Source organism: Haliotis rubra, unplaced genomic scaffold, assembly GCF_003918875.1.
Source record: "Haliotis rubra isolate DU_JTF1 unplaced genomic scaffold, ASM391887v1 Scf684, whole genome shotgun sequence".
NCBI classification, from domain to species: domain Eukaryota; kingdom Metazoa; phylum Mollusca; class Gastropoda; order Lepetellida; family Haliotidae; genus Haliotis; species Haliotis rubra.
The window spans coordinates 324,199-588,697 of NW_025767395.1; the positions used below are offsets into that span (position 1 = coordinate 324,199).

Below are 264,499 nucleotides of genomic sequence, written 5' to 3' on the forward strand. Positions count from 1 at the left end.
CTAACCATTTGAAACGGTAATATTGATGAAGAATTTAAGTTTCACTATGATCTGATGGCATTATCACTCCAATGAGTCTTAACTTTCAGATTTCCCAAAAATCCCAAATGTTTCCGTTAATTCGATAAATCAATTAGAAACCTGCCCTACAGAATGCAGTGCTTCTGAATCTCTATTTATATGAGAAATAAAATTTGACACTTTTCGTTACAAATTTCCGTTTCTTCACCTTGCACAAATGAGAACACTGATGTTACCGACATTGCATGTCCTCCTGTGGAGCTGATGTTGACAACGACGTTGTTGTTTCGGATGTACAGCGTACCTCATCAATCACTTACAAAGCATAGCACGGAAAGGTTATTTCAGATGAACATCGCAAGTGTCAACCCATTTAATATGTTTTGAATCGGGTTAAAACCTCCCGAAGAGGCTTGATGTTACATGATTATACTCGTATGCATACTGAACTGAATATTGTTCACGTTAAATGTTTCAGCACGTCGAGTTACTGTACCTGGTGTCGTTTCCATCGTCCCCTTGGCTGCTGTCTGTTCCATCCTGATCGTGGTCATCGCCGTTGTCGTCATCGTTGTTGTTTGTAGAAAACAGAGACGTGGAGGTAATACAGTGTGATGTGAGAGTGAATGACGATAACCCGAGAGTCACGTAAAGTTGTCTCTCTCAGAAGCACTCCTTTCGCACTTTCGTTCAACAATTACAAATACTGATTTCACTTAATAGCGTGTTGCGGTTCATATATTACTACATGCTCATGTTTACATCACGCGATCCATGTGTGTGTTCAGTGTATCGTCACCCGGAAATAGTTAGCTCAATAGAATAGCAAGGCCAATGCTTTCAAATGAACAGTCACATGATGATAGTGCATAAGAAAGATAGACACGTTCTTTTATGTGAGTGAGTATGGTTTTACGCTGCTTTAAGCAATATTTCCGCAATATCACGGCGGGGGACACCAGAAATTGGCTTCACACATTGTACCCAAATGCAGCATCGAACCCGGGTCTTCGGCAGTGACGAGCGGACTCTTTAACCACTAGTTTACACCACCGTCCCTTCCTATAAATATACACATGTGCTGAATTATACATGACAGTGTGGGACAACGCTTTGGGTGAGGTAGGCGGGGAGGGCGGGGTTGGATGGTTACTTCAGAATACGTTGTACCCCAACAACTGATATATACCAATACTGACCAGCAAAAGAAACGAAATTCAAGACATCAAAACTCACACTGAATCTCGATTCGTCTAAAAAGATGACATCATCCCACCTTCGTTGTCCAGAACAGAACAGAACAGAACTTTTACTACGCTCAGGGGTACCCTTCCAAGTTCTCCATATGGCATTATAATGGCGTGCTTCTCTTAACGGGAATGAATTTGCGTAAAAGGTTTACATGAACGGATTCTATAGATTTACAGTTTTCAAAACCCCATATTTCGCAGGCGTATAACAGAATTGGCTTAACCATGGTGACCTCGATTTGTCACCCAACGGCGCCGTTCCAGTCGATGTCTGTTGGTGAGGATAGGTTCACGGTAAGGTCGACGGCAATGTAAGCCTGCCGCCAGGAGTCGTCAACGCATAGTTCTTTCGCTGATAGGGCGCCCCCTAGACCCAATCACTGGATAAGCAGTGCTTACTGCCGCCTACAGAGGGTTCCGTTGGTGCTGAGGTTGGATTATCCGGTCCTGTCTTTGTGACGTTACACGGGGGTGTACCGGAACGGGGGCGATCAGAAACGCTGCCAGTTGCCACTACCCGTTGTTGCAGACGAATTATTGTCGAAGGGTGAACCTTAAAATGTCGGTCTCCAGCATTCAGCATGCATATTGCTTGGTGTCTCTCCATTTCACTTACACGTGGCATGTTGCGGTGAAATGACAGCATTACGACACTGCCTGCATTTGTAGCCCTACGTCCACAATCTGCACGTGTGTCATGCATTTCATCCTTGCTTGTTTCTCCCTAATGATTTGGAACACCATCCTGCATGGTGAATGCTTTATCATCACCACATCGTGCTTGTGTTAAAGGATCAAACCCAAACTCATGCTGAAAAAGTACAATTTTCATGAATTCTGAGTTGCGTTATTATTGCTGGTCAGTATATATACACCTATACAAACGTTAAGCAATACTAATATGTTTTGAGAGGTAATGTCTTTACTGTAACTGTAAAACATAAGTAATACTTCGGTATGTAGCATCTGATGTCCATTTCCATCCAGTTACTCAGTAAAACGTTATCTGGCAAGCATTTCACTTTATATTGACATGTTATACATTTTCAAATGATCATTTTGTCCTATTTATACAAATAGATCTTCCGCATGTCATAGTTTTCACGTCCATGTGGTGGATTTTGTTTGAATGTACAGATGTCCTGGATGGTGTCTATTAATATTCATTCAGGAAGTACATGTGGGGAAATTGAATCTGAGACCAGCCTTTAAGGAAGAGTTTATAGTGAGTGAATATGAGCAATATCACGACGGGGGACACCCGAAATGAGCTTCAGATATTGTACTCATGTAGGGAATCGAACCCGGGTGTTCGGTGTGAAGAGTTAATACCCTTAAGAGACACTATTATTGAGATCATATGCAAAACCTTTCACACCCATAAATAGAGTGAAATCTGAATATCTATGTCATAAGCTTACATGAGAAGTTAGATGTAAATTACTTCAAACTGTGGTGGTATCTACTTGACATGTCCTTTTCTGTGTGTGTTTCAGTCCAACATAGACTCATTTCACTTCTCTTATATAACCGTCAAGATGCATTTGAACAGCCTGAGAAATATGAATCATTTCTTTTATATAACCCTAAAGATGCTGGAACAGCCTGAGAAATATGAATAATTTCTCTTTAATAACCGTCAAGACGCTTGAACGGCATTTGAGATATGAATCAATAGTGTGCACACATTTACATATTTGATGGCCTTTAGGTTTCAGTGAGTGAGTGAGGATGTTTACGCCGCTTTTAGCAATATCACAGCAATATCCCAGCGGGAGACACTTTAACCACTAGTTTTCCCATCCCAACAAGGACTTCAGGACACCAGTGTTACCTAGCTGACAGTCACATATCGTTCTACAAATTTCAAGTTATTTATGTCTACTTCAAAGGTATGCAAGTATACGAGCAATTCGTTTATCATATATTTTTCATCTAACATTTTGCATTTACACAATTATGTCTTTCAGGAAGTCGACACATTCATAATCTGTGAGTATCTGCTATCCAGTGGGTAAGGCAAATGGGGAAATTTAAACTTAGTGGTATCTGCTCTTTTTCAAGGTTGTTGAGTAAACAGTTGGCAGTATCTGCAATTCTTCAAGGCTATTGCGTAAACAGTTGGCAGTACCTGCTATCCAGAAAGTAAGGCAAATGGGTAAACAGTTGGCAATACCTGCTATCCAGATAGTAAGGCAAATGGGTAAACAGATGGCAGTACCTGCAATCTTTCAATGCCATAGTGTAAACAGTTGGCAGTATCTGCTATCCTTGAAGACTGTTGGGTAAACAGTTGGCAGTATGTGCTATCCTTCAAGGCTATTTAGTAAACAGTTGGCAGTATCTGCAATCCTTCACGGCTACTGGGTAAACAGTTGGCAGTATCTGCTGTCCAGATGGTAAGGCTTTTGGGTAAACAGTTTGAAGTATCTGCTATCCTTCAAGACTGTTGGGTAAACACCTTGCAGTATCTGCTATCCAGATGGTAAGGCTATTGGGTAAGCAATTGGCAGTAACTGCAATCCTTCACGGCTACTGGGTAAAACGTTGGCAGTATCTGCCATCCTTCAATGCTATTGGGTAAACAGTTGGCAGTATCTGCTAACCTCTAAGGGTATTGGGTAAACAGTTGGCAGTATCTGCATTCCTTCAAGGGAACTGGGTAAACAGTTGGCAGTATTTGCAATCCTTCAAGGCTGTTGGGTAAACAGTTGGCAGTATCTGCTGTCCAGATGGTAAGGCTTTTGGGGTAAACAGTTTGAAGTATCTGCTATCCTTTAAGGCTGTTGGGTAAACACCTTGCAGTATCTGCTATCCAGATGGTAAGGCTATTGGGTAAGCAATTGGCAGTAACTGCAATCCTTCACGGCTACTGGGTAAAACGTTGGCAGTATCTGCCATCCTTCAATGCTATTGGGTAAACAGTTGGCAGTATCTGCTAACCTCTAAGGGTATTGGGTAAACAGTTGGCAGTATCTGCATTCCTTCAAGGGAACTGGGTAAACAGTTGGCAGTATTTGCAATCCTTCAAGGCTGTTGGGTAAACAGTTGGCAGTATCTGCTATCCAGATGGTAAGGCTATTGGGTAAACAGTTGGCAGTATCTGCCATCCTTCAATGCTATTGGGTAAACAGTTGGCAGTATCTGCTAAACTTTAAGGGTATTGGGTAAACAGTTGGCAGTATCTGCATTCCTTCAAGGGAACTGGGTAAACAGTTGGCAGTATTTGCAATCCTTCAAGGCTGTTGGGTAAACAGTTGGCAGTATCTGCTATCCAGATGGTAAGGCAAATGTGTAAACAGTTGGCAGTATTTGCTATCCAGATGGTAAGGCAAATGGGTAAACAGTTGGCAGTATCTGCAATCTTTCAATGCTATTGTGTAAACAGTTGGCAGTATCTGCAATCTTTCAATGCTATTAGGTAAACAGTTGACAGTATCTGCTATCCTTCATGTCTATTGCGTAAACAGTTGGCAGTATCTGCAATCCTTCACGGCTACTGGGTAAAAAGTTGGCAGTATCTGCTATCTTTCAAGGCTTTTTGGTAAACAGTTCATCACCAACACAATTTGACTAGCTATATCACTAATCAATAGCCGTGTGATATCGAGGACAATCTAAATCAATGGCGCACAGTCAATGAGCTGCTGGATAGTTATTACCCTTCCAGGCAAAGGTTTCAAGGGCGTGAACTACCTGTATTTTCGTGAACACCTGGAGACTTCACTGATTTTCTCAGTGGTTCATTCATGTCATTTTGACAGCTATTTTGTGATTTACAACACTCTGAGGAAACAGGACTGTTTTTATAAATATTCCTTGATTCCAAACACTTTCTACATTTCTTTCCCCACAGCGTTGTCACATACATCCTTGACGCAGAAACAGACGGGGGCTACCAGGAGATAGAAGGTTGGTGTTGTACGTCATCGTAGACCCTTAAACGTCACATGAATTAGTTCAGATAAACAGGTCATAGCGAATGATTAAATGGGCAATGTCATGTACCATGTCTAAAAACAGTCTTGGAATTTTAGCTGTCAACATAGAAAAACTAAAGGCCTACCATAACTATTAGCTCCGAGTGACCTTGGTCGTTGGGGTAGCCCAGTGGTTAAAGCGTTAAGGCCGAAGGCCCGGGTTCGATTCCTGAAATGAGATCAATGTGTCAGGCCCATTTCTTGTGTCCCCTGCCGTGATATTGCTGTAACATTGCTAAAAGTCGCGCAAAACCCAACTCATTCACTCACTGACTGATCTTGTATTGAAACTTGTATCGGACGCTGTCCATATATCGCGTCTACGGTGCTAGATCAGTGCACTATATTCAAACATGTACGGATATGTGATCGGTGCAGTTTGTATGCATATTTAACTGCTGAACATTGTCACTTTCAGAGAGAGGAAACGTTTTTCGGCTGTGAGTATCTTCATCAATCTTCAAGTAAGATGAATAAATATTTTATCTCCACTCAGTGATACATAGCTGAAGATCCGATATAGAATTGATCCTCAGCAACCCATGGTTGTCGTAAAAGTTGACCAACGGGATACGGTGGTCAGGCTCTCTGTCTTGGTTGACTCATATCATCGTATCCCAATTGCGTAGATCGATGCTTATGCTGTTGAGCACTGAATTGTCTGGCCCAGACTCGATTATTTACAGACCGCCGCCATATAGCTGGAATATTGCTGAGTGCGGCGTCAAACAACAAACAAACCGACATAGCTATCAGAGCAAAACTATGCACGATTCGGAGCGATGTAAATTGAAAGTGTGTCACAGCTGTATAATTTCCTTTCACTTTACTCAAGTTTAATACTCATTTTTATCATCTTGGTTTCGTATCACAGGGAAGACGAAAACGACGGGAGCTACCAGGAAATAGAAGGTTGGTGTCTAAAGGTTAACTTCAAGCATGTTGTGTAACGGCTGTGAAACTCGAACTGTGAGTGTATGGTACTGATATGTCGATTGAATGTAGCTCGAAGTATCTTCCGTCTGAAGCCCAGAAGCCTGGATTAGGAGTCGTGTCTGAAACCCATATACATTGGATATAAGTCAAATCGTCAAGGTTACGGTGTAATATTTGAAGGAACGGGAAAAATACAGATTATATGATTTGAAGTACCCATCATAGAATAGTTAATATACTGTAAATAAACATTTCCTAAGTCAAATTCGTTTATATTATATATATAATACTTATGACACTTCTTAATTTCCATGTACATAACCAGGATTCAGGATTCGGTGATGCCATGTTGGGGAAACAGATCCACTGGCCTGGACAGCTGTTACTGTCATACTTCCCGTCATACATCAAGAATGATTCTTCCATCTTCATTACTTGCTTCCTTTGTTGCGTTATGCGATGTAGACAGGGTGCCAGTAGCGTATAAAGAATCGTAGTTTCTTTGAAAAAGTTGACACAAATAGTATTTCCTCCTAATGTCCTCAAACCAGAGTCTGCACTGAAAGGTATAAGGAATATTAACGACGAATCTCTTATGTTTCAAATACGATGTAGACAGGACTCTGTTAGCTTATAAAAAGGATCGATGTTTCATTCAAAAAAAAGACACAAACAAACCCCAGAACTTCCTCTATTTCCTCCTTATGTTTTAAAACCAATATATGCATTAAAACAAACAAGGAATATTAATAGAACATTTCTTATCATTCAAATACGTCTCTGCGTTCTCATATAAATGACCATACTAGTTACATATGTGTTAACTGTGTGTTATATCAGAAGGTGATGACAACGTCGACGACATCGTCCCCATCGTAGCTGTCTACTCCGTTATGCTCACTGCCGTGGCAGTTGTGGTGGCAGCAGTTACTGTTCTTGTCTGCAAGGACGTAAAAGGTACGATGAATACATGAATCTTTTTGAATGCAATGTAAGTTTCAATCCCTCCTCCACTCCCCAACACACAACAACCAACACGAACTTACACCAAAGTGAAGAACCAGGTCAGAGCTAGTCTTCTACAACCTATTTGCAAGCTCGTCATAACGCTGGGTGATTATGGCCATGCATGTATACCCCCGTATCCCAATTGCGTAAATCGATGCTCATTATATCAATCACTGGGTTTTCTTGTCAAGTCTTGATTATTTCAGACAATCGTAATATAGCTGAAATATTGCTGAATGCAGCGTTAAACAGCAAACAGGCATCTCTGTAGTTCACTTTTTATATGCTGAAATCTTTTTGTTCCATTTTATTTTGTAAACGCTGTTTTGATTCAGTAATTTGGACAGTCGGGAGCCAAGTGGTTAAGGCGTTCACGCCAAAGACCTAGGTTCGATTACCCACATGGGTACAATGTGTGAAGCCCTGTTTATGGCGTTCTGGTTTTGGTGATGTTGATGGACTGTGCTAACAACGACTCAGTCACTAACTGTTATTCAGTAAATGGAAACGTGGACGAATCTTTCCGTTTAGAAATTTACAAGTTTGTCTTATCCTTTATTTGCAGAAAACCAGGACAGAAGGTACATAAATTTATTGTGCTGGAGTTGGGTATGGTAACAACCAGTTAACAAACCCTCATATATGTGTCCAGTTGCAATCTCCTGTGTTAAACACCATTTACTCAACTTACCCCAGAAAACTAGACCCTAACTGAATAAACGAAGCCCGTATAGATTATCTGTGGAAATGACGGAGAAAATAGCAATTGGATCTATGTAACAAATGTACGATTTGTTAAGAAAGGATTGCAAATCTATGATCACTGTTGACGTCTTTTTTAGGATTTCCAATCCATTTATGATTTCTGTTCCACGCTGCATGAAAGCAACATACATACACTTCTGTGCAAGACAACTTTATGTGCAATGTAAGTGTAATGTTTTAATTACAGATGTGGTGAATATCTTACTGTGATGGCAGACAGATTGTCCCGTGACTTGAGTGATGTACCTAGTGCTTCCAACAACGACGGGGATGTCTTACCCCTACATGATTACGAGCGACTCCTGAGGGAACAGTTCCACATCTACACGTCTCTCCACCCTTCAACTTTGTAGCTGAGGACCACAGCACCAGGTGAAGCCAAAACTGACGTTACAGTTCCTCATCTACGTCTCTCCACTCTTCATCGTCCTCCATCGAGGACCACAGCACCAGGTGAAGCCAAAACTGACGTTACAGTTCCACATCTACACGTCTCTCCACCCTTCAACTTTCTAGCTGAGGACCACAGTACCAGGTGAAGCCTATACTGACGATACTGTTCCTCATCTACACGTCTCTACACCCTTCATTGTCCCCCACAGAAGTCTACTCTGACGGTACAGTTCCTCATCTACACGACTCTCTACCCTTCATCGTCCCCCACAGAGGACCACAGTACTAGGTGAAACCTATACTGACGGTACAGTTCCTCATCTACACGACTCTCCACCCTTCATCGTCCCACACAGAGGACCACAGTACCAGGTGAAGCCTATACTGATGATACTGTTCCTCATCTACACGTCTCTCAACCCTTCATTGTCCCCCACAGAAGTCTAATCTGACGGTACAGTTCCTCATCTACACGTTCCTCCACCCTTCATTCTCCTCTACAGAGGACCACGCCACCAGTAGGGCATGAACTGATGGTAAGGTTCCTCATCTATACGTCTCTCCACCCTTCATCGTCCCCAACAGACGACCACGGGACCATAGTACGGTGTGCAGCCTCTAGTGAGGCAACAGTTTATGCAGGCGATATTGTCTTTTTACCTTTCTACAAACGATATTGTGTTTACAGTTTTATGCAGACGATGTTTTCTTTTTCGCTGTAGGCTGACGATATTTTCTTTGTCGCTTTATGCCGACGGTATTTTCCTTGTTGTTTTATGCTGACAATATTTTTTTTTTCACTTTATGCAGTCGAAAGTTTCTTTGTCGCGTTATGCAGACGATATTTGTCACTTGATGCAAGTTGTTATGTTAGTGTACAGTTAGTTATGCAGGTGAGTCTCGGTATAGATGAACGGATATTTTGGTATCGATGAAAAAGAGTCGCTTTACTTTGTAGTATATGTTATCTGATGTTGTGTTGTGACATCTTAATAAACTTATTATTATGATTATTTTTTGTCTTTTTCTTGCATTGATCCTTCCGTAAACCTTACCAGGAACATATGGTCGTGTGTTCAAACCCCCAAATGGATGCATTCTCATTCAGTTGTTCGCCCCACAAGCGTTTGAGTGAGTGAGTTAAAAGTTTACATCAGATCGACAATAGTGCAGCCATTTCGCGATGAGAATAATTTAGGTATAAATTCTATTCCAGTCCCACTATTCATAAGTCTAATATGGTCATGTCAATTGTCAATCCATATATTGTAAAAAACCTATCTATTTATATACACAGTTCAATGAATCTTAGAGATTCAGTCCTATGCCAAAAATATCATATTAACTTTTCGCATATTTTGTAGATGAACTTATTGTCTTATTTATTTCATATACACATGTATGTATCGCTGTGTGATCCTGAAATGTAGGCCTATGGCTTCCACTACAAAAGAAATAAAGATTGAAGATATTATCATTACATATTTGTGGACAAAATACAGTAAAACAGTGAGGTACGTATCACAGTTTAGTTTTACCACAACGGCTACCGCATGATTGTTCTGTCCAACATTGTTACTTATGCCACTATCGTGCACGTGCATTTTGACCAATGTCCAACAATCACTTTTTTCACGTTTTGAAGAATGCACGATTCGGGCGAAGTTTACGGACACATGCGTTTTTATTGGGAGCATGTTATATTTGGGCGAACGTGGTATCTTTCTTTTGCTCGATAGTTTAGTCCTTGAAGGGCATTTAGAAGACTGCATGACACGCTGACCATGCGACCTGTGACAAAGGTACTGGAATTGCTGATGTAGGATTTTCCTTCTTTTCCCAAAGGTGCTAATAGTTAGGGAGGATGCTGTGCTGTGTTGTAGCAGACTGAGCCCCGGGAGCATACACGTGTTCTGACTTTGACTGGATCTTTATGTGTGCCCCAGTGTGTACTTTAGTGTGCTATAATCATTGGCTTCGCCTTACTATTCTGACTTTTGTTCAGTTTCGGGTAAATCTTGTATGGAAAGATTAAAGATAATAAAATGGAAGTTACTAGCTGGATACAAAATACATCTGGGGTACTCGATTTGCTGACAGTTTCCAAGTTACAGGCGAAACTGTATCTCAGCTGTTGAAAGTATTAATAACCAGATTAATATCCATTTTGATATGGCCACCATTCGGAATTGTCACACGTCATGCTCTTGATATATTCCTTGTGATACTCATGTTAGTGAATATAAAACATTGAAATCATAATGGAAACATGTCTGTGATAAGACGAGAGTAGATAATGAGAATAGTGTAAGAGATAAAACTTCAGGATGTCAGTTAATTTAAATACTTGAGATCTGTTGAAGGGACTAAAGAATTTCTTGAATTTCTAAACAATTATTTGATCTAACAACTGGCTTAAATATGCTGAAAATTCGGTAATCAGTCTACTAATCTGAGAGAGAAAATAACTAGAAACTTGAATGCAAACAATGCCTGAAAATATGGTCACCATGACATCCCCACTAATATGAATATTGTCACCAAATTATTAGTTATTGTTTGTTGTGATTGTGTGAACCGACACTGACGATCACGTCAGTACCTCGTGTAGCCACCCCTAGCACGAAAAACATCTGCCCATGCCCTCCTAAAGATTGTTCCATGGGGTTCATACCTGGCTGCTTAGCAGATTCCCCATGTGCGAAAAAATCGAACACTATCCTTCGATGACGACTGAATTCAAATGAAATAAACGTCACCTAGCGCATGTTCAGAACGATAATAATGACGCCACACTGTGAAATAATTTCACTTGCGAAAGAATGATTTACAGTTGCAACGTCATGGTTTTTTAGAAGTTCTTTGATCTTATCTTGTTTACATCATGATTATTGCCTCGAAAATGCACAAATATGACTAAAACGTTTTTTGTGTGGAGGGTTACACATAGTAGGTGGAGACCGGGGTCAATTGTAACACGGGGCAATTGTAACAAGGGCGATTACTCTAAAAGGTTTCGCTCAATCATAACGTAGGTGAGTAGAGTTATTTCCCTTTGCTTTCCTGCGGTATACATTCGGGCGTTTTTCAGCTGCTCGCTTATGGCGAGATACAGTAGACGAAAAATCTTTTTTTACATAAGAAAGTAATTTTTTCACAAAACGTAATAAAACGTTCTTAATGCAGTAAATGTTGCTTGGTATGAAATTAACTTTTCAAGTGTAAAATTGAGGTATAACGACTTATTTTGAAGTAGAAATATTTGAGAAGCTCAACGTTGTTAACATGTGACGTGGCATGAAACATGGCTACTAGCATCGGGGGCAATTGTAACACTGTGTTACAACTGCCGACATGAAATTTTCCCTTATGTTATGATAATGAAGCAAATTATGATGTCGGTTTTATGTTAGTTCTTTACTAGTTTCATCATAGCAGAACATTTTCAGTCTTATGTTGATAGTATCAGCCCTCGGGTGAAAGTGTTTGCTGTTAGTCTTTGTATTATATTTTGTGCGTACGAAAACAAGAATTTTAAACTAAAAACACTTTTAATGTCGATGGTGACAAAGGTTTAATGTTAATCCATATCCACCTCAATTGATCAAGGTAACATCTTTCCACATTTCATTTTGATATTATTTGGAAAATAAACAGATTCTTACATTCGAACCTCCTTTGTTACATTTGCCCCATCCACCTGTTACAATTTCCCCGTGCTCGGGGTCAATTATAACACTTGCAGTCATTGCATTTGACGACTTTGACTTTGTAACGGCATGATCGTGAACTTTAGCTCGGAGGTTTAGAGCCAAGATGCCAATGTATTAAGTTAGTACCGATAAACTTTGTGAGCGGTCGACTAATATCGAATTACAAGAACTTAAGTAAAACGTGTTACAATGGACCCCGGTCTCCCCTATGTGTAGTGAGTAGTAAGTCCAGTGACGTCACTCATTCATAACGTTGGGTTATGTATCAGTGCGCCGATACAGTGAGAAAGGACGAAATATGCATCGATTTGATCCCAAAGTGGTGAGATTTTAGGGTGTTACTCAGAAACAGATTACTGAACTCGTTGTAAGATAAATGGAGTCTGACAAACACTCGTTTTGTTTCTTTTGAGGCTCGGGTTAGAATTGATCTTCAGCAACCCATGCTTGTCGTAAGAGGCGACTAACGGGATCGGTTGACACATGTCATCGTATCCAAATTGCGAAGATCGATGCTGATGATGCTGATCACTGGATTGTCTAGTCATTTACAGACTGGAATAGCTGAAATATTGCAAGTGCGACGTTAAAGAAAGAAAATTGGTGTGATCTCAATAGTTACGTTTACATCTTGATGTGCAGTGCTAAATAGTAAATACGGGTACATATGAGAGTAATTGAGTAAGTGAGTGAGTGAATATCTTTTTACGTCGCTTTTCCCCATATGTCAGCAATATCATGGCGGGGGATACCAGAAATGGTCTTTACACATTGTACCCATTGAGGGAATCGAACCCGGGTCTTCGGCGTGACGAGCGGACGCTTTAACCGCATGGCTACCACAGAGTAGACAGAACCAGCACGCATGACAACATAGTGTTCAATTTTTTAACTGCCCAATGATAACGACACTAGTGTTTCAACAAGCAGGGACATGGTTCATGTGACAGGGAAATATTGTCCAAGTGAAACTACACGCACATCAACAGCTCAGATCTTTCAGTGTTAACCAGCTGCTGGCTATGTTTCTGTTTTACACTGTGACCGGATTATTTCATGTGTGTGGTATGTATCTGTCTTCGAAAATGACTGTTTTCTTAAGTAATACAAGATATTCTGTCAGTAATCGTAACTGGTATTTTTTTGCGTGCAGGTCAGTATATGAACTTATCACGCCTGGTTTTAATACGTTTTTTTAAAAAAATTATAATTCATTTATGTAGCGCCTAGTATAAACCTGTCTAGTTGCTCGCTGGTCGCTGAATCACAATCTGATTATTATTACCCTGGATAAGCCAAATTGCCTGTAAGGTCTAGACGGTTAATAGTCACATGACTTATCTCACCGGGTAACCAGTTTCTGCTGTACCAGTTTCGGCAATTCTGAAAAAACACACTTACCTCAGGTGAGACCACATGATAGTATATGATATGTTGGTATGTTCAGCGTAGTGTAGATCACATGTTAGTATATGATATGTTAGTATGTTCAGCGTAGTGTACAAAACATGTTAGTATATATGGTATGTTAGTATGTTCAGCGTAGTGTAGGTCACATGTTAGTATATGATATGTTGGTATGTTCGGCGTAGTGTAGACCACACTTTAGTATATGATATGTTAGCATGTTCAGCGCAGTGTACACCACATGTTAGTATATGATATGTTAGTATGTTCAGCGTAGTGTAGACCACATGTTAGTATATGATATTTTAGTATGTTCAGCGCAGTGTAGACCACGTTAGAATATGAGATGTTAGTATGTTCAGCGTAGTGTAGATCACATGTTAGTATATGATATGTGAGTATGTTCAGCGTAGTGTACACCACATGTTAGTATATGATATGTTAGTATGTTCAGCGTAGTGTAGACCACATGTTAGTATATGATATGTTAGTATGTTCAGCGTAGTGTAGACCACATGTCAGTAAATGATATGTGAGTATGTTCAGCGTAGTGTAGACCACATGTTAGTATATGATATGTTAGTATGTTCAGCGTAGTGTAGATCACATCTTAGTATATGTTATGTTAATATGTTCAGCGTAGTGTAGATCATATCTTAGTATATGATATGTTAGTATATATGGTATGTTAGTATGTTCAGCGTAGTGTAGGTCACATGTTAGTATATGATATGTTGGTATGTTCAGCGTAGTGTAGACCACACTTTAGTATATGATATGTTAGCATGTTCAGCGCAGTGTACACCACATGTTAGTATATGATATGTTAGTATGTTCAGCGTAGTGTAGACCACATGTTAGTATATGATATGTTAGTGTGTTCAGCGTAGTGTAGACCACATGTTAGTATATGATATTTTAGTATGTTCAGCGCAGTGTAGACCACGTTAGAATATGAGATGTTAGTATGTTCAGCGTAGTGTAGATCACATGTTAGTATATGATATGTTAGTATGTTCAGCGTAGTGTACACCACATGTTAGTATATGATATGTTAGTATGTTCAGCGTAGTGTAGACCACATGTTAGTATATGATATGTTAGTATGTTCAGCGTAGTGTAGACCACATGTTAGTATATGATATGTTAGTATGTTCAGCGTAGTGTAGACCACATGTTAGTATATGATATTTTAGTATGTTCTGCGCAGTGTTGACCACGTTAGAATATGAGATGTTAGTATGTTCAGCGTAGTGTAGATCACATGTTAGTATATGATATTTTAGTATGTTCAGCGCAGTGTACACCACATGTTAGTATATGATATGTGTGTATGTTCAGCGTAGTGTAGACCACATGTTAGTATATGCTATGTTAATATGTTCAGCGTAGTGTAGACCACATGTTAGTATAAGATATGTTCGTATGTTCAGCGTAGTGTAGATGATATGTTCGTGTATGATATGTTAGTATGTTCAGCTTAGTGTAGATCACATGTTAGTATAAGATATGTTAGTATGTTCAGCGTAGTGTAGACCACATGTTAGTATATGATATGTTAGTATGTTCAGCGTAGTGTAGATCACATCTTAGTATATGTTATGTTAATATGTTCAGCGTAGTGTAGATCATATCTTAGTATATGATATGTTAGTATGTTCAGCGTAGTTTAGACCACATGTTAGTATATGATATGTTAGTATGTTCAGCGTAGTGTAGACCACATGTTAGTATATGAAATGTTAGTATGTTTAGCGTAGTGTAGATCACATGTTAGTATATGATATGTTAGTTTGTTCAGCGTAGTGTAGACCACATGTTACTAATGTGTGTATGATATGTTAGTGTGTTCAGCGTAGTGTAGACCACATGTTACCAATGTGTGTATGATATGTAAACATAGTGCATACGTGTATATGAAGCACTGTGTGAGGGATATATACATATTATACAGTGTAAACAATCATAATAAACAATTTAATAAATACATTACAACAATGTGACAAAAGTAATAAAGAGAAAATATGTTAAGAATACAATCGATCGGGTCCATCGATATCACTTTATGGACTCCTCTAAAAAGAATGTAATTTACATTTTCCGAAAGGTTTACATTTAAAATGCAAAATTGTGTCAGTTTGACAACTCAACCCACAGAAAATACTATGACGCATGTTCATAAAAGTTCTTTCCTCCTTACATGATCTTGTCTCTTTGTTTGGGGGCTTATGTGTGTGTGGTATGTATCTGTCAGCTAGTATTATATTGAGCTGACTTGAATAATGTGCTTGAATAATTCTGTCAAGTATTAACCTTGTTTTAACGACGAATACTTGTTTTGAGTGCAGGTCTTGCCTCCATGACAACTGGATACCCACACACTGTTACACGTGTTGGCGACGATGTTAACATAACCATGAACCCAGCGAATGTCAGCTTCACATACTACGTATGGGTGAATGGTTCGGTAGCTGAGAGACTGTTACTGGTCCGGCCTAGGTCACACCGTGTATGGGTACTCAACAGCAGTCACATCGGCTACACGACCAGGATCAGATACACCGGGGAGGACTCACTATCACAGACAGGACAGCTGAGGTTTACCATCTACAATGTTACTGTACAGGACGCTGGTACTTACTACTGTCAAGGAACCAATGGACAGAATGTTACTGGATGTAGACAGGTCCTCGTTGTAACACGTGAGTAGTATATGGGATTAACAGACTATTATTTGAAAAATAAAGTTGGACTGTCTTAATGTATCTCCAACATCAATAAATAGCAGTTCAATCTTCTATTGCAGTAGAAGAACTTTAGGTGAGGTGAAATGGTGTGTGTTAGTGTTAGTGAAAGTGATAGTATTAGTGTTAGTGATAGTGTAAGTGTTAGTGTTAGTGTTAGTGTTAGTGTTAGTGTTAGTGTGAGTATGAGTGAAAGTGTTAGTGATAGTGTTAGTGTTAGTAGTAGTGTTAGTGATAGTGTTAGTGATAGTGTTAGTGATAGTATTAGTGATAGTGTTAGTGTTAGTGTTAGTGATAGTTTTAGTCTTAGTGTTAGTGATAGTGATAGTGTTAGTGTTAGTGTTAGTGATTGTTTTAGTGTTAGTGTTAGTGTTAGTAGTAGTGTTAGTGTTAGTGTTAGTGATAGTGTTAGTGTTAGTGTTAGTGTTAGTGTTAGTGATAGTGATAGTGATAGTGATAGTGATAGTGATAGTGTTAGTGTTAGTGTTAGTGATAGTGATACTGATAGTGTTAGTGTTAGTGTTAGTGATAGTCTTAGTTGTTAGTGTTCGGCTATAATTTCTATACCCGTATTTCGATCCTTCATTTCTTAACTCACATGAAAGCCCTTTAAAATGCCCTTCTAACGACGTATAACACGTACGTGCGCGACAGTTTGCAAAGGTGCTACACACATCTGAAGTTGCCGCCGCCTACGGTGTCGTGTCACCTCTGACATGAGCGCATGTAGTGTTCGGCTATAATGTCTATACCCGTATTTCGATCCTTCATTTCTTAACTCACATAAAAGCCCTTTAAAATGCCCTTCTAACGACGTATAACACGTACGTGCGCGACAGTTTGCAAAGGTGCTACACACATGTGAAGTTGCCGCCGCCTACGGTGTCGTGTCACCTCTGACATGAGCGCATGTAGTGTTCGGCTATAATGTCTATACCCGTGGTTCGATCCTTCATTCCTATAACTGATATGACAGCCCTCTAAAATGCGCTTCTAACGTCGTATAAGACGGACATGTCCGGCATTTTGCAAAGGTGCTACACACATGTGAAGTTGCCGCCGCTTCTGGTGTCCGTGTCACCTCCACCATCAGCGGATGTTCACTTCGGCTATAATGTCTATGTCCATTGTCTGATTTTCAATATGTCTAATGCAGTCGAAAGCCCTCGAAAGTACGCTTCAAACGACGTATAACACGGACATGTGCGACGTTGTGATGAGACGTTACACACGTCGGTTTATACCGCCGCTTCTTGTGTCGGCGGCCTTTCAAATTGGCCTTTGTTGAGGCTTTGGCTTATCGCGTCTTTGTTTGCTTCTAAATCCGTTATACCTATCTGCAACATACCTGTATTGGTATCATTAGAAAGCTCTTTTGACGTCGGTGACGGTGTTGAACGCAGATTTGATGTATCCTGAACATTAAAATATATATTGCACAATTTGTTAGAACAAATCGTCATATTTTGCTATACGTCTTCAGAAAATCCTATATACTCTTGTTTCCATTGTCAGAAAGCCCATTCAATGGCGGAGGTTCATGCAAAACGGCGTTTTTCTAAATCTTCACATAAAGTATTTATTAACTGTTTTAAATGCATAGTACTCTCAGGCGAAAGTCTAACATTCCAACGTATTGACGGGGTTTTCTTTATTCGGGGAAAGGAGCCAGGTTGGCCACTTGCTCGGAAATTTGCCTTTGTTCCCCGGGCACGACGATGCGATGGGCACGGTGATGTGAAAATTGCGACGCTGACCTCCACGTCTACCCACGGAGGTCGGAAAGATGACAGTGCATAGAGGGATAATTCCGACCTTCACCATGATCAAGCACTTGGTTGACTTGGTGCTTAGCTTGTGTAACGGCGCGCGACGTTGCTCATGCTATTCATCATTCGTTCTCCCGAAGATGCTCGATGTACAGACGGCCATGGTGTAGCAGAACTGAAACAGATTGAGTCTTGACAGGAGGCTCAAAGGCGACTTTGCTGGAAGCAAGCTCAAATGTTGGTGTTGCATAGGGGGTGAAAGGGCGACCCTTACAGTAAAGGCGATGGTGGGAAAACGATGGCTGGTGCAGGCAAACCAGTTCTAGTCTCGGGAGTGGCTCAGAGGCGACTTGGCAGTAAGCAAGCGCAAACGGTGGTGATTATCTGATGGAGGCAGGACAAAATGCTAGTGTTGCATAGGAGTGAAGGGGCGACCCTTAGAGGAGAGGCGATGGTGGGAAAACGGTAGCTGGCGCAGGCAAACCAGTTCGAGTCTCGGGAGTGGCTCAGAGGCGACTTGGCAGTAAGCAAGCGCAAACGGTGGTGATTATCTGATGGAGGCAGGACAAAATGCTAGTGTTGCATAGGAGTGAAGGGTTGCCCCATAGAGGAGAGGCGATGGTGGCGAAACGTTGGCTGGCGCAGGCAAACCAGTTCGAGTCTCGGCAGTGGCTCAGAGGCGACTTGGCAGTAAGCAAGCGCAAACGGTGGTGATGTTTTGCTGGAAGCAGGACGAAGTCCTGGTGTGGCATGGGGGCGAAGTGGCGGCCCCTAGAGGAGAGGCGAGGGTGGCGAAATAGTGACTGGCGCAGGCAAACTAGTTCGAGTCTTGGCAATGGCTCAGAGGCGACTTGACGGTAACTGGGCATGATTTGCCGTGTCAAATCTTTGCAATTTCCTAAGGTGTGGCATATGGGAAAGGAGAGGTCTATTGCTGTAGTGTCTACAGCTATATATGTGAGACACCCAATTGATAGGTAGACGCGAGGGCATGACATGCCAGACGGACATTGACTTTTTCTGACGTTTGTTATGCATGTTGATGTAAAGTGTAATGTGTTGTTCATCACGTGTAGCAGCTCCACTGCCATTATCAACAGTACCTGAAGAATCTACCACGACGACCTTCCTACGTAGACTCAACTGCGCCTTCACAGCAATCAGACTTTGAAATCAAAGTAGTATCCTTCCAGGTTTCATGTTTCGTATTATTTATCTGTGCTGACATGTTTGAATTATCTGTCCATTATGTAATTGTCTGGGTATTGAATTCGTGAGTTATGGTTATGCATGTGGGTATATGACTGTGATGCACAAATGCTTCGTCCTTATCATGTTGGTCATACAAATGAAGAATGCAAAGATAAAAGTACAAGTTAACACCGTCTCTCTCTAAACTAAAACCGATCTAACATAAAATTAACGTGAAAGTCCTTCTCTCTCTAATCTAAAACGCTAACCCAAAACCGAAATTACATAAAATTAAAACTAAAGCCTACGGCCTTCTCTTTAAGCTAAATCACTAACCCAAACCGCAATAACATAAATTTAAAGCTAAAAAGTATTAATACAAAGAAGGTTAAAACGTAAAATTAAAATAACAACACGAAACAAAGAACCAATAATACTATTAAAAATAGAGAGGGCTAAATATCGAGGTACAGTCGGGCACGTGAAACTGAAATATAATCCTTGGCTCAAGTGATTTTCTACACTTGGTTCAAAATTCAGTCGGTCGGCCGAGGCATTGGAAGTATTGTTCCCAGGTGAGGGGCACATGCTTTCACTGTCTACGAACTAGCCAGGATATTTGTCTTTAATTCCACCTGGTGTGAGGGCGAACTCATTTTTCTTATGTTTGCACCTAGTTTGATGTTGTCTGGAAGGATGAAATAAACGTTGTTATTGCTGCGTTTTGCCTGGATATCGTCTTTAATTCCACCTGGCGTGATGGTGAATGTTTGTATTTAGTTTGATGCTGCCTATAAGACATGCTTATTGACCTACATGTGAGACGCGAGATGATCGTGCACTGATCGACCTCCGGTCTTGTCAGTCAGCGATACAGTGTTGTTTGACGAGTGACATTTTGATACTGAGTGTCTTATTTTGCGATTGCTATTCTTGAAGAAGTTTGAAATTATCTATTGTACTTTGTGTTATGCCGTCAATACATTCAATACTGAATAAGAATGTTGAAGCTATTGTGTTGTTTGAAAATACGTGTTTATTGTTTATTTATCAAGATAATTTATTTGATTTGATTTGGTTTGTTTAGCTTTCTTGTCTTATTGGTTATCCTAGCAGTAATAGAATAAAGTGTGAAGCATTCAGGTTCTGTTATGAATATGAACATCCAGGGATACATTTGTGTTAATGGGATACAGTTTCAAATATTCATAGGATAATTTTACATACTTCACCGGTGTTGGGTTTTCCTAGCTCTCCTTGTTTTGTTACCGTGCTTTATAATGATAGAAGGTTTCTATCTCATTATTCTCCCTTTCTTTTCTTGTTTTTTGTTCTAACAAAAATATTAGACATTTTCTTTCTACAAATTATTTGACAAATCATTCTCACCCCTATATGCCTTTCATCATTGCAGAACAGAAAACGCACATTGAGGAACATCTTGTGTTTAAAAACATCTTTACACAAGTACATCTGACATATAATGACTTACATGTGTATGTACCCCTTTTCTCACTTAAATGTCACGTTTTAAGATTATTAGATGGGGGTTGACATCTCAATATACCGGCTGAGAATCGGGGTGTATCACTGTAAGTCCCTAAATAAAGAACATGGTAAAATAGACATATCTACTTATTATTTGGTGATGTTAGTCTGTACATTTGGGGTCAGGGGTATTCAGATAGCTCTATTATTACTACTCTGTTGTGGAGATATTCACCCTAACCCGGGACCAGTTAACTTAGATTTAAGTATTGTACATACTAATGTTTGTAGTCTTACTGATAAAGTAGACTTAGTTTACGCAGAACTTCATGAACATGATGTTATATGTATATCAGAAACTTGGTTGCATGATGGTATTTCAAATTATGACATTCTTATGCCTGGGTTTCATCCGCCATTTCGTAATGATAGACAAACTAGGGGAGGTGGGGTTGCAATTTATGTGAAGGACTCTATTTACTGTAAGCATAGGCCTGACTTACAACTTCCAGGACTAGAGGCAGTGTGGGCGCAGATCACGTGTAAAAACAAGAGTTATGTTGTCGGTACGTTTTATCGTGTAAATACTAGTTCCCACTACTGGGGAATCAATAGGCTTAGCGATAGATACTAATATTAAGACTATAGTACTTGGGGACTTCAATGCTAATTCGTTGAATAGAATAGATCCTAACATTGAACGTATTAAGACAATTTATGGCATGACGCAACTGATAAATGAGGCGACACGTATTACTCAACAATCGAGAACACTTATTGACCTAATATTTGTATCGTGTCCTGATATTGTAAATTCCTCGGATGTTACTCCCCCATTCTGCAGTGACCATTCTTCAGTTAGCGTGTCGCTGAAATCTATTAAACAGATGAAAGAAGCCTATTCAAGATTCATTTATAATTACGATAATATTGATATAAATTCCTTTCGGCAAAATGTGGCTGATGTTAATTGGGATTTTCCTACACAAAATGATGATGTTGATGCCATTGCTTCAAAATTTGTTAATACATTAACGGACTTATGTAAATCAAATATTCGAAATAAAACTGTTGTGATTCGTCCAAATGATGCTCCGTGGATGAACGGATTTATAAGAAAACTTATGCGTAAGAAAAATAGAATTCATAGAAAGGCTAAACGTAGTAACTTGCCTAATGATTGGGAAAAATTTAGAAAAAGTCGAAATAAGCTTATCTCAGAGATACGTAAAAGTAAGTCATTGTATGTTGAAAAACTTGATAATGTTGTCAATACAGAACATGGTAGTAAATCTTGGTGGCGGATTGTTAAACATTATCTTAAGAAAACAGATAAAGCTAAGATATTTCCACACATTGAACACAATGGTGTTGTTTATGAAGATGATATTGAGAAAGCAAATATTTTTAATGAAAACTTTGTGAGTATGGCAGCGGTTAACAGTTCTTCTGATGATGTTAATGTATATTCTGATATTAACGTGGAAAATTGTTTCACTGATATAAGATTACAAAGCGTTGAAGTAAGGGATATTTTACTGTCGCTTGATGTCACTAAAGCAACTGGTCCAGATCATCTTAGCAATCGTGTCTTAAAATGTTTAGCTGAACAATTGTCCATTCCACTTTGTAACCTGTTTGATATTTCTTTGTCCTCTTCTCAATTTCCAGATATATGGAAATGTTCATCCGTTGTTCCAATTTATAAGAAACATAATGTTCATGATTGTACTAATTATCGACCGGTCTCACTTACTAGTTGTCTTTCAAAAGTATTTGAGAAGTGTGTTTTTGAATATGTGTCAATTTTGTTTCTAGATAATGGAACTATTACTTCATTACAGTCAGGTTTCACGACTGGTGATTCTACATCATACCAGCTCACTCATTTGTATGACTATATAGCTAAGGCGATGGATAGTGGCAAGGAGGTACGCACTGTATTCTGCGATTTAAGTAAAGCGTTTGATAGGGTTTGGCACAAGGGTCTTTTGCATAAGTTATGGGCTAGTGGAATTCGCGGATCTCTTTTATTATGGTTTGAAAGTTATCTAAATAATAGAGAACAGTTTACAGTAATAAATGGGTATAAGTCAAATGTTAAATCAATTGAAGCTGGCGTCCCCCAGGGATCAGTCCTAGGACCTTTACTCTTTTTGGTTTATATCAATGATATTGTTGAAGATATACAGAGTAATATTCAATTATTTGCCGATGATACATCCATATATGTGATAATTGATGACCCTATGGTATCTTCCAATATGTTAAACGATGATTTAGAAATAATAGCCAAATGGGCCCAGACATGGAAAGTAAACTTTAATCCCAATAAAACTGAATCTATCATTTTTTCTAGAAAAAAAACAGTAACATCAATGCCAGATCTTATAATGAATGATATACCGATAAAGTCTGTTGACACTCATAAACATCTGGGGCTGACTTTACAAAGTGATGGCCACTGGAATATACATATAGATGATATTATTTCTAAAGTCAGTCCTATGATCAATTGTTTAAGAAGTCTGAAATACCGCCTTCAGAGGAAAACCCTCCAAACCCTGTATAGTTAATTTGTTTTACCACTTTTTGACTATTGTGATTATATTTGGAACTACTGTACACAAACTCAAGAGTTATTGTTAGAAAAACTTCACTTAGATGCTTTAAGAACCATATGTGGATCAGTTAGAGGAGTTTGTCATTCCAAAATCCACCATGAAACTGGTTTTTCATCATTAAGGGAACGTCGTAAAAATCACCAAATGTATGTACTTCGTACAATGTTCCATAATAAAACTCCAAAGTATTTATCAGATCTAATTCCAATAAACATATCCTCTGTATCCACATATGGATCTAGATCTAGTAATATGCTTCAAGTACCATTATTGCGTACGGAAACATATAAAAAATCTTTTTTACCATCCTCTGTGATGGAGTGGAACAAGTTAGATAATGATATAAGAAACATAGATTCCGTTGCCATGTTCAAGAAACACATCGAACTGTCTCATCCAACGTACATCATGTCTTCAGAAACACTGGTAATAAATTTAATCAAATAATTCATTGTAAGTTAAGACTTGGCTGTAGTGATTTAAACGCACATAAATTTGACCGTTTTCTTCAAAATACGTCTACTTGCACTTGTGGCAATCATTATGAAGATGCAATTCATTTTCTATTTATTTGTCCAAAATTTAATACAATTCGATCGAAGTGTTTCTATTACATAAATGGTTTTAATATTCAATCTGTACTATGTGGAACTTACTCATATTCTGACGAAATCAATGAAAATATTGTAAAATCTGTACATGACTATTTTACCTTAACAAAACGATTTTTTACCTAATTGATTAATTATACTACTGTCTTTTTCATTAAGTCTTTTACTCCTCAAATGGTGTGTTCTCTTGTCTGTAATGATGAATGTATATAAAATGTTTCTCATCGCATTGTATTTGGAGAGGTATTTTTATAGGCTTATAGCCTGTTTACCAATCCGTTCATTTAACAATGAATAAATATTGTTTAAATCATGCTGCCTGGAAGGATGAAATTAAAGGTTGTTATTGCTGCGCTTAGCCTTGGTATTGTTTTTAATTCCACCTGGTGTGAAGGCGAGCTCAATTTTGTTATGTTTGTACCTAGTTTGATGCTGTCCGGAAGGATGAATAAAACGTTTTCATCGCTGCGTTTAGCCTTGGTATTGTCTTTATTTCCATGTGGAGAGAAAACGGAGACACGGTTTTTGTGATATTTACTTCTTATTGTTTGTTACTAAAGGTTACCTTCACACAATTACATTCCTAAAGTAGATTCAGGGTGAGTTCTTACTCACAACATTGTCTTCAATTTAGCCTTGATTGGTGTCATGTTTGCAGAAGCACTTGTTTGGGTGGGGCCCACAAGCTTTGCTGTGATGTTTTGATTGTAATGCCTAATCCGAGAGTTTCTGAGTGAGACATGGAAGCCAACCAAGTGGCGGGAATTACGACTGAAAGCGCCAATCGTTGATTGGTTGTTTAATGCACAGATCAGACCCCTTGTGATATCAAATCTGAGCTGTTTTGGCTCCCGTCACACGCATGGGGCTTAGCTTCGGGTGGCTTTAAGGGTGTGAAAACGTGACGACACCCGCACGTGAGTGAGTGAGTGAGTGAGTGAGTGAGTGAGTGAGTGAGTGAGTGAGTGAGTGAGTGAGTGAGTGAGTGAGTGAGTGAGTGAGTGAGTGAGTGAGTGAGTGAGTGAGTGAGTGAGTGAGTGAGAGGAGTGAGTGAGTGAGGAGTGAGTGAGTGAGTGAGTGAGTGAGTGAGTGAGTGAGTGAGTGAGTGAGTGAGTGAGTGAGTGAGTGAGTGAGTGAGTGAGTGAGTGAGTGAGTGAGTGAGTGAGTGAGTGAGTGAGTGAGTGAGTGAGTGAGTGAGTGAGTGAGTGAGTGAGTGAGTGAGTGAGTGAGTGAGTGAGTGAGTGTGGTTTTGCGCCACTTATAGCAATATACCAGCAATATTTCGGTGGGGATAAACCAGAAATGGGCTCCACACATTGTACCCATGTGAGGAATGTAACCTGAGTCTTCAGCGTGAGCGAACGCTTTAACCTTAAGGCTACCCCCAACCTCCACCCACCCCCAACCCCATCCACCGCATCGTAGCTCTGTGGAGCTCATGTCCAAGTTCGTCGTTCTGACACCCCTTCTCTCTCTTTTACCGATTTTTCAGATGAAGCCTCTCTCTCCCTGTCTTTGTCTGTCTTTGTCTGTCTGTCTGTCTGTCCCCTTCTGTCTGTCCCCACACACCCACATAGCCCCCACCCCTCAGCCCCCCAAAACAGGCTTGTGAGTCAGTCGTCGCCCTTGGTCGACGAGATAGACGCCTGTCATCAACGTTATTTGTCTGTCGATATCGTGAATGTAAACTGCTACTTACTGACTGTTAGCTCGTAGGTATATGTTAAAGTCCAACGGGAAGTGACCCGCTTTTTCTCGGGAAATATTGTCGAGCGAAACTAAATATTGTGACGCTTCAAAAACAAGTGTCAAAGTACGTGATGTCTCAGCATGAACCTGTCACGCTAGTAGTAATGACCCTGGCTCACATTTTGTTTTGGGGCTTGTATGTGTGTGGTATGTATCTGTCAACTGACAAGAACCGTGCATTATACTGAGCTTTACATGACGTTTTATAAGTGACTAGCTCTTTTTCCAAAATTATTATTGAGCGAAACTAAATACTTTGACGCTTTCTGTTTCTGGCTTAAATTATGTGTGGGGGAAGGTAGGGGGTGTATATCTGTGTGGTATGTATCTGTCAACTATTATTATATTGAGCTGACTTCAATAATTTGCTTGAATAATTGTCAACTGTTAACCTTGTTTTAATGACGAATACTTGTTTTATGTGCAGGTCTAGCCTCCATGACAACTGGATACCCACACACTGTTACACGTGTTGGCGACGATGTTAACATAACCATGAACCCAGCGAATGTTAGCTTCACATACTACGTATGGGTGAATGGTTCGGTAGCTGTGAGACTGTTAATGGTCCAGCCTAAGTCACACCGTGTATGGGTACTTAACAATAGTCACACCGGCTACAGGACCAGGATCAGATACACCGGGGAGGACTCGCCATCACAGACAGGAGAGCTGAGGTTTACCATCTACAATGTTACTGTACAGGACGCTGGTACTTACTACTGTCAAGGAAACAATGGGCAGACAGTTACTGGATGTAGACAGGTCCTCGTTGTAACACGTGAGTAGAATATGGAATTAACAGACTATTATTTGAAGAATAAAGTTGGACTGTCTTAATGTATCTCCAACATAAATAAATAGCTGGTCAATCATATTCTATTGCAGTAGAAGAACTTTAGGTGAGGTGAAATGGTGTGTTAGTGTTAGTGATAGTGTTAGTGATAGTGTAAGTGTTAGTGTTAGTGTTAGTGTTAGTGTTAGTGTTAGTGTTAGTGATAGTGATAGTGTTAGTGTTAGTGTTAGTGTTAGTGTTAGTGTTAGTGTTAGTGTTAGTGATAGTCATAGTGTTAGTGTTAGTGTTAGTGTTAGTGTTAGTGTTAGTGTTAGTGATAGTCATAGTGTTAGTGTTAGTGTTAGTGTTAGTGTTAGTGTTAGTGATAGTGATAGTGTTAGTGTTAGTGATAGTGATAGTGATAGTGATAGTGATAGTGATAGTGTTAGTGTTAGTGTTAGTGATAGTCATAGTGTTAGTGTTAGTGTTAGTGTTAGTGTTAGTGTTAGTGTTAGTGTTAGTGTTAGTGATAGTGATAGTGATAGTGATAGTGATAGTGATAGTGTTAGTGTTAGTGTTAGTGTTAGTGTTAGTGTTAGTGTTAGTGTTAGTGTTAGTGTTAGTGTTAGTGTTAGTGTTAGTGTTAGTGTTAGTGTTAGTGTTAGTGATAGTGTTAGTGTTAGTGATAGTGTTAGTGTTAGTGTTAGTGTTAGTGTTAGTGATAGTGTTAGTGTTAGTGTTAGTGTTAGTGTTAGTGATAGTGTTAGTGATAGTGTTAGTGATAGTGTTAGTGATAGTGTTAGTGATAGTGATAGTGATAGTGTTAGTGTTAGTGTTAGTGTTAGTGTTAGTGTTAGTGTTAGTGTTAGTGTTAGTGATAGTGTTAGTGTTAGTGTTAGTGATAGTGTTAGTGATAGTGTTAGTGGTGTGGGGTGTGGCCAGGGCCCAGATGTTAGTGTCCATACCATCAATAATCACTCATTTTTATTTTGGAATGTCAACGGACTCACTTCTAAATCATCGGATGCTGACTTTGTGAGCTATGCTGAAACATTCGATGTAATTGACATGTGTGAGACGTGGAATACCAAAGAGAACCATGATATGTTCTCGGATGAGTTCATGTGCTACAGTCTAGATGCAGTTCGAATCTCTGCTCATGGCAGATTATCAGGTGAATATTAGTGCTTGTAAAGAAGTCATTGGTACAGTACGTTAAAATGTCTAAGATTACTCCAAATTGTGTATTCCCGTTGTTCGACAACGTGTTTTTTAATTCAGAAAAAGATGTGTTGTTTTTCGTGTTGTGTATATTTTCACCCTGAGACATCTCCATGGTACGTTCATAATAACGTACATTGTGGTATATCCTTGCTACAAGACTCACTAACTGATGTCCTACAAGAGCTGGGTAACATCTCACTTGTGATTGGTGGTGACTTCAACGCAAGAACCGGCACTAACCCGGACTATGTAGAGGACGATAAAATATCTACTCTAAAGACGGACTACTGCGAATTCTTACACGATAATATTCAACATAGACGGTACTCATGTGACAATTTTGTTTCAAACTATGGTAAAAAATTATTGGAATTATGCGCAAGTTTGAATATCTCAATTTTTAACGGCAGAACTGGAAATGATAAATTAATTGGTGACTCCACGTATATCTCATCAAACGGAACAAGTGTGATAGACTATGTTATCGGATCGAGTGACTTGTTTACGTTGTGCAGCGGATTCGATATCGGATGTAGGCCAGAGTCTCCACATCTGCCAATCACTTGTGCATTTCAGTCACGTGGTGACATTGACAACCACAAGGAAGCACGTGCACGCGATTCACACTCTGGACAGAACTCCAGGTTCAAGTGGACTGATGACTGTGTAAACGAATTCCGTGCTAATCTGCTTTCACCTGATGTAACAAAGACTCTAGACGATTGTGCTTGCCAAGCTATCTATGATGTAAATCAATCAGTTGAATCGTTTACTAATGCCTTACTCAAGGCTGCTGACTTTACAAAGAAACGCTGCAACAACTATACTAAATCTAACCAGCCATGGTTTGATTACGAATGTAATTTCCTTAGATTAGAAACCCAAAGATTGTTAAAAATATTTAGAAGGATTAAATCTGACATATCCCGACAATCATATGTCGATTGCAGAAACAAGTACAATGATACTTTACGAAACAAGAAAAGACTCTACAATATGTCAATAAAGGGCAAATTACTACAGAATATCTATAATGCAAAAATATTCTGGAATACGCTTAAAACATATACAGCCCCCAGAGCGAAAATGAGCAATGTTGATATTGATGTATGGTTTTCCTATTTTAAGAACTTGTATCAAGACAAAAGCACTGTGTCTGATCATGCCGAGCCCCATATTAGTGAATGTGATTTTGATTATGACGTTGATGACATAACATGTACTATATTAGATTCACCCATTACTAGGGACGAAATATCTGAGGCTATTCTTAAACTTAAATCTTCAAAGTCGCCTGGTGAAGGTAATTTATTGCCGGAGTTTTTTAAGCATTCAATGGATATTTTATTACCGTATATGGAGCTATTGTTCAATATTATGTTCAAGTCCTACCCTTTCCAGACAGCTGGAGTACAGCAATTATTGTACCTTTATTTAAGAAGGGTGATCGTAATGATCCAAATAATTACAGGGGAATATCCCTTCTTAGTACTTTCAGTAAAATATATACATCTGTACTTAACAATAGAATACATATTGGGCAAATACATACGAAAAGGGTGTGGAATCACAAGCAGGGTTTAGGGAAGGTTATAGTACAATTGATAATATTTTTATTCTACAATCTGTTATCCAACGTTATCTATGTAAGAAAAAGGGGAAGTTCTATGCTATATTTGAGGATTTCAAAAAGGCTTTTGATTTTGTTAACAGGGATAAACCATTGGCCATTCTCAAATATAGAGGCGTTTCACCTAAGATGCTTAAAGCCTTAACTTCAATCTATAAGTGTGTTAAGGGACAGGTGCGTGATATATCTCTCTCTCAGTTGTTTGATTGCCCACAGGGTTTGCGACAAGGGTGTGTTTTAAGCCCGCTATTGTTCTCATTCTTTATCAATGAATTAGCTCAAGAAATTCAATCCACATGTTACCCAGGTGTACAGCTCCACCATGATGTTGTACAAATGTTCCTACTACTTTTTGCTGATGATATTGTACTTTTTGCAGACTCTGTATTTGGTTTACAAAAACGTATAAATATTGTAGAAAGTTTCTGTAAAAGTCATCAGTTAACTGTTAACTTGGAAAAAACAAGATTGTTATATTTAAAAATGGTTGTAAATAATCAAAATATGAAAAATGGCATTTCAATGGAATTCTTTTGGAAACTGTTTCATCTTACAAATATTTGGGTATTTTATTTGCACGTTCTCTATCTTGGTCTCCCCATTTGCAAGCTAAGAAAATTGCATATGACATTCTAAAATCTCTTTATACGTTTAATCCACTTCCTTATGATATATTTTTTAAGATATTTGATACAAAAATTAGTCCGATTCTTTTATATTGAGCTGAAATATGGGGAGTTGATAACTTTAAAGAAGTCGAAGTTTTACATATGTTTTGTTGTAAACGTGTTTTAAATGTCAAACGGTCGACTTCGAACCATGTAGTTAGGGGAGAATGTGGCCGTTATCCAATGTATATATGTATATATAAAAAAGTTGTTAAATATTGGTGTAAAATATGCAAAATGCCCGATTCCAGATTTGTAAAGAAATGTTATAACATGTTAGTTTTAGACTCTGTAAATGGTAAAACAAACTGGGCATCAAAAATTAAGAATATTCTTTACTCTTTTGGATTTGGCTTTATGTGGGAACAGCAGCAAAATTTATGTAACGTCGATAAATTCATATCAGAATTTGTTTTTAGATTAAGAGCAAGTTATGAACAAGAATGGCACACATCGCTTGTAAATAGTCCTAAATTTTCACTTTATTCTTGTTTTAAATGTTGAATTTTACATAAAAGATTTATCAATTTCAAAATTCCGATCGGCCCTTGCTAAATTCAGATGTTCTTCACACCGCCTCCAAATTGAAACCAGTCGATATATTAATCAACCCAGATCAAATAGATTATGTTTTGTATGTAAAGATAACTTTATTGAAAATGAATTTCATTTTATTTTGGTATGTAAATGTTATCAAAATCTGAGATGTTTGTATTTACCACATAACTTTTATTCGAATCCCACTATTCATAAGTTTAATATGCTCATGTCAACTGGCAATCCATATACTGTAAAAAACCTAACTATTTATATACACAATGCAATGAAACTTAGAGATTCACTTCTATGCCAATTATATCATATTTCCTTTTGCATACTCTGTAAATTAACTTATTGTCTTCTGTACTATATATGCACATATGTACCGCTCTGAAATCCTGAAGTGTAGCCTGGGCCTATGGCCTCCACTACAAAGAAAATAAAGACTGATTGTATAGTGTTAGTGATAGTGATAGTGATAGTGATAGTGATAGTGATAGTGATAGTGATAGTGATAGTGATAGTTATAGTGATAGTGTTAGTGTTAGTGTTAGTGTTAGTGATAGTGATAGTGATAGTGATAGTGTTAGTGTTAATGATAGTGTTAGTGATAGTGATAGTGATAGTGTTAGTCTTAGCGTTAGTGTTAATGATAGTGTTAGTGATAGTGTTAGTGATAGTGTTAGTGTTAGTGATAGTGATAGTGTTAGTGATAGTGATAGTGTTAGTGTTAGTGATAGTGATAGTGATAGTGTTAGTGTTAGTGTTAGTGTTAGTGTTAGTGTTAGTGATAGTGTTAGTGTTAGTGTTAGTGATAGTGATAGTGTTAGTGATAGTGTTAGTGTTAGTGATAGTGATAGTGTTAGTGTCAGTGATAGTGTTAGTGATAGTGATAGTGATAGTGTTAGTCTTAGCGTTAGTGTTAATGATAGTGTTAGTGATAGTTTTAGTGTTAGTGATAGTGTTAGTGTTAGTGATAGTGATAGTGTTAGTGATAGTGATAGTGATAGTGATAGTGATAGTGATAGTGTTAGTGTTAGTGTTAGTGTTAGTGATAGTGTTAGTGTTAGTGTTTGTGATAGTGTTAGTGATAATGATAGTGTTAGTGTTAGTGATAGTGTTAGATTATTGTATATATGGCGACATGGATCCGATATGTATGTGTGTATGTGCGTGCATGAGTGAGTGCGTGTGTATATATGTGTTTGTGTTTATGTGTGTGTGTGTGTTGTATGCATGTGTGTATGTGAACTATGCTTATTCTTCTGTACTTACAGACAAAGCAGCAATGTCGCAGTTTAACATGCAGGAGTGTATCAGAGTCAATCAGTCTTGCATCTTTTAGCCCAATTTGTTTTAATGCACCTGGTATTGAAACCGTCGACCCTCCTCTCTGTGGAAAGTACATTTAACTTGTTTCAGTAGAGGCAGCCTGTAGTTGTGTGGTTACTATCATGATGAATAATATATAAATACAAATATGAAAGCTTTCAGCAAAATCTTGTTCAATGGCACTCGTGTTACGGCCTGAGCCCATTTGTTATATTTGTTCACAGAGCAGCCAACCAGACCTACCATCACCGAACCTGCCTCACCTGTATCAGGTGAGAATGTCACCCTGACATGCTACTCCTTCTCCCGGAGTCTGCCCCCGGACCATCCCCCACTGACCATGACCTACATCTGGAGGAGGAACAGGACCCGGGTAGAATCTGGCGATTGGTCTCCTACAGGTGGAGATGACCTGACCATAACCCACATCAGCAGAGAGAACCATGGAGACATCTACAGCTGCCAGGCCGTGGAGGGGGGGCTGAAGTCTAACTGGAGTCACAGACATGTACTGGATGTTCTCTGTGAGTAAGAACTTACTTTGTTTACGGTATAGGAACCTCGTGTATCTTATCTTTGAAACTGTGCTTGTGAGTGATAGTTTTCTCACAAACTTCTATGCTGAAGTACTCTGCTCTGTGTAAACGGAACAGAAATTATTATTGTGAAAGTTCGAATAGGAAATATAGGCAGGTCTGATTTAATGATCCATTCAAAGTTTTAGAGTTTCAGAGGCTATCGAAAATGCTTCTATTTTCACGGCATTGTAAGCTCACCTGGATATGTTGTCAAGAGTTGTACATAGCAACAAAGTGGGTGAGTGAGTTACAACGGTGTTCCAGTCGTAGCCTATACTGTGTGGGAGGAAAGCATAAACTGATATGGGTCTGAGACGTTTACCATTTTGTGAATCCCAAGACCACTAGCTAAGCCAAACAACATGTCTTCATTCACCGAAGCAAACTGCACTTATATCTCAGAATAGCTTCTTAGCTGACCATCTCACATGCATTCCAGATGGACCTGGTCAGATACAGTTTAACGGCACAAGTGACAAGCTGGAGGTAGAAGAAGGGGAAACCTGCAGCTGTGAGATGTTCTGCTGACTGTAACCCTGCCTGTACTGTAACCTGGTGGGACATCTCCAGACAGATGGTGATTAGAGGACAGGGGGGAGGCTGTGTTGTCTATACCAGCTGTAGATGTACCTGTGTCTGGACTGTACACGTGTCACGTCAACAACACACATTGGAGTGCATCACGGAACCTGACGCTGGAGGTCTCCTGTAAGTCAACACTTCAGTAACAGAATCTGTTATATACAACCTATTTTGGGGGGATGACGCCTGTTGGGACGGCCCCCTTTTCGTACTGCTGGAACACCTGCTAGAACACCGAAAGTAATGGCACCCAAAGATTAAAAATAACCAAAGACCCATTAGATGTCACCATTTCAAACCATAATATTGATGAAGAATTTAATTTTCACTATGATCTGATGGCAAATATCACTCCAATGATTCTTAACTTTCAGATTCTCCAAAAATCCCAAATGTTTCCGTTAATTCGAAAAAAATCAATTAGAAACCCAGCCCTACAGAATACAGTGCTCCTGAAACTCTATTTATATGAGGAATATAATTTGACACTTTTCGTTACATATTTCCGTTTCTTCACCCTGCACAAATGAGAACACTGCTGTTACCGACATTGCATGTCCTTCTGTGGAGCTGATGTTGATAATGACGTTGTTGTTGGGGATGTACAGCGTACCTCATCAATCACTTACAAAGCGTAGCACGGAGAGGTTATTTCAAATGAACATCGCAAGTGTCAACCCATTTAATATGTTTTGAATCGTGTTAAAACCTCCCAAAGAGGCTTGATGTTACTTGATTATACTCGTATGCATACTGAACTGAATATTGTTCATATTAAATGTTTCAGCACGTGGAGTTACTGAATCTGGTGTCGTTTCCATCGTCCCCTTGGCTGCTGTCTGTTCCGTCCTGATCGTGGTCATCGCCGTTGTCGTCATCGTTGTTGTTTGTAGAAAACAGAGACGTGGAGGTAATACGGTGTGATGTGAGAGTGAATGACGATAACCCGAGAGTCACGTAAAGTTGTCTCTCTCAGAAGCACCCCTTTTCGCACTGTAGTTCAGCAATTACAAATACTGATCTCACTAAATATAGCGTGTTGCGGTTCATATATTAACTACATGCTCATGTTTACATCACGTAATCGATGTGTGTGTTCAGTGTATCGTTACCCGGAATAGTTGGCTCCATAGAATACCAAGGTTAAGGCTTTCAAATGAACAGTCACACGATGATAGTGCATAAGAAAGATAGAAACGTCCTTTTATGTGAGTGAGTATAGTTTGACGCCGCTTTTAGCAATATTTCCGCAATATCACGGCGGGGGACACCAGAAATTGGCTTCACACATTGTACCCAAGTGCGGCATCAAACCCGGGTCTTCGGCGTGACAAGCGGACTCTTTAACCACTAGCCTACCCCACCGTCCCTTTCTATATATATACACATGTACTGAATTATATATGACAGTGAGGGACAACGCTTTTGGGTAAGGTAGGTGGGGAGGGCGGGGTTGGATGGTTACTTCAGAATACGTTGTACCCCCACAACTGATATATACCAATACTGACCAGCAAGAGAAACGCCATTCAAGAAATCAAAACTCACACTGAATCTCGATTCGTCTGAAAAGATGACATCATCCCACCTTCGTTGTCCAGAACAGAACAGAACAGAACGTTTACTACGCTCAGGCTGGGGTACTCGACATAACAGGTACAAATAAATATACAGTTGAGAATACATAGGATGGCAGGATGGTTTACAAGGAAGATTGTACAGTTTTCATGACAGTACTACAAAATATACGTTTATATATATGTTTTTGGAAACACTAATTCGTTTACAGTTGAACAATTCGTTAAATCTTAAAACATTGGGTTTTTCAACATAATGGTTTGGGATATAAGTTTTCCTATGATGTTTGAAGAAAGGGCAGAGAAAAAAGTAGTGAAATTCATCGCCAACATCCCACTTGTAGCAGAGGTTACACATTCTTTCTTCGAGTGGAATTTACTTCTATATGTAAACGATGGCAGGAAGTTGTAAACAAGAGAAATTTAAGAGCCAAGGAGGAAGGGATATATGTGAGATAATTTTCAAAGACAAGTTCAGATTTGAATACGCGATACACGGTACCCTTAGAAGAATTCGAAATCTCTTAGCGCCATGTTTGGGTTGCTATATCATCTAAGCCTAAGGAGATAATAGTTTTAATTTCATTGAGAAAAACAGCTTGTTGACTTACCCAGCAGATGCTATAGCCTGTTTCATTAAAAACGGCTTCCACGGATTTGATCTATTTTTTGTTGCTATTGTTTATGCAGGCTTCATTATATAACATTTGGTATACAGTTGTCGACAGCTTTTGTTCTTTACCAGATAGGAGTCTATCCCAGAAATATACGATGCGACATTTGATAGAGTTATTTAGGTGTACCCTTCCATGTTCTCCTTTTTGCATTATAATGGCGTGCTTCTCTTAACGGGAATGAATTTGCGTAAAAGGTTTACATGAACGGATTCTATAGATTTACAGTTTTCAAAACCCCATATTTCGCAGGCGTATAACAGAATTGGCTTAACCATGGTGCCCTCGATTTGTCACCCAACGGCGCCGTTCCAGTCGATGTCTGTTGGTGAGAATGGGTCCACGGTAAGGTCGACGGCAATGTAAGCCTGCCGCTAGGAGTCGTCAACGCACAGTTCTTTCGCAGTGCTTACTGCCGCCTGCAGACGGTTCCGGAGGTGCTGAAGTTGGATCACCCGGTCCTGTCTTTGTGACGTCACACAAGGTGTACCGGAACGGGGGCGATCAGAAACGCTGCCAGTTGCCACTACCCGTTGCTGCAGACGAGTTATTGTCGAAGGGTGCACCTGAAAATACCGGTCTACACGAACTTGTCGAACTCCAGCATTCAGCATGCCTATTGCTTGGTGTCTCTCCATTTCACGTACACGTGGCATGTTGCGGTGAAATGACAGCATTACGACACTGCCTGCATTTGTAGCCATAACGTCCCCACTCTGCACGTGTGTCATGCATTTCATCCTTGCTTGTTTCTCCCTAAAAATGGATTCGAACACCATCCTGCATGGTGAATGCTTTATGATCACCACACCATACTTGTTTTAAAGTAGCAAATCCAAACCCAATTTTCATGAATTCTGAGTTGCGTTTTTATTGCTGGTCAGTATATATAGACCTATACAAACGTTAAGCAATACTTATATGTTTTTAGATGTCATGTCTTTATTATAACTATTCTCCTTTAAGGAAGTAAATTCGGGGAAATTGAATCCGAGACCAGCCTTTAAGGAAGAGTTTATAATGAGTGAATGTGAGCAATATCACGACGGGGGACACCCGAAATGGGCTTCAGACATTGTACCCATGTGGGGAATCGAACTCAGGTGTTCGGCGTGAAGAGTTTATACCCTTAAGAGACACTATTATTGAGATCATATGCAAAACCTTTCACACCCATAAATAGAGTGAAAACTAAATATCTATGTTATAAGCTTACATGAGAAGTTAGATGTAAATTACTGAAAACTGGGGAGCTATCTACTTGACGTCTCCTTTCCTGTGTATGTTTCAGTCCAACAATTCATTTCTCTTATATAACCATCACGATACATTTGAACAGCCTGAGAACAGACATTTGCTCTAAATGAACCACATTATATTTCGTTCCACCTAACCCTAACTGTAATGGGAAAAGTTTTAAATATAACATGCCCTGGGTTTCCAGAGGTTCGGGTATCACCTATCTATAAAAGAAAGTCATTTGCTCTAAAAACTGTCACATATCGTTTTACCAATTTCTAATAATTTATTTCTACTTCAAAGGTATGCAATTATACGAGCAATTCGTTAAGCATATATTTTTCATTTAACATTTTGCATTTACTTATCTACACAATTATAACTTTCAGATAGAGGATACCCTAATAACCGGTGAGTAGCTGCTATCCAGATGGTAAGGCTGTTGGGTAGACAGTTGGCAGTATCTGCTATCCTTCAGGGCTACTATGTAAACAGTTGGCAGTATCTGCTATCCAGATGGTAAGGCTATTGGGTAAACAGTTGGCAGTATCTGCAATCCTTCAAGGCTTTTGGGTAAACAGTTCATCACCAACACAATTTGACTGGCTATATCACTAATCAATAGCTGTGTGATATCGAGCCCAATCTAAATCAATGAGGCACAGTCAATGAGCTGCTGGACAGTTATTACTCTTCCAGGCAAATGTTTCAAGGGCGTGAACTACCTGTATTTTCGTGAACACCTGGTGTCTTCACTGATTTTCTCAGTGGTTCATTCATATCATTTTGACAGCTATTTTGTGATTTGCAACACTCTGAGGAAAGCGGACTGTTTTTATAAATATTCCTTGATTCCAACCACTTTCTACATTTCTTTCCCCCAGCGTTGTCACATACATCCTTGACGCAGAATCAGACGGGGGCTACCAGGAGATAGAAGGTTGGTGTTGTACGTCATCGTAGACCCTTAAACGTCACATACATTAGTTCAGATAAACAGGTCATAGCGAATGATTAAATGGGCAATGTTATGTACCATGTCTAAAAACAGTCTTGGAACTTTAGCTGTCAACATAGAAAAACTAAAGGCCTATCATAACTATTAGCTCCGAGTGACCTTGGGCGTTGGGGTAGCCCAGTGGTTAAAGCGTTAAAGCCGAAGGCCCGGGTTCGATTCCTGACATGGGATCAATGTGTCAGGCCCATTTCTTGTGTCCCCTGTCGTGATATTGCTGTAACATTGCTAAAAGTCGCGGAAAACCCAACTCACTCACTCACTGACTGACCTTCTCTTGAAACTTGTATCGGATGCTGTCCATATATCGCGTCTACGGTGCTAGATCAGTGCACTATATTCAAACATGTACGGGTATGTGATCAATGCACAATAATACAGGCATCTGTGATTAACCTTGCAGTTTGTATGCATAATTAACTGCTGAACATTGTCACTTTCAGAGAGAGGATACGTTCATCAGCGGTGAGTATCTTCATCAATCTTCAAGTAGGATGAATAAATATTTCATCTCACACAGTAATACATAGCTGAAGATCTGATATAGAATTGATCCTCAGCAACCCATGGTTGTCGTAAAAGTTGACAAACGGGATACGATGGTCAGGCTCGCTGACTTGGTTGACTCATATCATCGTATCCCAATTGCGTAGATCGATGCTTATGCTGTTGAGCACTGGATTGTCTGGTCCAGACTCGATTGTTTACAGACCGCCGCCATATAGCTGGAATATTGATGAGTGTTGCGTCAAACAACAAACAAACCGACATAGTTATCAGAGCAAAACTATGCACGATTCAGAGCGATGTAAATTGAGAGTGCATCACAGCTTTATAATTTCCTTTCATTTTTATCAGCTTGGTTTCTTATCACAGGGAAGACGAAAACGACGGGAGCTACCAGGAAATAGAAGGTTGGTGTCTAAAGGTTAACTACAAGCATGATGTGTAACGGCTGTGAAACTTGAACTGTGAGTGTATGGTACTGATATGTCGATTGAATGTAGCTCGAACTATCTCCCGTCTGAAGCCCTGAAGCCTCGAATAGGAGTCGTGTCTAAAACCAATATACATTGAATATAAGTCAAATCGTCAAGGTTACGGTGTAATATTTCAAGGAAAGGGAAAAATACCGATTATATGATTTAAAATACCCATCATAGAATAGTTAATCTACTGTAAATAAACATTTCGTCAGTCAAATTCGTTTATATTATATATATGATACTTATGATACTTCTTAATTTCCATGTACATAACCAGGATTCAGTGATATGCCTTGTTGGGGAAACAGATCCACTGGCCTGGACAGCTGTAACGGTCATACTTCCCGTCATACATCAAGAATGATTCTTCCATCTTCATTGCTTGCTTCCTTTGTTGCGTTATGCGATGTAGACAGGGTTCCAGTAGCATATAAACAATCGTAGTTTCTTTGAAAAAGTAGACACAAATAGTATTTCCTCCTAATGTCCTCAAACCAGTATCTATGCACTGAAAGGAATAAGGAATATTAACGACGAATCTTTTATGTTTCAAATACTATGTAGACAGGACTCTTTTAGCTTATAAAAAGGATCGATGTTTCATTCAAAAAAGACACACAAAAAAACCCAGAACTTCCTCTATTTCCTCCTTATGTTTTAAAGCCAATATATGCATTAAAACGAACAAGGCATATTAACAGAACATTTCTTTTCATTCAAATACGTCTCTGCGTTTTCATATAAATTATCATACTAATTACATATGTGTTAACTGTGTTTTATATCAGAAGGGGATGCAAACATAGACGACATCGTCCCCATCGTAGCGGTCTACTCCATTATGCTCACTGCTGTGGCAGTTGTGGTGGCAGCTGTTACTGTTCTTGTCTGCAAGGACGTAAAAGGTACGATGAATATATGAATCTTTTTGAATGCAATGTAAGTTACAATCCCTCCTCAGGTCAGAGCTGGTCTTCTACAACCTATTTGCAAGCTCGTCATAACAAGTGAGAAACGCTGGCTGATTATGGCCATCCATGTATACCCCCGTATCCCAATTTCGTAAATCGATGCTCATTATATCAATCACTGGGTTTTCTTGTCAAGTCTTGATTATTTCAGACAATCGTAATATAGCTGGAATATTGCTGCATGCAGCGTTAAACAGCAAACAGGCATGTCTGTAGTTCACCTTCATATGCTGAAATCTTTTTTTTTCCATTATATTTTGTAAACGCCGTTTTGATTCAGTAATTTGGGCAGTCGGGAGCCAAGTGGTTAAGGCGTTCACGCCAAAGACCTAGGTTCGATTCCCCACATGGGTACAATGTGTGAAGCCCTATTTATGGTGTTCTGGTTTTGGTGATATTGATGGACTGTGCTAACTGACTGACTGACTGATTTTGGTTTTACGCCGCTTTTAGCAATATTCCAGCAACATCACGGCGGGGGACACCAGAAATGGGCTTCACACATTGTACCCATGTGGGGATTCGAACCCGGGCCTTTGGCGTGACGAGCCAACGCTTTAACCATTAGGCTACCCCACCGTCCCTGACTGTACTAACAGCGACTCCGTCACTAACTGTTATTCAGTAAATGGAAACGTCCGTTTAGAAATTTACAAGTTTGTCTTTTGCTTTATTTGCAGAAAACCAGGACAGAAGGTACATAAGTTTATTGTTTCAACTTAAGTGCTGGAGCTAGGTATGGTAATAACCAGTTAACAAACCCTCATATATGTGTCCAGTTGCAATCTCCTGTGTTAAACACCATTTACTCAACTAACCCAAGAAAACTAGACCCTAACTGAATAAACGAAGCCCGTATAGATTATCTGTGGAAATGACGGAGAAAGTAGCTATAGCCATTGGATCTATGTAACAAATGTACGATGTGTTAAGAGAGGATTGCAATCTATGATCACTGTCTTTTTTAGGATTTCCAATCCATTTATGATTTCTATTCCACGCTGCATGAAAGCAACATACATACACTTCTGTGCAAGACAACTTTATGTGCAATGTAAGTGTAATGTTGTAATTACAGATGTGGTGAATATCTTACTGTGATGGCAGACAGATTGTCCCGTGACTTCAGTGATGTACCTTGTGCTTCCAACAACGACGGGGATGTCTTACCCCTACATGATTACGAGCGACTCCTGAGGGAACAGTTCCACATCTACACGTCTCTCCACCCTTCAACTTCCTAACTGAGGACCACAGCACAAGGTGAAGCTAAAACTGACGGTACAGTTCCTCATCTACGTCTCTCCACTCTTCATCGTCCCCCACAGAGGACCACAGCACCAGGTGAAGCCTATACTGACGATACTGTTCCTCATCTACACGTCTCTCAACCCTTCATCGTCCCCCACAGAGGACCACAGTACCAGGTGAAGCCTAATCTGACGGTACAGTTCCTCATCTACACGTCTATCCACCCTTCATCGTCACCCACAGAGTACCACAGTACAAGGTGAAGCCTAATCTGACGATACAGTTCCTCATCTACACGTCTCTCCACCCTTCATTCTCCTCTACAGAGGACCACGACACCAGTAGGGCATGAACTGATGGTACAGTTCCTCATCTATACGTCTCTCCACCCTTCATCGTCCCCAACAGACGACCACGGGACCACAGAACGGGGTGCAGCCTCAAGTGAGGCAACAGTTTATGCATACGATATTGTCTTTGTACCTTTCTACAGATGATATTGTGTTTATAGTTTTATGCAGACGATGTTTTCTTTTTCGCTGTAGGCTGACCATATTTTCTTTAAAGATTTATGCTGACGATATTTTCTTTGTCGTTTAATGCAAACGATATTTTCTTTGTCATTTTATGCAGGCAATATTTTCTTTGTCATTTTATGCAGACGGTATTTTCTCTGTCGTTTTATGCAGACAATATTTTCTTTGTTGTTGTAAGCAGACGATATTTGCTTTGTCACTTTATGCAGACGATATTTTCTTTGTCACTTTATGCAGACGATGTTTTCTTTGTCGATTTATGCAGACGATGTTTTCTTTGTCGTTTGACGCAGACGATATTTTCTTTGTCGCGTTATGCAGATGATATCTTCTTTGTCACGTTATGCAGACGATATTTTCTATGTCGCTTTATGCAGACGACATTTTCTTTGTTGCTTTATGCAGATGATGTTTTCTTTGTCACTTTATGCAGATGATATTTTATTTGTCACTTTATGCAGACGATATTTACTTTGTCACTTTATGCAAGTGATATTGTCTTTGTACCTCCAGACGAACAATCCTTACATCCTTACAAGACTGTGTACCTCGCTGGTGTGACAGTGGCTAATATTGATTACTGTTAAACAGACATTTGTAATAGCATGTTAATATAAACATTCTAAAGTGAAAAATAGTGGCTTTACTTTGTATTATATGTTATCTGAGGTTGTGTTATGACATCTTAATAAACTTATTATTATGATTATTTTTTTGTCTTCTTCTTGCATTGATCCTTCCGTAAACCTTACCAGGAACATATGATCGTGTGTTCAAACCCCAAAATGGTTGCATTTTCATTCAGTTGTTCGCCCCACAAGCGTTTGAGTGAGTGAGTTAAAAGTTTACATACGATGGACAATAGTGCAACCATTTCGCGATGAGAATAATTTAGGTATATATTCTGTTCAAGTCCCACTATTCATAAGTCTAATACGATCATGTCAATTGTCAATCCATATACAGTTATAAAACCTATCTATTTATATACACAGTTCAATGAATCTTAGAGATTCAGTCCTATGCCAATAATATCATATTTACTTTTCGCATTATTTGTAAATTAACTTATTGTCTTATTCATTTAATATACACATGAATGTATCGCTCTGTAATCCTGAAATGTAGGCCTATGGCCTCCACTACAAAAGAAATAAAGATTGATGATATTATCATTGCATATTTGTGGACAAAATACAGTAAAACAGTGAGGTACGTATCACAGTTTAGTTTTACCACAACGGCTACCGAATGATTGTTCTGCCCAACATTGTTACTTATGCCACTATCGTGCACGTGCATTTTGACCAGTGTCCAACAACTACGGGCGAAGTTTTCGGACACCTTCGTGTTTACTGGGAGCATGTTATATTTGGGCGAATGTTTTCTGCTTGGGTGTTTATGCAATTGCCTTAAAAGTGGTAACTTTCTATTGCAAGATAGTTTTTTCCTTGAACGGCATTTAGAAGACTGCATGACACGCTGACCATGCGACCTGTGACAAAGGTACTGGAATTGCTGATGTAGGATTTTCCTTCTTTTCCCAATGGTGCTAGTAGTTTGGCAAGATGCTGGGCTGTGTTGTAGCAGACTGAGCCCCTGGAGCATACACGTGTTCTGACTTTAACTGGATCTTTATGTGTGCCCCAGTGTGTACTTCAGTGTGCTATAATCATTGGCTTCGCCTTACTATTCTGACGTTTCTCCAGTTTCGGGTAAATCTTGTATTGAAAGATTAAAGATAATAAAATGGATGTTACTAGTTAGCTACAAAATACATCTGGGGTACTCGATTTGCTGACATTTTCACGGCCAAGTTACAGGCGAATCTATCTCAGCTGTTGAAAGTATATATACTCTCCCCAAAAAGAAATGCATCAAGAAAATACCAATTTCATGTAGCAATGAATTAAAACGTGATTCATTTCACAAAAGGTTTTGCTTTGTTTATGAGTCCTATGGTGTTTATGTTTTGACACATCACAACAAAACGCACCATCCGTAAAATACCCGTATTTAACAGCATGGTTTTCAATTTCGGCGTGTAGTGTCACAGAATACACAATTCACATGCAATGCACATGAAAGTTGGGGATCAGATAGTCTCAATGATGGGTATAAAAGGTTGATCGCTGTCTGTCGATTATTCACTGTATTTGGAATATTGTTGACGAACGCAAAATGACACGTCTAAGTGAAGCCAACCGTCATATCGCCATTGGTTTGCTTGAAGCTGGTCAGTCTCAACGTGCAGTTGCCCGACGCATGAATGTTCACCAAAGCACCATTTCACGGCTCTGGGAGAGGTATCGCCGGCAGAATACGGGAACAGATGCCCCTCGTAGTGGGCGACCTCGAGCGACCACTGCGCTGCAGGATCGCTACATCCGGGTACATCACCTGCGTCATCGAACAGCTACGGCGACCAGTACCGCTCGACAAATACCTGGATTGAGGAAGCTTTCTGCACAGACCGTCAGGAACAGGTTGAGAGAGGCTGGTTTCCGTGCCAGAAGACCTTATTTTGGTCCTGTGCTTCGACAACAACATCGTCGACATCGAGTTCAATGGTGCACCAACGTTCAGGCCTGGACCCTACTGAATTGGCGTAGAATCTGGTTCAGCAATGAATCACGATTCCTATTGGAACGATGCGATGGAAGAATGCGGGTGTACAGACGTCGACGTGTACATTTCGCCGACACTTGCGTTCCCCAGGTGGACAGATTCGGCCAGGGCAGTGTTGTGATGTGAGGAGCGATCACCTGCCGTAGGAGAAGTGAGTTGGTGATGATCAGGGCAACCTGACAGCTCAACGGTACTGTGACAAAATCCTACGCCCACACCTCCTTCCAATCATTGATCGCCAGAGGGAGTTGTTTCAACAGGACAATGCCAGGCCCCACACAGCACGTCACACTAGAGACTTCCTCCAGAACCACAACATCAATGTGCTCCCCTTGCCCTCAAGATCACAGGACTTAAACCTGATCGAACATCTGTGGGATGCCCTGGACAGACGGGTGCGACGCCGTAACCCTCAGCCCCAGACACTTCAGCAACTCGCACAGGCACTACAGGCAGATTGGGCTGCGATTCGGCAACACGAGATTCTGAGACTTATTCGTTCGATGCCGAGGCGATGCCGTGCAGTTCTGGATGCCCACGGTGGTCACACGAGGTATTGACTTCAGCGCCACCACACGTCTCCATGTGACACTCAAACTGACTTTCCTCGAGTTGTTGCCAAAGACGGATAAGTCTGCATTCCCAGTGTGCAATTTCGCTATATTTCATTGACTCATAAAGCCTACAAGATGTTTCAAAATAAACATAAAAATACAGTTGAAATTCCTATATGCGTTTCTTTTTTGGGAGAGTATATAATCTGATTAAGATCCATTTTGATATGGCCACCTTTAGGAATTGTCACACGTCATGCTCTTGATATATTCCTTGTGATACTCATGTTAGTGAATATAAAACATTGAACTCATAATGGAAAGATGTCTGTAATAAGAAGAGAGTAGATAATGAGAATAGTATAAGAGATAAAACTTCAGGATGTCAGTTAATTTAAATACTTGAGATCTGTTGAAGGAATTGTAAAACTAAACAATTATTTGATCTAACGACTGGCTTAAATATGTTGAAAATGCGGTAATCAGTCTACTAATCTGAGAGAGAAAATAACTAGAAACTTGAGTGAAAACAATGCCTGAAAATATGGTGACCATAACAACGCCACTATTGTGAATATTGTCACCAAATTGTCAGTTATTATTTGTTGTGATTGTGTGAGTCGACACTGACGACCACGTCAGTACCTAGTGTAGCCATCCCTCGAACGAAAAACATCTGCCCATGCCCTCCTAAAAGTTGTTCCATGGGGTTCATACCTGGCTGCTTACAGATCCCCCATGTCCGAGAAAATCCTACACTATCCTTCGATTACGACTGAATTCAAATGACATAAACGTCACATAGCACATGTTCAGAACGATAATAATGACGTCACACTGTTAATTAATTTCACTTGGGAAGGAATGATTTACAGTTGCAACGGCATGGTTTTTGAGAAGTTGTTTCATCTTATCTTGTTTACATCATGATTTTTGCCTCGAAAATGCACAAATATGACTGAAACGTTTTTTGTGTGGAGGGTTACACATAGTATGTGTAGTGAGTAGTAAGTCTAATGACGTCACTCATTCATAACGTTGGGTTATGTATCAATGCGCCGATACAATGAGAAAGGACGAAATATGCATCGATTTGATCCCAAAGTGGTAAGATTTTAGGGTGTGTAAGAAACAGATTACTGTACTCGTTGTAAGATAAATGGAGTCTGACAAACACTCGTTTAGTTTCTTTTGAGATCCGGGTTAGAATTGATCTTCAGCAACCCATGCTTGTCGTAAGAGGCGGGATCGGTTGAGATATGTCATCGTATTCAAATTGCGAAGATCGATGCTGCTGATGTTGATCACTGGATTGTCTGATCATTTACAGACTGGAATGGCTGGAATATTGCAAAGGGCGACGTTAAAGAAAGAAAACTTGGTGTGATGTCAATAGTAACGATTACATCTTGATGTGCAGTGCAAAAGAGTAAATACGGGTACATATGAGAGTGATTGAGTAAGTGAGTGAGTGAGTGAATATCTTTTTACGTCGCTGTCCGCCATATGTGAACAATATCATGGCGGGGGATACCAGAAATGGTCTTCACACATTGTACCCATGGAGGGAATCGAACCCGGGTTTTCGGCGTGACGAGCGGACGCTTTAACCACTTGGCTACCACAGAGCAGACAGAACAAGTACGCATGACAACAATGTGTTCAATGTTCGACTGCACAATGATAACGACACTAGTGTTTCAACAAGCAAGGACATGATTCACAGACCCAGCAGTGTCAAGTAAACTCATGACAACATAGTATTCAATATTCAACTGCCCAATAGCAACGACACGGCGAATTCACTACTGTTTCAACAAGCAAGGACAAGGTTCATGTGACAGGGAAATAGTGTCAAGTGAAACTACACGCACATCAACAGCTCAGATCTTTCAGTGTTAACCAGCTGCTGACTATGTTTCTGTTTTACACTGTGACCGGATTACTTCATGTGTGTGGTATGTATCTGTCTTCGAAATTGACATTTTATATAGCCATCCTTGTGACTGTTTTCTTAAGTAATACGGGATATTCTGTCAGTAAGCATACGTAATGATGACTGGTATTTTTTTTGCGTGCAGGGCAGTATATGAACTTATCACGCCAGTTTTTAATATGTTTTTGAAAATAATACAGTTATGTAGCGCCTAGTATCAATCTGTCTAGCTGCTCACTGGACGCTGAATCAAAATCTGATTATTATTACCCTGGATAACCGAAGCTGCCTGTAAGGCACTAGAAGGTTAATAGTCACATGACTTATCTCACCGGGTAACCAGTTTCTGCTGTACCGAGTTTCGGCAATGGTGAACAAACACACTTACCTCAGGTGAGACCACATGTTAGTATATGATATGTTAGTATGTTCAGGGTAGTGTAGACCACATGTTAGTATATGATATGTTAGTATGTTCAGCGTAGTGTAGATCACATGTTAGTATATGATATGTTAGTATGCTCCGCGTAGTGTACATCACATATTAGCATATGATATGTTAATATGTTCAGCGTAGTGTAGATCACATGTTAGTATATGATGTGTTAGTATGTTCAGCGTAGTCTAGATCACATTTTAGTATATGATGTGTTAGTATGTTCATCGTAGTGTAGACCACGTGTTAGTATATGATATATTAGTATGTTCAGCGTAGTGTAGACCACATGTTAGTATATGATATGTTAGTATGTTCAGTGTAGTGTAGATCACGTGTTAGTATATGATATATTAGTATGTTCAGCGTAGTGTAGATCACATGTTAGTATATGATATGTTAGTATGTTCAGTGTAGTGTAGATCACATGTTAGTATATGATATGTTAGTATGTTCAGCGTAGTGTAGATCATATATTAGAATATGATATGTTAGTATGTTCTGCGTAGTATAGACCACATGCTAGTATATGATATGTTAGTATGTTCAGCGTAGTGTATATAATATGTTAGTATATGATGTGTTAGTATGTTCTGCGTAGTGTAGACCACATGTTGGCATATGATATGTTAGTATGTTCTGCGTAGTATAGACCACATGTTAGTATATGATATGTTAGTATGTTCAGCGTAGTGTAGACCATATGTTAGTATATGATATGTTAGTATGTTCAGCGTAGTGTAGACCATATGTTAGTATATGATATGTTAGTATGTTCAGCGTAGTGTAGGTCACATGTTAGTATATGATATGTTAGTATGTTCAGCGTAGTGTAGATCACATGTTAGTATATGATATGTTTGTATATTCAGCGTAGTGTAGACCATATGTTAGTATATGATATGTTAGTATGTTCTGCGTAGTATAGGCCACATGTTAGTGTATGATATGTTTGTATGTTCAGCGTAGTGTAGTTCACATGTTAGTATTTGATATGTTAGTTTGTTCAGCGTAGTGTATATCATATGTTAGTATATGATATGTTAGTATGTTCAGCGTAGTGTAGACCACATGTTGGTATATGATATGTTAGTATGTTCAGCGTAGTGTAGGTCACATGTTAGTATATGATATGTTAGTATATTCAGTGTAGTGTAGATCACATTTTAGTATATGATATGTTAATATGTTCAGCGTAGTGTAGATCACATGTTAGTATATGATGTGTTAGTATGTTCAGCGTAGTCTAGATCACATTTTAGTATATGATGTGTTACTATGTTCATCGTAGTGTAGACCACGTGTTAGTATATGATTGATTAGTATGTTCAGCGTAGTGTAGACCACATGTTAATATATGATATGTTAGTATGTTCAGCGTAGTGTAGATCACATGTTAGTATTTGATATGTTAGTGTGTTCAGCGTAGTGTAGATCATATGTTAGTATATTATATGTTAGTATGTTCTGCGTAGTATAGACCACATGCTAGTATATGATATGTTAGTATGTTCAGCGTAGTGTAGATCACATTTGAGTATATGATGTGTGAGTATGTTCAGCCTAGTGTAGATCATATTTTAGTATATGATATGTTAGTGTGTTCAGCGTAGTGTAGACCACGTGTTAGTATATGATATATTAGTATGTTCAGCGTAGTGTAGACCACATGGTAGTATATGATATGTTAGTATGTTCAGCGTAGTGTAGATCACATGTTAGCATATGATATGTTAGTATGTTCAGCGTAGTGTAGATCACATTTGAGTATATGATGTGTGAGTATGTTCAGCCTAGTGTAGATCATATTTTAGTATATGATATGTTAGTGTGTTCAGCGTAGTGTAGACCACGTGTTAGTATATGATATATTAGTATGTTCAGCGTAGTGTAGACCACATGGTAGTATATGATATGTTAGTATGTTCAGCGTAGTGTAGATCACATGTTAGTATATGATATGTTAGTATGTTCAGCGTAGTGTAGATGATATGTTAGTATATGATATGTTAGTATGTTCAGCGTAGTATAGACCACATGTTAGTATATGATATGTTAGTATGCTCAGCGTAGTGTAGATCATATGTTAGTATATGATATGTTAGTATGTTCTGCGTAGTGTAGACCACGTGTTAGTATATGATATATTAGTATGTTCAGCGTAGTGTAGACCACATGTTAATATATGATATGTTAGTATGTTCAGCGTAGTGTAGATCACATGTTAGTATATGATATGTTAGTGTGTTCAGCGTAGTGTAGATCATATGTTAGTATATGATATGTTAGTATGTTCTACGTAGTATAGACCACATGCTAGTATATGATATGTTAGTATGTTCAGCGTAGTGTAGATCACATGTTAGTATATGATATGTTAGTATGTTCAGCGTAGTGTAGATCACATTTGAGTATATGATGTGTGAGTATGTTCAGCCTAGTGTAGATCATATCTTAGTATATGATATGTTAGTGTGTTCAGCGTAGTGTACACCACGTGTTAGTATATGATATATTAGTATGTTCAGCGTAGTGTAGACCACATGGTAGTATATGATATGTTAGTATGTTCAGCGTAGTGTAGATCACATGTTAGTATATGATATGTTAGTATGTTCAGCGTAGTGTAGATGATATGTTAGTATATGATATGTTAGTATGTTCTGCGTAGTATAGACCACATGTTAGTATATGATATGTTAGTATGTTCAGCGTAGTGTAGATCATATGTTAGTATATGATATGTTAGTATGTTCTGCGTAGTGTAGTCCACATGTTAGTATATGATATGTTAGTATGTTCAGCGTAGTGTAGGTCACATGTTAGTATATGATATGTTAGTATGTTCAGCGTAGTGTAGACCATATGTTAGTATATGATATGTTTGTATGTTCAGCGTAGTGTAGTTCACATGTTAGTATTTGATATGTTAGTATGTTCAGCGTAGTGTATATCATATGTTAGTATATGATATGTTAGTATGTTCAGCGTAGTGTAGACCACATGTTGGTATATGATATGTTAGTATGTTCAGCGTAGTGTAGGTCACATGTTAGGATATGATATGTTAGTATATTCAGTGTAGTGTAGATCACATTTTAGTATATGATATGTTAATATGTTCAGCGTAGTGTAGATCACAAGTTAGTATATGATGTGTTAGTATGTTCAGCGTAGTCTAGATCACATTTTAGTATTTGATGTGTTACTATGTTCATCGTAGTGTAGACCACGTGTTAGTATATGATATATTAGTATGTTCAGCGTAGTGTAGACCACATGTTAGTATATGATATGTTAGTATGTTCAGCGTAGTGTAGATCACATGTTAGTATATGGTATGTTAGTATGTTCAGCGTAGTGTAGATCACATTTGAGTATATGATGTGTGAGTATGTTCAGCCTAGTGTAGATCATATTTTAGTATATGATATGTTAGTGTGTTCAGCGTAGTGTAGACCACGTGTTAGTATATGATATATTAGTATGTTCAGCGTAGTGTAGACCACATGGTAGTATATGATATGTTAGTATGTTCAGCGTAGTGTAGACCACATGTTGGTATATGATATGTTAGTATGTTCAGCGTAGTGTAGGTCACATGTTAGGATATGATATGTTAGTATATTCAGTGTAGTGTAGATCACATTTTAGTATATGATATGTTAATATGTTCAGCGTAGTGTAGATCACATGTTAGTATATGATGTGTTAGTATGTTCAGCGTAGTCTAGATCACATTTTAGTATTTGATGTGTTACTATGTTCATCGTAGTGTAGACCACGTGTTAGTATATGATATATTAGTATGTTCAGCGTAGTGTAGACCACATGTTAGTATATGATATGTTAGTATGTTCAGCGTAGTGTAGATCACATGTTAGTATATGGTATGTTAGTGTGTTCAGCGTAGTGTAGATCATATGTTAGTATATGATATGTTAGTATGTTCTGCGTAGTATAGACCACATGCTAGTATGATGATTTGTTAGTATGTTCAGCGTAGTGTATATCATATGTTAGTATATGATATGTTAGTATGTTCTGCGTAGTGTAGACCACATGTTGGTATATGATATGTTAGTATGTTAAGCGTAGTGTAGGTCACATGTTAGTATATGATATGTTAGTATGTTCAGCGTAGTGTAGATCACATTTGAGTATATGATGTGTGAGTATGTTCAGCCTAGTGTAGATCATATTTTAGTATATGATATGTTAGTGTGTTCAGCGTAGTGTAGACCACGTGTTAGTATATGATATATTAGTATGTTCAGCGTAGTGTAGACCACATGGTAGTATATGATATGTTAGTATGTTCAGCGTAGTGTAGATCACATGATAGTATATGATATGTTAGTATGTTCAGCGTAGTGTAGACCAAATGTTAGTATATGATATGTTAGTATGTTCTGCGTAGTATAGACCACATGTTAGTATATGATATGTTAGTATGTTCAGCGTAGTGTAGATCATATGTTAGTATATGATATGTTAGTATGTTCTGCGTAGTGTAGTCCACATGTTAGTATATGATATGTTAGTATGTTCAGCGTAGTGTAGGTCACATGTTAGTATATGATATGTTAGTATGTTCAGCGTAGTGTAGATCACATGTTAGTATATGATATGTTTGTATATTCAGCGTAGTGTAGACCATATGTTAGTATATGATATGTTAGTATGTTCTGCGTAGTATAGGCCACATGTTAGTATATGATATGTTAGTATGTTCAGCGTAGTGTAGTTCACATGTTAGTATTTGATATGTTAGTACGTTCAGTGTAGTGTAGACCACATGTTAGTATATGATATGTTAGTATGTTCAGCGTAGTGTAGATCACATGTTAGTAATGTGTGTATGATATGTAAATATAGTGCATACATGGATATGAAGCTCTGTGTATGGGATATATACATATCATACACTGTAAACAATCATAATAAACAATAATAAAGTGAAAATATATTAAGAATTCAATCGATCGGGTCAATCGATATCACTTTGTGGACTCCTCTGAAAAGAATGTAATTTACATTTTCCTAAAGGTTTACATTATAAATGCAAAATTGTGTCAGTTTGACAACTCATCCCACAGAAAATACTATAACGCATGTTCATAAAAGTTCTTTCCTCCTTACATGATGTTGTCTCTTTGTTTGGGGCTTATATGTGTGTGGTATGTATCTGTCAACTAGTATTATATTGAGCTGACTTCAATAATGTGCTTGAATAATTCTGTCAACTGTTAACCTTGTTTTAATGACGAATATTTGTTTTGAGTGCAGGTCTTGCCTAAATGACAACTGGATACCCACACACTGTTACACGCGTTGGCGACGATGTTAACATAACCATGAACCCAGCGAATGTCAGCTTCCTATATGACGTATGGGTGAATGGTTCGGTAGCTGTGAGACTGTTACTGGTCCAGCCTAGATCACAACGTGTATGGGTACTCAACAGCAGTCACACCGGCTACACGACCAGGTTCAGATACACCGGGGAGGACTCGCTATCACAGACAGGACAGCTGAGGTTTACCATCTACAATGTTACTGTACAGGACGCTGGTACTTACTACTGTCAAGGAACCAATGGACAGAATGTTACTGGATGTAGACAGGTCCTCGTTGTAACACGTGAGTAGGATATGGGATTAACATAATATTATTTGAAGAATAATGTTTGACTGTCTTAATGCATCCCCAACATAAATAAATAGCTGTTCAATCTTGTATTGCTATTAATAACTTTAGGTGAGGTGAAATGGGGGGGGTTTAGATTATTGTATATATGTGTGAGTGACCTAGCATGCGTGCGTGTTTGTGTGTACGCATGTGTTTGTATCTGTGTGTGTGTGTATGTGTGTGTTGTATGCATGTGTGTGTGTTGTATGCATGTGTGTGTTGTATGTATGTGTGTGTTGTATGTATGTGTGTGTGTTGTATGCATATGTGTGTTGTATGCATATGTGTCTGTTGTATGCATGTGTGTGTATATATGTGTGTGTGTTGTATGCATGTGTATGTTTTGTATGCATGTGTGTATGTTGTATGCATGTGTGTATGTTGTATGCGTGTGTGTGCATGCATGTGGTTGTGTTGTATGCATGTGTATGTGTTGTATGCATATGTGTGTGTTGTATGCATGTGCGTATATGAACTATGCTTGTTCACCGTCAAAGAAGCAGTGTCGCAGTTTAACATGGATGAGTGTATCCGAGTCGATCAGTAGAGGCAGCCAGTAGTTGTGTGGTAACTATCATATTTAATCAACTAAACGGTTAGGAGTATTAGGATCTAACCAACATGGATTCCCTGCTGTAACTGTGGAACACTGACAGTCGAACACTGAGTGAGTGAGGGAATGAGTGATTATTTTAGCAATTTTCCAGCAATATCATGACAGATCATGATAGATAATAATGATGAATAGTATATAAATACAAGTATGAAAACATTTAGTAACATCTTGTTCAATGGCACTCGTGTTAAGGTCTGAGCACATTTGTTATATTTGTTAACAGAGAAGCCAACCACACCTACCATCATCGGACCTGCCTCACCTGTATCAGGTGAGAATGTCACCCTGACATGCTACTCCTTCTCCCGGAGTCTACCCCCGGACCATCCCCCACTGACCATGACCTACATCTGGAGGAGGGACAGGACCCTGGTAGAATCTGGTGATATGTCTCCTACAGGTGGAGATGACCTGACAATAACCCACATCAGCAGAGAGAACCAGGGAGACATCTACAGCTGCCAGGCTGTGGAGGAGGGCCTGAAGTCTAACTGGAGTCACGGATATGTACTGGATGTTCTCTGTGAGTAAGAAGTTACTTTCTTTACGGTATAGGAATCTCGTGTATCTTATCTTTGAAACTGTGCTTCTGAGTGATAGTTTTGTCACAACGTTCTACTGTGAACTACTGTGAACTACTGTGTTCTGTGTAATCAAATCAGAAAAGATGATTGTAAAAGTTTGGATAGGAAATATAGGCAGGTCTGATTTAATGATCCATGAGTTTCAGAGGCTATCGAAAATGCTGATAGTTTCCCGGCAATGTAAGCTCACCTGGATATGTTGTCAAGAGTTGTACATATTATATCTGGGGTTAGGCGTCTGACTTTGTGTGCAAGCTATTAGGTACCTGACTCTGAGGATGTGGGTTCGAATCCCGGATTGGACTCAACCCAAAAGTACTAGAATTTGTACTTTACTAAGAAAGTGTAATCCCAAATATAACATGTTACATGGTCACTTTCTAAATTGTACTGTGTAGTCATCAGAGTTGTACATGTCAACAGAGTGGGTGAGTGAGTTACAACGGTGTTCCAGTTGTAGTGTGTACTATTATGTGAGGAAAGCATCAATTGATATTGGTCTGAGACGTTTACCATTTTGTGAATCCCAAGAACACAGGCCAAGCCAAGCAGCATGTCTTCATTCATCATGTATGTCACACAAGCAAACTGCACTTATATGTAAGAAATAAAATCCGTTCTTAGCTTACCATCTCACATGCATTCCAGATGGACCTGACAAGATACAGTTTGACGGCACAAGTGAAAAGCTGGAGGTAGAAGAAGGGAAACCTGCAGCCGTGAGATGTTCTGCTGACTGTAACCCTGCCTGTACTGTAACCTGGTGGTACACATCCAGACAGACGGCGATTACAGGACAGAGGGAGGCTGTGTTGTCTGTACCAGCTGTAGATGTATCTTTGTCTGGACTGTACACGTGTCACGTCAACAACACACATGGGAGTGCATCACGGAACCTGACGCTGGAGGTCGTCTGTAAGTCAACACTTCAGTAACAGAATCTGTTATATACAACCTATTTTGAGGGATGACGCCTGTTGGGACAGCCCCCTTTTCGTACACCTGATCCTGCTGGAACACCTTCTGGAACACCTGCTAGAACACCTAGAAATTTAAAATAATCAAAGACCCTTTAGATGGCACTCAAAGATTAAAAATAATTATCTATTTGATACCGTAATATTGATGAAGAATTTCATTTTCACTATGATCTGATCGCATTATCGTTCCAATGATTCTTAACTTTCAGATTCTCCAAAAATCCCAAATGTTTCCGTTTATTCGAAAAAATCAATTAGAAACCGAGCCCTACAGAATACAGTGCTCCTGAAACACTATTTTTACGAGGAATATAATTTGACTCTTTTCGTTACATATTTCCGTTTCTTCACCCTGCACAAATCAGAACACTGATGTTACCGACATTGCATGTCTTCCTGTGGAGCTGATGTTGACAATGACGTTGTTGTTGGCGATGTACAGCGTACCTCATCAATCACTTACAAAGCGTGGCACGGCAAGGTTATTTCAGATGAACAACGCAAGTGTCAACCCATTTAATATGTTTTGAATCGGGTTAAAACTTCCCAAAGAGGCTTGATGTTACATGATTATACTCGTATGCTTACTGAACTGAATATTGTTCATATTGAATGTTTCAGCACGTGAAGTTACTGAATCTGGTGTCGTTTCCATCGTCCCCGTGGCTGCTGTCTGTTCCGTCCTGATCGTGGTCATCGCCGTTGTCGTCATCGTTGTTGTTTGTAGAAAACAGAGACATGGAGGTAATATGGTGTGATGTGAGAGTGAATGACGATAACCCGAGAGTCACGTAAAGCTGTCTATCTCAGAAGCACTCCTTTCGCACTTTCGTGCAGCAATTACAAATACTGATCTCACTTAATAGCGTGTTGCGGTTCATATATTAACTGCATGATCATGTTTACATCACGTAATCGATTAGTGTGTTCAGTGTATCGTCACCCGGAAATAGTTGGCTCCATAGAATAGCAAGGCCAATGCTTTCAAATGAACAGTCACACGATGATAGTGCATAAGAAAGATAGACACGTTCTTTTATGTGAGTGAGTATGGTTTTACGCCGCTTTTAGCAATATTTCCGCAATATCACAGCGGGGGACACCAGAAATTGGCTTCACACATTGTACCCAAGTGCGGCATCGAACCCGGGTCTTCGGCGTGACGAGCGGACTCTTTAACCACTAGTCTACCCCACCGTCCCTTCCTATATATATATATATATATATATATACACATGTGCTGAATTATAGATGACAGTGTGGGACAACACTTTGGGTGAGGTAGGCGGGGAGGGCGGGGTTGGATGGTTACTTCAGAATACGTTGTACCCCCACAACTGATATTTACCAATACTGACTAGCAAAAAAAACGCAATTCAAGAAATCAAAACTCACACTGAATCTCGATTCGTCTGAAAAGATGACATCATCCCACCTTCGTTGTCCAGAACAGAACAGAACAGAACTTTTATTACGCTCAGGCTGGGGTACTCGACATAACAGGTACAAATAAATATACAGTTGAGAATACATAGGATGGCGGGATGGTTTACAAGGAAGATTGTACAGTTTTCATGACAGTACTACAAAATATACACAGTTGTTTTAAAACACTAATTCGTTTACAGTTTAACAATTCTTTAAATCTTAAAACATTGGGTTTTCAACATAATGGTTTGGGATATAAGTTTTCCTATGATGTTTGAAGAAAGGACAGAGAAAAATGCAGTGAAATTCATCGCCAACGTCACACGTGTAGCAGAGGTTACACATTCCTTCTTCGAGTGGAATTTACTTCTATATGTAAACGATGGCAGGAAGTTCTAAACAAGAGAAATTTAAGAGCCAAGGAGAAAGTGGTATATGTGAGATATTTTCAAAGACAAGTTCAGATTTGAATAAGCGATACATGGTACCCTTAGAAGAATTCGAAATCTCTGAGCGCCATGTTTGGGTTGCTATATCATCTAAGCCTAAGGTGATAATAGTTTTAATTTCATTGAGAAAGACAGCTGGTTGACTTACCCAGCAGATGCTATAGCCTGTTTCATTAAAAACGGCTTCCACTGATTTGATCTATTTTTGGTTGCTATTGTTTATGCAGGCTTCATTATATAACATTTGGTATACCATTGTTGACAGCTTTTGTTCTTTACCAGATAGGAGTCTAGCCCAGATATATACCATGCGACATTTGTTTTAGGGGTACCGTTCCAAGTTCTCCATATAGCATTATAATGGCGTGCTTCTCTTAACGGGAATGAATTTGCGTAAAAAAATTACATGAACGGATTCTACAGATTTACAGTTTGCAAAACCCCATATTTCGCAGCCGTATATATACACCTATACAAACGTTAAGCAATACTAATATGTTTTTAGATGTGATGTCTTGACTATAACTGTAAAAGATAAATAATACTTCGGTATGTGGCATTTGATGTCCATTTCCACCCTGTTACTCAGCAACACGTTATCTGGCAAGCATTTCACTTTATATTGACATGTTATACATTTTCAAATGATCATTTTGTCCTATTTATACTAATAGATCTTCCCTATGTCATATTTTTCACGTCCATGTGGTGGATTTTGTTTAAATGTAAAGCTGTCCTTGATGGTGTCTATTAGTATTCATTCAGGAAGTAAATGTGCAGGCCTACCATACAAACGGTCAACAAATCATCAAAACTGAACTCATATACACCAAAACAGAACAAAAATCACCAAAAACTGTTAACAATATCCTCTTAAACCGAAACAATAAATCTGTAATGGAAGAAAAATCGTTTGAAATGGAAACAAAACTCGCGTATCATCTACAACAGCCGAGCCGGCAGTTTTGATGATTTGTTGACCGTTTGTATGGTAGGCCTGATGTGGGGAAATTGAATCTGACACCAGCCTTGAAGGAAGAGTTTATAGTGAGTGAATATGAGCAATATCACGACGGGGAACACACGAAATGGGCTTCAGACATTGTACCCATGTGGGGAATCGAACCCGGGCGTTCGGTGTAAAGAGTTTATTATTGAGACAGTATTATTGAGATCATATGCAAAACCTTTCACACCCATAAATAGAGTGAAAATTGAATATCTATGTCATAAGCTTACATGAGAAGTTAGATGTAAATTACTTAAAACTGTGGTGGTATCTACTTGACATGTCCTTTTCTGTGTGTGTTTCAGTCCAACATAGACTCATTTCACTTCTCTTATATAACCGTCAAGATGCATTTGAACAGCCTGAGAAATATGAATCATTTCTCTTTAATAACCGTCAAGACGCTTGAACGGCATTTGAGATATGAATCAATAGTGTGAACACATTGACATATTTGATGGCCTTTAGCTTTCAGTGAGTGAGTGAGGATGTTTACGCCGCTTTTAGCAATATCCCAGTAATATCCCAGCATGAGACACTTTAACCACTAGTCTTACCATCCCAACAAGGACTTCAGGACACCAGTGTTACTTAGCTGACAGTCACATATCGTTTTACAAATTTCCAGTTATTTATGTCTACTTCAAAGGTATGCAAGTATACGAGCAATTCGTTTATCATATATTTTTCATCTAACATTTTGCATCTACACAATTATATCTTTCAGGAAGGGGAGACATTCATAGTCGGTGAGTATCTGCTATCCAGTGGATAAGACAAATGCGTAATTTTAAACTTAGTAGTATCTGCTTTCTTTCAAGGTCATTGGGTAAACAGTTGGCAGTATCTGCTATCCTTCAACGGCTTTTTGGTAAACAGTTGGCAGTATCTGCTATACTTCAAGGCTATTGGGTAAACAGTTGGCAATATGTCCTATCATTCATCCTATACCTTCATATGCTGAAATCTTTTTTTTCCATTTTATTTTGTAAACGCTGTTTTGATTCAGTAATTTGGGCAGTCGGGAGCCAAGTGGTTAAGGCGTTCACGCCAAACACCTAGGTTGGATTCCCCACATGGGTACAATGTGTGAAGCCCTATTTATGGTGTTCTGGTTTTGGTAATGTTGATGGACTGTGCTAACAGCGACTGTTATTCAATAAATGGAAACGTTGACCAGTCTTTCTGTTTAGCAAATTTACAAGTTTGTCTTTTGCTTCATTTGCAGAAAACCAGGACAGAAGGTACATAAGTTTATTGTTTGACCTTAAGTATTGGAGTTAGGTATGGTAATAACCAGTTAACAAACCCTCATATATGTGTCCAGTTGCAATCTCCTGTGTTAAACACCATTTACTCAACTTACCCCAGAGAACTACACCCTAACTGAATAAATGGAGCCCGTAAAGATTATCTGTGGAAATGACGGAGAAACTAGCAATTGGATCGCAAATCTATGATCACTGTTGAGGTCTTGTTTAGGATTTCCAATCAATTAATGATTTCTGTTCCACGCTGCATGAAAGCAAAATACATACACTTCTGTGCAAGACAACTTTATCTGCAATGTAAGTGTGATGTTGTAATTACAGATGTGGTGAATATCTTACTGTGATGGCAGACAGATTGTCCCGTGACTTCAGTGATGTACCTTGTGCATCATACAACGACGGGGATGTCTTAGCCCTACATGATTACGAGCGACTCCTGAGGGAACAGTTCCACATCTACACGTCTCTCAACCCTTCATCCTCCTCCACAGAGGACCACAGCACCAGGTGAAGCCAAAACTGACGGTACAGTTCCTCATCTACACGTCTCTCAACTCTTCATCGTCCTCCATCGAAGACCACAGTACCAGGTGAAGCCTATACTGACGATACTGTTCATCATCTACACGTCTCTCAACCCTTCATCGTCCCCCACAGAAGTCTAATCTGACGTTACAGTTCCTCATCTACACGTCTCTCAACCCTTCATCGTCCCCCACAGAAGTCTAATCTGACGATACTGTTCCTCATCTACACGTCTCTCCACCCTTCATCGTCCCCCACAGAAGTCTAATCTGACGGTACAGTTCCTCATCTACACGTCTCTCCACCCTTCATTCTCCTCTACAGAGGACCACGACACCAGTAGGGCTGATGGTACAGTTCCTCATCTATACGTCTCTCCACCCTTCATCGTCCCCAGCAGACGACCACGGGACCACAGTACGGGCTGCAGCCTCAAGTGAGGCAACAGTTTATGCAGACGATAGTGTCTTTGTACCTTTCTACAGACGATATTGTGTTTATAGTTTTATGCAGACGATGTTTTCTTTTTCGCTGTAGGCTGACAATATTTGCTTTATAGCTTTATGCTGACGATATTTTCTTTGTCGTTTAATGCAAACGATATTTTCTTTGTCGTTTTATGCAGACAATATTTTCTTAGTCGCTTTATGCAGACGATACTTTCTTTGTCGTTTTATGCAGACGATGTTTTCTTTGTCGTTTTATGCAGACTATATTTTCTCTGTCGTTTTATGCAGACGATAGTTTCTTTGTCTTTTAATGCAGACAATATTTTCTTTTTGTCACTTTATGCAGACGATATTTTCTTTGTCGCGTTATGCAGATGATATTTTCTTTGTCACTTTATGCAGACGATATTTTCTTTGTCGCGTTATGCAGACGATACTTTCTTTGTCGTTTTATGCAGACGATGTTTTCTTTGTCGTTTTATGCAGACTATATTTTCTCTGTCGTTTTATGCAGACGATAGTTTCTTTGTCGTTTTATGCAGACGATATTTTCTTTGTTGTTGTATGCAGACGATATTTTCTTTTTCACTTTATGCAGATGATATTTTCTTTGTCACTTTATGCAGATGACATCGTCTTTGTCACTTTATGCAGACGATATTTTCTTTGTCACTTTATGCAGATGATAGTTTGTTTGTCGTTTTATGCAGACGATATTTTATTTGTCGCTTTATGCAGACGATATTTTCTTTGTCGCGTTATGCGGACGATATTTTCTTTGTCACTTTATTCAAGTGATATTGTCTTTGTAGCTCCAGACGAACAATCCTTACATCCTTACAATGTATGCAAGACTGTGTACCTAGCTCGTGTGACAGTGGCTAATATTGATTACAGTTAAACAGACATTTGTAATAGCATGTTTTCATAAACATTCTAAGGTTTCTAAGGTTTTTATCTTAAAGCTAATAGATCTTATGTTAGTGTACAGTTAGTTATGTAGGTGAGTCTAGGTATAGATGAACGGATATTTTGGTATCGATGAAAAAGAGTCGCTTTACTTTGTATTATATGTTATCTGATGTGTTGCGACATCTTAATGAAGTTATTATTATGATTATTTTTCGTCTTCTTCTTGCATTGATCCTTCCTTAAACCTTACCAGGAACATATGATCGTGTGTTCAAACCCCCAAATGCTTGCATTTTCATTCAGTTGTTCGCCCCACAAGCGTTTGAGTGATTGAGTTAAAAGTTTACATCAAATCGACAATAGTGCAGCCATTTCGCGATGAGAATAATTTAGGTATAAATTCTTTTCATGTCCCACTATTGATAAGTCTAATATGGTCATGTCAATTGTCAATCCATATATTGCAAAGAAAACCTATCTATTTATATACACAGTTCAATGAATCTTAGAGATTCAGTCCTATGCCAATAATATCATATTTACTTTTCGCATATTTTGTAAATTAACTTATTGTCTTATTCATTAAATATGCACATGTATGTATCGCTCTGTAATCCTGAAATGTAGGCCTATGACCTCCACTACAAAAGAAATAAAGATTGAAGATATTATAATTGCATATTTGTCGACAAAATACAGTAAAACAGTGAGGTACGTATCACAGTTTAGTTATACCACAACGGCTTCCGCATGATTGTTCTGCCGAACATTGTTACTTATGCCACTATCGTGCACGTGCATTTTGACCAATGTCCAACAATTACTTTTTTCACGTTTTGAAGAATGCACGATTCGGGCGAAGTTTTCGGACAACTTCGTTTTTATTGGGAGCATGTTATATTTGGGCGAATCATTTCTGCTTGGGTGTTTATGCAATTGCATTACAAGTGGTAACTTTCTTTTGCCCGATAGTTTAGTCCTTGAACGGCATTTAGAAGACTGCATTACACGCTGAGCATGCGACCTGTGACAAATGTACTGGAATTGCTTATGTAGGATTTTCCTTCTTTTCCCAAAAGTGCTAGTAGTTTGGCAAGATGCTGGGCTGTGTTGTAGCAGACTGAGCCCCTGGAGCATACACGTGTTCTGACTTTGACTGGATGTTTATGTGTGCCCCAGTGTGTACTTCAGTGTGCTATAATCATTGGCTTCGCCTTACTATTCTGACCTTTGTCCAGTTTCGGGTAAATCTTGTATGGAAAGATTAAAGATAATAAAATGGATGTTACTAGCTCGATACAAAATACATCTGGGGTACTCGATTTGCTGACATTTTCCAAGTTACAGGCGAAACTGTATCTCAGCTGTTGAAAGTATTAATAACCAGACGAATATCCATTTTGATATGGCAACCTTTAGGAATTGTCACACGTCATGCTCTTGATATATTCCTTGTGATACTCATGTTAGTGAATATAAAACATTGAACTCATAATAGAAAGATGTCTGTAATAAAAAAGAGTATATAATGAAAATAGTCTAAGAGATAAAACTTCAGGATGTCAGTTAATTTAAATACTTGAGATCTGTTGAAGGAACTAAAGAATATCTTGAATTCTAAAACTAAACAATTATTTGATCTAACGACTGGCTTAAATATGTTGAAAATCCGGTAATCAGTCTACTAATCTGAGAGAGAAAATAACTTGCGAAAGAATGATTTACAGTTGCAACGTCATGGTTTTTGAGAAGTTCTTTGATCTTATCTTGTTTACATCATGATTATTGCCTCGAAAATGCACAATATGACTGAAACGTTTTTTGTGTGGAGGGTTACACATAGTATGTGTAGTGAGTAGTAAGTCCAGTGACGTCACTCATTCATAACGTTGGGTTATTTATCAATGCGCCGATACAATGAGAAAGAACGAAATATGCATCGATTTGATCCGATAGTTGTGAGTTTTAGGGGTGTTGTAAGAAACAGATTACTGTACTTGTTGTAAGATAAATGGAGTCTGACAAACACTCGTTTTGTTTCTTTTGAGGCCCGGGTTAGAATTGAACTTCAGCAACCCATGTTTGTCGTAAGAGGCGACTAACGGGATCGGTTGACACATGTCATCGTATCTAAATTGCGAAGATCGATGCTGATGATGTTGATCACTGGATTGTCTGGTCATTTACACACTGGAATAGCTGGAATATTGCAAAGGGCGACGTTAAAGAAAGAAAATTTGTTGTTATCTCAATAGTTACGTTTACGGCTTGATGTGCAGTGCAAAAGAGTAAATACGGGTACATATGAGAGTGATTGAGTGAGTGAGTGAATATCGTTTTGACGTCGTTTTCGTCATATTTCAGCAATATTATGGCGGGGGATACCAGAAATGGTCTTCACACATTGTACCCATGGAGGGAATCGAACCCGGGTCTTCGGCGTAAAGAGTGGACGCTTTAACCACTTGGCTACCACAGAGCAGACAGACCCAGCACGCATGACAACATAGTGTTCAATGTTCGACTGCCCAATGATAACGTCACTAGTGTTTCAACAAGCAGGGACATGATTCACAGAGTAGACAGACCCAGCAGTGCCAAGTAAACTCATGACAACATAGTATTCAATATTCAACTGTCCAATAGTAAGGACACGGCGTATTCACTACTGTTTCAACAAGCAAGGACATGGTTCATGTGACAGGGATATAGTGTCAAGTGAAACTACACGAACAGCAACAGCTCAGATCCGTCAGTGTTAACCAGCTGCTGACTATGTTCCTGTTTTACATTGGAACCGGATTCCTTCAAGTGTGTGGTATGTATCTGTCTTCGAAATTGACATTTTATATAGCCATCCTTGTGACTGTTTTCTCAAGTAATACGGGATATTCTGTCAGTAAGCATACGTAATGATAACTGGTACTTTTTTGTGTGCAGGTCAGTATGAACTTATCACGCCAGGTTTTAATAAGTTTGTTTTTTAAAGAAAATTATACAGTTATATAACGCCTAGTATCAATCTGTCTAGCTGCTCGCTGGACGCTGAATCACAATCTGATTATTATTACCCTGGATAACCCAAGCTGCCTGTAAGGCGCTAGAAGGTTAATAGTCACATGACTTATCTCACCGGGTAACCAGTTTCTGCTGTACCCAGCTTCGGCAGTTTTGAACAAACACACTTACCTAAGGTGAGACCACATGTAAGTATATGATATGTTAGTATGTTCAGCGTAGTGCAGATCATATGTTAGTATATGACATGTTAGTATGTTCAGCGTAGTGTAGATCACATGCTAGTATATGATATGTTAGTATGTTCAGCGTAGTGAAGACCACATGTTAGTAAATGATATGTTAGTATGTTAAGCGTAGTGTAGATCACATGTTGGTATATGATATGTTAGTATGTTCAGCGTAGTGTAGATCACATGTTAGTATATGATATGTTAATATGTTCAGCGAAGTTTGGACCACATGTTAGTATATGATATCAGAGTATGTTCAGCGTAGCGTAGAAAATATGTTGGTATATGATATGTTAGTATGTTCAGCGTAGTGTAGATCATATGTTAGTATATGATATGTTGGTATGTTCAGCGTAGTGTAGACCACATGTTAGTATATCATATGTTAGTATGTTTAGCGTAGTGTAGACCACATGTTAGTATATGATATGTTAGTATGTTCAGCTTAATGTAGATCACATGTTAGTATATTATACGTTGGTATGTTCAGCGTAATGTAGATCAGATGTTAGTATATAATTTGTTAGTATGTTCAGCGTAGCGTAGACCACATGTTAGTATATGATATGTTAGTATGTTCAGCGTAGTGTAGACCACATGTTAGTATATGATATGTTAGTATGTTCAGCGTAGTGTAGACCACATGTTAGTAGATGATATGTTAGTATGTTCAGCGTAGTGTAGACCACATGTTAGTATATGATATGTTAGTATGTTCAGCGTAGTGTAGATCACATGTTAGTATATGATATGTTAGTATGTTCAGCGTAGTGTAGACCACATGTTAGTATATGATATGTTAGTATGTTCAGCGTAGTGTAGATCACATGTTAGTATATGATATGTTAGTATGTTCAGCGTAGTGTAGATCACATGTTAGTATATGATATGTTAGTATGTTCAGCGTAGTGTAGACCACATGTTAGTATATGATATGTTAGTATGTTCAGCGTAGTGTAGACCACATGTTAGTATATGATATGTTAGTATGTTCAGCGTAGTGTAAAACTCACATGTTAGTATATGATATGTTAGTATGTTCAGCGTAGTGTAGATCACATGTTAGTATATGATATGTTAGTATGTTCAGCGTAGTGTAGATCACATGTTAGTATATGATATGTTAGTATGTTCAGCGTAGTGTAGATCACATGTTAGTATATGATATGTTAGTATGTTCAGCGTAGTGTAGACCACATGTTAGTATATGATATGTTAGTATGTTCAGCGTAGTGTAGATCACATGTTAGTATATGATATGTTAGTATGTTCAGCGTAGTGTAGATCACATGTTAGTATATGATATGTTAGTATGTTCAGCGTAGTGTAGACCACATGTTAGTATATGATATGTTAGTATGTTCAGCGTAGTGTAGACCACATGTTAGTATATGATATGTTAGTATGTTCAGCGTAGTGTAGATCACATGTTAGTATATGATATGTTAGTATGTTCAGCGTAGTGTAGATCACATGTTAGTATATGATATGTTAGTATGTTCAGCGTAGTGTAGATCACATGTTAGTATATGATATGTTAGTATGTTCAGCGTAGTGTAGATCACATGTTAGTATATGATATGTTAGTATGTTCAGCGTAGTGTAGATCACATGTTAGTATATGATATGTTAGTATGTTCAGCGTAGTGTAGACCACATGTTAGTATATGATATGTTAGTATGTTCAGCGTAGTGTAGATCACATGTTAGTATATGATATGTTAGTATGTTCAGCGTAGTGTAGACCATATGTTAGTATATGATATGTTAGTATGTTCAGCGTAGTGTAGACCACATGTTAGTATATGATATGTTAGTATGTTCAGCGTAGTGTAGACCACATGTTAGTATATGATATGTTAGTATGTTCAGCGTAGTGTAGATCACATGTTAGTATATGATATGTTAGTATGTTCAGCGTAGTGTAGATCACATGTTAGTATATGATATGTTAGTATGTTCAGCGTAGTGTAGACCACATGTTAGTATATGATATGTTAGTATGTTCAGCGTAGTGTAGACCACATGTTAGTATATGATATGTTAGTATGTTCAGCGTAGTGTAGATCACATGTTAGTATATGATATGTTAGTATGTTCAGCGTAGTGTAGATCACATGTTAGTATATGATATGTTAGTATGTTCAGCGTAGTGTAGATCACATGTTAGTATATGATATGTTAGTATGTTCAGCGTAGTGTAGATCACATGTTAGTATATGATATGTTAGTATGTTCAGCGTAGTGTAGATCACATGTTAGTATATGATATGTTAGTATGTTCAGCGTAGTGTAGACCACATGTTAGTATATGATATGTTAGTATGTTCAGCGTAGTGTAGACCACATGTTAGTATATGATATGTTAGTATGTTCAGCGTAGTGTAGACCACATGTTAGTATATGATATGTTAGTATGTTCAGCGTAGTGTAGACCACATGTTAGTATATGATATGTTAGTATGTTCAGCGTAGTGTAGACCACATGTTAGTATATGATATGTTAGTATGTTCAGCGTAGTGTAGACCACATGTTAGTATATGATATGTTAGTATGTTCAGCGTAGTGTAGATCACATGTTAGTATATGATATGTTAGTATGTTCAGCGTAGTGTAGATCACATGTTAGTATATGATATGTTAGTATGTTCAGCGTAGTGTAGATCACATGTTAGTATATGATATGTTAGTATGTTCAGCGTAGTGTAGACCACATGTTAGTATATGATATGTTAGTATGTTCAGCGTAGTGTAGATCACATGTTAGTATATGATATGTTAGTATGTTCAGCGTAGTGTAGACCACATGTTAGTATATGATATGTTAGTATGTTCAGCGTAGTGTAGCCACATGTTAGTATATGATATGTTAGTATGTTCAGCGTAGTGTAGATCATATGTTAGTAATGTGTATGATATGTAAGTATAGTGCATACATGTATATGAAGCACTGTGTATGGGATATATACATATTATACAGTGTAAACAATCATAATAAATAATTACATAGATACATTAGAACAATGTGACAAAAATAATAAAGAGAAAATATATTAAGAATACAAACGATCGGGTCCATCGATATCACTTGATGGACTCCCCTAAAAAGAATGTAATTTACATTTTCCGAAAGGTTTACATTTTCCGAAAAATGCAAAATTGTGTCAGTTTGACAACTCAACCCACAGAAAATACTATAACGCCTGTTCATAAAAGTTCTTTCCTCCTTACATGATCTTGTCTCTTTGTTTGGGGGCTTATATGTGTGTGGTATGTATCTGTCAACTAGTATTATATTGAGCTGACTTCAATAATTTGCTTGAATAATTTTGTCAACTGTTAACCTTGTTTTAATGACGAATACTTGTTTTGCGTGCAGGTCTTGCCTCCATAACAACTGGATACCCACACACTGTTACACGTGTTGGCGACGATGTTAACATAACCATGAACCCAGCGAATGTCAGCTTCCTATACTACGTATGGGTGAATGGTTCGGTAGCTGTGAAACTGTTACTGGTCCAGCCTAAGTCACAGCCTAAGTCACACAAAGTAAAGGTACTCAACAGCAGTCACACCGGCTACACGACCAGGATTAGATACACCGGGGAGGACTCACTATCACAGACTGGACAGCTGAGGTTTACAATCTATAATGTAACTGTACAGGACGCTGGTACTTACTACTGTCAACGAACCAATGGACAGACAGTTAGTGGATGTAGACAGGTCCTCGTTGTAGCACGTGAGTAGGATATGGGATGAACAGAATATTATTTGAAGAATAAAGTTGGACTGTCTTAATGTGTCTCCCAACATTAATAAATAGCTGTTCAATCTTCTATTGCAGTAGAAGAACTTTAGGTGAGGTGAAATTGGGGTTTAGATTATTGTATATATGGATCCAGGTATGTGTGAGTGTCCGAGCATGCGTCTGTGTTTGTGTGTTCATGTGTGTATGTGTGTCTCTGTATGTGTGTGTGTTGTATGCATGAGTGTGTGTTGTATGCATGTGTGCGTCGTATGCATGTGTGTGTTGTATGCATGCGTGTGTTGTATGCATGCGTGTGTATGTATGTGTGTGTGTTGTATGCGTGTGTGTTCTACGCATGTGTGTGTTGTATGCATGTGTGTGCGTTGTAAGCATGTGTGCACGTATATGTGTGTTGTATGCATGTGTGTGTGTTGTATGTATATGTGTGTGTTGTATGCATGTGTGTGTTGTATGCATGTGTGTATGCATGTGTGTTTGTATGTGTGTGTGTTGTCTGTGTGTTTGTTGTGTGCATGTATGTGTGTAGTATGCATGTGTGTATGTGAACTATGCTTCTTCACCGTCAAAGAAGCAGTGTCGCAGTTTAAGATGGATGAGTGTATCGGAGTCGATCAGTCTTGCATCTTTTAACGCCACTTGCTATAACGCACCTGGTAGTGAAACCGTCGACCCTCCTCTCTCCGGAAAGTACATTTAACTCGTTTCAGTAGAGGCAGCCAGTAGTTGTGTGGTAACTATCATATTTAATCAACAAAACGGTTAGGAGTATTAGGATCCAGCCAACATGGATTTCCTGCTGTAACTGTGGAACACTGACTGTGGAACACTGAGTGAGTGAGTGAATGAGTGATTTTTTTAACAATATTCCAGCAATATCATGACAAGTGACATCAGAAATGGGCTTCACTCATTGTTTCCATGTGGGGAATCGAACCTGGGTCTTCCACGTGACGAGTGAAGGCACTAGCTATTTAACATTTGATAGATAATAATGATAAACAGTATATAAATACAAGTATGTAAGCATTTAGTAACATCTTGTTCAATGGCACTCGTGTTAAGGTCTCAGCACATTTGTTATATTTGTTCACAGAGAAGCCTACCACACCCACCATCACCGGACCTGCCTCACCTGTATCAGTTGAGAATGTCACCCTGACATGCTCCTCCGTCCCCCTGAGTCTACCCCCGGACCATCCCCCACTGACCATGACCTACATCTGGAGGAGGGACAGGACCCTGGTAGAATCTCGTGATGAGTCTCCTACAGGTGGAGATGACCTGACAATAACCCACGTCAGCAGAGAGAACCATGGAGAAATCTACAGCTGCCAGGCCGTGGAGGAGGGCCTGAAGTCTAACTGGAGTCACGGACATGTACTGGATGTTCTCTGTGAGTAAGAACTTACCTTGTTTACGGTATAGGAACCTCGTGTATCTTATCTTTGAAACTGTGCTTCTGAGTGATAATTTTGTCACAACGTTCTACTGTGAACTACTGTGAACTACTGTGTTCTGTGTGAACAAATCAGAAATGATGATTGTAAAGGTTTGGATAGGAAATATAGGCAGGTCTGATTTAATGATCCATGAGTTTCAGAGGCTATCGAAAATGCTGATAGTTTCCCGGCACTGTAAGCTCATCTGGATATGTTGTCAAGAGTTGTACATATTATATCTGGGGTTAGGCGTCTGACTTTGTGTGCAAGCTATTAGGTACCTGACTCTGAGGATGTGGGTTCGAATCCCGGATTGGACTCAACCCAAAAGTACTAGAATTTGTACTTTACTAAGAAAGTGTAATCCCAAATATAACATGTTACATGGCCACTTTCTAAATTGTATTGTGTAGTCATAAGAGTTGTACATGTAAACAGAGTGCGTGAGTGAGTTACAACGGTTTTCCAGTTGTAGTCTGTACTTATTATGTGAGGAAAGCATAAATTGATATTGGTCTGAGACGTTTACCATTTTGTGAATCCCAAGAACACAGGCCAAGCCAAGCAGCATGTCTTCATTCACCGAAGCAAACTGCACTAATATCTCAGAAATAGCTTCTTAGCTGACCATCTCACATGTATTCCAGATGGACCTGACCAGATACAGTTTGACGGCACAAGTGAAAAGCTGGAGGTAGAAGAAGGGAAACCTGCAGCTGTGAGATGTTCTGCTGACTGTAACCCTGCCTGTACTGTAACCTGGTGGGACATCTCTAGACAGACGGTGATTACAGGACAGGGGGAGGCTGTGTTGTCTATACAAGCTGTAGATGTACCTGTGTCTGGACTGTACACGTGTCACGTCTACAACAGCCATGGGAGTGCATCACGGAACCTGACGCTGGAGGTCTTCTGTAAGTCAACACTTCAGTAACAGAATCTGTTATATACAACCTATTTTGGGGGATGACGCCTGTTGGGACGGCCCCTTTTCGTACACCTGATCGTGGTGGGTGGAACACCTTCTGGAACACCTGTTGGAACAGCTGCTAGAACACCAAAAGTAATGGCACCCAAAGATTCAAAATAACCAAATACCTTTTATATGTCGCTCAAAGATTAAAAATAATTAACCATTTGAAACGGTAATATTAATAAAGAATTCAATTTTCACTATAAACTGATGGCAGTATCACCCCTATGATTCTTAACTTTCAGATTCTCCTAAAATCACAAATGTTTCCGTTAATTTGAAAAATCAATTAGAAACCTGCCATACAGAATACAGTGCACCTGAATCTCTATTTATATGAGAAATAAAATTTGACACTTTTCGTTACATATTTCCGTTTCTTCATCCTGTACAAATGAGAACGCTGATGTTACCGACGTTGCATGTCCTCCTGTGGAGCTGACGTGGACAATGACGTTGTTGTTGCGGATGTACAGCGTACTTCATCAATCACTTACAAAACGTAGCTTGGAAAGGTTGTTCAGATGAACATCGCAAGTGTCAACCAACTTTATATGTGATTAATCAGGTAAAAATCTCTCGAAGAGGCTTGATGTTACTGGAGTATTGCTAAAAGTTGTATAAAACTCACTCACTCACTCAATCAAACCACTTAACCACTCAACCACTTACTCACTCACTCACACTACTGAGAGACATGCAATAAAAGGATAACACCCGGCCAAATTCGCAGATACGGGGTAGCCCTATTTATAATCCATTTATAAACTATATCTCTGGTATTATGTTATCATGTCATGTACCCTAAACACAGCAACACACGCCGAAGACCCGGGTTCGAACCCCCACATGGGTACAATGTGTGAAGCCCATTTCTGGTGTCCCTCGCCTTGATGTTGCTGGAATGTTGCTAAAACGGCGTACAACCTAACTCAGTCAGTCAGTCACAGCAACACATTTTGGAGGTGCCTTTTGAAACAGCAAACATGATTATACTCGTACGCATACTGAACTGAATATTGTCCATGTTAAATGTTTCAGCACGTGAAGATACTGAATCTGGTATCGTTTCCATCGTCCCCGTGGCTGCTGTCTGCTCCGTCCTGATCGTGGTCATCGCCGTTGTCGTCATCGTTGTTGTTTGTAGAAAACAGAGACGTGGAGGTAATACGGTGTGATGTGAGAGTGAATGACGATAACCCGAGAGTCACGTAAAGTTGTCTCTCTCAGAAGCACTCCTTTCGCACTTTCGTTCAGCAATTACAAATACTGATCTCACTTAATAGCGTGTTGCGGTTCATATATTAACTACATGCTCATGTTTACATCACGCAATTGATGTGTGTGTTCAGTGTATCGTCACCCGGAAATAGTTGGCTCCAAGGCCAATGCTTTCAAATGAACAGTCATAAGGGCCTGACATCAGGAAGATCCTTCTTCTTTTATGTGAGTGAGTGTGGTTTTACGCCTCTTTTAGCAAGATTCCAGGAATATCACGGCGGGGGACACCAGAAATTGGCTTCATTCATTGTACCCAAGTGCGGCAACAAACTATCATTAAATTGTGACACAGTTCACTATTTGTTACGAGGGAGGAGTGCAGAGAGAGGAACAGCCAGGTGTACGTGGAGCACGTGCACAAGTGCCGACAAAGTTATTGAATCATTTACCTAAGCTGTGCGGTATCATTCCTTTCTCGCACACCTGGCTGTCCCATTCTCTGCACTCCTCCCTCGTACCAAATAGTGAACTGTGTAAATATTTTAATGATAGTTTGTTAAATTTTTTCATTTTCAGGACATACATTCTGCAAAAAACCCACAGAGTTGGTCTGATGTTTTTATTATGATCAGTGTTTCATTGAGTATTAAGTGTTTCAATTTTCGAGTTAGATCGCAATGCATCAGTCCGCTTTTGAGCCAAACGAACTATAACCGTTGCTGCAGACGAGTTATTGTCGAAGGGTGCACCTGAAAATGTCGGGCTACACGAACCTGTGGAACTCCAGCATTCAGCATGCCTATTACTTGGTGTCTCTCCATTTCACTCATAAACCTCTGATGACGTCATCTCTTTGTTTAGCACCGCACATTAACCTGCCTGGACGACACAAAGATAGGTCTAACTGTGATTTAAATACCTCAAATGAGGTATATCTCGTCTGCAGTGACAGATAGACTTAATTTGGTGACGCCCAAACTAGACTCAGTCAGTAGCCGTGCTTTCAGTAGAGAAGACATGTAGAAAAGATAAATTAAGCAAATTGATCAATTTTTGAAACTTTAATGGACAATTTGACACACTGACCTAAGCACGACTGCTTTTCAAACACAATAAACAACGTTACGACACTGCCTGCATTTATAGCCCTACGTCCACATTTTGAAAATGTGTCATGCAGATCATCCTTGCTTCTTTCTCCCTGACAAAAAGATGAATGATGCATTTATGCGAATAGTTTCAATAATTTTCTTGAAAAATGGATTCGAACACCATCCTGCATGGTGAATGCTTTATCATCACCACATCATACTTGTGTTAAAGTATCAAATCCAAACACATGCTGAAAAAGGACAATTTTCATGAATTCTGAGTTGCGTTTTTATTGCTGGTCAGTATATAGACACCTATACAAACGTTAAGCAATACTAATATGTTTTTAGATGTAATGTCTTTACTATAACTGTAAAACATAAAAAATACTTCCGTATGTAGCATCTGATGTCCATCTCCACCCAGTAACTCAGTAAAAAGTTATCTGGCAAGCATTTCACTTTATATTGACATGTTATACATTTTCAAATGATCATTTTGTCCTATTTATACTAGTAGATATTCCCTCTGTCATATTTTTCACGTTCATGTGGTGGATTTTGTTTAAATGTGAAGATGTCCTTGATGGTGTCTATTAATATTCATTCAGGAAGTAAATGTGGGGAAATTGAATCTGAGACCAGCCTTTAAGGAAGAGTTTATAGTGAGTGAATATGAGCAATATCACGACGGGGGACACCCGAAATGGGCTTCAGACATTGCACCCATGTGGGGAATCGAACCCGGGTGTTCGGTGTGAAGAGTTTATACCCTTAAGAGACAGTATTATTGAGATCATATGCAAAACCTTTCACACCCATAAATAGAGTGAAAATTGAATATCTATGTCATAAGCTTACATGAGAAGTTAGATGTAAATTACTTAAAACTGTGGTGGTATCTACTTGACATGTCCTTATCTGTGTGTGGTTCAGTCCAACATAGACTCATTTCACTTCTCTTATATAACCGTCAAGATGCATTTGAACAGCTTGAGAAATATGAATCATTTATTTTATATAACCCTAAAGATGCTGGAACAGCCTGAGAAATATGAATAATCTCTCTTTTATAACCATCAAGACGCTTGAACGGCATTTGAGATATGAATCAATAGTGTGCACACATTTACATATTTGATGGCCTTTAGCTTTCAGTGAGTGAGGATGTTTACGCCGCTTTTAGCAATATCCCAGCGGGAGACACTTTAACCACTAGTCTTACAATCCCAACAAGGACTTCAGGACACCAGTGTTACTTAGCTGACAGTCACATATCGTTCTGCAAATTTCCAGTTATTTATGTCTACTTCAAAGGTATGCAAGTATACGAGCAATTCGTTTATCATATATTTTTCATCTAACATTTTGCATCTACACAATTATATCTTTCAGGAAGGGGAGACATTCATAGTCGGTGAGTATCTGCTATCCAGTGGGTAAGACAAATAGGTAAATTTAAACTTAGTAGTATCTGCTCTTTTCAAGGTTATTGTGTAAACAGTTGGCATTATCTGCTATCCTTCAAGGTTATTGGGTAAACAGTTGGCAGTATCTGCTATCCTTCAAGGCTATTGGGTAAACAGTTGACAGTATCTGCTATCCTTCAAGGCTATTGGGTAAACAGTTGGCAGTATCTGCTATCCAGATAGTAAGGCAAATGGGTAAACAGTTGGCAGTATCTGCTATCCAGATGGTAAGGCAAATGGGTAAACAGTTGGCAGTATCTGCAATCTTTCAATGCTATTGTGTAAACAGTTGGCAGTATCAGCTATCCTTCAAGGCAATTGGGTAAACAGCTGGCAGTATCTGCAATCCTCCACGGCTACTGGGTAAACTGTTGGCAGTATCTGCTATCCTTCAAGGCTATTGGGTAAACAGTTGGCAGTATCTGCTATCCAGATGGTAAGGCAAATGGGTAAACAGTTGGCAGTATCTGCAATCTTTCAATGCTATTGTGTAAACAGTTTGCAGTATCAGCTATCCTTCAAGGCAATTGGGTAAACAGCTGGCAGTATCTGCAATCCTCCACGGCTACTGGGTAAACTGTTGGCAGTATCTGCTATCCTTCAAGGCTATTGGGTAAACACCTAGCAGTACCTGCTATCCAGATGGTAAGGCAAATGGGTAAACAGTTGGCAGTATCTGCAATCCTTCACGGCTACTGGGTAAACAGTTGACAGTATCTGCTATCCAGATGGTAAGGCTATTGGGTAAACAGTTGGCAGTGTCGGCTATCCTTCATGTCTATTGCGTAAACAGTTGGCAGTATCTGCAATCCTTCACGGCTACTGGGTAAGCAGTTGGCAGTATCTGCTATCCAGATGTTTAGGCTATTGGGTATCTGAAATCCTTCACGGCTACTGGGTAAACAGTTGACAGTATCTACTATCCAGACGGTATGGCTTTTCGGTAAACAGTTTGAAGTATCTGCTATCCTTTAAGTCTGTTGGGTAAACACCTGGCAGTATTTGCTATCCAGATGGTAAGGCTATTTGGTAAACAGTTGACAGTGTCTGCTATCCTTCATGTCTATTACGTAAACAGCTGGCAGTATCTGCAATCCTCCACGGCTACTGGGTAAACAGTTGGCAGTATCTGCTATCTTTCAAGGCTGTTGGGTAAACACCTAGCAGTATCTGCTATCCAGATGGTAAGGCAAATGGGTAAACAGTTGGCAGTATCTGAAATCCTTCACGGCTACTGGGTAAACAGTTGCCAGTATCTGCTATCCAGATGGTATGGCTTTTCGATAAAGAGTTTGAAGTATCTGCTATCCTTCAAGGCTGTTGGGTAAACACCTGGCAGTATCTGCTACCCAGATGGTAAGGCTATTGGGTAAGCAGTTGGCAGTATCTGCAATCCTTCAAGTCTGTTTGGTAAACACCCAGCAGTATCTGGTATCCAGATGGTAAGGCTATTGGGTAAACAGTTGGCAGTGTCTGCTATCCTTCATGTCTATTGCGTAAACTGTTGGCAGTATCTGCAATCCTTCACGGCTACTGGGTAAACAGTTGCCAGTATCTGCTATCCAGATGTTTAGGCTATTGGGTAAACAGTTGGCAGTATCTGTTATTCTTCATGGCTATTGCGTAAACAATTTGCAGTATCTGCTATCCTTCAAGGCAATTGGGTAAACAGCTGGCAGTATCTGCAATCCTCCACGGCTACTGGGTAAACAGTTGGCAGTATCTGATATCCTTCAAGGCTGTTGGGTAAACACCTAGCAGTATCTGCTATCCAGATGGTAAGGCAAATGGGTAAACAGTTGGCAGTATCTGAAATCCTTCACGGCTACTGGGTAAACAGTTGCCAGTATCTGCTATCCAGATGGTAAGGCTTTTGGGTAAAGAGTTTGAAGTATCTGCTATCCTTCAAGGCTGTTGGGTAAACACATGGCAGTATCTGCTATCCAGATGGTAAGGCTATTGGGTAAGCAGTTGGCAGTATCTGCAATCCTTCAAGTCTGTAGGGTAAACACCCAGCAGTATCTGGTATCCAGATGGAAAGGCTATTGGGTAAACAGTTGGCAGTGTCTGCTATCCTTCATGTCTATTGCGTAAACAGTTGGCAGTATCTGCAATCCTTCACGGCTACTGGGTAAACAGTTGCCAGTATCTGCTATCCAGACGTTTAGGCTATTGGGTAAACAGTTGGCAGTATCTGTTATTCTTCATGGCTATTGCATAAACAATTTGCAGTATCTGCAAACCTTCAAAGCTATTGAGTACACAATTAGCAGTATCTGCTGTCCTTCATGGCTATTGGGTAAGCAGTTGGCAGTATCTGCAATCCTTCAAGACTGTTTGGTAAACACATAGCAGTATCTGCTATCCAGATGATAAGACTATTTGGTAAGCAGTTGGCAGTATCTTCTATCCTTCAAGACTGTTGGGTAAACAGTTGGCAGTATCTGCAATCCTTCAAGGCTATTGAGTAAACAGTTGGCAGTATCTGCAATCCTTCAGGGCTACTGGGTAAACAGTTGGCAGTACCTGCCATCCTTCAATGTTACTGGGTAAACAGTTGGCTGTAACTTCTAACCTTTAAGGGTATTTGGTAAAGAGTTGGCAGTATCTGCATTCCTTCAAGACTGTTGGGTAAACAGTTGACAGTATCTGCAATCCAGATAGTAAGGCAAATGGGTAAACAGTTGACAGTACCTGCTATCCAGATGGTAAGGCAAATGGGAAAACAGTTGGCCGTATCTGATATCCAGATAGTAAGGCAAATGGGTAAGCAGTTGGCAGTACCTGCTATCCAGATAGTAAGGCAAATGGGTGAACAGATGGCAGTATGTGCTATCCTTCAATGCCATAGTGTAAACAGTTGGCAGTATCTGCTATCCTTTAAGACTGTTGGGTAAACAGTTGACAGTATCTGCAATCCTTCACGGCTACTGGGTAAACAGTTGGCAGTATCTGCTGTGCAGATGGTAAGGCTTTTGGGTAAACAGTTTGAAGTATCTGCTATCCTTCAAGACTGTTGGGTAAACAGTTGACAGTATCTACTATCCAGGTGGTATGGCTTTTCGGTAAACAGTTTGAAGTATCTGCTATCCTTTAAGTCTGTTGGGTAAACACCTGGCAGTATTTGCTATCCAGATGGTAAGGCTATTGGGTAATCAGTTGGCAGTATCTGCAATCCTTCAAGACTGTTTGGTAAACACATGGCAATATCTGCTATCCAGATGATAAGGCTATTGGGTAAGCAGTTGGCAGTATCTTCTATCCTTCAAGACTGTTGGGTAAACAGTTGGCAGTATCTGCAATCCTTCAAGGCTATTGAGTAAACAGTTGGCAGTATCTGCAATCCTTCAGGGCTACTGGGTAAACAGTTGGCAGTACCTGCCATCCTTCAATGCTACTGGGTAAACAGTTGGCAGTAACTTCTAACCTTTAAGGGTATTTGGTAAAGAGTTGGCAGTATCTGCATTCCTTCAAGACTGTTGGGTAAACAGTTGGCAGTATCTGCAATCCAGATAGTAAGGCAAATGGGTAAACAGTTGACAGTACCTGCTATCCATATGGTAAGGCAAATGGGAAAACAGTTGGCCGTATCTGAGATCCAGATAGTAAGGCAAATGGGTAAGCAGTTGGCAGTACCTGCTATCCAGATAGTAAGGCAAATGGGTGAACAGATGGCAGTATCTGCAATCCTTCAAGGCTATTGAGTAAACAGTTGGCAGTATCTGCTATCCTTTAAGACTGTTGGGTAAACAGTTGACAGTATCTGCAATCCTTCACGGCTACTGGGTAAACAGTTGGCAGTATCTGCTGTGCAGATGGTAAGGCTTTTGGGTAAACAGTTTGAAGTATCTGCTATCCTTCAAGACTGTTGGGTAAACAGTTGACAGTATCTACTATCCAGGTGGTATGGCTTTTCGGTAAACAGTTAGAAGTATCTGCTATCCTTCTTTAAGTCTGTTGGGTAAACACCTGGCAGTATTTGCTATCCAGATGGTAAGGCTATTGGGTAAGCAGTTGGCAGTATCTGCAATCCTTCAAGACTGTTTGGTAAACACATGGCAAGTATCTGCTATCCAGATGATAAGGCTATTGGGTAAACAGTTGGCAGTATCTTCTATCCTTCAAGACTGTTGGGTAAACAGTTGGCAGTATCTGCAATCCTTCAAGGCTATTGAGTAAACAGTTGGCAGTATCTGCAATCCTTCAGGGCTACTGGGTAAACAGTTGGCAGTACCTACCATCATTCAATGTTACTGGGTAAACAGTTGGCAGTAACTTCTAACCTTTAAGGGTATTTGGTAAAGAGTTGGCAGTATCTGCTATCCTTCAAGACTGTTGGGTAAACAGTTGACAGTATCTGCAATCCAGATAGTAAGGCAAATGGGTAAACAGTTGACAGTACCTGCTATCCAGATGGTAAGGCAAATGGGAAAACAGTTGGCCGTATCTGAGATCCAGATAGTAAGGCAAATGGGTAAGCAGTTGGCAGTATCTGCTATCCAGATAGTAAGGCAAATGGGTGAACAGATGGCAGTATCTGCTATCCTTCAATGCCATAGTGTAAACAGTTGGCAGTATCTGCTATCCTTTAAGACTGCTGGGTAAACAGTTGACAGTATCTGCAATCCTTCACGGCTACTGGGTAAACAGTTGGCAGTATCTGCTATGCAGATTCAAGGCTTTGGGTAAACAGTTTGCAGTATCTGCTATCCTTCAAGACTGTTGGGTAAACAGTTGACAGTATCTACTATCCAGGTGGTATGGCTTTTCGGTAAACAGTTGGCAGTATCTGCTATCCTTTAAGTCTGTTGGGTAAACACCTGGCAGTATTTGCTATCCAGATGGTAAGGCTATTGGGTAAGCAGTTGGCAGTATCTGCAATCCTTCAAGACTGTTTGGTAAACACATGGCAATATCTGCTATCCAGATGATAAGGCTATTGGGTAAGCAGTTGGCAGTATCTTCTATCCTTCAAGACTGTTGGGTAAACAGTTGGCAGTATCTGCAATCCTTCAAGGCTATTGAGTAAACAGTTGGCAGTATCTGCAATCCTTCAAGGCTACTGGGTAAACAGTTGGCAGTACCTGCCATCCTTCAATGCTACTGGGTAAACAGTTGGCAGTAACTTCTAACCTTTAAGGGTATTTGGTAAAGAGTTGGCAGTATCTGCATTCCTTCAAGGCAATTGGGTAAACAGTTGGCAGTATTTGCAATCCTTCAAGGCTGTTGCGTAAACAGTTGGCAGTATCGGCTATCCAGATGGTAAGGCAAATGGGTAAACAGTTGGCAGTATCTGCTATCCAGATGGTAAGGCTTTTGGGTAAAGAGTTTGAAGTATCTGCTATCCTTCAAGGCTATTGGGTAAGCAGTTGGCAGTATTTGCAATCCTTCAAGTCTGTAGGGTAAACACCCAGCAGTATCTGGTATCCAGATGGTAAGGCTATTGGGTAAACAGTTGGCAGTGTCTGCTATCCTTCATGTCTATTGCGTAAACAGTTGGCAGTATCTGCAATCCTTCACGGCTACTGGGTAAACAGTTGCCAGTATCTGCTATCCAGACGTTTAGGCTATTGGGTAAACAGTTGGCAGTATCTGTTATTCTTCAGGGCTATTGCGTAAACCATTTGCAGTATCTGAAAACCTTCAAAGTTATTGAGTAAACAGTTGGCAGTATCTGATGTCCTTAATGGCTATTGGGTAAACAGTTGGCAGTATCTGAAATCCTTCACGGCTACTGGCTAAACAGTTGACAGTATCTACTATCCATATGGTAAGGCTTTTCGGTAAACAGTTTGAAGTATCTGCTATCCTTTAAGTCTGTTGGGTAAACACCTGGCAGTATTTGCTATCCAGATGGTAAGGCTATTGGGTAAGCAGTTGGCAGTATCTGCAATCCTTCAAGACTGTTTGGTAAACACATGGCAGTATCTGCTATCCAGATGATAAGGCTATTGGGTAAGCAGTTGGCAGTATCTGCTATCCTTCAAGACTGTTGGGTAAACAGTTGGCAGTATCTGCAATCCTTCAAGGCTATTGAGTAAACAGTTGGCAGTATCTGCAATCCTTCAGGGCTACTGGGTAAACAGTTGGCAGTACCTGCCATCCTTCAATGTTACTGGGTAAACAGTTGGCAGTATCTGCTATCCTTTAAGGCTATTTGGTAAACAGTTGGCAGTATCTGCTATCCTTCAAGGCTATTGGGTAAACAGTTGGCAGTATCTGCTATCCAGATGGTAAGGCAAATGGGTAAACAGTTGGCAGTATCTGCTATCCAGATGGTAAGGCAAATGGGTAAACAGTTGGCAGTATCTGCTATCCTTCAAGGCTATTGGGTAAACAGTTGGCAGTATCTGCTATCCTTCAAGGCTATTGGGTAAACAGTTGGCAGTATCTGCAATCCTTCAAGGCTATTGGGTAAACAGTTGGCAGTATCTGCTATCCTTCAAGGCTGTTGGGTAAACAGTTGGCAGTATCTGCTATCCAGATATTGGGTAGGGCAGTGGGTAAACAGTTAAACAGTATCTGAAATCCTTCAAGGCTATTGGGTAAACAGTTGGCAGTATCTGCTATCCAGATGGTAAGGCTATTGGGTAAACAGTTGGCAGTATCTGCTATCCTTCAAGGCTATTGGGTAAACAGTTGGCAGTATCTGCTATCCTTCAAGGCTATTGGGTAAACAGTTGGCAGTATCTGCAATCCTTCAAGGCTGTTGGGTAAACAGTTGGCAGTATCTGCTATCCTTCAAGGCTATTGGGTAAACAGTTGGCAGTATCTGCTATCCTTCATGGCTATTGGGTAAACAGTTGGCAGTATCTGCTATCCTTCAAGGCTATTGGGTAAACAAACAGTTGGCAGTATCTGCTATCCTTCAAGGCTATTGGGTAAACAGTTGGCAGTATCTGCTATCCTTCAAGGCTATTGGGTAAACAGTTGGCAGTATCTGCAATCCTTCAAGGCTATTGGGTAAACAGTTGGCAGTATCTGCTATCTGTCCAGATGGCTATCCTTCAAGGCTATTGGTAAACAGTTGGCAGTATCTGCTATCCTTCAAGGCTATTGGGTAAACAGTTGGCAGTATCTGCTATCCTTCAAGGCTATTGGGTAAACAGTTGGCAGTATCTGCTATCCTTCAAGGCTATTGGGTAAACAGTTCATCACCAACACAATTTGACTGGCTATATCACTAATCAATAGCTGTGTGATATCGAGCACAATCTAAATCAATGGCGCACAGTCAATGAGCTGCTGGATAGTTATTACTCTTCCAGGCAAATGTTTCAAGGGCGTGAACTACCTGTATTTTCGTGAACACCTGGTGTCTTCACTGATTTTCTCAGTGGTTCATTCATATCATTTTGACAGCTATTTTGTGATTTGCAACACTCTGAGGAAAGCGGACTGTTTTTATAAATATTCCTTGATTCCAACCACTTTCTACATTTCTTTTCCCCCAGCGTTGTCACATACATCCTTGACGCAGAAACAGACGGGGGCTACCAGGAGATAGAAGGTTGGTGTTGTACGTCATCGTAGACCCTTAAACGTCACATGAATTAGTTCAGATAAACAGGTCATAGCGAATTATTAAATGGGCAATGTTATGTACCATGTCTAAAAACAGTCTTGGAATTTTAGCTGTCAACATAGAAAACTAAAGGCCTATCATAACTATTAGCTCCGAGTGACCTTGGGCGTTGGGGTAGCCCAGTGGTTAAAGCGTTAAAGCCGAAGGCCCGGGTTCGATTCCTGACATGGGATCAATGTGTCAGGCCCATTTCTTGTGTCCCCTGCCGTGATATTGCTGTAACATTGCTAAAAGTCGCGTAAAACCCAACTCACTCACTCACTGACTGACCTTCTATTGAAACTTGTATCGGATGCTGTCCATATATCGCGTCTACGGTGCTAGATCAGTGCACTATATTCAAACATGTACGGATATGTGATCGGTGCACAATAATACAGGCATCTGTGATTAACCTTGCAGTTTGTATGCATAATTAACTGCTGAACATTGTCACTTTCAGAGAGAGGATACGTTCATCAGCGGTGAGTATCTTCATCAATCTTCAAGTAGGATGAATAAATATTTCATCTCACACAGTGATACATAGCTGAAGATCTGATATAGAATTGATCCTCAGCAACCCATGGTTGTCGTAAAAGTTGACAAACGGGATACGGTGGTCAGGCTCGCTGACTTGGTTGACTCATATCATCGTATCCCAATTGCGTAGATCGATGCTTATGCTGTTGAGCACTGGATTGTCTGGTCCAGACTCGATTATTTACAGACCGCCGCCATATAGCTGGAATATTGCTGAGTGCGGCGTCAAACAACAAACAAACCGACATAGCTATCAGAGCAAAACTATGCACGATTCGGAGCGATGTAAATTGAGAGTGTGTCACAGCTGTATAATTTCCTTTCATTTTACTCAAGTTTAATACTCATTTTATCAGCTTGGTTTCGTATCACAGGGAAGACGAAAACGACGGGAGCTACCAGGAAATAGAAGGTTGGTGTCTAAAGGTTAACTACAAGCATGATGTGTAACGGCTGTGAAACTCGAACTGTGAGTGTATGGTACTGATATGTCGATTGAATGTAGCTCGAACTATCTCCCGTCTGAAGCCCAGAAGCCTGGAATAGGAGTCGTGTCTAAAACCCATATACATTGGATATAAGTCAAATCGTCAAGGTTACGGTGTAATATTTCAAGGAAAGGGAAAAATACCGATTATATGATTTAAAATACCCATCATAGAATAGTTAATATACTGTAAATAAACATTTCCTAAGTCAAATTCGTTATATATTTATATATATAATACTTATGACACTTCTTAATTTCCATGTACATAACCAGGATTCGGTGATATGCCATGTTGGGGAAACAGATCCACTGGCCTGGACAGCTGTAACGGTCATACTTCCCGTCATACATCAAGAATGATTCTTCCATCTTCATTGCTTGCTTCCTTTGTTGCGTTATGCGATGTAGACAGGGTTCCAGTAGCGTATAAAGAATCGTAGTTTCTTTGAAAAAGTAGACACAAATAGTATTTCCTCCTAATGTCCTAAAACCAGTATCTATGCACTGAAAGGAATAAGGAATATTAACGACGAATCTTTTATGTTTCAAATACGATGTAGACAGGACTCTGTTAGCTAATGAAAAGGATCGATGTTTCATTCAAAAAGACACACAAAACCCAGAACTTCCTCTATTTCCTCCTTATGTTCTAAAACCAATATATGCATTAAAACGAACAAGGAATATTAACAGAACATTTCTTATCATTCAAATACGTCTCTGCGTTCTCATATGAATTACCATACTAATTACATATGTGTTAACTGTGTGTTATATCAGAAGGTGATGACAACGTCGACGACATCGTCCCCATCGTAGCTGTCTACTCCATTATGCTCACTGCTGTGGCAGTTGTGGTGGCAGCAGTTACTATTCTTGTCTGCAAGGACGTAAAAGGTACGATGAATACATGAATCTTTTTGAATGCAATGTAAGTTTCAATCCCTCCTCCACTCCCCAACACACCACAACCAACACGAACTTACACCAAAGTGAAGAACCAGGTCAGAGCTGGTCTTCTACAACCTATTTGCAAGCTCGTCATAACAGGTGAGAAACGCTGGCTGATTATGGCCATGCATGTATACCCCCGTATCCCAATTGCGTAAATCGATGCTCATGATATCAATCACTGGGTTTTCTTGTCAAGTCTTGATTATTTCAGACAATCGTAATATAGCTGGAATATTGCTGAATGCAGCGTTAAACAGCAAACAGGCATGTCTGTAGTTCACCTTCATATGCTGAAATCTTTTTTTTCCATTTTATTTTGTAAACGCTGTTTTGATTCAGTAATTTGGGCAGTCGGGAGCCAAGTGGTTAAGGCGTTCACGCCAAAGACCTAGGTTCGATTCCCCACATGGGTACAATGTGTGAAGCCCTATTTATGGTGTTCTGGTTTTGGTGATGTTGATGGACTGTGCTAACAGCGACTCAGTCACTAACTGTTATTCAGTAAATGGAAACGTGGACGAATCTTTCCGTTTAGAAATTTACAAGTTTGTCTTTTGCTTTATTTGCAGAAAACCAGGACAGAAGGTACATAAGTTTATTGTTTGACCTTAAGTGCTGGAGTTAGGTATGGTAATAACCAGTTAACAAACCCTCATATATGTGTCCAGTTGCAATCTCCTGTGTTAAACACCATTTACTCAACTTACCCCAGAAAACTAGACCCTAACTGAATAAACGAAGCCCGTATAGATTATCTGTGGAAATGACGGAGAAAGTAGCAATTGATCTATGTAACAAATGTACGATTTGTTAAGAAAGGATTGCAAATCTATGATCACTGTTGAGGGTCTTTTTAGGATTTCCAATCCATTTATGATTTCTGTTCCACGCTGCATGAAAGCAAAATACATACACTTCTGTGCAAGACAACTTTATGTGCAATGTAAGTGTAATGTTGTAATTACAGATGTGGTGAATATCTTACTGTGATGGCAGAGAGATTGTCCCGTGACTTCAGTGATGTACCTTGTGCTTCCAACAACGACGGGGATGTCTTACCCCTACATGATTACGAGCGACTCCTGAGGGAACAGTTCCACATCTACACGTCTCTCCACCCTTCAACTTCCTAACTGAGGACCACAGCACCAGGTGAAGCCTATACTGACGGTACAGTTCCTCATCTACACGTCTCTCCACCCTTCATCGTCCCCCATCGAGGACCACAGTACCAGGTGAAGCCTATACTGACGATACTGTTCCTCATCTACTCTTCCACCCCTCATCGTCCCCACGTCTCTCCACCCTCTACACCACCCTTCATCCACACAGAGGACCACAGTACCCTAATCTGACGGTACAGTTCCTCATCTGGGCGTCTCTCCACCCTCCATTCTCCTCTACAGAGGACCACGACACCAGTAAGGCATGAACTGATGGTACAGTTCCTCATCTATACGTTTCTTCACCCTTCATCGTCCCCAACAGAAGACCACGGGACCACAGTACGGAGTGCAGCCTCAAGTGTGGCAACAGTTTATGCAGACGACATTGTGTTTATATTTTTCTGTAGACGATGTTTTCTTTTTTGCTGTCGCCTGATATTTTCTTTTTCACTTTATGCAGACGATATTTTCTTTGTCACTTTATGCAGACGATATTTTCTTTGTCACTTTATGCAGACGATATTTTCGTTGTCGCTTTATTCAGACAATGTTTGCTTTGTCACTTTATGCAGACGATATTTTCTTTGTCGCGTTATGCAGATGATATTTTCTTTGTCACTTTATGCAGACGATGTTTTCTTTGTCACTTTATGCAGACGATATTTTCTTTGTCGCTTTGTGCTGACGACATCTTCTTTGTCACTTTATGCAGGCAGTAGTATCTTTGTCACTTTATGCAGACTATATTTTCTTTGTCACGTTATGCAGATGATATTTTCTTTGTCACTTTATGCTGACGATATTGTCTTTGTCACTTGATGCAAGTGATATTGTCTTTGCAGCTCCAGACGAACAATCCTTACATCCTTACAATGTATGCAGCTTTATTCAGACAATGTTTGCTTTGTCACTTTATGCAGACGATATTTTCTTTGTCGCGTTATGCAGATGATATTTTCTTTGTCGCTTTATTCAGACAATGTTTGCTTTGTCACTTTATGCAGATGATTTTTTCTTTGTCGCGTTATGCAGATGATATTTTCTTTGTCACTTTATGCTGACGATATTGTCTTTGTCACTTGATGCAAGTGATATTGTCTTTGCAGCTCCAGACGAACAATCCTTACATCCTTACAATGTATGCAGCTTTATTCAGACAATGTTTGCTTTGTCACTTTATGCAGACGATATTTTCTTTGTCACTTTATGCATACGATATTGTCTTTGTCACTTGATGCAAGTGATATTGTCTTTGCAGCTCCAGACGAACAATCCTTACATCCTTACAATGTATGTATGACTGTGTATCTAGCTGGTGTGACTGTGGCATATATTGATTACTGTTAAACAGACATTTGTAAAAGCATATTTTAATAAATATTCTAAGGTTTCTAAATATTATAATCTTATCGTAAAGCAAATAATTCTTATGTTAGTGTACAGTTAGTTTTGTAGGTGAGTCTAGGTATAGAAGAACGGATATTTTGTTATCGATGAGAAAGAGTGGCTTTACTTTGTATTATATGTTATCTGATGTTGTGTTGCGACATCTTAATAAACTTATTATTATGATTATGTTTTGTCTTCTTCTTGCATTGATCCTTCCGTAAACCTTACAAGGAACATATGATCGTGTGTTCAAACCCCAAAATGGTTGCATTCTCATTCAGTTGTTCGCCCCACAAGCGTTTGAGTGAGTGAGTTAAAAGTTTACATAAGATGGACAATAGTGCAGCCATTTCGCGATGAGAATAATTTAGGTATAAATTCTATTCAAGTCCCACTATTCATAAGTTTAATATGGTCATGTCAATTGTCAATCCATATATTGTAAAAAAACTATCTATTTATATACACAGTTCAATGAATCTTAGAGATTCAGTCCTATGCCAATAATATCATATTTACTTTTTCGGACACCTTCGCTTTTATTGGGAGCATGTTATATTTGGGCGAATGTTTTCTGCTTGGGTGTTTATGCAATTGCATTAAAAGTGGTAACTTTCTTTTGCCCGATAGTTTAGTCCTTGAACGGCATTTAGAAGACTGCATGACACGCTGACCATGCGACCTGTGACAAAGGTACTGGAATTGCTGAATTTCCTTCTTTTTCCAATAGTGCTAGTAGTTTGGCAAGATGCTGGGCTGTGTTGTAGCAGACTGAGCCCCTGGAGCATACACGTGTTCTGACTTTGACTGGATCTTTATGTGTGCCCCAGTGTGTACTTCAGTGTGCTATAATCATTGGCTTCGCCTTAGTATTTTGACCTTTGTCCAGTTTCGCGCAATTCTGCTATGGAAAGATTGAAGATAATAAAATGGATGTTACTAGCTCGATACAAAATACATCTGGGGTACTCGATTTGCTGATATTTTCACGGCTTAGTTACAGGCGAATCTATCTCAGCTATTGAACGTATATATACTCTCCCAAAAAAGAAACGCATCATGAAAACAGCAATTTCATGTAGCAATGAATTAAAACGTGATTCATTTTAGAAAAGATTTTGCTTTGTTTATGAGTCCTATGGTGTTTATGTTTTGAAACATCACAACAAAACGCACCATCCGTAAAATACCCGTATTTAACAGCATGGTTTTCAATTTCGGCGTGTAGTGTCACAGAATACACAATTCACATGCAATGCATGTGAAAGTTGGGGATCAGATAGTCTCAATGATGGGTATAAAAGGTTGATCGCTGTCTGTCGATTATTCACTGTATTTGGAATATTGTTGACGAACGCAAAATGCCACGTCTAAGTGAAGCCAACCGTCATATCGCCATTGGTTTGCTTGAAGCTGGCCAGTCTCAACGTGCAGTTGCCTGACGCATGAATGTTCACCAAAGCACCCTTTCACGGCTCTGGGAGAGATATGGCCGGCAGAATGCGGTAGGAGATGCCCCTCGTAGTGGGCGACCTCGAGCGACCATGGCGGCGCAGGATCGCTACATCCGGGTACATCACCTGCGTCATCGAACAGCTACGGCGACCAGTACCGCTCGACAAATATCTGGATTGAGTAGGCTTTCTGCACAGACCGTCAGGAACAGGTTGAGAGAGGCTGGTTTACGTGCCAGAAGACCTTATTTTGGTCCTGTGCTTCGACAACAACATCGTCGACATCGAGTTCAATGGTGCACCAACATTCAGGCCTGGAACCTACCGAATTGGCGTAGAATCTGTTCCATTGAAATCATAATGGAAAGATGTCTGTAATAAGAAGAGAGTAGATGATGAGAAAAGTCTAAGACATAAAACTTTAGGATGTCAGTTAATTTAAATACTTGAGATCTGTTGAAGGAACTAAAGAATTTCTTGAATTGTAAAACTAAACAATTATTTGATCTAACGACTGGCTTTAATATGTTGAAAATGCGGTAATAAGTATACTAATCTGAGAACGAAAATAACTAGAAACTTGAAGGAAAACAATGCCTGAAAATATGGTCACCATGACAACGCCACTAATATGAATATTGTCACCAAATTATTAGTTATTGTTTGTTGTGATTGTGTGAACCGACACTGGTGACCACATCAGTACCTGGTGTAGCCACCCCTCGCACGAAAAACAGCTGCCCATGACCCCCTAAAAGTTGTTCAATGGGGTTCATACCTGGCTGCTTAGCAGATCCCCCATGTGTGAAAAATCCAACACTATCCTTCGATGACAACTGAATTCAAATGACATAAACGTCACCTAGCGCATGTTCAGAACGATAATATAATGACGTAACACTGTGAAATAATTTCACTTGCGAAAGAATGATTTACAGTTGCAACGTCATGGTTTTTGAGAAGTTCTTTGATCTTATCTTGTTTACATCATGATTATTGCCTCGAAAATGCACAAATATGACTGAAACGTTTTTTGTGTGGAGGGTTGCACATAGTATGTGTAGTGAGTAGTAAGTCCAGTGACGTCACTCATTCATAACGTTGGGTTATGTATCAATGCGCCGATACAATGAGAAAGGACGAAATATGCATCGATTTGATCCCAAAGTGGTAAGATTTTAGGGTGTGTAAGAAACAGATTACTGTACTCGTTGTAAGATAAATGGAGTCTGACAAACACTCGTTTAGTTTCTTTTGACGCCCGGGTTAGAATTGATCTTCAGCAACCCATGCTTGTCGTAAGAGGCGACTAACGGGATCGCTTGACACATGTCATCGTATCCAAATTGCGAAGATCGATGCTGATGATGTTGATCACTGGATTGTCTGGTCATTTACAGACTGGAATAGCTGGAATATTGCAAAGGGCGACGTTAAAGAAAGAAAACTTGGTGTGATCTCAATAGTTACGTTTACATCTTGATGTGCAGTGCTAAAGAGTAAATACGGGTACATATGAGAGTGATTGAGTGAGTGAGTGAGTGAATGAATATCTTTTACGTCGCTTTTCGCCATATGTCAGCAATATCATGGCGGGGGATACCAGAAATGGTCTTCACACATTGTACCCATGGAGGGAATCGAACCCGGATCTTCGGCGTGACGAGCAGGACGCTTCGACTGCCCAAACCACTAGTGGCTACCACAGAGTAGACGGAACCAGCACGCACGACAACAAAGTGTTCAATATTCGACGGCCCAATCATAACGACACTAGTGTTTCAAAAAGCAGAGGCATGGTTCATGTGACAGGGAAATATTGTCCAAGTGAAACTACACGCACATCAACAGCTCAGATCTGTCAGTGTTAAGCAGCTGCTGGCTATGTTTCTGTTTTACACTGTGACCGGATTATTTCATGTGTTTGGTATGTATCTGCCTTCGAATTGACATTTTATATAGCCATCCTTGTGACTGTTTTCTTAATTAATACGGGATATTCTGTCAGTAAGAATAAGTAATGATGACTGGTATTTACGTGCAGGTCAGTATGAACTTATCACGCCAGTTTTTAATATGTTTTTTAAAAAAAGAAACTTATACAGTTATATAGCGCCTAGTATCAATCTGTCTAGTTGCTCGCTGGACGCTAAATCACAATCTGATTAGTATTACCCTGGATAACCCAAGCTGCCTGTAAGGCGCTAGAAGGTTAATAGTGAGATGACTTATCTCACCGGGTAACCAGTTTCTGCTGTACCAGTTTCGGCAAATTTAAACAAACACACTTACCTCAGGTGAGACCACATGTTAGTATATGATATGTTAGTATGTTCAGCGTAGTGTAGATCATATGTTAGTATATGATATGTTAGTATGTTCAGCGTAGAGTAGACTACATGTTAGTATACGATATGTGAGTATGTTCAACGTAGTGTAGATCACATGTTAGTATATGATATGTTAGAATGTTCAGCGTAGTGTAGATCACATGTTAGTGTATGATATGTTAGTATGTCCAGCGTAGTGTAGACCACATGTTAGTATATGATATGTTAGTATGTTCAGCGTAGAGTAGACTACATGTTAGTATACGATATGTTAATATGTTCAGCCTAATGTAGATCACATGTTAGTATATGATATGTTAGAATGTTCAGCGTAGTGTAGATCATATGTTAGTATATGATATGTTAGTATGTTCAGCGTAGTGTAGACCACATGTTAGTATATGATATGATAGTATGTTCAGCGTAGTGTAGACCATATGTTAGTATATGATATGTTAGTATGTTAAGCGTAGTATAGACCACATGTTAGTATATGATATGTTAGTATGTTCAGCGTAGTGTAGATCATATGTTAGTATATGATATGTCAGTATGTTCAGCGTAGTGTAGATCACATGTTAGTATATGATATGTTAGTATGTTCAGCGTAGTGTAGACAATATGTTAGTATATGATATGTTAGTATGTTCAGCGTAGTGTAGACCACATGTTAGTATATGATATGTTAGTATGTTCAGCGTAGTGTAGACCACATGTTAGTATATGATATGTTAGTATGTTCAGCGTAGTGTAGACCACATGTTAGTATATGATATGTTAGTATGTTCAGTGTAGTGTAGATGATGTGTCAGTAATGTGTGTATGATATGTAAGTTTAGTGCATACATGTATATAATGCACTGTTTATGGGATATATACATATTATACAGTGTAAACAATCATAATAAGCAATTGCATAGATACATTACAACAATGTGACAAAAAATATAAAGAGGAAATATATTAAGAATACAATCGATCGGGTCCATCGATTTCCCTTTATGGACTCCTCTAAAAAGAATGTAATTTATATTTTCCGAAAGGTTCTCATTAAAAATGCAAAATTGTGTCAGTTTGACAACTCAACCCACAGAAAATACTAAAGCACTTGTTCATGAAAGTTCTTTCCTCCTTACATGATCTTGTCTCTTTGTTTGGGGCTTATGTGTGTGTGGTATGTATCTGTCAACTAGTATTATATTGAGCTTACTTCAATAATGTGCTTGAATAATTCTGTTTACTGTTAACCTTGTTTTAACGAAGAATACTTGTTTTGCGTGCAGGTCTTGCCTCCATGACAACTGGATACCCACACACTGTTACACGTGTTGGCGACGATGTTAACATAACCATGAACCCAGCGAATGTCACCTTCATATACTGCGTATGGGTGAATGGTTGGGTAGCTGTGAGACTGTCCAGCCTAAGTATCACCGTGTATGGGTACTCAACACCAGTCACACCGGCTACACGACCAGGATCAGATACACCGGGAAGGATTCACTATCACAGACAGGACAGCTGAGGTTTACCATCTACAATGTTACGGTACAGGACGCTGGTACTTACTACTGTCAACGAACCAATGGACATAATGTTACTGGATGTAGACAGGTCCTCGTTGTAGCACGTGAGTAGAATATTGGATGAACAGAATATTATTTGAAGAATAATGTTGGACTGTCTTAATGTATCTCCAAAATAAATAAATAGCTGTTCAATCTATTGAAATAGAAGAACTTTAGGTGAGGTGAAATCGGGGTTTAGGTTATTGTGTATATGGCGACATGGATCCGAGTATGTGTGTGTCCGTGCATGAGTGGGTGCGTGTATATATATATATATATATATATGTGTGTGTGTGTGTCTGTGTTTTGTATGCATGTGTCTATGTGAACTATGCTTATTCTTCTGTACTTACCGACAAAGAAGCAATGTCGCAGTTTAACATGGATAAGTGTATCCAAGTCGATCAGTCTTGCATCTTTTAACGCCACTTGCTATAATGCACCTGGTAGTGAAACCGTCGACCCTCCTCTCTCCGGAAAATACATTTAACTCGTTTCAGTAGAGGCAGCCAGTAGTTGTGTGGTAACTATCATATTTAATCAACAAAACGGTTAGGAGTATTAGGATCCAGCCAACATGTATTCCCTACTGTAAGTGTGGAACACTGAGTGAGTGAGTGAGTGAGTGAGTGAGTTTTTAGCAATATTCCAGCAATATCAGGGCAAGGAACACCAGAAATGGGCTTCACTCATTGAGGTGAATCGAGAGAGAGAGAGAGAGAGAGAGAGAGAGAGAGAGAGAGAGAGAGAGAGAGAGAGAGAGAGAGAGAGAGAGAGAGAGAGAGAGAGGGAGAGGAAGAGACAGAGAGAGAAAGAGAGACAGAGAGAGAGAGAGAGATTGTGTGTGTGATATATTGTAGTAGCCGCCAAAGACACCATTTGCAGTTTAACATGGTAAGCCATGAACCCCACAGTTTATCACAGTTGACCCAGAGCGCCGTGTTACCGGGTCATCAAACCTCCCATCCTGGCAAATACTCCCTAGATCAAGGAGGCAGTTGTTGTGTATAATATTTAAGCAACAAACACTATTAGGAGTATTAGCCTGTCGCTGGTCTTTGCTTTATTAACAATAATTGTGAATACTCCATTGATAAAAGTGTCAAAGCATTTATTTCTTTTAGTTTATTATGGTCTCAGTGGATGCATATGTTAATATATCTTTACAGGGAAGCCAACCACACCTACCATCACCGGACCTGCCTTACCTGTATCAGGTGAGAATATCACCCTGACATGCTCCTTCTCCTCCCGGAGTCTACCCCCGGACCACCCCCCACTGACCATGACCTACATCTGGAGGAGGGACAGGACCCGGGTAGAATCTCGTGATGAGTCTCCTACAGGTGGAGGTGACCTGACAATAACCCACATCAGCAGAGAGAACCAGGGAGACATGTACAGCTGCCAGGCCGAGGAGGAGGGGCTGAAGTCTAACTGGAGTCACGGACATGTACTGGATGTTCTCTGTGAGTAAGAACTTACCTTGTTTTAGGTATAGGAACCTCGTATATCTTATCTTTGAAACTGTGCTTCTGAGTGATAGTTTTGTCACAACGTTCTACTGTGAACTACTGTGGACTACTGTGTTCTGTGTAAACAAAACAAAAAAGGGATGATTGTGAAAGTTTGGATAGGAAATATAGGCAGGTCTGATTTAATGATCCATGAGTTTCAGAGGCTATCGAAAATGTTGATAGTTTCCCGGCACTGTAAGCTAACCTGGATATGTTGTCAAGAGTTGTACATGTTATATCTGGGGTTAGGCGTCTGACTTTGTGTGCAAGCTATTAGGTACCTGACTCTGAGGATGTGGGTTCGAATCCCGGATTGGACGGATTAGACCCAAAAGTACTAGAATTTGTACTTTACTAGGAAAGTGTTATCCCAAATATAACATGTCACATGGCCACTTTATCAATTGTATTGTGTAGTCATAAGAGTTGTACATGTCAACAGAGAGCGTGAGTGAGTTACAACGGTGTTCCAGTTGTAGTCTGTACTTATTATGTGAGGAAAGCATAAATTGATATTGGTCTGAGACGTTTACCATTTTGTGAATCCCAAGAACACAGGCCAAATCAAACAACATGTCTTCATTCACCGAAGCAAATTGCACTAATATCTCTGAAACAGCTTCTTAGCTGACCATCTCACATGCATTCCAGATGGACCTGACAAGATACAGTTTGACGGCACAAGTGACAAGCTTTGAGGTAGAAGAAGGGGAACCTGCAGCTGTGAGATGTTCTGTTGACTGTAACCCTGCCTGTACTGTAACCTGGTGGGACATCTCCAGACAGACGGTGATTACAGGACAGAGGGAGGCTGTGTTGTTTATACCAGCTGTAGATGTACCTGTGTCTGGACTGTACACGTGTCACGTCAACAACACACATGGGAGTGCCTCACGGAACCTGACGCTGGAGGTCTTCTGTAAGTCAACACTTCAGTAACAGAATCTGTTATATACAACCTGTTTTTGGGGATGACGCCTGTTGGGACGGCCCCCTTTTCGTAAACCTGATGCTGCTGGAACACCTGCTAGAACACCCAGAGATTTAAAATAACCAAAGACCCTTTAGATGGCACTCAAAGATTAAAAATAATTAACTATTTGAAACCGTAATATTGATGAAGAATTTAATTTTCACTATGATCTAATGGCATTATCACTCCAATGATTCTTAACTTTCAGATTCTCCAAAAATCCCAAATGTTTCCGTTAATTCGAAGAAAATCAATTAGAAACCCAGCCCTTCAGAATACAGTGCTCCTGAAACTCCGTATAAGGAATATAATTTGACCCTTTTCGTTACATATTTCCGTCTCTTCACCCTGCACAAATGAGAACACTGATGTTACCGACATTGCATGTCCTCCTGTCAAGCTGATGTTGACAATGACGTTGTTGTTGGGGATGTACAGCGTACCTCATCAATCACTTACAAAACGTAGCACAGAAAGGTTATTTCAGATGAACATCGCATGTGTCAACCCATTTAATATGTTTTGAATCGGGTTAAAAGCTCCCGAAGAGGCTTGATGTTACATGATTATACTCGTATGCATACTGAACTGAATATTGTCTACAGCAAATGTTTCAGCACGTGTAGTTACTGAATCTGGTGTCGTTACCATCGTCCCCGTGGCTGCAGTCTGTTCCGTCCTGATCGTGGTCATCGCCCTTGTCGTCATCGTTGTTGTTTGTAGAAAACAGAGACGTGGAGGTAATCCGGTGTGATGTGAGAGTGAATGACGATAACCCGAGAGTCACATAAAGTTGTCATTACCTTTGCATCACGCAATCGATGTGTGTGTTCAGTGTATCGTCACCCGGAAATAGTTGGCTCCATAGAATAGTATGGTCTAGGCTTTCAAATGAACAGTCACACGATGATAGTGCATAAGAAAGATAGACACGTTCTTTCATGGGAGTGAGTATGGTTTTACGCCGCTTTTAGCCATATTTCCACAATATCACGGCGGGGGACACCAGAAATTGGCTTCACACATTGTACCCAAGTGCGGCATCGAACCCAGGTCTTCGGCGTGACGAGCGGACTCTTTAACCACACATGTACTGAATTATATATGACAGTGTGGGACAACGCTTTGGGTGAGATAAGCGGGGAGGGCGGTGTTGGATGGTAACTTCAGAATACGTTGTACCCCCACAACTGATATATACCAATACTGACCAGCAAAAGAAAAGAAATTCAAGAAATCAAAACTCACACTGAATCTCGAAATTTAAGAGCCAAGGAGAAAGGGATATATGTGAGATATTTTTCAAAGACAAGTTCAGATTTGAATACGCGATACATGGTACCCTTAGAAGAATTCGAAATCTCTATGCGCCATGTTTCGGTTGCTATATCATCTAAGCCTAAGGAGATAATAGTTTTAATTTCATTGAGAAAGACAGCTGGTTGACTTACCCAGCAGATGCTATAGCCTGTTTCATTCAAAACGGCTTGCACGGATTTGATCTATTTTTTGTTGCTATTGTTTATGCAGGCTTCATTATATAAGATTCGGTATACAATTGTTGACAGCTTTTGTTCTTTACCAGATAGGAGTCTAGCCCAGATATATACCATGCGACATTTGATAGAGTTATTTAGGGGTACCCTTCCAAGTTTTCCATATAGCATTATAATGACGTGCTTCTCTTAACGGGAATGAATTTGCGTAAAAAGTTAAGAGGATTCTATAGATTTACAGTTTTCAAAACCCCATATTTCATAGCCGTATAAAAGAATTGGTTTAACCATGGTGACCTCGAATGGTCACCTAACGGCGGCGTTCCAGTCGATGTCTGTTGGTGAGGATGGGTCCACGGTAAGGTCGACGGCAATGTAAGCCTGCCGCTAGGAGTCGTCAACGCACAGTTCTTTCGCTGATAGGGCGCCCCATAGACCCAATCACGGCATTAGCAGTGCTTACTGCCGCCTGCAGACGGTTCCGGAGGTGCTGAAGTTGGATTATCCGGTCCTGTCTTTGTGACGTCACACAAGGTGTACCGGAATGGTGGCGATCAGAAACGCTGCCAGTTGCCACTACCCGTTGCTGCAGACGAGTTATTGTCGAAGGATGCACCTGAAAATGTGGGTCTACACGAACTTGTCGAACTCCAGCATTCAGCATGCCTATTGCTTGGTGTCCCTCCATTTCACTTATACGTGGCATGTTGCGGTGAAATGGCAGCATTACGACACTGCCTACATTTGTAGCCCTACGTCCACACTCTGCACGTGTGTCATGCATTCCATCCTTGCTTGTTTCACCCTAATGATTTGGAATACCATCCTGCATGGTGAATGCTTGTCATCACCACATCATACTTGTGTTAAAGTATCAAACCCAAACTCATGCTGAAGAAGTACAATTTTCATGAATTCTGAGTTGCGTTTCTATTGCTGGTCAGTATATATACACCTATACAAACGTTAAGCAATACTAATATGTTTTTAGATGTAATGTCTTTACTATAACTGTAAAACATAAATAATACTTCGGTATGTAGCATCTGATGTCCATTTCCACCCAGTTACTCAGTAAAACGTTATCTGGCAAGCATTTCATTATATATTCACATGTTATACATTTTCAAATGATCATTTTGTCCTTGATGGTGTCTATTAGTATTCATTCAGGAAGTAAATGTGGGGAAATTGAATCTGAGACCAGCCTTTAAGGAAGAGTTTATAGTGAGTGAATATGAGCAATATCACGACGGGGAACACCCAAAATGTGCTTCAGACATTGTACCCATGTGGGGAATCGAAGCCGGGTGTTCGATGTGAAGAGTTTATACCCTTAAGAGACACTATTATTGAGATCATATGCAAACCCTTTCACACCCATAACTAGAGTGAAAATTGAATATCTATGTCATAAGCTTACATGAGAAATTAGATGTAAATTACTTAAAACTGTGGTGGTATCTACTTGACATGTCCTTTTCTGTGTGTGTTTCAGTCCAACTTAGACTCTTTTCACTTCTCTTATATAACCGTAGGGATGCATTTGAACTGCCTGAGAAATCTGAATCATTTCTTTTATATAACCGTCAAGACGCTTGAACGGCATTTGAGATATGAATCAATAGTGTGCACACATTTACATATTTGATGGCCTTTAGCTTTCAGTGAGTGAGTGAGGATGTTTACGCCGCTTTTAGCAATATCCCAGCAATATCCCAGCGGGAGACACTTTAACCACTAGTCTTACCATCCCAACAAGGACTTCAGGACACCAGTGTTACTTAGCTGACAGTCACATACCGTTGTACAAGTTTCAAGTTATTTATGTCTACCTCAAAGGTATGCAAGTATACGAGCAATTCGTTTATCGTATATTTTTCATCTAACATTTTGCATCTACACAATTATATCTTTCAGGAAGGGGAGACATTCATAGTCGGTGAGTATCTGCTATCCAGTGGGTAAGGCAAATGGGTAAATTTAAACTTAGTAGTATGTGCTCTTTTTCAAGGCTGTTGGGTAAACAGTTGGCAGTATGTGCTATCCTTCAAGGCTATTGGGTAAACACCTGGCAGTATCTGCAATCCAGATGGTACGGCTGTTGGGTAAACAGTTGGCAGTATGTGCTATCCTTCAAGGCTATTGGGTAAACAGTTGGCAGTATCTGCTATCCAGATGCGACGGCTGTTGGGTAAACAGTTGGCAGTATCTGCTATCCTTCAAGGCTACTGGGTAAACAGTTGGCAGTATGTCCTATCCTTCAAGGCTACTGGGTAAACAGTTGGCAGTATCTGCTATCCAGATGCGATGGCTGTTGGGTAAACAGTTGGCAGTGTCTGCTATCCTTCAAGGCTATTGGGTAAACAGTTGGCAATATGTGCTATCCTTCAAGGCTACTGGGTAAACAGTTGGCAGTATCTGCTATCCTTCAAGGCTATTGGGTAAACAGTTGGCAGTATCTGCTATCCAGATGCGACGGTTATTGGGTAAACAGTTGGCAGTATGTGCTATCCTTCAAGGCTACTGGGTAAACAGTTGACAGTATCTGCTATCCTTCCAGGCTATGGGGTAAACAGTTGGCAGTATCTGCTATCCTTCAACGGCTATTGCGCAAATAGTTGGCAGTATTTGCAATCCACTTTCTACATTTCTTTCCCCCCAGCGTTGTCACATACATCCTTGACGAAGAAACAGAAGGGGGCTACCAGGAGATAGAAGGTTGGTGCTGTACTTCATCGTAGACCCTTAAACGACACATGAATTAGTTCAGATAAACAGGCCATAGCGAATTATTAAATGGGCAATGTTATGCACCTTAAACAGTCTTGGAATTTTAGCTGTCAACATAGAAAAACTAAAGGCCTATCATAACTATTAGCTCCGAGTTACCTTGGGCGTTGGGGTAGCTCAGTGGTTAAAGCGTTAAAGCCGAAGGCCCGGGTTCGATTACTGATATGGGATCAATGTGTCAGGCCCAGTTCTTGTGTCCCCTGCCTTGAGATTGCTGTAACATTGCTAAAAGTCGCGGAAAACCCAACTCACTCACTCACTGACTGGCCTTCTATTAAAACTTGTATCGAATGCTGTCCATATATCGCGTATACGGTGCTAGATCAGTGCACTATATTCAAACATGTACTGATATGTGATCGGTGCACAATAAAGCAGTCATCTGTGATTAACCTTGCAGTTTGTATGCATAATTAACTGCTGAACATTGTCACTTTCAGAGAGAGGATACGTTCATCAGCGGTGAGTATCTTCATGAATCTTCAAGTACGATGTATAAATATTTCATCTCACACAGTGATACATAGCTGAAGATCCGATATAGAATTGATCCTCAGCAAGCCATGGTTGTCGTATGAAGTTGACAAAAGGGATACGGTGGTCAGGCTCGCTGACTTGGTTGACTCATGTCATCGTATCCCAATTGCATAGATCGATGCTTATGCTGTTGATCACTGGATTGTCTGGTCCAGACAATATTGCTGAGTGCGGCGTCAAACAACAAACAAACGACATAGCTATCAGAGCAAAACTGTGCACGATTCGGAGCGATGTTAATTGAGATGGTGTCACAGCTTTATAATTTCCTTTCATTTTACTCAAGTTTAATACTCATTTTTATCAGCTTGGTTTCGTATCACAGGGAAGACGAAAACGAAGGGAGCTACCAGGAAAAAGAAGGTTGGTGTCTAAAGGTTAACTACAAGCATGATGTGTAACGGCTGTGAAACTCGAACTGTGAGTGTATGGTACTGATATGTCGATTGAATGTAGCTCGAACTATCTCCCGCCTGAAGCCCAGAAGCCTGGAATAGGAGTCGTGTCTCAAACCCGTATACATTGGATATAAGTCAAATCGTCAAGGTTACGGTGTAATATTTCGAGGAAATGGAAAATACCGATTATATGATTTCAAATACTCATCATAGAAAAGTTAATATACTGTAAATAAACATTTCCTAAGTCAAATACGTTTTTATTATATATATAATACTTATGACACGTTTTAATTTCCATGTACATAACCAGGATTCGGTGATATGCCATGTTGGGGAAACAGATCCACTGGCCTGGACAGCCGTAACAGTCATACTTCTCGTCATACATCAAGAATGATTCTTCCATCTTCATTGCTTGCTTCCTTTGTCGCGTTATGCGATGTAGACAGGGTTCCAGTAGCGTATAAAGAATCGTAGTTTCTTTGAAAAGTAGACACAAATAGTATTTCCTCCTATTGTCCTCAAACCAGTATCTAGGCACTGAAAGGAATAAGGAATATTAACGACGAATCTTTTATGTTTCAAATACGATGTACACAGGACTCTTAGCTTATAAAAGGATCGCAGTTTCATTCTAAAAAGACACACAAAAACCCCCAGAACTTCCTCTATTTCTTCCTTATGTTCTAAAACCAATATATGGAATAAAACAAACAAGGAATATTAACAGAACATTTCTTATCATTCAAATACGTCTCTGCGTTCTCGTATAAATTATCACACTAATTACATATGTGTTAACTGTGTGTTATATCAGAAGGTGATGACAACGTCGACGACATCGTCCCCATCGTAGCTGTCTACCCCATTATGCTGACTACCGTGGCAGTTGTGGTGGCAGCAGTTACTGTTCTTGTCTGCAAGGACGTAAAAGGTACGATGAATATATGAATCTTTTTGAATGCAATGGAAGTTTCAATCCCTCCTCAGGTCAGATCTGGTCTTCTACAACCCATTTGCAAGCTCGTCATAACAGGTGAGAAACGCTGGCTGATTATGGCCATGCATGTATACCCCCGTTTCCCAATTTCGTCAATCGATGCTCATTATATCAATCACTGGGTTTTCTTGTCAAGTCTTGATTATTTCAGACAATCGTAATATAGCTGGAATATTGCTGAATGCAGCGTTAAACAGCAAACAGGCATGTCTGTAGTTCACCTTCAAATGCTGAAATCTTTTTTTTTCCATTATATTTTGTAAACGCTGTTTTGATTCAGTAATTTGAGCAGTCGGGAGCCAAGTGGTTAAGGCGTTCCCGCCAAAGACCAAGGTTCGATTCCCCACAATGTGTGAAGCCCTATTTATGGTGTTCTGGTTTTGGTGATATTGATGGACTGTGCTAAGAGCGACTCAGTCACTAACTGTTATTCAGTAAATGGAAACGTGGACGACCGTTTAGAAATTTACAAGTTTTACTTTTGCTTTATTTGCAGAAAACCAGGACAGAAGGTACATAAGTTTATTATTTATTTTGACCTTAAGTGCTGGAGTTAGGTATGGTATTAACCAGTTAACAAACCCTCATATATGTGTCCAGTTGCAGTCTCCTGTGTTAAACACCATTTACTCATCTTACCCCAGAAAACTAGACCCTAACTGAATAAACGAAGCCTGTATAGCTTATATGTGGAAATGACGGAGAAAGTAGCAATTGGATCTATGTAACAAATGAACGATTTGTTAAGAGAGGATTGCAATCTATGATTACTGTCTTTTTTTGGATTTCCAATCCATTTATGATTTCTGTTCCACGCTGCATGAGAGCAACATACATAAACTTCTGTGCAAGACAACTTTATGTGCAATGTAAGTGTAATGTTGTAATTACAGATGTGGAGAATATCTTACTGTGATGGCAGAGAGATTGTCCCGTGACTTCAGTGGTGTACCTTGTGCTTCCAACAACGACGGGGATGTCTTACCCCTACATGATTACGAGCGACTCCTGAGGGAACAGTTCCACATCTTCACGTCTCTCCACCCGTCAACTTCCTAACTGAGGACCACAGCACCAGGTGAAGCCAAAACTGACGGTACAGTTCCTCATCTACGTCTCTCCACTTTTCATCGTCCTCCATCGAGAACCACAGTACCAGGTGAAGCCTATACTGGCGATACTGTTCCTCATCTACACGTCACTCCATCCTTCATCGTTCCCCTCAGAAGTCTAATCTGACGGGAACAGTTCCACATCTACACGTCTCTCCACCCTTCAACTTCCTAACTGAGGACCACAGCACCAGGTGAAGCCAAAACTGACGGTACAGTTCCTCATCTACGTCTCTCCACTTTTCATCGTCCTCCATCGAGGACCACAGTACCAGGTGAAGCCTATACTGACGATACTGTTCCTCATCTACACGTCTCTCAACCCTTCATCGTCCTCCACAGAAGTCTAATCTGACGGTACAGTTTCTCATCTACACGACTCTCCAACCTTCATCGTCCCCCACAGAGGACCACAGTACCAGGTGAAGCCTGATCTGACGTTACAGTTCGTCATCTACACGTTTCTCCACCCTTCATCGTCACCCGCAGAGTACCACTGTACAAGGTGAAGCCTAATCTGACGGTACAGTTCCTCATCTACACGTCTCTGAACCCTTCATTCTCCTTTGCAGAGGACCACGACACCAGTAGAGCATGAACTGATGGTACAGTTCCTCATCTATACGTCTCTCCACCCTTCATCGTCCTCAACTACGACCACGGGACCACAGTACGGGGTGCAGCCTCTAGTGAGGCAACAGTTTATGCAGACGATATTGTCTTTGTACCTTTCTACAGACGATATTGTGTTTATAGTTTTATGCAGACGATGTTTTCTTTTTCGCTGTAGGCTGACTATATTTTCTTTACAGCTTTATCCTGACGATATTTTCTTTGTCTTTTAATGCAAACGATATTTTCTTTGTCGTTTTATGCAGGCGAAATTTTCTTTGTCGTTTTATGCAGACAAAATTTTGTTAGTCGTTTTATGCAGACGATATTTTCTTTGTTGTTGTATGCAGATGATATTTTCTTTTCCACTTTATGCAGATAATATTTTCTTTGTCACTTTATGCAGACGATATTTTCTTTCTCGCGTTATGCAGACGATATTTTCATTGTCGCGTTATCCCGCCGATATTTTCTTTGTCACTCTATGCAAGTAGCTCAAGACGAACAATCGTTACATCCTTACAATGTATGTAAGACTGTGTACCTAGCTGGTGTGATATTGGCTAATATTGATTTCTGTTAAACAAACATTTGTAATAGCATGTTTTAATAATCAATCTAAGGTTTCTAAATATTATAATCTTATTGTAAATTAAATAGTTCTTATGTTAGTGTACAGTTAGTTATGTATGCAGACGATGTTTTCTTTGTCGTTTTATGCAGACAGTATTTTCTGTGTCGTTTTATGCAAACAATGTTTTCTTTGTTGTTGTATGGAGACGGTATATTCTTTGTCACTTTATGCAGACGATATTTTCTTTGTCACTTTATGCAGATGATAGTTTCTTTGTCACTTTGTGCAGACGATATTTTCTTTGTCGATTTATGCAGACGACATTTTCTTTGTCTCTTTATGCAGACGATGTCATCTTTGTGACTATGTGCAGACGATGTTTTCTTTGTCACTTTATGCTGGCGATATTTTCTTTGTCACTTTATGCAAGTGACATTGTCTTTGTAGCTCCAGACGAACAATCCTTACATCCTTACAATGTATGTAAGACTGTGTGCCTCGCTGGTGTGATAGTGGCTAATATTGATAACTGTTAGACAGACATTTGTAATAGTATGTTTTAATACACATTCTAAGGTTTCTAAATATTATAATCTTATCGTAAAGCGAATAGTTCTTATGTTAGTGTACAGGTAGTTATGTAGGTGAGTCTAGGTATAGATGAACGGATATTTTGGTATCGATGAGAAAGAGTGGCTTTACTTTGTATTATATGTTGTCTGATGTTGTGTTGCGACATCTTAATAAACTTATTACTATGATTATTGTTTTTCTTCTTCTTGCATTGATCCTTCCGTAAACCTTACCAGGAACATATGATCGTGTGTTCAAACCCCAAAATGGTTGCATTTTCATTCAGTTGTTCGCCACACAACCGTTTTAGTGAGTGAGTTAAAAGTTTACATAAGATCGACAATAGGGCAGCCATTTCGCGATGAGAATAATTTAGGTATAAATTCTATTCAAGTCCCACTATAAGTCTAATATAGTCATGTCAATTGTCAATCCATATATTGTAAAAAAACTATCTATTTATATACACAGTTCAATGAATCTTAGAGATTCAGTCCTATGCCAATAATATCATATTTACTTTTCGCATTATTTGTAAATGAACTTATTGTCTTTTTCATTAAATATACACATGTATGTATCGCTCTGTAATCCTGAAATGTAGGCCTATGGCCTCCACTACAAAAGAAATAAAGATTGAAGATATTATACATGTAATTGAATATTTGTCGACAAAATACAGTAAAACAGTGAGGTACGTATCACAGTTTAGTTTTACCACAACGGCTACCGCATGATTGTTCTGCACAACATTGTTACTTATGCCACTATCGTGCACGTGCATTTTACCAGTGTCCAACAATTACTTTTTTCACGTTTTGAAAAATGCACAATTCGGGCGAAGTTTTCGGACACCTGCGTTTTTATTGGGACCATGTTATATTTGGGCGAATGTTTTCTGCTTGGGTATTTATGCAATTGCATTAAAAGTGGGAACTTTCTCTTGCCCGATAGTTTAGTCCTTGAACGGCATTTAGAAGACTGCATGACACGCTGACCATGCGACCTGTGACAAAGGTACATGAATTGCTGTTGTAGGAGTTTCCTTCTTTTCCCAATGGTGCTAGTAGTTTGGTAAGATGCTGGGCTGTGTTGTAGCAGACTGAGCCCCTGGAGCATACACGTACGTGTTCTGACTTTGACTGGATCTTTATGTGTGCCCCAGTGTGTACTTCAGTGTGCTATAATCATTGTCTTCGCCTTACTATTATGACCTTTGTCCAGTTTCGGGTAAATCTTGTATGGAAGATTAAAGATAATAAAACGGATGTTACTAGCTCGATACAAAATACATTTAACTCGTCACAATTTCCGGGCACTTTCTGACAAGGTATTTGACCAAATGGAACATGCAGTTGTTATGAATACATGCCAAGGATGAAAAAATGCCCAAAAAAATCTTCAAAAACTTTCAACTTAAACTCGTTCGCCCATGGACCACTGTTCGCCCATGGGTAGGCCCATGGGCGAGCGAGTTTAAATTTAAACTTTTCCAAAAAAATGTCTTCATTTTTTCATCCTTGGCATGTATTCATAACAACTGCATGTTCGATTTGGTCAAATCCCTTGTCAGAAAGTGTCCACAGTGCGGAGAGTTTCTGGACTTTTGTGAGTCCAGAATTAAATTGTGACGAGTTATATGTATATCTATAATGTTATGTTTTGCAAACTAAGGCAATATTGCAATGTATCTATTGTATATAAAACTGTATATATTTTGCATTGTATACGGGCCTGGGGCTTTCATACTGGAAATAAACATTTGACTTGACTTGACTTTAATCTTATCTTGTTTACATCATGAAAATGCACAAAAATGACTGAAACGTTTTTCTGTGTGGAGGGTTACACATAGTACGTGTAGTAAGTCCAGTGACGTCACTCATTCATAACGTTGGCTTATGTATCAATGCGCCGATACAATGAGAAACGATGAAATATGCATCGATTTGATCCAAAAGTGGTGAGATTTTAGGGTGTTGTAAGAAACAGATTACTGTACTCGTTGTAAGATAAATGGAGTCTGACAAACACTCGTTTGGTTTCTTTTGAGGCCCGGGTTAGAATTGATTTTCAGCAACCCATGCTTGTCGTAAGAGGCGACTAACGGGATCGGTTGACACATGTCATCGTATCCAAATTGCGAAGATGGATGCTGATGATGTTGATCACTGGATTGTCTGATCATTTACAGACTGGAATAGCTGGAATATTGCAAAGGGCGACGTTAAAGAAAGAAACTTGGAGTGATCTCAATAGTTACGTTTACATCTTGATGTGCAGTGCAAGAGAGTAAATACGGGTACATATGAGAGTGATTGAGTGAGTGAGTGAATATCTTTTTACGTTCGAGTAGACAGAACCAGCACGCATGACAACACAGTATTCAATATTCAACTGCCCAATGATAACGACACTAGTGTTTCAACAAGCAGGGACATGGTTCATGTGACAGGGAAATATTGTTCAAGTGAAACTACACTAACATCAACAGCTCAGATCTTTCAGTGTTAACCAGCTGCTGACTATGTTTCTGTTTTACACTGTGACCGGATTATTTCATGTGTGTGGTATGTATCTGTCTTTGAAAATGGCAGTTGACATGTTATACAGCCATCCTTGTGACCGTTTTCTCAAGTAATACAGGATATTCTGCCTGTAATCGTAAGTAATGATGACTTGTATTTTTTTGCGTGCAGGTCAGTATATGAACTTATCACGCCAGTTTTTAATATGTTTTTTTTTGAAAAGAAAATAATTCATTTATATAGCGCCTAGTATCAATCTGTCTAGTTGCTCGCTGGAAGCTGAATCACAATCTGATTATTAATACCCTGGAAAACCCAAGCTGCCCGTAAGGCGCTAGAAGGTTAATAGTCACATGACTTATCTCCCCGGATAACCAGTTTCCGCTGTACCAGTTTCGGCAATTCTGAACAAACACACTTACCTCAGGTGAGACCACATGTTAGTATATGATATGTAAGTATGTTCAGCGTAGTGTAGACCACATGTTAGTATATGTTATGTTAGTATGTTCAGCGTAGTGTAGACCACATGTTAGTATATGATATGTTGGTATGTTCAGCGTAGTATAGATCATATGTAAGTATATGATATGTTAGTAAGTTCAGCGTAGTGTAGACCACATGTTAGTATGTTCAGCGTAGTGTAGTTCACATGTTAGTATATGATATGTTAGTATGTTCTGCGTAGTGTAGACCACATGTTAGTATATATATGTTAGTATGTTCAGCGTAGTGTAGATCATGTGTTAGTACATGATATGTTAGTACGTTCAGAGTAGTGTAGAGCACATGTTAGTATATGACATGTTAGTATGTCCACCGTAGTGTAGACCACATGTTAGTATATGATATGTTAGTATGTTCAGCGTAGTGTAGATCACATGTTAGTATATGATATGTTAGTATGTTCAGCGTAGTGTAAATCACATGTTAGTATATGATATGTTAGTATGTTCAGCGTAGTGTAGACCACATGTTAGTATATGATATGTTAGTATGTTCAGCGTAGTGTAGATCACATGTTAGTATATGATATGTTAGTATGTTCGGCGTAGTGTAGATCATATGTTAGCATATGATATGTTAGTATGTTCAGCGTAGTGTAAATCACATGTTAGTATATGATATGTGAGTATGTTGAGCGTAGTGTAGATCACATGTTAATATATGATATGTGAGTATGTTCAGCGTAGTGTAGATGATATGTTAGTATAGGATATGTTAGTATGTTCAGCGTAGTGTAGATGATATGTTAGTATATGATATGTTAGTATGTTCAGCGTAGTGTAGATCATATGTCTGTAATGTGTGTATGATGTAAGTATAGTGCATACATGTATATGAAGCACTTTGTATGGGATATATACATATAATACAGTGTAAACAATCATAATAAACAATTAAATAGATACATTACAACAATGTGATAATAAAGAGAAAATATGTTAAGAATACAATCGATCGGGTCCATCAATATCACTTGATGGACTCCTCTAAAAAGAATGTAATTTTCATTTTCCGAAAAGTTTACATTAAAAATGCAAAACTGTGTCAGTTTGACAACTCAGCCCACAGAAAATACTATAACGCATGTACATAAAAGTTCTTTCCTCCTTACATGATCTTGTCTCTTTGTTTGGGGGCTTATATGTGTGTGGTATGTATCTGTCAACTAGTATTATATTGAGCTGACTTCAATAATGTGCTTGAATAATTCTGTCAACTGTTAACCCTGTTTTAATGACGAATATTTGTTTTGCGTGCAGTTCTTGCCTCCCTGACAACTGGATATAGACACAGTGTTACACGTGTTGGCGACGATGTTAACATAACCATGAACCCAACGAATGTCAGCTTCACATATTTCGTATGGGTGAATGGTTCGGTAGCTGTGAGACTGTTAATGGTCCAGCCTAAGTCACACCGTGTAGTGGTACTCAACACTAGTCACACCGGCTACACGACCAGGATCAGATACACCGGGGAGGACTCACCATCACAGACCGGACAGCTGAGGTTTACCATCCACAATGTTACTGTACAGGACGCTGGTACTTACTACTGTCAAGGAAGCATAGAACAGAATGTTACTGGATGTAGACAGGTCCTCGTTGTAGCACGTGAGTAGTATATGGGATTAACAGAACATTATTTGTAGAATAAAGTTGGACTGTCTTAATGTATCGCCAGCATAAATAAATAGCTGTTCAATCTTCTATTCCACTAGAAGAACTTTAGGTGAGGTGAAATGGTGGTTTAGATTTTTGTATATATGGCGACATGGATCCGGGTATGTGTGTGTATGAGTGCGTGCGTGTGTGTGGACCCTCCTCTCTATGGAAAGTACATTTAACTCGTTTCAGTAGAGGCAGCCAGTAGTTGTGTGGTAACTATCATATTTAATCAACTAAACGGTTAGGAGTATTAGGATCCAGCAAACATGTATTCCCTCGTTGTAGCACGTGAGTAGAATATGAGATGAACAGAATATTATTTGAAGAATAAAGTTGGACTGTCTTAATGTATCTCCAAAATAAATAAATAGCTGTTCAATCTTCTATCGCAGTAGAAGAACTTTAGGTGAGGTGAAATGGTGTGTGTGTTTGTGTTGTGTGTGTGTGTGTGTGTGTGTGTGTGTGTGTGTGTGTGTGTGTGTGTGTGTGTGTGTTAGATTATTGTGTATATGGCAACATGGATCCGAGTATGTATGTGTGTCTATGTGTGTGTATGTGCGTGGGTATGTGTGTTTGCGTGTGTATGCGTGTGTGTGTGTTGTATGTATGTGTGTGTGTTGTATGTATGTATATGTGAGTGTGTTGTATGCATGTGTGTGTATGTGTGTATGTGTGTGTGTTGTATGTATCTGTGTATATGAACTATGATTCTTGACTTAACGTCAAAGAAGCAGTGTCGAAGTTTAACATGGATGAGTGTATCCGAGTCCATCAGTGTTGCATCTTTTAATGCCATTTGTTGTGACGCACCTGGTAGTGACACCGTCGACCCTCCTCTCTCCGGAAAGTACATTTAACTCGTTTCAGTAGAGGTGAGGTGAGGTGAAAATGGGTTTAACGTCGCGCTGGAGAATATATGACGACGTGCATGCGTGTGTATGTGTATGTGTGGCTGCTTGTACTAGCCCAGAATGAACCTCGTTTTATAGTGCTAGCCCACTGAGATACCATGCTGCAGTGAAGCATGAATACCCCACTCAGACACATTATACTGACTCCGAGCCCACCAGTCCTTGTTGTACCCATTAATGCCGAGCGCCAGGCAGGGACCAACAAGTACCATATTTTAACGTCTTTTGGTATGACGCGGTCGGGGATGGAACCCGCGACCTTCCGCTCTCCGGGCGGACGCTCTAACCACTACACCTCGGAGGCGGTCTGTTTCAGTAGAGGCAGCCAGTAGTTGTGTGGTAACTATCATATTTAATCAACAAAACGGTAAGGAGTATTAGGATCCAGCAAACATGTATTCCCTGCTGTAACTCTGGAACACTGACTGTGGAACACTGAGTGAGTGAGTGAGTGAGTGAAGGGGTGAGTTTTTAGCAATACTCCTGCAATATCGTGACAGGTAACATCAGAAATGGGCTTCACTCATTTTACCCATGTGGGGAATCGAACCTGGGTGTTCGACGTGAATGCTTTAACTATTTAACATTTGATAGATAATAAAGATAAACAGTATTTAAATACAAGTATGAAAGCATTTAGTAACATCTTGTTCAATGGCACTCGTGTTACGGTCTCAGGACATTTGTTATATTTGTTAACAGTGAAGCCAACCACACCTACCATCATCGGACCTGCCTCACCTGTATTAGGTGAGAATGTCACCCTGACATGCTACTCCTCGTCCCGGAGTCTACCCCTGCACTTTCCCCCATTAACCATGACCTACATCTGGAGGAGGAACAGGACCCGGGTAGAATCTGGTGATGTGTCTCCTACAGGTGGAGATGACCTGACAATAACCCACATCAACAGAGAACCATGGAGACATATACAGCTGCCAGGCTGTGGAGGAGGGCCTGAAGTCTAACTGGAGTCATGAACATGTACTGGATGTTCTCTGTGAGTAAGAACTTACCTTGTTTACGGTATAAGAACCTCGTGTATCATATCTTTGAAACTGTGCTTCTGAGTGATCGTTTTGTCACAACGTTCTACTGTGAACTACTGTGAACTACTGTGTTCTGTGTAAACAAAACAGAAATGATGATTGTGAAAGTTTGGATAGGAAATATAGGCAGCTCTGATTTGATGATCCATGAGTTTCAGAGGCTATCGAAAATGCTGATAGTTTCCCGGCACTGTAAGCTCACCTGGATATGCTGTCAAGAGTTGTACATGTTATATCTGGGGTTAGGCGTCTGACTTTGTGTGCAAGCTATTAGGTACCTGACTCTGAGGATGTGGGTTCGAATCCCGGATTGGACTCAACCCAAAAGTACTAGAATTTTTACTTTACTAAGAAAGTGTAATCCCAAATATTACATGTTACATGGCCACTTTCTAAATTGTGTTGTGTATTCATAAGTGTTGTACATGTCAACAGAGTGGGTGAGTGAGTTACAACGGTGTTCCAGTTGTAGTGTGTACTATTATGTGAGGAAAGCATAAATTGATATTGGTCTGAGACGTTTACCATTTTGTGAATCCCAAGAACACAGGCCAAGCCAAGCAGCATGTCTTCATTCATCATGTATGTCACACAAGCAAACTGCACTTATATGTAAGAAACAAAAAATCCGTTCTTAGCTGACCATCTCACTTGCATTCCAGATGGACCTGACAAGATACAGTTTGACGAAACAAGTGACAAGCTGGAGGTAGAAGAAGGGAAACCTGCAGCTGTGAGATGTTCTGCTGATTGTAACCCTGTCTGTACTGTAACCTGGTGGGACACATCCAGACAGACGGTGATTACAGGACAGGAGGAGGCTGTGTTGTCTATACCAGCTGTAGAGGTATCTGTGTCTGCACAGTACACGTGTCACGTCTACAACACACATGGGAGTGCATCACGGAACCTGACGCTGGAGGTCTCCTGTAAGTCAACACTTCAGTAATAGAATCTGTTATATACAACCTATTTTGGGGGGATGGCGCCTGTTGGGACGGCCCCTTTTCGTACACCTGATTCTGCTGGAACACCTGTTGGCACACCTGCTAGAACACCCAGAGATTTAAAATAATCAAAGACCCTTTAGATGGCACTCAAAGATTAAAAATTACTATCCATTTGAAACCGTAATATTGATGAAGAATTTAATTTTCACTATGATCTGATGGCATTATCAATCCAATGATTCTTAACTTTGAGATGCTCCAAAATCCCAAATGTTTCCGTTAATTCGAAAAAATCAATTAGAAACCTGCCCTACAGAATGTAGAGCTCCTGAATCTCTATTTATATGAGTAATATATTTGGCACTTTTCGTTACATATTTCCGTTTCTTCACCCTGCACAAATGAGAACACTGATGTTACCGACATTGCATGTCCTCCTGTGGACAATGACGTTGTTGTTGGGGATGTACAGCGTACCTCATCAATCACTTACAAAGCGTAGCACGGAAAGGTTATTTCAGCTGAACATAGCAAGTGTCAACCAATTTAATATGTTTTGAATCGGGTTAAAAGCTCCCGAAGAGGCTTGATGTTACATGATTATACTCGTACGCATACTGAAATGTTTCAGCACGTGAAGTTACTGAATCTGGTGCCGTTTCCATCGCCCCCGTGGCTGCTGTCTGTTCCGTCCTGATCGTGGTCATCGCCGTTGTCGTCATCGTTGTTGTTTGTAGAAAACAGAGACGTGGAGGTAATCCGGTGTGATGTGAGAGTGAATGAGGATTACCCGAGATTCACGTAAAGTTGTTCCTAGCAGCAGTAGTCCTTTCGCACTTTCGTTCAGCAATTACAAATACTGATCTCACTTAATAGCGTGTTGCGGTTCATATATTAACTACATGCTCATGTTTACATCCCGCAATCGATGTGTGTGTTCAGTGTATCGTCACCCGGAAATAGTTGTCTCCATAGAATAGCAAGGCCAATGCTTTCAAATGAACAGTCACACGATGATAGTGCATAAGAAAGTGAGTGAGTATGGTTTTACGCCACTTTTAGAAATATTTCCGCAATATCACAGCGGGGGACACCAGAAATTTGCTTCACACACTGTACCCATGTGCGGCATCAAACCCGGGTCTTCGGCGTGACGAGCGGACTTTTTAACCGCTACCCTACCTCACCGTCCCTTCCTATATATATACACATGTACTGAATTATATATGACAGTGTGGGACAACGCTTTGGGTGAGGTAGGCGGGGAGGGCGGGTTGGATGGTTACTTCAGAATACGTTGTACCCCCACAAATGATATATACCAATACTGACAAGCAAAAGAAACGCAATTCAAGAAATCAAAACTCATTCTGAATGTCGATTCGTCTGAAAAGATGACATCATCCCACCTTCGTTGTCCAGAACAGAACAGAACAGAACTTTTATTATGCTCAGGCTGGGGTACTCGACATAACAGGTACAAATAAATATACAGTTGAGAATACATAGGATGGCGGGATGGTTTACAAGGAAGATTGTACAGTTTTCATGACAGTACTACAAAATATACACATTTTGTTTAAACACTAATTCGTTTACAGTTTAACAATTCGTTAAATCTTAAAACATTGGTTTGGGATATAAGTCTTCATATGATGTTTGAAGAAAGGGCAGAGAAAAATGTAGTGAAATTCATCGCCAACGTCACACGTGTAGCAGAGGTTACACATTCTTTCTTTATAGAATTTACTTCTATATGTAAACGATTGCAGGAAGTTCTAAACAAGAGAAATTTAAAAGCCAAGGAGAAAGTGATATATGTGAGATATTTTCAAAGACAAGTTCAGATTTGAATACGCGATACATGGTACCCTTAGAAGAATTCGAAATCTCTGCGCGCCATGTTTGGGTTGCTATATCATCTAAGCCTAAGGTGATAATAGTTTTAATTTCATTGAGAAAGACAGCTGGTTGACTTACCCAGCAGATGCTATAGCCTGTTTCATTAAAAACGGCTTGCACTGATTTTATCTATTTTTGGTTGCTATTGTTTATGCAGGCTTCATTATATAACATTTGGTATACCATTGTTGACAGCTTTTGTTCTTTACCAGATAGGAGTCTAGCCCAGATATATACCATGCGACATTTTTTTTAGGGGTACCGTTCCAAGTTTTCCATATAGCATTATAATGGCGTGCTTCTCTTAACGGGAATGAATTTGCGTAAAAAATTTACATGAACGGATTCTACAGATTTACAGTTTTCAAAACCCCATATTTCGCAGCCGTGTATATACACCTATACAAACGTTAAGCAATACTAATATGATTTTAGATGTGATGTCTTGGCTATAACTGTAAAAGATAAATAATACTTCGGTATGTGGCATTTGATGTCCATTTCCACCCTGTTACTCAGCAACACGTTATCTGGCAAGCATTTCACTTTATATTGACATGTTATACATTTTCAAATGATCATTTTGTCCTATTTATACTAATAGATCTTCCCTATGTCATATTTTTCACGTCCATGTGGTGGATTTTGTTTAAATGTAAAGATGTCCCTGATGGTGTCTATTAGTATTCATTCAGGAAGTAAATGTGCAGGCCTACCATACAAACGGTCAACAAATCATCAAAACTGAACTCATATACACCAAAACAGAACAAAAATCACCAAAAACTGCAACAATATCCTCTAAAACCGAAACAATAAATCTGTAATGGAAGACAAATCGTTTGAAATGGAAACAAAACTCGCGTATCAGCTACAACAGCGCGCGAGAACTGTCGCCGAGCGTACAAAACGGCATTCATAGCATCCCAACACGGCATTCATAGCATCCCGAAACGGCATACAAATCGTCAAAGATGGCGGCGATGGGGGACGAATAGGCTTTGGTACATAATTGTTTTTCGTCACTATGAGCCTAATCTTGAAAATTTGATATCGGGATATAGCGCATAAACCCCCTATTGTAGTAAGCTTCAAACCTATGTCCATGCTTCTCAGTGTCAGGCTTGCAATTCTGCACAATGTGGTCCCTCGTTCGACCGAACAGGATTTCTTGTCAACATGCCGTGGTCCTGTTTCTCTTCAGTTTTGTAAATAAAGTATTCATAGCGTCACATTCAACATTACTATATTTTAGTGATTTAAAAAGTTTACAAAAACTTTGTTCATTTTCCGCTCGGCTCGGCTCGGCTCGGCTGTTGTAGCTGATACGCGAGTGTTGTTTCCATTTCAAACGATTTGTCTTCCATTACAGATTTATTGTTTCGGTTTTAGAGGATATTGTTGCAGTTTTTGGTGATTTTTGTTCTGTTTTGGTGTATATAAGTTCAGTTTTGATGATTTGTTGACCGTTTGTATGGTAGGCCTGATGTGGGGAAATTGAATCTGACACCAACCTTGAAGGAAGAGTTTATAGTGAGTGAATATGAGCAATATCACGACGGGAACACACGAAATGGGCTTCAGACATTGTACCCATGTGGGGAATCGAACCCGGGTGTTCGATGTGAAGAGTTTATACCCTTAAGAGACACTAGTATTGAGATCATATGCAAAACCTTTCACACCCATAAATAGAGTGAAAATTGAATATCTATGTCATAAGCTTACATGAGAAGTTAGATGTAAATTACTTAAAACTGTGGTGGTATCTACTTGACATGTCCTTTCTGTGTGTATTTCAGTCCAACATAGACTCATTTCACTTCTCTTATATAACCGTCAAGATGCATTTGAACAGCCTGAGAAATATGAATCATTTCTTTAATATAGCCCTAAAGATGCTGGAACATCCTGAGAAATATGAATATGAATAATTTCTCTTTAATAACCGTCAAGACGCTTGAACGGCATTTGAGATATGAATCAATAGTGTGCACACATTTACATATTTGATGGCCTTTAGCGTTCAGTGAGTGAGTGAGGATGTTTACGCCGCTTTTAGCAATATCCAAGTAATATCCCAGCATGAGACACTTTAACCACTAGTCTTACCATCCCAACAAGGACTTCAGGACACCAGTGTTACTTAGCTGACAGTCACATATCGTTCTACAAATTTCCAGTTATTTATGTCTACTTCAAAGGTATGCAAGTATACGAGCAATTCGTTTATCATATATATTTCATCTAACATTTTGCATCTACACAATTATATCTTTCAGGAAGGGGAGACATTCATAGTCGGTGAGTATCTGCTATCCAGTGGATAAGACAAATGCGTAATTTTAAACTTAGTAGTATCTGCTTTCTTTCAAGGTCATTGGGTAAACAGTTGGCAGTATCTGCTATCCTTCAACGGCTTTTTGGTAAACAGTTGGCAGTATCTGCTATACTTCAAGGCTATTGGGTAAATAGTTGGCAATATGTCCTATCATTCATCCTATACCTTCATATGCTGAAATCTTTTTTTTCATTTTATTTTGTAAACGCTGTTTTGATTCAGTAATTTGGGCAGTCGGGAGCCAAGTGGTTAAGGCGTTCACGCCAAACACCTAGGTTGGATTCCCCAAATGGGTACAATGTGTGAAGCCCTATTTATGGTGTTCTGGTTTTGGTAATGTTGATGGACTGTGCTAACAGCGACTGTTATTCAATAAATGGAAACGTTGACCAGTCTTTCCATTTAGCAAATTTACAAGTTTGTCTTTTGCTTTATTTGCAGAAAACCAGGACAGAAGGTACATAAGTTTATTGTTTGACCTTAAGTATTGGAGTTAGGTATGGTAATAACCAGTTAACAAACCCTCATATATGTGTCCAGTTGCAATCTCCTGTGTTAAACACCATTTACTCAACTTACCCCAGAGAACTACGCCCTAACTGAATAAATGGAGCCCGTACAGATTATCTGTGGAAATGACGGAGAAAGTAGCAATTGGATCTATGTAACAAATGTACGTTTTGTTAAGAAAGGATTGCAAATCTATGATCACTGTTGAGGTCTTGTTTAGGATTTCCAATCCATTAATGATTTCTGTTCCACGCTGCATGAAAGCAAAATACATACACTTCTGTGCAAAACAACTTTATCTGCAATGTAAGTGTGATGTTGTAATTACAGATGTGGTGAATATCTTACTGTGATGGCAGACAGATTGTCCCGTGACTTCAGTGATGTACCTTGTGCATCATACAACGACGGGGATGTCTTAGCCCTACATGATTACGAGCGACTCCTGAGGGAACAGTTCCACATCTACACGTCTCTCCACCCTTCAACTTCCTAACTGAGGACCACAGCACCAGGTGAAGCCAAAACTGACGGTACAGTTCCTCATCTACACGTCTCTCCACTCTTCATCGTCCTCCATCGAAGACCACAGTACCAGGTGAAGCCTATACTGACGATACTGTTCCTCATCTACATGTCTCTGAACCCTTCATCGTCCCCCACAGAAGTCTAATCTGACGTTACAGTTCCTCATCTACACGTCTCTCAACCCTTCATCGTCCCCCACAGAAGTCTAATCTGACGATACTGTTCCTCATCTACACGTCTCTCCACCCTTCATCGTCCCCCACAGAAGTCTAATCTGACGGTACAGTTCCTCATCTACACGTCTCTCCACCCTTCATTCTCCTCTACAGAGGACCACGACACCAGTAGGGCTGATGGTACAGTTCCTTATCTATACGTCTCTCCACCCTTCATCGTCCCCAACAGACGACCACGGGACCACAGTACGGGCTGCAGCCTCAAGTGAGGCAACAGTTTATGCAGACGATAGTGTCTTTGTACCTTTCTACAGACGATATTGTGTTTATAGTTTTATGCAGACGATGTTTTCTTTTTCGCTTTAGGCTGACAATATTTTCTTTATAGCTTTATGCTGACGATATTTTCTTTGTCGTTTAATGCAGACAATATTTTCTTAGTCGCTTTATGCAGACGATACTTTCTTTGTCGATTTATGCAGACGATGTTTTCTTTGTCGTCTTATGCAGACTATATTTTCTCTGTCGTTTTATGCAGACGATATTTTCTTTGTCGTTTTATGCAGACGATATTTTCTTTGTTGTTGTATGAAGACGATATTTTCTTTTTCACTTTATGCAGATGATATTTTCTTTGTCACTTTATGCAGATGACATCGTCTTTGTCACTTTATGCAGACGATATTTTCTTTGTCACTTTATGCAGACGATAGTTTCTTTGTCGTTTTATGCAGACGATATTTTCTTTGTCGCTTTATGCAGACGATATTTTCTTTGTCGCGTTATGCGGACGATATTTTCTTTGTCACTTTATTCAAGTGATATTGTCTTTGTAGCTCCAGACGAACAATCCTTACATCCTTACAATGTATGCAAGACTGTGTACCTAGCTCGTGTGACAGTGGCTAATATTGATTACAGTTAAACAGACATTTGTAATAGCATGTTTTCATAAACATTCTAAGGTTTCTAAATATTATAATCTTATCTTAAAGCGAATAGTTCTTATGTTAGTGTACAGTTAGTTATGTAGGTGAGTCTAGGTATAGATGAACGGATATTTTGGTATCGATGAAAAAGAGTCGCTTTACTTTGTATTATATGTTATCTGATGTGTTGCGACATCTTAATGAAGTTATTATTATGATTATTTTTCGTCGTCTTCTTGCATTGATCATTCCGTAAACCTTACCAGGAACATATGATCGTGTGTTCAAACCCCAAAATGGTTGCATTTTCATTCAGTTGTTCGCCCCACAAGCGTTTGAGTGAGTGAGTTAAAAGTTTACATCAGATCGACAATAGTGCAGCCATTTCGCGATGAGAATAATTTAGGTATAAATTCTTTTCAAGTCCCACTATTCATAAGTCTAATATGGTCATGTCAATTGTCAATCCATATATTGCAAAGAAAACCTATCTATTTATATACACAGTTCAATGAATCTTAGAGATTCAGTCCAATGCCAATAATATCATATTTACTTTTCGCATATTTTGTAAATTAACTTATTGTCTTATTCATTAAATATGCACATGTATGTATCGCTCTGTAATCCTGAAATGAAGGCCTATGACCTCCACTACAAAAGAAATAAAGATTGAAGATATTATAATTGCATATTTGTGGACAAAATACAGTAAAACAGTGAGGTACGTATCACAGTTTAGTTATACCACAACGGCTACCGCATGATTGTTCTGCCCAACATTGTTACTTTTGCCACTATCGTGCACGTGCATTTTGACCAATGTCTAACAATTACTTTTTTCACGTTTTGAAGAATGCACGATTCGGTTGAAGTTTTCGGACAACTTCGTTTTTATTGGGAGCATGTTATATTTGGGGGAATCATTTCTGCTTGGGTGTTTATGCAATTGCATTACAAGTGGTAACTTTCTTTTGCCCGATAGTTTAGTCCTTGAACGGCATTTAGAAGACTGCATGACACGCTGACCATGCGACCTGTGACAAAGGTACTGGAATTGCTGATGTAGGATTTTCCTTCTTTTCCCAAAAGTGCTAGTAGTTTGGCAAGATGCTGGGCTGTGTTGTAGCAGACTGAGCCCCTGGAGCATACACGTGTTCTGACTTTGACTGGATGTTTATGTGTGCCCCAGTGTGTACTTTAGTGTGCTATAATCATTGGCTTCGCCTTACTATTCTGACCTTTCTCCAGTTTCGGGTAAATCTTGTATGGAAAGATTAAAGATAATAAAATGGATGTTACCAGCTCGATACAAAATACATCTGGGGTACTCGATTTGCTGACATTTTCCAAGTTACAGGCGAAACTGAATCTCAGCTGTTGAAAGTATTAATAACCAGATTAATATCCATTTTGATATGGCAACCTTTAGGAATTGTCACACGTCATGCTCTTGATATATTCCTTGTGATACTCATGTTAGTGAATATAAAACATTGAACTCATAATAGAAAGATGTCTGTAATAAAAAAGAGTATATAATGAAAATAGTCTAAGAGATAAAACTTCAGGATGTCAGTTAATTTAAATACTTGAGATCTGTTGAAGGAACTAAAGAATTTCTTGAATTCTAAAACTAAACAATTATTTGATCTAACGACTGCCTTAAATATGTTGAAAATCCGGTAATCAGTCTACTAATCTGAGAGAGAAAATAACTAGAAACTTGAGTGAAAACAATGCCTGAAAATATGGTCACCATGACAACGCCACTAATATGAATATTGTCACCAAATTATTAGTTATTGTTTGTTGTGAATGTGTGAACCGACACTGACGACCACGTCAGTACCTAGTGTAGCCACCCCTCGCACGAAAAACATCTGCCCATGCCCTCCTAAAAGTTGTTCCATGGGGTTCATACCTGGCTGCTTAGCAGATCCCCCATCTGCGAAAAAATCCTACACTATCCTTCGATGACGACTGAATTCAAATGAAATAAACGTCACCTAGCACATGTTCAGAACGAGAATAATGACGCCCCACTGTGAAATAATTTCACTTGCGAAAGATTGATTTACAGTTGCAACGTCATGGTTTTTTGAGAAGTTCTTTGATCTTATCTTGTTTACATCATGATTATTGCCTCGAAAATGCACAAATATGACTGAAACGCTTTTTGTGTGGAGGGTTACACATAGTATGTGTAGTGAGTAGTAAGTCCAGCGACGTCACTCATTCATAACGTTGGGTTATTTATCAATGCGCCGATACAATGAGAAAGAACGAAATATGCATCGATTTGATCCAAAAGTTGTGAGGTTTAAGGGTGTTGTAAGAAACAGATTACTGTACTTGTTGTAAGATAAATGGAGTCTGACAAACACTCGTTTTGTTTCTTTTTGAGGCCTGGGATAGAATTGATCTTCAGCAACCCATGGTTGTGGTAAGAGGCGACTAACGGGACCGGTTGGCACATGTCATCGTATCCAAATTGCGAAGATCGATGCTGATGATGTTGATCACAGGATTGTCTGATCATTTACAGACTGGAATAGCTGGAATATTGCAAAGGGCGACGTTAAAGAAAGAAACCTTGGTGTGATCTCAATAGTAACATTTACATCTTGATGTGCAGTGAAAAAGAGTAAATACGGGTACATATGAGAGTGATTGAGTGAGTGAGTCAGTGAATATCTTTTTGCGCCACTTTTTGCCATATTCCAGCAATTTCATGGCGGGGTATACCAGAAATGGTGTTCACACATTGTACCCATAGAAGGAATCGAACCCGGGTCATCGGCGTGACGAGCGGACGCTTTAACCACTTGGCTACCACAGAGCAGACAGACCCAGCACGCATGACAACACAGTGTTCAATATTCAACTGCCCAATGATAACGACACTAGTGTTTCATCAAGCAGGGATATGATTCACAGAGTAGACAGAACCAGCATTGCCAAGTAAACTCATGACAACATAGTATTCAATATTCAACTGCCCAATAGCAACGACACGGCGTATTCACTACTGTTTCAACAAGCAAGGACAAGGTTCATGTGACAGGGAAATAGTGTCAAGTGAAACTACACTAACATTAACAGCTCAGATCTGTCAGTGTTAACCAGCTGCTGACTATGTTTCTGTTTTACACTGTGACCGGATTACTTCATGTGTGTGGTATGTATTTGTCTTCGAATTGACATTTTATATAGCCATCCTTGTGACTGTTTTCTTAAGTAATACGGGATATTCTCTCAGTAATCACAAGTAATGATGACTGGTATTTTTTTGCGTGCAGGTCATTACATGAACTTATCACGCCAGTATTTAATATGTTTGTTTTATATAGCGCCTAGTATCAATCTGTCTAGTTGCTCGCTGGACGCTGAATCACAATCTGATTATTATTACCCTGGATAACCCAAGCTGCCTGTAAGGCGCTATAAGGTTAATAGTCACATGACTTATCTCACCGGGTAATCAGTTTCTGCTGTACCAGTTTCGGCAATTCTGAACAAACACACTTACCTCAGCTGAGACCACATGGTAGTATATGATATGTTAGTATGTTCAGGGTAGTGTAGACCACATGTTAGTATATGATATGTTAGCATGTTCAGCGTAGTGTAGACCACATGTTAGTATATGATATGTTAATATGTTCAGCGTAGTGTAGACCACATGTTAGTATATGATATGTTAATATGTTCAGCGCAGTGTAGATCACATGTTAGTATATGATATGTTAGCATGTTCAGCATAGTGTAGACCACATGTTAGTATATGATATGTTAGTATGTTCAGCATAGTGTAGACCATATGTTAGTATATGATATGTTTGTATGTTCAGCATAGTGTAGACCACACGTTAGTATATGATATGTTAGTATGTTCAGTGTAGTGTAGATCACATGTTAGTATATGATATGTTAGTTTGTTTAGCGTAGTGTAGACCACATGTTAGTATATGATATGTTAGTATGTTCAGCCTAGTGTAGACCACATGTTAGTATATGATATGTTAGTATGTTCAGCGTAGTGTAGACCACGTGTTAGTATATGATATGTTAGTATATTCAACGTAGTGTAGACCACATGTTAATATATGATATGTTAATATGTTCAGCGTAGTTTAGATCATATGTTAGTAATGTGTGTGTGATATGTAAGTACAGTGCATACATGTATATGAAGTACTGTGCATGGGATATAAACATATTATACAGTGGAAACAATCATAATAACAATTAAGTAGATACATTACAACAATGTGACAAACAATAAAGGAAAATATATTTAGAATAGAACCGATCGGTTATATCGATATCACTTGATGGACTCCCCTAAAAAGAATGTAATTTACATTTTCCGAAAGGTTTATATTAAAAATGCAAAATTGTGTCAGTTTGACAAGTCAACCCACAGAAAATACTATAACGCATGTTCATAAAAGTTCTTTCGTCCTTACATGATCTTGTCTCTTTGTTTGGGGGCTTATATGTGTGTGGTATGTATCTGTCAACTAGGATTATATTGAGCTGACTTCAATAATGTGCTTGAATAATTCTGTCAACCGTTAACCTTGTTTCAATGACGAATACTTGTTTCGCGTGCAGGTCTTGCCTCCATAACAACTGGATACCCACACACTGTTACACGTGTTGGCGACGATGTTATCATAACCATGAACCCAGCGAATGTCAGCTTCCTATATAACGTATGGGTGAATGGTTCGGTAGCTGTGAGACTGTTACTGGTCCAGCCTAAGTATCACCGTGTATGGGTACTCAACACCAGTCACACCGGCTACACGACCAGGATGAGATACACCGGGAAGGACTCACTATCACAGACTGGACAGCTGAGGTTTACCATCTACAATGTTACTGTACAAGACGCTGGTACTTACTACTGTCAAGGAAGCAATGGACAGACAGTTACTGGATGTAGACAGGTCCTCGTTGTAACACGTGAGTAGGATATGGATTTAACAGACTGTTATTTGAAGAATATAGCTGGACTATCTTAATGTGTCTCCAACATTAATAAATAGCTGTTCAATCTTCTATTGCAGTAGAAGAACTTTAGGTGAGGTGAAATTGGGGTTTAGATTATTGTATATATATATCTCCAACATAATTAAATAGCTGTTCAGTCTTCTACTGCAGCAGGGGGGTTAGATTATTGTATATATGCCGACATGGATACGTGTGTGTGTGTGTATGTGCCTGCGTGAGCGCGCGCGTGCGTATGTGTGTTTGCGTGTGTATGCGCGTGTGTGTGTGTTGTATGCATGTGTGTGTTGTATATGAAATATGCTTGTTCACCAACAAAGAAGCAGTGTCGCAGTTTAACATGGATGAGTGTATCAGAGTCGATCAGTCTTGCATCTTTTAACACCATTTGTTGTGACGCACCTGGTAGTGACACCGTCGACCCTCGTCTCTCCGGATAGTACATTTAACTCGTTTCAGTAGAGGCAGCCACTAGTTGTGTGGTAACTATCATATTTAATTAACAAAACGGTTAGGAGTATTAGGATCCAGCCAACATGTATTCCCTGCTGTAACTGTGGAACACTCAGTGAGTGAGTGAGTGAGTGAGTGAGTGAGTGAGTGAGTGAGTGAGTGAGTGAGTGAGTGAGTGAGTGAGTGAGTGAGTGAGTGAGTGAGTGAGTGAGTGAGTGAGTGAGTGAGTGAGTGAGTGAGTGAGTGAGTGAGTGAGTGAGTGAGTTTTTAGCAATACTCCAGCAATATCAGGACAGATAACATCAGAAATGGGCTTCACTCATTGTACCCATCTGGGGAATCGAACCTGGGTGTTCGACGTGACGACTGAACGCTTTAACTATTTAACATTTGATAGATAATAATGATCAAAAGTATATAAAAACAAGTATGAAAGCATTTAGTAACATCTTGTTCAATGGCACTCGTGTTACGGTCTGAGCACATTTTTTATATTTGTTAACAGCGAAGCCTACCAGACCTAACATCACCGGACCTGCCTCACCTGTATCAGGTGAGAATGTCACTCTGACATGCTACTCCTCATCCCGGAGTCTACCCCCGAACCACCCCCCACTGACCATGACCTACATCTGGAGGAGGAACAGGACCCTGCTAGCATCTGGTGATGGGTCTCCTACAGGTGGAGATGACCTGACAATAACCCACGTCAGCAGAGAGAACCAGGGAGACATCTACAGCTGCCAGACTGTGGAGGAGGGCCTGAAGTCTAACTGGAGTCACGGACATGTACTGGATGTTCTCTGTGAGTAAGAACTTACCTTGTTTACAGTATAGGAACCTCGTGTATCTTATCTATGAAACTGTGCTTCTGAGTGATAGTTTTGTCACAACTTTTTTTGCTGATCCATGAGTTTCAGAGGCTATCGAAAATGCTGATAGTTCCCCGGCAATGTAAGCTCGCCTGGATATGTTGTTAAGAGTTGTACATGTTATATCTGGGGTTAGGCGTCTGACTTTGTGTGCAGGCTATTAGGTACCTGACTCTGAGGATGTGGGTTCGAATCCCGGATTGGACTCAACCCAAAAGTACTAGAATTTGTACTTTACGAAGAAAGTGTAATCCCAAATATAACATGTTACGTGGCCACTTTCTAAATTGTATTGTGTAGTCATAAGAGTTGTACATGTCAACAGAGTGCGTGAGTGATTTACAACGGTGTTCCAGTTGTAGTCTGTACTTATTATGTGAGGAAAGCATAAATTGATATCGGTCTGAGACGTTTACCATTTTGTGAATCCCAAGACCACAGGCCAAATCAAACAACCTGTCTATATTCACCGAAGCAAATTGCACTAATGTCTCTGAAACAGCTTCTTAGCTGACCATCTCACATGCATTCCAGATGGACCTGACAAGATACAGTTTGACGGAACAAGTGACAAGCTGGAGGTAGAAGAAGGGAAACCTGCAGCTGTGAGATGTTCTGCTGACTGTAACCCTCACTGTACTGTAACCTGGTGGGACATCTCCAGACAGATTACAGGACAGGGGGAGGCTGTGTTGTCTATACCAGCTGTAGACGTATCTGTGTCTGTACTGTACACGTGTCACGTCAACAACACACATGGGAGTGCATCACGGAACCTGACGCTGGAGGTCTCCTGTAAGTTAACACTCCAGTAACAGAATCTGTTATATACAACCTATTTTGAGGGATGACGCCTGTTGGGACGGCCCCCTTTTCGTAAACCTGATCCTGCTGGAACATCTCCTGGAACACCTGCTAGAACACCCAGAGATTTAAAATAATCAAAGACCCTTTAGATGTCACTCAAAGATTAAAAATAACTAACCATTTGAAACCGTTATATTGATGAAGAATTTAATTTTCACTATCATCTGATGGCATTATCATTCCAATGAGTCTTAACTTTCAGATTCTCCCAAAATCCCAAATGTTTCAATTAATTCGGAAAAATCAATTAGAAACCAAGCCCTACAGAATACAGTGCTCCTGAACCTCTATATATATGAGGAATATAATTTGACCCTTTTCGTTAGATATTTCCGTTTCTTCACCCTGCACCAATGAGAACACTGATGTTACGGACATTGCATGTCCTCCTGTGGAGCTGATGTTGACAATGACGTTGTTGTTGGGGATGTACAGCGTACCTCATCAATCACTTACAAAGCGTGGCCCGGAAAGGTTATTCAGATGAACATCGCAAGTGTCAACCGATTTAATATGTTTTGAATCGTGTTAAAACCTCCCGAAGAGTCTTGATGTTACATGATTATACTCGTATGCATACTGAACTGAATATTGTCCATATTAAATATTTCAGCACGTGAAGTTACTGAATCTGGTGCCGTTTCCATCGTCCCCGTGGCTGCTGTCTGTTCCGTCCTGATCGTGGTCATCGCCATTGTCGTCATAGTTGTTGTTTGTAGAAAACAGAGACGTGGAGGTAATACGGTGTGATGTGAAAGTGAATGACGATAACCCGAGATTCACGTAAAGTTGTCTCTCTCAGAAGCACTCCTTTCGCACTTTCGTTCAGCAATTACAAATACTGATCTCACTTAATAGCGTGTTGCGGTTCATATAATAACTACATGCTCATGTTTACATCACGCAATCGATGTGTGTGTTCAGTGTATCGTCACCCGGAAATAGCTGGCTCCCAATGCTTTCAAATGAACAGTTGATAGTGCATATGAAAGATAGACACGTTCTTTTATGTGAGTGAGTATGGTTTTACGCCGCTGTTAGCAATATTTCCGCAATATCACGGCGGGGGACACCAGAAATTGGCTTCACACATTGTACCAAAGTGCAGCATCGAACCCGGGTCTTCGGCGTGACGAGCAGACTATTTAACCACTAGTCTACCCCACCGTCCCTTCCTATATATACACATGTACTGAATTATATATGACAGTGTGGGACAACGCTTTTGGTGAGTTAGACGGGGAGGGCGGGGTTGGATGGTTACTTCAGAATACGTTGTACCCCCACAACTGATATATACCAATACTGACTAGCAAAAGAAACGCAATTCAAGAAATCAAAACTCACACTGAATCTCGATTCGTCAGAAAAGATGACATCATCCCACCTTCGTTGTCCAGAACAGAACAGAGCTTTTATTACGCTCAGGCTGGGGTACATAACAGGTACAAATAAATTTACAGTTGAAAATACATAGGGTGGCGGGATGGTTTACAAGGAAGATTGTACAGTTTTCATGACAGTACTACAAAATGTACACAGTTTTTTTGAAACACTAATTCGTTTACAGTTTAACAATTCGTTAAATCTTAAAACATTGGGTTTTTCAACATAATGGTTTGGGATATAAGTTTTCCTATGATGTTTAAAGAAAGGGCAGAGAAAAATGTAGTGAAATTCATCGCCAACATCACACATATAGCAGAGGCTACTCATTCTTTCTTCGAGTGGAATTTACTTCTATAGGTCAACGATGGCAGGAAGTTCTAAACAAGAGAAATTTAAGAGCCAAGGAGGAAGGGATATATGTGAGATATTTTTCAAAGACAAGTTCAGATTTGAATACGCGATACATTGTACCCTTAGAAGAATTCGAAATCTCTGAGCGCCATGTTTGGGTTGCTATATCATGTAAACCTAAGGAGATAGTAGTTTTAATTTCATTGAGAAAAACAGCTTGTTGACTTACCCAGCAGATGCTATAGCCTCTTTCATTAAATACGGCTTCCACGGATTTTATCCATTTTTGGTTGCTATTGTTTATGCAAGCTTCATTATATAACATTTGGTATACAATTGTTGACAGCTTTTGTTCTTTACCAGATAGGAGTCTAGCCCAGAAATATTCCATGCGACATTTGATAGAGTTATTTAGGGGTACCCTTCCAAGTTTTCCATATAGCATTATAATGACGGACTTCTCTTAACGGGAATGAATTTGCGTAAAAAGTTTACATGAATTGATTCTATAGATATACAGTTTTCAAAACCCCATATTTCGCAGCCGTATAACAGAATTGGCTTAACCATGGTGACCTCGATTTGTCACCTAACGGCGCCGTTCCAGTCGATGTCTGTTGGTGAGGATGGGTCCACGGTAAGGTCGACGGCAATGTAAGCCTGCTGCTAGGAGTCTTGAACGCACAGTTCTTTCGCTGATAGGGCGCCCCATAGACCCAATCACGGCATTAGCAGTGCTTACTGCCGCCTGCAGACGGTTCCGGAGGTGCTAAAGTTGGATTATCCGGTCCTGTCTTTGTGACGTCACATGGGGTCGTACCGGACCGTGTGCGATCAGTTGCCACTACCCGTTGCTGCAGACGAGTTATTGTCGAAGGGTGCACCTGAAAATGTCGGTCTACACGAACTTGTCGAACTCGAGCATTCAGCATGCCTATTGTCTCTCCATTTCACTTACACGTGGCATGTTGCTGTGAAATGACAGCATTACGACACTGCCTGCATTTATAGCCCTACGTCCACATTCTGCACGTGTGTCATGCATTTCATCCTTGCTTGTTTCTCCCTAATGATTTGGAACACCATCCTGCATGGTGAATGCTTTTTCCTCACCACATCATACTTGTGTTAAAGTATCAAATTCAAACTCATGCTGAAAAAGTACAATTTTCATGAATTCTGAGTTGCGTTTGTATTGCTGGTCAGTATATATATACCTATACAAACGTTAAGCAATACTAATATGTTTTTAGATGTAATGTCTTAACTATAACTGTAAAACATAAATAATACTTCCGTATGTAGCATCTGATGTCCATTTCTAACCAGTTACTCAGTAAAACGTTATCTGGCAAGCATTTCACTATATATTGACATGTTATACATTTTCAAATGATCATTTTGTCCTATTTATACTTCCCTATACATATTTTTCACGTCCGTGTGGTGGATTTTGTTTAAATGTAAAGATGTCCTTGATGGTGTCTATTAGTATTCATTCAGGAAGTAAATGTGGGGAAATTGAATCTGAGACCAGCCTTTAAGGAAGAGTTTATAGTGAGTGAATATGAGCAATATCACGACGGGGGACACCCGAAATGGGCTTCAGACATTGTACCCATGTGAGGAATCGAACCCGGGTGTTCGGTGTGAAGAGTTTATACCCTTAAGAGACACTATTATTGAGATCATATGCAAAACCTTTCACACCCATAAATAGAGTGAAATCTGAATATCTATGTCATAAGCTTACATGAGAAGTTAGATGTAAATTACTTAAAACTGTGGTGGTATCTACTTGACATGTCCTTTTCTGTGTGTGTTTCAGTCCAACATAGACTCATTTCACTTCTCTTATATAACCGTCAAGATGCATTTGAACAGCCTGAGAAATATGAATCATTTCTTTTATATAACCCTAAAGATGCTGGAACAGCTTGATAAATATAAATAATATCTCTTTTATAACCGTCAAGACGCTTGAACGGCATTTGAGATATGAATCAATAGTGTGCACACATTTACATATTTGATGGCCTTTAGCTTTCAGTGAGTGAGTGAGAATGTTTACGCCGCTTTTAGCAATATCCCAGCAATATCCCAGCGGGAGACACTTTAACCACTAGTCTTACCATCCCAACAAGGACTTCAGGACACCAGTGTTACTTAGCTGACAGTCACATATGTTTCTACAAATTTCAAGTTATTTATGTCTACTTCAAAGGTATGCAAGTATACGAGCAATTCGTTTATCATATATTTTTCATCTAACATTTTGCATTTACACAATTATGTCTTTCAGGAAGGGGACACATTCATAGTCGGTGAGTATCTGCTATCCAGTGGGTAAGGCAAATGGGGAAATTTAAACTTAGTGGTATCTGCTCTTTTTCAATGTTGTTGAGTAAACAGTTGGCAGTATCTGCAATTCTTCAAGGCTATGGAGTAAACAGTTGGCAGTACCTGCTATCCAGATAGTAAGGGAAATGGGTAAACAGTTGGCAGTACCTGCTATCCAGAAAGTAAGGCAAATGGGTAAACAGTTGGCAATACCTGCTATCCAGATAGTAAGGCAAATGGGTAAACAGATGGCAGTATCTGCAATCTTTCAATGCCTTAGTGTAAACAGTTGGCAGTATCTGCTATCCTTGAAGACTGTTGGGTAAACAGTTGGCAGTATCTGCAATCCTTCAAGGCTATTTAGTAAACAGTTGGCAGTATCTGCAATCCTTCACGGCTACTGGGTAAACAGTTGGCAGTATCTGCTGTCCAGATGGTAAGGCTTTTGGGTAAACAGATTGAAGTATCTGCTATCCTTCAAGACTGTTGGGTAAACACCTTGCAGTATCTGCTATCCAGATGGTAAGGCTATTGGGTAAGCAGTTGGCAGTATCTGCAATCTTTCAAGGCTGTTGGGTAAACACCTGTCAGTATCTGCTGTCCAGATGGTAAGGCTTTTGGGGTAAACAGTTTGAAGTATCTGCTATCCTTTAAGGCTCTTGGGTAAACACCTGGCAGTATCTGCTATCCAGATGGTAAGGCTATTGGGTAAGCAGTTGGCAGTATCTGCAATCCTTCACGGCTACTGGGTAAAAAGTTGGCAGTATCTGCCATCCTTCAATGCTATTGGGTAAACAGTAGGCAGTATCTGCTAACCTTTGAGGGTATTGGGTAAACAGTTGGCAGTATCTGCATTCCTTCAAGGGAACTGGGTAAACAGTTGGCAGTATTTGCAATCCTTTAAGGCTGTTCGGTAAACAGTTGGCAGTATCTGCTATCCAGATAGTAAGGGAAATGGGTAAACAGTTGGCAGTACCTGCTATCCAGATAGTAAGGCAAATGGGTAAACAGTTGGCAATACCTGCTATCCAGATAGTAAGGCAAATGGGTAAACAGATGGCAGTATCTACAATCTTTCAATGCCATAGTGTAAACAGTTGGCAGTATCTGCTATCCTTCAAGACTGTTTGGTAAACAGTTGGCAGTATCTGCAATCCTTCAAGGCTGTTTAGTAAACAGTTGGCAGTATCTGCAATCCTTCACGGCTACTGGGTAAACTGTTGGCAGTATCTGCTGTCCAGATGGTAAGGCTTTTGGGTAAACAGTTTGAAGTATCTGCTCTCCTTCAAGACTTTTGGGTAAACACCTTGCAGTATCTGCTATCCAGATGGTAAGGCTATTGGGTAAACAGTTGGCAGTATCTGCCATCCTTCAATGCTATTGGGTAAACAGTTGCCAGTATCTGCTAACCTTTAAGGGTATTGGGTAAACAGTAGGCAGTATCTGCATTCCTTCAAGGGAACTGGGTAAACAGTTGGCAGTATTTGCAATCCTTCAAGGCTGTTGGGTAAACAGTTGGCAGTATCTGCTATTCAGATAGTAAGGCAAATGGGTAAACATTTGGCAGTACCTGCTATCCAGATAGTAAGGCTATTGGGTAAACAGTTTGAAGTATCTGCAATCCTTCTAGGCTCTTGGGTAAACACCTGGCAGTATCTGCTATCCAGATGGTAAGGCTATTAGGTAAACAGTTGGCAGTATCTGCTATCCTTCATGTCTATTGCGTAAACAGCTGGCAGTATCTGCTATCCTTCACGGCTACTGGGTAAAATGTTGGCAGTATCTGCTATCCTTCAAGGCTTTTTGGTAAACAGTTCATCACCAACACAATTTCACTATATCACTAATCAATAGCTGTGTGATATCGAGCACAATATAAATCAATGGCGCACAGTCAATGAGCTGCTGGATAGTTATTACCCTTCCAGGCAAAGGTTTCAAGGGCGTGAACTACCTGTATTTTCGTGAAAACCTGGTGTCTTCACTGATTTTCTCAGTGGTTCATTCATATCATTTTGACAACTATTTTGTGATTTACAACACTCTGAGGAAAGAGGACTGTTTTTATAAATATTCCTTGATTCCAACCACTTTCTACATTTCTTTCCCCACAGCGTTGTCACATACATCCTTGGCGCAGAAACAGACGGGGGCTACCAGGAGATAGAAGGTTGGTGTTGTACGTCATCGTAGACCCTTAGACGTCACATGAATTAGTTCAGATAAACAGGTCATAGCGAATGATTAAATGGGCAATGTCATGTACCATGTCTAAAAACAGTCTTGGAATTTTAGCTGTCAACATAGAAAAACTAAAGGCCTATCATAACTATTAGCTCCGAGTGACCTTGGGCGTTGGGGTAGCCCAGTGGTTAAAGCGTTAAGGCCGAAGGCCCGGGTTCGATTCCTGAAATGAGATCAATGTGTCAGGCCCATTTCTTGTGTCCCCTGCCGTGATATTGCTGTAACATTGCTAAAAGTCGCGCAAAACCCAACTCATTCACTCACTGACTGATCTTGTATTGAAACTTGTATCGGACGCTGTCCATATATCGCGTCTACGGTGCTAGATCAGTGCACTATATTCAAACATGTACGGATATGTGATCGGAGCAGTTTGTATGCATATTTAACTGCTGAACATTGTCACTTTCAGAGAGAGGAAACGTTTTTCAGCTGTGAGTATCTTCATCAATCTTCAAGTAAGATGAATAAATATTTTATCTCCACTCAGTGATACATAGCTGAAGATCCGATATAGAATTGATCCTCAGCAACCCATGGTTGTCGTAAAAGTTGACCAACGGGATACGGTGATCAGGCTCTCTGACTTGGTTGACTCATATCATCGTATCCCAATTGCGTAGATCGATGCTTATGCTGTTGAGCACTGAATTGTCTGGCCCAGACTCGATTATTTACGGAGCACCGCCATATAGCTGGAATATTGCTGAGTGTGGCGTCAAACAACAAACAAACCGACATAGCTATCAGAGCAAACTATGCACGATTCGGAGCGGTGTAAATTGAGAGTGTGTCACAGCTTTATAACTTCCTTTCACTTTACTCAAGTTTAATTCTCATTTTTATCAGCTTGGTTTCGTATCACAGGGAAGACGAAAACGGCGGGAGCTACCAGGAAATAGAAGGTTGGTGTCTAAAGGTTAACTACAAGCATGATGTGTAACGGCTGTGAAACTCGAACTGTGAGTGTATGGTACTGATATGTCGACTGAATGTAGCTCGAAGTATCTCCCGTCTGAAGTCCAGAAGCCTGGAATAGGAGTCGTGTCTAAAACCCATACACATTTGATATAAGTGAAACCGTCAAGGTTACGGTGTGATATTTGAAGGAACGGGAAAAATACCGATTATATGATTTAAAATACCCATCATAGTATAGCTAATATACTGTAAATAAACATTTCCTAAATCAAATTCGTACATATACTAAACGCCATAATACTTATGACACTTCTTAATTTCCATGAAACATAACAAGGATTCGGTGATATGCCAAGTTCGAGAAACAGATCCACTGGCCTGGACAGCTGTAACGGTCACACCTCCCGTCATACATCAAGAATGATTCTTCCATCTTCATTGCTTGCTTCCTTTCTTGCGTTATGCGATGTAGACAGGGTTCCAGTAGCATATAAAGAATCGTAGTTTCTTTGAAAAAGTAGACACAAATAGTATTTCCTCCTAATGTCCTCAAACCAGTATCTATGCACTGAAAGGAATAAGGAATATTAACGACGAATCTTTTATGTTTCAAATACGATGTTGACAGGACTCTTAGCTTATAAAAGGATCGCAGTTTCATTATAAAAAGACACACAAAACCCCCCAGAACTTCCTCTGTTTCCTCCTTATGTTCTAAAACCAATATATGCAATAAAACGAACAAGGAATATTAACAGAACATTTCTTATCATTCAAATACGTCTCTGCGTTCTCATATTAATCATAATACTAGTTGTGTTAACTTTGTCCCATTTCAGAACGTGAAGACAACGTCGACGACATCGTCCCCATCGTAGCTGTCTACTCCGTTATGCTCACTGCTGTGGCAGTTGTGGTGGCAGCAGTTACTGTTCTTGTCTGCAAGGACGTAAAAGGTACGATGAATATATGAATCGTTTTGAATGCAATGTAAGTTTCAATCCCTCCTTCACTCCCCAACACACCACAACCAACACGAACTTACACCAAAGTGAAGAACCAGGTCAGAGCTGGTCTTCTACAACCTATTTGCAAGCTCGTCATAACAGGTGAGAAACGCTGGCTGATTATGGCCATGCATGCTTACCGCCGTATCCCAATTGCGTAAATCGATGCTCATGATATCAATCACTGGGTTTTCTTGTCAAGTCTTGATTATTTCAGACAATCGTAATAAAGCTGGAATATTGCTGAATGCAGCGTTAAACAGCAAACAGGCATGTCTGTAGTTCACCTTCATATGCCGAAATCATTTTTTTTTCCAAATTTTGTTAACGCTGTTTTGATTCAGTTATTTGGCCAGACGGGAGCCAAGTGGTTAAGGCGTTCACGCCAAAGACCTAGATTCGATTCCCCACATGGGTACAATGTGTGAAGCCCTATTTATGGTGTTCTGGTTTTGGTGATGTTGATGGACTGTGCTAACAGCGACTCAGTCACTAACTGTTATTCAGTAAATGGAAACGTGGACGAATCTTTCCGTTTAGAAATTTACAAGTTTGTCTTTTGCTTAATTTGCAGAAAACCAGGACAGAAGGTACATAAGTTTATTGTTTCACCTTAAGTGCTGGAGTTAGGTATGGTAATAACCAGTTAACAAACCCTCATACATGTGTCAAGTTGCAATCTCCTGTGTTAAACACCATTTACTCAACTTACCCCAGAAAACTAGACCCTAACTGAATAAACGAAGCCCGTATAGATTATCTATGGAAATGACGGAGAAAGTAGCAATTGGATCTATGTAACAAATGTACGATTTGTTATGAAAGGATTGCAAATCTATGATCACTGTCTTTTTTAGGATTTCCAATCCATTTATGATTTCTGTTCCACGCTGCATGAAAGCAAAATACATACACTTCTGTGCAAGACAACTTTATCTGCAATGTAAGTGTAATGTTGTAATTACAGATGTGGTGAATATCTTACTGTGATGGCAGACAGATTGTCCCGTGACTTCAGTGATGTACCTTGTGCTTCCAACAACGACGGGGATGTCTTACCCCTTCATGATTACGAGCGACTCCTGAGGGAACAGTTCCACATCTACATGTCTCTCCACCCTTCAACTTCCTAACTGAGGACCACAGCACCAAGGGAAGCCAAAACTGACAGTACAGCTCCTCATCTACGTCTCTCCACCCTTCATCGTCCCCACAGTGGAGGACAGTACCAGGTGAAGCATATACTGACGATACTGTTCCTCATCTACACGTCTCTCCACCCTTCATCGTCCCCCACAGAAGTCTAATCTGACGGTACAGTTGCTCATCTACACGTCTCTCCTTCCTTCATCGTCCCCCACAGTGGAGGACAGTACCAGGTGAAGCATTTACTGACGATACTGTTCCTCATCTACACGTCTCTCCACCCATCATCGTCATCCACAGAGGACCACAGTACCAGGTGAAGCCTATACTGACGATACTGTTCCTCATCTACACGTCTCTCCACCCTTCATCGTCCCCCACAGAGGACCACAGTACCAGGTAAAGCCTATACTGACCAATATATGCAATAAAACGAACAAGGAATATTAACAGAACATTTCTTATCATTCAAATACGTCTCTGCGTTCTCATATTAATCATAATACTAGTTGTGTTAACTTTGTCCCATTTCAGAACGTGAAGACAACGTCGACGACATCGTCCCCATCGTAGCTGTCTACTCCGTTATGCTCACTGCTGTGGCAGTTGTGGTGGCAGCAGTTACTGTTCTTGTCTGCAAGGACGTAAAAGGTACGATGAATATATGAATCGTTTTGAATGCAATGTAAGTTTCAATCCCTCCTTCACTCCCCAACACACCACAACCAACACGAACTTACACCAAAGTGAAGAACCAGGTCAGAGCTGGTCTTCTACAACCTATTTGCAAGCTCGTCATAACAGGTGAGAAACGCTGGCTGATTATGGCCATGCATGCTTACCGCCGTATCCCAATTGCGTAAATCGATGCTCATGATATCAATCACTGGGTTTTCTTGTCAAGTCTTGATTATTTCAGACAATCGTAATAAAGCTGGAATATTGCTGAATGCAGCGTTAAACAGCAAACAGGCATGTCTGTAGTTCACCTTCATATGCCGAATTTTTGTTAACGCTGTTTTGATTCAGTTATTTGGCCAGACGGGAGCCAAGTGGTTAAGGCGTTCACGCCAAAGACCTAGATTCGATTCCCCACATGGGTACAATGTGTGAAGCCCTATTTATGGTGTTCTGGTTTTGGTGATGTTGATGGACTGTGCTAACAGCGACTCAGTCACTAACTGTTATTCAGTAAATGGAAACGTGGACGAATCTTTCCGTTTAGAAATTTACAAGTTTGTCTTTTGCTTAATTTGCAGAAAACCAGGACAGAAGGTACATAAGTTTATTGTTTCACCTTAAGTGCTGGAGTTAGGTATGGTAATAACCAGTTAACAAACCCTCATACATGTGTCAAGTTGCAATCTCCTGTGTTAAACACCATTTACTCAACTTACCCCAGAAAACTAGACCCTAACTGAATAAACGAAGCCCGTATAGATTATCTATGGAAATGACGGAGAAAGTAGCAATTGGATCTATGTGACAAATGTACGATTTGTTATGAAAGGATTGCAAATCTATGATCACTGTCTTTTTTAGGATTTCCAATCCATTTATGATTTCTGTTCCACGCTGCATGAAAGCAAAATACATACACTTCTGTGCAAGACAACTTTATCTGCAATGTAAGTGTAATGTTGTAATTACAGATGTGGTGAATATCTTACTGTGATGGCAGACAGATTGTCCCGTGACTTCAGTGATGTACCTTGTGCTTCCAACAACGACGGGGATGTCTTACCCCTTCATGATTACGAGCGACTCCTGAGGGAACAGTTCCACATCTACATGTCTCTCCACCCTTCAACTTCCTAACTGAGGACCACAGCACCAAGGGAAGCCAAAACTGACAGTACAGCTCCTCATCTACGTCTCTCCACCCTTCATCGTCCCCCACAGTGGAGGACAGTACCAGGTGAAGCATATACTGACGATACTGTTCCTCATCTACACGTCTCTCCACCCTTCATCGTCCCCCACAGAAGTCTAATCTGACGGTACAGTTGCTCATCTACACGTCTCTCCTTCCTTCATCGTCCCCCACAGTGGAGGACAGTACCAGGTGAAGCATATACTGACGATACTGTTCCTCATCTACACGTCTCTCCACCCATCATCGTCATCCACAGAGGACCACAGTACCAGGTGAAGCCTATACTGACGATACTGTTCCTCATCTACACGTCTCTCCACCCTTCATCGTCCCCCACAGAGGACCACAGTACCAGGTAAAGCCTATACTGACGATACTGTTCCTCATCTACACGTCTCTCCACCCTTCATCGTCACCCACAGAAGTCTAATCTGACGGTACAGTTCCTCATCTACACGTCTCTCCACCCTTCATCGTCACCCACAAAGGACCATAGTTTCATTGTCGTTTAATGCAGACAGTATTTTCTTATTTGTTTGATGCAGACGATATTTCCTTGTTCGTTTTATGCAGATGATATTTTCTTTGTCGTTTTATGCAGACGATATTTTCTTTGTTGTTGTATGCAGACGATATTTTCTTTGTCATTTTATGCAGACGATATCTTCTTTTGTCATTTTATGCAGACGATATTTCTTATTTGTCGTTTTATGCAGACGATATTTTCTTTGTCGTTTTATGCAGACGGTAATTTCTTTGTCGTTTTATGGAGACGAAATTTCACGGTTGTTGTATGCAGACGATATTTTCTTTTTCATTTTATGCAGACGATGTTGCCTTTGTCGCGTTATGCAGATGATATTTTATTTTGTCACTTTATACTGACGATATTTTCTTTGTCACTTTATGCAAGTGATATTGTCTTTGCAGCTCCAGACGAACAATCCTTACATCCTTACAGTGTATGTAAGACTGTGTACCTAGCTGGTGTGATAGTGGCTAATATTGATTACTGTTAAACAGACATTTGTAATAGCATATTTTAATAAACATTCTAAGGTTTTTAAATGTTATAATCTTATCGTAAAGCGAATATTTCTTATGTTAGTGTACAGGTAGTTATGTAGTCGAGTTTAGGTAAAAATGAACGGATATTTTGGTATCGATGAAAAAGAGTGGCTTTACTTTGTATTATGTTTTATCTGATGTTGTGTTGCCAAATCTTAATAAACTTATTATTATGATTATTTTTTGTCTTCTTCTTGCATTGATCCTTCCGTAAACCTTACCAGGAACATATGATCGTGTGTTCAACCCCCAAATGGTTGCATTTTCATTCAGTTGTTCGCACCACAAGCGTTTGAGTGAGTGAGTTTAAAGTTTACATAAGATTGACAATAGTGCAGCCATTTCACGATGTGAATAATTTAGGTATAAATTCTATTCAAGTCCCAATATTCATAAGTCTAATATGGTCATGTCAATTGTGAATCCATATATTGTAAAAACCTATATATTTATATACACAGTTCAATGAATCTTAGAGATTCAGTCCTATGCTAATAATGTCATATTTACTTTTTCGCATATTTTGTAAATTAACTTATTGTCTTATTCATTAAATATACACATGTATGTATCGCTCTGTAATCCTGAAATGTAGGCCTATGGCCTCCACTACACAAGAAATAAAGATTGAAGATATTATAATTGCATATTTGTGGACAAAATACAGTAAAACAGTGAGGTACGTATCACAGTTTGGTTTAACCACAACGGCTACAGCATGATTGTTCTGCCCAACATTGTTACTTATGCCACTATCGTGCACGTGCATTTTGACCAATGACTAACATTTACTTTTTTCACGTTTTGAAGAATGCACGATTCGGGCGAAGTTTTCGGACACCTTCGTTTTTATTGGGAGCATGTTATATTTGGGCGAATGTTTCTGCTTGGGTGTTTATGCAATTGCATTAAAAGTGGTTACTTTCTTTTGCCCGATAGTTTAGTCCTTGAACGGCATTTAGAAGACTGCATGACACGCTGACCATGCGACCTGTGACAAAGGTACTGGAATTGCTGAATTTCCTTCTTTTCCCTATAGTGCTAGTAGTTTGGCAAGATGTTGAGCTGTGTTGTAGCAGACTGAGCCCCTGGAGCATACACGTGTTCTGACTTTGACTGGATGTTTATGTGTGCCCCAGTGTGTACTTCAGAGTGCTATAATCATTGGCTTCGCCCTACTATTTTGACCTTTGTCCAGTTTCAGGTAAATCTTGTATGGAAAGATTAAAGATAATAAAATGGATGTTACTACCTCGATACAAAATACATCTGGGGTACTCGATTTGCTGACATTTTCACGGCCAAGTTACAGGCGAATCTATCTCAGCTGTTGAAAGTATATATACTCTCCCAAAAAAGAAACGCATCATGAAAATAGCAATTTCATGTAGCAATGAATTAAAACGTGATTCATTTTACAAAAAGGTTTTGCTATGTTTATGAGCCCTATGGTGTTTATGTTTTGAAACATCAGAACATAACAGACCATCCGTAAAATACCCGTATTTAACATCATGGTTTTCAATTTCGGCGTGTAGAGTCACAGAATACAGAATTCACATGCAATGCACGTGAAAGTTGGGGATCAGATAGTCTCAATGATGGGTGTAAAAGGTTGATCGCTGTCTGTCAATTATTCACTGTATTTGGAATATTGTTGACTAACGCAAAATGCCACGTCTAAGTGAAGCCAACCGTCATATCGCCATTGGTTTGCTTGAAGCTGGCCAGTCTCAAGGTGCAGTTGCCCGACGCATGAATGTTCACCAAAGCACAATTTCACGGCTCTGCGAGAGATATCGCCGGCAGAATGCGGTAGCAGAGGTCCCTCGTAGTGGGCGACCTCGAGTGACCACTGCGCTGCAGGATCGCTACATCCGGGTACATCACCTGCGTTATCGAACAAATACGGCGACCAGTACCGCTCGACAAATACCCGGATTGAGGAGGCTTTCTGCATAGACCGTCAGGAACAGGTTGAGAGAGGCTGGTTTACGTGCCAGAAGACCTTATTTTGGTCCTGTGCTTCGACAACAACATCGTCGACATCGAGTTCAATGGTGCACGAACGTTCAGGCCTGGAATCTACCGAATTGACGAAGAATCTGGTTCAGTGATGAATCACGATTTCTATTGGAACGACGCTATGGAAGAATGCGGGTGTACAGACGTCGACGTGAACGTTTCGCCGACGCTTGCGTTCCCCAGGAGGACAGATTCGGCCGGGGAAGTGTTATGATGTCGGGAGCGATCACCTGCCGTAGGAGAAGTGATTTGGTGATGATCCAGGGCAACCTGATAGCTCAACGGTACTGTGACGAAAGCCTATGCCCACACCACCTTCCAATCATTGATCGCCAGAGGGAGTTGTTTCAACAGGACAATGCCAGGCCCCACACATCACGTCACACTAGAGACTTCCTCCAGAACCATAACATCAATGTACTCCCCTGGCCCTCAAGATCACCGGACTTAAACCTGATCGAACGTCTGTGGGATGTCCTGGATGTTCTGGATGCCCACAGTGGTCACACGAGGTATTGACTTCAGCGCCACCATATGTCTCCATGTGACACTCAAACTGACTTTCCTCGAGTTGGTGCCAAAGAAGGATAAGTCTGCATTCCCAGTGTGCAATTTCGCTATATTTCATTAACTCATAAAGCCTACAAGATGTTTCAAAATAAACATAAAAATACAGTTGAAATTCCTATATGCGTTTCTTTTTTGGGAGAGTAGATAATCTGATAAATATCCATTTTGATATGGCCACCTTTAGGAATTGTCACACGTCATGCTCTTGATATATTCCTTGTGATACTCATGTTAGTGAATATAAAACATTGAACTCATAATGGAAAGATGTCTGTAATAAGAAGAGAGTAGATAATGAGAATAGTCTAAGAGATAAAACTTAAGGATGTCAGTTAATTTAAATACTTGAGATCTGTTGAAGGAACTAAAGAATTTCTTGAATTCCAAAACTAAACAATTATTTGATCTAACGACTGTCTTAAATATGTTGAAAATGCGGTAATCAGTCTACTAATCTGAGAGAGAAAATAACTAGAAACTTGAATGAAAACAATGCCTGAAAATGTGGTCACCATGACAACGCTACTAATATGAATATTGTCACCAAATTATTAGTTATTGTTTGTTGTGATTGTGTGAACCGACACTGGTGACCACGTCAGTTCCTAGTGTAGCCACCCCTCGCACGAAAAACATCTGCCCATGCCCTCCTAAAAGTTGTTCCATGGGGTTCATACCTGGCTGCTTAGCAGATCCCCCATGTGCGAAAAACTCCAACACTATCCTTCGATGACGACTGAATTCAAATGAAATAAACGTCACCTAGCACATGTTCAGAACGATAATAATGAAATAATTTCACTTGGGAAAGAATGATTTACATGACAGTTGCAACGTTATGGTTTGTTGTTCTTGTATTGTATTTATCGTGAATATAAAAAGCATTTTAGCTCCTGAGAAATATTTAGATTGCGTTATTGACAAACGACTTAGAAATATATTGGTTAAGTTCAGATGTGGTCTATTACGATTAAAACATAATGAAAGGAGGTGGTTAGGAATAGATAAGTATCAACGTTTATTTCCACATTGTAATTTAGATAGTGTAGACGAGTACCATTTTTTATTATTGTACATTATATAGCGCTCTACGAATTAAATACTTTCCATATATATATATCATCAAAATCCGCACATGTATAAATTTAGATCAAATCTATCAACGGAAAATGTACTAGTTTTAAAAAGCTTAAGTAAATAAAGAGAACGTACATGTAAAACCTGAGATGATAAATATCACACATACAATATTTGTTCATCATAATATATATATGACATATGTAAACCTATAACGTTATGTTTTGCAAACTAAGGCAATATTGCCATGTATCTATTTTATATAAAACTGTATATATTTTGCAATGTATATGGGCCTGAGGCCTTTATACTGGAAATAAACACTTGACTTGACTTGACTTTGATCGTATCTTGTTTACATCATGATTATTGCCTCGAAAATGCACAAATATGACTGAAACGTTTTTTGTGAGGAGGGTTACACATAGTATGTGTAGTGAGTAGTAAGCCCAGTGACGTCACTCATTCATAACGTTGGGTTATGTATCAATGCGCCGATACAATGAGAAAGGACGAAATATGCATTGATTTGATCCAAAAGTGGTAAGATTTTAGGGTGTTGTAAGAAACAGATTACTGTAGTCGTTGTAAGACAAATGGAGTCTGACAAACACTCGTTTAGTTTCTTTTGAGGCCCGGGTTAGAATTGATCTTCAGCAACCCATGCTTGTCGTAAGAAGCGACTAATGGGATCGGTTGACACATGTCATCGTATCCAAATTGCGAAATTCGATGCTGATGATGTTGATCACTGGATTGCCTTGTCATTTACTGACTGGAATAGCTGGAATATTGCAAAGGGCGACGTTAAAGAAAGAAAACTTGGTGTGATCTCAATAGTAACATTTACATCTTGATGTGCAGTGCAAAAGAGTAAATACGGGTACATATGAGAGTGATTGAGTGAGTGAGTGAATATCTTTTTACGTCACTTTTCGCCATTTTTCGGCAATACTATGGCGGGGGATACCAGAAATGGTCTTCACACATTGTACCCATGGAGGGAATCGAACCCGGGTCTTCGGCGTGACGAGCGGACGCTTTAACCACTTGGCTACCACAGAGCAGACAGACCCAGCACGCATGACAACACAGTATTCAATATTCGACTGCCCAATGATAACGACACTAGTGTTTCAACAAGCAAGGACATGATTCACAGAGTAGACAGACCCAGCAGTGCCAAGTAAACTCATCACAACATAGTATTCAATATTCAACTGCCCAATAGCAACGAAACGGCGTATTCACTACTGTTTCAACAAGCAAGGACATGGTTCATGTGACAGGGAAATAGTGTCAAGTGAAACTACACGAACATCAACAGCTCAGATCTTTCAGTGTTAACCAGCTGCTGACTATGTTTCTGTTTTACACAGTGACCGGAGTACTTCATGTGTGTGGTATGTATATCTGTCTTCGAAAATGGCCAACCTTGTGACTGTTTTCTCAAGTAATACGGGATATTCTCTCAGTAATCGTACGTAATGATGACTGGTATTTTTTTGCGTGCAGGTCAGTACATGAACTTATCACGCCAGTTTTTAATATGTTTTATTTTCATATAGCGCCTAGTATCACTCTGTCTAGTTGCTCGCTGGACGCTGAATCACAATCTGATTATTATTACCCTGGATAACCCAAGATGCCTGTAAGGCGTTAGAAGGTTAATAGTCAAATGACTTATCTCACCGGGTAACCAGTTTCTGCTGTACCCAGTTTCGGCAATTTTGAACAAACACACTTACCTCAGGTGAGACAACATGTTAGTATGTGATATGTTAGTATGTTCAGCGTAGTCTAGACCACATGTTAGTATATGATATGTTAGAATGTTCAGCGTAGTGTAGACCACCTGTTAGTATATGATATGTTAGTTTGTTCAGTTTGTTCAGCCTAGTGTAGATCACATGTTAGTATATCATATGTTAGTATGTTCAGCGTAGTGGAGACCACATGATAGTACATCATATGTTAGTATGTTCAGCGTAGTGTAGATAACATGTTAGAATATGATATGTTAGTATGTTCAGCGTAGTGTAGACCACATGTTAGTATATGATATGTTAGTATGTTCAGCGTAGTGTAGATCACATGTTAGTATATGATACGTTAGTATGTTCAGCGTAGTCTAGACCACATGTTAGTATATGATATGTTAGTATGTTCAGCGTAGTGTAGACCACATGTTAGTATATGATATGTTAGTATGTTCAGCGTAATGTAAACCACATGTTAGTATATGACATGTTAGTATGTTCAGCGTAATGTAGATCACATGTTAGTATATGATATGTTAGTATGTTCAGCGTAGTGTAGACCACATGTTAGTATATGATATGTTAGTATGTTCAGCCTAGTGTAGATCACATGTTAGTATATGATATGTTAGTATGTTCAGCGTAGTGTAGACCACATGTTAGTATATGACATGTTAGTATGTTCAGCGTAAAGTAAAACACATGTTAGTATATGATATGTTAGTATGTTCAGCGTAGTGTAGACCACATGTTAGTATATGATATGTTAGTATGTTCAGCGTAGTGTAGACCACATGTTAGTATATGATATGTTAGTATGTTCAGCGTAGTGTAGATCACATGTCAGTAATGTGTGTAAGATATGTAAGTATAGTGCATACATGTATATGAAGCACTGTGTATGGGATATATACATATTATACAGTGTAAACAATCATAATAAACCATTTCATAGATACATTATAACAATGTGACAAAAATGAAAAAGAGCAAAATATATTAAGAATACAATCGATCGGGTCCATCGAAATCACTTTATTGACTCCCCTAAAAAGAATGTAATTTACATTTTCCGAAAAGTTTACATTAAAAATGCAAAATTGTGTCAGTTTGACAACTCAGCCCACAGAAAATACTATAACGCCTGTTCATAAAAGTTATTTCCTCCTCTTTGTTTGGGAGCTTATATGTGTGTGGTATGTATCTGTCAACTAGGATTATATTGAACTGACTTCAATAATGTGCTTAAATAATTCTGTCAAATATTAACCTTGTTTTAATGACGAATACTTGTTTTGCGTGCAGGTCTTGCCTCCATAACAACTGGATACCCACACACTGTTGCACGTGTTGGCGACGATGTTAACATAACCATGAACCCAGCGAATGTCAGCTTCCTATATAACGTATGGGTGAATGGTTCGGTAGCTGTGAGACTGTTCCTGGTCTTGCCTAACTCACCCCGTGTATGGGTACTCAACAGCAGTCACACCGGCTACAGGACCAGGATCAGATACACCGGGGAGGACTCACTATCACAGACCGGACAGCTGAGGTTTACCATCTACAATGTTACTGTACAGGACGCTGGTACTTACTACTGTCAAAGAACCAATGGACAGACAGTTACTGGATGTAGACAGGTCCTCGTTGTAGCACGTGAGTAGGATATGAGATTAACAGAATATTATTTGAAGAATAATGTTGGACTGTCTTAATGTATCTCCAACATCAATAAATAGCTGTTCAATCTTCTATTTCAGTAGAAGAACTTTAGGTTAGGTGAAATGGGGGGGGGTTAGATTATTGTGTATATGGCGACATGGATCCGTGTGTGTGTGTGTATGTATGTGTGTGTATGTGCGTGCGCGCGTGCGTATGTGTGTTTGCGTGTGTATGCTTGTGTGTGTGTTGTATGCATGTGTGTGTTGTATATGAACTATGCTTGTTCACCGACAAAGAAGCAGTGTCGAAGTTTAACATGGATGAGTGTATCCGAGTCCATCAGTCTTGCATCTTTTTAACGCCATTTGTTGTGACGCACCTGGTAGTGACGCCGTCGACCCTCCTCTCTATGGAAAGTACATTTAACTCGTTTCAGTAGAGGCAGCCAGTAGTTGTGTGGTAACTATCATATTTAATCAACAAAACGGTTAGGAGTATTAGGATCCAGCCAACATGGATTCCCTGCTGTAACTGTGGAACACTGACTGCGGAACACTGAGTGAGTGAGTGAATGAGTGATTTTTTTAGCAATATTCCAGCAATATCATGATAGGTGACATCAGAAATGGGCTTCACTCATTGTTCCCATGTGGGGAATCAAACCAGGGTCTTCCACGTGACGAGTGAATGCACTAACTATTTAACATTTGATAGATAATAATGATGAATAGTATATAAATACAAGTATGAAAGCATTCAGCAAAATCCTGTTTAATGGCACTCGTGCTAAGGTCTCAGCACATTTGTTATATTTGTTCACAGAGAAGCCTACCACACCCACCGTTACCGGACCTGCCTCACCTGTATCAGGTGAGAATGTCATCCTGACATGCTCCTCCTCCTCCCGGTGTCTACCCCCGGACCATCCCCCACTGACCATGACCTACATCTGGAGGAGGGACAGGACCCGGGTAGAATCTGGTGATGAGTATCCTACAGGTGGAGATGACCTGACAATAACCCACATCAGCAGAGAGAACCAGGGAGACATATACAGCTGCAAGGCCGTGGAGGAGGGGCTGGCGTCTAACTGGAGTCACGGACATGTACTGGATGTTCTCTGTGAGTTAGACCTTACCTTGTTTACGGCATAAGAACCTCGTATATCTTATCTTTGAATCTGTGCTTCTGAGTGATAGTTTTGTCACAACCTTCTTTGCTGAAGTACTGTGTTCTGTGTAAACAGAACAGAAATGATTATTGTAAAAGTTCGAATAGGAAATATAAGCAGGTCTGATTTAATTATCCATTCAAAGTTTTAGAGTTTCAGAGGCTGTCGAAAATGTTTCTAGTTTCCCGGCACTGTAAGCTCACCTGGACATGTTGTCAAGAGTAGTACATATCAACAGAGTGAGTGAGTGAGTTACAACGGTGTTCCAGTTGTAGTCTGTACTTATTGTGTGAGGAAAGCATAAACTGATATTGGTCTGAGACGTTTACCATTTTGTGAATCCCAGGAACACAGGCCAAGCCAAGCAGCATGTCTTCATTCATCATTTATGTCACAGAAGCAAACTGCACTTATATGTAAAAAAAAACATTCGTTCTTAGCTGACCATCTCACATGCATTGCAGATGGACCTGGTCAGATACAGTTTGACGGCACAAGTGACAAGCTGGAGGTAGAAGAAGGGAAACCTGTAACAGTGAGATGTTCTGCTGATTGTAACCCTGCCTGTACTGTAACCTGGTGGAACATCTCCAGACAGAATGTGATTACAGGACAGGGGGAGGCTGTGTTGTCTATACCAGCTGTAGATGTATCTGTGTCTGGACTGTACACGTGTCACGTCAACAACACACATGGGAGTGCATCACGGAACCTGACGCTGGACGTCTCCCGTAAGTCAACACTTCAGTAACAGAATCTGTTATATACAACCTATTGTTGGGGATGACGCCTGTTGGGACGGCCCCCTTTTCGTACTCCTGATCCTGCTGGAACACCTGCTTGAACACCTGCTAGAACACCCAGATATTTAAAATAATCAAATACCCTTTAGATGGCACTCCATGATTAAAAATAATTACCCATTTGAAGCAGTGATATTGATGAAGAATTTAATTTTCACTGTGATCTAAATGGATTATCACTCCAATGATTCTTAACTTTCAGATTTTCCAAAAATCCGAAATTGTTTCAATTAATTCGAAAAAATCAATTAGAAACCCAGCCCTACAGAATACAGTGCTCCTGAACCTCTATTTATACGAGGAATATAATTTGACACTTTTCGTTAGATATTTCCGTTTCTTCACCCTGCACAAATGAGAACACTGATGTTGCCGACGTTGCATGTCCTCCTGTGGAGCTGATGTTGACAATGACGTTGTTGTTGGGGATGTACAGCGTACCTCATCAATCACTTACAAAGCGTAGCACGGAAAGGTTATTCAGATGGACATCGCAAGTGTCAACCAATATGTTTTGAATCAGGTTAAAACCTCCCGAAGAGGCTTGATGTTACATGATTATACTCGTATGCATACTGTACTGAATATTGTTCATATTAAATGTTTCAGCACGTGAAGATACTGAATCTGGTGCCATTTCCATCGTCCCCGAGGCTGCTGTCTGTTCCGTCCTGATCGTGGTCATCGCCGTTGTCGTCATCGTTGTTGTTTGTAGAAAACAGAGACGTGGAGGTAATACGGTGTGATGTGAGAGTGAATGACGATAACCGAGAGTCACGTAAAGTTGTCTCTCTCAGAAGCACTCCTTTTTCAGAAGCAATAGCCGTTTTATTTGCATGGTCAGTTACATACGCAATCGATGTGTGTGTGTTCCTATCACGGAAACGTTGTCTCCATAGAATAGCAAGGCCAATGCTTTCAGATGAACAGTCACACGATGATAGTGCATAAGAAAGATAGACACGTTCCTTTATGTGAGTGAGTCTGGTTTTATGTCGCTTTTAGCAATATTTCCCAAATATCATGGTGAGGGACACCAGAAATTGGCTTCACACATTGTACCCAAGTGTGGCATCGAACCCGGGTCTTCGGCGTGACGAGCGGACTCTTTAACCGCTAGTCTACCCCACCGTCCCTTCCTATATATCTACACATGTACTGATTTATATATGACAGTGTGGGACAACGCTTTGGGTGAGGTAGGCGGGGAGGGCGGGGGATGGTTACTTCCAGAATACGTTTACCCCCACAACTGATATATACCAATACTGACCAGCAAAAGAAACGCAATTCAAGAAATCAAAACTCATACTGAATTTCGATTCGTCTGAAAAGATGACATCATCCCACCTTCATTGTCCAGAACAGTACAGAACAGAACAGAACAGAACTTTTATTCCGCTCAGGCTGGGGTACTCGACATAACAGGTACAAATAAATATACAGTTGAGAATACATAGGATGGCGGGATGGTTTACAAGGAAGATTATACAGTTTTCATGACAGTACTACAAAATATACACAGTTGTTTTAAAACACTAATTCGTTTACAGTTTAACAATTCGTTAAATCTTAAAACATTGGGTTTTTTCAACCTAATGGTTTGGGATATAAGTTTTCCTATGATGTTTAAAGAAAGGGCAGAGAAAAATGTAGTGAAATTCATCGCCAACATCACACGTGTAGCAGAGGTTACACATTCCTTCTTCGAGTGGAATTTACTTCTATATGTAAATGGTGGCAGGAAGTTCTAAACAAGAGAAATTTAAGAGCCAAGGAGGAATGGATATATGTGAGATACTTTTCAAAGACAAGTTCAGATTTGAATACGCGATACATGGTACCCTTAGAAGAATTCGAAATCTCTACGCGCAATGTTTGGGTTGCTATATCTTCTAAGCCTAAGGAGATAATAGTTTTTAATTTTCACTATGATCTGATGGCATTATCACTCCAATGATTCTTAAGTTTCAGATTCTCAAAAAATCCCAAATGTTTCCGTTAATTCGAAAAATTGAATTAGATATTTTTGGTTGACTAACCAGCACATACTGTAGGCTGTTTCATTTAAAACGGCTTCCACGGATTTAATCTATTTTTGGTTGCTATTGTTTATGCAGGCTTCATTATATAGCATTTGGTACACAATTGTTGACAGCTTTTGTTCTTTACCAGATAGGAGTCTAGCCCAGAAATATACCATGCGACATTTGATAGAGTTATTTAGGGGTACCCTTCCAAGGTCTCCATATAGCATTATAATGGCGTGCTTCTCTTAAGGGGAAGGAATTCTATAGATTTACAGTTTTCAAAACCCCTTATTTCGCAGCCGTATAACAGAATTGGCTTAACCATGGTTATTGTCACCCAACGGCGCCGTTCCAGTCGATGTCTGTTGGTGAGGATGGGTCCACGGTAAGGTCGACGGCAATGTAAGCCTGCCGCTAGGAGTCGTCTGCGCACAGTCCTTTCGCTGATAGGGCGCCCCATAGACCCAGTCACGGCATTAGCAGTGCTTACTGCCGCCTGCAGACGGTTCCGGAGGTGCTGAAGTTGGATTATCCGTCCTGTCTTTGTGACGTCACACTGGGGCGTACCGGAACGGGGGCGATCAGAAACGCTGCCAGTTGCCATTACTAACCGTTGCTGCAGACGAGTTATTGTCGAAGGGTGCACCTGAAAATACCGGTCTACATGAACTTGTCGAACTGCAGCATTCAGCATGCCTATTGCTTGGTGTCTCTCCATTTCACTTACACGTGGCATGTTGCTGTGAAATGCGTGTGTCATGCATTTCATCCTTGCTTGTTTCTCCCTAAAAATGGATTCGAACACCATCCTACATGGTGAATGCTTTATCCTCACCACATCATACTTGTGTTAAAGTATCAAAACCAAACTCATGCTGAAAAAGTACAATTTTCATGAATTCTGAGTTGCGTTTTTATTGCTGGTCAGTATATATACACCTATACAAACGTTAAGCAATACTAATATGTTTTTAGATGTGATGTCTTTATTATAACTATTCTTTAAGGAAGTAACTATTCTTTAAGGAAGTAAATGCGGGGAAATTGAATCTGAGACCAGCCTTTAAGGAAGAGTTTATAGTGAGTGAATGTGAGCAATATCACGATGGGGGACACCCGAAATGGGCTTCAGGCATTGTACCCATGTGGGGAATCGAACTCAGGTGTTCGGCGTGAAGAGTTTATACCCTTAAGAGACACTATTATTGAGATCATATGCAAAACCTTTCACACCCATAAATAGAGTGAAAACTAAATATCTATGTTATAAGCTTACATGAGAAGTTAGATGTAAATTACTGAAAACTGGGGTGCTATTTACTTGACGTCTCCTTTCCTGTGTATGTTTCAGTCCAACATTTCATTTCTCTTATATAACCATCAAGATACATTTGAACAGCCTGAGAACAGGCATTTGTTCTAAATGAACCTTGTTATATTTCGTTCCGCCTAACCCTAACTGTAATGGAAAAAGTCTTAAATAAAGCATGCCCTGGGTTTCCAGAGGTTCGGGTATCACCTATCTATAAAAGAAAGACATTTGCTCTAAAAACTGTCACATATCGTTCTACCAATTTCTAATAATTTATTTCTACTTCAAAGGTATGCAATTATACGAGCAATTCGTTAAGCATATATTTTTCATCTAACATTTTGCATTTACTTATCTACACAATTATAACTTTCAGATAGAGGATACCCTCATAACCGGTGAGTAGCTGCTATCCAGATGGTAAGGCACATGGGTAAACAGTTGGCAGTATCTGCTATCCTCCAAGGCTATTGGGTAAACAGTAGGCAGTATCTGCAATCCTTCAAGGCTGTTGGGTAAACAGTTGGCAGTATCTGCAATCCTTCAAGGCTGTTGGGTAAACGAACGGTTGGCAGTATCTGCTATCCTTCAAGGCTATTGGGTAAACAGTTGGCAGTATCTGCTATCCTTCAAGGCTATTGGGTAAACAGTTGGCAGTATGTGCTATCCTTCAAGGCTATTGGGTAAACAGTTGGCAGTATCTGCTATCCTTCAAGGCTATTGGGTAAACAGTTGGCAGTATCTGCTATCCTTCAAGGCTATTGGTAAACAGTTGGCACTATGTGCTATCCTTCAAGGATATTGGGTAAACAGTTGGCAGTATCTGCTATCCTTCAAGGCTATTGGGTAAACAGTTGGCAGTATCTGCTATCCTTCAAGGCTATTGGGTAAACAGTTGGCAGTATCTGCTATCCTTCAAGGCTACTGGGTAAACAGTTGGCAGTATCTGCTATCCAGATAGTAAGGATATTGGGTAAACAGTTGGCAGTATCTGCTATCCTTCAAGACTATTGGGAAAACAGTTGGCAGTATCTGCAATCCTTCAAGGCTATTGGGTAAACAGTTGGCAGTATCTGCTATCCAGATGGTAAGGCTATTGGGTAAACAGTTGGCAGTATCTGCTATCCAGATGGTAAGGCTATTGGGTAAACAGTTGGCAGTATCTGCAATCCTTCAAGGCTGTTGGGTAAACAACAGTTGGCAGTATCTGCAATCCTTCAAGGCTATTGGGTAAACAGTACCAGTTTGCAGTATCTGCAATCCTTCAAGGCTGTTGGGGTAAAACAGTTGGTACAATCCTTCAGTTGGCAGTATCTGCAATCCTTCAAGGCTGTTGGGTAAACAGTTCTAGTTGGCAGTATCTGCAATCCTGCAAGGCTGTTGGGTAAACAGTACTAGTTGGCAGTATCTGCAATCCTTCAAGGCTATTGGGTAAACAGTTCATCACCAACACAATTTGACTGGCTATATCACTAATCAATAGCTGTGTGATATCGAGCACAATCTAAATCAATGGCGCACAGTCAATGAGCTGCTGGATAGTTATTACTCTTCCAGGCAAATGTTTTAAGGGCGTGAACTACCTGTATTTTCGTGAACAGCTGGTGTCTTCACTGATTTTCTCAGTGGTTCATTCATATCATTTTGACAGCTATTTTGTTATTTGCAACACTTTTATTTGTTTTCATAAATATTCCTTGATTCCAAGCACTTTCTACATTTCTTTTCCCCCAGCGTTGTCACATACATCCTTGACGCAGAAACAGACGGGGGCTACCAGGAGATAGAAGGTTGGTGTTGTACGTCATCGTAGACCCTTAAACGTCACATGAATTAGTTCAGGTAAACAGGCGAATTATTAAATGGGCAATGTTATGTACCATGTCTAAAAACAGTCTTGGAATTTTAGCTGTCAACATAGAAAAACTAAAGGCCTATCAAAACTATTAGCTCCGAGTGACCTTGGGCGTTGGGGTAGCCTAGTGGTTAAAGCGTTAAAGTCGAAGGCCCGGGTTCGATTCCTGAAATGGGATCAATGTGTCAGGCCCATTTCTTGTGTCCCCTGTCGTGATATTGCTGTAACATGGCTAAAAGTCGCGTGAAACCCAAATCACTCACTCACTGATTGACCTTCTATTGAAACTTGTAACGGATGCTGTCCATATATCGCGTCTACGGTGCTAGATCAGTGCACTATATTCAAACATGTACGGATATGTGATCGGTGCACAATAATACAGGCATCTGTGATTAACCTTACAGTTTGTATGCATAATTAACTGCTGAACATTGTCACTTTCAGAGAGAGGATACGTTGATCAGCGGTGAGTATCTTCATCAATCTTCAAGTAGGATGAATAAATATATCATCTCACACAGTGATACATAGCTGAAAATCTGATATAGAATTGATACTCAGCAACCGATGGTTGTCGTAAAAGTTGACCAACGGGATACGGTGGTCAGGCTCGCTGACTTGGTTGACTCATATCATCGTATCCCAATTGCGTAGATCGATGCTTATGCTGTTGAGCACTCGATTGTCTGGTCCAGACTCGATTATTTACAGACCGCCGGCATATAGCTGGAATATTGCTGAGTGCGGCGTCAAACAACAAACAAACCGACATAGCTATCAGAGCACGATTCGGAGCGATGTAGATTGAGAGTGTGTCACAACTTTATAATTTCCTCTCATTTTACTCTAGTTTAATACTCATTTTTTATCAGCTTGGTTTCGTATCACAGGGAAGACGAAAACGATGGGAGCTACCAGGAAATAGAAGGTTGGTGTCTAAAGGTTAACTACAAGCATGATGTGTAACGGCTGTGAAACTCGAACTGTGAGTGTATGGTACTGATATGTCGATTGAATGTAGCTCGAACTATCTCCCGTCTGAAGCCCAGAAGCCTGGAATAGGAGTCGTGTCTAAAACCCATATACATTGGATATAAGTCAAATCGTCGTGGTTACGGTGTAATATTTCAAGGAAAGGGAAAAATACCGATTATATGATTACCAATCATAGAATAGCTAATATACTGTAAATAAACATTTCCTAAGTCAAATTCGTTTATATTTTATATATAATACTTATGACACTTCTTAATTTCCATGTACAAAACCAGGATTCGGTAATATGCCATGTGTGGGAAACAGATCCACTGGCCTGGACAGCTGTAACGGTCATACTTCCCGTCATACATCAAGGATGATTCTTCCATCTTCATTGCTTGTTTCCTTTGTTGCGTTATGCGATGTAGACAGGGTTCCAGTAGCGTATAAAGAATCGTAGTTTCTTTGAAAAAGTAGACACAAATAGTATTTCCTCCTAATGTCCTAAACCCAGTATCTATGCACTGAAAGGAATAATGAATATTAACGACGAATCTTTTATGTTTCAAATACGATGTAGACAGGACAAAAAAACCCAGTACTTCCTCTATTTCCTCCTTATGTTTTAAAACCAATATATGCATTAAAACGAACAAGGAATATTAACAGAACATTTCTTATCATTCAAATACGTCTCTGCGTTCTCATATGAATTACCATACTAATTACATATGTGTTAACTGTGTGTTATATCAGAAGGTGATGACAACGTCGACGACATCGTTCCCATCATAGCTGTCTATTCCATTATGCTCACTGCTGTGGCAGTTGTGGTGGCAGCAGTTACTGTTCTTGTCTGCAAGGACGTAAGAGGTACGATGAATACATGAATCTTTTTGAATGCAATGTAAGTTTCAATCCCTCCTCCACTCCCCAACACACCACAACCAACACGAACTTACACCAAAGTGAAGAACCAGGTCAGAGCTGGTCTTCTACAACCTATTTGCAAGCTCGTCATAACGCTGGCTGATTATGGCCATGCATGTATACCCCCGTGTCCCAATTGCTTAAATCGATGCTCATGATATCAATCACTGGGTTTTCTTGTCAAGTCTTGATTATTTCAGACAATCGTAATATAGCTGGAATATTGCTGAATGCAGCGTTAAACAGCAAACAGGCATGTCTGTAGTTCACCTTCATATGCTGAAATCTTTTTTTCATTTTATTTTGTTAACGCTGTTTTGATTCAGTAATTTGGGCAGTCGGGAGCCAAGTGGTTAAGGCGTTCACGCCAAAGACCTAGGTTCGATTCCCCACATGGGTACAATATGTGAAGCCCTAATTATGGTGTTCTGGTTTTGGTGATGTTGATGGACTGTGCTAACAGCGACTCAGTCACTAACTGTTATTCAGTAAATGGAAACGTGGACGAATCTTTCCGTTTAGAAATTTACAAGTTTGTCTTTTGCTTTATTTGCAGAAAACCAGGACAGAAGGTACATAAGTTTATTGTTTGACCTTAAGTGCTGGAGTTAGGTATGCTTATAACCAGTTAACAAACCCTCATATATGTGTCCAGTTGCAATCTCCTGTGTTAAACACCATTTACTCAACTTACCCCAGAAAACTAGACCCTAACTGAATAAACGAAGCCCTTATAGATTATCTGTGGAAATGACGGAGAAAGTAGCACTTGGATCTATGTAACAAATGTACGATTTGTTAAGAGAGGATTGCAAATCTATGATCACTGTTGAGGTCTGTTTTAGGATTTGCAATCCATTTATGATTTCTGTTCCACGCTGCATGAAAGCAAAATACATACACTTCTGTGCAAGACAACTTTATGTGCAATGTAAGTGTAATGTTGTAATTACAGATGTGGTGAATATCTTACTGTGATGGCAGACAGATTGTCCCGTGACTTCAGTGATGTACCTTGTGCTTCCAACAACGACGGGAATGTCTTACCCTTACATGATTACGAGCGACTCCTGAGGGAACAGTTCCACATCTACACGTCTCTCCACCCTTCAACTTCCTAAGCAGACGACCACAGCACCAGGTGAAGCCAAACCTGACGGTACAGTTCCTCTCCTCCGTCTCTCCACCCTTCATCGTCCCCCAGAGAAGTCTAATCTGACGGTGCAGTTCCTCATCTACACGTCTCTCCACCCTTCATCGTGCCCCACAGAGGACCACAGTACCAGGTGAAGGCTAATCTGACGATACAGTTCCTCATCTACACGTCTCGACCACAGCACCAGGTGAAGCCAAACCTGACGGTACAGTTCCTCTCCTCCGTCTCTCCACCCTTCATCGTCCCCCAGAGAAGTCTAATCTGACGGTACAGTTCCTTATCTACAGGTCTCTCCACCCTTCATCGTCCCCCACAGAGGACCACAGTACCAGGTGAAGCCTAATCTGACGATACAGTTCCTCATCTACACGTCTCTCCACCCTTCATTCTCCTCTACAGAGGACCACGACACCAGTAGGGCATGAACTGACTGTACAGTTTCTCATCTATACGTCTCTCCACCCTTCATCGTTCCCAACAGACGACCACGGGACCACAGTAGGGGGTGCAGCCTCAAGTGAGGCAACAGTTTATGCAGACGACATTGTGTTTATATTTTTATGCAGACGATGTTTTCTTTTTTGCTGTAGGCTGACCATATTTTCTTTATAGGTTTATGCTGACGATATTTTCTTTGTCACTTCATGCAGACGATATTTTCTTTGTCACTTTATACAGACGATGTTTCCTTTGTCACTTTATGCAGACGATATTTTCTTTGTCACTTTATGCAGACGATAGTATCTTTGTCACTTTATGCAGACCATATTTTCTTTGTCGCGTTATGCAGATGATATTTTCTTTGTCGCTTTGTACTGAGGACATTTTCTTTGTCACTTCATGCAGGTGGTAGTATCTTTGTCACTTTATGCAGACGATATTTTCTTTGTCGCGTTATGCAGACGATATTTTCTTTGTCACTTTATGCAGGCGGTAGTATCTTTGTCACTTTATGCAGACCATATTTTCTTTGTCGCGTTATGCAGACGATATTTTCTTTGTCACTTTATGCAGACGATATTTTCTTTGTCACTTGATGCAAGTGATATTGTCTTTGTAGCTCCAGACGAACAATCCTTACATCCTTACAATGTATGTAAGACTGTGTACCTAGCTGGTGTGACTGTGGCTAATATTGATTACTGTTAAACAGACATTTGTGATAGCATATTTTAATAAATATTCTAAGGTTTCTAAATATTATATTCTAATCGTAAAGCAAATAATTTTTATGTTAGTGTACCGTTGGTTATGTAGGTGAGTCTAGCTATAGAAGAACGGATATTTTGTTATCGATGAGAAAGAGTGGCTTTACTTTGTATTATATGTTATCTGATGTTGTGTTGCGACATCTTAATAAACTTATTATTATGATTATTTTTTGTCTTCTTCTTGCATTGATCCTTCCGTAAACCTTACCAGGAACATATGATTGTGTCTTCCAACCCCAAAATGGATGCATTTTCATTCAGTTGTTCGCCCCACAAGCGTTTGAGTGAGTGAGTTAAAAGTTTACATAAGATGGACAATAGTGCAGCCATTTCGCGATGAGAATAATTTAGGTATAAATTCTATTCAAGTCCCACTATTCATAAGTCTAATATGGTCATGTCAATTGTCAATCGATATATTGTAAAAAAACTATCTATTTATATACACAGTTCAATGATTCTTAGAGATTCAGTCCTATGCCAATAATATCATATTTACTTTTTCGGATACCTTCGCTTTCATTGGAGCATGTTATATTTGGGCGAATGTTTTCTGCTTGGGTGTTTATGCAATTGCATTAAAAGTGGTAACTTTCTTTTGCTCGATAGTTTAGTCTTTGAACGGCATTTAGAAGACTGCATGACACGCTGACCATGCGACTTGTGACAAAGGTACTGGGATTGCTGAATTTCCTTCTTTTTCCAATAGTGCTAGTGGTTTGGCAAGATGCTGGGCTGTGTTGTAGCAGACTGAGCCCCTGGAGCATACACGTGTTCTGACTTTAACTGGATCTTTATGTGTGCCCCAGTGTGTACTTGAGTGTGCTAAAATAATTGGCTTCGCCTTACTATTCTGACCTTTGACCAGTTTCGAGTAAATCTTGTATGGAAAGATTAAAGATAATAAAATGGATGTTACTAGCTCGATACAAAATACATCTGGGGTACTCGATTTGCTGACATTTTCACGGCCAAGTTACAGGCGAATCTATCTCAGCTATTGAATGTATATCTACTCTCCCAAAAAAGAAACGCACCATGAAAATAGCAATTTCATGTAGCAACGAATTAAAACGTGATTCATTTTACAAAAGGTTTTGCTTGTTTATGAGTCCTATGGTGTTTATGTTTTGAAACATCACAACAAAACGCCCCATCCGTAAAATACCCGTATTTAACAGCATGGTTTTCAATTTCGGCGTGTAGTGTCACAGAATACAGAAATCACATGCAATGCACATGAAAGTTGGGGATCAGATAGTCTCAATGATGGGTATGAGAGGTTGATCGCTGTCTGTCGATTATTCACTGTATTTGGAATGTTGTTGACGAACGCAAAATGACACGTCTAAGTGAAGCCAACCGTCATATCGCCATTGGTTTGCTTGAAGCTGGCCAGTCTCAACGTACAGTTGCCCGATGCATGAATGTTCACCAAAGCACCATTTCACGGCTCTGGGAGAGATATCGTCTGCAAAATGCGGTAGCAGATGCCCCTCGTAGTGGGCGACCTCGAGCGACCACTGCGGCGCAGGATCGCTACATCCGATAACATCACCTGCGTCATCGAACAGCTACGGCGACCAGTACCGCTCGACAAATACCCGGATTGAGGAGGCTTTCTGCACAGACCGCCAGGAACAGGTTGAGAGAGGCTGGTTTACGTGCCAGAAGACCTTATTTTGGCCCTGTGCTTCGACAACAACATCGTCGACATCGAGTTCAATGGTGCACCAACGTCCAGGCCTGGAACCTACCGAATTGGCGTAGAATCTGGTCCATTGAAATCATAATGGAAAGATGTCTGTAATAAGAAGAGAGTAGATAATGAGAAAAGTCTAAGACATAAAACTTCAAGATGTCAGTTAATTTAAATACTTGAGATCTGTTGAAGGAACTAAAGAATTTCTTGAATTGTAAGAGTAAACAATTATTTGATCTAACGACTGGCTTAAATATGTTGAAAATGCGGTAATCAGTCTATTAATCTGAGAGAGAAAATAACTAGAAACTTGAATGAAAACAATGCCTGAAAATATGGTCACCATGACAACGCCACTAATATGAATATTGTCACCAAAATTCTTAGTTATTGCTTTTTGTGATTGTGTGAACCGACACTGGTGACCACATCAGTACCTGGTGTAGCCACCCCTCGCACGAAAAACAGCTGCCCATGACCCCCTAAGAGTTGTTCAATGGGGTTCATACCTGGCTGCTGAGCAGATCCCCCATGTGCCAAAAAATCCAGCACTATCCTTCGATGTCGACTGAATTCAAATGAAATTAACGTCACCTAGCACATGTTCAGAACGATAATAATGACGTCACACTGTGAAATAATCTTCCTGCGAAAGAATGATTTACAGTTGCAACGTCATGGTTTTTGAGAAGTTCTTTGATCTTATCTTGTTTACATCATGAATGTTGCCTCGAAAATGCACAAATATGACCACAACGTTTTTTTGTGTGGAGGGTTACACATAGTATGTGTAGTGAGTAGTAAGTCCAGTGACGTCACTCATTCATAACGTTGGGTTATGTATCAATGCGCCGATACAATGAGAAAGGAGTAAATATGCATCGATTTGATCCCAAAGTGGTGAGATTTTAGGTTGTGTAGGAAACAGATTACTGTACTCGTTGTAAGATAAATGGAGTCTGACAAACACTCGTTTTGTTTCTTTTGAGATCCGGGTTAGAATTGATCTTCAGCAACCCAAGCTTGTCGTAAGAGGCGACAACGGGATCGGTTGACACATGTCATCGTATCCAAATTGCGAAGATCGATGCTGATGATGTTGATCACTGGATTGTCTGATCATTTACAGACTGGAATAGCTGGATTATTGCAAAGGGCGACGTTAAAGAAAGAAAACTTGGAGTGATCTCTATAGTAACGTTTACATCTTGATGTGCAGTGCAGTGTTAAAGTGTAAATACGGGTACATATGAGATTGAGTGAGTGAGTGAGTGAGTGAATATCTTTTTACGTCACTTTTCGCCATATTCCAGTAATTTCATGGCGGGGGATACCAGAAATGGTCTTCACACATTGTACCCATAGAGGGAATCGAACCCGGGTCTTCGGCGTGACTAAACCATTTGGCTTTTCGCCATATTTCAGGGGGATACCAGAAATGGTCTTCTTGTAGGGAATCGAACCCGGGTCTTCGGTGTGACGAGCGGACGCTTTAACCACTTGGCTACCACAGAGCAGACAGACCCAGCACGCATGACAACACAGTATTCAATATTCGACTACCCAGTGATAACGACACTAGTGTTTCAACAAGCAGGGACATGGTTCACAGAGTAGACAGACCCAGCAGTGCCAAGTCAACTCATGACAACATAGTATTCAATATTCAACTGCCCAATGCAACGACACGGCGTATTCACTACTGTTTCAACAAGCAAGGACATGGTTCATGTGACAGGGAAATAGTGTCAAGTGAAACTACACAAACATCAACAGCTCAGATCTGTCAGTGTTAACCAGCTGCTGACTATGTTTCTGTTTTACACTGTGACCGGAGTACTTCATGTGTGTGGTATGTATATCTGTCTTCGAAAATGGCCAACCTTGTGACTGTTTTCTCAAGTAATACGGGATATTCTCTCAGTAATCGTAAGTAATGATGACTGGTATTTTTTTACGTGCAGGTCAGTACATGAACTTATCAAGCCAGTATTTAAAATGTTTTATTTTCATATAGCACCTAGTATCAATCTGTCTAGTTGCTCGCTGGAAGCTGAATACACAATCTGATTATTATTACCCTGGATAACCCAAGCTGCCTGTAAGGCGCTAGAAGGTTAATAGTCACATGACTTATCTCACAGGGTAACCAGTTTCTGCTGTACCCAGTTTCGGCAATTTTGAACAAACACACTTACCTCAGGTGAGACCACATGTTAGTATATGATATGTTAGTATGTTCAGCGTAGTGTAGACCACATGTTAGTATATGATATGTTAGTATGTTCAGCGTAGTGTAGACCACATGTTAGTATATGATATGTTAGTATGTTCAGCGTAGTGTAGAGCACATGTTAGTATATGATATGTTAGTATGTTCAGCGTAGTGTAGAACATATGTTAGTATATGATATGTTAGTATGTTCAGCGTAGTGTAGATCATATGTTAGTATATGATATGTTAGTATGTTCAGCGTAGTGTAGATCACATGTTAGTATATGATATGTTAGTATGTTCAGCGTAGTGTAGACCACATGTTAGTATATGATATGTTAGTATGTTCAGCGTAGTGTAGACCACATGTTAAGTATATATGATATGTTAGTATGTTCAGCGTAGTGTAGAGCACATGTTAGTATATGATATGTTAGTATGTTCAGCGTAGTGTAGAGATGTTAGTACATGTTAGTATATGATATGTTGTTATGATGTTCAGTATGTAGCGTAGTGTAGAGCACATGTTAGTATATGATATGTTAGTATGTTCAGCGTAGTGTAGAGCACATGTTAGTATATGATATGTTAGTATGTTCAGCGTAGTGTAGATCACATGTTAGTATATGATATGTTAGTATGTTCAGCGTAGTGTAGATCACATGTTAGTATATGATATGTTAGTATGTTCAGCGTAGTGTAGACCACATGTTAGTATATGATATGTTAGTATGTTCAGCGTAGTGTAGACCACATGTTAGTATATGATATGTTAGTATGTTCAGCGTAGTGTAGACCATATAGTATGTTCCATCACATGTTAGTATATGATATGTTAGTATGTTCAGCGTAGTGTAGATCACATGTTAGTATATGATATGTTAGTATGTTCAGCGTAGTGTAGACCACATGTTAGTATATGATATGTTAGTATGTTCAGCGTAGTGTAGATCACATGTTAGTATATGATATGTTAGTATGTTCAGCGTAGTGTAGAGCACATGTTAGTTTATGATATGTTAGTATGTTCAGCGTAGTGTAGATCACATGTTAGTATATGATATGTTAGTATGTTCAGCGTAGTGTAGACCACATGTTAGTATATGATATGTTAGTATGTTCAGCGTAGTGTAGAGCACACATGTTAAGTATATGATATGTTAGTATGTTCAGCGTAGTGTAGAGCACATGTTAGTATATGATATGTTAGTATGTTCAGCGTAGTGTAGATCACATGTTAGTATATGATATGTTAGTATGTTCAGCGTAGTGTAGACCACATGTTAGTATATGAAATGTTAGTATGTTCAGCGTAGTGTAGACCACATGTTAGTATATGATATGTTAGTATGTTCAGCGTAGTGTAGAGCACATGTTAGTATATGATATGTTAGTATGTTCAGCGTAGTGTAGAGCACATGTTAGTATATGATATGTTAGTATGTTCAGCGTAGTGTAGAGCACATGTTAGTATATGATATGTTAGTATGTTCAGCGTAGTGTAGACCATATGTTAGTATATGATATGTTAGTATGTTCAGCGTAGTGTAGACCATATGTTAGTATATGATATGTTAGTATGTTCAGCGTAGTGTAGATCACATGTTAGTATATGATATGTTAGTATGTTCAGCGTAGTGTAGGCCACATGTTAGCATATGATATGTTAGTATGTTCAGCGTAGTGTAGAGCACATGTTAGTAAATGATATGTTAGTATATGTTCAGGGTAGTGTACAGCACATGTTAGTATATGATATGTTAGTATGTTCAGCGTAGTGTAGATCACATGTTAGTATATGATATGTTAGTATGTTCAGCGTAGTGTAGACCATATGTTAGTATATGATATGTTAGTATGTTCAGCGTAGTGTAGATCACATGTTAGTATATGATATGTTAGTATGTTCAGCGTAGTGTAGACCACATGTTAGTATATGATATGTTAGTATGTTCAGCGTAGTGTAGACCATATGTTAGTATATGATATGTTAGTATGTTCAGCGTAGTGTAGACCATATGTTAGTATATGATATGTTAGTATGTTCAGCGTAGTGTAGATCACATGTTAGTATATGATATGTTAGTATGTTCAGCGTAGTGTAGATCACATGTTAGTATATGATATGTTAGTATGTTCAGCGTAGTGTAGACCACATGTTAGTATATGATATGTTAGTATGTTCAGCGTAGTGTAGAGCACATGTTAGTATATGATATGTTAGTATGTTCAGCGTAGTGTAGACCATATGTTAGTATATGATATGTTAGTATGTTCAGCGTAGTGTAGACCATCATGTTAGTATATGATATGTTAGTATGTTCAGCGTAGTGTAGATCACATGTTAGTATATGATATGTTAGTATGTTCAGCGTAGTGTAGGCCACATGTTAGTATATGATATGTTAGTATGTTCAGCGTAGTGTAGAGCACATGTTAGTATATGATATGTTAGTATGTTCAGCGTAGTGTAGAGCACATGTTAGTATATGATATGTTAGTATGTTCAGCGTAGTGTAGAGCACATGTTAGTATATGATATGTTAGTATGTTCAGCGTAGTGTAGACCATATGTTAGTATATGATATGTTAGTATGTTCAGCGTAGTGTAGACCATATGTTAGTATATGATATGTTAGTATGTTCAGCGTAGTGTAGACCACATGTTAGTATATGATATGTTAGTATGTTCAGCGTAGTGTAGAGCACATGTTAGTATATGATATGTTAGTATGTTCAGCGTAGTGTAGATCACATGTTAGTATATGATATGTTAGTATGTTCAGCGTAGTGTAGACCACATGTTAGTATATGATATGTTAGTATGTTCAGCGTAGTGTAGACCACATGTTAGTATATGATATGTTAGTATGTTCAGCGTAGTGTAGAGCACATGTTAGTATATGATATGTTAGTATGTTCGTAGCGTAGTGTAGAGCACATGTTAGTATATGATATGTTAGTATGTTCAGCGTAGTGTAGATCACATGTTAGTATATGATATGTTAGTATGTTCAGCGTAGTGTAGATGTTCACATGTTAGTATATGATATGTTAGTATGTTCAGCATATGTAGTGATATGTTAGTATGTTCAGCGTAGTGTTAGTATATGATATGTTAGTATGTTCAGCGTAGTGTAGAGCACATGTTAGTATATGATATGTTAGTATGTTCAGCGTAGTGTAGAGCACATGTTAGTATATGATATGTTAGTAGTATGTTCAGCGTAGTGTAGACACATGTTACATGTTAGTATATGATATGTTAGTATGTTCAGTATGTTCAGCGTAGTGTAGACCACATGTTAGTATATGATATGTTAGTATGTTCAGCGTAGTGTGTAGAGCACATGTTAGCATATGATATGTTAGTATGTTCAGCGTAGTGTAGAGCACATGTTAGTATATGATATGTTAGTATGTTCAGCGTAGTGTAGATCACATGTTAGTATATGATATGTTAGTATGTTCAGCGTAGTGTAGACCACATGTTAGTATATGATATGCTAGTATGTTCAGCGTAGTGTAGACCATATGTTAGTATATGATATGTTAGTATGTTCAGCGTAGTGTTGACCATATGTTAGTATATGATATGTTAGTATGTTCAGCGCAGTGTAGATCATATGTTAGTATATGATATGTTAGTATGTTCAGCGTAGTGTAGAGTATATGATATGTTAGTATGTTCAGCATGTTAGTATGATATGCATATGTTAGTATGTTCAGCGTAGTGTAGATCACATGTTAGTATATGATATGTTAGTATGTTCAGCGTAGTGTAGACCACATGTTAGTATATGATATGTTAGTATGTTCAGCGTAGTGTAGAGCACATGTTAGCATATGATATGTTAGTATGTTCAGCGTAGTGTAGACCACATGTAAGCATATGATATGTTAGTATGTTCAGCGTAGTGTAGATCACATGTTAGTATATGATATGTTAGTATGTTCAGCGTAGTGTAGACCATATAGTATAGTATATGATATGTTAGTATGTTCAGCGTAGTGTAGAGTCCAGCACATGTTAGTATATGATATGTTAGTATGTTCAGCGTAGTGTAGACCACATGTTAGTATATGATATGTTAGTATGTTCAGCGTAGTGTAGACCACATGTTAGTATATGATATGTTAGTATGTTCAGCGTAGTGTAGACCACATGTTAGTATATGATATGTTAGTATGTTCAGCGTAGTGTAGACCATATGTTAGTATATGATATGTTAGTATGTTCAGCGTAGTGTAGACCACATGTTAGTATATGATATGTTAGTATGTTCAGCGTAGTGTAGACCACATGTTAGTATATGATATGTTAGTATGTTCAGCGTAGTGTAGATCACATGTTAGTATATGATATGTTAGTATGTTCAGCGTAGTGTAGACAACATGTTAGTATATGATATGTTAGTATGTTCAGCGTAGTGTAGATCACATGTTAGTATATGATATGTTAGTATGTTCAGCGTAGTGTAGAGCACATGTTAGTTTATGATATGTTAGTATGTTCAGCGTAGTGTAGATCACATGTTAGTATATGATATGTTAGTATGTTCAGCGTAGTGTAGACCACATGTTAGTATATGATATGTTAGTATGTTCAGCGTGTAGAGCACATGTTAGATGATATGTTAGTATGTTCAGCGTTGTATAGACATGTTAGCATTAATATGTGTGTTCAGCGTAGTGTAGAGCACATGTAAGTATATGATATGTTAGTATGTTCAGCGTAGTGTAGATCACATGTTAGTATATGATATGTTAGTATGTTCAGCGTAGTGTAGACCACATATTAGTATATGAAATGGTAGTATGTTCAGCGTAGTGTAGACCACTTGTTAGTATATGATATGTTAGTATGTTCAGCGTAGTGTAGACCATATGTTAGTATATGATATGTTAGTATGTTCAGCGTAGTGTAGATCACATGTTAGTATATGATATGTTAGTAGTGTTCAAGCGTAGTGTAGAGCACATGTTAGTATATGTTATATGATATGTTAGTATGTTCAGCGTAGTGTAGTTTATGATATGTTAGTATGTTCAGCGTATAGATCACATATGTTGTATGATATGTTAGTATGTTCAGCGTAGTGTAGACCACATGTTAGTATATGATATGTTAGTATGTTCAGCGTAGTGTAGAGCACATGTAAGTATATGATATGTTAGTATGTTCAGCGTAGTGTAGATCACATGTTAGTATATGATATGTTAGTATGTTCAGCGTAGTGTAGACCACATATTAGTATATGAAATGGTAGTATGTTCAGCGTAGTGTAGATCACATGTTAGTATATGATATGTTAGTATGTTCGGCGTAGTGTAGACCACATATTAGTATATGAAATGTTAGTATGTTCAGCGTAGTGTAGACCACATGTTAGAAATGTGTGTATGATATGTAAGTATAGTGCATAAAGGGAAATATATTTTAAAGTACAACCGATCGGGTCCATCGATATCACTTTATGGACTCCCCTCAAAAGAATTTAATTTACATTTTCCGAAAGATTTACATTAAAAATGGAAAATTGTGTCAGTTTGACAACTGAACACATAGAAAATTCTATAACGCATGTTCATAAAAGTTCTTTCCTCCTTACATGATCTTGTCTCTTTGTTTGGGGGCTTATATGTGTGTGGTATGCTTGAATAATTCTGTCAGCTGTTAACCTTGTTTTAACGACGAATACTTGTTTTGCGTGCAGGTCTTGCCTCCATAACAACTGGATACCCACACACTGTTACACGTGTTGGCGACGATGTTAACATAACCATGAACCCAGCGAATGTCAGCTTCCCATATGACGTATTGGTGAATGGTTCGGTAGCTGTGAGACTGTTACTGGTCCAGCCTAAGTCACACCGTGTACGGGTACTCAACAACAGTCTCATCGGCTACACGACCAGGTTGAGATACACCGGGGAGGACTCACCATCACAGACAGGACAGCTGAGGTTTACCATCTACAATGTTACTGTACAGGACGCTGGTACTTACTACTGTCAAGGAACCAATGGACAGACAGTTACTGGATGCAGACAGGTCCTTGTTGTAGCACGTGAGTAGGATATGGGATGAACAGAATATTATTTGAAGAATAAAGTTGGACTGTCTTGATGTATCTCCAACATAAATCAATAGCTGTTCAATCTTCTATTGCAGTAGAAGAACTTTAGGTGAGATGAAATTGGGGTTTAGATTATTGTATATATGGATCCAGGTATGTGTGAGTGTCCGAGCATGCGTGCGTGTTTGTGTGTGTGTGTATGTGTGTGTGTTGTATGTATGTGTGTGTGTTGTATGCATGTGTGTGGTATGAATGTGTGTGTTGTATGCATGCGAGTGTATGTATGTGTGTGTTGTATGCGTGTGTGTGTGTTGTATGCATGTGTGTGCGTTGTATGCAATTGTGTGTATGTATCTGTGTGTGTTGTATGCATGTGTGTGTGTTATATGTATATGTGTATGTTGTATGCATGTGTGTCTGTTGTATGCATGTGTGTATGTTGTATGTATATGTGTATGTTGTATGCATGTGTGTATATATATATCTATATATATGTGTGTGTTGTCTGTGTGTGTGTTGTATGCATGTGTGTGTGTTGTATGCATGTATGTGTGTATGTGAACTATGCTTGTTCACCGTCAAAAAGCAGTGTCGCAGTTTAAGATGGATGAGTGTATCCAAGTCGATCAGTCTTGCATCTTTTAACGCCGCTTGCTATAACTCACCTGGTAATGGAACCGTCGACCCTCCTCTCTCCGGAAAATACATTTAACTCGTTTCAGTAGAGGCAGCCAGTAGTTGTGTGGTAACTATCATATTTAATCAACAAAACGGTTAGGAGTATTAGGATCCAGCCAACATGTATTCCCTGCTGTAACTGTGGAACACTCAGTGAGTGAGTGAATGAATGAGTTTTTTAGCAATATTCCAGCAATATCATGACATCAGAAATGGGCTTCACTCATTGTTCCAATGAAGGGAATCGAACCCTGGTCTTCCACGTGACGAGTGAACGCACTAACTATTTAACATTTGATAGATAATAATGATGAATAGTATATAAATACAAGTATGAAAGCTTTCAGCAAAATCTTCTTCAATGGCACTCGGGTTAAGGTCTCAGCACATTTGTTATATTTGTCACAGAGAAGCCTACCACACCCACCATCACCGGACCTGCCTCACTTGTATCAGGTGAGAATGTCACCCTGACATGCTCCTCGTCCTCCCGGAGTCTGCCCCCGGACCATCCCCCACTGACCATGACCTACATTTGGAGGAGGGACAGGACCCGGGTAGAATCTGGTGATGAGTCTCCTACAGGTGGAGATGACCTGACAATAACCCACATCAGCAGAGAGAACCAGGGAGACATGTACAGCTGCCAGACTGTGGAGGAGGGGCTGGAGTCTGACTGGAGTCACGGACATGTACTGGATGTTCTCTGTGAGTAAGAACTTACTTTCTTTACGGTATAAGAACTTCGTATATCTTAACTTTGCAACTCTGCTTCTGAGTGATAGTTTTGTCACAACCTTCTTTGCTGAAGTACTGTGCTCTGTGTAAACAGAACAGACATGATTATTGTGAAAGTTCGAATAGGAAATATAAGCAGGTCTGATTTAATGATCTATTCAAAGTTTTAGAGTTTCAGAGGCTATCGAAATTGCACTGTAAGCTCACCTGGATATGTTGTCAAGAGTTGTACATAGCAGCAGAGTGGGTGAGTGAGTGACAACGGTAATCCACTTGTAGTCTGCACTTATTTGGGAGGAAAGCATAAAATGATATGGTTCTGAGACGTTTACTATTTTGTGAATCCCAAGACCACAGGCCAAATCAAACAACATGTCTTCATTCACAGAAGCAAACTGCACTAATATCTCAGAAATAGCTTCTTAGCTGACCATCTCACATGCATTCCAGATGGACCTGACAAGATACAGTTTGACGGCACAAGTGACAAGCTGCAGGTAGAAGAAGAGAAACCTGTAACAGTGAGATGTTCTGCTGACTGTAACCCTGCCTGTACTGTAACCTGGTGGAACATCTCCAGACAGATGGTGAATACAGGACAGGGGGGAGGCTGTGTTGTCTATACCAGCTGTAGATGTATCTGTGTCTGGACTGTACACGTGTCACGTCAACAACAGCTATGGGAGTGCATCACGGAACCTGACGCTGAAGGTCTTCTGTAAGTCAACACTTCAGTAATAGAATCTGTTATATACAACCTATTTTGGGGGATGACGCCTCTTTTGGGGGACGGCCCCCTTTTCGTACACCTGATCCTGCTGGAACACCTGTTAGAACACCCAGATATTTAAAATAATCAAAGACCCTTTAGATGGCACTCAAAGATTAAAAAATGACTAACCATTTGAAACCGTAATATTGATGAAGAATTTAATTTTCACTATGATCTGATGGCATTATCACTCCAATGAGTCTTAACTTTGAGATGCTCCAAAAATCCCAAATGTTTCCGTTAATTCGATAAATCAATTAGAAACCTGCCCTACAGAATACAGTGCTCCTGAATCTCTATTTATATGTGGAATATAATTTGACACGTTTCGTTACAAATTTCCGTTTCTTCACCCTGCACAAATGAGAACACAGATGTTACCGACATTGCATGTCCTCCTGTGGAGCTGATGTTGACAATGACGTTGTTGTTTGGGATGTACAGCGTACCTCATCAATCACTTACAAAGCGTGGCACGGAAAGGTTATTTCAGATGAACATCGCAAGTGTCAACCCATTTAATATGTTTTGAATCGGGTTAAAAGCTCCCGAAGAGGCTTGATGTTACATGATTATACTCGTACGCATACTGAAATGTTTCAGCACGTGAAGTTACTGAATCTAGTGCTGTTTCCATCGTCCCCGTGGCTGCTGTCTGTTCCGTCCTGATCGTGGTCATCGCCGTTGTCGTCATCGTTGTTGTTTGTAGAAAACAGAGACGTGGAGGTAATATGGTGTGATATGAGAGTGAATGAGGATTACCCGAGAGTCACGTATAGTTGTCCCTATCAGAAGTAGTCCTTTCGCACTTTCGTTCAGCAATTACAAATACTGATCTCACTTAATAGCGTGTTGCGGTTCATATATTACCTACATGCTCATGTTTACATCCCGTAATCGATGTGTGTGTTCAGTGTATCGTCACCCGGAAATAGTTGGCTCCATAGAATAGCAAGGCCAATGCTTTCAAATGAACAGTCAAACGATGATAGTGCATAAGAAAGATAGACACGTTCTTTTATGTGAGTGAGTATGGTTTTACGCCGCTTTTAGCAATATTTCCGCAATATCACGGCGGGGGACACCAGAAATTGGCTTCACACATTGTACCCAAGGGCAGCATCGTACGGTCTTCGGCGTGACGAGCGGACTTTTTAACCGCTACTCTACCCCACCGTCCCTTCCTATATATATTCACATGTACTGAATTATATATGACAGTGTGGGACAACGCTTTGGCCGAGGTAGGCGGGGAGGGAGGGGTTGAATGGTTACTTCAGAATACGTTGTACCCCCACAACTGATATATACCAATACTGAAAAGCAAAATATACGCAATTCAAGAAATCAAAACTCACACTGAATCTCGATTCGTCTGAAAAGATGACATCATCCCACCTTCATTGTCCAGAACAGAACAGAACAGAACTTTTATTCCGCTCAGGCTCGGGTACTCGACATAACAGGTACAAATAAATATACAGTTGAGAATACATAGGATGGCGAGATGGTTTACAAGGAAGATTGTACAGTTTTCATGACAGTACTACAAAATATACACATTTTCTTTAAACACTAATTCGTTTACAGTTTAACAATTCGTGAAATCTGAAAACGTTGGGTTTTTCAACATAATGGTTTGGGATATAAGTCTTCATATGATGTTTGAAGAAAGGGCAGAGAAAAATGTAGTGAAATTCATCGCCAACATCACACGTGTAGCAGAGGTTACACATTCTTTCTTCGAGTGGAAGTTACTTCTATATGTAAACGATGGCAGGAAGTTCTAAACAAGAGAAATTTAAGAGCCAAGGAGAAAGGGATATATGTGAGATATATTCAAAGACAAGTTCAGCTTTGAATACGCGATACATGGTACCCAAGGAATTCTATAGACTTACAGTTTTTCAAAACCCCATATTTCGCAGCCGTATAACAGAATTGGCTTAACCATGGTTATTGTCACCCAACGGCGCCGTTCCAGTCGATGTCTGTTTGTGAGAATGGGTCCACGGTAAGGTCGACGGCAATGTAAGCCTGCCGCTAGGAGTCGTCTGCGCACAGTCCTTTCGCTGATAGGGCGCCCCATAGACCCAATCACGGCATTAGCAGTGCTTACTGCCGCCTGCAGACGGTTCCGGAGGTGCTGAAGTTGGATTATCCGGTCCTGTCTTTGTGACGTCACACGGGGGGTGTACCGGAACGGGGCGATCAGAAACGCTGCCAGTTGCCACTACCCGTTGCTGCAGACGAGTTATTGTCGAAGGGTGCACCTGAAAATGTCGGTCTACACGAACTTGTCGAACTCCATCATTCAGCATGCCTATTGCTTGGTGTCTCTCCATTTCACTTACACGTGGCATGTTGCTGTGAAATGCGTGTGTCATGCATTTCTTCCTTGCTTGTTTCTCCCAAAAAATGGATTCGAACACCATCCTGAATGGTGAATGCTTTATAATCACCACATCATACTTGTTTTAAAGTATCAAATCCAAACTCATGCTGAAAAAGTACAATTTTCATGAATTCTGAGTTGCGTTTTTATTGCTGGTCAGTATATATACACCTATACAAACGTTAAGCAATACTAATATGGTTTTAGATGTGATGTCTTTATTGTAACTATTCTAATTTAAGGAAGTAAATGCGGGGAAATTGAATCTGAGACCAGCCTTTAAGGAAGAGTTTATAGTGAGTGAATATGAGCAATATCACGAAGGGGGACACCAGAAATGGGCTTCAGGCATTGTACCCATTTGGGGAATCGAACTCAGATGTTCGGCGTGAAGGGCTTATACGCTTAAGAGACACTATTATTGAGATCATATGCAAAACCTTTCACACCCATAAATAGAGTGAAAACTAAATATCTATGTTATAAGCTTACATGAGAAGTTAGATGTAAATTACTGAAAACTGGGGTGCTATCTTCTTGACGTCTCCTTTCTTGTGTGTGTTTCAGTCCAACATTTCATTTCTCTTATATAAACATCAAGATACATTTGCTCAGCCTGAGAACAGGCATTTGTTCTAAATGAACCATATTATATTTCGTTCCACCTAATCCTAACTGTAACGGAAAAAGTCTTAAATAAAGCATGGCCTTGGTTTCAAGAGGTTCGGGTATCACCTGTCTATAAAAGAAAGACATTTGTTCTAAAAACTGTCGCATATCGTTCTACCAATTTCTAATAATTTATTTCTACTTCAAAGGTATGCCATTATACGAGCAATTCGTTAAGCATATATTTTTCATTTAACATTTTGCATTTACTTATCTACACAATTATAACTTTCAGATAGAGGATACCCTAATAACCGGTGAGTAGCTGCTATCCAGATGGTAAGGCTGTTGGGTAAACAGTTGGCAGTATCTGCTATCCAGATGGTAAGGCTGTTGGGTAAACAGTTGGCAGTATCTGCAATCCTTCAAGACTGTTGGGTAAACAGTTGGCAGTATCTGCTATCCTTCAAGGCTATTGGGTAAAGAGTTGACAGTATCTGATATCCTTCAAGGCTGTTGGGTAAACAGTTGGCAGTATCTGCTATCCTTCAGGGCTAACATGTAAACAGTTGGCAGTATCTGCTATCCAGATGGTAAGGCTATTGGGTAAACAGTTGGCAGTATCTGCAATCCTTCAAGGCTTTTGGGTAAACAGTTCATCACCAACACAATTTGACTGGCTATATCACTAATCAATAGCTGTGTGATATCGAGCACAATCTAAATCAATGGCGCACAGTCAATGAGCTGCTGGACAGTTATTACTCTTCCAGGCAAATGTTTCAAGGGCGTGAACTACCTGCATTTTCGTGAACACCTGGTGTCTTCACTGATTTTCTCAGTGGTTCATTCATATCATTTTGACAGCTATTTTGTGATTTGCAACACTCTGAGGAAAGCGGACTGTCTTTATAAATATTCCTTGATTCCAACCACTTTCTACATTTCTTTCCCCCAGCGTTGTCACATACATCCTTGACGCAGAATCAGACGGGGGCTACCAGGAGATAGAAGGTTGGTGTTGTACGTCATCGTAGACCCTTAAACGTCACATACATTAGTTCAGATAAACAGGTCATAGCGAATGATTAAATGGGCAATGTTATGTACCATGTCTGAAAACAGTCTTGGAATTTTAGCTGTCAACATAGAAAAACTAAAGGCCTATCATAACTATTAGCTCCGAGTGACCTTGGGCGTTGGGGTAGCCCAGTGGTTAAAGCGTTAAAGCCGAAGGCCCAGGTTCGATTCCTGACATGGGATCAATGTGTCAGGCCCATTTCTTGTGTCCCCTGTCGTGATATTGCTGTAACATTGCTAAAAGTCGCGGAAAACCCAACTCACTCACTCACTGACTGACCTTCTCTTGAAACTTGTATCGGATGCTGTCCATATATCGCGTCTACGGTGCTAGATCAGTGCACTATATTCAAACATGTACGGGTATGTGATCAGTGCACAATAATACAGGCATCTGTGATTAACCTTGCAGTTTGTATGCATAATTAACTGCTGAACATTGTCACTTTCAGAGAGTGGATACGTTCATCAGCGGTGAGTATCTTCATCAATCTTCAAGTAGGATGAATAAATGTTTCATCTCACACAGTGATACATAGCTGAAGATCTGATATAGAATTGATCCTCAGCAACCCATGCTTGTCGTAAAAGTTGACAAACGGGATACGATGGTCAGGCTCGCTGACTTGGTTGACTCATATCATCGTATCCCAATTGCGTAGATCGATGCTTATGCTGTTGAGCACTGGCTTGTCTGGTCAAGACTCGATTGTTTACAGACAGCCGCCATATAGCTGGAATATTGATGAGTGTTGCGTCAAACAACAAACAAACCGACATAGCTATCAGAGCAAAACTATGCACGATTCAGAGCGATGTAAATTTAGAGTGCATCACAGCTTTATAATTTCCTTTCATTTTTATCAGCTTGGTTTCGTATCACAGGGAAGACGAAAACGACGGGAGCTACCAGGAAATAGAAGGTTGGTGTCTAAAGGTTAACTACAAGCATGATGTGTAACGGCTGTGAAACTCGAACTGTGAGTGTATGGTACTGATATGTCGATTGAATGTAGCTCGAACTATCTCCCGTCTGAAGCCCTGAAGCCTGGAATAGGAGTCGTGTCTAAAACCAATATACATTGGATATAAGTCAAATCGTCAAGGTTACTGTGTAATATTTCAAGGAAAGGGAAAAATACCGATTATATGATTTAAAATACCCATCATAGAATAGTTAATCTACTGTAAATAAACATTTCGTCAGTCAAATTCGTTTATATTATATAAATGATACTTATGATACTTCTTAATTTCCATGTACATAACCAAGATTCGGTGATATGCCATGTTGGGGAAACATATCCACTGGCCTGGACAGCTGTAACGGTCATACTTCCCGTCATACATCAAGAATGATTCTTCCATCTTCATTGCTTGCTTCCTTTGTTGCGTTATGCGATGTAGACAGGGTTCCAGTAGCGTATAAAGAATCGTAGTTTCTTTGAAAAAGTAGACACAAATAGTATTTCCTCCTAATGTCCTAAAACCAGTATCTATGCACTGAAAGGAATAAGGAATATTAACGACGAATCTTTTATGTTTCAAATACGATGTAGGAAGGACTCTTTTAGCTTATAAAAAGGATCGATGTTTCATTCAAAACAGACACACAAAAAACCCCAAAACTTCCTCTATTTCCTCCTTATGTTTTAAAACCAATATATGCATTAAAACGAACAAGGCATATTAACAGAAGATTTCTTATCATTCAAATTCGTCTCTGCGTTCTCATATAAATTTTCATACTAATTACATATGTGTTAACTTTGTTTTATATCAGAAGGTGATGCAAACATAGACGACATCGTCCCCATCGTAGCTGTCTACTCCATTATGCTCACAGCCGTGGCAGTTGTGGTGGCAGCAGTTACTATTCTTGTCTGCAAGGACGTAAAAGGTACGATGAATACATGAATCTTTTTGAATGCAATGTAAGTTTCAATCCCTCCTCAGGTCAGAGCTGGTCTTCTACAACCTATTTGCAAGCTCGTCATAACAGGTGAGAAACGCTGGCTGGTTATGGCCATGCATGTATATTCCCGTATCCCAATTGCGTAAATCGATGCTCATGATATCAATCACTGGGTTTTCTTGTCAAGTCTTGATTATTTCAAACAATCGTAATATAGCTGGAATATTGCTGAATGCAGCGTTAAACAGCAAACAGGCATGTCTGTAGTTCACCTTCATATGCTGATTTTTTTTTTCCATTTTATTTTGTAAACGCTGTTTTGATTAAGTAATTTGGGCAGTTGGGAGCCAAGTGGTTAAGGCGTTCACGCCAAAGACCTAGGTTCGATTCCCCACATGGGTACAATGTGTGAAGTCCTATTTATGGTGTTCTGGTTTTGGTGATGTTGATGGTCTGTGCTAAAAGCGACTCAGTCACTAACTGTTATTCAATAAATGGAAACGTGGACGAATCTTTCCGTTTAGAAATTTACAAGTTTGTCTTTTGCTTTATTTGCAGAAAACCAGGACAGAAGGTACATAAGTTTATTGTTTCACCTTAAGTGCTGAAGTTAGGTATGCTTATAACCAGTTAACAAACCCTCATATATGTGTCCAGTTGCAATCTCCTGTGTTAAACACCATTTACTCAACTTACCCCAGAAAACTAGACCCTAACTGAATAAACGAAGCCCGTATAGATTATCTGTGGAAATGACGGAGAAAGTTGCAATTGGATCTATGTAACAAATGTACGATTTGTTAAGAAAGGATTCCAAATCTATGATCACTGTTGAGGTCTTTTTTAAGATTTCCAATCCATTTATGATTTCTGTTGCACGCTGCATGAAAGCAAAATACATACACTTCTTTGAAAGACAACTTTATCTGCAATGTAAGTGTAATGTTGTAATTACAGATGTGGTGAATATCTTACTGTGATGGCAGAGAGATTGTCCCGTGACTTCAGTGATGTACCTTGTGCTTCCAACAACGACGGGGATGTCTTATCCCTACATGATTACGAGCGACTCCTGAGGGAACACTTCCTCATCTACACGTCTCTCCACCCTTCAACTTCATAACTGAGGACCACAGCAACAGGTGAAGCCTATACTGACGATACTGTTCCTCATCTACACGTCTCTCCACCCTTCATCGTCCCCCACATAGTACCACGACACCAGTAGGGCGTGAACTGATGATACAGTTCCTCATCTATACGTCTCTCCACCCTTCATCGTCTCCAACAGACGACCACGGGACCACAGTACGGCGTGCAGCGTCTAGTGAGGAAACAGTTTATGCAGACGATATTGTGTTTGTACCTTTCTACAGACGATATTGTGTTTGTAGTTTTATGCAGACGATCTTTTCGTTTTTGCTGTAGGCTGACCATATTTTCTTGATAGCTTTATGCTGACGTTAAATTCAAACGATATTTTGTTTTCCAAGATATTTTTATGGATTAAACTTCTTTTTTAATTTCTCTCACGACGTTTCCAGACCATTCCAGGTCCCTTCATCAGGTGAACTGGCAGTTAGGACTATGACGTTGTCACTATGACGTCATAACTGAGTTATGACGTCACAATGCAAGTGACATCACAGTACACTAGGGAGAGTACTGTATAAGTGAGTTTGAAGAGTTAATTACATAATGATGAAAATTCATGCTAAATAATAGAGTTGAAAGTTGAATTTTCAATACACAACAACTGCTAATTACACAAAGGTTACCAAAAAGAATAGTAGACTCGTTTTTTCTTTTATCTAAAGTTCATCAAAAGTTAATCAAGAGGTCCCACGCACTTGGCAGGTATACACCTTGATCACGATTAATTGCTGGTTTATGTCTCCTTATCTCGACAGCTTCCTGTAGTCGTGAGAGAAATTAAAAAAGAAGTTTAATCCATAAAAATATCTTGGACATCAATGTACAACTTCTAAATGCCACTGAAAGACATGATATTTTGTTTGTCGTTTTATGCAGGCGATATTTTCTTTGTCGTTTTATGCAGATGATATTTTCTTTGTCGTTTTATGCAGACGGTATTTTCTTAGTCGCTTTATGCAGACAATATTTTCTTTGTTGTATGAGACGAGATTTTCTTTGTTGTTTTATGCAGATGATATTTTCTTTGTCACTTTATGCAGACGATATTTTCTTTGTCGCTTTATGCAGACAATGTTTCATTTGTCGCTGTATGCAGACGATATCACCTCTGCCGCTTTATGCAGACGATATCTTCTTTGCCGCATTATGCAGACGATATTTTCTTTGTCGCTTTATGCAGACGATGTTTTCTTTGTCACTTTATGCAGACGATATTTGCTTTGTCACGATATGCAGACGATATTTTCTTTGTCGCTTTATGCAGATGATATCATCTTTGTCGCTTTATGCAGACGATATCATCTTTGTCGCTTTATGCAAATGATATCTTCTTTGTCACTTTATGCGGACGATATTTTCTTTGTTGCGTTATGCAGACGATGTTTTCTTTGTCGCTTTATGCCGACGACATTTTCTTTGCCGCTTTATGCAGACGATATTTTCTTTGTCACGTTATGCAGACGATATTTTCTATGTCACTTTATGCAGCCTTGTTTTCTTTGTCGCTGTATGCAGACGATGTTTTCTTTGTCGCTTTATCCACACGATATCATCTTTGTCGCTTATGTTGATGATATCTTCTTTGTCGCTTTATGCAGACGATATTTTCTTTGTTCCTTTATGCAGACGATGTTTTCTGGTCACTTTATGCAGACGATATTTTCTTTGCCGCTTTTTGCAGATGTTATTTTCTTAGTCGTTTTATGTAGACAATATTTCATTTGTCACTTTATGCAGATTTGTTTTCTTTGTCGCTTTATGCACACGACGTTTTTTTTGTCACTTTATGCAGACGATATCATTTTTGTCGCTTTATGCAGATGATATCTTCTTTGCCGCTTTATGCCGACGATATTTCCTTTGTCACTTTATGCAGACGATATTTACTTTGTCGCATTATGCAGATGATGTTTCCTTTGTCACTTTATGCAGATGATATTTTCTTTGTCACTTTATGCAGACGATATTTTCTTTGTCGCGTTATGCAGACGATATTTTCTTTGTCGCTTTGTGCTGACGACATTTTCTTTGTCACTTTATGCAAGTGATATTGTCTTTGTAGCTCCAGATTAACAATCCTTACATCCTTATAATGTATGTAAGACTGTGTACCTAGCTGGTGTGATAGTGGCTAATATTGATTACTGTTAAACAGACATTTGTAATAGCATTTTTCAATAAACATTCTAAGGTTTCTAAATATTATAATCTTATTGTAAAGCGAATAGTTCTTATGTTAGTGTACAGTTGGTTATGTAGGTGAGTCTAGGTATAGATGAACGGAGATTATGGTATCGATGAAAAAGAGTGGCTTTACTTTGTATTATATGTTATCTAATGTTGTGTTGCGACATCTTAATAAACTTATTATCATGATTATGTTTTGTCGTCTTCTTGCATTGATCCTTCTGTAAAACTTACCAGGAACATATGACCGTGTGTTCAACCCCCAAAATGGTTGCATTTTTTTCAGTTGTTCGCCCCACAAGCGTTTGAGTGAGTGAGTTAAAAGTTTACATAAGATCGACAATAGTGCAGCCATTTCGCGATGAGAATAATTTAGGTATAAATTCTATTCCAGTCCCACTATTCATAAGTCTAATATGGTCATGTCAATTGTCAATCCATATATTGTAAAAAGATATCTATTTATATAGATGAATCAATGAATCTTAGAGATTCAGTCCTGTGCCAATAATATCATATTTACTTTTCGCATATTTTCTTAAATTGACTTATTGTCTTATTCAAATGTAGGCCTATGGCCTCCACTACAAAAGAAATAAAGATTGAAGATATTATCATTGCATATTTGTCGACAAAATATAGTAAAAGAGTGAGGTACGTATCACAGTTTAGTTTTACCATAACGGCTACCGCATGATTGTTCTGCCCAACATTGTTACTTATGCCACTATCGTGCACGTGCATTTTGACCAATGTCCAACAATTCCTTTTTCACGTTTTGAAGAATGCACGATTCGGGCAAAGTTTTCGGACACCTTGGTTTTTATTGGGAGCATGTTATATTTGGGCGAATGTTTTCTGCTTGGGTGTTTATGCAATTGCATTAAGAGTGGTAACTTTTTTTCTGCCCGATAGTTTAGTCCTTGAAGGGGATTTAGAAGATTGCACGCTGACTATGCGACCTGTGACCAAGGTACTAGAATTGCTGAATTTCCTTCTTTTTCCAATAGTGCTAGTAGTTTGGCAAGATGCTGGGCTGTGTTGTAGCAGACTGAGCCCCTGGAGCATACACTGTTCTGACTTTGACTGGATCTTTATGTGTGCCCCAGTGTGTACTTCAGTGTGCTATAATCATTGGCTTCGCCTTACTATTCTGACCTTTGTCCAGTTTCGGGTAAATCTTGTATGGAAAGATTAAAGATAATAAAATGGATGTTACTAGTTCGATACAAAATACATCTGGGGTACTCGATTTGCTGACATTTTCACGGCCAAGTTACAGGCGAATCTATCTCAGCTGTTGAAAGTATATATACTCTCCCAAAAAAGAAACGCATCAAGAAAATAGCAATTTCATGTAGCAATGAATTAAAACGTGATTCATTTTACAATAGGTTTCGCTCTGTTTATGAGTCCTATGGTGTTTATGTTTTGAAACATCATAACGAAACGCAACATCCGTAAAATACCCGTATTTAACACCATGGTTTTCAATTTCGGCGTGTAGTGTCACAGAATACAGAATTCACATGCAATGCACGTGAAAGTTGGGGATCAGATAGTCTCAATGATGGGTAAAAAAGGTTGATCGCTGTCTGTCGATTATTCACTGCATTTGGAATATTGTTGACGAACGCAAAATGCCACGTCTAAGTGAAGCCAACCATCATATCGCCATTGGTTTGCTTGAAGCTGGCCAGTCTCAACGTGCAGTTGCCCGACGCATGAATGTTCACCAAAGCACCATTTCACGGCTCTGGGAGAGATATCGCCGGCAGAATTCGGTAGCAGATGCCCCTCGCAGTGGGCGACCTCGAGCGACCACTGTGGCGCAGGATCGCTACATCCGGGTACATCACCTGCGTCATCGAACAGCTACGGCGACCAGTACCGCTCGACAAATACCCGGATTGAGGAGGCTTTCTGCACAGACCGTCAAGAACAGGTTGAGAGAGACTGGTTTACGTGCCAGAAGACCTTATTTTGGCCCTGTGCTTCGACAACAACATCGTCGACATTGAATTCAATGGTGCACCAACGTTCATGCCTGGAACCTACCGAATTGGCGTAGAATCTAGTTCAGTGATGAATCACGACTTCTATTGGAACGACGCGATGGAAGAATGCGGGTGTACAGACGTCGACGTGAACGTTTCGCCGACGCTTGCGTTCCCCAGGTGGACATATTCGGCCGGGTGAGTGTTATGATGTGGGGAGCGATCACCTGCCGTAGGAGAAGTGATTTTGTGATGATCCAGGACAACCTGACAGCTCAACGGTACTGTGACGAAAGCCTACGCCCACACCTCCTTCCAATCATTGATCGCCAGAGGGAGTTGTTTCAACAGGACAATGCCAGGCCCCACACAGCACGTCACACTAGAGACTTCCTCCAGAACCACAACATCAATGTGCTCCCCTGGCCCTCAAGATCACCGGACTTAAACCTGATCGATCATCTGTGGGATGCCCTGGACAGACGGTTGCCACGCCGTAACCTCAGCCCCAGACACGTCAGCAACTCACACAGGCACTACAGGCAGAGTGGGCTGCGATTGGGCAACACGAGATTCTGAGACTTATTCGTTCGATGCCGAGGCGATGCCTTGCAGTTCTGGATGCCCATGGTGGTCACACGAGGTATTGCGCCACCACATGTCTCCATGTGACACTCAAACTGACTTTCCTCGATTTGGTGCCAAAGACGGATAAGTCTGCATTCCCAGTGTGCAATTTCGCTATATTTCATTAACTCATAAAGCCTACAAGATTTTTCAAAATAAACATAAAAATACAGTTGAAATTCCTATATGCGTTTCCTTTTTGAGAGAGTATATAATCTGATAAATATCCATTTGGATATGGCCACCTTTCGGAATTGTCACACGTCATGCACTTGATATATTCCTTTTGATACTCATGTTAGTGAATATAAAACATTGAAATGATAATGGAAAGATGTCTGTAATAAGAAGAGAGTAGATAATGAGATAAAACTTCAGGATATAAGTTAATTTATATACTTGAGATCTGTTGAGGAACTAAATAATTTCTTGAATTGTAAAACTAAACAATTATTTGATCTAACGACTGGCTTAAATATGTTGAAAATGCGGTAATCGGTCTACTAATCTGAGAGAGAAAATAACTAGAAACTAGAATGAAAACAATGCCTGAAAAAATGTCCACAGTGACTATGCCACTAATATGAATATTGTCACCAAATTCTCAGTTATTGTTTGTTGTGATTGTGTGAACCGACACTGACGACCACGTCAGTACCTAGTGTAGCCACCCCTCGCACGAAAAACATCTGCCCAAGCCATCCTAAAAGTTGTTCCATGGGGTTCATACCTGGCTCTTTGCAGATCCCCCATGTGCGAAAAAATCGAACACTATCCTTCGAGGACGATTGAATTCAAATAAAATAAAACGTCAACTAGCACATGTTCAGAACGATAATAATGACGTCACACTGTGAAATAATTTCACTTGACAAAGAAAGATTTACAGTTGCAACGTCGTGGTTTTTGAGAAGTTCTTTGATCTTATCTTGTTTACATCATGATTATTGCCTCGAAAATACACAAATATGACTGAAACGTTTTTGTGTGGAGGGTTACACATAGTATGTGTAGTGAGTAGTAAGTCCAGTGACGTCACTCATTCATAACGTTGGGTTATGTATCAATGCGCCGATACAATAAGAAAGGACGAAATATGCATCGATTTGATCCCAAAGTGGTAAGATTTTAGGGTGTGTAAGAAACAGATTACTTTTCGCGTTGTAAGTGAAATGGAATCTGACAAACACTCGTTTAGTTTCTTTTGAGTCCCGGGTTAGAATTGATCTTCAGCAACCCATGCTTGTCGTAAGAGGCGACTATCGCTTGACACATGTCATCGTATCCAAATTGCGAAGATAGATGCTGATGATGTTGATCACATGATTGTCTGGTCATTTACAGACTGGAATAGCTGGAATATTGCAAAGGGCGACGTTAAAGAAAGAAAACTTGGTGTAATCTCAATAGTTACGTTTACATCTTGATGTGCAAAGCTAAAGAGTAAATACGGGTACATATGGAAGTGATTGAGTGAGTGAGTGATTGAGTGAGTGAGTGAATATCTTTTTACGTCGCTTTTCGCCAGATGTCAGCAATATCATGGCGGGGGATACCAGAAATGGTCTTCACACATTGTACCCATGGAAGAAATGGAACCCGGGTCTTCGGCGTGACGAGCGGACGCTTTAACCACTTGGCTACCACAGAGCAGACAGACCCAGCACGCATGACAACATAGTGTTCAATGTTCGACTGCCCAATGATAACGACACTAGTGTTTCAACAAGCAAGGACATGATTCACAGAGTAGACAGACCCAGCAGTGCCAAATAAACTCATGACAACATAGTATTCAATATTCAACTGCCCAATAGCAACGACAGGGCGTATTCACTACTGTTTCAACAAGCAAGGACATTGTTCATGTGACAGGGAAATAGTGTCAAGTGAAACTACACGAACATCAACAGCTCAGATCTTTCAGTGTTAACCAGCTGCTGACTATGTTTCTGTTTTACACCGTGACCGGATTATTTCATGTTTGTGGTATGTATCTGTCTTGAATTGACATTTTATATAGCCATCCTTGTGACTGTTTTCTTAAGTAATACGGGATATTCTGTAATGATGACTGGTATTATTTTTGCGTGCAGGTCAGTATGAACTCATCACGCTACTTATTAATATGGGGTTTTTTTTAAACTAAAAATTCATTTATATAGCGCCTAGTATCAATCTATCTAGTTGCTCGCTGGAAGCTGAATCACAATCTGATTATTATTACCCTGGATAACCCAAGCTGCCTGTAAGGCGCTAGAAAGTTAATAGTCACATGACTTATCTCACCGGGTAACCAGTTTCTGCTGTACCCAGTTTCGGCAATTTTGAACAAACACACTTACCTCAGGTGAGACCACATGATAGTATATGATATGTTAGTATGTTCAGCATAGTGTATACCACATGTTAGTATATGGTATGTTAGTATGTTCAGCGTAGTGTAGAGCACATGTTAGTATATGATATGTTAGTATGTTCAACGTAGTGTAGACCATATGTTAGTATATGGTATGTAAGTATGTTCAGCGTAGTGTAGATTGCATGTTAGTATATGATATGTTAGTATGTTCAGCCCAGTGTAGACCACATGTTAGTACATGATATGTTAGTATGTTCAGCGTAGTGTAGATCACATGTTAGTATATGATATGGTAGTATGTTCAGCATAGTGTAGATCATTTGTTAGTATGTTCAGCGTAGTGTAGACCACATGTTAGTATATGATATGTTAGTATGTTCAGCGCAGTGTAGACCACATGTTAGTATATGGCATGTTAGTATGTTCAGCGTAGTGTAGACCACATGTTAGTATATGATATGTTAGTATGTTCATCGTAGTGTAGACCACATGTTAGTACATGATATGTTAGTATGTTCAGCGTAGTGTAGATCACATGTTAGTATATGATATGGTAGTATGTTCAGCATAGTGTAGATCATTTGTTAGTATGTTCAGCGTAGTGTAGACCACATGTTAGTATATGATATGTTAGTATGTTCAGCGCAGTGTAGACCACATGTTAGTATATGGCATGTTAGTATGTTCAGCGTAGTGTAGACCACATGTTAGTATATGATATGTTAGTATGTTCATCGTAGTGTAGACCACATGTTAGTATATGATATGGTAGTATGTTCAGCGTAGTGTAGATCATATGTTAGTATGTTCAGCGTAGTGTAGACCACATGTTAGTATGTGATATGTTAGTATGTTCAGCGTAGTGTAGACCACATGTTAGAATATGATATATTAGTATGTTCAGCGTAGTGTAGATCACCTGTTAGTATATGATATGTTAGTATGTTCAGCGTAGTGTAGACCACATGTCAGTAATGTGTGTGATATGTAAGTATGGTAGCATGTATATGAAGCACTGTGTATGGTATATATACATATTATACAGTGCAATCATAATAAACAATTACATAGATACATTACAACAATGTGACAAAAAAATAAAGAGAAAATACATTAAGAATATAACCGATCGGGTCCATCGATATCACTTTATGGACTCCCCTCAAAAGAATGTAATTTACATTTTCCGAAAAGTTTACATTAAAAACGCAAAAATGTGTCAGTCAGCCCACAGAAAATACTATAACGCCTGTTCATAAAAGTTCTTTCCTCCTTACATGATCTTGTCTCTTTGTTTGGGGGCCTATATGTATGTGGTATGTATCTGTCAACTAAGATTATATTGAGCTGACTTCAATGATGTGCTTGAATAATTCTGTCAGCCGTTTACCTTGTTTCAATGACGAATACTTGTTTTGCGTGCAGGTCTTGCCTCCATGACAACTGGATACCCACACACTGTTACAGGTGTTGGCGACGTTGTTAACATAACCATGAACCAAGCGAATGTCAGCTTCCCATATTTCGTAAGGGTGAATGGTTTGGTAGATGAGAGACTGTTACTGGTCCTGCCTATGTCACACCGTGTACGGGTACTCAACACCAGTCACACCGGCTACGGGACCAGGATCAGTTACACCGGGGAGGACTCACCATCACAGACCGGACAGCTGAGGTCTACCATCTACAATGTTACTGTACAGGACGCTGGTACTTACTACTGTCAAGGAATCAATGGACAGATTATATCTGGATGTAGACAGGTCCTCGTTGTAGCACGTAAGTAGTATATGGGATGAAGATAATTATTTGAAGAATAAAGTTGGACTGTCTTAATGTATCTCCAACATAAATAAAAGCTGTTCAATCTTGTATTGCAGTAGAAGAATTTTAGGTGAGGTGAAATTGGGGTTTAGATTATTGTATATATTGATCGAGGTATATGTGAGTGTCCGAGCATGCGTACGTGTTTGTGTGTATGCATGTGTGTATGTGTGTGTGTAGGTGTGTATTGTATGCATGTGTGTGTGTGTATATGAACTAAGGGGCGGTGGGGTAGCCTAGTGGTTAAAGCGTTGGCTCGTCACGCCGAAGACCCGGGTTCGATTCCCCACATGGGCACAATGTCTTAAGCCCATTTCTGGTGTCCCCCGCCGTGATATTGCTGGAATATTGCTAAAAGCGGCGTAAAACTAAACTCAGTCAGTCACTCAGTCAGTATATGAACTATGCTTGTTCACCGACAATGAAGCAATGTCGCAGTTTAACATGGATGAGTGTATCCTCGTCGATCAGTCTTGCATCTTTTAACGCCACTTGCTATAACGCACCTGGTAGTGAAACCGTCGACCCTCCTCTCTCCGGAAAATACATTAAACTCGTTTCAGTAGAGGCAGCCAGTAGTTGTGTAATAAGTATCATATTTAATCAACAAAACAGTTAGGAGTATTAGGATCCAGCCAACATGTATTCCCTGCTGAAACTGTGGAACACTGACTGTGGAACACTGAGTGAGTGAGTGAATGAGGGAATTTTAAAGCAATATTCCAGCAATATCATGATAGGTGACATCAGAAATGGGCTTCACTCATTGTTCCCATCTGGGGAATCAAATCCTGTTCTTCCACGTGACGAGTGAACGCACTAACTATTTAACATTTGATAGATAATAATGATGAATAGTATATAAATACAAGTATGAACACATTTAGTAACATCTTGTTCAATGGCACTCGTGTTACAGTCTCAGCACATTTGTTATATTTGTTCACAGAGAAGCCTACCACACCCACCATCACCGGACCTGCCTCACCTGTATCAGGTGAGAATGTCACCCTGACATGCTCCTCCTCGTCCCTGAGTCTGCCCCCGGACCATCCCCCACTGACCATGACCTACATCTGGAGGAGGGACAGGACCCGGCTAGAATCTGGTGATGAGTCTCCTGCAGGTGGAGATGACCTGACAATAACCCACATCAGCAGAGAGAACCAGGGAGACATGTACAGCTGCCAGACTGTGGAGGAGGGGCTAAAGTCTGACTGGAGTCACGGACATGTACTGGATGTTCTCTGTGAGTAAGAACTTACCTTGTTTACGGCATAAGAACCTCGTATATCTTATCTTTGAATCTGTGCTTCTGAGTGATAGTTTTGTCACAACCTTCTTTGCTGAAGTACTGTGTTCTGTGTAAACAGAACAGAAATGATTATTGTGAAAGTTCGAATAGGAAATATAGGCAGGTCTGATTTAATGATCCATTCAAAGTTTTAGAGGCTATCGAAAATGTTTCTAGTTTCCCGGCACTGTAAGCTCACCTGGATATGTTGTCAAGAGTTGTACATAGCAGCAGAGTGGGTGAGTGAGTTACAACGATGGTCCACTTATAGTCTGTACGTATTGTGGGAGGAAAGCATAAACTGATATGGGTCTGAGACGTTTACCAGTTTTGTGAATCCCAAGACCACAGGCCAAATCAAACAACATGTCTTCATTCACCTAAGCAAACTGCACTTATATTTCAGAATAACTTCTCAGCTGACCATCTCACATGCATTCCAGATGGACCTGACAAGATACAGTTTGACGGCACAAGTGACAAGCTGGAGGTAGAAGAAGGGAAACCTGTAACAGTGAGATGTTCTGCTGACTGTAACCCTGCCTGTACTGTAACCTGGTGGAACACATCCAGGCAGACGGTGATTACAGGACAGGGGGAGTCTGTGTTGTCTATACCAGCTGTAGATGTACCTGTGTCTGGACTGTACACGTGTCACGTCAACAACACACATGGGAGTGCATCACGGAACCTGACGCTGGAGGTCTTCTGTAAGTCAACACTTCAGTAACAGAATCTGTTATATACAACCTATTGTTGGGGATGACGCCTCTGGGGACGGCCCCCTTTTCGTACACCTGATCCTGCTGGAACACCTGCTAGAACACCGAAAGTAATGGCACACAAAGATGTAAAATAACCAAAGACCCTTTACATGTCACTTAAAGATTAAAAATATTAACCATTTGTAACCGTAATAGTGATCAAGAATTTAATTTTCACTATGATCTGATGGCATTATCACTCCAATGATTCTTAACTTTCAGATTCTCCCAAAATCTCAAATGTTTCGAAAAAATCAATTAGAAACCCAGCCCTACAGAATACAGTGCTCCTGAAACTCTATTTATATGAGGAATATAATTTGACACGTTTCGTTAGATATTTCCGTTTCTTCACCCTGTACAAATGAGAAGACTGATGTTACCGACATTGCATGTCCTCCTGTGGAGCTGATGTTGACAATGACGTTGTTGTTGGGGATGTACAGCGTACCTCATCAATCACTTACAAAGCGTGGCACGGAAAGGTTGTTCAGATGAACATGGCAAGTGTCAACCCATTTAATATGTTTTGATTCGGGTTAAAACCTCCCGAAGAGGCTTGATGTAACATGATTATGCTCGTATGCATACTGAACTGAATATTGTTCATATTAAAAGTGTCAGCACGTGGATTTGCTCTCTCAGGTGCCGCTTCCATCGTCCCCGTGGCTGCTGTCTGTTCCGTCCTGATCGTGGTCATCGCCGTCGTCGTCATCGTTGTTGTCGTCATCATTGTTGTTTGTAGAAAACAGAGACGTGGAGGTAATACGGTGTGATTTGAGAGTGAATGACGATAACCCGAGAGTCACGTAAAGTTTTCTCTCTCAGAAGCACTCCTTTCGCACTTTCGTTCAGCAATTACAAATACTGATCTCACTTGATAGCGTGTTGCGGTTCATATATTAACCACATGCACATGTCTACAACACGCAATCGATGTGTGTGTTCAGTGTATCGTCACCCGGAAATAGTTGGCTCCATAGAATAGCAAGGGCAATGCTTTCAAATGAACAGTCACACGATGATAGTGCATAAGAAAGATAGACACGTTCTTTTATGTGAGTGAGTATGGTTTGACGCCGCTTTTAGCCATATTTCCGCAATATCACGGCGGGGGACACCAGAAATTGGCTTCACACATTGCACCCAAGTGCGGCATCGAACCCGGGTCTTGGGCGTGACGAGCGGACTCACTAACCGCTAGTCTACCCCACCGTCCCTTCCTATAAATATACACATGTGCTGAATTATATATGACAGTGTGGGATAACGCTTTGGGTGAGGTAGGCGGGGAGGGCGGGGTTGGATGGTTACTTCAGAATACGTTGTACCCCCAAAACTGATATATACCAATACTAACCAGCAAAAGAAACGCAAATCAGGAAATCGAAACTCACACTGAATCTCGATTCGTCTGAAAAGATGACATCATTCCACCTTCTTTGTCCAGAACAGAACAGAACAGAACTTTTATTACGCTCAGGGGTACCCTTCCAAGTTCTCCATATAGCATTATAATGGCGTGCTTCTACTAACGGGAATGAATTTGCGTAAAACGTTTACATGAACTGATTCTATAGATTTACTGTTTTCAAAACCCCAAATTTCGCAGCCGTATAACAGAATTGCCTTAACCATGGTGACCTCGATTTGTCACCCAACGGCGCCTTTCCAGTCGATGTCTGTCGGTGAGAATGGGTCCACGGTAAGGTCGACGGCAATGTGAGCCTGCCGCTAGGAGTCGTCAACGCACAGTTCTAGCGCTGATAGGGCGCCCCCTAGACCCAATCACGGCATTAGCAGTGCTTACTGCCGCCTGCAGACAGTTCCGGAGGTGCTGAGGTTGGATTATCCGGTCCTGTCTTTGTGACGTCACACGGGGTCGTACCGGAACGGGGCGATCAGTTTCCACTACCCGTTGCTGCAGACGAGTTATTGTCGAAGGGTGCACCTGAAAATGTCGGTCTACACGAACTTGTCGAACTCCAGCATTCAGCATGCCTCTTGCTTGGTGTCTCTCCATTTCACTTACACGTGGCATGTTGCGGTGAAATGACAGCATTACGACACTGCCTGCATTTGTAGCCCTACGTCCACACTCTGCACGTGTGTCATGCATTTCCTCCTTGCTTGTTTCTCCCTAATGATTTGGAACACCATCCTGCATGGTGAATGCTTTATCATCACCACATCATACTTGTGTTAAAGTATCAAATCCAAACTCAGGCTGAAAAAGTACAATTTTCATGAATTCTGAGTTGCGTTTTTATTGCTGGTGAGTATATATACACCTATACAAACGTTAAGCAATACTAATATGTTTTTAGATGTAATGTCTTCACTATAACTGTAAAACATAAATAATGCTTCGGTATGTAGCATCTGATGTCCATTTCCACTCAGTTATTCAGTAAAACGTTATATGGCAAGCATTTCACTTTATATTGACATGTTATACATTTTCAAATGATCATTTTGTCCTATTTATACTAATAGATCTTCCCTATGTCATAGTTTTCACGTCCGTGTGGTGGATTTTGTTTAAATGTAAAGATGTCCTTGATGGTGTCTATTAGTATTCATTCAGGAAGTAAATGTGGGGAAATTGAATCTGAGACCAGCCTTTAAGGAAGAGTTGATAGTGAGTGAATATGAGCAATATCACGACGGGGGACACCCGAAATGGGCTTCAGACATTGTACCCATGTGGGGAATCGAACCCGGGTGTTCGGCGTGAAGAGTTTATAGCCTTAAGAGACACTATTATTAAGATCATATGCAAAACCTTTCACAACCATAAATAGAGTGAAAATTGAATATCTATGTCATAAGCTTACATGAGAAGTTAGATGTAAATTACTTAAAACTGTGGTGGTGTTTACTTGACATGTCCTTTCCTGTGTGTGTTTCAGTCCAACATAGACTCATTTCACTTCTCTTATATAACCATCAACATGCATTTGAACAGCCTGAGAAATATGAATCATTTCTCTTTATAACCGTCAAGCCGCTTGAACGGCATTTGAGATATGAATAAATAGTGTGCACACATTTACATATTTGATGGCCTTTAGCTTTCAGTGAGTGAGTGAGGATGTTTACGCCGCGTTTAGCAATATCCCAGCAATATCCCAGAGGGAGACACTTTAACCACTAGTCTAACCATCCCAACAAGCACTTCCAAGACACCAGTGTTTCTTAGCTGACAGTCACATATTGTTCTACAAATTTCAAGCTATCTATGTCTACTTCAAAGGTATGCAAGTATACGAGCAGTTCGTTTATCATGTATTTTTCATCTAACATTTTGCATCTACACAATTATATCTTTCAGGAAGGGGAGACATCCATAGTCGGTGAGTATCTGTTATCCAGTGGGTAAGGCAAATGGGTAAATTTAAACTTAGTAGTATCTGCTCTTTTTCAAGGCTGTTGGATAAACAGTTGGCAGTATCTGCTATCCTTCAAGGCTATTGGGTAAACAGTTGGCAGTATCTGCTCTTTTTCAAGGCTGTTGGATAAACAGTTGGCAGTATCTGCTATCCTTCAAGGCAAAAGGGTAAACAGGTGGCAGTATCTGCAATCCTTCAAGGTTATTGGGTAAACTGTTGGCAGTATCTGCAATCCTTCAAGGCTGTTGGGCAAACAGTTGGCAGTATCTGCTATCCAGGTGGTAAGGCTAATGCGTAAACAGTTGGCAGTATCTGTGATACATAGCTGAAGATCTGATATAGAATTGATCCTCAGCAACCCATGCTTGTCGTAAAAGTTGACAAACGGGATACGGTGGTCAGGCTCGCTGACGTGGTTGACTCATATCATCGTATCCCAATTGCGTAGATCGATGCTTCTGCTGTTGAGCACTGGATTGTCTGGTCCAGACTCGATTATTTACGGATCGCCGCCATATAGCTGGAATATTGCTGAGTGCGGCGTCAAACAACAAACAAACCGACATAGCTATCAGAGCAAAACTATGCACGATTCGGAGCGATGTAAATTGAGAGTGTGTCACAGCTGTATAATTTCTTTTCATTTTACTCAAGTTTAATACTCATTTTTATCAGCTTGGTTTCGTATCATAGGGAAGACGAAAACGACGGGAGCTACCAGGAAATTGAAGGTTGGTGTCTAAAGGTTAACTACAAGCATGATGTGTAACGGCTGTGAAACTCGAACTGCGAGTGTATGGTACTGATATATCGATTGAATGTAGCTCGAACTACCTCCCGTCTGAAGCCTGGAATAGGAGTCGTGTCTAAAACCCATATACATTAGATATAAGTCAAACGTCAAGGTTACGGTGTAATATTTCAGGGAAAGGGAAAAATACCGATTATATGATTTAAAATACGCATCATAGAATAGTTAATATACTGTAAATAAACATTTCCTAAGTCAAATCGTTTATATTATATATATAATACTTATGGCACTTCTTAATTTCCATGTACATAACCAAGATTCGGTGATATGCCAAGTTGGGGAAACAGATCCACTGGCCTGGACACCTGTAACAGTCATACTTCCCGTCATACATCAAGAATGATTCATCCATCTTCATTGCTTGCTTCCTTTGTTGCGTTATGCGATGTAGACAGGGTTCCAGTAGCGTATAAAGAATCGTAGTTTCTTTCAAAAAGTAGACACAAATAGTATTTCCTCCTAATGTCCTAAAACCAGTATCTATGCACTGAAAGGAATAAGGAATATTAACGACGAATCTTTTATGTTTCAAATACGATGTAGACAGGACTCTGTTAGCTTATAAAAAGGATCGATGGTTCATTCATAAAGATACAGAAAAACCCCCAGAACTTCCTCTATTTCCTCCTTATGTTCTAAAACCAATATATGCATTAAAACGAACAAGGAATATTAACAGAACATTTCTTATCATTCAAATACGTCTCTGCGTTCTCATATAAATACACCAAAATGAAGAACCAGGTCAGAGCTGGTCTTCTACAACCTATTTGTAAGCTCGTCATAAGAGGTGAGAATCGCTGGCTGATTATGGCCATGCATGTATACCCCCGTATCCCAATTGCGTAAATCGATGCTCATTATATCAATCACTGGGTTTTCTTGTCAAGTCTTGATTATTTCAAACAATCGTAATATAGCTGGAATATTGCTGAATGCAGCGTTAAACAGCAAACAGGCATGTCTGTAGTTCACCTTCATATGCTGAAATCTTTTTCTTCCGTATTTTGTAAACGCTGTTTTGATTAAGTAATTTGGGCAGTCGGGAGCCAAGTGGTTAAGGCGTTCACGCCAAAGACCTAGGTTCGATTCCCCACATGGGTACAATGTGTGAAGCCCTATTTATCGTGTTCTGGTTTTAGTGATGTTGATGGTCTGTGCTAACAGCGACTCAGTCACTAACTGTTATTCAGTAAATGGAAACGTGGACGAATCTTTCCAAATTTACAAGTTTGTCTTTTGCTTTATTTGCAGAAAACCAGGACAGAAGGTACATTTATTTTTGAAGTTTATTGTTTGACCTTAAGTGCTGGAGTTAGGTATGGTAATAACCAGTTAACAAACCCTCATATATGTGTCCAGTTGCAATCTCCTGTGTTAAACACCATTTACTCAACTTACCCCAGAAAACTAGACCCTAACTGAATAAACGAAGCCCGTATAGATTATCAGTGGAAATGACGGAGACAGTAGCAATTGGATCTATGTAACAAATGTACGATTTGTTAAGAAAGGATTGCAAATCTATGATCACTGTTGAGGTCTTTTTTATAATTTCTAATCCATTTATGATTTCTGTTGCACGCTGCATGAAAGCAAATTACATACACTTCTGTGGAAGACAACTTTATGTGCAATGTAAGTGTAATGTTGTAATTACAGATGTGGTGAATATCTTACTGTGATGGCAGACAGATTGTCCCGTGACGTCAGTGATGTACTTCGTGCTTCCAACAACGACGGGGATGTCTTACCCCTACATGATTACGAGCGACTCCTGAGGGAACAGCTCCACATCTACACGTCTCTCCACCCTTCAACTTCCTAACTGAGGACCACAGCACCAGGTGAAGCCAAAACTGACGGTACAGTTCCTCATCTACACCTCTCTCAACCCTTCATCGTCCCCCACAGAAGTCTAATCTGACGGTACAGTTCCACATCTACACGTCTCTCCACCCTTCAACTTCATAACTGAGGACCACAGTACCAGGTGAAGCCCAAACTGACGGTACAGTTCCTCATCTAGGTCTCTCCACTCTTCATCGTCCTCCATCGAGGACCACAGTACAAGGTGAAGCCTATACTGACGATACTGTTCCTCATCTACACGTCTCTCCACCCTTCATCATCCCCCAACAGAAGTCTAATCTGACGTTAGAGTTCCTCATCTACACGTCTCTCCACCCTTCAACGTCCTAACTGAGGACCACAGCACCAGGTGAAGCCAAAACTGACGGTACAGTTCCTCATCTACACCTCTCTCAACCCTTCATCGTCCCCCACAGAAGTCTAATCTGACGGTACAGTTCCTCATCTACACGTCTCTCCACCCTTCAACTTCATAACTGAGGACCACAGTACCAGGTGAAGCCCAAACTGACGGTACAGTTCCTCATCTAGGTCTCTCCACTCTTCATCGTCCTCCATCGAGGACCACAGTACCAGGTGAAGCCTATACTGACGATACTGTTCCTCATCTACACGTCTCTCCACCCTTCATCGTCCCACACAGAAGTCTAATCTGACGTTAGAGTTCCTCATCTACACGACTCTCCACCCTTCATCGTCCCACACAGAAGTCTAATCTGACGGTACAGTTCCTCATCTATACGTCTCTCCTCCCTTCATCGTCCCCCAGACGACCACGGGACCACAGTACGGGCTGCAGCCTCAAATGAGGCAACAGTTTATGCAGACGATTTTGTCATTGTACCTTTCTACAGACGATGTTGTGTTTATAGTTTTGTACAGACGATGTTTTCTTTTTCGCTGTAGGCTGACGATGTTTCCTTTATAGCTTTATGTTGACGATAATTTCTTTGTCGCTTAATGCAAACAATATTTCCTTTGTCGCTTTATGCAGGCGATATTTTCTTTGTCTTTTTATGCAGACAATATTTTCTTAGTCGCTTTATGCAGACGATATTTTCTTTGTCGTTTTATGGAGACGATATTTTCTTTGTCGTTTTATGCAGACAGTATTTTCTCTGTCGTTTTATGCAAGCAATATTTTCTTTGTTGTTGCATGTAGGCGGTATTTTCTTTGTCACTTTATGCAGATGATATTTTCTTTGTCACTTTATGCTGACGATATATTCTGTGTCACTCTATGTAAACGATATTTTCTTTGTCGTTTTATGCAGACGATATTTTCTTTGTCACTTTATGCAGATGATATTTTCTTTGTCACTTTATGCAGACGATATTCCTTGTCGCTTTATGCAGACAATGTTTCCTTTGTCACTTTATACAGACGATATCTTCTTTGTCACTTTATGCAGATGATATTTTCTTTGTCACTTTATGCAGACGATATTCCTTGTCGCTTTATGCAGACAATGTTTCCTTTGTCACTTTATACAGACGATATCATCTTTGTCACTTTATACAGACGATATTTTCTTTGCCACTTTATGCAGACGATATTTTCTTTGTCGCGTTATGCAGACGATGTTTTCTTTGTCACTTTATGCAGACGATATTTTCTTTGTCGCGTTATGCAGATGATATTTTCTTTGTCACTTTATGCAAGTGATATTGTCTTTGTAGCTCCAGACGAACAATCCTTACATCCTTACAATGTATGTAAGACTGTGTACCTAGCTGGTTTGACAGTGGCTAATATTGATTACTGTTAAACAGACATTTGTAATAGCATTTTTTAATAAATATTCTAAGATTTCTAAATATTATAATCTTATCGTAAAGCCAATAGTTCTTATGTTAGTGTACAGTTAGTTATGTAGGTGAGTCTAGGTATAGATGAACGGAGATTTTGGTATCGATGAAAAAGAGTGGCTTTACTTTGTATTATATGTTATCTGATGTTGTGTTATGATCATCTTAATAAACTTATTATTATGATTACTTTTTGTCTTCTTCTTGCATTGATCCTTCCGTAAACCTTACCAGGAACATATGATCGTGTGTTTAAACCCCAAAATGGTTGCATTTTCATTCAGTTGTTCGCCCCACAAACGTTTGAGTGAGTGATTTAAAAGTTTACATAAGATTGACAATAGTGCAGCCATTTCGCGATGAGAATAATTTGGATATAAATTCTATTCAAGTCCCACTATTCATCAGTCTAATAAGGTCATGTCAATTGTCAATCCATATATTGTAAAAAGCTATCTATTTATATAGATGAATGAATGAATCTTAGAGATTCAGCCCTATGCCAATAATGTCATATTTTCTTTTCACATATTTTGTAAATTAACTTATTGTCTTATTCATTAAATATACACATGTATGTATCGCTCTGTAATCCTGAAATGTAGGCCTATGGCCTCCACTACAAAAGAAATAAAGATTGAAGATATTATCATTGCATATTTGTCTACAAAATACAATAAAATAGTGAGGTACGTATCACAGTTTAGTTTTACCATAACGGCTACCGCATGATTGTTCTGCCCAACATTGTTACTTATGCCACTATCGTGCACGTGCATTTTGACCAATGTCCAAGAATGACTTTTATTCACGTTTTGAAGAATGCACGATTCGGGCGAAGTTTTCGGACACCTTCGCTTTTATTGGGAGCATGTTATATTTGGGTGAATGTTTTCTGCTTGGGTGTTTATGCAATGGCATTAAAAGTGGTAACTTTCTTTTGCCCGATAGTTTAGTCCTTGAAGGGGATTTAGAAGACTGCATGACACGCTGACCATGCGACCTGTGACAAAGGTTCTGGAATTGCTGAATTTCCTTCTTTTTCCAATAGTGCTAGTAGTTTGTCAAGATGCTGGGCTGTGTTGTAGCAGACTGAGCACCTGGAGCATACACGTGTTCTGACTTTGACTCGATCTTTATGTGTACCAGTGTGTACTTCAGTGTGCTATAATCATTGGCTTCGCCTTACTATTCTGACCTTTGTCCAGTTTCGGCTAAGGTTTTGCTTTGTTTATGAGTCCTATGTTGTTTATGTTTTGAAACATCATAACAAAACGCAACATCCGTAAAATACCCGTATTTAACAGCATGGCTTTCAATTTCGGCGTGTAGTGTCACAGAATACAGAATTCACATGCAATGCAAGTGAAAGCTGGGGATCAGATAGTCTCAATGATGGGTATAAAAGGTTGATCGCTGTCTGTCGATTATTCACTGTATTTAGAATAAAGTTGACGAACGCAAAATGCTACGTCTAAGTTAAGCGAACCGTCATATCGCCATTGGTTTGCTTGAAGCTGGCCAGTCTCAACGTGCAGTTGCCCGACGCATGAATGTTCACCAAAGCACCAATTCACGGCTCTGGGAGAGATATCGCCGGCAGAATTCGGTAGCAGATGCCCCTCATAGTGGGCGACCTCGAGCGACCACTGCGGCTCAGGATCGCTACATTCGGGTACATCACCTGCGCCATCGAACAGCTACGGCGACCAGTATCGCTCGACAAATACCCGGATTGAGTAGGCTTTCTGCACAGACCGTCAGGAACAGGTTGAGAGAGGCTGGTTTACGTGCCAGAAGACCTTATTTTGGCCCTGTGCTTCGACAACAACATCGTCGACATCGAGTTCAATGGTGCACCAACGTTCAGGCCTGGAACCTACCGAATTGGCGTAGAATCTAGTTCAGTGATGAATCACGATTTCTATTGGAACGACGCGATGGAAGAATGTGGGTGTACAGACGTCGACGTGAACGTTTCGCCAGTACACCCGCATTCTTCCATCGCGTCGTTCCAATAGAAATCGTGATTCATCACTGACGTCGACGTGAACGTTTCCAAGGTGGACAGATTCGGCCGGGGCAGTATTATGATGTGGGGAGCGATCACCTGCCGTCGGAGAAGTGATTTGGTGATGATCCCGGACAACCTGACAGCTCAATGGCACTGTGACGAAAGCCTACGCCCACACCCCCCTTCCAATCATTGATCGCCAGAGGGAGTTGTTTCAACAGGACAATGCCAGGCCCCACACAGCACGTCACACTAGAGACTTCCTCCAGAACCACAACATCAATGTGTTCCCCTGGCCCTCAAGATCACCGGACTTAAACCTGATCGAACATCTGTGGGATGCCCTGGACAGACGGGTGCCACGCCGTAACCCTCAGCCCCAGACACTTCAGCAACTCGCACAGGCACTACAGGCAGAGTGGGCTGCGATTGGACAACACGAGATTCTGAGACTTATTCGTTCGATGCCGAGGCGATGCCTTGCAGTTCTGGATGCCCACGGTGGTCACACGAGGTATTGACTTCAGCGCCACCACATGTCTCCATGTGACACTTAAACTGACTTTCCTCGAGTTGGTGCCAAAGACGGATAAGCCTGCATTCCCAGTGTGCAATTTCGCTATATTTCATTAACTCATAAAGACTACAAGATTTTTCAAAATAAACATAAAAGTACAGTTGAAATTCCTATATGCGTTTCTTTTTTGGGAGAGTATATAATCTGATTAATATCCATTTTGATATGGCCACCTTTAGGAATTGTCACACGTCATGCTCTTGATATATTCCTTGTGATACTCATGTTAGTGAATAAAAAACATTGAAAACATACTGGAAAGATGTCTGTAATAAGACGAGAGTAGATAATGAGAATAGTCTAAGAGATAAAAGTTCAGGATGTCAGTTAATTTAAATACTTGAGATCTGTTGAAGGAACTAAAGAATTTCTTGAATTCTAAAACTAAACAATTATTTGATCTAACGACTGGCTTAAATATGTTGAAAATGCGGTAATCAGTCTACTAATCTGAGAGAGAAAATACCTAGAAACTTGAATGAAAACAATGCCTGAAAATATCCAGCACTATCCTTCGATGACGACAGAATTCAAATGAAATAAACGTCACCTAGCACATGTTCAGAACGATAATAATGACGTCATACTGTGAAATAATTTCACTTGCAAAAGACTGATTTACAGTTGCAACGTCATGGTTTTTGAGAAGTTCTTTGATCTTATCTTGTTTACATCATGATTATTGCCTCGAAAATGCACAAATATGACTGAAACGTTTTTTGTGTGGATGGTTACATGTAGTATGTGTAGTGAGTAGTAAGTCCAGTGACGTCACTCATTCATAACGTTGGGTTATGTACCACTGCGCCGATACAATGAGAAAGAACGAAACATGCATCGATTTGATCCCAAAAGTGGTAAGATTTTAGGGTGTGTAAGAAACAGATTACTGTACTCGTTGTAAGACAAATGGAGTCTGACAAACACTCGTTTAGTTTCTCTTGAGGCCGGGGACAGAATTGATTTTCAGCAACCCATGCTTGTCATAAGAGGCGACTAACGGGATCGGTTGACACATGTCATCGTATCCAAATTGCGAAGATAGATGCTGATGATGTTGATCACATGATTGTCTGGTCATAGTCTGGAATAGCTGGAATACTGCAAAGGGCGACGTTAAAGAAAGAGAATTTGGTGTGATCTCAATCGTTACGTTTACATTTTGATGTGCAGTGCAAACGAGTAAATACGGGTACATATGAGAGTGATTGAGTGAGTGAGTGAGTGAATATCTTTTTACGTCGCTTTTCGCCATATGCCAGCAATATCATGGCGGGGGATACCAGAAATGGTCTTCACACATTGTACCCATTGAGGGAATCGAACCCGGGTCTTCGGCGTGACGAGCGGACGCTTTAACCACTTGGCTACCACAGAGCAGACAGACCCAGCACGCATGACAACATAATGTTCAATGTTCGACTGCCCAATGATAACGACACTAGTGTTTCAACTAGCAAGGACATGATTCACAGAGTAGACAGACCCAGCAGTGCCAAGTAAACTCATGACAATATAGTATTCAATATTCAACTGCCCAATAGCAACGACACGGCGTATTCACTAATGTTTCAACAAGCAAGGACATGGTTCATGTGACAGGGAAATAGTGTCAAGTGAAACTACACTAACATCAACAGCTCAGATCCTTCAGTGTTAACCAGCTGCTGTCTATGTTTCTGTTTTACACTGTGACCGGATTATTTCATGTGTGTGGTATGTATCTGTCTTCAATTCACATTTGATATAGCCATCCTTGTGACTTTTTTCTTAAGTAATACGGGATATTCTGTCAGTAAGCATACGTAATGATGACTGGTAATGTTTTTTTGCGTGCAGGTCAGTATGAACTTATCACGCCAGTTTTTAAAATGATTTTTTTTAAAAGAAAACTATACAGTTATATAGCGCCTACTATCAATCTGTGTAGCTGCTCACTGGACGCTGAATCACAATCTGATTATTATCACCCTGGATAACCCAAGCTGCCTGTAAGGCGCTAGAAGGTTAACAGTCACATGACTTATCTCACAGGGTAACCAGTTTCTGCTGTACCAGTTACGGCAATTCTGAACAAACACACTTACCTCAGCTGAGACCTCATGTTAGTATATGATATGTTAGTATGTTCAGCGTAGTGTAGACCACATGTTAATATATGATATGTTAATATGTTCAGCGTAGTGTAGACCACATGTTAGTATAAGATGTTAGTATGTTCAGCGTAGTGTAGACCACATGTTAGTATATGATATGTTAGTATGTTCAGCGTAGTGTAGATCACATGTTAGTATATGATATGTTAGCATGTTCAGCATAGTGTAGATCACATGTTAGTATATGATATGTTAGTACGTTCAGCGTAGTGTAGATCACATGTTAGTATATGATATGTTAGTATGTTCAGCGTAGTGTAGATAACATGTTAGTATATGCTATGTTAGTATGTTCAGCGTAGTGTAGACCACATGTTAGTATATGATATGTTAGTATGTTCAGCGTAGTGTAGAGCATATGTTAGTAATGTGTGTATGCTATGTATGTATATAGCAGACATGTATATGAAGCACTGTGTACGGGATATATATTATATAGTGTAAGCAATCATAATAAACCAAAATAATGATTAAATATATTAAGAATACAATCGATCGGGTCCATCGATATCACTTCATGGACTCCTCTAAAAAGAATGTAATTTACATTTTCCGAAAGGATTACATTAAAAATGCAAAATTGTGTCAGTTTGACAACTCAGCCCACAGAAAATACTATAACGCATGTTCATAAAAGTTCTTTCCTCCTTACATGATCTTGTCTCTTTGTTTGGGGGCTTATATGTGTGTGATATGTATCTGTCAACTAGGATTATATTGAGCTGACTTGAATAATGTGCTTGAATAATTCTGTCAACTGTTAACCCTGTTTTAAAATACTTGTTTTGCGTGCAGTTCTTGCCTCCCTGACAACTGGATATAGACACACTGTTACACGTGTTGGCGACGATGTTAACATAACCATGAACCCAGCGAATGTCAGCTTCACATATTTCGTATGGGTGAATTCTTCGGTAGCAGAGAGACAGTTACTAGTCCGGTCTAGGTCACACCGTGTACAGGTACTCCACAACAGTCACACCGGCTACACGACCAGGATTAGATACATCGGGGAGGACTCACCATCACAGACCGGACAGCTGAGGTTTACCATCTACAATGTTACTGTACAGGACGCTGGTACTTACTACTGTCAAGGAACCATAGAACAGAATGTTACTGGATGTAGACAGGTCCTCGTTGTAGCACGTGAGTAGTATATGGGATTAACAGAATATTATTTGTAGAATAAAGTTGGACTGTCTTAATGTATCGCCAGCATAAGTAAATAGCTGTTCAATCTTCTATTGCAGTAGAAGAACTTTAGGTGAGGTGAAATTGGGGGGTAGATTTTTGTATATATGGCGACATGAATCCGGGTATGTGTGTGTATGAGTGCGTGCATGTGTGTCGACCCTCCTCTCTATGGAAAGTACATTTAACTCGTTTCAGTAGAGGCAGCCAGTAGTTGTGTGGTAACTATCATATTTAATCAACTAAACGGTTAGGAGTATAAGGATCCAGCAAACATGTATTCCCTGCTGTAACTATGGAACACTGACTGTGGTACACTGAGTTAGTGAGTGAGTGAGTGAGTGAGTTAGATTTTAGCAATACTCCAGCAATATCATGACAGATAACATCAGAAATTGGGTTCACTCATTGTACCCATGTAGGGAATCGAACCTGGGTCTTCGGCGTGACGACTGAACTCTTTAACTATTTAACATTTGATAGATAATAATGATAAACAGTATATAAATACAAGTATGAAAGCATTTAGTAACATCTTGTTCAATGGCACTCGTGTTACGATCTGAGCACATTTGTTATATTGGTTAACAGAGAAGCCAACCACACCTACCATCACCGGACCTGCCCCACCTGTATCAGGTGAGAGTTTCACCCTGACATGCTCCTCCTCGTCCCTGAGTCTGCCCCTGGACCATCCCCAACTAACCATGACCTATATCTGGAGGAGGGACAGGACCCGGGTAGAATCTGGTGATGTGTCTCCTACAGGTGGAGATAACCTGACAATAACCCACATCAGCAGAGAGAACCAGGGAGACATGTACAGCTGCCAGGCCGTGGAGGAGGGGCTGAAGTCTGACTGGAGTCACGGACATGTCCTGGATGTTCTCTGTGAGTAAGAACTTACTTTGTTAACGGTATAAGAACCTCGTATATCTTATCTTTGTAACTGTGCTTCTGAGTGTTCGTTTTGTCACAACCTTCTTTGCTAAAGGAATGTGCTCTGTGTAAACAGAACAGAAATGATTATTGTGAAAGTTCGAATAGGAAATATAGGCAGGTCTGATTTAATGATCCATTCAAAGCTTTAGAGTTTCAGAGGCTATCGAAACTGCTGATAGTTTCCTGTCACTGTAAGCTCATCTGGATATGTTGTGAAGAGTTGTACATAGGAACAGAGTGGGTGAGTGAGTTACAACGGTGTTCCAGTTGTAGTCTGTACTTATTATGTGAGGAAAGCATAAATTGATATGGGTCTGAGACGTTTACCATTTTGTGAATCCCAAGAACACAGGCCAAGCCAAACAACATGTCTTCATTCACCGAAGCAAACTGCACTTACATCTTAGAATAGCTTCTCAACTGACCATCTCACATGCATTCCAGATGGACCTGACCAGATACAGTTTGACGGCACAAGTGACAAGCTGGAGGGAGAAGAAGGGAAACCTGTAACAGTGAGATGTTCTGCTGACTGTAACCCTGCCTGTACTGTAACCTTGTGGGACATCTCCAGACAGACGGTGATTACAGGACAGGGGGAGGCTGTGTTGTCTATACCAGCTGTAGATGTATCTGTGTCTGGACTGTACACGTGTCACGTCAACAACACACATGGGAGTGCATCACGGAACCTGACGCTGGAGGTCTTCTGTAAGTCAACACTTCAGCAATAGAATCTCTTATATACATCTTACCTATTTTGGGGGATGACGCCTGTTGGGACGGCCCCCTTTTCGTACACCTGATCCTGCTGGAACATCTGCTGGAACACCTGCCAGAACACCCAGAGATTTAAAATAATCAAAGACCCTTTAGATGGCACTCAAAGATTAAAAGTAATTAACCATTTGAAACCGTAATATTGATGAAGAATTTAATTTTCACTATGATCTGATGGCATTATCACTCCAATGAGTCTTAACTTTCAGATTCTCCAAAAATCCCAAATGTTTCCGTTAATTCGAAAAAATCAATTAGAAACCCAGCCCTACAGAATACAGTGCTCCTGAACCTCTATTTATATGAGGAATATAATTTGACCCTTTTCGTTAGATATTTCCGTTTCTTCACCCTGCACAAATGAGAACACTGATATGTTACCGACATTGCATGTCCTCCTGTGGAGCTGATGTTGACAATGACGTTGTTGTTGGGGATGTACAGCGTACCTCATCAATCACTTACAAAGCGTAGCACGGAAAGGTTATTTCAGATGAACATGGCAAGTGTCATCCCATTTAATATGTTTTGAATTGGGTTAAAACCTCCCGAAGAGGCTTGATGTTACCTGATTATACTCGTATGCATACTGAACTGAATATTGTCCATATTAAATGTTTCAGCACGTGAAGTTACTGAATCTGGTGTCGTTTCCATCGTCCCCGTGGCTGCTGTCTGTTCCGTCCTGATCGTGGTCATCGCCGTTGTCGTCATCGTTGTTGTTTGTAGGAAACAGAGACGTGGAGGTAATACGGTGTGATGTGAGAGTGAATGACGATGACCCGAGAGTCACGTAAAGTTTTCTCTCTCAGAAGCACTCCTTTCGCACTTTCCTTCAGCAATTACAAATACTGATGTCACTTAATAGCGTGTTGCGGTTCATATATTAACTACATGCTCATGTTTACATCACGCAATCGATGTGTGTGTTCAGTGTATCGTCACCCGGAAATAGTTGGCTCCATAGAATAGCAAGGCCAATGCTTTCAAATGAACAGTCACACGATGATAGTGCATAAGAAAGATAGACACGTTCTTTTATGTGAGTGAGTATGGTTTTACGCCGCTTTTAGCAATATTTCCGCAATATCACGGCGGGGGACACCAGAAATTGGCTTCACACATTGTACCCAAGTGCAGCATCGAACCCGGGTCTTCGGCGTGACGAGCGGATTCTTTAACCACTAGTCTACCCCATCGTCCCTTCCTATATATATACACATGTACTGAATCATATATGACAGTGTGGGACAACGCTTTGGGTGAGGTAGGCGGGGAGGGCGGGGTTGGATGGTTACTTCAGAATACGTTGTACCCCCACAACTGATATATACCAATACTGACCAGCAAAATAAACGCAATTCAAGAAATCAAAACTCACACTGAATCTCGATTCGTCTGAAAAGATGACACCATCCCAACTTCGTTGTCCAGAACAGAACAGAACAGAACAGAACATTTATTAAGCTCAGGATGGGGTACTCGACATAACAGGTACAAATAAATATACAGTTGTGAATAGATAGGATGGCGGGATGGTTTACAAGGAAGATTGTACATTTTTCATGACAGTAATACAAAATATACAGTTTTTTTAAAACATTAATTCGTTTACAGTTTAACAATTCGTTAAATCTTAAAACATTGGGGTTTTCAACATAATGGTTTGGGGAGTTTTCCCATGATGTTTAAAGAAAGGGCAGAGAAAAATGTAGTGAAATTCATCGCCAACATCACACGTGTAGCAGAGGTTACAAGTTCTTTCTTCGAGTGTAATTTACTTCTATATGTAACCGATGGGAGGAAGTTCTAAACAAGAGAAATTTAAGAGCCCAGGAGGAAGGGATATATGTGAGATATTTATCAAAGACAAGTTCAGCTTTGAATACGCGATACATGGTACCCTTAGAAGAATTCGAAATCTCTGCGCGCCATGTTTGGGTTGCTATATCATCTAAGCCTTAGGAGATAATAGTTTTAATTTCAATAAGAAAGACAGCTGGTTGACTTACCCAGCAGATGCTATAGTCTGTTTAATTAAATACGGCTTCCACGAATTTTATCCACTTTTGGTTGCTATTGTTTATGCAGGCTTCATTATATAACATTTGGTATACAATTGTTGACAGCTTTTGTTATTTACCAGATAGGAGTCTAGCCCAGAAATATTCCATGCGACATTTGAGTTAATTAATGGTACCCTTCCAAGTGTTCCATATAGCATTATAATGACGGACTTCTCTTAACGGGAATGAATTTGCGTAAAAAGTTTCCATGAATTGATTCTATAGATATACAGTTTTTAAAACCCCATATTTCGCAGCCGTATAACAGAATTGGCTTAACCATGGTGACCTCGATTTGTCACCCAACGGCGCCGTTCCAGTCGATGTCTGTTGGTGAGGATGGGTCCACGGTAAGGTCGACAGCAATGTAAGCCTGCCGCTAGGAGTCTTGAACGCACAGTTCTTTCGCTGATAGGGCGCCCCCTAGACCCAATCACGGCATTAGCAGTGTTTACTGCCGCCTGCAGACGGTTCCGGAGGTGCTGAAGTGGGATTATCTGGTCCTGTCTTTGTGACGTCACACGGGGTCGTACCGGAACGGGGGCGATCAGTTGCCACTACCCGTTGCTGCAGACGAGTTATTGTCGAAGGGTGCACCTGAAAATGTCGGTCTACACGAACTTGTCGAACAGCATTCAGCATGCCTATTGCTTGGTGTCTCTCCATTTCACTTACACGTGGCATGTTGCGGTGAAATGACTGCATTTATAGCCCTACGTCCACTTTCTGCACGTGTGTCATGCATTTCATCTTTGCTTGTTTCTCCCTAATGATTTGGAACACCATCCTGCATGGTGAATGCTTTATCATCACCACATCATACTTGTGTTAAAGTATCAAATCCAAACTCAGGCTGAAAAAGTACAATTTTCATGAATTCTGAGTTGCGTTATTATTGCTGGTGAGTATATATATACCTATACAAACGTTAAGCAATACTAATATGTTTTTAGATGTAATGTCTTTACTATAACTGTAAAACATAAATAATGCTTCGGTATGTAGCATCTGATGTCCATTTCCACCCAGTTCCTCAGTAAAACATTATCTGGCAAGCATTTCACTATATATTGACATGTTATACATTTTCAAATGATCATTGTGTCCTATTTATACTTCCCTATATCACATTTTTCACGTCCGTGTGGTGGATTTTGTTTAAATGTAAAGATGTCCTTGATGGTGTCTATTATTATTCATTCAGGAAGTAAATGTGGGGAAATTGAATATGAGACCAACCTTTAAGGAAGTGTTTATAGTGAGTGAATATGAGCAATATCACGACGGGGGACACCCGAAATGGGCTTCAGACATTGTACCCATGTGGGGAATCGACCCCGGGTGTTCGGTGTGAAGAGTGTATACCCTTAAGAGACACTGTTATTGAGATCATATGCAAAACCTTTCACACCCATAAATAGAGTGAAAATTGAATAAATATCTATATCATAAGCCACTACTAACCGTTGCTGCAGACGAGTTATTGTCGAAGGGTGCACCTGAAAATATCGGTGTACACGAACTTGTCGAACTCCAGCATTCAGCATGCCTATTGCTTGGTGTCTCTCCATTTCACTTATACGTGGCATGTTGTTTTGAAATGCGTGTGTCATGCATTTCATCCTTGCTTGTTTCTCCCTAAAAATAGATTCGAACACCATCCTGCATGGTGAATGCTTTATGATCCCCACATCGTACTTGTTTTAAAGTATCAAATTCAAACTCATGCTTAAAAAGTATAATTTTCATGAATTCTGAGTTGCGTGTTTATTGCTGGTCAGTATATACTCACCTATACAAACGTTAAGCAATACTAATATGGTTTTAGATGTGATGTCTTTATTATAACTATTCTACTTTAAGGAAGTAAATGCGGGGAAATTGAATCTGAGACCAGCCTTTAAGGAAGAGTTTATAGTGAGTGAATGTGAGCAATATCACGAGGGGTGACACCCGAAATGGGCTTCAGACATTGTACCCATGTTGGGAATCGAAGTCAGGTGTTCGGCGTGAAGACTTTATACCCTTAAGAGACACTATTATTGAGATCATATGCAAAACCTTTCACACCCATAAATAGAGTGAAAACTAAAAATCTATGTCATAAGCTTACATGAGAAGTTAGATGTAAATTACTGAGAACTGTGGTGCTATCTACTTGACGTCTCCTTTCCTGTGTATGTTTCAGTCCAACATTTCTTTCTCTTATATAACCATCAAGATACATTTGAACAGCCTGAGAACAGGCATTTGTTCTAAATTAGTTAGGGTTCCGCCTAACCCTAACTGTAATGGAAAAAGTCTTAAATAAAGCATGCCCTGGGTTTCCAGACGTTCGGGTATCATCTATCTATAAAAGAAAGTCATTTGCTCTAAAAGCTGTCACATATCGTTCTACCAATTTCTAATAATTTATTTCTACTCCAAAGGTATGCAATTATACGACCAATTCGTTAAGCAAATATTTTTCATCTAACATTTTGCATTTACGTATCTACACAATTATAACTTTCAGATAGAGGATACCCTCATAACCGGTGAGTATCTGCTATCCAGATGGTAAGGCAAATGGGTAAACAGTTGGTAGTATCTGCTATCCATCAAGGCTATTTGGTAAACAGTTGGCAGTATCTGCTATCCTTCAAGGCTATTGGGTAAACAGTTGGCAGTATCTGCAATCCTTCAATGCTGTTGGGTAAGCGTACGGTTGGCAGTATTTGCTACCCTTCAAGGCTATTGGGTAAACATCCTTCAAGGCTATTGGGTAATCTGCAGTATCCGTCAAGGCTATTGGGTAAACAGTTGGCACTATGTGCTATCCTTCAAGGCTATTTGGTAAACAGTTGGCAGTATCTGCTATCCTTCAAGGCTGTTGGGGAAACAGTTGGCAGTATCTGCTATCCTTCAAGGCTATTGGGTAAACAGTTGGCAGTATCTGCTATCCTTCAAGGCTAGTATGTGCTATCCTTCAAGGCTATTTGGTAAACAGTTGGCAGTATCTGCTATCCTTCAAGGCTATTTGGTAAACAGTTGGCAGTATCTGCTATCCTTCAAGGCTATTGTGTAAACAGTTGGCAGTATCTGCTATCCAGATGGTAAGGCTATTGGGTAAACAGTTGGCAGTATCTGCTATCCTTCAAGGCTGTTGGGTAAACAGTACTAGTTGGCAGTATTTGCAATCCTTCAAGGCTATTGGGTAAACAGTTCATCACCAACACAATTTGACTGGCTATATCACTAATCAATAGCTGTGTGATATCGAGCACAATCTAAATCAATGGCGCACAGTCAATGAGCTGCTGGGTAGTTATTATTCTTCTAGGCAAATGTTTCAAGGGCGTGAACTACCTGTATTTTCGTGAACACCTGGTGTCTTCACTGATTTTCTCAGTGGTTCATTCATATCATTTTGACAACTATTTTGTGATTTGCAACACTTTTATTTGTTTCCATAAATATTCCTTGACCCCAACCACTTTCTACATTTCTTTTCCCCCAGCGTTGTCACATACATCCTTGACGCAGAAACAGACGGGGGCTACCAGGAGATAGAAGGTTGGTGTTGGACCCTTAAACGTCAAATGAATTAGTTCAGTTAACAGGTCATAGCGAATTATTAAATGGGCAATGTTATGTACCATGTCTAAAAACAGTCTTGGAATTTTAGCTGTTAACATAGAAAAACTAAAGGCCTATCATAACTATTAGCTCCGAGTGAACTTGGGCGTTGGGGTAGCCCAGTGGTTAAAGCGTTAAAGCCGAAGGCCCAGGTTCGATTCCTGACATGGGATCAATGTGTCAGGCCCATTTCTTGTGCCCCCTGCCGTGATATTGCTGTAACATTGCTAAAACCCAACTCACTCACCCACTGACTGACCTACTGAAACTTGTATCGGATGCTGTCCATATATCGCGTCTACGGTGCTAGATCAGTGCACTATATTCAAACATGTACGGATATGTGATCAGTGCACAATAATACAGGCATGTGTGATTAACCTTGCAGTTTGTATGCATAATTACTGCTGAACATTGTCACTTTCAGAGAGAGGATACGTTGATCAGCGGTGAGTATCTTCATCAATCTTCAAGTAGGATGAATAAATATTTCATCTCACACAGTGATACATAGCTGAAGATCTGATATAGAATTGATCCTCAGCAACCCATGGTTGTCGTAAAAGTCGACAAACGGGATACGGTAGTCAGGCTCGCTGACTTGGTTGACTCATATCATGGTATCCCAATTGCGTAGATCGATGCTTATGCTGTTGAGTACTGGATTGTCAGGTCCAGACTCGATTATTTACAGACCGCCGCCATATAGCTGGAATATTGCTGAGTGCGGCGTTAAACAACAAACAAACCGACATAGTTATCAGAGCAAAACTATGCACGATTCGGAGCGGTGTAAATTGAGAGTGTGTCACAGCTGTATAATTTCCTCTCATTTTACTCAAGTTTAATACTCATTTTTATCACCTTGGTTTCGTATCACAGGGAAGACGAAAACGACGGGAGCTACCAGGAAATAGAAGGTTTGTGTCTAAAGGTTAACTACAAGCATGATGTGTAACGGCTGTGAAACTCGAACTGTGAGTGTATGGTACTAATATGTCGATTGAATGTAGCTCGAACTACCTCCCGTCTGAAGCCTGGAATAGGAGTCCTGTCTGAAACCCATATACATTGGATATAAGTCAAATCGTCATGGTTACTGTGTGATATTTGAAGGAACGGGAGAAATACCGAATATATGATTTAAAATACCCATCATGGAATAGTTAATATACTGGAAATAAACATTTCCTGAGTCAAATTCGTATATATGCTAAACGCCATAATACTTATGATACTTCTTAATTTCCAAGAGAGATAACAAGGATTCGGTGATATGTCAAGTTGGAGAAACAGACCCACTGGCCTGGACAGCTGTAACGGTCACACTTCCCGTCATACATCAAGAATGATTCTTCCATCTTCATTGCTTGCTTCCTTTGTTGCGTTATGCGATGTAGACAGGGTTCCAGTAGCGTATAAAGAATCGTAGTTTCTTTGAAAAAGTAGACACAAATAGTATTTCCTCCTAATGTCCTCAAACCCAGTATCTATGTACTGAAAGAAATAAGGAATATTAACGACGAATCTTTAATGTTTCAAATACGATGTAGACAGGACTCTTTTAGCTTATAAAAAGGATCGATGTTTCATTCAAAAAAACACACAAAAAACCCCAGAACTTCCTCTATTTCCTCCTTATGTTTTAAAACCAATATATGCACTAAAACGAACAAGGCATATTAACAGAACATTTCTTATCATTCAAATACGTCTCTGCGTTCTCATATAAATTACCATACTAATTACATATGTGTTAACTGTGTGTTATATCAGAAGGTGATGACAACGTCGACGACATCGTCCCCATCGTAGCTGTCTACTCCATTATGCTCACTGCTGTGGCAGTTGTGGTGGCAGCAGTTACTATACTTGTCTGCAAGGACGTAAAAGGTACGATGAATACATGAATCTTTTTTAATGCAATGTAACTTTCAATCCCTCCTCCACTCCCCAACACACCACAACCAACACGAACTTACACCAAAGTGAAGAACCAGGTCAGAGCTGGTCTTCTACAACCTATTTGCAAGCTCGTCATATCAGGTGAGAAACGCTGGCTGATTATGGCCATGCATGTATACCCCCGTATCCCAATTGCGTAAATCGATGCTCATGATATCAATCACTGGGTTTTCTTGTCAAGTCTTGATTATTTCAAACAATCGTAATATAGCTGGAATATTGCTGAATGCATCGTTAAACAGAATACAGGCATGTCTATAGTTCACCTTCATATGCTGAAATCTTTTTTTTCCATTGTATTTTGTAAACGCTGTTTTGATTCAGTAATTTGGGCACTCGGGAGCCAAGTGGTTAAGGCGTTCGGGCCAAAGACCTAGGTTCGATTCCCCACATGGGTACAATGTGTGAAGCCCTATTTATAGTGTTCTGGTTTTGGTGATGCTGATGGACAGCTACTCAGTCACTAACTGTTATTCAGTAAATGGAAACGTGGCCAAATCTTTCCGTTTAGAAATTTATAAGTTTGTCTTTTGCTTTATTTGCAGACAACCAGGACAGAAGGTACATAAGTTTATTGTTTCAACTTAAGTGCTGGAGTTATAATAACCGGTTAACAAACCCTCATATATGTGTCCAGTTGCAATCTCCTGTGTTAAACACCATTTATTCAACTTACCCCAGAAAACTAGATCCTAACTGAATAAACGAAGCCCGTATAGATTATCTGTGGAAATGACGGAGAAAGTAGAAGTTGGATCTATGTAACACATGTACGATTTGTTAAGAAAGGATAGCAATCTATGATCACTGTTGAGGTCTTTTTTAGGATTTCCAATCCATTTATGATTTCTGTTCCACGCTGCATGAAAGCAAAATACATACACTTCTGTGCAAGACAACTTTATGTGCAATGTAAGTGTACTGTTGTAATTACAGATGTGGTGAATATCTTACTGTGATGGCAGACAGATTGTCCCGTGACTTCAGTGATGTACCTTGTGCTTCCAACAACGACGGGGATGTTTTACCCCTGCATGATTACGAGCGACTACTGAGGGAACAGTTCCACATCTACACGTCTCTCCACCCTTCAACTTCCTAACTGAGGACCACAGTACCAGGTGAAGCCTATACTAACGGTACAGTTCCTCATCTACGTCTCTCCACTCTTCATCGTCACCCACAGAGGACCACAGTACCAGGTGAAGCCTATACTGACGATACAGTTCCTCAACTACACGTCTCTCAACCCTTCATCGTCCCCCAGAGAAGTCTAATCTGACGGTACAGTTCCTCATCTACACGACTCTCCACCCTTGATCGTCCCCCACAGAGGACCACAGTACCAGGTGAAGCCTATACTGACGATACTGTTCCACATCTAGACGACTCTCCACCCTGCATCGTCACCCACAGAGGGTGCATAGATCCTTCCGTAAACATTACCAGGAACATATCATCGTGTGTTCAAACCCCAAAATGGTTGCATTTTCATTCAGTTGTTCGCCCCACAAGCGTTTGAGTGAGTGAGTTTAAAGTTTACATAAGATCGACAATAGTGCAGCCATTTCGCTATGAGAATAATTTAAGTATAAATTCTATTCAAGTCCCACTATTCATCAGTCTAATATGGTCATGTCAATTGTCAATCCATATATTGTAAAAAAACTATCTATTTATATACACAGTTCAATGAATCTTAGAGATTCAGGGGGCGGTGGGGTAGCCTAGTGGTTAAAGCGTTGGCTCGTCACGCAGTACCAGGTGAAGCCTATGTTGACGATACTGTTCCTCATCTACACGTCTCTCCACCCTTCATCGTCCCCCACAGAAGTCTAATCTGACGGTACAGTTCCTCATCTACACGTCTCTCCACCCTTCATCGTCCCCCACAGAGGACCACAGTACCAGGTGAAGCCTAATCTGACGGTACAGTTCCTCATCTACACGTCTCTCCACCCTTCATTCTCCTCTACAGAGGACTACGACACCAGTAGGGCATGAACTGATGGTACAGTTCCTCATCTATACGTCTCTCCACCCTTCATCGTCCCCAACAGAAGTCTAATCTGACGGTTCAGTTCCTCATCTACACGTCTCTCCACCCTTCATTCTCCTCTACAGAGGACCACGACATCAGTAGCTATGAACTGATGGTACAGTTCCTCATCTATATGTCTCTCCACCCTTCATCGTCCCCCACAGACGGCCACGGGACCACAGTACGGGGTGCAGCCTCAAGTGAGGCAACAGTTTATACAGGCGATATTGTCTATGTACCTTTCTACAGACGATATTGTGTTCATAGTTTTATGCAGACGATGTTTTCTTTTTCACTGTAGGCTGACGATGTTTTCTTTATAGCTTTATGCTACCGATATTTTCTTTGTTACTTTATGCAGACGGTATTTTCTTTGTCGTGTTATGCAGACGATATTTTCTTTGTCACTTTATGCTGACGATATTTTCTTTGTCACTTTATGCAAGTTCTTATGTTAGTGTACAGTTAGTTATGTAGGTGAGTCTAGGTATAGATGAACGGATATTTTGGTATCGATGAAAAAGAGTGCCTTTACTTTGTATTATATGTTATCTGATGTTGTGTTGCGACATCTTAATAAACTTATTATTATGATTATTTTTTTGTCTTCTTCTTGCATAGATCCTTCCGTAAACATTACCAGGAGCATATGATCGTGTGTTCAACCCCCAAAATGGTTGCATTTTCATTCAGTTGTTCGCCCCACAAGCGTTTGAGTGAGTGAGTTAAAAGTTTAACTAAGATCGACAATAGTGCAGCCATTTCGTTATGAGAATAATTTAAGTATAAATTCTATTCCAATCCCACTATTCATCAGTCTAATATGGTCATGTCAATTGTCAATCCATATGTTGTAAAAATAACAACTATCTTTTTATATACAAAGTTCAATGAATCTTAGAGATTCAGGGGGCAGTGGGGTAGCCTAGTGGTTAAAGCGTTGGCTCGTCACACAGTAAACCCGGGTTCGATTCCCCACATGGGCAGAATGTGTGAAGCCCATTTCTGGTGTACCCCGCCGTGATATTGTCTTATTCATTAAATATGCACATGTATGTATCGCTCTGTAATTCTGAAATGTAGGCCTATGGCCTCCACTACAAAAGAAATAAAGATTGAAGATATTATCATTGCATATTTGTCGACAAAATACAGTAAGACAGTGAGGTACGTATCACTGTTTAGTTTTACCACAACGGCTACCGCATGATTGTTCTGCCCAACATTGTTACTTATGCCACTATCGTGCACGTGCATTTTGACCAATGTCCAACAATTACCTTTTTCACGTTTTGAAGAATGCACGATTCGGGCGAAGTTTTCGGACACCTTCGCTTACATTGGGAGCATGTTATATTTGGGCGAATGTTTTCTGCTTTGGTGTTTATGCAAATGCATTAAAAGTGGTAACTTTCTTTTGCCCGATAGTTTAGTCCTTGAACGGCATTTAGAGGACTGCAAGACACGCTGACCATGCGACCTGTGACAAAGGTACTGGAATTGCTGATGTAGGGTGTTCCTTCTTTTTCCAATGGTGCTAGTAGTTTTGGAAGATGCTGGGCTGTGTTGTAGCAGACTGAGCCCCTGGAGCATACACGTGTTCTGACTTTGACTGGATCTTTATGTGTGCCCCAGTGTGTACGTCAGTGTGCTATAATCATTGGCTTCGCCTTACTATTCTGACCTTTCTCCAGTTTCGGGTAAATCTTGTATGGAAAGATTAAAGATAATAAAATTTATTACCCACTTGGTCAACGTATGGGTAGTTGGATACTAATCTCGTACGTCACACGAGTGTCGTATCGCGTTGACCTGTGTCGTAACGACTTGACCTGAGATTCGAACGATTTGATTGGATAACCGATGACGTCAGGTTGTGAGGGAACTACTTGTTCATTCATAACAAACACGTGAATTCATTCACTCTACAACTTATATGCATTGTGGGAATGTAAACATTGCGAAAGTTGCCGTATCGATGTTTAATTGACAGTCGAACTGAGACATTATATCCGCCGAGCTTTCGCTCGGTCAGATACCATAGGAAGGACACTAGATTCGTATAATTCGTACGTAATAAGACCTCGTGTAGTATTCTCTATGGTTGTTACTAGCTCGATACAAAATACATCTGGGCTACTCGATTTGCTGACATTTTCCAAGTTACAGGCGAAACTGTATCTCAGCTGTTGAAAGTATTTATAACCAGATTAATATCCATTTTGATATGGCCACCTTTTGGGATAGTCAAACGTCATGTTCTTAATATATTCCTTGTGATACTCCTGTTCGTAAATATAAAACATTGAAATCATAATGGATTGGAAAGATGTCTGTAAAAAGACGAGAGTAGATAATGAGCATCGTCTAAGAGATAAAACTTCAGGATGTCAGTTAATTTAAAAACTTGAGATCTGTTGAAGGAACTAAAGAATATCTTGCATTCCAAAACTAAACAATTATTTAATCTAACGACTGGCTTAATATACTGAACATGCGGTAATCAGTCTACTAATCTGAGAGAGAAAATAACTAGAAACTTGAATGAAAACAATGCCTGAAAATATGGTGACCATGACAACGCCACTAATATGAATATTGTCACCAAATTATTAGTTATTGTTTGTTGTGATTGTGTAAACCGACACTGACGACCACGTGAGTGCCTAGTGTAGCCACCCCTCACACGAATAACATCTGCCCATGCCCTCCTAAAAGTTGTTCAATGGGGTTCATACCTGGCTGCTTAGCAGATCCCCCATGTGCGAAAAACTCCAACACTATCCTTCCATGACGACTGAATTGAAATGAAATAAACGTCACCTAGCACATGTTCAGAACGATAATAATGACGCCACACTGTGAAATAATTTTCCTTGCGAAAGAATGATTTACAGTTGCAACGTCATGGTTTTTGAGAAGTTCTTTGATCTCAGCTTGTTTACATCATGATTATTGCCTCGAAAATGCACAAATATGACTAAAATGTTTTTGGTGTGGAGGGTTACACATAGAATGTGTAGTGAGTAGTAAGTCCAGTGACGTCACTCATTCATAACGTTGGGTTATGTATCAATGCGCCGATACAATGAGAAAGGACGAAATATGCATCGATTTGATCCCAAAGTGGTAAGATTTTAGGGTGTGTAAGAAACAGATTACTGTACTCGTTGTAAGATAAATGGAATCTGACAAACACTCGTTTTGTTTCTTTTGAGACCCAGGTTAGAATTGAACTTCAGCAACTCATGCTTGTTGTAAGAGGTGACTAATGGGATCGGTTGACACATGTCATCGTATCCAAGATCGATGCTGATGATGTTGATCGCATGGTTGTCTGATCATTTACAGAGGAGTAACGTTTACATCTTGATGTGCAAAAGAGTAAATACGAGTACATATGAGAGTGATTGAGTGAATAAGTGAGTAAATATCTTTTTTACGTCGCTTTTGGCAATATTTCAGCAATATCATGGCGGGGGATACCAGAAATGGTCTTCACACATTGGCTGCATCGAGGGAATCGAACCCGGGTCTTCGGCGTGACGAGCGGACGCTTTAACCACTTGGCTACCACAGAGCAGACAGACCCAGCACGCATGACAACATAGTGTTCAATGTTCGACTGCCCAATGATAACAACACTAGTGTTTCAACAAGCAGGGGAGATGATTTACAGAGTAGACAGACCCAGCAGTGACAAGTAAACTCATGACAACATAGTATTCAATATCCACCTGCTCAATAGCAACGACACGGCGTATTCACTAATGTTTCAACAAGCAAGGACATGGTTCATGCGACAGGGAAATAGTGTCAAGTGAAACTACACGAACATCAACAGCTCAGATCTGTCAGTGTTATCCAGCTGCTGACTATGTTTCTGTTTTACACCGTGACCGGATTATTTCTTGTGTGTGGTATGTATCTGTCTTCGAATTGACATTTTCTATAGCCATCCTTGTGACTTTTTTCTTAAGTAATACGGGCTATTCTGTCAGTATGAACTTATCACGCCAGTTTGTAATATGTTTTATTTTAAAAGAAAATTATACAGTTATATAGCGCCTAGTATCAATCTGTCTAGTTGCTCGCTGGACGCTGAATCACAATCTGATTATTATTACCCTGGATAACCCAAGCTGCCTGTAAGGCGCTGGAAGGTTAATAGTCACATGACATATTTCACCGGGTAACCAGTTTCTGCTGTACACAGTTTCGGAAATTTTGAACAAACACACTTACCTCATGTTAGTATATGATATGTTAGTATGTTCAGCGTAGTGTAGATCATATCTTAGTATATGATATGTTAGTATGTTCAACTTAGTGTAGACTATGTGTTAGTAAAGTGTGTATGATATGTAAGTATAGTGCATACATGTATATGAAGCACTGTGTATGGGATATATACATATTATACAGTGTAAACAATCATAATAAACAATTACATAGATACATTATAATAATGTGACAAAAATAATAAAGAAAAAATATATTAAGAATACAATCGATCGGGTCCATCGATATCACTTCTTGGACTCCGCTAAAAAGAATGTAATTTACATTTTCTGAAAGGTTTACATTAAAAATGCAAAATTGTCTTAGTTTGACAATTCAACCCACAGAAAATACTATAACGCATGTTCATAAAAGGTCTTTCCTCCTTACATGATCGTGTCTCTCTGTTTGGGGGCTTATATGTGTGTGGTATGTATCTGTCAACTAGGATTATATTGAGCTGACTTCAATAATGTGCTTGAATAATTCTGTCAACTGTTAACCTTGTTTTAATGACGAATACTTGTTTTGAGTGCAGGTCTTGCCTCCATGACAACTGGATATAGACACACTGTTACACGTGTTGGCGACGATGTTAACATAACCATGAACCCAGCGAATGTCAGCTCCCTATACTACGTATGGGTGAATGGTTCGGTAGCTGAGAGACTGTTACTGGTCCAGCCTAAGTCACACAGTGTATGGGTACTCAACAGCAGTCACATCGGCTACACGACCATGATCAGATACACCGGGGAGGGCTCACCATCACAGACCGGACAGCTGAGGTTTACCATCTACAATGTTACTGTACAGGACGCTGGTACTTACTACTGTCGACGAACCAATGGACAGACAGTTACTGGATGTAGACAGGTCCTCGTTGTAGCACGTGAGTAGGATATGGGATGAACAGAATATTATTTGAAGAATAATGTTTGACTGTCTTAATGCATCTCCACCATAAATAAATAGCTGTTCAATCTTCTATTGCTGTAGAAGAACTTTAAATGAGGTGAAATTGGGGTTTAGATTATTGTATATATGGATCCAGGTACATGTGAGTGTCCGAGCATGCGTACGTGTTTTTTGTTGTATGCATGTGTGTGTTGTATGCATGTGTGTGTTGTATGCATGTGTGTGTGTTGTATGCATGTGTGTGTGTGTTGTATGATGTGTGTGTACATGAACTATGCTTGTTCACCGTCAAATGTCGCAGTTTAAGATGGATGAGTGTATTCGAGTCGATCAGTCTTGCATCTTTTAACGCCACTTGCTATAACGCACCTGGTCGTGAAACCGTCGACTCTCCTCTCTCCGGAAAATACATTAAACTCGTTTCAGTAGAGGCAGCCAGTAGTTGTGTGGTAACTATAATATTTAATCAACAAAACTGTTAGGAGTATTAGGATCCAGCCAACATGTATTCCCTGCTGTAACTGTGGAACACTGACAGTGGAACACTGAGTGAGTGAGTGAATGAGTGATATTTTTAGCAATATTCCAGCAATATCCTGACCGATAACATCAGAAATGGGCTGGACTCATTGTTCCCATGTGGGGAATCAAACCATGGTCTTCCACTTGACGAGTGAACGCTTTAACTATTTAACACAATATAATAATGACAAACAGTATATAAATACAAGTATGAAAGCATTTAGTAACATCTTGTTCAATGGCACTCGTGTTACGGTCTGAGCACATTTGTTATATTTGTTAACAGAGAAGCCAACCACCTACCATCACCGGACCTGCCTCACCTCTATCAGATGAGAATGTCACCCTGACATGCTCCTCCTCCTCCCGGAGTCTACCTCCGGACCACCCCCCCACTAACCATGACCTACATCTGGAGGAGGGACAGGACCCGGGTAGAATCTGGTGATGTGTCTCCTACAGGTGGATATGACCTGACAATAACCCACATCAGCAGAGAGAACCAGGGAGACATCTACAGCTGCCAGACTGTGGAGGAGGGCCTGAAGTCTGACTGGAGTCACGGATATGTGCTGGATGTTCTCTGTGAGTAAGAACTTACCTTGTTTACGGTATAGGAACCTCGTATATCTTATCTTTGAAACTGTGCTTCTGAGTGATAGTTTTGTCACAACTTTTTTTGCTGAAGTACTGTGTTCTGTGTAAAGAGAACAGAAATGATTATTGTGAAAGTTTGGATGGGAAATATAGGCAGGTCTGATTTAATGATCCATGAGTTTCAGAGGCTATCGAAAATGCTGATAGTTTCCCGGCACTGTAAGCTCACCTGGATATGTTGTCAAGAGTTGTACATGTTATATCTGAGGTTAGGCGTCTGACTTTGTGTGCAGGCTATTAGGTACCTGAAAATGAGGATGTGGGTTCGAATCCCGGATTGGACTCAACCCAAAAGTACTAGAATTTGTACTTTACTAAGAAAGTGTAATCCCAAATATAACATGTTACATCGCCACTTTCTAAATTGTATTGTGTAGTCATAAGAGTTGTACATGTCAACAGAGTGCGTGAGTGAGTTACAATGGTGTTCCAGTTGTAGTCTGTACTTATTATGTGAGGAAAGCATAAATTGATATTGGTCTGAGACGTTTACCATTTTGTGAATCCCAAGAACATAGACCAAGCCAAGCAGCATGTCTTCATTCATCATGTATGTCACACAAGCAAACTGCACTTATATGTAAGAAAAAAATCCGTTCTTAGCTGGCCATCTCACATGCCTTCCAGATGGACCTGACCAGATACAGTTTGACGGCACAAGTGACAAGCTGGAGGTAGAAGAAGGGAAACCTGTAACAGTGAGATGTTCTGCTGACTGTAACTCTGCCTGTACTGTAACCTGGTGGGACATCTCCAGACAGACGGTGATTACAGGACAGGGGGAGGCTGTGTTGTCTATACCAGCTGTAGATGTATCTGTGTCTGGACTGTACACGTGTCACGTCAACAACAACCATGGGAGTGCATCACGGAACCTGACGCTGGAGGTCTTCTGTAAGTCAACACTTCAGTAATAGAATATGTTATATACAACCTATTTTGGGGGATGACGCCTGTTGGGACGGCCCCCTTTTCGTACACCTGATCCTGCTGGAACACCTGCTTGAACACCTGCTAGAACACCCAGAGATTTAAAATAATCAAAGACCCTTTAGATTGCACTCAAAGATTAAAAATAACTAACCATTTGAAACCGTAATATTGATGAAGAATTTAATTTTCACTATGATCTGATGGCATTATCACTCCAATGATTCTTAACTTTCAGATTCTCCAAAAATCCCAAATGTTTCCGTTAATTCGATAAATCAATTAGAAACCTGCCCTACAGAATGCAGTGCTTCTGAATCTCTATTTATATGAGAAATAAAATTTGACACTTTTCGTTACATATTTCCGTTTCTTCACCCTGCACAAATGAGAACACTGATGTTACCGACATTGCATGTCCTCCTGTGGAGCTAATGTTGACAATGACGTTGTTGTTGGGGATGTACAGCGTACCTCATCAATCACTTACAAAGCGTGGCACGGAAAGGTTATTTCAGATGAACATCGCAAGTGTCAACCCATCTAATATGTTTTGAATCAGGTTAAAACCTCCCGAAGAGGCTTGATGTTACATGATTATACTCGTATGCATACTGAACTGAATATTGTTCACGTTAAATGATTCAGCACGTGGAGTTACTGTACCTGGTGTCGTTTCCATCGTCCCCGTGGCTGCTGTCTGTTCCGTCCTGATCGTGGTCATCGCCGTTGTCGTCATCGTTGTTGTTTGTAGAAAACAGAGACGTAGAGGTAATACAGTGTGATGTGAGAGTGAATGACGATAACCCGAGAGTCACGTAAAGTTGTCTCTCTCAGAAGCACTCCTTTCGCACTTTCGTTCAGCAATAACAAATACTGATCTCACTTAATAGCGTGTTTCGGTTCATATATTACTACATGCTCATGTTTACATCATGCAATCGATGTGTGTGTTCAGTGTATCGTCACCTGGAAATAGTTGGCTCCATAGAATAGCAAGGCCAATGCTTTCAAATGAACAGTCACACGATGATAGTACATAAGAAAGATAGGCGCGTTCTTTTATGTGAGTGAGTATGGTTTTACGCCGCTTTTAGCAATATTTCCGCAATATCACGGCGGGGGACACCAGAAAATTGGCTTCACACATTGTACCCAAATGCAGCATCGAACCCGGGTCTTCGGTGTGACGAGCGGACTCTTTAACCACTAGTTTACACCACCGTCCCTTCCTATAAATATACACAGGTGCTGAATTATACATGACAGTGTGGGACAACGCTTTGGGTGAGGTAGGCGGGGAGGGCGGGGTTGGATGGTTACTTCAGAATACGTTGTACCCCAACAACTGATATATATCAATACTGACCAGCAAAAGAAACGAAATTCAAGACATCAAAACTCACAATGAATCTCGATTCGTCTGAAAAGATGACATCATCCCACCTCCGTTGTCCAGAACAGAACAGAACAGAACTTTTACTACGCTCAGGGGTACCCTTCCAAGTTCTCCATATAGCATTATAATGGCGTGCTTCTCTTAACAGGAATGAATTTGCGTAAAAGGTTTACATGAACGGATTCTATAGATTTACAGTTTTCAAAACCCCATATTTCGCAGCCGTATAACAGAATTGGCTTAACCATGGTGACCTCGATTTGTCACCCAACGGCGCCGTTCCAGTCGATGTCTGTTGGTGAGGATAGGTTCACGGTAAGGTCGACGGCAATGTAAGCCTGCCGCCAGGAGTCGTCAACGCACAGTTCTTTCGCTGATAGGGCGCCCCCTAGACCCAATCATGGCATTAGCAGTGCTTACTGCCGCCTGCAGACGGTTCCGGAGGTGCTGAGGTTGGATTATCCGGTCCTGTCTTTGTGACGTCACACGGGGGTGTACCGGAACGGGGGCGATCAGAAACGCTGCCAGTTGCCACTACCCGTTGCTGCAAACGAATTATTGTCGAAGGGTGAACCTTAAAATGTCGGTCTCCAGCATTCAGCATGCCTATTGCTTGGTGTCTCTACATTTCACTTACACGTGGCATGTTGCGGTGAAATGACAGCATTACGACACTGCCTGCATTTGTAGCCCTACGTCCACACTCTGCACGTGTGTCATACATTTCCTCCTTGCTTGTTTCTCCCTAATGATTTGGAACACCATCCTGCATGGTGAATGCTTTATCATCACCACATCATACTTGTGTTAAAGTATCAAATCCAAACTCATGCTGAAAAAGTACAATTTTCATGAATTCTGAGTTGCGTTTCTATTGCTGGTCAGTATATATACACCTATACAAACGTTAAGCAATACTAATATGTTTTGAGAGGTAATGTCTTTACTGTAACTGTAAAACATAAGTAATACTTCGGTATGTAGCATCTGATGTCCATTTCCATCCAGTTACTCAGTAAAACGTTATCTGGCGAGCATATTTATAGTGACATGTTATACATTTTCAAATGATCATTTTGTCCTATTTATACTAATAGATCTTCCACATGTCATAGTTTTCACGTCCATGTGTTGGATTTTGTTTGAATGTACAGATGTCCTGGATGGTGTCTATTAATATTCATTCAGGAAGTACATGTGGGGAAATTGAATCTGAGACCAGCCTTTAAGGAAGAGTTTATAGTGAGTGAATATGAGCAATATCACGACGGGGGACACCCGAAATGAGCTTCAGATATTGTACTCATGTAGGGAATCGAACCCGGGTGTTCGGTGTGAATAGTTAATACCCTTAAGAGACACTATTATTGAGATCATATGCAAAATCTTTCACACCCATAAATAGAGTGAAAATTGAATATCTATGTCATAAACTAACATGAGAAGTTAGATGTAAATTACTTCAAACTGTGGTGGTATCTACTTGACATGTCCTTTTCTGTGTGTGTTTCAGTCCAACATAGACTCGTTTCACTTCTCTTATATAACCGTCAAGATGCATTTGAACAGCCTGAGAAATATGAATTATTTCTTTTATATAACCCTAAAGATGCTGGAACAGCCTGAGAAATATGAATAATTTCTCTTGTATAACCGTCAAGACGCTTGAACGGCATTTGAGATATGAATCAATAGTGTGCACACATTTACATATTTGATGGCCTTTAGCTTTCAGTGAGTGAGTGAGGATGTTTACGCCGCGTTTAGCAATATCCCAGTAATATCCCAGCGGGAGACACTTTTACCACTAGTCTAACCATCCCAACAAGCACTTCCAAGACACCAGTGTTACTTAGCTGACAGTCACATATTGTTCTACAAATTTCAAGTCATCTATGTCTACTTCAAAGGTATGCAAGTATACGAGCAACTCGTTTATCATGTATTTTTTATCGAACATTTTGCATCTACACAATTCTATCTTTCAGGAAGGGGAGACATTCATAGTCGGTGAGTATCTGCTATCCAGTTGGTAAGGCAAATGGGTAAATTTAAACTTAGCAGTATCTGCTCTTTTTCAAGGCTGTTTGGTAAATAGTTGGCAGTATCTGCTATCCTTCAACGGCTATTGGGTAACAGTTGGCAGTATCTGCTCTTTTTCAAGGCTGTTGGATAAACAGTTGGCAGTATCTGCTATCCTTCAAGACTATTGGGTAAACAGTTGGCAGTATCTGCAATCCGTCAAGGCTATTGGGTAAACTGTTGGCAGTATCTGCAATCCTTCAAGGCCGTTGGGTAAACAGTTGGCAGTATCTGCTATCCAGGTGGTAAGGCTAATGCGTCAACAGTTGGCAGTATCTGCTATTCTTCAAGGCTATTGGGTAAACAGTTGGCAGTATCTGCAATCCTTCAAGGCTATTGAGTAAGCAGTTCATCACCAACACAATTTGACTGGCTATATCACTAATCAATAGCTGTGTGATATCGAGCACAATCTAAATCAATGGCGCACAGTCAATGAGCTGCAGGATAGTTATTACTCTTCCAGGCAAATGTTTCAAGGGCGTGAAGTACCTGTATTTTCGTGAACACCTGGTGTCTTCACTGATTTTCTCAGTGGTTCGTTCATATCATTTTGATAGCTATTTTGTGATTTGCAACACTCTGAGGAAAGCGGGCTGTTTTTTATAAATATTCCTTGATTCCAGCCACTTTCTACATTTCTTTCCCCCCAGCGTTGTCACATACATCCTTGACGCAGAAACAGACGGGGCCTACCAGGAGATAGAAGGTTGGTGTTGTACGTCATCGTAGACCCTTAAACGTCACATGAATTAGTTCAGATAAACAGGTCATAGCGAATTATCAAATGGGCAATGTTATGTACCATGTCTAAAAACTGTCTTTGAATTTTAGTTTTCAACATAGAAAAACTAAAGGCCTATCATAACTATTAGCTCCGAGTGACCTTGGGCGTTGGGGTAGCCCAGTGGTTAAAGCGTTAAAGCCGAAGGCCCGGGTTCGACTCCTGGCATGGGATCAATGTGTCAGGCCCATTTCTTGTTTCCCCTGCCGTGATATTGCTGTAACATTACTAAAAGTCGCTCACTGACTGACCTATTGAAACTTGTATCGGATGCTGTCCATATATCGCGTCTACGGTGCTAGATTAGTGCACTATATTCAAACATGTACGGATATGTGATCGGTGCACAATAATACAGGCATCTGTGATTAACCTTGCAGTTTGTATGCATAATTAACTGCTGAACATTGTCACTTTCAGAGAGAGGATACGTTCATCAGCGGTGAGTATCTTCATCAATCTTCAAGTAGCACGAATAAATATTTCATCTCACACAGTGATACATAGCTGAAGATCTGATATAGAATTGATCCTCAGCAACCCATGTTTGTCGTAAAAGTTGACCAACGGGATCGGGTGGTCAGGCTCGCTGACTTGGTTGACTCATATCATCGTATCCCAATTGCGTAGATCGATGCTTATGCTGTTGAGCACTGGATTGTCTGGTCTAGACTCGATTATTTACAGACCGCCGCCATATAGCTGGAATATTGCTGAGTGCGGCGTCAAACAACAAACAAACCGACATAGCTATGAGAGCAAAACTATGCACGATTCGGAGCGATGTAAATTGAGAGTGTGTCACAGCTTTATAACTTCATTTCAGTTTACTCAAGTTTAATACTCATTTTTATCAGCTTGGTTTCGTATCACAGGGAAGACGAAAACGACGGGAGCTACCAGGAAATAGAAGGTTGGTGTTTAAAGGGTAACTACAAGCATGATGTGTAACGGCTGTGAAAGTCGAACTGTGTGTGTATGGTACTGATATGTCGATTGAATGTAGCTCGAACTATCTCCCGTCTGAATCCCAGAAGCCTGGAATAGGAGTCGTGTCTAAAAACCTATATACATTGGATACAAGTCAAATCGTCAAGGTTACGGTGTAATATTTCAAGGAAAGGGAAAAATACCAATTATATGATTTAAAATACCCATCATAGAATAGTTAATATACTGTAAATAGACATTTCCTAAGTCAAATTCGTTTATATTATATATATGATACTCATGATACTCCTTAATGTCCATGTACATAACCAGGATTCGGTGATATGCCATGTTGGGGAAACAGATCCACTGGCCTGGACAGCTGTAACGGTCATACTTCCCGTCATACATCAAGAATGATTCTTCCGTCTTCATTGCTTGCTTCCTTTGTTGCGTTATGCGATGCAGACAGGGTTCCAGTAGCGTATAAAGAATCGTAGTTTCTTTGACAAAGTAGACACAAATAGTATTTCCTCCTAATGTCCTAAAACCAGTATCTATGCACTGAAAGGAATAAGGAATATTAACGACGAATCTTTTATGTTTCAAATACGATGTAGACAGGACTCTTTTAGCTTATAAAAAGGATTGATGTTTCATTCAAAAAAGACACACAAAAAACCCTGAACTTCCTCTATTTCCTCCTTATGTTTTAAAACCAATATATGCATTAAAACGAACAAGGCATATTAACAGAACATTTCTTATCATTCAAATACGTCTCTGCGTTCTCATATGAATCACCATACTAATTACATATGTGTTAACTGTTTTTTATATCAGAAGGTGATGCAAACATAGACGACATCGTCCCCATTGTAGCTGTCTACTCCATTATGCTCACTGCTGTGGCAGTTGTGGTGGCAGCAGTTACTATACTTGTCTGCAAGGACGTAAAAGGTACGATGAATATATGAATCTTTTTGAATGCAATGTAAGTTTCAATCCCTCCTCAGGTCAGAGCTGGTCTTCTACAACCTATTTGCAAGCTCGTCATAACAGGTGAGAAACGCTTGCTGATTATGGCCATGCATGTATACCCCCGTTTCCCAGTTGCGTAAATCGATACTCATTATATCAATCAGTGGGTTTTCTTGTCAAGTCTTGATTATTTCAGACAATCGTAATATAGCTGGAATATTGCTGAATGAAGCGTTAAACAGCAAACAGGCATGTCTGTAGTTCACCTTCATATGCTGAAATCTTTTTTTTCCATTATATTTTGTAAACGCTGTTTTGATTCAGTAATTTGGGCAGTTGGGAGCCAAGTGGTTAAGGCGATCACGCCAAAGACCTAGTTTCGATTCCCCACATGAGTACAATGTGTGAAGCCCTATTTATGGTGTCCTGGTTTTGGTGATATATTTATGGACTGTGCTAATAGCGGCGACTCAGTCACTAACTGTTATTCAGTAAATGGAAACGTGGACGAATCTTTCCGCTTAGAAATTTACAAGTTTGTCTTTTGCTTTATTTGCAGAAAACCAGGGCAGAAGGTACATAAGTTTATTGTTTCACCTTAAGTGCTGGAGTTAGGTATGGTAATAACCAGTTAACAAACCCTCATATATGTGTCCAGTTGCAATCTCCTGTGTTAAACACCATTTACTCAATTTACCCCAGAAAACTAGACCCTAACTGAATAAACGAAGCCCGTATAGATTATATGTGGAAATGACGGAGAAAGTGTTAAGAGAGGATTTCAATCTATGATCACTGTCTTTTTTAGTATTTCCAATCCAATTATGATTTCTGTTCCACGCTGCATGAAAGCAACATACATACACTTCTGTGCAAGACAACTTTATGTGCAATGTAAGTGTAATGTTGTAACTACAGATGTGGTGAATATCTTACTGTGATGGCAGAGAGATTGTCCCGTGACTTGAGTGATGTGCCTTGTGCTTCCCACAACGACGGGGATGTCTTACCCCTACATGATTACGATCGACTCCTCAGGGAACAGTTTCACATCTACTCGTCTCTCCACCCTTCAACTTCCTAACTGAGGAACACAGCACCAGGTGAAGCTAAAACTGACGGTACAGTTCCTCATCTACATCTCTCCACTCTTCATCGTCCTCCATCGAGGACCACAGTACGAGGTGAAGCCTATACTGACGATACAGTTCCTCATCTACACGACTCTCCACCCTTCATCGTCCCCCACAGAGGACCACAGTACCAGGTGAAGCCTAATCTGACGTTACAGTTCCTCATCTACACGTCTCTCAACCCTTCATCGTCCCCCACAGAGGACCACGACAACAGTAGGGCATGAACTGATGGTACAGTTCCTCATCTATACGTCTCTACACCCTTCATCGTCCCCAACAGACGACCACGGGACCACAGTACGGGCTGCAGCCTCTAGTGAGGCAACAGTTTATGCAGACGATATTGTCTTTGTACCTTTCTACAGACGATATTGTGTTCATAGTTTTATGCAGACAATGTTTTCTTTTTCGCTGTAGGCTGACCATATTTTCTTTATAGCTTTATGCTGACGATATTTTCTTTGTCGTTTAATGCAAGCGATATTTTCTTGGTCATTTTATGCAGGCTATAGTTTCTTTGTCATTTTATGCAGACGGTATTTTCTCTGTCGTTTTATGCAGACAATATTTTCTTTGTTGTTGTATGCAGACTATATTTTCTTTGTCACTTTATGCAGACGATATTTTCTTTGTCACTTTATGCAGACGATGTTTTCTTTGTCGTTTTATGCAGACAATATTTTTTTGTCTTTTAATGCAGACAATATTTTCTTTTTGTCACTTTATGCAGACGATATTTTATTTGTCGCGTTATGCAGATGATATTTTCTTTGTCACTTTATGCAGACGATATTTTTTTTGTCACTTTATGCAGATGATATTTTTTTGTTGCGTTATGGAGATGATATTTTCTTTGTCACTTTATGCAGACGACATTTTCTCTGTTGCTTAAAACAGATGATGTTTTCTTTGTCATTTTATGCAGAGGATATTTTCTTTATCGCTTTATGCAGACGATATTTTATATGTTGCGTTATGCAGACGATACTGTCTTTGTAGCTCCAGACGAACAATCCTTACATCCCTACAATGTATGTAAGACTGTGTACCTCGCTAGTGATAGTGGCTAATATTGATTACTGTTAAACAGACATTTGTAATATGATGTTAATATAAACATTCTAAGGTTTCTAAATATTATAATCTTATCGTAAAGCTATTAGTTCTGATGTTAGTGTACAGTTAGTTATGTAGGTGAGTCTAGGTGTAGATGAACGGATATTTTGGTATCGATGAAAAAGAGTGTCTTTACTTTGTATTATATGTTATCTCATGTTGTGTTTCGACATCATAATAAACTTATTATTATGATTATATTTTGTCTTCTTCTTGCATTGATCCTTCCGTACACCTTGCCAGGAACATATGATTGTCTGTTCAAACCCCAAAATGGTTGCATTTTCATTCAGTTGTTCGCCCCACAAGGGTTTGGGTGAGTGAGTTGAAAGTTTACATAAGATCAACAATAGTGCAGCCATTTCGCGATGAGAATGGTTAAGGTATAAATTCTATTCAAGTTCCACTATTCATAAGTCTAATATGGTAATGGCAATTGTCAATCCATATACTGTTATAAAACCTATCTGTTTATATACACAGTTCAATGAATCTTAGAGATTCAGTCCTATGCCTTCGCCTTACTATTCTGACCTTTGTCCAGTTTCGGGTAAATCTTGTATGGAAAGATTAAAGACAATAAAATGAATGTTACTAGCTTGCTACAAAATACATCTGGGGTACACGATTTGCTGACATTTTCACGGCCAAGTTACAGGCGAATCTATCTCAGCTGTTGAAAGTATATATACTCTCCCAAAAAAGAAACGCATCAAGAAAATTCCAATTTCATGTAGCAATGAATTAAAACGTGATTCATTTCACAAAAGGTTTTGCTTTGTTTATGAGTCCTATGGTGTTTATGTTTTTGAAACATCACAACAAAACGCACCATCCGTAAAATACCCGTATTTAACAGCATGGTTTTTAATTTCGGCGTGTAGTGTCACAGAATACACAATTCACATGCAATGCACGTGAAAGTTGGGGATCAGATTGTCTCAATGATGGGTATAAGAGGTTGATCACTGTCTGTCGATTATTCACTGTATTTGGAATATTGTTGATGAACGCAAAATGCCACGTCTAAGTGAAGCCAACCGTCATATCGCCATTGGTTTGCTTGAAGCTGGTCAGTCTCAAGGTGCAGTTGCCCGACGCATGAATGTTCACCAAAGCACCATTTCACGGCTCTGGGAGAGATATCGCCGGCAGAATGCGGTAGGAGATGCCCCTCGTAGTGGGCGACCTCGAGCGACCACTGCGGCGCAGGATCGCTACATCCGGGTACATCACCTGCGTCATCGAACAGCTACGGCGACCAGTACCGCTCGACAAATACCCGGATTGAGGAGGCTTTCTGCACAGACCGTCAGGAACAGGTTGAGAGAGGCTGGTTTACGTGACAGAAGACCTTATTTTGGTCCTGTGCTTCGACAACAACATCGTCGACATCGAGTTCAATGGTACACCAACGTTCAAGCATGGAACCTACCGAATTGGCGTAGAATCTGGTTCAGCAATGAATCACGATTTCTATTGGAACGACGCGATGGAAGAATGCGGGTGTACAGACGTAGACGTGAACGTTTCGCCGACACTTGCGTTCCCCAGGTGGACAGATTCGGCCGGGGAAGTGTTACGATGTGGGGAGCGATCACCTGCCATAGGAAAAGGATTTGGTGATGATCCAGGGCAACCTGACAGCTCAACGGTACTGTGACGAAATCCTACGCCCACACCTCCTTCCAATCATTGATCGCCAGAGGGAGTTGTTTCAACAGGACAATGCCAGGCCCCACACAGCACGTCACACTAGAGACTTCCTCCAGAACCACAACATCAATGTGCTCCCCTGGCTCTCAAGATCACCGGACTTAAACCTGATCGAACATCTGTGGGATACCCTGGACAGACGGGTGCGACGCCGTAACCCTCAGCCCCAGACACTTCAGCAACTCGCACAGGCACTACAGGCAGAGTGGGCTGCGATTGGGCAACACGAGATTCTGAGACTTATTCGTTCGATGCCGAGGCGATGCCGTGCAGTTCTGGATGTCCACGGTGGTCACACGAGGTATTGACTTCAGCGCCACCACATGTCTCCATGTGACACCTAAACTGACTATCCTCGAGTTGGTGCCAAAGACGGATAAGTCTGCATTCCCAATGTGCAATTTCGCTATATTTCATTGGCTCATAAAGCCTACAAGATGTTTCAAAATAAACATAAAAATACAGTTGAAATTCTTATATGTGTTTCTTTTTTGGGAGAGAATATAATCTGAATAATATCCATTTTGATATGGCCACCTTTAGGAATTGTCACACGTCATGCTCTTGATATATTCCTTGTGATACTCATGTTAGTGAATATAAAACATTGAAATCATAATGGAAAGATGTCTGTAATAAGAAGAGAGTAGATAATGAGAATAGTATAAGAGATAAAACTTCAGGATGTCAGTTAATTTAAATACTTGAGATCTGTTGAAGGAATTGTAAAACTAAACAATTATTTGATCAAACGACTGGCTTAAATATTTGAAAATGCGGTAATCAGTCTACTAATCTGAGAGAGAAAATAACTAGAAACTTGAATGAAAACAATGCCTGAAAATATGGTGACCATGACAACGCCACTGATATGAATATTGTCACCAAATTATTAGTTATTGTTTGTTGTGATTGTGTGAACCGATACTGACGACCACGTCAGTACCTAGTGTAGCCACCCCTCGCACGAAAAACATCTGCCCATGCCCTCCTAAACGTTGTTCCATGGGGTTCATACCTGGCTGCTTAGCAGATCCCCCATCATGGTTTTTGAGAAGTTCTTTGATCTTATCTTGTTTAACATCATGATTATTGCCTCGAAAATGCACAAATATGACTGAAACGTTTTTTGTGTGGAGGGTTACACATAGTATGTGTAGTGAGTAGTAAGTCCAGTGACGTCACTCATTCATAACGTTGGGTTATTTATCAATGCGCCGATACAATGAGAAAGGACGAAATATGCATCGATTTGATCCCAAAGTGGTAAGATTTTAGGGTGTTGTAAGAAACAGATTACTTTTCGCGTTGTAAGATAAATGGAGTCTGACAAACTCTCGTTTAGTTTCTTTTGAGGCCCGGGTTAGAAATGATCTTCAGCAACCCATGCTTGTCGTAAGAAGCGACTAATAGGATCGGTTGACACATGTGATCGTATCCAAATTGCGAAGATCGATGCTGATGATGTTGATCACATGATTGTCTGATCATTTACAGACTGGAATAGCTGGAATATTGCAAAGGGCGACGTTAAAGAAAGAAAACTTGGTGTGATCTCAATAGCAACGTTTACATCTTGATGTGCAGTGCAAAAGAGTAAATACGGGTACATATGAGAGTGATTGAGTGAGTGAGTGAATATCTTTTTACGTCACTTTTAACCATTTTTCAGCAATACTATGGCGGGGGATACCAGAAATGGTCTTCACACATTGTACCCATGGAGGGAATCGAACCCGGGTCTTCGGCGTGACGAGTGGACGCTTTAACCACTTGGCTACCACAGAGCAGACAGACCCAGCACGCATGACAACATAGTGTTCAATGTTCGACTGCCCAATGATAACGACACTAGTGTTTCAACAAGCAAGGACATGATTCACAGAGTAGACAGACCCAGCAGTGCCAAGTAAACTCATGACAACACAGTATTCAATATTCAACTGCCCAATAGCAACGACACGGCGTATTCACTACTGTTTCAACAAGCAAGTACATGGTTCATGTGACAGGGAAATAGTGTCAAGTGAAACTACACGAACATCAACAGCTCAGATCTGTCAGTGTTAACCAGCTGCTGACTATGTTTCTGTTTTACACTGTGACCGGAGTACTTCATGTGTGTGGTATGTATATCTGTCTTCGAAAATGGCCAACCTTGTGACTGTTTTCTCAAGTAATACGGGATATTCTGTCAGTAATCGTACGTAATGATGACTGGTATTTTTTTGCGTGCAGGTCAGTACATGAACTTATCACGCCAGTTTTTAATATGTTTTATTTTCATATAGCGCCTAGTATCACTCTGTCTAGTTGCTCGCTGGACGCTGAATCACAATCTGATTATTATTACCCTGGATAACCCAAGATGCCTGTAAGGCGTTCGAAGGTTAATAGTCAAATGACTTATCTCACCGGGTAACCAGTTTCTGCTGTACCCAGTTTCGGCAATTTTGAACAAACACACTTACCTCAGGTGAGACCACATGTTAGTATGTGATATGTTAGTATGTTCAGCGTAGTCTAGACCACATGTTAGTATATGATATGTTAGAATGTTCAGCGTAGTGTAGACCACATGTTAGTATATGATATGTTAGTATGTTGAGCGTAGTGTAGATTACATGTTAGTATATGATATGTTAGTATGTTCAGCGTAGTGAAGATCACATGTTAGAATATGATATGTTAGTATGTTCAGCGTAGTGTAGACCACATGTTAGTATATGATATGTTAGTATGTTCAGCGTAGTGTAGATCACATGTTAGTATATGATATGTTAGTATGGTCAGCGTAGTGTAGACCACATGTTAGTATATGATATGTTAGTATGTTCAGCGTAATGTAAACCACATGTTAGTATATGATATGTTAGTATGTTCAGCGTAATGTAGTTCACATGTTAGTATATGATATGTTAGTATGTTCAGCGTAGTGTAGACCACATGTTAGTATATGATATGTTAGTATGTTCAGCGTAGTGTACATCACATGTTAGTATATGACATGTTAGTATGTTCAGCGTAATGTAAAACACATGTTAGTATATGATATGTTAGTATGTTAAGCGTAGTGTAGACCACATGTTAGTATATGATATGTTAGTATGTTCAGCGTAATGTAGATCACATGTTAGTATATGGTATGTTAGTATGTTCAGCTTAGTGTAGATCACATGTCAGTAATGTGTGTAAGATATGTAAGTATAGTGCATACATGTATATGAAGCACTGTGTATGGGATAAATACATATTATACAGTGTAAACAATCATAATAAACCATTTCATAGATACATAACAACAATGTGACAAAAATGAAAAAGAGAAAATATATTAAGAATACAATCGATCGGGTCCATCGAAATCACTTTATTGACTCCCCTAAAAAGAATGTAATTTACATTTTCCGAAAAGTTTACATTAAAAATGCAAAATTGTGTCAGTTTGACAACTCAGCCCACAGAAAATACTATAACTCATGTTCATAAAAGTTCTTTCCTCCTCTTTGTTTGGGAGCTTATATGTGTGTGGTATGTATCTGTCAACTAGGATTATATTGAGCTGACTTCAATAATGTGCTTGAACAATTTTGTCAAATATTAACCTTGTTTCAATGACGAATACTTGTTTTGCGTGCAGGTCTTGCCTCCATAACAACTGGATACCCACACACTGTTACACGTGTTGGCGACGATGTTAACATAACCATGAACCCAGCGAATGTCAGCTTCATATATCACGTATGGGTGAATGGTTCGGTAACTGTGAGACTGTTACTGGTCCTGCCTATGTCACACCGTGTATGGGTACTCAACACCAGTCACACCGGCTACACGACCAGGATCAGATACACCGGGGAGGACTCACTATCACAGACAGGACAGCTGAGGTTTACCATCTACAATGTTACTGTACAGGACGCTGGTACTTACTACTGTCAAGGAACCAATGGACAGACAGTTACTGGATGTAGACAGGTCCTCGTTGTAGCACGTGAGTAGGATATGAGATTAACAGAATATTATTTGAAGAATAATGTTGGACTGTCTTAATGTATCTCCAACATCAATAAATAGCTGTTCAATCTTCTATTTCAGTAGAAGAACTTTAGGTTAGGTGAAATGGGGGGGGGTTAGATTATTGTGTATATGGCGACATGGATCCGTGTGTGTGTGTGTATGTATGTGTGTGTATGTGCGTGCGCGCGTGCGTATGTGTGTTTGCGTGTGTATGCTTGTGTGTGTGTTGTATGCATGTGTGTGTTTGTATATGAACTATGCTTGTTCACCGACAAAGAAGCAGTGGCGAAGTTTAACATGGATGAGTGTATCCGATTTGTTGTGACGCACCTGGTAGTGACGCCGTCGACCCTCCTCTCTATGGAAAGTACATTTAACTCGTTTCAGTAGAGGCAGCCAGTAGTTGTGTGGTAACTTTCATATATAATCAACAAAACGGTTAGGAGTATTAGGATCCAGCCAACATGTATTCCCTGCTGTAACTGTGGACTGACTGACTGACTGTGGAACACTGAGTGAGTGAGTGAATGAGTGAGTTTTTTAGCAATATTCCAGCAATATCATGATAGGTGACATCAGAAATGGGCTTCACTAATTGTTCCCATGTGGGGAATCAAACCCGGGTCTTCAACGTGACGAGTGAATGCACTAACGATTTAACATTTGATAGATAATAATGATGAATAGTATATAAATACAAGTATGAAAGCTTTCAGCAAAATCTTGTTCAATGGCAGTCGTGCTAAGGTCTCAGCACATTTGTTATATTTGTTCACAGAGAAGCCTACCACACCCACCGTTACCGGACCTGCCTCACCTGTATCAGGTGAGAATGTCATCCTGACATGCTCCTCCTCCTCCCGGAGTCTACCCCCGGACCATCCCCGACTGACCATGACCTACATCTGGAGGAGGGACAGGACCCGGGTAGAATCTGGTGATGAGTATCCTACAGGTGGAGATGACCTGACAATAACCCACATCAGCAGAGAGAACCAGGGAGACATCTACAGCTGCCAGGCTGTGGAGGAGGGCCTGAAGTCTAACTGGAGTCACGGACATGTACTGGATGTTCTCTGTGAGTTAGACCTTACCTTGTTTACGGCATAAGAACCTCGTATATCTTATCTTTGAATCTGTGCTTCTGAGTGATAGTTTTGTCACAACCTTCTTTGCTGAAGTACTGTGCTCTGTGTAAACAGAACAGAAATGATTATTGTAAAAGTTCGAATAGGAAATATAAGCAGGTCTGATTTAATTATCAATTCAAAGTTTTAGAGTTTCAGTTTCCCGGCACTGTAAGCTCACCTGGATATGTTGTCAAGAGTAGTACATATAAACAGAGTGAGTGAGTGAGTTACAACGGTGTTCAAGTTGTAGTCTGTACTTATTGTGGGAGGAAAGCATAAACTGATACGAGTCTGAGACGTTTACCATTTTGTGAATCCCAGGAACACAGGCCAAGCCAAGCAACATGTCTTCATTCATCATGTATGTCACAGAAGCAAACTGCACTTATATGTAAGAAAAAACATCCGTTCTTAGATGACCATCTCACATGCATTCCAGATGGACCTGACAAGATACAGTTTGACGGCACAAGTGACAAGCTGGAGGTAGAAGAAGGGAAGCCTGTAACAGTGAGATGTTCTGCTGACTGTAACCCTGCCTGTACTGTAACCTGGTGGAACATCTCCAGACAGACGGTGATTACAGGACAGAGGGAGGCTGTGTTGTCTATACCAGCTGTAGATGTATCTGTGTCTGGACTGTACACGTGTCACGTCAACAACACACATGGGAGTGCATCACGGAACCTGACGCTGGACGTCTCCCGTAAGTCAACACTTCAGTAACAGAATCTGTTATATACAACCTATTGTTGGGGATGACGCCTGTTGGGACGGCCCCCTTTTCGTACTCCTGATCGTGCTGGAACACCTGCTTGAACACCTGCTAGAACACCCAGAGATTTAAAATAATCAAATACCCTTTAGATGGCACTCCATGATTAAAAATAATTAACCATTTGAAGCAGTAATATTGATGAAGAATTTAATTTTCACTATGATCTAAATGGATTATCACTCCAATGATTCTTAACTTTCAGATTCTCCCAAAATCCCAAATGTTTCCATTAATTCGAAAGATCAATTAGAAACCAAGGCCCTACAGAATACAGTGCTCCTGAATATAATTTGACACTTTTCGTTAGATATTTCCGTTTCTTCACCCTGCACAAATGAGAACACTGATGTTACCGACGTTGCATGTCCTCCTGTGGAGCTGATGTTGACAATGACGTTGTTGTTGGGGATGTACAGCGTACCTCATCAATCACTTACAAAGCGTAGCACGGAAAGGTTATTCAGATGGACATCGCAAGTGTCAACCAATATGTTTTGAATCAGGTTAAAACCTCCCGAAGAGGCTTGATGTTACATGATTTTACTCGTATGCATACTGTACTGAATATCGTCTATATTAAATGTTTCAGTACGTGAAGATACTGAATCTGGTGCCATTTCCATCGTCCCCGAGGCTGCTGTCTGTTCCGTCCTCATCGTGGTCATCGCCGTTGTCGTCATCGTTGTTGTTTGTAGAAAACAGAGACGTGGAGGTAATACGGTGTGATGTGAGAGTGAATGACGATAACCGAGAGTCACGTAAAGTTGTCTCTCTCAGAAGCAATCCGTTTTTATTGCTGGTCAGTATATATACACCTATACAAACGTTAAGCAATAGCAAGGCCAATGCTTTCAAATGAACAGTCACACGATGATAGTGCATAAGAAAGATAGACACGTTCCTTTATGTGAGTGAGTCTGGTTTTATGTCGCTTTTAGCAATATTTCCCCAATATCATGGTGAGGGACACCAGAAATTGGCTTCACACATTGTACCCAAGTGTGGCATCGAACCCGGGTCTTCGGCGTGACGAGCAGACTCTTTAACCGCTAGTCTACCCCACCGTCCCTTCCTATATATCTACACATGTACTGATTTATATATGACAGTGTGGGACAACGCTTTGGGTGAGGTAGGCGGGGAGGGCGGGGTTGGATGGTTACTCCCACAACTGATGTATACCAATACTGACCAGCAAAAGAAACGCAATTCAAGAAATCGAAACTCATACTGAATTTCGATTCGTCTGAAAAGATGACATCATCCCACCTTCATTGTCCAGAACAGAACAGAACTTTTATTCCGCTCAGGCTGGGGTACTCGACATAACAGGTACAAATAAATATACAGTTGAGAATACATAGGATGGCGGGATGGTTTACAAGGAAGTTTATACAGTTTTCATGACAGTACTACAAAATCTACACAGTTGTTTTAAAACACTAATTCGTTTACAGTTTAACAGTTCGTTAAATCTTAAAACATTGGGTTTTTTCAACATAATGGTTTGGGATATAAGTTTTCCTATGATGTTTAAAGAAAGGGCAGAGAAAAATGTAATGAAATTCATCGCCAACATCACACGTGTAGCAGAGGTTACACATTCCTTCTTCGACTGGTATTTACTTCTATATGTAAATGGTGGCAGGAAGTTCTAAACAAGAGAAATTTAAGAGCCAAGGAGGAATGGATATATGTGAGATATTTATCAAAGACAAGTTCAGATTTGAATACGCGATACATGGTACCCTTAGAAGAATTCGAAATCTCTGAGCGCAATGTTTGGGTTGCTATATCTTCTAAGCCTAAGGAGATAATAGTTTTAATTTTCACTATGATCTGATGGCATTATCACTCCAATGATTCTTAACTTTCAGATTCTCAAAAAATCCCAAATGTTTCCGTTAATTCGAAAAATTGAATTAGATATTTTTGGTTGACTTACCCAGCACATACTATAGCCTGTTTCATTTAAAACGGCTTCCACGGATTTAATCTATTTTTGGTTGCTATTGTTTATGCAGGCTTCATTATATAACATTTGGTACACATTTGTTGACAGCTTTTGTTCTTTACCAGATAGGAGTCTAGCCCAGAAATATACCATGCGACATTTGATAGAGTTATTTAGGGGTACCCTTCCAAGGTCTCCATATAGCATTATAATGGCGTGCTTCTCTTAAGGGGAAGGAATTCTATAGATTTATAGTTTTCAAAACCCCTTATTTCGCAGCCGTATAACAGAATTGGCTTAACCATGGTTATTGTCACCCAACGGCGCCGTTCCAGTCGATGTCTGTTGGTGAGGATGGGTCCACGGTAAGGTCGACGGCAATGTAAGCCTGCCGCTAGGAGTCGTCTGCGCACAGTTCTCTCGCTGATAGGGCGCCCCATAGACCCAGTCACAGCATTAGCAGTGCTTACTGCCGCCTGTAGACGGCTCCGGAGGTGCTGAAGTTGGATTATCCGTCCTGTCTTTGTGACGTCACACTGGGGCGTACCGGAACGGGGGCGATCAGAAACGCTGCCAGTTGCCATTACTAACCGTTGCTGCAGACGAGTTATTGTCGAAGGGTGCACCTGAAAATACCGGTCTACATGAACTTGTCGAACTGCAGCATTCAGCATGCCTATTGCTTGGTGTCTCTCCATGTCACTTACACGTGGCATGTTGCTGTGAAATGCGTGTGTCATGCATTTCATCCTTGCTTGTTTCTCCCTAAAAATGGATTCGAACACCATCCTACATGGTGAATGCTTTATCCTCACCACATCATACTTGTGTTAAAGTATCAAAACCAAACTCATGCTGAAAAAGTACAATTTTCATGAATTCTGAGTTGCGTGTTTATTGCTGGTCAGTAGATATACACCTATACAAACGTTAAGCAATACTAATATGTTTTTAGATGTGATGTCTTGATTATAACTATTCTTTAAGGAAGTAACTATTCTTTAAGGAAGTAAATGCGGGGAAATTGAATCTGAGACCAGCCTTTAAGGAAGAGTTTATAGTGAGTGAATGTGAGCAATATCACGATGGGGGACACCCGAAATGGGCTTCAGGCATTGTACCCATGTGGGGAATCGAACTCAGGTGTTCGGCGTGAAGAGTTTATACCCTTAAGAGACACTATTATTGAGATCATATGCAAAACCTTCCACACCCATAAATAGAGTGAAAACTAAATATCTATGTTATAAGCTTACATGAGAAGTTAGATGTAAATAACTGAAAACTGGGTAGCTATTTACTTGACGTCTCCTTTCCTGTGTATGTTTCAGTCCAACATTTCATTTCTCTTATATAACCATCAAGATACATTTGAACAGCCTGAGAACAGGCATTTGTTCTTAATGAACCTTCTTATATTTCGTTCCGCCTAACCCTAACTGTAATGGAAAAAGTCTTAAATAAAGCATGCCCTGGGTTTCCAGAGGTTCGGGTATCACCTATCTATAAAAGAAAGACATTTGCTCTAAAAACTGTCATATATCGTTCTACCAATTTCTAATAACTTATGTCTACTTCAAAGGTATGCAATTATACGAGCAATTCGTTAAGCATATATTTTTCAGCTAACATTTTGCATTTACTTATCTACACAATTATAACTTTCAGATAGAGGATACCCTCATAACCGGTGAGTAGCTGCTATCCAGATGGTAAGGCACATGTGTAAACAGTTGGCTGTATCTGCTATCCAGATAGTAAGGCTATTGGGTAAACAGTAGGCAGTATCTGCAATCCTTCAAGGCTGTTGGGTAAACAGTTGGCAGTATCTGCAATCCTTCAAGGCTGTTGGGTAAACGTACGGTTGGCAGTATTTGCTATCCTTCAAGGCTATTGGGTAAAGAGTTGGCAGTATCTGCTATCCTTCAAGGCTATTGGGTAAACAGTTGGCAGTATCTGCTATCCTTCAAGGCTATCGGGTAAACAGTTGGCAGTATCTGCTATCCTTCAAGGCTATTGGGTAAACAGTTGGCAGTACCTGCTATCCTTCAAGGCTATTGGGTAAACAGTTGGCACTATGTGCTATCCTTCAAGGATATTGGGTAAACAGTTGGCAGTATCTGCTATCCTTCAAGGCTATTGGGTAAACAGTTGGCACTATGTGCTATCCTTCAAGGATATTGGGTAAACAGTTGGCAGTATCTGCTATCCTTCGAGGCTGTTGGGTAAACAGTTGGCAGTATCTGCTATCCTTCAAGGCTATTGGGTAAACAGTTGGCAGTATCTGCTATCCTTCAAGGCTACTGGGTAAACAGTTGGCACTATGTGCTATCCTTCAAGGAGTTTGGGTAAACAGTTGGCAGTATCTGCTATCCTTCAAGGCTATTGTGTAAAGAGTTGGCAGTACCTGCTATCCTTCAAGGCTATTGGGTAAACAGTTGGCACTATGTGCTATCCTTCAAGGATATTGGGTAAACAGTTGGCAGTATCTGCTATCCTTCGAGGCTGTTGGGTAAACAGTTGGCAGTATCTGCTATCCTTCAAGGCTATTGGGTTAACAGTTGGCAGTATCTGATATCCAGATAGTAAGGATATTGGGTAAACAGTTGGCAGTATCTGCTATCCTTCAAGACTATTGGGAAAACAGTTGGCAGTATCTGCAATCCTTCAAGGCTATTGGGTAAACAGTTGGCAGTATCTGCTATCCAGATGGTAAGGCTATTGGGTAAACAGTTGGCAGTATCTGCTGTCCAGATGGTAGGGCTATTGGGTAAACAGTTGGCAGTATCTGCAATCCTTTAAGGCCGTTGGGTAAACAGTACTAGTTGGCAGTATCTGCAATCCTTCAAGGCTATTGGGTAAACAGTAGTAGTTGGCAGTATCTGCAATCCTTCAAGGCTGTTGGGGAAACAGTACTAGTTGGCCGTATCTGCAATCCTTCAAGGCTGTTGGGTAAACAGTTCTAGTTGGCAGTATCTGCAATCCTTCAAGGCTGTTGGGTACACAGTACTAGTTGGCTGTATCTGCAATCCTTCAAGGCTATTGGGTAAACAGTTCATCACCAACACAATTTGACTGGCTATATCACTAATCAATAGATGTGTGATATCGAGCACAATCTAAATCAATGGCGCACAGTCAATGAGCTGCTGGATAGTTATTACTCTTCCAGGCAAATGTTTCAAGGGCGTGAACTACCTGTATTTTCGTGAACAGCTGGTGTCGTCACTGATTTTCTCAGTGGTTCATTCATATCATTTTGACAGCTATTTTGTGATTTGCAACACTTTTATTTGTTTTCATAAATATTCCTTGATTCCAAGCACTTTCTACATTTCTTTTCCCCCAGCGTTGTCACATACATCCTTGACGCAGAAACAGACGGGGGCTACCAGGAGATAGAAGGTTGGTGCTGTACGTCATCGTAGACCCTTAAACGTCACATACATTAGTTCAGATAAACAGGTCATAGCGAAGTATTAAATGGGCAATGTTATGTACCATGTCTAAAACAGTCTTGCAATTTTAGCTGTCAACATAGAAAAACTAAAGGCCTATCAAAACTATTAGCTCGGAGTGACCTTGGGCGTTGGGGTAGCCCAGTGGTTAAAGCGTTAAAGTCGAAGGCCCGGGTTCGATTCCTGACATGGGATCAATGTGTCAGGCCCATTTCTTGTGTCCCCTGTCGTGATATTGCTGTAACATGGCTAAAAGTCGCGAAAAACCCAACTCACTCACTCACTGACTGACCTTCTATTCAAACTTGTATCGGATGCTGTCCATACGGTGCTAGATCAGTGCACTATATTCAAACATGTACGGATATGTGATCGTTGCACAATAATACAGGCATCTGTGATTAACCTTGCAGTTTGTATGCATAATTAACTGCTGAACATTGTCACTTTCAGAGAGAGGATACGTTCATCAGCGGTGAGTATCTTCATCAATCTTCAAGTAGGATGAATAAATATTTCATCTCACACAGTGATATATAGCTGAAGATCTGATATAGAATTGATCCTCAGCAACCCATGGTTGTCGTAAAAGTTGACCAACGGGATCGGGTGGTCAGGCTCGCTGACTTGGTTGACTCATATCATCGTATCCCAATTGCGTAGATCGATGCTTATGCTGTTGAGCACTGGATTGTCTGGTCCAGACTCGATTATTTACAGACCGCCGCTATATAGCTGGAATATTGCTGAGTGCGGCGTCAAACAACAAACAAACCGACATAGCTATCAGAGCAAAACTATGCACGATTCGGAGCGATGTGAATTGAGAGTGTGTCACAGCTTTATAACTTCCTTTCATTTTACTCAAGTTTAATACTCATTTTTATCAGCTTGGTTTCGTATCACAGGGAAGACGAAAACGACGGGAGCTACCAGGAAATAGAAGGTTGGTGTCTAAAGGTTAACTACAAGCATGATGTGTAACGGCTGTGAAACTCGAACTGTGAGTGTATGGTACTGATATGTCGATTGAATGTAGCTCGAAGTATCTCCCGTCTGAAGCCCAGAAGCCTGGAATAGGAGTCGTGTCTAAAACCTATATACATTGGCTATAAGTCAAATCGTCAAGGTTACGGTGTAATATTTCAAGGAAAGGGAAAAATACCGATTATATGATTTAAAATACGCATCATAGAATAGTTAATATACTGTAAATAAACATTTCTTAAGTCAAATTCGTTTATATTATATATATGATACTTATGATACTTTTTAATTTCCATGTACATAACCAGGATTCGGTGATATGCCATGTTGGGGAAACAGATCCACTGGCTTGGACAGCTGTAACGGTTATACTTCCCGTCATACATCAAGAATGAATCTTCAATCTTCATTGCTTGCTTCCTTTGTTGCGTTATGCGATGTAGACAGGGTTCCAGTAGCGTATAAAGAATCGTAGTTTCTTTGACAAAGTAGACACAAATAGTATTTCCTCCTAATGTCTTAAAACCAGTATCCATGCACTGAAAGGAATAAGGAATATTAACGACGAATCTTTTACGTTTCAAATACGATGTAGACAGGACTCTTTTAGCTTATAAAAAGGTTCGATGTTTCATTAAAAAAAGACACACAAAACCCCCCAGAACTTCCTCTATTTCCTCCTCATGTTTTAAAACCAATATATGCATTAAAACGAACAAGGCATATTAACAGAACATTTCTTATCATTCAAATACGTCTCTGCGTTCTCATATAAATTACCATACTAATTACATATGTGTTAACTGTGTTTTATATCAGAAGGTGATGCAAACATAGACGACATCGTCCCCATCGTAGCTGTCTACTCCATTATGCTCACTGCCGTGGCAGTTGTGGTGGCAGCAATTACTGTTCTTGTCTGCAAGGACGTAAAAGGTACGATTAATATATGAATCTTTTTGAATGCAATGTAAGTTTCAATCCCTCCTCAGGTCAGAGCTGGTCTTCTACAACCTATTTGCAAGCTCGTCATAACAGGTGAGAAACGCTGGCTGATTATGGCCGTGCATGTATACCCCCGTTTCCCAATTTCGTAAATAGATGCTCATTATATCAATCACTGGGTTTTCTTGACAAGTCTTGATTATTTCAGACAATCGTAATATAGCTGGAATATTGGTGAATGCAGCGTTAAACAGCAAACAGGCATGTCTGTAGTTCACCTTCATATGCTGAAATCTTTTTTTTTCCATTATATTTTGTAAACGCTGTTTTGATTCAGTAATTTGGGCAGTCGGGGGCCAAGTGGTTAAGGCGATCACGCCAAAGACCTAGGTTCGATTCCCCACATGGGTACAATGTGTGAAGCCCTATTTATGGTGTTCTGGTTTTGGTGATATTGATGGACTGTGCTAACAGCGACTCAGTCACTAACTGTTATTCAGTAAATGGAAACGTGGACGAATCTTTCCGTTTAGAAATTTACAAGTTTGTCTTTTTCTTTATTTGCAGAAAACCAGGGCAGAAGGTACATAAGTTTATTGTTTCACCTTAAGTGCTGGAGTTAGGTATGGTTATAACCAGTTAACAAACCCTCATATATGTGCCCAGTTGCAATCTCCTGTGTTAAACACCATTTACTCAACTTAACCCAGAAAACTAGACCCTAACTGAATAAACGAAGCCCGTATAGATTATCTGTGGAAATGACGGAGAAAGTAGCTATTGGATCTATGTAACAAATGTACGATGTGTTAAGAGAGGATTGCAATTTATGATCACTGTCTTTTTTAGGATTTCCAATCCATTTATGATTTCTGTTCCACGCTGCATGAAAGCAAAATACATACACTTCTGTGCAAGACAACTTTATGTGCAATGCAAGTGTAATGTTGTAATTACAGATGTAGTGAATATCTTACTGTGATGGCAGAGAGATTGTCCCGTGACTTGAGTGATGTACCTTGTGCTTCCAACAACGGCGGGGATGTCTTACCCCTACATGATTACGAGCGACTCCTGAGGGAACAGTTTCACATCTACACGTCTCTCCACCCTTCAACTTCCTAACTGAGGACCACAGCACCAGATGAAGCCAAAACTGACGGTACAGTTCCTCATCTACGTCTCTCCACTCTTCATCGTCCTCCATCGAGGACCACAGTACTAGGGCTTCCACGGGTACTCGAGTACTCGAGGACGAGTCGGGTCTAGCTGGACTCGAGTCCATTTTCAAGGACTCGAGGACTCGAAGAGGGGAGATAACTCGGATTATTTGACGTTGACAGACTGTCTGCCATGTGCTAAGCATGAGCGGCCGTTAACGTCTAATATTAAAGGTCACATGCAACCAAAATATCAAACATAATTAAAACACAATTATCACTTATTCATGACATATAATATGCATTGCTGGTAATGAAAAAACATATAAACAAAATTATAAGCGTACAATCGCAAATCAAAAGTGCAAAATTGTGTACTTCGGTTTACTTCCCAAGGAACGAAGCAGCCGGGATACCGAACCCAGTCAGAGCGGGTGGGTGTGCACTCAAGTGTAACGGCTGGTTCATTTGCAGATGCCTTCTCGGCTCATTGTGTGTGTATATATAGAGATGTTGGGTTTTGTAAATACATGCTCATTTTTTGTGTATAACATTTTGCAATCAACAGACATCATAACATGTCATGTGTTCAAGTATCACACCTGCCTGTCTGTGTAATTACATAATGTGCATAAATCAATGCGTTTTGTTTATGGTGTATAGCCTGATTGGTGTTAAGTTCAAATTGCATGTGGTCAGTGATAGCAGCTGTGTATTGAATATTGTCAGACAGGCAGGCAGACACACAGGTGTCAATAAAACAAGACATTGAGTTTTGTCTGTGACAACGACATATCTATATCACAGTTAGAAATTCTGTACAACGCTAAATAATGACATTGCTTTTAAGTATCGAACTGAGAAAGTGACTCGGTAAGAAGAACGTGTGGTTAAATAGACAAATGAAATTATATAAACAGTTAATTTACTGTCATAACATATAAAAAGCTCGCGCCTGTGAGATATCAACAAAACATTAGAAAAATAGCTCACACCAAAGCCTTCACCGAGTATTCACCCGACAACCCGCTTCCAAGCTGCGCGAACCTATTTCACTGCGCACGTGCTATGAGCGCAGCCCAGCTGTTGAAACCCGTTTTCCCCAGAAAAGTCGGGGGGAAAATTAGTGAAACGTTTGAACTCCGATTTCGCGCGTTTTTTTTCATCGCGTTATTTTTCAACTTTATAAGCTGAATTTGCATTTTTGACGATTTGTTTTGGTAAGTCCATACCGAAAGGTATCAGAATCTGCAAAGTTGTGTTTTACGTTGCATGTGACCTTTTAAGATAAGATATAACTTTATTATCCCGGAGGAAATTCTTATACATCCAAACTGTCTCAAAATGAATATATACACAGTTCACAAAAATATACACAATAATTACATGCTCAAAACGAATGCTATTTACAAATAAAACTGACATGATATAATTCAATTAACCACATAGGTAAAGAGCCTGAATAATTCTAGTTCTAATCACATGATGGTGATTCAAAATATTTGTTGCATTCACGAATACTTAATGGTATGAAAGACTGTCGAGCTCTGTTTGTTTTGAGGGAAGGTAATCGACAGCAGCGTCCAGAAGGAAGTAGTTCAAAATGGTGAGATCAAATGTATCAACTATCAAATCTAATTTTAGCTGCCTTTTTGACAATCTGGCGCTCATAGATAAAGGGAGTATACTCGAAAGACACTCCAGAAACTTTGCAAGCAGTATTAACAATTTTGAAAAGTTTGTTTTTGTTGCGATGAGACAGATCCCCATACCAACATAGAAAATTGTAGGTCAACACACTTTGAATAAAGGTTTGTTAAAAAAAACTGTCATTACGGTTTTGTCAATGCCTTCACGATAATAATGTTCAGAATCAGAAATTAGGCCAGTAACAGTGGCGTCATCTGCAAATTTCACAGTAACAAGTTATATATTGACAAGTAACAGTCATCGGTATACAAAACGAAGAGTACGGATGAAGGAACACAGCCATGTGGATCTCCAGTAGAGGTTGAGAGAAAGGAAGATTGATAGCCATTTACACTGACATACTGAGTTCTATGTACCCTGAATTCTTTAACCCATCTGATAATGTTTTTATTAACACCTTAGATTACATAGTTTACTCCTCACACGGTTTGGCTGTATGGTATTATTTGTTACAAGTCTGCAGATGAGAGTAAATATTATACATCGTTTGAGATTTCACTTCTTAAAATGATTAGACTATCTTGACAACTGATAGACATGGAGAAAGATAAAAACTCAAATGTATGGGCGTATCTTGATCTGGATAGTGAAAAGAGCAAAATAACCTAATGCCGCCTGTGCGGTATCTCACTGCGTTTTGCAGGCAGTACAAGAAGTACGAAGAAAAAAAAAAAATTTGTTAAGTAAACATCCAATTACTTATTCTGACCAATAGGAAATGTTAGTCACACGACGATATGTAGTCGGAAAGAAGTAAGTGTTCACTTGTGTGATCGGAACACATGTCATGCAATTTACGCTATCGTTTGCTTGAAAGGTATGAATTTCGAGTACTCGGGTCCGAGTCGAGTCTCACCCCTCGAGTACTCGAGTCCAAAAAAATGGACTCGTTGAAGCCCTACACAGTACCAGGTGAAGCCTATACTGACGATACTGTTCCTCATCTACACGTCTCTCAACCCTTCATCGTCCCCCACAGAAGTCTAATCTGACGGTACAGTTCCTCATCTACACGACTCTCCACCCGTCATCATCCCCCCACAGAGGACCACAGTACCAGGTGAAGCCTAATGTGACGGTACAGTTCTTCATCTACACGTCTCTCCACCCTTCATCGTCACCCAAAGAGTACCACAGTACCAGGTGAAGCCTAATGTGACGGTACAGTTCCTCATCTACACGTCTCTCCACCCTTCATTCTCCTCTACAGAGGACCACGACACCAGTAGGGCATGAACTGATGGTACAGTTCCTCATCTATACGTCTCTCCACCCTTCATCGTCCCCAACAGACGACCACGGGACCACAGTAATGGGTGCAGCCTCAAGTGAGGCAACAGTTTATGCAGGCGATATTGTCTTCGTACCTTTCTACAGACGATATTGTGTTGATAGTTTTATGCAGACGATGTTTTCTTTTTCTCTGTAGGCTGACCATATTGACTTTATAGCTTTATGCTGACGATATTTTCTTTGTCTTTTAATGCAAACGATATTTTCTTTGTCATTTTATGCAGGCGATATTTTCTTTGTCATTTTATGCAGACGGTATTTTCTCTGTCGTTTTATGCAGACAATATTTTCTTTGTTGTTGTATGCAGACTATATTTTCTTTGTCACTTTATGCAGACGATATTTTCTTTGTCGCTTTATACAGACGATATTTTCTTTGTCTTTTAATGCAGACAATATTTTCTTTTTGTCACTTTATGCAGACGATATTTTATTTGTCGCTTTTGGCAGATGATATTTTCTTTGTCACTTTATGCAGACGATATTTTCTTTGTCGCTTTATGAAGACGATATTTTCTTTGTCGCGTTATGGAGATGATATTTACTTTGTCACTTTATGCAGACGACATTTTCTTTGTTGCTTTATGCAGATGATGTTTTCTTTATCACTTTATGCAGATGATATTTTCTTTGTCGCTTTATGCAGACGATATTTTATATGTCGCGTTATGCAGATGATATTTTAATTCTCACTTTATGCACACGATATTTTCTTTGTCACTTTATGCAGATGATGTTTTCTTTGTCACTTGATGCATATGATATTTTCTTTGTCGCTTTATGCAGACGATATTTTATAGGTCGCGTTATGCAGATGATATTTTGTTTCTCACTTTATGCACACGATATTTAATTTGTCAATTTATGCAGATGATATTTACTTTGTCTCTTTATGCAGATGATATTTTCTTTGTCACTTTATGCAGACGATATTTTCCTTGTCACTTTATGCAGACGATATTATCGTTGTCACCTGATGCTGACGATATTTTCTTTGTCACTTTATGCAAGTGATATTGTCTTTGTACTTCCAGACGAACAATCCTTACATCCCTACAATGTATGTAAGACTGTGTACCTCGCTGGTGTGATAGTGGCTAATATTGATTACTGTTAAACAGACATTTGTAATAGCATGTTAATATAACATTCTAAGGTTTCTAAATATTATAATCTTATCGTAAAGCTTTTTTTTCTTTTGTTAGTGTACAGTTAGTTATGTAGGTGAGTCTAGGTGTAGATGAACGGATATTTTGGTATCGATGAAAAAGAGTGGCTTTACTTTGTATTATATGTTATCTGATGTTGTGTTTCGACATCCTAATAAACTTATTATTATGATTATATTTTGTCTTCTTCTTGCATTGATCCTTTTTCGTACACCTTACCAGGAACATATGATTGTGTGCTCAAACCCCAAAATGGTTGCATTTTCATTCAGTTGTTCACCCCACAAGCGTTTGAGTGAGTGAGTTAAAAGTTTACATAAGATGGGCAATAGTGCAGCCATTTCGCGATGAGAATAATTTAGGTATAAATTCTATTCAAGTCCCACTATTCATAAGTCTAATATGGTCATGTCAATTGTCAATCCATATACTGTTATAAAACCTATCTATTTATATACACAGTTCAATGAATCTTAGAGATTCAGTCCTATGCCAATAATATCATATTTACTTTTCGCATATTTTGTAAATTAACTTATTGTCTTATTCATTTAATATACACATGTATGTATCGCTCTGTAATCCTGAAATGTAGGCATATGGCCTCCACTACAAAAGAAATAAAGTTTGAAGATATTATCATTGCATATTTTTGGACAAAATACAGTAAAACAGTGAGGTGCGTATCACAGTTTAGTTTAACCACAACGTCGACCACATGATTGTTCTGCCCAACATTGTTACTTATGCCACTATCGTGCACGTGCATTTTGACCAATGTCCAACAATTACTTTTTTCACGTTTTGAAGAATGCACGATTCGGGCGAAGTTTTCGGACACCTGCGTTTTTATTGGGAGCATCTTATATTTGAGCAATTGTTTTCTGCTTGGGTGTTTATGCAATTGCATTAAAAGTGGTACCTTTCTTTCGCCCGATAGTTTAGTCCTTGAACGGCATTTAGAAGACTGCATGACACGCTGACCATGCGACCTGTGACAAAGGTACTGGAATTGCTGATGTAGCAGTTTCCTTCTTTTCCCAATGGTGCTAGTAGTTTGGCAAGATGCTGGGCTGTGTTGTAGCAGACTGAGCCCCTGGAGCATACACGTGTTCTGACTTTGACTGGATCTTTATGTGTGCCCCAGTGTGTACTTCAGTGTGCTATAATCATTGGCTTCGCCTTACTATTCTGACCTTTGTCCAGTTTCGGGTAAATCTTGTATGGAAAGATTAAAGATAATAAAATGGATGTTACTAGCTCGATACAAAATACATCTGCGGTACTCGATTTGCTGACATTTTCACGGCCAGGTTACAGGTGAATCTATCTCAGCTGTTGAAAGTATATATACTCTCCCAAAAAGGAAACGCATCATGAAAATAGCAATTTCATGTAGCAATGAATTAAAACGTGATTCATTTTACAAAAAGGTTTTGCTTTGTTTATGAGTCCTATGGTGTTTATGTTTTGAAACATCATAACAAAACGCACCATCCGTAAAATACCTGTATTTAACAGCATGATTTTCAATTTCGGCGTGTAGAGTCACAGAATACAGAATTCACATGCAATGCATGTGAAAGTTGGGGATCAGATAGTCTCAATGATGGGTGTAAAAGGTTGATCGCTGTCTGTCGATTATTCACTGTATTTGGAATATTGTTGATGAACGCAAAATGCCACGTCTAAGTGAAGCCAACCGTCATATCGCCATTGGTTTGCTTGAAGCTGGCCAGTCTAAACGTACAGTTGCCCGATGCATGAATGTTCACCAAAGCACCATTTCACGGCTCTGGGAGAGATGTCACCGGCAGAATTCGGTAGCAGATGCCCCTCGTAGTGGGCGACCTCCAGCGACCACTGCGGCGCAGGATCGCTACATCCGGGTACATCACCTGCGTCATCGAACAGCTACGACGACCAGTATCGCTCGACAAATACCCAGATTGAGGAGGCTGTCAGGAACAGGTGAGAGAGGCTGGTTTACGTGCCAGAAGACCTTATTTTGGCCCTGTGCTTCGACAACAACATCGTCGACATCGAGTTCAATGGTGCACGAACGTTCAGGCCTGGAACCTGACGAATTGGCGTAGAATCTGGTTAAGTGATGAATCACGATTTCTATTAGAACGACGCGATGGAAGAATGCGGGTGAACAGACGTCGACGTGAACGTTTCGCCGACGCTTGCGTTCCCCAGGTGGACAGATTCAGCCGGGAGAGTGTTATGATGTGGGGACCGATCACCTGCCGTAGGAGAAGTGATTTGGTGATAATCCAGGGCAACCTGACAGCTCAACGGAACTGTGACGAAAGCCTACGCCCACACTTCCTTCCAATCATTGATCGCCAGAGGGAGTTGTTTCAACAGGACAATGCCAGGCCCCACACAGCACGTCACACTAGAGACTTCCTCTAGAACAACAACATCAATGTGCTCCCCTGACCCTCAAGATCACCGAACTTAAACCTGATCGAACATCTGTGGGATGCCCTGGACAGACAGGTGCTACGCCATAACCCTCAGCCCCAGACACTTCAGCAACTCGCACAGGCACTACAGGCAGAGTGGGCTGCGATTGGGCAACACGAGATTCTGAGACTTATTCGTTCGATGCTGAGGCGATGCCGTGCAGTTCTGGATGCCCACGGGGGTAACACGAGGTATTGACTTCAGCGCCACCACATGTCTCCATGTGACACCTAAACTGACTTTCCTCGAGTTGGTGCCAAAGACGGATAAGTCTGCATTCCCAGTGTGCAATTTCGCTATATTTCATTAACTCATAAAGCCTACAAGATGTTTCAAAATAAACATAAAAATACAGTTGAAATTTCTATATAATGCGTTTCCTTTTTGGGAGAGTATATAATCTGATTAATATCCATTATAATATGGCCACCTTTAGGAATTGTCACACGTCATGCTCTTGATATATTCCTTGTGATACTCATGTTAGTGAATATAAAACATTGAAATCATAATGGGAAGATGTCTGTAATAAGAAGAGAGTAGATAATGAGAATAGTCTAAGAGATAAAACTTCAGGATGTCAGTTAATTTAAATACTTGAGATCTGTTGAAGGAACTAAAGAATTTCTTGAATTCCAAAACTAAACAATTATTTGATCTAATGACTGGCTTAAATATGTTGAAAATGCGGTAATCAGTCTACTAATCTGAGAGAGAAAATAACTAGAAACTTGAATGAAAACAATGCCTGAAAATGTGGTCACCATGACAACGCTACTAATATGAATATTGTCACCAAATTATTAGTTATTGTTTGTTGTGATTGTGTGAACCGACACTGGTGACCACGTCAGTTCCTAGTGTAGCCACCTCTCACACGAAAAACATCTTTCCATGCCCTCCTAAAAGATGTTCCCTGGGGTTCATATCTGGCTGCTTAGCAGATCCCCCATGTTCGAAAAATTCCAACACTATCCTTCGATGACGACTGAATTGAAATGAAATAAACGTCACCTAGCACATGTTCAGAACGATAATAATGACGTCACACTGTGAAATAATTTCACTTGCGAGAGAATGACTTACATGACAGTTGCAACGGTAAGGTTTGTTGTTCTTGTATTGTATTTATCGTGAATATAAAAGCATTTTAGCTCCTGAGAAACATTTAGATTGCATTATTGACAAACGACTTAGAAATATATTGGTTCAGTTCAGATGTGGTCTATTACGATTAAAACATAATGAAGGGAGGTGGTTAGGAATAGATAAGTCTCAACGTTTATGTCCATATTGTAATTTAGGTATTGAAGACGAGTCCCATTTTTTATTATTTGTACATTATATAGTGCTATACGAATTAAATACTTTCCATATATATATCATCAAAATCCGCACATGTATAAATTTAGATCAATTCTATCAACGGAAAATGTACTAGTTTTAAAAAGCTTCAGTATATTTTCATGGCACGCATATAAATTAAGAGAGAGTACAGGAAAAGCCTGAGATGATAGATATCACACATACAATATTTGTTCACCATAATATATTTATGACACATGTATGTCTATAATGTTATGTTTTGCAAACTAAGGCAATATTGCAATGTATCTATTGTATATAAAACTGTATATATTTTGCATTGTATATGGGCCTGAGGCCTTCATACTGGAAATAAACATTTGACTTGACTTGACTTTGATCTTATCTTGTTTACATCGTGATTATTGCCTCGAAAATGCTCAAATATGACTAAAACTTTTTTTGTGTGGAGGGGTACACATGTTAATTCATCTCCATGATAACCAACACTGTATTCATTCACATACGCTATTTATCTGTCACGTCACCTTGTATACATGCTCACTCGCTTATACCCGGGAATTACCCATAAGCCCCATAGCTAGGCTGTGACATGCGCCGAGCAGAGTTCATAGCAGACGACATCAACATTCATTATAATGTCCTTTTTTTGTGTGTTGTGAAAATATTAAAACTATCACAAATTGAATTTATGTTTAAAACTTGAAGCTCTTTTTTTGATTTTTAAAATGAGTTAAAAGTCAATCCTACAGTGAACATATACATCAGAGTTGAAGCACACCAGTTTGTAGCACATTCAAGAGACCAGACGCTCCTCTCTTCGTCATGCTGTTAGCTAACTGTTCATGTCCAGGAACCCACTTCACAACGCTGACTTCTCTGGTCTGAAGAGACTGTTGAACAGCAGCTATATCCAGCCTCAGACGCCTGTCATCGACAAGCTTAGTGGAGTGGATGGCCTCCACTACACTCTTGTTATCCACATATGCACACACAGGTATCACATCATTAATGCCAGACACCTCTTCCAGCATTTTTCGCATATACACTGCTTCCTCTAAACCCTCCTGAAGACTGAGAGTTTCAGCTGCAATCGTGGATCTCACTACTCTCTTGATCTTCCCAGCGTGCCAAGCTAAGGGACAACAGCAAATGTTTTCACCAAGAAGAAACACAATGTAGGCACCTACACTACCTACTCCATCACACACATTAGCATGTGCCGCATCAGTGAACACAACTATCTTCCAGCTGGAAACATTGCCGATATTCCGGAACACAAGCTTTGCTTCATTTTCTTTCAGCTTTCTGATCACCTTGATTGCTCTCAACAAGTCTTCTACTGTACCCTTCTTGAACTTGGTGCTGAGATCAATCATTTCAAAAGCAATGTCAGGACGACAACCTTGCACAACCCAGTTGATTCTTCCAACCATCTGTCTCAATACCGTATGTTCTTTCACAGTTAGAATTTCAGCTTTTCGTGATTTTCTTTGAGGTGACACATTGTCGAATTCTAATTCTTGCACATATTCATTCTGATCTAGCACAATAGCACCAGGATTCTGCGTGATCTGAAAACCAACATATTTGAATTGTCCACTCTCCCTCTTCCCAGCTTTGAAATACTGAACTAACTGTGCTATGATGTTGTCAAAATGAGGTTGTCCACAGTGTAAGAAATCGTCAACATGACAAGCAATCATTCCTATGAGACATCCACCATATTTTATGTAAAACAATGATGGGTCATACACTGACTGAATACATCCCAGCTGCAGTAGGCGATCTCTCACACTCTGGTAAAACTGTCTTGCAGCATCATTCAGTCCATACAGACAGTGCTTTAGCTTCCACAGTTTGTCGTCAGCTACACTAGTGTCCTTTGGGGGAATAATATACACATCTCTGTCTAAAGCTTTTCCTTGAAGAAATGCAGACTTAATGTCTGTGGTCTTGATGTCCCAGTTTTGCCATACTGCAAGAGTTAAAAACATTCGTATTGCAGTCTTACTGACAGTTGGCGAGTCTCTATCAAAGACACCATCTTCCTCAAATCCCCTAGCCACTAGCATTGCTTTAACTTTATCACCCTTCTGACATATTACCCATCGAGTGGAAATACAAGGCTGTCCACAATTTTCAACTTCTTCATATGTATCAAACTCTCGTAAACGTCCAAGCTCTTCACATTTCGCCTACACACAATCAATATCATCATGTCTTGATTTTGGAATAGTCACCACGTTAACATCATGGACTATCACTTTCATCCAGTCATGCACTTTGTCAAGGTTCACCATTGTCACAGTTTCACCATCACCTCCACATATGTTGAACACATTCTTATTTCGCCCAGACACTTTGCCTCCTCTACTCACAACTGTAGCAACCACCGAATCATCTTCTGATGTGTCTTTGAACTGTATTCATTCACATACGCTATTTATCTGTCACGTCACCTTGTATACATGCTCACTCGCTTATACCCGGGAATTCCCCATAAACCCCATAGCTAGGCTGTAACATGCGCCGAGCAGAGTTCATAGCAGACGACATCAACAACACATAGTATGTGTAGTGAGTAGTAAGTCCAGTGACGTCACTCATTCATAAAGTTGGCTTATGTATCAATGCGCCGATACAATGAGAAAGGACGAAATATGCATCGATTTGATCCCAAAGTGGTGAGATTTTAGGTTGTGTAAGAAACAGATTGCTGTACTCGTGAGATAAATGGAGTCTGGCAAACACTCGTTTAGTTTCTTCTGAGGCCCGGGTTAGAATTGATCTTCAGCAACCCATGCTTGTCGTAAGAGGCGACAAACGGGATCGGTTGGCACATGTCATCGTATCCAAATTGCGAAGATCGATGCTGATGATGTTGATCACATGATTGTCTGGTCATAGACTGGAATAGCTGGAATATTGCAAAGGGCGACGTTAAAGAAAGAAAACTTGGTGTGATCTCAATAGTTACGTTTACATCTTGATGTGCAGTGCAAAAGAGTAAATACGGGTACATATGAGAGTGATTGAGTTAGTGAGTGAGTGAATATCTTTTTACGTCGCTTTTCGCCATATGCCAGCAATATCATGGCGGGGGATACCAGAAATGGTCTTCACACATTGTACCCATGGAGGGAATCGAACCCGGGTCTTCGGCGTGACGAGCGGACGCTTTAACCACTTGGCTACCACAGAGCAGACAGACCCAGCACGCATGACAACATAGTGTTCAAGTGTTTCAATAAGCAAGGACATGATTCACAGAGTAGACAGACCCAGCAGTGCCAAGTAAACTCATGACAACATAGTATTCAATATTCAACTGCCCAATAGCAACGACACGGCGTATTCACTAATGTTTCATTAATCAAGGACATCGTTCATGTGACAGGGAAATAGTGTCAAGTGAAACTACACGCACATCAACAGCTCAGATCTGTCAGTGTTAACCAGCTGCTGGCTATGTTTCTGTTTTACATTGTTACCGGATTGTTTCATGTGTGTGGTATGTATCTGTCTTCGTAATTGATATTTTATATAGCCATCCTTGTGACTTTTTTCTTAAGTAATACGGGCTATTCTGTCAGTATGAACTTATCACGCCAGTTTTTAATATGTTTTTCTTTTAAAGATAATAATTCATGTCTATAGCGCCTAGTATCAATCTGTCTAGTTGCTCACTGGACGCTGAATCACAATCTGATTAGTATTACCCTGTATAACCCAAGCTGCCTGTAAGGCGCTCGAAGGTTAATAGTCACCTGACTTATCTCACTGGGTAACCAGTTTCGCTGTATCCGGTTTCGGCAATTTTGAAAAAACACACTTAACTCAGGTGAAACCACATGTTAGTATATAATATGTTAGTATGTTCAGTGTAGTGTAGACCACATGTTAGTAATGTGTGTATGATATGTAGGTATAGTGCACACATGTATATGAAGCACTGTGTATGGGATATATACATATTATACAGTGTAAACAATCATAATAAACAATTACATAGATACATTACAACAATGTGACCCCAAAACTATAGAGAAGACATATTAAGAATACAATCGATCGGGTCCATCGATATCACTTCATGGACTCCTCTAAAAAGAATATAATTTACATTTTCCGAAAGGTTTACATTAAAAATGCAAAATTGTGTCAGTTTGACAACTCAGCCCACAGAAAATACTATAACGCCTGTTCATAAAAGTTCTTTCCTCCTTACATGATCTTGTCTCTTTGTTTGGGGGCTTATATGTGTGTGGTATGTATCTGTCAACTACGGTTATATTGAGCTGACTTCAATAATGTGCTTGAATAATTCTGTCAACTGTTAACCTTGTTTTAATGACGAATACTTGTTTTGCGTGCAGGTCTTGCCTCCATAACAACTGGATACCCACACACTGTTACACGTGTTGGCGACGATGTTAACATAACCATGAACCCAGCGGATGTCAGCTCCCTATACTACGTATGGGTGAATGGTTCGGTAGCTGTGAAACTGTTACTGGTCCAGCCTAGGTCACACCGTGTACGGGTACTCAACAGTAGTCACACCGGCTACACGACCAGGATCAGATACACCAGGGAGGACTCACTATCACAGACAGGACAGCTGAGGTTTACCATCTACAATGTTACTGTACAGGACGCTGGTACTTACTACTGTCAACGAACCAATGAACAGACAGTTACTGGATGTAGACAGGTCCTCGTTGTAGCACGTGAGTAGGATATGGGATTAACAGAATATTATTTGAAGAATAAAGTTGGACTGTCTTAATGTATCTCCAACATAAATAAATAGCTGTTCAATCTTCTATTGCCGTAGAAGAACATTAGGTGAGGTGAAATTGGGGTTTAGATTATTGTATATATGGATCCAGGTATGTGTGAGTGTCCGAGCATGCGTGCGTGTTTGTGTGTATGCATGTGGGTATGTGTGTGTGTATATGTGTGTGTTGTATGCATGAGTGTGTGTTGTATGCATGTGTGCGATGTATGCATGTGTGTGCTGTATGCATGCGTGTATGTATGCATGCGTGTGTATGTATGTGTGTGTGTTGTATGCATGTGTGTTCTGCGCATGTGTGTGTTGTATGCATGTGTGTGCGTTGTATGCATGTGTGTACGTATATGTGTGTTGTATGCATGTGTCTGTTGTATGCATGTGTGTGCGTTGTACGCATGTGTGTATGTATGTGTGTTGTATGTGTGTGTGTGTGTTGTCTGTGTCTGTGGTGTATGCATATGTGTGCGTGTATGCATGTGCGTGTGTTGTATGCATGTGTGTTTGTTGTGTGCATGTATGTGTGTAGTATGCATGTGTGTATGTGAACTATGCTTGTTCACCGTCAAAGAAGCAGTGTCGCAGTGTAAGATGGATGAGTGTATCAGTCTTGCATCTTTGAACGCCACTTGCTATAACGCACCTGGTAGTGAAACCGTCGACCCTCCTCTCTCCGGAAAGTACATTTAACTCGTTTCAGTAAAGGCAGCCAGTAGTTGTGTGGTAACTATCATATATAATCAACAAAACGGTTAGGAGTATTAGGATCCAGCCAACATGTATTCCCTGCTGTAACTGTGGAACACTGACAGTGGAACACTGAGTGAGTGAGTGAGTGAGTGAGTTTTTTTAACAATATTCCAGCAATATCATGACAAGTGACATCAGAAATCGGCTTCACTCATTGTTCCCATCTGGGGAATCGAACCCGGGTCTTCCACGTTACGAGTGAATGCACTAACTATTTAACATTTGATAGATAATAATGATAAACAGTATATAAATACAAGTATGTAAGCATTTAGTAACATCTTGTTCAATGGCACTCGTTCTACGGTCTGAGGATATTTGTTATATTTGTTCACAGAGGAGCCAACCACACCTACCATCACCGGACCTGCCCCACCTGTATCAGGTGAGAATGTCACCCTGACATGCCCCTCCTCGTCCCGGAGTCTACCCCCGGACCACCCCCCCCACCCCCCCACTGACCATGACCTACATCTGGAGGAGGAACAGGGCCCTGCTAGACTCTGGTGATGAGTCTCCTACAGGTGGAGATGACCTGACAATAACCCACATCAACAGAGAGAACCAGGGAGACATCTACAGCTGCCAGGCCGTGGAGGAGGGGCTGCAGTCTGACTGGAGTCACGGACATGTACTGGATGTTCTCTGTGAGTAATAACTTGCCTTCTCTGCGGTATAGGAACCTCGTGTATCTTATCTTTGTAACTGTGCTTCTGAGTGATAGTGTTGTCACAACCTTCTTTGCTGAAGTACTGTGCTCTCTGTAAACAAATCAGAAATGATTATTGTGACAGTTCGGATATCAAATATAGGCAGGTCTGATTTAATGATCCATTCAAAGTTTTAGAGTTTCAGAGGCTATCGAAACTGCTGATAGTTTCCCGGCACTGTAAGCTCACCTGTATATGTTGTCAAGAGTTGTTCATAGCAACAGAGTGGGTGAGTGAGTTAAAACGGTGTTCCACTTGTAGTCTGTACTTATTGTGGGAGGAAAGCATAAATTGATACGAGTCTGAGACGTTTACCAGTTTTGTGAATCCCAAGACCACAGGCCAAACTAAACAACATGTCTTCATTCACCGAAGCAAACTGCACTAATATCTCAGAAATAGCTTCTTAGCTGACCATCTCACATGCATTCCAGATGGACCTGGTCAGATACAGTTTGACGGCACAAGTGACAAGCTGGAGGTAGAAGAAGGGAAACCTGTAACAGTGACATGTTCTGCTGACTGTAACCCTGCCTGTACTGTAACCTGGTGGAACATATCCAGACAGACTGTGATTACAGGACAGGGGGAGGCTGTGTTGTCTATACCAGCTGTAGACGTACCTGTGTCTGGACTGTACACGTGTCACGTCAACAACAGCCATGGGAGTGCATCACGGAACCTGACGCTGGAGGTCTTCTGTAAGTCAACACTTCAGTAATAGAATCTGTTATATACAACCTATTGTTGGGGATGACGCCTGTTGGGGTGGCCCCCTGTTCGTACACCTGATCCTGCTGGAACATCTGCTAGGACACCGAAAGTAATGGCACCCAAAGATTTAAAAGAACCAAAGACCCTTTAGATGTCACTTAAAGATTAAAAATAATTAACCATTTGAAACCGTAATATTGATGAAGAATTTAATTTTCACTATAATCTGATGGCATTATCACTCCAATGATTCTTAACTTTCAGATTCTCCAAAAATCCCAAATGTTTCCGTTAACTCGAAAAAATCAATTAGAAACCCAGCCCTACAGAATACAGTGCTCCTGAAACTCTATTATATGAGGAATATAATTTGACACTTTTCGTTACATATTTCCGTTTCTTCACCCTGCACAAATGAGAACACTGATGTTACAGACATTGCATGTCCTCCTGTGGAGCTGATGTTGACAATGACGTTGTTGTTGGGGATGTACAGCGTACCTCATCAATCACTTACAAAGCGTGGCACGGAAAGGTTATTTCAGATGAACATCGCAAGTGTCAACCCATTAATATGTTTTGAATCGGGTTAAAACCTCCCGAAGAGGCTTGATGTTACATGATTATACTCGTATGCATACTGAACTGAATATTGTCCATAGTAAATGTTTCAGCACGTGAAGTTACTGAATCTGGTGTCGTTTCCATCGTCCCCGTGACTGGTGTCTGTTCCATCCTGATCGTGGTCATCGCCGTTGTCGTCATCGTTGTTGTTCGTAGAAAACAGAGACGTGGAGGTAATACGGTGTGATGTGAGAGTGAATGACGATAACCCGAGGGTCACGTAAAGTTGTCCCTCTCAGAAGCACTCCTTTCGCACTTTCGTTCAGCAATTACAAATACTGATCTCACTTAATAGCGTGTTGCGGTTCATATATTAACTACATGCTCATGTTTACATCACGCAATGGATGTGTGTGTTCAGTGTATCGTTTACCGGGAATAGTTGGCTCCATAGAATAGCAAGACCAATGCTTTCAAATGAACAGTCACACGATGATAGTGCATAAGAAAGATAGACACGTTCTTTTATGTGAGTGAGTATGGTTTGACGCCGCTTTTAGCAATATTTCCGCAATATCACGGTGGGGACACCAGAAATTGGCTTCACACATTGTACCCAAGTGCGGCATCGAACCCGGGTCTTTTTAACCGCTACTCTACCCCACCGTCCCTTCCTATATATATACACATGTACTGAATTATATATGACAGTGTGGGACAACGCTTTGGGTGAGGTAGGCGGGGAGGGCGGGTTGGATGTTTACTTCAGAATACGTTGTACCCCCACAACTGATATATACCAATATTGACCAGCATCAGAAACGCAATTCAAGAAATCAAAACTCACACTGAATCTCGATTCGTCTGAAAAGATGACACCATCCCACCTTCGGTGTCCAGAACAGAACAGAACAGAACAGAACTTTTATTATGCTCAGCCTGGGGTACTCGACATAACAGGTACATATAATTATACAGTTGAGAATACATAGGATGGCGTGATGGTTTACAAGGAAGATTATACACAGTTTGTTTAAAACACTATTTCGTTTACAGTTTAACAATTCGTTAAATCTTAAAACATTGGGTTTTTCAACATAATGGTTTGGGATATAAGTTTTCCTATGATGTTTGAAGAAAGGGCAGAGAAAAATGTAATGAAATCCATCGCCAACATCACACGTGCAGCAGAGGTTACACATTCTTTCTTCGAGTGGAATTTACTTCTATATGTGAACGATGGCAGGAAGTTCTAAACAAGAGAAATTTAAGAGCCAAGGAGGAAGGGATATATGTGAGATATTTCTCAAAGACAAGTTCAGATTTGAATATGCGATACATGGTACCCTTAGAAGAATTCGAAATCTCTGCGCGCCATGTTTGGGTTGCTATATCATCTAAACCTAAGGAGATACTAGTTTTGATTTCATTAAGAAAGACATCTGGTTGACTTACCCAGCAGATGCTTTAGCCTCTTTCATTAAATACGGCTTCCACGGATTTTATCCATTTTTTGTTGCTATTGTTTATGCAAGCTTCATTATATAACATTTGGTATACAATTGTTGACAGCTTTTGTTCTTTACCAGATAGGAGTCTAGCCCAGAAATATACCATGCGACATTTGATAGAGTTATTTAGGGGTACCCTTCCAAATTCTTCATATAGCATTATAATGGCGTGCTTCTCTTAACGGGAATGAATTTGCGTAAAAAGTTTACATGAACGGATTCTATAGATTTACAGTTTTCAAAACCCCATATTTCGCAGCCGTATAACGGAATTGGCTTAACCACGGTGACCTCGATTTATCACCCAACGGCGCCGTTCCAGTCGATGTCTGTTGGTGAGGATGGGTCCACGGTATGGTCGACGGCAATGTTAGCCTGCCGCTGGGAGTCGTCAACGCACAGTTCTTTCGCTGATAGGGCGCCCCCTAGACCCAATCACGGCATTAGCAGTGCTTACTGCCGCCTGCAGACGGTTCAGGAGGTGCTGAAGTCGGATTATCCGATCCTGTCTTTGTGACGTCACACGGGGGTGTACCGGAACGGGGGCGATCAGAAACGCTACCAGTTGCCACTACCCCTTGCTGCAGACGAGTTATTGTCGAAGGATGCACCTACAAATGTCGGGCTACACGAACTTGTCGAACTCCAGCATTCAGCATGCCTATTGCTTGGTGTCTCTCTATTTCACTTACACGTGGCATGTTGCTGTGAAATGACAGCATTACGACACTGTCTGCATTTGTAGCCCTACGTCCACACTCTGCACGTGTGTCATGCATTTCATCCTTGCTTGTTTCTCCCAAATGATTTGGAACACCATCCTGCATGGTGAATGCTTTATCATCACCACATCTTACTTGTGTTAAAGTATTAAATCCAAACTCATGCTGAAAAAGTACAATTTTCATGAATTCTGAGTTGCGTTTTTATTGCTGGTCAGTATATATACACCAATACAAACGTTAAGCAGTACTAATATGATTTTAGATGTAATGTCTTTACTATAACTGTAAAACATAAATAATACTTCGGTATGTAGCATCTGATGTCCATTTCCACCCTGTTACTCAGTAAAACGTTATCTGGCAAGCATTTCACTTTATATTGACATGTTTTACATTTTCAAATGATCATTTTGTCCTATTTATACTAATAGATCTTCCCTATGTCATATTTTTCACGTCCATGTGGTGGATTTTGTTTAAATTTAAAGATGTCCTTGATGGTGTCTATTAGTATTCATTCAGGAAGTAAATGTGGGGAAATTGAATCTGAGACCAGCCTTTAAGGAAGAGTTTATAGTGAGTGAATATGAGCAATATCACGAAGAGGGACACCCGAAATGGGCTTCAGACATTGTACCCATGTGGGGAATCGAACCTGGGTGTTCGGTGTAAAGAGTTTATACCCTTAAGAGACACTATTATTGAGATCATATGCAAAACCTTTCACACCCATAAATATAGTGAAAATTGAATATCTATGTCATAAGCTTACATGAGAAGTTAGATGTAAATTACTTAAAATTGTAGTGGTGTCAACTTGACATGTCCTTGTCTGTGTGTGTTTCAGTCCAACATAGACTCATTTCACTTTTCTTATATGTCAATGTCCCTCAAGATGCATTTGAACAGCCTGAGAAATATGAATAATTTCTCTTTTATAACCTCAAGACGCTTGAACGGCATTTGAGATATGAATCAATAGTGTGCACACATTTCCATATTTGATGGTCTTTAGCTTTCAGTGAGTGAGTGAGGATGTTTACGCCGCTTTTAGCAATATCCCAGCAATATCCCAGCGGGAGACACTTTAACCACTAGTCTTACCATCCCAACAAGGACTTCCAAGACACCTGTGTTACTTAGCTGACAGTCACATATCGTTCTACAAATTTCAAGTTATTTATGTCTACTTCAAAGGTATGCAAGTATACGAGCAATTCGTTTATAATATATATTTTCCACCTAACAGTTGGCATCTACACAATTATATCTTTCAGGAAGGGGAGACATTCATAGTCGGTGAGTATCTGCTATCCAGTTGGTAAGGCAAATGGGTAAATTGAAACTTAGTAGTATCTTCTCTTTTTCAAGGCTGTTGGATAAACAGTTGGCAGTATCTGCTATCCTTCAAGGCTATTGGATAAACAGTTGGCAGTATCTGCTATCCTTCAACGTAAACAGTTGGCAGTATCTGCTATTCTTCAAGGCTATTGGGTAACAGTTGGCAGTATCTGCTATCCTTCAAGACTATTGGGTACACTGTTTGCAGTATCTGCTATCCTTCAAGACTATTGGGTACACTGTTGGCAGTATCTGCAATCCTTCAAGGCTATTAGGTAAACAGTTGGCAGTATCTGCTATCCAGGTGGTAAGGCTAATGCGTAAACAGTTGGCAGTATCTGCTATTCTTCAAGGCTATTGGGGAAACAGTTGGCAGTATCTGCTCTCCTTCAACGGCTGTTGGGTAACAGTTGGCAGTATCTGCTATCCTTCAAGGCTATTGGATAAACAGTTGGCAGTATCTGCTATCCTTCAACGTAAACAGTTGGCAGTATCTGCTATTCTTCAAGGCTATTGGGTAACAGTTGGCAGTATCTGCTATCCTTCAAGACTATTGGGTACACTGTTTGCAGTATCTGCTATCCTTCAAGACTATTGGGTACACTGTTGGCAGTATCTGCAATCCTTCAAGGCTATTAGGTAAACAGTTGGCAGTATCTGCTATCCAGGTGGTAAGGCTAATGCGTAAACAGTTGGCAGTATCTGCTATTCTTCAAGGCTATTGGGGAAACAGTTGGCAGTATCTGCTCTCCTTCAACGGCTGTTGGGTAACAGTTGGCAGTATCTGCTCTTTTTCAAGGCTGTTGGATAAACAGTTGGCAGTATCTGCTATCCTTCAAGGGTAATCGGTAAAAAGTTTGCAGTATCTGCTATCCTTCAAGACTATTGGGTACACTGTTGGCAGTATCTGCAATCCTTCAAGGCTATTGGGTAAACAGTTGACAGTATCTGCTATCCAGGTTGTAAGGCTAATGCGTAAACAGTTGGCAGTATCTGCTATTCTTCAAGGCTATTGAGTAAGCAGTTCATCATCAACACAATTTGACTGGCTATATCACTAATCAATAGCTGTGTGATATCGAGCACAATTTAAATCAATGGCGCACGGGCAATGAACAGCTTGATAGTTATTACTCTTCCAGGCAAATGTTTCAAGGGCGTGAACAACCTGTATTTTCGTGAACACCTGGTGTCTTCACTGATTTTCTCAGTGGTTCATTCATATCATTTTGACAGCTCTTTTGTGATTTGCAACACTGTTTTTATAAATATTCCTTGATTCCAACCAGTTTCTACATTTCTTTCCCCCTAGCGTTGTCACATACATCCTTGACGCAGAAACAGACGGCGGCTACCAGGAGATAGAAGGTTGGTGTTGTACGTCATCGTAGACCCTTAAACGTCACATGAATTAGTTCAGATAAACAGGTCATAGCGAATGATTAAATGGGCACTGTTATGTACCATGTCTAAAAACAGTCTTGGAATTTTAGCTGTCAACATAGAAAAACTAAAGGCCTATCATAACTTTTAGCTCCGAGTGACCTTGGGCGTTGGGGTAGCCCAGTGGTTAAGCGTTAAAGTCGAAGGCCCGGGTTCGATTCCTGACATAGGATCAATGTGTCAGGCCCATTTCTTGTGTCCCCTGCCGTGATATTGCTGTAACATTGCTAAAAGTCGCTCACTGACTGACCTACTGAAACTTGTATCGGATGCTGTCCATATATCGCGTCTACGGTGCTAGATCAGTGCACTATATTCAAACATGTACGGATATGTGATCGGTGCACATAAACATAAACATAATCTGTGATTAACCCTGCAGTTTGTATGCATAATTAACTGCTGAACATTGTCACTTTCAGAGAGAGGATACGTTCATCAGCGGTGAGTATCAATCTTCAAGTAGGATGAATGAATATTTCATCTCACACAGTAATACATAGCTGAAGATATGATATCGAATTGATCCTCAGCAACCCATGGTTGTCGTAAAAGTTGACCAACGGGATACGGTGGTCAGGCATGCTGACTTGGTTGACTCATATCATCGTATCCCAATTGCGTAGATCGATGCTCATGCTGTTGATCACTGGATTGTCTGGTCTAGACTCGATTATTTACAGACCGCCGCCATATAGCTGGAATATTGCTGAACAACAAACAAACCGACATAGCTATCAGAGCAAAACTATGCACGACTCGGAGCGGTGTAAATTGAGAGTGTGTCACAGCTTTATAATTTCCTTTCATTTTACTCAAGTTTAATACTCATTTTTATCAGCTTGGTTTCGTATCACAGGAAGACGAAAACGACGGGAGCTACCAGGAAATAGAAGGTTGGTGTCTAAAGGTTAACTACAAGCATGATGTGTAACGGCTGTGAAACTCGAACTGTGAGTGTATGGTACTGATATGTCGATTGAATGTAGCTCGAAGTACCTCCCGTCTGAAGCCTGGAATAGGAGTCGTGTCTAAAACCCATATACATTGGATATAAGTCAAATCGTCAATGTTACGGTGCAATATTTCGAGGAAAGAGAAAAATACCGATTATTTGAATTAAAATACCCATCATAGAATAGTTAATATACTGTAAATAAACATTTCCTCAGTCAAATTCGTTTATATTATAGATATAATACTTATGACACTTCTTAATTTCCATGTACATAACCAGGATTCTGTGATATGCCATGTTGGGGAAACAGATCCGCTGGCCTGTACAGCTGTAACGGTCATACTTCCCATCATACATCAAGAATGATTCTTCCTTCTTCATTGCTTGCTTCCTTTGTTGCGTTATGCGATGTAGACAAGGTTGCAGTAGCGTATAA

General features: G+C 40.0%; 5 protein-coding genes and 7 long non-coding RNA genes across 12 annotated transcripts in view; all 12 read left to right on the forward strand.

Moving 5' to 3' along the window:
- The window catches only part of LOC124258156 (cell adhesion molecule 4-like), an 11,031-nt gene extending 2,399 nt beyond the window's left edge, over positions 1 to 8,632 (forward strand). Inside the window, exons 4-9 of the mRNA XM_046692217.1 lie at positions 500 to 622; positions 3,242 to 3,263; positions 6,087 to 6,163; positions 7,028 to 7,144; positions 7,761 to 7,776; positions 8,148 to 8,632. Coding sequence (XP_046548173.1) covers positions 500 to 622; positions 3,242 to 3,263; positions 6,087 to 6,163; positions 7,028 to 7,144; positions 7,761 to 7,776; positions 8,148 to 8,313 — 521 coding nt within the window. The 3' untranslated portion in view covers positions 8,314 to 8,632. The remainder of the gene's footprint in view (positions 1 to 499; positions 623 to 3,241; positions 3,264 to 6,086; positions 6,164 to 7,027; positions 7,145 to 7,760; positions 7,777 to 8,147) is intronic.
- A 17,581-nt stretch (positions 8,633 to 26,213) lies between these two features.
- On the forward strand, positions 26,214 to 33,098 carry LOC124258157. The gene is made up of 3 exons (XM_046692218.1): positions 26,214 to 26,361; positions 32,043 to 32,342; positions 32,836 to 33,098. Exons 1-3 carry the CDS (start codon positions 26,214 to 26,216, stop codon positions 32,922 to 32,924), a joined length of 537 nt encoding a protein of 178 aa, XP_046548174.1. The 3' UTR covers positions 32,925 to 33,098.
- Positions 33,099 to 37,166: 4,068 nt separating this feature from the next.
- On the forward strand, positions 37,167 to 38,441 carry LOC124258152. Its single transcript, XR_006893519.1, has 3 exons — positions 37,167 to 37,408; positions 37,927 to 37,948; positions 38,360 to 38,441. It is a non-coding gene; the product is annotated as an uncharacterized LOC124258152 (long non-coding RNA).
- Positions 38,442 to 39,343: 902 nt separating this feature from the next.
- Positions 39,344 to 59,405, forward strand: LOC124258148. The gene is made up of 4 exons (XR_006893515.1): positions 39,344 to 39,374; positions 40,121 to 40,136; positions 40,519 to 40,867; positions 59,317 to 59,405. It is a non-coding gene; the product is annotated as an uncharacterized LOC124258148 (long non-coding RNA).
- A 7,989-nt stretch (positions 59,406 to 67,394) lies between these two features.
- LOC124258158 lies at positions 67,395 to 84,736 on the forward strand. Its single transcript, XM_046692219.1, has 11 exons — positions 67,395 to 67,623; positions 68,816 to 69,115; positions 69,809 to 70,075; positions 71,176 to 71,298; positions 73,842 to 73,863; positions 81,370 to 81,425; positions 81,943 to 81,964; positions 82,397 to 82,434; positions 83,293 to 83,409; positions 84,036 to 84,051; positions 84,434 to 84,736. The coding sequence occupies exons 1-11, from the start codon at positions 67,395 to 67,397 to the stop codon at positions 84,597 to 84,599; spliced, it is 1,356 nt and encodes a 451-aa protein (XP_046548175.1). The 3' UTR covers positions 84,600 to 84,736.
- Positions 84,737 to 99,971: 15,235 nt separating this feature from the next.
- On the forward strand, positions 99,972 to 115,719 carry LOC124258155. Its single transcript, XR_006893522.1, has 3 exons — positions 99,972 to 100,024; positions 100,587 to 100,602; positions 115,657 to 115,719. It is a non-coding gene; the product is annotated as an uncharacterized LOC124258155 (long non-coding RNA).
- Positions 115,720 to 122,966: 7,247 nt separating this feature from the next.
- On the forward strand, positions 122,967 to 210,357 carry LOC124258141 (cell adhesion molecule 4-like). Its single transcript, XM_046692213.1, has 10 exons — positions 122,967 to 123,236; positions 200,667 to 200,933; positions 201,626 to 201,748; positions 205,584 to 205,605; positions 206,568 to 206,623; positions 207,114 to 207,135; positions 207,569 to 207,606; positions 208,463 to 208,579; positions 209,197 to 209,212; positions 209,588 to 210,357. Exons 1-10 carry the CDS (start codon positions 123,053 to 123,055, stop codon positions 209,751 to 209,753), a joined length of 1,011 nt encoding a protein of 336 aa, XP_046548169.1. The 5' UTR covers positions 122,967 to 123,052; the 3' UTR covers positions 209,754 to 210,357.
- LOC124258144 lies at positions 146,199 to 151,275 on the forward strand. The gene is made up of 4 exons (XR_006893511.1): positions 146,199 to 146,315; positions 149,302 to 149,323; positions 150,660 to 150,715; positions 151,228 to 151,275. It is a non-coding gene; the product is annotated as an uncharacterized LOC124258144 (long non-coding RNA).
- On the forward strand, positions 153,160 to 154,468 carry LOC124258150. The gene is made up of 3 exons (XR_006893517.1): positions 153,160 to 153,263; positions 153,647 to 154,015; positions 154,135 to 154,468. It is a non-coding gene; the product is annotated as an uncharacterized LOC124258150 (long non-coding RNA).
- LOC124258146 lies at positions 172,186 to 174,311 on the forward strand. Its single transcript, XR_006893513.1, has 4 exons — positions 172,186 to 172,250; positions 173,111 to 173,227; positions 173,801 to 173,816; positions 174,200 to 174,311. It is a non-coding gene; the product is annotated as an uncharacterized LOC124258146 (long non-coding RNA).
- Positions 210,358 to 216,814: 6,457 nt separating the features above from the next.
- LOC124258161 (cell adhesion molecule 4-like) lies at positions 216,815 to 242,541 on the forward strand. Its single transcript, XM_046692220.1, has 10 exons — positions 216,815 to 216,998; positions 217,698 to 217,964; positions 234,662 to 234,784; positions 237,695 to 237,716; positions 239,376 to 239,431; positions 239,938 to 239,959; positions 240,375 to 240,430; positions 241,291 to 241,407; positions 241,984 to 241,999; positions 242,376 to 242,541. The coding sequence occupies exons 1-10, from the start codon at positions 216,815 to 216,817 to the stop codon at positions 242,539 to 242,541; spliced, it is 1,029 nt and encodes a 342-aa protein (XP_046548176.1).
- Positions 242,542 to 256,572: 14,031 nt separating this feature from the next.
- Positions 256,573 to 258,282, forward strand: LOC124258145. Its single transcript, XR_006893512.1, has 3 exons — positions 256,573 to 256,744; positions 257,242 to 257,508; positions 258,196 to 258,282. It is a non-coding gene; the product is annotated as an uncharacterized LOC124258145 (long non-coding RNA).
- The last annotated feature ends 6,217 nt before the right edge of the window (positions 258,283 to 264,499 follow it).

Excerpts from the sequence above, each read along its gene's own strand:
- LOC124258157 (XM_046692218.1), top strand. The coding sequence starts at position 26,214 with ATGGTCCAGCCTAAGTCACACCGTGTATGGGTACTTAACAATAGTCAC. Across the intron at positions 26,362-32,042 it reads TGTTACTGTACAGGACGCTG|AGCAGCCAACCAGACCTACC; the intron begins GTACTTACTACT and ends ATTTGTTCACAG. Across the intron at positions 32,343-32,835 it reads ACATGTACTGGATGTTCTCT|ATGGACCTGGTCAGATACAG; the intron begins GTGAGTAAGAAC and ends CATGCATTCCAG.
- LOC124258158 (XM_046692219.1), top strand. The coding sequence starts at position 67,395 with ATGAACCCAGCGAATGTCAGCTTCCTATACTACGTATGGGTGAATGGT. Across the intron at positions 70,076-71,175 it reads CCTGACGCTGGAGGTCTTCT|CACGTGAAGATACTGAATCT; the intron begins GTAAGTCAACAC and ends TAAATGTTTCAG. Across the intron at positions 81,965-82,396 it reads AGAGGATACGTTCATCAGCG|GGAAGACGAAAACGACGGGA; the intron begins GTGAGTATCTTC and ends TTCGTATCACAG.
- LOC124258141 (XM_046692213.1), top strand. The coding sequence starts at position 123,053 with ATGACCTACATCTGGAGGAGGAACAGGACCCTGCTAGCATCTGGTGAT. Across the intron at positions 205,606-206,567 it reads AGAGGATACCCTCATAACCG|CGTTGTCACATACATCCTTG; the intron begins GTGAGTATCTGC and ends CTTTTCCCCCAG. Across the intron at positions 206,624-207,113 it reads GGGCTACCAGGAGATAGAAG|AGAGAGGATACGTTGATCAG; the intron begins GTTGGTGTTGGA and ends TGTCACTTTCAG.
- LOC124258161 (XM_046692220.1), top strand. The coding sequence starts at position 216,815 with ATGACCTACATCTGGAGGAGGGACAGGACCCGGGTAGAATCTGGTGAT. Across the intron at positions 216,999-217,697 it reads ATATGTGCTGGATGTTCTCT|ATGGACCTGACCAGATACAG; the intron begins GTGAGTAAGAAC and ends CATGCCTTCCAG. Across the intron at positions 239,960-240,374 it reads AGAGGATACGTTCATCAGCG|CTTGGTTTCGTATCACAGGG; the intron begins GTGAGTATCTTC and ends CATTTTTATCAG.